Genomic DNA, 261,342 nt, shown 5'->3' on the forward strand with positions numbered 1-261,342 from the left:
TCTGAGTTCTTATTGTCTCAAATACTGCTTCAAAGTAATGTTCATTTGGGAATGTTATAGTTCTATGCTCACACTACATAGGCAAAGTAACAATGATAATAATAATTAAAATCCCTCAAACATTAATGGAGCATCTACTTTGTGCTAGCTGCGTTCATATGCAATCTTTCTTTTAGCCATTACCATAGTCCTCTGAGCTAGACATATTAAGCCCTTGTTCAGAAAACTTGAGTGACAAGCAATGGCCTACCCATTGCTAAAAAGTGGCAGAACCAGGATTTGAACCTAGGCCTATTACCTGACTCTAAAACCTGTGCTTGCTCAACTATTCTTGATGTATAAAGAGGTGAAGTTACTTCCCTAAAATCTTAATTGCGAAATGTGGATTTATTTTTTTCTTTTGGGAAGATGGCGTCCCTCTAATTTACTCATAACTTTTGGATGCAGAAGGCAGAAGAGCAACTTGAAGAGATCACCCTGTTCATTCCCACCATTGTTTAGTGACCAACGCCAAGGCAAAATAAAGCTCTAGCAGAGCCAGAAAGCACAGCCCAACACACTCAGCCTGGGCAAACGGCCCTTGACCCCTGTGGACGTCCTCTTCCCTGCACCACCACGCGTGTGGCACTCTGGCAATACCGAATGCTGGTCCCTAGACCCAACAGAAGCTCTTCTCCCTTGGTCCCCTCTGTGCTTCATCTCTGGAAATGATTCCCCATCCCTCTTCTTCATGGTTCCCTGAAGTGTCTGGGCCTCTGTGAATCTTTGGTAATTTCTCATGCAAAAGTCATCAATAAGGCTGTATGTTTCCAGGGCAATGGACACCTAAAAATAGTCATTTATCACACAATATTAAAATGAATTATTTTTAACTTTTTTTTTTAAAGATGTTCTGGAGATTGAGCCAGGGAGATCATACATGGGAAGCAGGTGCTCAACCATTGGGCTACACCCACTGCCAAAATGAATTATTTTTTTTGAAAGACTTATTTCATATATTTATTTCTCCCCGCCCCCTTGTTGTTTGTACTTTCTGTGTCTGTTCATTGTATGCTTGTCTTCTTTTTAGGAGTCACCAGGAGCCAAACCCAGGACCTCCCATTAGGAGGGAGGTGCCTATTCGCTTGAGCTACCTCCCCTCCCTGCTTTTTTATGTCTCTCATTATGTTTTCCTCTTTGTGTCTCTTGTTAAATCATCTTGTTGCATTGGCTCACTGTGCCAGCCCATCACATATCAGCAAGCTGTCTTGCTTGTCTTCTTTAAAAGACACCAGGAATCAAAACTGGGACCTCCCATATGGTAGACAGGAGTTTAATCACTTGAGCCATATCTGCTTCCCAAAATTGTTTTTACTTCATCTTTTTCTTGTTAGACTGTGAAGTCTTTAAAAGTGGGGAATGAGTTATTTGTCTTCCTAAGTGCCTGGGATAGATCCTCAATAATGATTAGCTGAACTGAAGGGGGTTGATTTGCATTGTATTAGACTAGGTCACCCAAAACAAAATTCAGGCATGCAAGGTGATGAAGAATATTTGATAATATCTCTGTAATATCAAAAGGCCAAAGAGCTAATATTCTTATCTTGTCCAGGTCGACAGTCCATGTGACTGAAAATGTGTTCTGCATGTAAGACCGTCACCACTAGGTGCACAAGGACTGTAATTTTGTGATACAAGAATGTGATAGAATGAAGCAATTTTGAAATGATCACTAAAATCTCATGTGAGATGTTTAGCATAGATGTCATACGTTGTTGATAGTTAGAGGTGACTCAAATTAAAACTACAAATTAATTCATAAATTTGATACATATCATCTCATACCATCCCCCCACAACTTTATGAGGTGGACATGGTTAACATTCCCACTTCTCAGATGGGGAAACTGAGGCAGCTAAGGTTATATAACTCACCCAACATCTCACAGGTGAGCACAGGCAGTCTGGCACCAGAGTTCATGCTTTTACCCAGCACACTAATTTACCCCAGCAAACACTTCCTTAGATACAGCTTAATCCAGATTATCACATTTTTGAGTCTTTTCCTTTTTCCTATTTGGTTGCACCATTGTCTTTTTGGTGCATTGCTTTGCTGGGGCCTCTGCCTCTCCACACAGGTCTCCACCTCTCCATGCAGGCCTGGGATGCTTTCTTTCTTCTTTTACCAGGAGGTCCCAGAGATCGAACCCAGGCCCTGCACATGGCAAACAGGAGCTCAATTGCTTGAGCCACAGCAGCTTCCTGGCATTTTTAGCTCTTGATTTCCAGTTATGTCCTCTGTGGAAAAAGCAAAAACATTTTCAGCACCCTCTTTATAATCACACCATGAATACATAAAGACAGTTTTTAAGTTGAGTTTTCTTTCTGCAGTTTAAATAATTACAATTAGTTTAACATTTCTCCCAAAGATTTCCCCCACCATCTCTTAAATCACTCATATTTTTCAGAGCACACTTTATCTTTTTGATAGACTTTACAAACTGTGAATCCCCAGACTGGACATGAGAGTTCTCCAGTGAAACCTGACCAGTGCTGTATGTGGGAAAAGGATTTGGGATTTTTTTTTTTTTAAGATTTATTTTTTTAAATTTATTTTTACCCCCCACCTCCAGTTGTCTGCTCTCTGTGTCCATTCGCTGTGTGCTCTTCTGTGACCACTTCTATCCTTATCAGTGGCACTGGGAATCTGTGATTTTTTCTGTTGTGTCATCTTGTTGTGTCAGCTCTCCGTGTGTGCAGTGCCATTCCTGGGCAGGCTGCACTTTCTTTCGCGCTGGGCGGCTCTCCTTACTGGGCGCACTCCTTGTGTGTGGGGCTCCCTACGCGGGGACACCCTTGCGTGGCAGGGCACTCCTTGTGCGCATCAACACTGCACATGGGTCAGCTCCACATGGGTCAAGGAGGCCCGGGGTTTGAACCTCGGACCTCCCATGTGGTAGACGGATGCCCTAACCACTGGGCTAAGCCTGCTTCCAGAGGAATTTTGCTTTATTGTTTCCTCATTACTTCCTTCTAGCATCATTTCCTTTTGTATTCCTAATAGTTCTCTTTAGCTGATAATTTTGTAATTGTGACAAAGATGCTAACTTTGAAAATCTCACATTTAAAAAATTACAGCTCTTTTAAGTCATTTCTCATCCTGTATTTTTTAGTATGATCAGTTTTTTAGTTTGTCAAGGCCTTTCTGAAAGGTCATCTTGAGTTTAGTTCTCACTTTCTGGGATGTTAGCAACTCCACCTAATTTGGAATCATCCACCAAATACAGGATGCCTGTTCTCAACTCCATCATTGGGTCACTCAAGAAAGCATTTATTTAAACCTCCTTTCTCATAAATATACTTTTTTGGCTTCTAAGTAGCCTGGGAGTGGTGAGCTGAGATCACATTTTAATCCTGTCCAAGAACTACAGTTGATTATCTGAACTTCATGTCAGGTTATGAAGAAGTAATCAAAATTCATTTCCAAATCTGAAGAAATACTGATATCTGACCACTACTCAGTTGAATTCATTCTAAATACAGAAGGGATAGCAATGTTCTTTGGAAGCAAAAGTTTGATCAGGATACCTGGACCTTATTAAAAGTTCTCTGCCCCTTGTCCTTATCCTAGGCTGGCATTCCTTTTAGTTATTGTTAAGCAGAAAAAAATTACAATCTGGTAGCAAGCCAGAGCAACTATAAGCTGCAGTACTGGAATCTTTAAACATGGGGTTTTATATTGTTTATACCTAATCTCCTAGAAAGGAGAAGACAATCTAGTGAATGTAGACCTTTTTAAAAAGGAAGTTTCAGGGATTTTGTCTGTTTCATATTTGTGGGGTGATCTGATGCATTGTATATGCCAATAAATCCTAGACTGGCTGATCATCAGACCACCAGGGGAGCTTAGGAAAATTCATAAGATTCACCCTTACAGCTCCCTGGCTTCCTACATCTCCATCTTGATGTTGGTAAGGAGAGGCAGGGGCAGGGCATCTCTATTTTTTAAAACTTCCCCGAATTGTTAAATCAATTATGGTAACTCCATGTAATAGAAGATGAAGTAGCCATTTTTAAAAATAAAATAAATCTAAATGTACCAATATGGAAAGATCTCATAATAGCCATAAAGGATGTGTAGGAAGTTCCCATTTGACAAGTATTTATCATGAATAAAGAGATACTTATGCAACAAAAAGAGACACAGAGGAGAGACAATAAGAGATGCAGCAGACCAGGGAGCTGAGGAAGTGCAAGAGAATGATCACCTCTTTCCCATTCCGGAAGGTCCCAGGATCAGTTCCCTGTGCTGCCTAAAGAGAAGACAAGCAGACACAGAAGAACACACAGCAAATGGACACAGAAAGCAGACAGTGAGCTCAAAAATGAGGGGTGGGGCAGAAATAAATAATTGTTTTTTAAAAAAGAGAGATACTTATATATACTGCATACATTTACATGCTTAGCTACAAGTTGACTCTGTGCACCAGCCACTCAGAAAGGATGCCATCTGTAGAACCAGAGCATCTGCACCAGGTGCAGAAGGACCAGGGTGACCTGCTTTTGGGGAACTAGGGACAGAATCCTTTTAACAGCTGGTATGGGAGTAATTCAATATTTTCACACCTGGATGAGGCTTAGTCCTTCATTGACATGCATAAAGCAATTCTAGAAGGATTCCTAAGAACTTGAAGCTAGTGGCCTATCAGTCAACTCTGGCTGATTTAAGCAGAAAGAGAATTTACTGGGAGGATTTGGGGTAGAATCACCAGGAAGGCTTGGAAAACAGACAAGAATTAAGGGAGGGTAGACACTAGCTAAAGCCACAGACAAGACCACACCACACAACCAGTCCAGGGAGTACTCCACTACCACCACCCCTGGGTGCTGGGTGCTGCTGTTGACACCACTGCCACTTGATGACTTCGGATCATCCTGTGACAATTTAGTCATACATCTGCCTCTGCCACTGGACTATGAGACCCTTGAGCATAAGAATGGCATCTTATTCATCCTTGGATTTCCAGCCCCCAACCTAGTCCCTGGCACAGAGTGGGGAAAATGATGAACAGAATAAATGAGCAAATAGAATTTCATTGTTAGATATTACATTGATGTAAGCAGAGAGACTCAGAGCTGTGTTTAATTATTATGTATCACTTTCTAATCTCAAAAATGAAAAGATACACTTGCTTTCTCATCCTCCATTCCTTTACTGATGGTTTGTCAGATGTGGCTTCAAAATATATGTATATATAGGGAACTGATGTGATTCAGTGGTTGAGCTCTGGCTTCCCACATACGAGGTTCCAGGTTCAATCCCTGGCCCTAGTACCTAAATATATGTATGTGTGTGTGTGTGTATGGCTTGGGTTTCATGATGGATTAATTTTGCCCCTTTCTGTAGATTGAGCATTCTTTTTAGCAAAGATTTGGCTTCTTTTGTAACAATGGTTCCAGGAAGTGACTATCTTCATTTCAAATGTTAGATCCAGATGAAGTGGGACTAGGGGTGAGTTGTCAGTCCATCTCCACTGGGATTTTGTTTTAATTGCCTACATGTGTGAAAGAATGCACAAACCCAGTTCTAGGGCTTTCCTAAACAAGATACTTGAAACCAAAAATGGCTTGTCTCTTCTGGAGAGAAGAGACAAAAATAAACTACATCTTGAGACTTGCAGTGGTTTTCATAATAAGCTAGGCATCAGGAACCTACATTAGGATTTTGGGCTCCACTATACCTACAAACAATCTATTTAACCCTGCCAAGTTTCCGCTGCATTTTCCAGTCCACAAGCAGAAATAGGGACAGGGGAGCCCTGAAGATGAAGGATGATAGCAGACTAACAGCAATCATGACATAAAGAAAGTAGATGGTCTTTATTTATGATGATATTCTATCCACTCACAAAAACAGACCTAATATTGAGTCATTATTAAAAGGATACTCTCAAAGAAATGAAAACTTACATTCACACAAAAACCTGTACATGAATGTTTATAGCAGCTTTATTTGTAAAAGCTCCAAACTAGAAACAACCCAGATATCCTTCAATGGGTGATTGTTAAAAAAAAAAACTATGGTACATCCATACCATGGAATACCACTCAGCAATAAAAGGGATTGAACTATTAACCTACATCCCACCTGGATGAATTTCCAGAAAATTATGCTGAGTGAGAAAAAGTTAATCCCAAAAGGTTACAAACAGTATGATTCCATGTATATGACATGTCAAAATTATAGAAATTGAGAAAAGATTAGTGGCTGTCTGGGTTTAAGAGGGGTGGGGACAGGATGGATTGAATGCAACTCTAAATGAAGGATCTTTGTGGTGGTGAAAATGGTCTGTATTTTGACTAGATCACTGTCAGTACCCTGCTTGTGATACTGTACTGTAGTTTTGTAAGATGTTACCACTGGGGGAAACTCTGTTTTATTATATCTATTACCATTACATGTGAATCTGCAAATATCTCAAAATAAAATGTTTAATAAAAAAGGATATAAGCACCACAAATCTATAAAACTAGAAAATAAAAATCTGAGAGACCAGAACTCTAAGCTCTTATATTAAGCATTAAATTTATTTATGTAATTCCTTGCAGCAAAAGAAAAAAGGAGACCAAGATAGATTACATATTCTTGTTCTCTGATGAAAGCAACCACAGTAAATTTTTAAGAAAGACAATTTCTCCTGGCAGTCAAGTCTAAAAGAAGACTAAACTTAGTCAAACTATACAACCCACAAGGCACAAAATAAGGCCTGCAGAGGTGAAGAAGGTACCATTGGTTTTAACGCTTGATATCTATAACTTGGTTATGGGAACCCTAGAGAAACAAAGATCCAACCTTTAGGGTTGGTCTTATAGATAAGTGGAGTAGGTGATCACCTAAAAAGTGCATATTCACGTCATAGTCCAGATATGTCTTTCCTATGTGGTGTCTACAAATCCACCATTAGGGATGCACTGGATTGGGTTAGAATTTTTGCTAAAAGCCAGAGACTGGGTATTGCTTAAGTGATGTACCCAGAGGGAGCATCTAGGCATCTAAAGTCTGCAGGAGAAACGGGTCACATCCTTTCCCACTGTGACTGGATGCCTCTTTTCATGAAGGCCAATTCCCAACTTGTGCTTCAGATCTCAACCCTCTTACCTCCGCAAGGATTCAACTCCTATGAGTATTCCCTTTCTCTCCTGTCTCATCAGTTTCTCCTTCCACTGTATCATTAGTATCAAAGGATTTAAGCACATTCTATTATCTCCTATCTCTAAAAAGCCCCAAACCCAAACAACTAACCGAAAATCCCACCCTCCTTGACTCCACAATGCCCTCTAACTATTGCACCGTATCTTTCCTCCCCTTTCCAGCAAATCTTCTAGAATTACCCGTAGACTTGGTCTCTGCTTTCTCACTGCCTTTCTCTTCTCAGCCTATTTCAAGTGGGCTCCACACCTCCAAGTCTGCATAGTTGACCTCCTTGTTTCCTAATCTGATGGTCACTTCTCTGGCCTCCCGTTGCTGGTTCTCTCTGCCTCATTTCTTCACTGCTGCCTGCTGTCTACTTCATGAAACACTTTTTCCCTCTTATCTTTCATGACTCGTCACTCTCCTGATCTTTCTTTTACCTCACTGGCTGTTGGTAATTTTCTGAAGTTGATTTTGAGTAGTGGCAACACAGGACATGCTGCATTTTGCTTGTTCCTCCTCCTGCTCCATTCCTTTTAACATCCAGCTGGGTCCTTGTCGTTATCCTCACTCTCTTCTTAGGTAAATCTTATCCAGTCTCACGGCCAATTACTTTAAAAACTCTATTTTCAGCTCTGATCTCTCCCCAGAACTCCATAACCAAATATTCGAAGACCTATTCATCTCTACTTGGATGACTAATTAGCAACCCAAATTTAACAGTTCAACTCAGAACTCAAGATTTTCTCCCTAAACCTATTCCTCATCCACTGTGCCCAGTGGAAGCTCTATCTATCCAGTGGCTAAAGTCCAAAATGTAGTTATCCTCCCTTTCTCTTCTCTCATCCCCAACATCCAATTCATCAGCAAATCTTGTCAGCTCTACCTCCAGTAATATCCAGAATCCATCCATAGTGCGGGTACCCATCATCTCTCCTGGCTACCTCTGTAGGTTCTAAGTGATTTCCTAGCCTCCATTCTCCATCTACCCCTAGCTGATTTTCCACACAGGAGCCAGGGTAAGACTCTTAAAAAAAACTTAAGTTGGATCATGTCACTTCTTTGTGGAATACCCTCCATCGACTTCCCATCCAAATTAATCTAAAACCTGAACACCCTGTCACAGCCTACAAAGCACAAATCATCTGGTCCCTACTAACTCTCTCCCATTTCAGCCTCTCCATAGGGGGTCCAGCCATCTGGAAGGGAATGCACCGTCATGGGGAATGTATTCTGAGGGCCTACCACAGCAGGTGCACAATAAATATTTGTTTGTGAACCAATAAATCAATGATTTAGAAAGACAAACTTATAATTCTAGACTGGTAGCAATAGCTCTGGACCTCAGGATCCAAATTGAAAGCCAGTAACTACAAACACCACTCTTCCTGGTTTGCTGTGAGAAGAATGGAAAATTTTTTCCTAGTGTTAAAAATCCACACAACAGTTCTTTAATGGGTACTTTATTCTTTGTGTGCAATGACACAAAATTCTTGGGTCTTCAAACAAACGCTCAATTTGTGCCTTCTTGGTCTGCATCAGTATGTGATTATCCGTGCATATTAAAGGATGCGTGTGAAGGGAAAAGGATGATGTGGGGGAGGAGATAATTATCTCCAAGATCAGCAACAGTATTTGGGTACAAACCAGCACATTTATACAGTCAGTGGGCTCAGAGGATCTTTACAAAAGAACACACTCCCTGAAGCAGGAAGTGTTCTATGGCTCCACTGTTAGGGCCACAGGGCCCAGCAGCTCGGCTGTTAGCATAGGCCGAAGTTGATTTGAGTTGTCTGAGCATGTAGGGGATTTACTGCATTTTGTTATTATTTTCTCTTTCTTGAGTTTTTTTTTTTTTTTTTTTTTCTTTTCTTTTAATTCTCTTGCATGCGCTGGTCTATGCTTGTTGCAAAGTAAAAGGATTGGGGAGGACAGGGCAATACTTACCAGTCGTCAGGCAAACACACCAGATTGTTGATTGTACTCCCTTTTTCTCATACTCCTTCCCACTGCATGTCATTTTGCTATTTTTTTTTCTTTTCATCTGTAAATATTTATTTGTACTTTTATGGGGGGGAAGAGAGAGGAAACTTAAAACCACACCACCATATTTACATCTAACACATTTATCTATAATTCCTATGAAATTTTCCATTTGCATGATATATTTTTAATAATTGGTTTCTTCAAATCAAACAAAATCCACACATTGCATTTGACTAATATGTCTCTTTTTAATCTAAAGGTTCTCCCTCCCTCCTTTTTTTCCAAGTTATTTGTTGAAGAAACTAGATCATTTTTCCTATAGAGGTACCCACATTTTGAATTCCTTTCATATTGAATCCTTGTAGCATTATTTAACATTCTTCCTTCTTCTGTAAATTTCCTGTAAACTCTATGTTAGGTTTAGAGGCTCACTCTCATTCAGGTTTTTTGGGTTTTGTTTTGTTTTTGTCTTTGTTTTTTTGCAGAACTACTTCAGAGGTAGTGGTGTATTCTCTCATGGTGCCCAGTTGTCTCTTGGGATATCCACTGTCATAATCATTGCCTGAATTCATATTCCATTGGACATCTTAACTCTATCATTCCTTCTTCAATTATTTCCTGGAATATATCTATGAGAAGAAATTTCCCCTCATCAATTATTTGAGTTGCCCTGAGGTACAGATGGAGTGGGAAATCACCAGCCTCAGCAACTACAACACAAAAGGTCAGGGACACTTTTTAAAAACATTGATGATAGAAAAATCAGAAAATAAATGTAGGCAAAAAATGTTTAAATACAAATAACTCATAACCCTACATCTCAGGGAGAATCACTGTTAATAATTTAGTTCTTTCTTTCCAGACTTTTTCCATACATATACATGTTTATGGACACATGGAAACTGTTTTAGTTTCGTGGCTGCTTAAAGAGATACCATACAATGGGTTGGCTTACAGTTTCGAAGACTAGCGAGCTTGCTTCCTCTTAGGGTGGGTATCTTCTGGCTGGCTAGCTACCTTTGGGGTTCTTTGGCTTTCCCATCACATGACAATGCACAAGGCAGCATCTTCTCCTTTCTCTTCTGGGTTACATTAACTTCCAGTTTCTGGCTGCTCCCATGGCTTCTTCCCAGCTCAGTTTCCTTTCCTTATAAGGATTTCAGCCCTATTGGATTAAGGCCTCCTACCCTCCTCCAGTTTGGGCACACCTTAACTAATAACAAAGGTTCTATTTAAAATGGGTTCACACCCACAGGACCAGGGACTTTTTGTGAGGGTCATAATTCAATCCCCAACAGGATCTTAACTACATTTAGCTTTCCTGTAACTTGTTTTCTTAATAGGAACCTTTGCAGTTTCTTCAAAGAAATTATTGCCAAATCAATAAAAGGAAGATGAATGTAAAGTCCATTATAGCAAAAGAAGCAAAGGATATGAATAGGTTATTATTCACAAAAGGAGAAATACAAATGATCTGTGTGAAGAGGTATTTATCCTTACTGCTAGAAATTAGAACAAACATATGATTCCATTTTTCACTATTTTAGAATTGGCAAAGATTCAAAGAAATGATAATGCCTGCTGTTTGCAAGTGGTGAAGAAGTGAGCATTCACATACACTGATTGGCGTAGGGTGCTTTGGGATGAGCCTTCTGGAAGGAAATTTGGCAATAATAAGGCCTTGAGAATGAGTGTGATATTTTGGGTTGCAATATCATTCATAAGGCTTTACACTAAGGGTGTAACCAGTGATTTGAATTACAACGTGCATGTGAAAGAAAGCAAGGAATTATACAAAAATATTGTGGCACATCCATAACATAGACTATAACAGAGAAATTACAATTATGTTTTCGAAGAGGACTGGCTGATATAGGAGAATGTTCAAAATATATTGCCATGTGAAAAAGGAAGATTACAGACATTTTTGTTTGTACACATGTGCACCAAAATGATTGAAAGGAGATTCACCAGAACATTAACAATGATAGGTTATCCTGCATGGTGAGTATATGGGTGTTTATTTTTTTCTTTGTGCTTTTCATTGTTCTCGAAGATTTTGTTGTTGTTGTTTTTTTAAAGATTTTTATTTTTTACTTCTCTCCCCTTCCCCCTTCCCCCCGCCCCCGCCCCCAGTTCCCCAGTCCCCCAGTTGTCTGCTCTGTGTGTCCATTTGCTGTGTGATCTTCTGTGACCGCTTCTATCTCTCTAAGGTTTTTTTACACTGAGCAAGTATTTCTTGTGCAAGGTTTACTAAGACAGTGTCTTTGGTTGAAACTTCTTGAACAGACTGGAGCTATAAGCCAATTTTCATTCTAAAAAGCCAAAATGTTCTGACCCTGGACAGTGGGGGAGGAGAGGTGACCCTCCGACGGCCCTGGGCCTCAGTTGTCACTGTTTTGTCAGGTTCATTTGGCCTGACTTCTCAGGAAGAGGCCTGAGACCCTCAGTCCCAGGGCATTCTCCTGTAGTCTACTTAGATCTCTGGGTTAGAGGTAGGAAAAGTAAAGGAAATGAGAACAAATCATTCCGCACCAGGAGAAGGGAGGCCTGGGTGCAAAGAAAGTGGTCCCAGATACTCTTGGCATGGCTCACCTGGACTGCCCAGACATTACACCACAGAGAAAAAGCCACCAGGATCACCCAAACTCAGAGCCATGGGACAACGTTATGAATCCGCTGTCAGACACAGACGCTCTGCAGGCAGAAGCACAGCAGTCTGCAAGTAAAACAAGAGGGCAGTTCCTGTGCTCTCAGTTCCCCTAGAAATGCTTTTGTTCTGCAACCTGAAACTTGTTCACTGCAGGTTGGGCTGGATTTTAAGGGGGCGCGTTAAAGTTTTTAAAATTTTTTATATAAAAATTGCCTTGGAACGTGACCTGGCAATACCACTACTGGTTATATACCCAGAAAAACTGAGAGCAGTGACATGAGCAGACATCTGCATACCCGTGTTCATTGCAGTGTTATTCACAATTCCCAAAAGTTGGAAACAACCCAGGTGTCCATCAACCAATGAATGGATAAACAAACTGTGGTGTATTCACATGATGGAATATTATGCAGCTTAAGTAGAAATGAGGTCGTAAAGCATATGACAATGTGGATGAACCTGGAGGACATTACATTGAGTGAAGCAAGCCAGGCACAAAAGAACAAATACTGTATGATTGTGCTACTATGAACTAAAAGCCATTGATTATTCACTTTAGATAGATCATATGGTATGTGAATGTATCTCAATACAGCTGCTAAATAAATAAATAAATAAATAATATAGAAATGTGAGGGGAGAAAATTGACGTGGAGATTGGAATGCCATATGCCAAGTTCTAAATGGGATGATCTGTACCTATAATGGGATGAAATCTCAGATGTAAAGATGTAAAGATGGAAGCACCAACATAGTTGGACAGGCTGAGTGGGAAGAAGGTGATAATTCAAATGTTATAGAATTCTGAAATAGGTAACCTTAAAACAAAGACTGAAGAGAAAAGAGTTCTAGCAGCCACAGGCAAAAGGTTAAGCAGTAAGACTTGTCTTAGTTTCCTGGCTACTGTGACAAATACCCACAATGGATTGCCCTAAACAATGGGCATTTGTTGGCTCACAGGTTCAAAGCTAGGAGAAGTTCAAAATCGAGGTGTCAGCTAGGCAATACTTTATCCCCTAACACGATGGTGTTCTGGGGTTGGCGGCTGGTGACCCTTAGTCCTTGGCTTTTCTGTCACATATAATGTACATGACAATATTCCCTCCTTTCTCTTCCAGGTTCCTTTTTTTTTTTTTTTTTTTTTTTAAACAATTAGTATTCCATTCGTTGTTCAGAGCAACTAATATATATATATATTTTTTAAAGATTTATTTATTTATTTAATTCCCCCCCCCTCCCCTGATTGTCTGTTCTTGGTGTCTATTTGCTGCGTCTTGTTTCTTTGTCAGCTTCTGTTGTCGTCAGCGGCACGGGAAGTGTGGGCGGCGCCATTCCTGGGCAGGCTGCTCTTTCTTTTCACGCTGGGCGGCTTTCCTCACGGGCGCACTCCTTACGCGAGGGGCTCCCCCACGCGGGGACACCCTTGCGTGGCACGGCACTCCTTGCGCGCATCAGCACTGCGCATGGGCCAGCTCCACACGGGTCAAGGAGGCCCAGGGTTTGAACCGCGGACCTCCCATGTGGTAGACGGACGCCCTAACCACTGGGCCAAAGTCCGTTTCCCTCTTCCAGGTTCCTTTGAGCTCGGGCTTCTGGTTCCTCACCATGGCTTTCTGTCTGTAAAGCCTCCAATAATAGGATTTAAGACCCAACCTCATTCAACTGAGCCACACCTTAACTAAACATAACACCTTCTGCAGAATGGTGTGGATGAGATTGAATGGAAAGAAGCTCAAGGAAAAACAAATTTATGTTGGTTGAGCTCAGATAAAAGTGGACCTGCAGATGGAACTTAGGTAGAAATTTAAACAGAAGAAGCAAGACAGGATCTCTAGATACCAGGGTGTTAACCTTTATGTGAAAAATCTTGATGATGGCATTGGTGGTGAACATCTTTGTAAAGAGGTTTTTTCCATTTGGTACAATGACTAGTGCAAAGTATTTAAGGAGGGTGGTCACAGCAAAGGGTTTGGTTTTGCATGTTTCTCTCCCCAAAAAGAAACCACTAAAACAGAAATGAATGGCAGAATTGTGGCCACCAAGCCATCGTATGTAGTTTTAGCTCAGGACAAAGACGAGCACCAGTATATGCAGAGAAGGCAAGTCTAAGAGCTGTGCCCAAGCCTATAATCACCCCCTACTGGCCAGCTCCTCTTCAGGTTACTTCATGGCAGCAATCCACAGACTAAGAACCATGCTGCCTACTATCCTCCTAGCCAAATTGCTCAACTAAGACCAAGTCTTCGCTGGACTGCTCAGAGTGTCAGAACGAAGATTTCTTCTGGAAGCCAGGAGAAGCCCGGGATATTCCCCAAGGACTGTATCATCGGGCCCTCATGAGGGATTGATGGGTGGGGTAATCAATCAAAACAGCAAACAGCTGCAACTCCTCCCCTGCCATCAGCAAAGGGGTGGAATAACTAACAGTTTAAAAAGCAGAGGAAAGGACTGAATTCGTGCTCTCTTGGCTTTGGACTTCTGTTCCTGCCCTCTGCTCTCGCCATTTGCCTCTGCCATGTGGCCACACAAGTAAAACCTGGGCATTTACAATCTATAATGGGGAATTGTATTCTGTAAATCAGCTCTCTATCACTTTTCAGCCCCTTCCTCTTCACCTGGGACCCATGGTCTGTTATTTTCTTCCATTTCTCATCCCTCCCTACCTAAATAAATTGCTGGCCTAACTCATCCGATGTGCTCTTAAAATTCATTTCTGCAGCATAGTCAAGAACCTAGACAAAATCCGGTAACACAGCTACTCCTAAACCACAATTTAATGCTGAGATCAGCTTCTTCACAGATTATGTGAGTCATGTCAACACAGTGTGTTGCTAATACATTAACACAGACAATGGGTCCATGTCCTGCAACTGCTGCTGCTGCAGCTACTCCTGCTGCAGCTGCTCCTGATTTCCACATCATTGCACAGTATAAATATGCTGCAGGAGTTTGCAATCCTCAACAACATATTAATCCATAGCTGTAAATTACCATGCAACAGCCTGCTGTTCTTGTAACAGATCAGGACCCTTTGACTGCTTCACGTTGACATCTGTCCCTCCTCAAAAGCAAAAGCAAATGTTGGGTTGTATGGGTAAGGAAATACCTGTACATCTTATAAGATTTTTAAATAAGAATTGTATCATGCAACAGTGGGGTGGGCAAGTCCAAATTCCATAGGTTAGGCTGCAAGCTGGGAGCTCTGAAGGTTTTCGATGAATTTTCCAGAAGCTGGCTGCCTGAAGTAGAGATGGAAATTCTCTCACTCCTGTATTCATCATTTCTCCTTCTAAAGTCTTCAAGAGATCGAATGAGACTTCTCTCATTGTTGAAGGCAATCTCCTAAATTGATTGTAGACTTAATCATCCAGAGATGGAATCCATTTCCTAATGTAAATTGGTCCATCAAATGTCTTCACAGTAATAATCAGGCCAGTGTTTACTTGACTAAACAACTGGGCACCACAACCTGGTCAAGTTGACACATGAACTTAATCATCACATGGGTGAACAGTTATTTCCTCTTATTCATGCTTCTTATTCATGGCATGAATAAGAGGAAATAACTGGTAAAATCAGTGACATGTGGTTAGAGACTGGTAATTCAGAACTTCTTCATATGCTTGAGTCTTCAGGATCTCTCTGTTCTAAGGCTGATGAAGCTGCTGGTATGATAAGCCAACCGAGCTAAAGAGGCTGGCCAGAAAGCAGTTAAGAGTGCCATAGGTTTTCCAACTGTTTAAAATGGAGCATGACCCCAGACTTCTGGGAAGATGGTGGACTAGAAAAACACAAGACTCTCCCCTCTTCAGAAAAATAGCTAAAGGACAGGGAGAAGCAGCCTGGAAAAATACGTTCTAGGGTTTAGGACACCAGGGGAAGGCTGGACAACACCCAGAAGAGGTTTCGAAGGAAAAGAATCTAGATGCTGAAACTGTGAGTTAAAAGCTGCAGCCACCGGTGCCCTCCCCCACCCTAGAGACAATTTTGATTCTCAGGCTTCAAGCAAATGGCTATAGACAAAGGTGGCCACAGGGATCCACCTCCCCAGGAATTGGGCTAAAGAGGGACACAGCCTAAGGCTAACTCAGCTTTTGACACACAAATTTGGCCTGGCCATTGTTTGCCTTGGGTGTCTAAAGAGATCTGACCCTTTCAATCACCCTCTCTACAGACTGGGAGGACACAGGTAGAGGACACAGAGGGGAGCAGAATTATTTCCTACCTGAGAAAAGAGAGGGGGCTGCTAGCAAAGGTTGGAGAACAATCTGAGAAAGTTTGAATTATGAGGCTCTTAGGATCCAGGCAGGATCCTCTATCATGTTAATCCAGTCGGTGTTGTAACAAACACACTCTGACCAGGCTTTGAACTGAGAGGGCTGCCGAAGAGCACCACCTGCTGGCCAACCAAGGAAGGGCATGTGAGGAAACTAAAAGTAAATAAATGAGAGGATTTTGAGGCCTTCATAGACGCCCTCCCCAAGGTCTTTGGAACTGGATCTGCAACCCATTACTGGGTCCAGGGCCCAAATTTGAGCAACTAACAGGGACAATCCTAAAGACCTAGTATAGGTTGAACCAAAAATCAAAGAACAACAGTAACACATGGCCTACTGCCACTAAATCCCTATGCAAGAAAGAGAAATTGATCATTTGAGTAAACTCACCATCATAATCAGATGCCTAGATATCAGCAAAAAACTACAAGCCATACTAAGAAAATGGAAGAAATGGCCCAAGCAATGGGATGTATCAAAGCCCCAGATGAGACACAGGATTTGAGAAAACTTATCAACAAGATTCATACAAATTTCCAAAATCAAATTAATGAATTAAAAGACAAAATGGCTAAAGAGATAAAGGACATAAAGAGGACACTGAGTGAGGGCAAAGAAGAATTTGAAAACCTGAATAAAAAAGTAACAGATGTTCATACATTGCAATGAATGTACCACAGTAATGAGGGATGTTGTTAATGTGGGAATGTATGGGAGATGTAGAAATTGGGGCATGTGGGAATCACCTATATTTTTTATGTAACATTTATGTAATCTAACTATCTTTTAAAAAATAAAAATAGGGAAGTGGACTTCACCCAGTGGATAGAGCATCCGCCTACCACATGGGAGGTCCGCAGTTCAAACCCTGGGCCTCCTGACCCATGTGGTGAGCTGGACCATGCACAGTGCTGATGCATGCAAGTAGTGCCATGCCACGCAGGGGTGTCCCCCACATAGGGGAGCCCCACGTGCAAGGAGTGTGCCCCATAAGGAAAGCCACTCAGCATGAAAGAAAGTGCAGCCTGCCCAAAACGGTGCCACACACATGGAGAGCTGACACAACAAGATGATGCAACAAAAAGAAGTACAGATTCCTGGTACCACTGATAAGGATAGAAGCAGTCACAGAAGAACACACAGCAAATGGACACAGAGAGCAGACAACTGGGGGGGGGAGGGGAAGAGAAATACATAAAAAATTAAAACAATAAAAATTAAAATTAAAATAACAGAGCTCATGGGAATGAAAGACATAGGTGAGATAAAAAACACATTAGAGGCATACAACAGTAGACTTTATGATAGAAGAAAGAATAAGTGATACCAAAGACAGAACAGCTGAAATTGAAGAGAAAAAAGAACAGAGAGAGAAAAGAATGGAAAATATTGACCAAGGGGCTCAGGGAGCTGAATGATAACATGAAATGCAACAACATATACATGTCACAGGAGTTCCAGAAGGAGAAGAGAAGGGAAGGGTATAGAAAGAGTATTTGAGGAAATAATGGCTGAAAATTTTGCAACTCTCATGAAAGGTCTCCTTGTGGGGCACACTACTTGCACGTGGGGCACCCCTATGCAGGGGACACCCCTGCGTGGCATGGCACTCCTTGCACGTGGCAGCACTGTGCATGGGCCAGCTCACCACATGGACCAGGAGGCCCTGGGTTCGAACTCTGAACCTCTTATATGGTAGGCAGATGCTCGATCAATTGAGCCACATCTGCTTCCCATAATATCCTTTTATGATCCTTTTTATTTCTATGGGGTGAGTAACTTCCTCCCTTTCATTTCTGACTTTATTTATTTGCATCTTCTCTCTCTTTTTCATTGTTAGTCTAGCTAAGGCTTTGTCAATTTTATCGATCTTAAAGAACCAGCTTTTGGTTTGGTTGATTTTCTCTATTTTTTAAAAATTTATTTCTGCTCTAATTTTTATTATTTCTTTCCTTCTGCTTGGTTTGCTGTTTCTTTTCTAGTTTCTCCAGTTGTTCAGTTAGATTTTTTATTTTAGCTCTTTCTTCTTTTTAATATAGGCACTTAGGGCTATATATTTCCCTCTTAACATTGCCTGTGCTACATCCCATAAGTTTTGATAAGTTGTGTTCTTATTTTAATTCATCTCAGTGTATTTACTAATTTCACTTACAATTTCTTCTTTCACCCACTGATTGTTTAGGAGTGTGTTGTTTAAATTCTACACATTTGCAAAATTTCCCTTCTCCTGTCTATTATTGACTTTCAGTTTCATTCCATTATGATCTGAGAAGGTGGTTTATATAATATATTTTTATATTTATTGAGACCTGTTTTGTGACCTAACATGTGGTTTATCCTGGAGAAATATCCATGAGCACTTGATAAGAATGTATAACCCACTGATGTGGGATACACGTTCTGCATATGACTGTTAGGTTAACTTATTTATAATATTTTTCAAGCTCTCTGTTTCCTTGCTGATCTTCTGTCTAGTTGTTCTATCTAATGATTGAGTGTTGTGTTGAAGTCTCCAACTATAAAAGCCATTGATTATACACCTTAGATAGATTTCATGATATGTGAATATATCTCGATAAAATTGTTTAAAATTTTTAAAAATTTAAAAATTAAGAAAAACTTAAAAAGGAAACATGAAAAGAAACTCATGCTTCACTGAAGAGAAATATTTACATACCAAAAAACGTAAATATTGTGAAAAAAATTGCAAAATATTAAATAAATTTTAAAAAAGAAACTTTGACACTTATGTACAGAGCAAATACCTGGTCTAGCAAACATAATGCTAGCCCAGATTTGATTTTAAAACAACAATAACAACAACAACAAAACACTAAAACATAGTAATATAGAAAAACAAATTAAAGTTTTCTAGACCCTGGGAAAAATAATTTGTAGCAAAGTACAGAAATTTAAAGCATTCCTTTCTTTAATTTTGTAGTTCTTTACTGTGGAATAACTCAGAAAGTCACTTCTGTTTTAGATAACAGAACTGATAACTGAGCAAGGAAAAGTAATTTGAATTATAAAAGTCTTGCTTTAATAAAAATTCCTTCAACATTCAGAGAAATTACATCTTCAAAATATCTATATCGGGTTCAAACCCACAGGAATAATGAATTCTAAGAACATGTCCCCCCACACACGCACCCAGGGTTGATAATTCAACTTACCACAAGACCCCACCTTTCCTGTCTAAGGAAGAAGTCCTCATTAATCACTACCCCACAGTCTAGTTCAACCACAGGCTGTGTCCTCATCGCCACCCATTTTGAGGTTCTAAATCCACGGAAGCATTCCCTGGTACACTCCACCATTTCTCTGCCTATCCAGACCCCCCACATTCTTCAAGAGTCCCCTCTTTGCCCATCCCTCAATCCTCCACCTGAAAGGCTCTCTCAAAGCCCTATAGGTTTGTTCCTCTTTATTTCTGACTTTGTTTCCTCTCCCCACCCCCCTATCCCCGCCCCAGATGTCTCATCTGTCTGCTTGCTGTCTGCTCATTGTCTGCTCATTGTCACTGCTCATCTTCTTTGAGGAGGCACCAGTAACCAGGACCTCTCATGTGGGAAGCAGGTGCCCAACCACTTGAGCCACATCCACTCCTGCCTCCTTTTTAATATGCATTTGTCTTATCCTTATCCTTCTGACCAGAGAGCTATTTGAGTAAAGGACTGCATATTGCCTATCTCTACATTCACATACCAGTTGCTACATTAATGTTTGCGGAACATTTTTTAATATAAACTTTTTATTTCAGAACACATATATTTACAGAAAAATTGCAAACATAATACAGATACTTCCCATATACCCACACCCAGATTCTCCTATTATTAACATCTTCTGTTAGATATGGTATATTTGTTACATTTAATATACTAATATTGATACATTATTAACTAAAATACGTATTTTATTAGGATTTCTTTAGTTTTTACCTATGTCCTTTTTCGGTTTCAGAATCCTATCTAAGATACCACATTACATTTGACAGTTTCTCAGACTTGTTTTATTTTTTTTAATTGAGATATAATTCACATAAGAGTTACCCTTTTAAAGTGTACAGTTCAGTGATTTTTAGTTATTCACAAAGTTGTGCCACCATCAGCACTATCTAATTCCAGAACATTTTCATCACCCTGTTCTCATTAGCAGTCCCTCCCCTCCCTTCCTTCCCACAGTCGCTGACTATCACTAATCTAACTTATTTCAAAGGATTTGCCTATCTGGACATTTCACAAAAACGGAATCATTCGATATGTGGGCCTTTGTGTCTGGCTTCTTTCATTTAGCATAACGTTTTCAAGCTTCATCTATGTTATACTGTGAATCAATAATTCATTCCTTTTTAGGGAAGAATAATATTCCATTGTATGGATAAACTACGTTTTGTTTATCCATCCATCAACTGGTGAATGTTTGTGTTGTTCTTTTTGAATATTATGAATAGTGCAGCTATGGACATTTGCATGCAAGTTTCTGGGTGGACATATGTTTTCACTTCTCTTGGGTATATACCTAGGAGTGGAATTTCTGGGTCATATGGCACCCTGTGTTTAACTTTTGAGAAACTGACAAACTGTTTTGCAAAGCAGCGGCGCCACTTTACATTCTCACTAGTAATGTATGAAGGCTGTAATTTCTCCACATCCTTGCCAGCACTAGCTATTGTCCATCTTTTTGCTTATTGCCATCCTAGTGGGTATGAAATTGTATCTCATTGTGATTTTGAGTAGCATTTCCCTAATGACTAATTGGCGTCTTTCCATGTGCTTGTTGACCATTTGAGTATCATCTTTGGAGAAATGTTCATGCACTCCTTTGTTATTTTTAAATTGGGGTTTTGTTTGTTTGTTTGTTTGTTTAGTTAGACGAGTAAAAAATATTGGGAAATGGGGGAAAAGAACAGAGTTTGCTGAGAAATGGGAGAGAAGTATGGAAATGCAAACTGAAATTTGGTGTGTTCTCTAGGCAGAGATTGGGCTTTGGCTTGCAATTAAATATTCTTCCCCTTGCTAATGCTAAGGGGGAGGTCACAGCTATTATTGGTTACCCCATCAATTGTAGGGACCAATGGTGAGGCTTGTTTGGAATAGCTGGGGCCTCCCCTCCACCCCAGAAAGAAATTGGGTTGTTTATTGTAGTTTGAGTATAAACATCTTTTATCTATTCTGGATACAAAACACTTATCAGATATATGATTTGTAAATATTTTCTTTCATTTCATGGGTTGTCTTTTCGGTTTTCCATTTTCTTTATAACAGCTTTATTGAGATATAATTCACATGCCATACAATTCACCCATTAAAGTATACAATTCAACTATCTTTTAGTATATTCACAGATTCGTGTAATTATCACTATCATTACTTGCTGGTGTCCTTTAAAACACGGAAGTTTTTTATTTTGATGGAGTCCAATTTATCAAGTTTTATTTGGTTGCTTGTGCTTTGGGTGTCATATCTAAGAAGCCATTTTCTAAACTAAGATGACAAAGATTTACTCATTTTTCCCCAAGAGTTTTAAAGGTTTAGCTCTTAACGTCAAGGCTAAGATTCGTTTTGAGTAAATATTTGTATATGGTTTGAGGTAGGAGTCCAGCTTCATTCTTTTGTGTGTGGATTTCAAGTTGTCCCAGGATGACTTGTTAAAAAGACTATTTTTTGGAAACTTGGCATCCTTGTTAAAAATCAACTGGTAATAAATGTATGGGTTTATTTCTGGGTTCTCAATTCTGTTCCATTCTATCTTTTTTTTTAAAGGTTTATTTTTTTTATTTATTTTTCTCCCCTTCCCCAGCATTGTCTGCTCTCTGTGTCCATTTGCTATGTGTTCTACATCTGCTTGCATTCTTGTCACACAGCAGCGGGTAACTGTGTTGCTTTGTAGTTGTTGTTGTATCACTTTCCGTGTGTGCAGTACCACTCCTGGGCAGGCTGTACTTTCTCTGCGCGGGGCGGCTCTCCTTGGGGGGTGCACTCCTTGCACAGGGGACGCCCGTTCACGGGGGACACCCTTGGGTGGCACGGCACTCCTTGCGCACAGGCAGCACTGTGCATGGGCCAGCTCACCACACAGGTCAAGAGACCCTGGATATCGAACACTGGACCCTCCATATGGTAGGTGGATGCTCTGTTAGTTGAGCCACAACCGCTTCCCCCATTCTATCTTTATGCTTGTTTTGAAATCATAAAGTTGTGATTACTGTAGCTTTGTACTAGAGATTTTGAAATTGAGAAGTGTGATTTCTCCAACTTTTTCTTACATTTCAAGATTCTTTTGGCTTTTCCAGATCTCTTGCATTTCTATTTGAATTTTAGGATCAGCATGTCAATTTCTACAAAAAAAGGTGAGCTGGAATTTTTATATGGATTTTGCTGAATCCATACATCAATTTGGGAAGATCTTCATGTTAGCAATAACTTTGCTGAATTTGTTTATTAGCTCTAGTCATCTTCTTGTAGATTACTTGGGATTTTCTATATATAGGATCATATCATCTGTGAAGAGAGATAGCTTTACTTTTTCCTTTCCAATTTGTATGCCTTTTATTTCTTTTTCTTTCCTAATTGTTCTAGCTAGAACATCCGGTATAATGTTGAATAGCAGTGGTAAAAGCAGCCATCCTTGTCTTGCTCCAGTTATTAGAGGCAAAGTGCTCAGTCTTTCATCCTTGAGTTTAATGTTAGCTCTGGTCTTTTCATAAATGCCCTTTATCATGTTGAGGAATTTCTCTTATATTCCTATTTTTCTGAGTTTTTTTTAAAATCATGCAAGAGTATTGGATTTTGTTAAATGCCTTTTTTGAGTCAATTGGAATGATCATGAGGTTTATTTATCCTTTGCTCTATTAATGTAATGTATTACATTAATTGATTTTCTTATGTTGAACCACTCTTTCTCCGTCAGGCTAGCTAAAGCATTGTCAATTCTAATGAGCTTGTCAAAGAACCAACTTTCAGTTTGGTTGATTCTCTCAATCGTTTTTTTATTTTCTATTTCATTTATCTCCATATTAATCTTAAAAAAATTTTTTTTATTAGAGAAGTTGTGGTTTACAAACCAATCATGCTTAAAATATAGGATTCTCATATACTGCCCCACTACTAACACCTTGGTAGTTACCTTTGTTATAGTTGATGAAAAATTACTAAAATACTACTACTAACTATAGTCCATAGTTTACATTAGGTGTATTTTTTCCTTATCCTACCCTATTATTAAGACCTTGTATTGCTGTCATACACTTGTTATAATTTCATTAAAGAACATTCTTGTACTTGCACTATTACATGTAGTCCATTGTCTACAATAGGGTTCACAGTGTCTATACTAGTCAGCCAAAGGGGTGCTGATGAAAAGTATCAGAAATCTGTTGGCTTTTATAAAGGGTATTTATTTGGGGTAACAGCCTACAGCTACAAGGCCCTAAAGAGACCAACTTAAGGTTACTTACTTACCAAACTCTGTTGCCACGTGTTGAAGCAAGATGGCTGCCAATATCTGCAAGGGTTCATCCTTCCTTTTCCTCTTAAGGGTCCATCTTCTTCCGATCTCAGCTGTAGGCTGGCATAGGGCTGAGTGCTCGTCCCAGGGCTCATTTCTTTCCAGGCTCAGCTGCTCTGCTCTCTTCACAAAGTCAGTGTAAACTATCAGGCAAATGGCTCAACTCTCTTCCCCTGCCATATCTATACTGCTGTCTCTCTTCCTCTATGTATCTTCTCTGTGTATCTACTTCTGTGTGTCCGTTTACACAGGCCATCAAGGGGCCAAGAACTCAACCCTGAGTTGCCCTAATGATGTGGTCAACTCAAAGCCCTAATCTTGATTTAATCAAGTAAATGTAAAACCTTTGAATTTAATACAATCAAAGGGTATCATTCCCAGAGGAAAAAACCAGTTTACAAACATAATCTGTATCTTTTTTGGAATTCATAAATAATCTCAAAACTGCCACAGTGTCATACAGTCCTGTTTTGTCTTTTGATTTTTACTCTATAAACTTACAACTAAAGTTTCTCCTTTTAACCACATTCACCTATATAATTCAGTGCTGTTAACTACACTCATAAATTACCACCATCTATTTCCAAACCTTTACAATCAACCTAAATAGAAATTCTGTACAAATTAAACCGTACCTTCCCAACTTTTGATTTTGTTGATTTTCTCTACTATTTTTCTATTCTGTATTTCACTTATTTCCATGGTAATCTTTTTATTTCCTTCCTTCTGCTAACTTTGGGTTTAATTTGTTCTTTTTCTAGATCATCAAGATGTGACCCTAGGGAATTGATTTGAGATAGTTCTTTTTAAATGTAGGTGTTTACAATTGAATTTCCATGTCAATACAGCTTTTGCTGTATGCCACACATTTTGGTATGGTGTGTTTTCATTTTCATTCGTCTTCAAGAATTTTCTAATTTTCCTTGTGATTTATTCTTTGAACCACTGGTTGTTTAAAAGTGTATAATTTCCACATATTTGTGAAATTCCCAGTTCTCCATTATTTTTTGTTCAATATTAGTGTAGCTAACCCAGCTCTCTTTTGATTACTATTTGCATGGATTATATTTTCCATCCTTCCATTTGTGTCTTTGGGTCTAAGATGAGTCTCTTGTAAACAACAAATAGTTGGATCATGCTTTTTCATCCATTCTGTCAGTCTGTGTCTTTTGATTGGGGAGTTTAATCCATTAATAGTGTTATTAGGGGAGCCAATGTGGCTCAGTGATTGAGCACTGGCTTCCCACATATGAGATCCTAGTCCCTAGGTACCTCAAAAAAAAAAGCAAACGGAGAGCAGAAGTGACTCAAGCAGTTGAGCACCTGTTTCCCACATGGGCAGTCCTGGGTTCCCAGTGCCTCCAAAAAACAAACAAACAAACAACAACAACAACAAAAAAAAAACCTCAGGGGAGCCAATGTGGCTCAGTGGTTGAGTGCTGGTTTCCCATATACAAGGTCGTGGGTTCAATCTCCAGCCCCTGATACCTCAGGAAAAAAAGTCAGTGTTATTATTGTAAAGTCAGGACTTCCTTCAGTCATTTTGTCCTTTGCTTTTATTTTTTTATGTCATTAGCTTTTCTTTTACTTTGCTTTTTTTAAATATCTCTCCCCTTCTCCCCTGCCCCCAGTTGTCTGCTGTGTCCATTCGCTGTGTTTTCTTCTATGACCGCTTCTATCCTTATCAGCAGCAACAGGAATCTGTGTTTCTTTTTGTTGCATCATCTTGTTGTGTCAGCTCTCTGTGTGTGCGGCACCATTCTTGGGCAGGCTGCACTTTCTTTCGCGCTGGGCGGCTCTCCTTACGGGGCACACTCCTTGTGTGTGAGGCTCCCCTATGCAGGGGACACCCCTGAGTGGAACAGTGCTCCCGGCGCACATCAGCATGCCTGTGGGCCAGCTCCACATGGGTCAAGGAGGCCCGGGGTTTGAACCCTGGATCTCCCATGTGGTAGGCAGTTGCCCTATCCATTGGGCCAAATCCACTTCCCTTCTTTTACTTTATTGCAGCCTCCTTTTATATATAGTTGATCTTTTGTGATGTAACTGATTGATCCCTTTCTTATTTCCGTTCCTGTAGATTTTAAAAAAAATACTCTCTTTGTAGTTACCATGGGGTTTGTATTATACAACCTAAGTCTATAATCTACTATTTTGAAAAGATACCAACTTAACTTCAATAGCATTCTCATTCTCTGCTCTCATATCCCTCCCTTTCCCCCTCTTATCTGTATATTTTGTATGTCCATTATCAGGAAATCTGATTATTTCTGACTCAACTGAATTCTAATTCTTGTAGCAATTAAAAAGTAGAGTTATATATTGAGGAGACAGTACTACTAGGTTTTGCATTTTCCCATTTAGTTACCTTTACTGAAGATCTTCACTTTTTCATAGTGCTCCAAGCCACTCTCTCCCCACTCTCTCCTGTCTTCTCCTTTCAACCGGAAGACTTCCATCAGCAATTCTTGTAGGCCAGGCCTTTATTTATTTATTTATTTAAAAGAAACTTTAGGTTGCATAAGTGTCACATAAAAAATATAGGGGATTCCCACACTTTCCCACACCAACAACATCCTTCATTAGTGTAGTACATTTGTTACAATTGATGAACATATGTTGAAGCATTGCCACTAACTGTGGATTATAGTTTATAGTATACACTCTGTCCACGCAATTTTGTAAGTTATGACAAAATATATAATGGCTTGTATCAGTCATTGCAATGTCATGCAGGACAATTCCAATGACCTGAAAATGTCGCCAGATTACACCTATTTTTTCCCTCTCCCTCCCCTCAGAACCCCCGGTGGGCACTGCCTCCACATCAATGATAAAAGTTCTCCCATTGCTAGAATAACAATAAGTCTGTAGTAGAATAGTAAGTCTACTTTAGTCCATTGTTCATTTCCCAATCTTGAGGATTTGGGGATGGTGATGACCACTCCGCCTCTAATTGAGAGGGGGCTTAGATCCCATGTGGTAGATGGATGGGACTATCTTGCTTGCAGGTGAAGACTCTCTCTGTTCCTTAGGATGGGCATGTCACCATCATCATCACCTTGTTATTTGTCCTGGGTGAGTCCAGTGAACTGGAGAGTAAGTACTGCAATTCTGCTGAGATTCAGGGCTCAACTGGCACATGGATGAACCAAAGATTTAAGTCTCTTGGGTATACACCTATCAAGTATAATACTAAATATTGGTTCACAAAGAAGGGGCAAAAGAGCTATGTGTAGGGAAACCACAAATGAGTCCAACTATGGAGAGCATGTTCCAATGTAAGTCCTACCTGCAGGATACCAAACTGCTGAACTGTCTGCCCTGCCTATTGTGTCTAGATGCCTCTAGAACCCTCAGGAGCCCCACTATTTGAGGCAATATTTACTGTGGCAGTCAATGAGATCCTGCTGAGATGTGCAGAAGCAAAACCTCTGGAATGACATCTCGACTCACTTTGAAATTTCTTAGCCACAAGAACTCATTTGTATTAACCATTTCCCCCTTACAGTCAAGGTCTTTTTCCAGGTGCATTACTAGGCTGGCTCTTGGTAGCAATCCCTCAGTGCCAAGGAAGCTCATCCCCGGGAGTCGTGTCCCATGCCAGAGCAGGGGAAGGTAGTGCCACATTTGAGCAACAAGGAGGCTGTCAGAAGGTAACTCTTAGGCAACATGTAATTCTAGGCTAAGTTTCAATTAAAAAAAAAAAGTTCATAGATACAATCATCAATATTAAGGGCTTGAAACAATGGTCCATCCTTCACTAAGCACTGCCCCTATACTCAGGCAATTCTTGCTCTCCCAATAGAGAATGTAGCAGAACTCCCTAGGCTGGGAATTCAATATTCTTTAGGTTATTGTGTGGCTCTCCACCCAACTGTGGCAATGCCCCATGAACACTTGAACACATTCATATGTCTTAGAGGTGATAAACTTTGTTTTTGTTTATCTGTAAATGTCTTAAATTCTTCCTCATTTTTGAATGACTGTTGGGGGAAATGGGCTTACCTGTTAAATGTTGCAGTTAGTAGATGTTGCAGTCATTCCCTGTTATTGTAAATGATGTTGCAGTTCAGATAGCAAACAGCTGCTTGGTAGTTTCCCAATAAATGCGATGGGAAAACTAGGGTCAAGGCTCTCAGTTCCAGAAGCTGTGAGTCCGCTGGTCCCACGTTTGTCTCCCCTCTTGTGTCTCTACTTTTATTTCTGCGTTGCCTTCCCTTCGAGCCAACCTATTGTGAGCTGAATACAACAAAGGACAGTTTTGCCAGATAAAAAATTGAGGCAGGGGGAAGTGGATTTGGCTCAGCAGATAGGGCATTCGCCTACCACATGGAAGGTCCAGGGTTCAAACCCAGAACCTCTTGACCTGTGTGATGAGCTGGCCCACGCACAGTGCTGATGCACGCAATGAGTGCTGTGCCACGCAGGGGTGTCCCCCATGTAGGGGAGCCCCACACACAAGGAGTGCACGCTGTAAGGAGAGCCACCCAGCATGAAAAAAGTGCAGCCTGCCCAGGAGAGGCGCCACACACGCAGAGAGCTGACACAGCAAGATGACGCAACAAAAAGAAACACAGATTCCCGGTGCTGCTGAAAGAATAGAAATGGACACAGAAGAACACACAGCCAATGGACACAGAGAGCAGACAACTTGAGGGGGGGGAGGGAGAGAAATACTTTTTTTTTTAAATCTTAAAAAAAATTGAGGCAGGAAGTTTTTCTCTTTCAGCACCTTAAATACATCATACCATTACCTTCTCACCTCCATGGTTTCTGAAGAGAAATTGGCACTTAGTCTTATTGAGAATGCCTTGCATGTGGCAAATCACTTTCTCTTACTGCTTTCAGAATTCTGTCTTTATGTTTGCCATTTGCCATTTTGACTTGTATGTGTTTTGAATAGGTCTATAAGGGTTTATCCTGTTTTGAGTACATTGATCTTCTTGGATATGTATATTTATGTATTTCTTAAAAGTTTGGAAATTTTCAGCCATTATTTCCTCAAATATTTTTTCTACTCATTTTTTCTTCTCTTCTTCTTAATCTCTCATGATACATATGCTGGTCTCCTTCATACTTCACACTGGTCTCTTAGACACTGCTCAACTTTTTCTATTCTTTTCTCTATCTATTCTTCCAACTATAGTTTTTTTCCCAACTATAATTTTGATCATCCTGACTTCTAGTTCACTGATTCTTTTTTCTGCCTATTCAAATCTGCTGTTGTATGCCTCTAGTGTATATTTAATCTCCAGTATTGTGTTTTTCATCCCCATAATTTGTTTTCTTTTTATTATTTTTGCTGTATTTCTAAAAATTTTTTATTACAGTTTCTTTTATTTTTTCCCCTTGGCTTTTTATTGTTTTTGTTTAAATGCAACACCAATTAGCTATAAGACAGTCCTGGATAATCAAAGTATTTACACATTGAATACAAAATAAATAGAAAATAACTGAAAAATTAGTTATCCATTGATTCATTTTTGCATCCCCCCATTCATCCTCTGGTTCAATTTTCTTTGCCTTTGTATGTCCTTTATTTTGTTTGCTTTCAAATCAACCTTTGGCTCTGGTTTCAGCCACTATATTTCTATGGGTTTTTCTTCAGCTGGTAGAGCAAAAACATCTTCAGTGGAATACTGTGGAAGAATAGTCTTTGGCTCTTTCTCAGTTTCTGCACATCTTTCACTTGCTGTTTCTCTTTATATTTTGCAGCTGTGATGGGTCTCATGATACGCCAATGCATGTTTGGTGACTGGTAATGAGGATTGTCATAAAAATTTGGTCCTCCAAAACTTCGCTGGAATAACTATGAGATTTAAGAGAAAACAAGATCCTATTTCAACAAGAGCAGCATCTTCTTCTATAATCCGAAAGTTCCAAAACAATATCCTATTATCCAAAATGGTGAAAGTAAACATGTGGTCCACAAGTGGCTGCTTTTGAGATGATACTGTGGTGTGCAACAAAACTCTGAATTAAGAATTCTTTTAACAAAGTATAATCTGGTAATTCATCAAAAGCAGGGTCAAGAGACAAAAGAGGCTGAGAACCTTTCGAACAGTTTTCAATCAGCTGAGGAATTAATATTTTGAAGAAAGAATTTACCAGATGGCTTATGAGGTGATTTTTGAAAGTCACTATAAAGATCTTGGTTTTTTTGACTTCAAAATATATTTATTGATTGCAGTTTTTCATTTCACAGATCTCATTAATAACAACTTATCTTTGTGATCCATTTTATTATCCACTTTAGAATGAGGCACCAACATTATTAAATCTTGCATTAAATGTCTTGTTCTGAAATGTATTCCTCTGGAAGAAAAGATGAGAATCTGTTCCTTATTTTTCCACTTGCCCTTGCAAATAGGGCCCGGGATACAGTTGCTCTGTTCTTCCTCAGTTTCCTCTGTCTCATCATTTAGCTGGAGGCCCAGCATCTTTTTTGTTTCTTTTTGGCCTCTTGGCCTGGCTCACCAAGCCATCTTGCCTTTTTTTTAATAATTTCTTTTTAAACTTTCTTTTCCCCCCCTAATTCTTCTTAATGCTCATGTTATCTTCTTAATATCCTTTAGCTCTATATCCACCATTAGTGTATTTCTATCCATATTTTCCTTCATCTCTTTGAATTAATTTAGAAGGTTTGTGCTTCTTTAATTGTTTCAAAGTTTGTGTCTTCTCTGAAGTTTTAATTTTTTCCCTTTACTGAGCCATATCTTCCTGTTTCTTATTATGGCTTGTAATTTTTTACTGTGGTCTGGGAATCTGATTATTTTGATGTGCTAACTCTGGAAGTCAGTTTATTCCTCTTGTGTAGGCTTTTTATTGTAGACTGGCTGTCTGTTAAGGTCCTTCTTCCATACTTGGTCCAGCTTATAATAAACCTTTACAGCAGCCTGTGTTTACCTATTCAGATTTTCTCAGGTCTCCTACACCTGTTTCTTGCCCTGGACATGCTTATGATTTTTAACAATGCCCTTTATGTGCACTTGTTTAACCATCAGAAGAAGGTACCCTTTTGTGCAGATTTTCCTCCCCAGCTTCTGTGATTTGCTCAACTGCTCTCCCTCAACTCAGTGTCGCCTTTTCATTACTATATTTAGTCCTAGCACCCGTCCTGCCTTACAGAAGTTCAGTTTTCCCTTTTTTCCATGAGGCTTTTCTGCCTCCAGTAATTTCCATGTTAGTGTATCCCATGCTTAGGAAGCCAGAAGGGGTCAGTTTTCAAAAATGCCAGTTTTGTGTTTAGGTGCTCTAGCACTTAGAGACTGGGTTGGGTGTGTGCACCTCTTGCCAACAGTTCTGCCACATGTCTTTTTTTGTTTCCTGAGGTCCTTTTTCATGCACACACTCACCAGCTGCTTGGGTTCTGCCCTGGTCTATGTGGCCTTGGGCCTTCTGCCTGAATGTGCATGAGGTTTTAATTCTCTGCCATGAGTGACTCTGTGGTCTGCAACCACAGCAGGGGTACTCAGGTCAAAATGCTGCCACTGTGTAACTCTCAAGCAGAAGTCTGGACTGGGAGGTCCAAGTCACAGATTTTCTACCTTCTTTTTCGGTGTTTTTAAAAATTCTTCTATTTAGCATTTGTGGAGTTCTTCCCCAGTCTCTCTAGTTCTTTGCAGTTCCAAGCAAGTAGGATTTGTCCTTTCATTAGCAGATTCTGAGGGAAGACTTTCCCAGGGATTGTCTTACATCACTATCTTGATGACATCTCTCTGTTACTGTTCTCTAGCTTCATTCCATTGCAGTTGGGAAAGATAACTTGTATAATTTAAAAATTTTTTAATTTATTGAGCACTTGTCTTGTGACCTAACATATGATCTATCCTACAGAATGATCCCTGTGCACTTGAGAAAAATGTGTATTATGCTGTTGTTAGGTGGAGAGTTTTCTATATATATTAGGTCTAGTTAATTTATAGTATTGTTCAAGTCATCTTTTTTTGTTGTTGTTGTTGCATCACCTTGTTGTATCAGCTCTCCGTGTATGCGGGGCCATTCTTGGGCGGGCTGCACTTTCTTTTGCACTGGTGGCTCCCCTTATGGACCGCACTCCTTGCGCGTGGGGCTCCCCTATGCGGGGTCACCCCTGTGTGACAGGGCACTCCTTGTGTGCATCAGCACCGCACGTGGGCCAGCTCTACACGGGTCAAGGAGGCCCAGGGTTTGAACTAGGGATCTCCCATGTGGTGGGCAGATGCCCTATCCATTGGGCCAAGTCTGCTTCCCCAAGTCTTCTATTTCCTTATTTTTTTTCCTTTTTTTAAAAAGATTTATTTATTTATATTTATTTATTCCCCCCCGACATTGCGGCTTGTTTTTTGCTGTCTGTTCTGTGTGTCCATTCGCTGTGCGTTTTTTCTGTGTCTGCTTGTCTCCTTTTGTTGCAACATCTTGCTGCTTCAGCTGTCTGTGATGCATGGGCTGTTAGATCTCCATGGCACGCGGGCCAGCTTGCCCACACAAGAAGCCCCAGAACTTGAACCCAGGGCCTCCCACGTGGTAGACAGGAGCCCAGCTGATTGAGTCACAGCTGCTTCCCTTTTTTTTTTTCTTATTGATCTTCTAATTTAGATGTTCTATCCATTGGTGAAGGTGGTATATATATATATATATAAAAGATTATTTCTTTTGCCCCTTCCCCTCCTCCTGAGGGGTGCACTCCCTGCACTGCACGTGGGGCATCCCTACACAGGAGCACCCCTGCATGGCATAGCACTTCTTGCGCATGGCAGCACTGCACATGGGCTAGTTTACCACACGGGTCAGGAGGCCCTGCGTATCGAACCCTGGACCCTCCATATAGTAGGCGGACACTCTATCAGTTGACCCTTGTTTGCTTCCCATTCTCTTCTCATTTCTTCTCTAGGATTCACTGGGATTCTATCTTGGGGACCCTGATGTGATAGGTCCCCTGTCAATCATGCCACTTCAGTTCCTGGTCTCTGCTGTGCTTCACCTTCACCTCTATTTTGTTGCATCATCATCTTGCTGCATGACTCACTTGCGCGGGCACTGGGTCACCAAGCAGCACGCTTTCTCTCCTTTTTCACAAGGAGGCCCCAGGGATCGAACCAGGGCCCTCCTATATGGTAGGTGGAAGTCCTATCACTTGAGCCACATCTGCTTCCCGAAGGTGGTATATTGAAATCTCCAACTATTATAGAACTATTTATCCCTTTGATTCTTTAATGTTTGAGTTATATATTTTGGGCCTCTGTTGGTAGGTACATCTATGTTATAATTGTTATATATTTCTTGATGACCTAACCCTTTTATTAATATAAAATGTCCTTTTTTGTCTCTTTTAACAGTTTTGACTTAAAGTCTGTTTTGTCTGATATTAGTATAGCTATTCTTTCTTTTGGTTACTATTGGCATGGAGTATTTTTTCTATCCTTTCACTTTCAACCTATTTGTCTTTGAATCTAAGGTTACTTTCTTGTAGACAGCATATAGTTTAATCATACTTCTTTAAAAAAAACATTCTATCTTTTGCTACCTTTTGATTGGAGAGTTGGATCTATTTACATTTCAAGTAATTACTGAAAAGGCAAGACTTACTTCAGCTATTTGCCATTTGCTTTCTGTCCCTAATTTCCTCCCCTACTGTCTCCTTTGCTGTTTCACTAGGAACTGTAATGGGAGTTGACCTGAATAAGAAAGGATAAAAGAATGAAGACAGAATGTATGTTTAACAGAAGTCGCCCCACATCATCAATAGGCTGGGTATTCCTCTGCTCTTGATATCAAATCTGGGCAAGGCATCCATGTCTTTCTATGAAGCTCAACGCTAAAAGGAAGATTTTGAAGTTTGAGGATAAAACTCTGACCACAGGAAGGCAAATTCTTTCTAGTTGTTTCAGTTGACTAAACTCCATACCAGTACAGGACTTGAAAATGATAATATTATATAATCATCAGTGCCGTATTCCATCAAATAGTTTTAATTAATTGCTCATAATCTTTAATCTACCAAATAATGTCCAACTTATTCCTTCCTAGCTGGACATTCAGGATTTAACTGACCATTCCAGCCTGTTCTTCTATGTTCCCTATGGCAAACCCCATGATCTAGCCATGTCCAATCAAAGACACTTTTTTTTTTTCCTTTTCAGGAGGTACCAGAGATTGAGCTCAGGACCTTGTACATGGGAAGCAAGTACTCAACCACTGAGCTACATCCACTCCCCAATGACAGTTGGTTTTTACGTTTGTTTGTTTTTAGGAGGTACCGGGGATTGAACCGGGGACTTCATATGTGGGAAGTAGGAGCTCAACCACTTGAGTTACATCTGCTCCCCCACAGGCATCCACAGGTATACTTTTTAAATCTCAGTGCCTTTGCACATGTTCTTCCTCTGACTGGAAGTCCCCTTTCAGTTGTACTCAATCCCTTCCAAACCTCCCCTGGTCCCTCCTGGAAATGATCATTCCACTGCCTATCCTCCTGGGGCACTCTGCATTTACCTCTTTGTCAATATTACATAGAGATCATATATGTATTTTATTTATTTTCTCTACTCCACAGAACTGGAAGGTATGATACATATCCCGGTGATTTTTTTTCCCAACATAATTTAGGACAGGGCTTTGGATGGAGTAGGGGCTTAATATGTATACTTATTTGTTGTTAAATAAGTAAATAGAAGAATGAATGCTATGCTAATAGGCTTTTAAATGAATCAGATAGATGTTAAATCTCAAGGCCAATAATAATATATTCAAAGAAATATATTTAACATTAAAAGCATTTTAATTACCTTTTTGATTATAAAAATTTGTTTTCAGATGTAGCGAAGATGCTTTCTCAGAAGGCAAAAATGAACTTAGAAACATGAATAAGCAAAAAATTTCTTTACTAGTCCATTGACTAAATGTTCTAATTCATTAGTCACATAAAGTCAAGGAAGTAAATAAATAACAAAGGAAAATATTAAAAATAGAAAAATGACCTTTTAAAGAACTTCCTAGAAGTTTCAATAATCTACTGTTGAACATTTAGCAAAATAATATGAACACTTTTTAAAGCCTAATAATAAAAATAACCAATATTAGACCTATATAAAGAGATTAAGACAAAGTAGTTTACTTCAAATACTGGAAGTTAATTACAGAAATAGAAGGTACCAGATTATTTAGAGACTGTTACATGAGAGGTCAGTGCTCTCATGACTAAATCCAGTGTATCCTGAATCCTGGTGTTATTTCTTTCTATTACAGAGTTATTTCTCCCAGATGATGTTGTATTTTCTTCTTGTTCAAGGGGAAGAAGGGTATGGGGGTTAAACAGACATCGAGGCTCCCCCAAGATGCCAACTCTGTGAAAAGAAATATTGGTAAAGCTGAAGCAGTGAGACAAAGACTGAGGTGTATGACTGTGGTTGTGTGTGTTGTATGTGTGTATACTAAAGCTAAAGCTTTCCTTCTTTCTATGAGATACCAGTGTGGTCTTACATATGGGTCCAAAAATCTCAGTCCATAACAAAATGTTTCTATTGGGCCTTCCCACATTTCTCAAGGATGATTCTTATAATAGAAAACCTTGGCCATAAAAGGTTTTTTACTCACTCCTCCAGACTAGAACAATTTGGAGTCTAGCATCTCTTTCTAGCAATTTTTTCTAGCTCAGATGGTTGTACCTCAAGATGCTCTGGAAAGGAAACAGATGGAGCAGGGGGTAGATGGGAAGACAGGCATTTTCATCTTTGTTCAACTTTCTGGCAGAGACATAGTGCCTGACCCCTGTCCCTCCCTGGCCCGACATAGGAAGTAACTCAGGGCTTTCCTGCCTGTTCCTTAGGCCACTTACATTGGCATGGGCACAGAGTCCAGGCTATCTATGTGCTTTTGGATCTGGACTGGGAGTTTGATGCCTGTTTGATGATACTTTTTCTCAAAGATATTCTGAGCCTTTTCTCTGGGAGAGGGCAGCAGAGTAGACATGACTGGAGAGCGCATGTTAATGGCTTTTTTAATTGCTGGGCGTTTTGCCATCATTCTCCTGTAATAGAAAAAAAAGGTAGCATTTAGGTTACATCATCCTGTCTTCTAGAAATGTCGTTGAGCTTAGGAAAGAGTCAAAAGGTTATACCTGAACTGCACAAAAGTCATGCGTTTCTTTCCACCCCCTTCCTCCTCATGCTTCCTTCGAGGAATGTTGAACATGTTGGTACGAAAGAGCCTCCCTATTTCTTCCTCAATCTCTGACAAGTGTTGACGTCGGAAGACAATCCAGGCTACGTATGTACAGAAAGTAAAAAACGACTACGATTGAAAACAGACAAGAATTACAATCCACAGCTATGTTGTGAAAAGCCCCCTTCTATCTGTATGACACTGCTAAGTAGACTCAACCCATATGAACCAATTTCTCAATACTCCTAGAAAGCTATGGAAAATTATACATATACACCTTTTCATAAGGACAATCAGACCAGAAATTGAAGTATGGTGTATACTTTGTTAATATCCTTTTTAGAAAGATAAGTTACTAAAAATAAGTGACTAACAAATGGCTATTGGTTATTGCTATACTTAATGTCTAATATCAAAGAGAAAAGTCCCTAAATATACGTGACTCACCTCAAAGAATTTCCAGTCTTTTTGTGTATCTGATATTTTCTCCCTGCAATGTAACAAATTACAATTCTATATTGAGAGAGAAGTTCCATTTTTCAGTAATCTAGTCCCTTATCTTTTCTAAAAGGCCCCTTTGCAGGGTTCATTACCCGTGGCCCCAAGATGATTTGAGCTGCCTAAATGCTAATAAAGGCATTGATGAGTTTGAAATTATTTTTTGAATCCCAAAAAAGAGAAAGATTATGTTTGTGGGTTGGTCTACTCCTATGGGCATGAGGCCTTCTTCAACTGGACTGCCTCAGTGAGGTGTGACTCCAGTTGAGTTTCTGCCCTCTTGCTGGATCTGATTAAAAACAAACAGAGACACACAGGAAAAGAGAGCACTGCCATTTTTGATCCTGCCATGTGACAGAAAGGAGAGGCTCAAGGAGCTGAGACCCGGGAGAGAGAAGAGACTTAAACTTGATAGCTTACAGCTGAAACTGAGAAGAAAGCGAACAGCTGAGCCTAAGAGAGGAAGCCTGGAGGGGAAGGCAGAGACCAGGCAGGGAGCCCACCATTTGGCTTCAACAGCTGAGTTGGGTGAGAAAGCACCTCTTATGGTGCCTTGAGATGGACTTTTCATGGCCTTGGAACTGTAAGCTTTTACCCCAAATAAATACCCTTTATAAAAGCCAACACCTTTCTGGTACTTTGCTTCAGCACCCTTTTGGCAAACTAACACAGTCTCATTATCTTTTTTCTTCAACATCTTAGGTTACCAAGATTGCCACTCATACAGTGTTCAATTAAAAGTTAATCAATATATTGGGAAGTAGATGTGGCTCAAGTGATAAGGCCTCTGCCTACCATATGGGAGGACCTGGGTTCAATCCCTGGGGACTCCTGGTGAAAAAGAAGAGAAAATGTGCCTGCGCAGCGATCGCTGCATGGCAAGCCGAGTGCCCACACAGTGAGCCAGGTGCCCACATGGTGAGCTGAGTGCCCACGTGAGTGCCCACATGGTGAGCCAGTGCCCATGCAGTGAGCCAAGGGCCCATGTGAGTGTCCGCATGGTGAGCCAAGTGCCCGCATGGCAAGCAGAGTGCCTGTGTGGTGAGTTGAGTGCCCATGTGAGTGCCCGTGTGGCAAGTTGAATGCCCACATGAGTGCCTGCATGGTGAAACAGTGCCCGTGTGGTGAGCCAAGTGCCCACATGGTGACAAGTGCCCACATGGTGAGCCAGTGCCTGCATAAGTGAGCCACACAGCTAGATGAAGCAGGAGAGTCAAGTTGAAGCACAGCAGAAACCAGGAACTGAGGTAGCACAATTGACAGGGAACTTCTCTCCACATCAGAGGTTCCCCAGGATCAAATCCCAGTGAATCTTAGAGGAGAAAGACGGGAAGAGTAGACAAAAAGAGAAACAGATACAGAAGATCACACGGCAAATGGACACAGACAGCAAAAACAGCCAGGAGGGAGTGGGAAGAAAAAAAGGTTAAGGATAAATAAGTCAGCAAGAAATATATTGCCTCTGGTGATGTGAGTGTGGGGGGTGAGGAAAGTGGAGAGGAGGAAACACATGGTATTAAGTAGGTATGGAAGTAAAGAACTAAGAGTAAGCTTAAAATGAAGTAAAAGAAAGAAAACTTAAACAAAGGTAATGGCCAGGTACAAAAAGAAGTAGAAACAAAATCAACAAAGGTCAGCATCATGTAACCAACAAACTGAGAACAGTTCTGTGCTCCTTCTGAAGGAGAGATGTGGATTTGAGCCTTGTCTCATAAAGGCTGGTATTTTCCCAGGAGTCCTTGCAACACAAGCTTAATTGCTGTAACTGTACTGGTAAGAGCACATTTAGTGAACTTAGCCTCCATTCCCCCAACGAAGGCCATTGTGATTTTTATTTCCAGCCTTAAGAAAGCAAGCATGGCCTGAGAAGGCCTTGAGAGGTGGCTGAGGGGGCTGTGCACCTGCAGTCATCTGATCAGTCAAGGGGTAAAGGCCAGACCCAGGGAGGGCCCTGCAAGGTTGATCATTGTTTTCCTTCTGCTTCTCGGGCTTTTGTTGGAATAACTGTGAATCCTAGGATTCACCTAGGTACCACACTCCAAGGCCTGGGGACGATAACCCAAACCCCTCAGAACCTCCATCCAGCCTTCTCACGTGGTCTTCCTGGCCTGGGTGGGCCTAAACTAGCTCTCCATTTGGGGGATGAGGCTCAGCTTTTACTGGGACATTTCCCACCCCTCCTGCAGTCTCCCTTTATTACACAAGTTTCCTTGTGCACAAGACTTCAACAAAGACTTAAGGCAATAAGAATTACAGTGAACATTTACTAAATGTTGACTGTGTGCCAGGTCCTATGCTAAGCGCTTTCCATTTATTATCTTAATCTTCATAATCTCCCTACAATGTAGTTAGCATTATTATTCTCACCTTACAGTTGACAAAACTGAAGTTGAGACAGGTTAAATACTTGTCCAAAGACATATATTCAATTAGGGGCAGAGCCTATACTAAAATTCAGGCTTGTCAGATACTGACATCTGTCCTCAAAACCAGAATGCTAGAGGTTTTTTCTTTAGAATATTCTCCAGATAAAAAATATTAAACAGAAACTTTCAGGGCAAGTATCGGCATTTCTCCTGTGCTACCTGAAATCACTACCTCAAAGGAATGCTTCTGTGGTATTTTTGCCCTTTACTTCCTCTGCCAACTGAAACCAGAGAACTCACAGACCTACAAAACTTAAGAGGAAAGCAACCAAAATATGTTTGGGGAATACCAAGTTAGCTTGCGTTCTGGGAGAAGGTTTAGACGTTAGGAGAAGATACCTGAGCACAACCTAAGCCAGCACCGTCTTAGCAAGGTTTTGAAATAAGAGAGTGAAACAAGCCTTTTCTCTCCTCTACCTCCCTCCCTCCGTCCCTCCGTCCCTTCCTTCCTTCCTTCCTTTCTTTCTTGCTTCCTTGCTTTCTTTCCTCTCTCTCTTTCTAAGAATATGAATCATAAAAGACAAGATAGGGAAACGGACTTTGGCCCAGTGGTTAGGGCGTCCGTCTACCACATGGGAGGTCCGCGGTTCAAGCCCCGGGCCTCCTTGACCCGTGTGGAGCTGGCCCATGCGCAGTGCTGATGCGCGCAAGGAGTGCCCTGCTACACAGGTGTGTCCCCCGCGTAGGGGAGCCCAACGCGCAAGGAGTGCACCCATAAGGAGAGCCGCCCAGCGCGAAGGAGGGAGCAGCCTGCCGAGGAATGGCGCCGCCCACACTTCCCGTGCCGCTGACGACAACAGAAGCGGACAAAGAAACAAGACGCAGCAAAAAGACACAGAAAACAGACAACCGGGGGAGGGGAGGGGAATTAAATAAATAAAAATAAATCTTTAAAAAAAAAAAAAAAAAAAAAGACAAGATAACACAAACATCCTCCCTTTCTCCCAAGTTGCCATGAATTTTGGATCTTCTTTCTTTAACCCTAAAGCAAAGTGCTATGGCTACACCATAGAAATTAAAGTATAACCGTAATGGGTTTTCTCTTTCCATTCTGATTTAGCGCTGCATGTGAAACTGAAATGAGCCAGGAGGTGGATGCATAGAATGAGTATGTTTGGGGACCTTATAACTGAAACCTCTGAAAATTCATTTCTTGATGGTAGATTTTAAGTCATTTTTCTTTCTTTTTTATTTTATAATTTTTGTATTAAGTGCAGACTTAATTGGATTATAAATTTAAACATTGATTTATTGGTTATATATAACAAAATTTAAGCCCCCAAAATCCTCTGCAAGTTGAAACCAAGTTTATAACAAAACAATTCTATAGACATATAAGGCAAGTTACAAAAGTAATTTAAAATTTTCTAGTAGTCCCAGTGAAAAATTTAAAAGAAACAGGTGAAATTAATTTTTAAAGAGTTTATTTTCAGTTGTGGTAAAATATACATAACATAAAAATCATTTTAATCATTTTAAATGGACAATTCTTTGATATTAAGTACACTGACAGGTCAGTCTCCTGAGCCACATCTGCTTTCCTTGAATGCTTTTTCTTTCTTTCCCTTGTCTGATTGCTCAGACTAGAACTTCCAGTACAATGTTAAATAACAGTGGCAACAGCAGGCATCCTTGTCTTGTTCCTGATGTTAAGAGGAAAGCTTTCAGTCTTTCACCATTATCATTTTTGCTGTGGATTTTTCATATATGCCTTTTATCATATTGAGGAATTTTCCTTCTATTCCTATCTTTCAATGTTATTTTATCAAGAAAGGATGCTGGATTTTGTAAATGCTTTTTCTGCATCAATTGAGATGAACATGTGGTTTTTCCCTTCATTCTATTAATGTGGTTACTACATTAATGGCATTTCTTATGTTGAACCATCCTTGCATTCAGAGAATAAATCCCACATGGTCACAGTGTATAATCCTTTTAATAAACTGTTAGATTCACCCACATGGTCACAGTGTATAATCCTTTTAATAAACTGTTGGATTCAGCTTGCCAGTATCTTGTTAAGGATTTTTGCATCTATATTCTGATATATAATATCTTTGTAGCTTATGATTTTTTTTTTTTTTTTTTACTTAAACTCTTTTTTGTCTGGCCATGAGATAGCCACTCCTTGCTTGGAATCTATTTTTCCACATCTATTCTTTTACTTTTAACCTTATTGTGTCTTTGAACCTAAAGTGAGTCTCTTATAGGCAGTGTATAGCTGGATGATGCTTTTTCATCATATCTGCCAATCTCTGCCTGTTAATAGGGGAGTGTGATGGTTTGAAGCTATATGGACCTAAGAAAAATCATGTTCTTAAAGCTAATCCATTCCTGTGGATATAAACCTATTGTGGGTAGGACCTTTTATTAGGTTATTACAATTAAGCATCTTTTGATTAGGTTACTCCAATAAGGTGTGGCCCAGGATGGGTCTTAATCCTCTTACTGGAGTCCTTTAGCAGAGAATGTGATTTAGAGAGAGAAGAGAGAAAGCCTTGGAAGCAAGAAGCTGAAGCAATGAAACCCAGAAGAGAAGGGAGCGACCCACAGATGCTGCCATGTGCCTTGCCATATGATAGATGAGTCCAGGATCAGTGGTAGCCAGTCTTTAGGTAGAAAGTATCACCTGATGATGTCTTGATTTGGACAGTTTTCTCAAGTAAGCTTGTAAGATAATAAATCCCCATTATAAAAGCCAACCCATTTCTGGTATATTGCTTTTGAAAGCCTAGAAGGCTAAAACAGGGAGTTTAATCTATTGGCATTTAAGGTAATAACTGAGAAGGATTTATTTCTGACATTAAGTAATTTGTTTTCTATATATCTTATATGTTTTTTGTTTCTCAATTATTCCATCACAGCCTTTTGTTGGTTTTTATATATACATAGTTGCTTTTTTGTAGTGTACCATTTTTATTCCATTCTTCTTTTGTTTTCTATTTATTGGTATTTTTTGGATTACAATTAACATATTAAACTGATAACAACCTAGCTCAGCTATACCAACCTAGTTCAGTAGTATACTTTCTATTCCTCTATCTCTCCATCCCTCCCACTTTATACTGTTATTGTTTCAGATTACATCTATATATATTGATTTTAAGTGTATTTAACACATTTGCCTAGTAAGTCATATCAGGGGAAAAGTAGTTACAAACCAAAAGTACAATATAGGAATTTATATTTACCATATAATTATCTTTATCGATGTTCTTTATTTCTTCTTATGGCTTCAAATTATAGTCTAGTGGGAAACGGACTTGGCCCAGTGGTTAGGGCGTCCGTCTACCACATGGGAGGTTCACGGTTCAAACCCCGGCCTCCTTGACCCGTGTGGAGCTGGCCCATGCGCAGTGCTGATGCGCGCAAGGAGTGCCGCGCCATGCAGGGGTGTCCCCCGCGTAGGGGAGCCCCACACGCAAGGAGTGCACCCGTAAGGAGAGCCACCCAGCGCGAAAGAAAGTGCAGCCTGCCCAGGAATGGCGCCGCCCACATTTCCCATGCCGCTGACGACAACAGAAGCGGACAAAGAAACAAGACACAGAGAACAGACAACCGGGGGAGGGGGAAAATTAAATAAATAAATAAATAAATAAATAAATTTTAAAAAAAGAAAAATTATAGTCTAGTGTCCTTTTATTTCAGCCAGAATGACTTCCTTTTATCTTTTCTTGTAGGTTAGGTCTTCTGGTAATGAACTCTTCTAGCTTTTGTTTATCTGCAAATGCCTGAATTTTTCCTTCATTTTTGAAAGAAGGTAATTTTTCTATATATATAGAATTCTTATTTTTTTAAATTCCTGTTTGCCTTTTTTGTTTTTGTTTTGCTTTTTTTTTCTTTGAGGTACTGGGGGCCAGGGATTGAACCTAGGACCTTGTATGTGGGAAACCGGTGCTCAACCACTAAGCCACATCAGCTTCCCTAAGTTAGGTTTTTTTAAAAAAAGATTTATTTTACTTTATTTATTCTGTCCACCATGCCACCTGGCTTGCTGTCTGCTCTCTCTGTCCATTCACTGCACATTCGTCTGTGTCTGCTTGTCTTCTCTTCTCTTCTCTTTAGAAGCCACCAAGAACCAATCCTGGGACCTCCAGACATGGGAGAGAGGCGTTCATTGCTTAAGCCGCCCTAGCTCCCTGGTCTGCTGCATCTCTCACTGTCTCTCCTCTGCATGTCCCTTTGTTGCATCATCTTGCTCCACCAGCTCTCTGTAGCAAGCTGTCAGCTCTCCATGGCGCAGGCCAGCTTGTCTTCACTAGGAGGCCCGAGGAATCAAATCCAGGCCTCCATATGGTAAACGGGAGCCCAATTGCTTGAGTCACATCTGCTTCCCTTTTTGTTTGTTTTTGTTTTTTCAGGAGGCACTGGGAACCAAACCTGGGACCTCCCAGTGGGAGGCAGGAGCTCAAACTTAGAATTATTAGCATTCTCTACTTAGAATTCTTGGTTGACAATTTTTTCTTTAAGGACTTTGAATATGCCATCCCACTGCCTTCTGGCCTCCATGGTCTGATGAGAAGCCCACTGTTAATTTTATTAAGGATCCTTTGCATATAACAAGTTGCTTCTCTGTTGCTGATTTCCAAATCCACTCTTTTTCTTTGAATTTTGACAATTCCACTCTAATGTCTTAGGTATAGTTCTCTTAGAGTTTATCCTGTTTGGGGTTGAGCTTCCTGGGTGTGTGTATTCATGTCTTTCATCAAACTTGGGAAGTTTTCAGCCATTATTTCTTCAAATACCTTTTCTATCCCTTTCTCTCTCTTTCTTGCTCTCTTATCCTTCTGGAACTCCAATGGTGCATATGATGGTATGCTTGATGTCCCACAGGTAGGCCCCTCAGGCTCTGTTCATTTTTCTTCATTTTTTTTCTTTCTCTCTGCTCCCCACACTAGATAATTTCAATTTTTTGCCTTCAAGTTCAATGATCCTTTCTTCTGCCTGTTCAAATCTACTGCTGAATTTACCTAATTTATTTTTTCATTTCAGTTAGACCATATTTTGCAGCTGTAGAATTTCCCTTTGGTTCTTTTTTATAATTTTTATCTATTGATTTTGTTCAGGCAATGTTTTCCTAATTTCCTTTAGTTCTTTGTATATGGATTCCTTTAGGTCATTGAACATATGTGAGAGAGTTTATTTAAAGTCTTTGATAAATATTTTTAATATATGAGCTTCTTCAGGGGTGATTTGTGTCAAATTCTCTTTTTCTCCTGTGAATGGTCCATACTTTTCTGTTTGTGTGTTTTGTAATTTTTTGTCAAGAACTGGACATTCTGCGTATTATGTTGTTATTACTCTAGGATTGCTAGGCTTTTTGTTGTTGTTGAGGGTTGGAGCTATCAATTTCTGACTTTTCCAAACTATTTTTGTTCCCAAATCAGATGGAAAAGAAAAAAGAGAACAAAATGTACTACCTCGGGAAGTGGATTTGGCCCAACAGATAGGGCATCTGCCTACCACATGGGAAGTCCAACGTTCAAACCCAGGGCCTCCTGACCCGTGTAATGAGCTGGCCCACGTGCAGTGCTGATGCACGCAAAGGAGTGCCGTGTACCACGCAGGGGTGTCCCCTGCATAGGGTAGCCCCATGCACAAGGAGTGTGCCCTGGAAGGAGAACTGCCTAGCACAAAAAAAGTGCAGCCTGCCCAGGATGGCGCCGCACACATGGAGAGCTGACACAGCAAGATGATGCAACAAAAATGAGACACAAATTCCGGGTGCCACTGAGAAGAATACAAGCAGACACAGAAGAACACACAGTGAATGGACACAGAGAGCAGACAATGGGGGAGGGGGAAGGGGAAAGAAATAAAATAAAAAATTCACCCATATATCCTTCACTCTAGCAATATCTGTTTTCTTGTCCATAGTAACATTTGCTTGTGAATAAGACTCCTAAAAGAATTCTGCTTCAAGGAATCCATCCTTAGGATAGATTAGACAAACAAGCAAAGATACAGGTATAAGAAAGTTCACTGCACTGCTATTTATGATATTTTGAAAAGGGAAACATCCCAAATCTCCATAAATAAGCTAAAGACATTTGGAATAGCATGAGGCCACTGATGGTACTGATGTTGAGCTATTAATATATTTACTGCCATAGAAGATAAATAGTAATTAAATAATAACAATAATAACATTAAAATGAAATAGTAGCCAACAAATTTTTAGTATGTACTAGGAGCCAGTATGGTTCTAAATGTTTTAGATTTAGTATATCATTTAATTTTCCCAATCAATTCATGAAGTAGGTATGTTACTATTCCATATTTTACAGGTAGAATGTTATAGAAGAACACGATTCCATTTACGTAAGATTGTGTGTGTGTGTGAATGTGCATACATGAGATGTCTGAGAATAATAAACAATGTCTGAAAGAATAATGAATAAAATGTTGACAACATTTCTCTTTGGTAGTGAGATTTCAACAAATGTAATTTTTCTTCTCTGTGTTGTTTAAATTTTTTATGGATCAATTTTATAAGTAGAAAGAACAAAACTTTGAAAATACAGGGAAACATGAGGCTTTTTTTCTTGACATGATAAATAGTTTAAAACTAAAAGTCAACACAGTAAATAAATAGCGTGCACTATTTTATTCTCTTTTAAAACAAAAAATAAGGGTCACTTCTTTAATGTAATTTAGCACAAAAAATGCTACTGCCTATGGCTAATTTAAAAATTAAAAGTATGACCAAAGGAAAAAATGAAATTTTAAAACTGCCTTTTACAGATGATATGATTATATACCTTGAAAATCTAAAGAAATTAAATTTTTTTTTTTTTTAGGTGGCACCAGAGATTGAACCCAGGACCTTGTACAGGGGAAGCAGCCACTCAACCAACTAAGTTACACTGGCTCCCAATTAAATTTTTATATAGGTAAGAAATATGTTTAGCATATGTGTCATAGGCTACAAATAAATGGATAAGAACTACATTCTTATATATTCTTGTCAACAAAAACATATTACCAAACATCCATCAACAGGAGAATGGATAATAAGCTAATTGTGATAAATCCACAATATCCATTGTTTAAGAACTATGCTATTCTGAAAAAGAATATGGTAAATCTATGTGTACTGATATTCAAAATATCTAATATCTCTAAGTGAAAAAAAAACACATTTCAGAATGACACATATAGTAGGATCTCCTGTATGTTAACAACAACAACAACAAAAGAACAAGAACATAAATGCATATGTGTAATTGGATAGAAAACTAGAAAGACATATACCAAATCAGAAGTAACAGTACTTACTTCTGGGGAGGGAGTGGAAGACTTTCATTTTTAACTAGTATATTATCTGAATTTTTAGCCCTAGGGATATGTTCATACAGAATTGTATAATTAAACATAAATAAATTTTAAAAACCCCACATTGTTATAAAAACATAAATATTTGAGTGCTAATATAACTTAGGGACACAATAAATTTATTAAAGATTATTATATAAAATGTTAATGGACAAAATAATGATATGATAATTATTTATTAAAGGTGGTGCACTATTTCTTAAGCTAACATATAGATTTTTAAATTAATATAAAAAGAAAAGTGTCTGGTCTCTATCTATTAGAATTCAATTAATAGTGAAATTTCTCTCAAACCCGTAATATCACCAAATACAATGTTTCTGATGGTGATAGGAGTAGACTCTTGTTTTCAGATGTTAAATCAGCCCCTGTCCTGCTTGGCTCACTCGCTGACTGTGCATCTCCATCAAGTCTCACCTGTTCTGTCTGTGAAGTCTTCCCTGCCTTCCCTTACTTCCCTGATGGACACTTCTCACCTGTCCTATGTTGGATGCCCATTCTCTGTCTAAACCTCTCTTGTACCAGTCTGTACCGATTTCCTACTTGAATACTCCTCAGCTAGACTGAAAGCTCACTGAGGGCATGGACTATTTTTTTTTCATACCTTAGTACTTAGCACCTCACCTAGCACAGACCAGGCATTCAGTATGCTTGCTTAATAATCAAAGCAAAATATAAACTGGATAGTTCTGTTTAAAATAGAAAAACTAATCAATACAATTAAATAGCAATTCTCTATATGGGGTTAAAATATTAGAAAAATTCAACATCTAATAAACAATAAAATGTTACAATGGAGAAAGAATCACTGATAAATATTGGAAAATTGGATATTAGTTAAGAAAAAAATCTTAGATCATAGCTCAGATGATTTGTTGATAAAATTTTAAATATATCAAAGACTTTTTTTCCACAGCCCTATTTTTAAAAACTAGAAAATAAGGTATGTAGTTTAACCCAGCAATGGCAAAACTTATATGACTACTGAATAGCATCAGAAAAAAGATGGACATATTCTAATAAATAAAAATTTTAAACATTTTCATAATGTATAAAAATGAATATCAAAAGGAAAGCAACAAAGTAGAAAAACAAATAATCAATCCTTGCTATGCAAAACATATTATGCAAAAATTTTTTCACAAATTCCCAGTTTCCAGTTGGTAATTGTTTAAAACTAGATGAAGGGAAGCAGATTTGGCTCAATGGATAGAGCATCTGCCTACCACATGGGAGGTCCAAGGTTCAAACCCAGGGCCTCCTGACCTGTGTGGTGAAACTAGCCCATGCGTGGTGCTGATGTGCACAAGGAGTGCCATGCCATACAGGGGTGTCCCCCATGTGAAGGGGAGCCCCACATCCAAGGAGTGCACCCTGTAAGGAGAGCCGCCACGCAGAGAGCTGATGCAGCAAGATGATGCAAGAAAAAGAGAGAAAGATTCCCAGTGCCACTAACAAGAATATAAGCGGACCCAGAAGAACACACAGTGAATGGACACAGAGAGCAGACAACTGGCGAGGGGGGGCGGGAATAAAAAATAAAATAAAACTAGATGAAGAACAGGCAATAAATTACATCATACAGAAAATGAGCACAGCTTACATAACATAAAAGATATTCAAAGCCAAATAAAATATCTTTAGGCATTTCATACACCTTTAAATTATCAAAAATATTATTAAAATAACAAAACCCAGAAGAAACAAATATGTTTATTGCTGATGAAGATACAAAATGTTTTGATCTTTCTGGAACAATTTGGCAATATGTAACAACATCTATAAACCTATTTATGCCTTCCGCGTAAATACATCCTAGGTAATAGGTCACAAGGTAATAGCTCAAACAAAATAATCTGTATACAGTAATTCAATGCAAAACTATTATAAAACAGAAAAACTGAAACCATACAAATGTACACAAAAGGAATAACAATAATAACTGGTATATAACACAAAGAAAATATAGAACACAAAAAAAGCATATGTGAATAACTGTATAAGTATGCTCAATGACAAAGCTGGTCTTTGAAAATGTGGGGAATATGGACAGAGATAAATCAGGTATTGGGTTTCCTATAAAATTTAAAAAAATAAAATAAAAGTTCAGACGTGACCCTGGTATGGATCGTGGGCAATTTGGGATTAAGGATTGGAGATTTTCCTCCTGTGATCCTAAACTTTCCTGTGATGAGAAACCTTTCTAAATTTTTAAATTTTAAATTTAGTAGTGGTACTGCCACCCTAATGTAAAAATGATCTTCCCACAAACGGGGTCATCTTATAATCCCCACCTCACCAGAATTTGCTACAATACCAGCAGAGAAAGGGCAGGGGACACACCTGATCTCCCATTCAACACTGGCCCACCACTCAGGCCTCCTCCAGCCCAAGGCGGTACATATACAAGATACTGTATATCTTGAGCCAGGCAGCCCTTGTCTGAGAGTAGGAATTCTGCCCAGTTGAGAGCAAGATTCCACTGAGCTGACATATTTTGAGAGAAAGTTATTTAGACTCAAGCAATGGTGAGTTTTAAAAATATTTGAATTTCTGGAATTCTTTCCATACTTGCTTGGCTCTCTCAAATGAGACATCACATGTTTGCGGACAGAGTCTCACCTGGGCCCTATGCTGGACAACAAAAAAGAGACAATTTTTCCAAGTCAAATTTAAGGGACATAGAAGTGTGGATATACAAACAAGTGAAGCTCCAGTGACATTCTGCATGTGCACTTACTTCCCACAGTACATGTGGTGTTTGTCCGGCATCCCCAAGCCCAGAACAAGGACACAGTACTTCTGTGCCAAGTATTTCTGTGCTGCCGCTAACTTACTCAGAACCAGTTCCATCTCTTTTTTCTCCACAAGGCCCCTGGAAAGAAAAATGAAAATTCAGATTAATTTTGGCAAATGCCTATATTAATTAGTGAAAAGTCAGCATTATAAACTATTTAGAGAGAAATACAAATCAGTCAACAGACTTCACTCATTCTTTCATTTGTTTCATTTGAGTTGTCATGTAAGGAGGTCCTCAAAGTTCCTTGACATTTACCATTGTGATCAGCACCACAAGTTTACAGTGAATTTTCATTGTTTTATAAATGCTTTATACTGTATGTTATGTATCCTCAATTTTATATACAGGTAGATCTAATTTATATAGAACATTTCAACTAACAAATTACTTATACTGGTTGCTGAGGTAGCTTGCAGTCCACTTTCAAGCTGTTTTGCTAAAACTGTTGTGGAAACTGTCCTGCTTGAACGTGCTGTGAGTTCCTGATGTTAACACTGAGCTGGGGGCCTCACTGTTTGAACGTGGGCCTACTCTAAGTCCCGAGTTTAACTGTGTTTGCTACGGAGGCATTTGTGGACTCTGGGAACTTCTGTATTAATTATAGTAACATTGCTTCCCTGTGAAAACACAGCGCCAGGTCCAATTGAATTGCAAATGAACTTTTAAAAAGACAACCTGTTCTTAGGTTACAGAATGTCTGAAGCCTAATTTTAGAAGTTTTTGCAGCACAATATAGTAGGAAACAATATTGCTGACAATCCACTCCAACCTGCTGCTACTGAAAGGTGAAGAATGTCACTAGTTTTGTTTTGTTTTTCTCCTGCTATTTGATTGTCAGGAAGATTTAAATCAACTGTAACACGCTCTGAACAACTGCTACAAATAACTATCACTTCTGAGGTTAAACACCAGGTTGACCACATAAAGATACCCTATTGGGGGAAAGGGGATTTTAAGGATAATATAGATATTTCAAAGCACAAAACGTTATCACATATGATCAGAAGGTTTGTGAGTCATTGGACTAAGATGAGTTTCTAGAAAAATTAAGTAGGCAGGCTCCAACTTTTAAGTGCCCAGATTTCGTATGACCCCACAACCCATCCTCCCACACCCACTGCGCACACACACACTGATACACACCATAGTGACATTACTGGGCCTGCCTCCCTGCCTTCTTTAGCAGCCTCTACCCTGACCCAGCACTGCCAGTAGCTAACAGTCCTCTTTTGCTGTCGAAAACAAAACAAGGCAAACAAGGCAAACAAGTCATCAAGAAATGCCTCGAGAGGTAGGCGAATTAAGTGTTTCTTTGCTGGTATCTGCATGAATACTGTATATCTTGAGTGAAGCCTTTTTATTTTCTTTCTTATTAGGCTGAAATGAACAGGCCTGTGACGATTCAAATGTCAGCCCTCATCTTGTTTCTTCCTAGTGTTTGATCTTGGCACATTATTAAAATAAACCCATATATTTTTAAAAAATGCTTTGAAAACTTCAGGCTAATGCTTCTCAAGCTTTAATACACACGTCAATTATGTAAAAATCGCCAGGGGTGCCTCCTCAAAGTTCAGACTCCCAGTGCAACCTCCTCTCCAAGATTCTGTTTCAGTGGGTCTGGGTAGAGCCCAGGAGACAGCATTTAAAACAAGCATCTCAAGTGATTCTGAGGTAAGCGGTCCTAGAACTACATTTGGAGATAAGCTTTATTAAAGAACCTATGGATTGAAGTATAATAAAGGGAAAATCTATGGAGAAAATAACAAAGGGAAGCTATCTATGTATAAAATTACAGACAGACTGGCCTGCCTGCATGAAAGCTCCTTGTTTGAAAATCATTCCCCTTATACTATATCCATGTTTTCATTTCATTTTGTAACACTGTCTTAAATATTACTAGCTGGGGAGCAGATGTAGCTCAAGTGGTTGAGCACCTGCTTCCCAAATACAAGGTTCCCAGGTTCGATCCCCAGTAACTCCTGAAAACAAACAAAGGGAAAAACCAACTCTCATTGGGGAGCAGATGCAGCTCAGTGGTTGAGCACCTGCTTCCCATGTATGAGGTCCTGTGTTCAATCCCCTGTACCTCCAAAAAAATTACCTGCTAGTGGTTCAGGTGAATTAATAAGGATATTCTTTTAAAATGTCAGTATCACTTTATATTAAATAAGATAAATAAATAAATAAATAACTACAATGTCCAGTGCTGACAAAATTTAGTTCAAACAGATATAGTTGTATTATACTGGTAACAGAAAATGGGCATAATTCTTTGGAAAAAACTTTGATAATAATTTCAAGAGCAGTAGAAATGATAATAAACTTTAACCCAATAATCTCTCTCCTAGAAATTTATTCTTTAAAAAATACATATTCAAAATTAAGGGGAAAATCTTATGTATGAAGATACTTAATGAAATATTATTTATCAGAAAAACTGGAGGGAAGTGGACTTGGCCCAGGGGATAGGGCGTCCATCTACCACATGGGAGGTCTGTGGTTCAAACCCCGGGCCTCCTTGACCCGTGTGGAGCTGGCCCATGTGCAGTGCTGATGCGCACAAGGAGTGCAGTGCCACGCAGGGGTGTCCCCCACGTAAGGGAGCCCCACGCACAAGGAGTGCGCCCTGTAAAGAGAGCCCCCCAGCTCGAAACAAAGGCGGGGAAAGGGGAGAAATAAATAAAAAATAAATCTTTAAAAAAAAAAAGTGGAAACTGACAAAATATATAAATAGAGGAATAAAAGTAGTTAACAGTATTGCAGTCAGGTATTGTTCAAGGAACTGACATTTATTAACCTAACAGAGAAGCACTCATGAGATTTAATCCAGGTTGTCTGGCACCAAAGTCTGCACCTTTAACCACTATACTATAAATGCTTCTTAATAGGTAAGTCAGGTTACATACAATGGCTTGAAGGAAAGTTATGTCATCATTAAAAATTATAATTATGAAAATAGTAATGACTTGAAAAATGTTTGATATAATCTTTAAAACTGCATATGTAATTGTGCCTTTGTTCGGAAGTTATAAATCTCAATTACTGTAAATATATAAACTTTGGATAAGAAAGCATTAGTTGTTTGCCAGGGTGTGGAGGGCACCACTGCACAGTGGTTAAAGCACAGCCTTTGGAATTAGACAGACCTGGGTTCTAATCTCAGTTCTACCGCTTACTTGGCATGTCTTCTCCAGCAAGCTACTTTACTTCTCTGCCTTAATTTCTTCATCTGTAAAATGGGATACGCTTCCTTCTTCTGGAGTTAAGGTTTTTAATCATCTAAAATCATCTAAGTGTATCTTTGGCATCCTTCTATATCCCTTTCTTCTCTCCTCTCCTAAATTCTAGGCCTTCCTCCCAGGGATAAAATGCCCCTGCCAAGCACTGGGTCAGATAATATAAATTATCTCATTTAATCTGCACAGTAAATCTATGAAGTACTCTTTATTATCCCTATGTTATACCTCACTAGTTTGACTGAAATCAATTTTTTTCTTAAATCTATGTACAGATATCTCAATGCAACCTGTATTTGACTCTATTATAATATGTAAACCAACTGACTATAGGAAACCTGAAAAGGAAGAGTTAGTATAATTTTTTAGAGTCACACACAGAATCAATTCTTTTAAAATTTGGATGGGTCTGTTTTTTATCATTCTGTAATTGACCTCTTCTAAGAAACAGTCTACCTATGCCACTGTGTTGTATTAAGTTTTCGTGCATTTTTTAAATGACTGAGAAAACTTCCTTTGCAGTTACCTATTCCTATAAATTAAAAAATGAAACAAATCTCTGCCAGACAAACACTATCCCTCAGAAATTGAAAACACCCTACAAAATATAAACTAAAGTGTCACGGAAGTATATCTATTCTGAATAGTAGGAATACCCAAACCCTGAGCCCACAGCTGGCTTTTGCAGCCCTTTTGCTTGCTACCATAGAAACACACTTTATGATCTTTGGCTGCACTGCTGTGAAATGTGGCCCTCAAATAACACTGTTGTTGCATATTGTGATGGCTTTCCCGGAGCAGCAGTGTTTGAATTATTTATTTGGTTCTTTACAAACCTCTGTTCAGATACATTTATCTATCCATAAAGTGTTCTTCAAACTGCTTGATTGTGAACAAAGTTTTTTGCATTTTGAAAACATTCTGCAGTAACAAATTAATGACTCTACCCAGCATTCCTAACAGCTAAATCATTGGGTTGGTTCCACATATACTGGGGAGGGCAGCTTGGGCACTTGGAAAGTTCCACGGGTTGTGAAAGGTCACCAAGCCAGAGAGGCATTGTTCTGCTCTGGACTGTGAGTTCCCAGTTCTTGCTCTGGATGTATAACTCTGAGCCTCCTCAGCAGTTAAATTCTTCATGAAAAGCTAAAGAAACCTTGTTTTTTTCTGTGACTGGATTGTCATTTTTGCCATATCTGATAATTTCTTAAATTATTAGTTTTTAAAATTAGATGCTTATGAACCCTTCAGCAAGAACGTAATAAGTGCAATAAAGTATAAAAACAACATTTATGTCTGTACTGTACAGTAAGTTAGCCACTAGCCACACGTAATACTGAGCACTTGAAATGTAGCTAGTCCAAATTACAGATATGCTGTTAAATGTAAAACAGACACCAGATTTCAAAGGTTTATTATGAAAAAAAATAATAAAAGCAAATTATCTCATTAATAACATTCTAATATTGATTATATATTGCAATGATAGTATTTTTGAGACATTGGGTTAAAACATATTATTAAAATTAATTTCTTCAGCATCTTTTTACATTTAAAAAATGTCTATTAGAAAATTTTTAAATTACATATGTACTCTTATTATATTTCTATTAGGTAGTATGTATGTATATTATTTGTAGTATTTTATTACTGAAATATGCTCCAAAGTATTCAGTGAGCATTATACACTGGCGAGCTTCTTCTGTGTAAATATTTTGGCATAACTCCAAAGTTTTAAAAAGTACCATCATCTCTTTACCCTGGACAAAATAGTTTTAATATTGGTAGTGATAAAACCATAATGCACACTACAAAATTCTACTTACATGGGAAGCAGATTTGGCTCAATTGATAGAGCGTCTGCCTACCACATGGGAGGTCCAGGGTTCAAACCCAGGGCCTCCTGACCCATGTGGTGAGCTGGTCCACACACAGTGCTGATGTGCACAAGGAGTGCCATGCCATGCAGGGGTGTCCTGTGTGTAGAGGAGTCCCATGCGCAAGGAGTGCACTCCACATGGAGAGCCGCCCTGCTTGAAGAAGTGCAGCCAGTCCAGGAGTGGTGCCACACACACAGAGAGCTGATGCAGCAAGATGACGCAACAAAAAGAGACACAGATTCCTGGTGCCACTGACAAGAATACAAGTGGACACAGAAGAACACACAGCGAATGGACACAAAGAACAGACAACTGTGGCGGGGGGGGGGGAGAGGAATAAATAAAATAAAATAAAAAGAACATTTTAAAAAAAAATTCTACTTACACCATGTAGCTTTTGGGTTTCTTTTCCAGTGAGTTTTTTTCCAAGTAGTGAGATAAATAGTACAATAATGCCATGAGGAAATTGTCAAGATTCTTATTCCTTTGGGAAGATATAAAAAAGAAGAAATTTATACTGTCACATATTTAAAACATAAGGTTCGTTATTTTAAAAAAACACCAAACATATGGGCACACAACCAAAGAATAAATAGAAATACATATTATGCTTATCACAACTAATTTACCATTTAAAATTCTATGTATTATACTGTTGAAGATGAAACAAATCTAAGTTTGTAACCAAAAGTTTCTTGGAAGTCAAACACTAAATCTTTTATGTTTTTATTTTTAAAATTTTTTAGGAGGCATTGGGGAATGGACCTGGGAACTTGTACGTGCAAAGCAGGCATTTGACCACTGAGCTACACCCACTCCTCAAACACTAAATTGTTTTAATTGTGCTTATCAATTGGTTTTCTTTTTTTAAAGGTTTTTATTAAACAAGTAATATATTTCCATTGTTTAAACAAATGTACAGAAATGTATCAAGTAAAAAGTTCTCTCCTCACCCTTTTGTCACTATTCTGCTCTCTAGTTGTAACCACTGTTAAGAGTTTGGTATAAATCCTTCCTAAACTTTTTAAAGCATAGAAAACCACATATTATGTCCCCCATCCACCTAACATATATACAAATACATGAACACATGTCTTAAAATATTTTTTGGTAACAAATGGGATCCTCCTAGATACACAATTCTTTATAACTTGCTGTTGTCACCTACCTATGGCACTATGGACCTCTTTCCAGGAAACTATCTGTAGATTTTCCTCATACTTTTATAAACGGCTGACTACAGTGTTCTACATCTCATAGTTTATTTAAATAGTCCCCTACTGATTAATATTTTGTTGTCTTTTAAAAGAAATTGTAAATATTGCTTCAATAATTATTCTTAAAGCCATATCTTTGAGTAAATTCCTAGAAGTAAATTACTAGGTCATAGTGTATGTGCACATTAAATTTCATATGTATTGTTCTCCAAAAAGACTACACTGATTTACAACCCTTTCTCATTTGTTTCTAATGAAAAGTCATTGTTTTGCTTGTAAATATTTTTACAAGATTTTTGCTGCCTCCTTTCAAGCCCCAAATGGAAATTCTTACTCTACCGTGACTTCCTTAACTATATGTTTAGAGCAAGATAAAGGTGAGCATTGCAGATTGTTTTTTGAGATATTAATAACTACCTTAGAAAAGGTTCCCCCAGAAGCAGACCCTGAGACAAAGATTTGAGAGTAAGTAGTTTATCTGGAAAGTGATTCCGGAAAACATCAGTAGGGGATCAGGGAAGCGCGACAGTAAAGGGAAGGAAGCTGGCAAAGGATGTGTTATCAAGCTAGCTATCACTGTGGACAATGTAGCTCAGTCACCTCAGGGCGGGACTCTGGGTGACAGTGTAGACCACACCTTGGAGTTATCCCAATCACCGTTCAAGGAAGCTAGGGTATTTATCTACCCTCTCGCCTTCACATCACTAACTGAGGGCTGCTTCTGGTTCTCTAGTGCTTCTAACATGCCGCATAGTCAGGCTGAGTGTGCTCCTGCAGTGGAATAAAGCCTGCAGGCAGAGAATGTGCTTTCAAGTGAATGCTGAGGGGATTTGGGACCGGCTTCTGGTACGTAACTTGCACTGAGCACTCACAAAGTGCAGTGCCACACAAAGCACCTTCCAGGCACAGTCATGCAAGGGAGACACTATTACTTCTCAGTTCTGTAGCCGAGGGAACTGAGGTTTAGAAAAGTCAAGCAACTTACCCACAAGGTGTGTGAGATGCCTTGTACTTGTCTGGCTTCCAAGCATAACTAATAGAGAAAACTGATCTTCAGAAAACAGGTATATCCTGTACCTATTACATACATACAGTGCAGTCTTTACGGAGCTCTGACAATACCCTCACCATACTCCTTGTCCTAGGATTTTATGTGGGGCTCTCGTAACTTCTCGCTTCCTCTCACAATCTTTGGTCTCAGTTATTGAGAATGAATCCTGAGAGAATGGCTTGCATAGAGCCTCATTTCCTCGCTCCAAAAATCAGATTTGTCATCACTCATCAGATAGAATTATGTCAAAATAAAGAATAAAAGATTTAAAAACATGTCACAAGCATTATATACCTCATAAATGTTGTGAACGAACAAATTCTCTGCATCTCAGTATCTTGCAGCAAAAGCAAAGCAACATCTAAAAGGACAGAAGAAGACACTGAGGAAGAAATGGAAGAGATTGCCTTGCCACTGTATATACAGGGCCAATCCTATTATGGTGATGAAAGGTAAAACGTCAAAAAAAAAGTTTTATGGTATTTTTCATTTTTTAATACTCCAACTTATTTTTTACTTTATTTTAGTTTTTCTACATTAGTATTCTATTTTTAATCTTTAAACCTATCATTACTATTTCATTTTCCTACTAATTGAGTTAGGCAATATATTAGACTTCATTTTTGAAGAAGTTTTGGATCACAGAGGGGTTCAGCTATGGCAGGGGAGGAGCACTGATGTGCGGTATCATTGATGGGGGCTGCATGGGTGGGAGGGAGTTCTCCAGGGCATGCATATTGGGTATATAGATATGCTCAGATGTTCATTGGGTATTGTCAGAGTGGGTAGAGTTACACACAACAACTGAGGGAGTGCTGAGTTCCCATCCTGGGGAGCTCTGTCACATTCCCCAATGGAACAGCAACAATCCCCCAAGTGCAAGGGCAAAGACCAGTGCAGAAGGATGTCTAATGATGAGCCCTTGATACTGATGACTATGCCTCTGAGCCTGTGTCCCTGAAATTTGAACTAGGCCTAGAGCTGCAGGGTGCCTAAGAGTTACCTCCTGAGCACCCCCATATTGCTCAAATGTGGCCACTCTCTAAGCCAAACTCAGCATGTAAATGCATTACCTTCCCCCCAGAGTGGGACATGACTCCTGGAGATGAGCTTTCCTGGCCTCGAGGGATTACTACCAAGCACCAGCTGGTGATGCAACTAGAAAAAGACCTTGAATAAAAGGGGGAAATGGTAAAGACAAATGAGTTTATATGGCTAAGAGACTTCAAAATGAGTTGGGATGTCATCAGAGTGGTTGCACTTACACATGTCTCAGCAGGATCCTTAGAGATAGTCAAAGTAGATACAATCCCAGGTAGGTGTGCTCCTGAGGGCTACGGAGATACCCAGGTCCTATGGTCATGGCAGATGGCTCTGGAGTTCAGTGCCTTGCCAGTAAGCCCTACTTTGGAATTTGTGCTCCTGAATGTGATGGAGTTGGACTCAGATGTGACCTCTCTACACATGCCTCTTCGGTCACTTTTTACTAAATCTGTGGTTGGCACTGGGGTTGGTGTATGCTCAGTAGACTTGACTCTCTGGACTATCCATGTGCCAGCTGGGCCCTGAGCCTCAGCACAGTTCCAATACCTACTCTCTGGTTCATTGTTCTTACCCAAGTCAGCTAACAGGGAGATAAGGATGGTCAACCACCACACCATGGAACCAAGAGAGTCGACAACTGCCAGCAGAATTCCATCCATCAGCCATGTGGGATCTAAGTCCCCTCTCAATTTAGAGGTGGAGTGGACATCACCATCCCAATGTCCACAGGATGGAGGAATAAAATATGGATTAGAGTGAACTTACTGGTGTTCTACTATAGAATTATTGTGATTTTAGCAATGGAAGAAATTGTATTATTGATGTGGAGATGGTGGCCACAGGAGTTGCTGAAGGCAGGAAGAGGGGAAAAAGAGGTATGATATAGGGGCATTTTCAGGACTTAAGAGTTGTCCTGAATGATATTGCCGGGACAGATGCAGGACATTATATATCCTGCCATAACCGAATGAATGGACTGGGGGAGAGTGTAAACTACAATGTAAATTATAATTCACGCGGTGTAGCAGTGCTCCAAAATGTATTCATCACATGCAATGAATGTGCCACACTGATGAAAGAGGTAGTTGATGTGAGAGGAGGTGGGGGTGGTAGGGAGTGAGGTATATGGGAACCTCTTTTATTTTTTAATGTAACATTTTATGTAATCAATGTATCTTTAAAAAAAAAGACAATAAAAAATTTTAAAAAAAAGGACTGAAGATGGACAATTGAAAGAGGGACAAAGAGTTGCCTTGGGGGTTCACACAATATAACATATAAAACGATGAGGGAACAGTTACTCACATTTCGCATCACCTAATGTCACGTTGCCCTGCTGACCTCGTTTCTCTAAGGCTTTACTTGATTTATCATCTCTTGCAACAAATCTTTTATCTGCCAACCTGTTTTGGAATATAACAGTCTCCAGTAGTGTTTTGGAAGGTTTTAGTTGTATTCTATCCTGAAGTGCATAAAGCTTTTACTATAAGTGAGAGAGGTCACATGTAGGTTTCATTAAATGTAAGATCATTCCAGAATGCATTTTATTACGCATTATATTTACTATGCTAGGGGTGGGAAGGAAGGCACACATACCGATTTAAAATGTAAATATCAATTGCATCCAAAACATATTATTTTCATTATTTATTTAGGGAGTAGCCACCATTTTCAGATTATAAAATACGGAAAATTTGCAGATAGCCCAATTACCACATGGACTATTATTATTATAGTTTATGTCCCACCATATTACTGAAATAGTACATGTTCTTTTCTTGATGCATATTTGCATTTCAACCTAGGTAAATGAGAATGATATTTTCTTAGAGTATGTAAAGGCTTAAAACTATTCTGTTGAGAGATGCTGTCAGCAGCACTGGCATAGTTGGGAAGTAAAGCTACCTCTCTGAAGCTGGACCATCAATCTCAGCAAAATGAACTGCTTTGCCTTTCTTTCCTTTTTCCTTGAGTTCTACTGCAGGTGTAAAACTGTAATAGAAATAAGAAAATTAAGAACTTAACTTTTCCCAGGGAAAACCTACTCATCAATCACACCATGACCGTAACTCATGTCATTTTAAGACTAGCATATAGTACAAGTGGAGCCTAAAGAGATTTTGAGGGACAGCAGTACCCAATACTGCCATGTACAAACACTTCCATCTGAAAATGCTACAGTAACTTCACAAGAAACAGAAAACTCATGATCAATTTGGAAGGATATTTTGATTTATTATGTGCTTATGTACCAAGTGCTTTTAGGCACAATCACATTTAATCCTCACAGCCACTCAATGAAGAAGATATTTCCCCCTTTTTATAGATGAGAAAATTGAAGCATAAAAAGAGATTAAGTAACTTGACCAAAATCACCTAGCAAGTAGCAAAGCCAGGACTGGTGTCCAGGTTCTCTAGCCACACAGCCGCGTGCTTAGCCACCAGGCAACCCTGCTCCCAGGCAGCCATCTCAGTTTTCACTCTTCTAAGGGCCCTGACTATCTCCTGGAAGGTTGCAGGACCCTTTACTCAACTCAGGGTTTCTTAAACTCTATAGTTGTATATACCTTCACTAAGCAATCATGGGCCTAGCCAACAAGGGACCACAATTAGGTAATGACAAACTAATAGATACTGAGGTACTATTAAGTGGTATTGCTATGATATTGAAAATAAGATGGTATCTGATTACAGCCAGTGCACCAACTCTCAGGAGTACCAGAAAATGCCAAAGGAAAACAGAGAAGAGTTTCAAAGACGAGCAGGATGTGGTTCCTACCCTGTAGAAAGTGCATTTTCAGGGAGAATTGTGGAGTCTGCAAAATATATTGGTGTTGCAATCCATAGCAGGGTTGTGGCTTTTATTTTTCTGCCAGAAACTAGGCTACGTTGATAACATGACCCAGAAACTTCACCTCTGCCCTAAGGTATGTTTGTCTCTGTTAAGCTTAAGTGTGTATGTAGTGATATTTCCCCCAACTTTAGTAATTCTCTAAAGATGGCTCTCAGTTATGTAGACCCTCACTATCCTCTTGTCAACACAACAGTTCTGAAACAACTTCCACTGAAGAATTTTTGGAACTGATATTATCCCACAAGGAAATCATTTTAGTGACATGTCTCCCAACCGGAGTAATAAAGTTAGTCAGACTGGTATTACCTTCTTCCAGGAGTTTTTGCCAAAACCTCCTCACAATATTCAGGTTGTAGAATAGGTTAGCTCCTAGAAGCATGCACATGATGCCAATCCAGGGAATGTTTTTTTTTTTCTATTTTACTCTTTTTTTTTTTAATCATTAGTACCGAGTCAGCCAATGGATGATTTCTAAACTTTTGGTGGTGCTCTTCTTATCTTTAGTCTTCAAAGATTGAGAATTTAGGGGAGAAGGGTATGCTGAAATACTGGGAAAGTGGGGTTACAAAGAAATGGAAGGCTATCAAATATTGATAGTGTCTACCTCCAAAGATGGATGACAGGTCAGATAGGGTAGATGGTAATGAAGAGATCTGCCTTTCACATCTGGACACTTCTGTATAATTTGAATTTTTTATAAGAATGTATTAAGGGAAGCAGATGTGGCTCAAGTGATAAGGTCTCCACCTACCATATGGGAGGACCGGGGTTCAATCCCTGAGGCCTCCTGGTGAAAAAGAAGAAGAGAAAGTTTGCCTGCACAGTGAACCAGTGCCTGCGTGGCGAGCTGAGCACCCACGCGGTGAGCCAAGTGCTCATGCTGTGAGTCAAGTGGCCATGTGGGTGCCTGTGCAGTAAGCCAGTGCCCGCGCAAGTGAGTCATGCAGCAAGATGATAATGCAACAAAAGAAAAGAGAGACAAAGGGTAGAGTTCAGGTGAAGCGCAGCAGAGACCAGGAACTGGGGTGGTGCAGTTGACAGGGGCCTCTCTCTGCATCAAAGGTCCCCAGGATCAAATCCCAGTGAATCCTGGAGGAGAGGGAATGAGAGGAGAAGACGGAAAAAAAAAAGTGAAAAAGAGAGGTATATATGGAGGATCACACAGTGAAGGGACAAAGACAGAAAAAAAAAAAGAATGTATTGATTTATTATCTGCCTAACTAAAGTTGATAGAGATATATAAGAAGAAGCACTAAGTGGTTGGTGTACTCTACTGATAGAGGTGGTAGGCTGAATACGTACTACAGGAAAAAGAATATGCTCTTAATCTTAATCTATTCCTGTGGATGTGAGGTCTTAATCCTATTACTAGAGGCTTTTGAAGAGAAAGCCATGTGGAGGAGCAGAAACTGGAAGTCAGTGGAATGTGGAGAAGAAAGGAGAGGACACTGTCATGTGACAGGAATGTCAAGGAACCTCAAGGATCGCTAGCCAGCTGGGGTGCTACCAACAGCCCTAGGAGGAAGCAAGCCTTGTAGCCAATGCCTTGATTTGGACTTTGGACCTCTGGCCTCCGAAACTGTGAGTCAATAAATGACCATTGTTTAAGCCAACCCATTGTGTAGCATTTGTCACAGAAGCTGGGAAACCAAAACAATAGCCTTCTAATAAAATACTCAAATCCCCCAAACATTCAGATATTTTCTAATGGCTCTTTGAAACTCATTTTGCTTGCTGGATATCTAATGGGAAGATTATTGCCTACTGCCCTTAATATAACCATCCTCAACAAGAACACAAAAGTGTTTTCAGATTCTTCCTTGGACCATTACAGTGTATTGGTCACTTACAAGCCAATAGCTGTTACTTTCCCATCAGTCTAAAGAAGTCTCAGAACACCAGCAATCCCCAGGGTTTCTCTTCTCTGGAAGATGAAAGAAGATACAAATACCCGATCTACATTAATGTCAAATGAATGCCTCCTTCCCATTTCTGAGACCCATCCCTATTATTCAAAGTGTCCTGCCATAGTAGTATGCCTGAGATGATCTGAGAAAAGAAAGTCCTTTTATGTGGAATTTGAAAGGAGACATTTGGGAATATCTTATATCAGGTCTATGAACTAAATATCAAATGAATCTAGAATTATGAAATCAGAGAGTCATAGAATGTTTGAGTTAGAAGACATCTGAAAGATCATCTAGTCCAGGCTGTCAGTTTACTGATGCAAAACCAGTGTATGAAATTTGTGGCGGGCACTGAATGCCCTAGGCCTGATATTCACTGCTAAACATGTACTCCTGACCTCTGCACAGGTCTTTTCTACTTCACACTTGTCTGAAGGATTTCACTCGATTCAAGTTGTTCTTTAGCTCTACTTCTGAGATGGACAGCACTTTGTAAGTGCCCCGACATAGCTCTAAATGCAGCTTATCTAGTCTTACAATGCATTTGGAATCACAAAGAAGCATCACTAGTAAAATTGAAAATTGCCATTTCAATTGCACCTCCAATTGATTCCCAAACCATAGCTCTGGACTAGTTTGTACCCTCCCATAGACCCCACAGTTTTCCCCTCAATCTAGCAACCCATTTACAACCTGACCCTTTCACAGACAGCATTATATAATGTGTTTTACTAATATTTCAATATAATCACAACCTTTATTTTTGTCCCTAAGCAAAAAAGAAAAAAAAAAAATTCACATTTCCCCTCTAGAACCCACTGCAAAAATTTAGAGCACTGATCTGGACCACTCTTGTCTTCCATACAAATTAGAGGTCACCAATGGTTGTTAAAGCATCTTCTCTTATTCCAAGATGGAAAAAAGAGAGGACAAGAGAAGTTTGGGGACTTCTAGAGCTATAGAGTTTTTTCAGTTGTATATTGTCAGGGGAGTCAATGACTTTGGCAAAGACTCACGCAGCCTGCTGGTTCTCTCCCAGCTGGGAGTAGGGAAACAAAATAAAAAGGATAGGACTGCTGATACTATGTCAGCAAGAAGCCAACCTAGATGTGGGATATGAATAAAGGTATTCCCTCTACCAAAAAAGAAGGAAGAGAACATTCTGATCAACTATACAACACCAAATTTATTCCTAACAAGGCACTATTATTTCATTTTTTAAATGAAGGAACCAAGGATAAGTGAGGTTAAATAACTTGACAAATGATAAACAGCTAATATGTAACAGAGCTAAGATTTGAACCCAAGTCTCTCCAAATCAACCTCCACTGTCTCTTCAACAAACTATAAAGAAATAATGGCGGGAAGTTGACATGGCTCAACTGATAGAGCGTCCGCCTACCATATGGGAGGTCCAGGGTTCAAACCCAGGGCCTCCTGGCCCACGTGGTGAGCTAGCCCATGCGTGGCACTGCTGCACGCAATGAGTGCTCTGCCATGCAGGGGTGTCCCCTGCGTAGGGGTGCCACACACACAAGGAGTACGCCTGCATTGAGCCGCCCAGTGCAAGAAAAGCACAGGCCGCCCAGGAGTGGCGCAGAACACACAGAAAGCTGATGCAACAAGATGATGCAACCAAAATAGATAGAGACACAGATTCCTGGTGCCGAGAATACAAATGACACAGAAGAACACACAACAACCGGGGGGGAGGGGGCGCAAAGGGAGATAAATAAATAAGATAAAATACACCTTTAAAAAAAAAAAAGCAGGGAAGTGGACTTGGCCCAATGGATAGGGCGTCTACCTACCACATGGGAGGTCCGTGGCTCAAACCCCAGGCCTCCTTGACCCATGTGGAGCTGGCCGACCTGCAGTGCTGATGCGCGCAAGGAGTGCCCTGCCACACAAGGGTGTCCCCCACGTAGGGGAGCCCCATGCGCAAACAGTGCGCCCTGTAAGGAGAGCCGCCCAGTGAGAAAGAAATTGCAGCTTGCCCAGGAATGGCGCCGCACACACGGAGAGCTGACACAACAAGATGATGCAACAGAAAGAAACACAGATTCCCGGTGCTGCTGATAAGGATAGAAGGAGTCACAGAAGAAAACACAGCGAATGGACACAGAGAGCAGACAACTGGGCGGGGGGGGGGGGGGGCTGCCCAGAGCGGGGTCAAGGGAAGACAAATAAAAAAATAAATCTTTAAAAAAAAAAAGAGCAATAATGGCCACTCTTTCCCTGCCCCCTGTCCCACTATGTTTGTCTCTAACATGGAAGCTAGGGGTATCATGCTATATTCTGATAATAGTTATCCCCATCAGGGTATAAAGCATTATCTGCATCTAGGTTGGGAGCTAGGTCTTCTTTCTAGGGTCATTCATTCAGGTAAGATACCAAGAACTCTAAGTGGGGAGAAGCAGGGGTTATTTTTATTCTGGTCTAGAAGTCTATAGACCCTTCTTGGTATAAAAGGTGGGTGGCCTACCCCATGTGGAAAAAGACCAACAACCCAGGAAGAGCTTTCCAGGGTCTTAAGTTGATAGACTGGAACTTGAAGGTCCCTGAGATCAAACTGTTATATTGCAAATCAGATTATCTGGATTCATGATACTCTAGATTTTCCTTTGTACATGCTGTTCCACCTACAGTGCCCTCTTCCCCTCCCCAACCAATCTCCTTTGCCTCGCCAATTTCTTCTCATCTGCAGGTCTTCACTCGGATATCACCTCCCTTGTGAAGCCTTCGCTGTCTCTTGTCCTCTGGGCATCAGGAAATGGTCCCATACTTGGATCAGGATGGTTTTAACAATTGTTTTCCACAGTTCTGCCCCAGTGTAGGGATGGCAGCAATTTCTGGCGAGCAGTCTTCAGGGGGAAAGAATTACGGTCAGCAGCACTGCTACCAAAAACTCTCCTTTTAATAGAAGGAGGGTTTATTTTCAGTAAGGAGAGCAGCATAGATATCCCTCCCTGCATCTTCAAACGCCCAAGTCTTTCCTGTGTATGTGTATTACCTCTGTTTTAGTCAGCCAAAGGGATGCTGACACAAAGTACCAGAAATCTGTTGGCTTTTATAAAGAGTATTTATTTGGGGGTAAAAGCTTACAGTTACAAGTCCCTATAGAGTCCAACTCAAGCTTGCTTTCTCACCAAAGTCAGCTGGCCACGTGTTGAAGAAAGGTGGTTGCTGATCTCTGCGAGGGTTCAGCCTTCCCCTCTGGGTTTCCTCTCTCTCAGCTGTGGGCTGGCATAGGGCTTGTCTCTCAGGGCCTCCTCTCTCTTCTGGCATAGGGCTTGCTTCTTTCCCAGTCTTCGTATCTTCTCTTTCTGAGGTCAGCTGCAAACTATCAGGTAAATGGCTCATTTCTCCCCAGGGCCCCAGGATCAAAAATGACAGAGCTCTCTCTTCTGGCATGCCTTTTTGAGTAAGTATTCATTTATATTGGGCCACCAAGGGGGCAGGGACTCAACCTTAGTCACGCCTTACTGATGTGGTCAAATCAATGCCCTCTTAACTGTTAAGATTAAATCAACGCAATCCAATACAATCAAAGCATATCACACCATAAGAATAGATTAGTTTACAAACATAATCTTTCTCTTTTTGGGATTTACAAAAATAATCTCAAACCGTCACAACATCCTTTCCACCTTACTCAGTGGAAAAGTGGTTTCTATCTCTTCCAAACCTAATCTGTGCCCTTGATCCTATTTTCCATCTTCCTCTCTTAGGATATTGCTACTGCTCTATCTATTCCATCTCCTCTTTCTCCCCAAACTTTTTTTTTTTTTTTAAGATTTATTTATTTATTTAATTCCCCCCCCCTCCCCTGGTTGTCTGTTCTTGGTGTCTATTTGCTGCGTCTTGTTGCTTTGTCCGCTTCTGTTGTCGTCAGCGGCACGGGAAGTGTGGGCGGCGCCATTCCTGGGCAGGCTGCTCTTTCTTTTCACGCTGGGCGGCTTTCCTCACGGGCGCACTCCTTGCGCGTGGGGCTCCCCCACGCGGGGGACACCCTTGCGTGGCATGGCACTCCTTGCGCGCATCAGCACTACGCATGGCCAGCTCCACACGGGTCAAGGAGGCCCGGGGTTTGAACCGCGGACCTCCCATATGGTAGACGGACGCCCTAACCACTGGGCCAAAGTCCGTTTCCCTCTCCCCAAACTTTAGTTCCCCTCTCTCCACTTTCTTTCTGTGTACAAATAAACTTGGGATTTTCCTACATTGAAACAAAACAAAAACAACAAACAAAAATCCCCAAGCCTTCCAAGACTACCACCTCTTCTTCTTTCCTCCTTTCGTTGATAAATTTACCAAGAGTACTCAATTTCTCCTAGTTTCTCTTCTTCACCTCAGATTCTTTCCATTCAAACTACTACCCTCCTGAAACTGCTTCTCCCCATGCCTCCTTTTTTTAAAAGCTACCAGATTTAAGGAAATGCTTTAGAAATCAGAGATTTAATTAAAGCAATGAAATGCCACTCTTTTTTTTTCCTCTCCCCTTCCCCACCACCCCCCACCCAGTTGTCTGCACTGTGTCCATACGCTGTGTGTTCTTTTATTTTATGTTTTTTCCCCGCTGTGTGTTCTTCTGGGTCCACTTGTATTCTTGTTGACAACACTGGGAATCTGTGTCTCTTTTCTGTTGTGTCATCTTGCTGCATCAGCTGTGTGTGTGGTGCCACTCCTTGGCAGGCTGCGCTTTTATCGTGTGGGGCAGCTCTCCTTGAGGGGCGTACTCCTTGCGCGTGGGGCTCCCCTATGCAGGGGACACCCCTGCATGGCATGGCACTCCTTGTGCGCATCAGCACTGCATGTGGGCCAGCTCACCACAAGGGTCAGGAGGCCCTGGGTTTGAACCCTGGACATCTCATGTGGTAGGTGGACGCTCTATCAGTTGAGCCAAATCCACTTCCCTCCTATGCCTCTTTTTAGTGTTCCCCTCACTTGAGCTCTCGTTAGCATTTAGGCCTATGTATGTACAGGTTTTTCCTCTAACCTTTTACATTATTCTTTCCCTTAAATTAGCTCCTCTTTCTTTGCCTAGCCCCTATTTCTCAGAGCCATGTGAAAATATCTATCAAAATCTTAAAATGTGCACATTAAGAGACATATCAACTAATTGTAAGGTACGGATCTTATTTGAATCCTGACTGAAACAAACTTAAAAAAATATTAGACAATAGGAGGCATCTGAACACCAGCTGAATATGTGACGATATTAAGGAATTACTGTTCATATTTTCAGGTGTGCAAAGAGTAATACAATTATGTTTTCAAAAGGAGAGTTGTTTTTTTATAGCTACATACTGAAATATTTATAGATGAAATAAGGCTTGGGAATTGCTTCAAAATAATTGGGCTGGGTAGATGGTGGGATAGATAATATGAAGTTGGTCTAAATTTGGTAACTGTTGATGCTATATTATGGATTCCTTGGGGTTCATTATATCTTTTTTTTTACCTTTGTATGTGTTTGAAATTGTCCAATATAAAAAGTTTAAAACATTAAAACTTATAAAACTTCTTTTTTAGAAATACTGTAAGAAAAAAAACGAAAGCAAAAACAGATCTGCAAAAACTTCCAGTATTTTAATTATCAAAGAATGTAAAATAAGTATTATCAGTATGCTAAACACACAAAAATAAAAATAATGTGTAACCATTAGCATTGAAGTTCCGGCGAGCTTTAAGGTAGAATTTTCACCTTCTAGTATGTATATACATATTTTTTAAGATTTATTTTTATTTATTTCTCTCCCCCTCCCCCCAGTTGTCTGTTCTCTGTGTCCATTTGCTGTGTGTTCTTGTTTTTGTCCGCTTCTGTTGTTGTCAGCAGCACGGGTATCTGTGTTTCTTTTTGTTGCGTCATCTTGTTCTGTCAGCTCTCTGTGTGTGCGGTGCCATTCCTGGGCAGGCTGCACTTTCTTTTGCACTGGGTGGCTCTCCTTACAGGGCGCACTCCTTGTGCATGGGGCTCCCCTACACAGGGGACACCCCTGCGTGGCACGGCACTCCTTGCGCACATCAGCACTGTGCACGGGCCAGCTCCACACGGGTCAAGGAGGCCCGGGGTTTGAACCGCGGACCTCCCATGTGGTAGATGGGACACCCTGTCCACTGGGCCAAGTCCACTTCCCATAGTATGTACATTTATGTACTTGTTTTTCAGTACATATGTAAGACTTTATAATCAGGAAAAAAGATATGAAATAATGGAAATGTACTAAGTTTATAAAATCAGGCTACAAAAGAGCATACACACGTAGATCCCATTATTATTATTTTTAAACGTATGTGTATAAATAGAAGAGGGCTTGGAAAGCTATTTAATAAGATGTTAATAGTTATTCTTGCAGGATAGGATTGTAAATTTTTTTGTTTGCTGTCACTTATTGGTATTTTCTGATTTTTAAAAAATAATATGATTTTAAAAACTTACGTCAAATTTAAGATATTTCCTACAGGTCTGGCCTTAATTATTTCACTTCTCACTTTGAACTGGATTCTCTTCTGAGGGCCAAACTCCTACTTACTGGATTCTTGACCTGGAGGTCCCATAGACAAGCACCTCAAATTCTGCATGTCTTGGGAAATGGATGTAGCTCAAGCAATTGGGCTCCCATCTACCATATAGGAGGTTTGCTATCCAGGGCCTCCTGGTGAAGGCAAGCTGGCCCATGTGGCGAGCTGGCCCATGTGGAGTGCTACTCCGAGCAAGGAGTGCTGCCCTGCACAGGAGTTCTGGCCCACGTGGAGAGCTGATGCAGCAAGAAGACGCAACTAAAAAAGAGACACAGAGGAGAGACAGTAAGAGACACAACAGACCAGGGAGCTGAGGTGGCACAAGAGAATGATCACCTCTCTCCCATGCCAGAAGGTCCCAGGATTGGTTCCTGATGAGAATACAAGCAGACACAGAGAACACACAATGAATGGAAACAGAAAGCAGATAATGGAGGGACGGGGGAGAAATAAATAAATCTTTAAAAAAAATTCTGCATGTCTACAAGTAAGCTTGTTACTTTGTGAATCCCCATAAACTCCTCCCACCTTCCATATCTTAAAATGCAATAGCATCATCCGTCTCTTAGAGCTAGTCTTACCAGCTACCAGTCTTCCACACAGGTGGTATTTACCTCTGAGTTTCTGACTCTTCATTATCCTGCCAGTCCTTATCTGGGTCCTAGTCACCTCTTTCCTTGGATGCATAATTGTTCTGTCTCTAGTTCTAATCTCACTCCTCTGTGGGCGGGGACTTGTTAGAGCATACATTCCAGCACTCCAGAAGGTTCCCTTCCACCTTCTCCCACAAGGTAACCTTCATTATTACAGTTCTTTTTTGGCCTGTTCTTTAAACTTCTTACAAATGGAATTATATAATAAGCACATTTTGTGTCTGGCTTTATGTCATACAGCCTACCTTTTAAATCACACCATCCCAAATATATTTCCAACACTGGTGGAAATCAGTCAGCGATCTTAAAAAAAAAATCTGGTAACCAAAAGAAGGTTTATTTTATGAATATGAAAGAAAATGTGAAACTGAGATCTGTGAACTTATTAGTAGGCTCAAATATGAAATAGTGTCACTTGGGGTGGGTTATTATTAATTAGCACTACAAAATTGGTTTGAAATTAACTTCATTTACAAAAATGTTCAGCAAGTAAAAAGTACAGTCCACTTTTCATCATAAGAAGAAAGAACTGAGATGGCCTTTGATATAGAAGATAGAGAAATGAAAATATTGGCACTTGTGTAGTGAAGAATGTGGCCTTGCCCAAAAGAGGTTTGGTTTTTGCCCTTGACTTCTGGGAGGTAAAATCTATGTCATACTTGATAGGACTGTCTTTGTTGAAACTGGGGGCTGGCCATATTGGATCTTAAGGTGGGGACCTGCCACACAGATAATCTTAAAGGTGAGGGTTAGCCTCACGTGACAGAAAGTCAAGCATGTGATATAGGGTGAGGGCTTTCAGTCATGTGATATCCATCAGCCTGAAGGCTGAGCTCAATCACATGGGCAATCAATTAATCAATCATGCCTACATAATAGAACTCCAATAAAAACTCTGAACACCAAGGCTTGGTTGAGTATCTCTTTTTTGGCAAACTCCTTGTTATTTTGCCACCAGTTCAGGAGGGTAACACATCCTGAGGACAAGAGAAGCTTTGTATTTGGAACACTCCCAGACACTGTCCTATGCATCTCTTCCTCTGACCTATATCAGTCTGTATTCTTTCCCTGTTATAAACTGTAACAGTAAATATAATAGCTTTCAGTGAGTTCTGTGAGTCCTAGAATTTAATGAACATAAATGTGGTTATGGGAACTTCTAGGACTTGCAGTTAGTGTCAGAAATGAAAGAGTGAAAGTGGTCTTGTGCGGACTCCTCCCTCTCACTTTGTAGTTGGATCTTAACTCCTTACAGTTGCTGCCAGAAGTCCTGGGTAGACTTGGCAGTTGGGAGACTGTGACCTCAAACTTTGCAATTTGGCTAAATCCAGACAGCAGTTAAAATTTATATCTAAACTTATTCTCTTGTCCTTTGACATGTATTTTGATTCCTATGACTATCCTTTCTTTAACCCCAAGCTATTTCACTCTCTTTACAAAGTGTGATGTTTTAGGAGCTAATGAACAGAATCTTCTGTGACATGTGTGAGAACAAAAATTTAAATTGCTGCTTTGAAAATGACAAATTACTCAGAATTACTGAAGTAAGTATTCTATGAAATATAAGCTTTTGATTTTTACTCTAATGTAATAGTAAGTCTTTAAAATTATGCTTAATTGATATGAAATATAGCATATTTATAAAGCAATTAAAAATTACATCTGCTTAGTCCACTCCTTCCCTGAGTTACTGCCCCATTTATCCAACAGCCTAAGAGACATATCCATATGAATAAGTTAATAGCAGCCTCAAGCACCAGTTTTACCACCTTCATTCTGTAGTGATGAAGGTCAACCTCAGTCACTCAAACACCCAAGCCAGACACCTGGTAATCAACATAGACACCTCCTCTCCTCTCCATTCACATGCAGGCACCACATCCTATCAGTTTTATCCAAACATCCTGTTGAAACCATCCCTTAAATATTTCTCAGTCCCGTACCCTTCTATTTCTACCAACATTGACTTAGTTCTGTTTCTTACCAGTAATCTTCCTACAACTAGCCTTCTAATTGGTCCCCTTGTCTCTAGTCTTGTTCTGCCTGAATCCAGCTGGTTTACTGAATAAGTTTAAAAACACGTTTGGTGAGTGTCTACCTTTGTGAAATTTCTATAGATGGCATCAGTGACATGAAGATGAGGTAAGACAGTTTCTTCCTTTGAAGGACTTATGGTCTAGTCAAGGGAGACAGCGCATACAGTGGAAATGGCCATCAGATGGACGGTGGTTCAAAATGTCAGTTCTGCTGCTTACTGGCTGTATGACTTTGGTTCAGTTGCTTAATCTCTTTGAGCCTTGTTTCTTCATCTGCAAAATGGGGATAATTATGCTCACCTTCCATGGGTGTGGGTTAAGGGGTTGAAAGATACTCAAATGTCTGGCACATAGATATAAAAGAGATAGTGGCTATTATTGTTTAGCTATCCACTTTTAATATATTTAGCATATTCTCAGTGGATATAAAATTAGTTTTTTCTAATCTATTAATTTTACCTTGTAAAATTTATCTTCTATTGCAGCAGATATAATATGGTCCTATAAAAACTGTATTTTTATAGAGTCAAAAAACAATTATATATAGTAGTTAATAACACGGACTCTGAGGTAAAGACCTTGATTTTAATTGTTTTAGCCACCTCCTAGCTGGGTGATTTAACCAAGTCACTTAGTTTTCCTCAAATTTCTTAACTCTTGGATTGGATTAACACATAGCTTTTTCAAAGAATTGGTGAACTGATTACCGCAGTGTCTGGCATGTAGGAAGCTGTTGATAGATGTCCACAGAAAGTGATATATGGAAGGCTGTTCACCAAAATGTTAATTGGTTAATACCAGACGGTGGGATTTCAGGGAATATTTATTTTATTCTTTGTATTCTTCTTATTGCTTGAGTTATTTTTAAAAACCCAAGCACATATAATTTTTATGGGAACTATAATAAAGTTCTTAAAATTTACCTTCTGAATTCAAGAGTTCTGGTTTCATCTTTCCAATACCACATCCCTAATCGTAATCCCGAATGCTGTAAAATAAAATGATTGCAGCAAAAATAATAAAATTTCAATTTACAATCCACAGGTCACAGTGAACCTTCAAAAGTAATTCCTTACAGTCCTTCTTTATTCAATAAATATATAGAATTTACAAGTAGTGGGGGTTTTTTGGTTGTTTTTTTGTTTTGTTTTTGCCTTTGCCTTTTTAAAAAACCCGAAGCCAGGATTTCATGCTTTTTTATTTAGAAAAGGGAGGAAAGTAAGGAGGGAAGTGGGGAGGGAGAGGAAAAACTTCCCTTGGAGTACCTAGGGCTCAAGGCGCATCATAGCAATTTGCGGATGAATTGGGATTCACACAACAATAAGCTATTGACCTGTGGGGGCTTAACTTTTTGGCTGTACTAGACTTTCACTCTAGGAGACGCCTGCTATAACTTTGACCCGGCCTTCCGGAGGAAGTCAGCACGTAGCAAGTTTATCCTTTCACAGAGGGTTGAGTCTCACAGCAGGGCTTCTTCATTTGCAGTAGGGCTATTTATTTTGCAACCAACCAATTAGAGACTTTCAAAAATAAATATCTGCGTTTCTGCGGAAGAAGTCAGATTCAATTCTGTTTGCTGACTAGGCCTCGAAGTTTTGTTTTTGTGGACAAATACGCCCACATCACCTCGAGCATTGCTCGCCGGGGAGCGAAGGCGGCGCCCAGCCGGGCGAGAGGAGGGCAAGGGGCGCGGCAAGGGAAAAGCGGGCGTCGGGGGCGCGCGGAGCCCGCCCGGGTTTCGGCCACGCCTACCGCCGCCGCGTCGGACAGCCCAGGCTGCACTTACTTCAGGCCGCAAGGTGGATTGTGCGTCCCACCTCTTCTTTCTTGAATAAATTTCCGGCAGCCGAAACATGGCCTCCTCCTGCCCCTCTCAGGCCGGTCTCACGGTATCGTCGAGGCAACCGCTCCGCGGCGGTTGGAACCTGCGGTCTGCGGGGCGGGGATCCTGCGGGGACCCTCCCTGCTTCCGCCGCCGACTGCGCGGACGCCTGCACTCGGGCTCCGAGGTCGCTAAAGCATCAGCTGTAGCTCCGTCCACGTCCTTGCTGGTGGTGTCTCATTGGCTTATCCATAGTTAAGTTGCCCCGGGGTTGACGCTTTAGTTTATTCATGACATCCCAACCGTAAAATTAAACCGCTTAAAAAATAAATGGAATAACTATACTCAGTTCGATGTGGAAGATTAGTTTGTTCCAAACTTTCGTGATTAGCACTGTTAAATTCAAATTCAAGTTGAACCTAGGTTGATTTGGAGGATGGGTGTTACGAAGAAGCAGTGAGGTCTAGTAAAAGAACACGGGCATGGAAATAAGATTTTCAAAACTTGGTTCTGCTGCTTAACTAGTAGAGTCTGGGACAAGAAACTCTAGTCCTGCGTCCCCATTTGAGAAAGATTAAGGAACCTGGATGGAAAGAAATCTGGATGGAATCCACCTCACAATCCTATTAGGAAGATTTTATTTAAATACAGTAGTAGCCAGTTAATTTCTTCAATATTTCCCAATGAGTGAAGTGACCAGAAGTTGTTTTGGTATTTTTTCTCCCTTCTTAAGTGAAACCAGTCAAGGTCATATAAGTATCTAAGAAACAGAATTAAGTTGCCGGTCTCAAGTTCTAGGCCCATGACTTTAAGTGAATATAATGTATTTTATACTATGAAAAAAATATCATGAACAGATTTTCATAGTGTTAAAATCCTAACTAAAAAAACTCTAACGTAAGAAAATGGCAATGCCAGTTTTTAATTTAGCAACTCCATTTTTGGTTACTTATTTCTCTATTCAATTCACAAACATAACAACCTAATCTACACTGAGGGGGTGGAGGAAAGGGCCTATGCCTTCTTTGTTCTAAGCAGAAAGACATTTCAACATTAAGTATGCCCCTATTAAATTTCAGAAGTGTATGTGCCCTAAAATACTTACATTCCCAGAGCTATAGCAAGAATAAATACTGAGCTTTTTAAAAGATCCATAATTTTTCTTCAAGGAATGACATTCTTTAATTTTAATGTTTGAGCCTAGACCTTCAATTTAATGTTTAACTACCTAAAATGCTTATACATTAAATGGAAGTATTTGAATATTCCTATTGCTCTTTAATTTAAGCAATTGTCCTGTAATATATGGATATGGTGTTTTTTTTATAACTTCAATTTAATTCCAGTTGTTACTTATTCAGGGGAACCTTCCTTCAAGAAAACCTTTATAAACTACATTCAATATAAAGTAGGTGAATGCCTTATCTTGGGCCCAGTATTTGAGATTGAAAACAAAATTTTTAAAAATTTCACCTAGTTTGTTTTCCTGCTTAAGATTATACACTGGATAAATATTTAGAGATTCTCATTAAGTCACCTTGAAATACTGAAGAAGTGATATATTAAATACTCTCTTATGTATGTTAAATTTAAAGATGTAAATAGATTATCTCCTAATGTGTTGAGTTTTAATGCTTTTCCCATTATACATATCAAATATAAAAATTTAAAGTGAGCTTGTTTTGAAATTTCACACATCTCATACTGTAAACTTTGTTATATTTTGAAAGATGTCTAGCCAACTGTTATTTAGACATTTAAGAAAGAATTCAAGTACCTTTTCTGAGAAGTGTACTTTTTCAACCCCTTAGCATATTATATGTATTGCATTTGCTTTAGTCATGACTGCTATTCCCTAGCAAAACTCACTACTTTCAAGTTCAAGGGATGCTAATTATTCCTGAAACTGTAATTTAGCCCTGTCTTACATCAAGTACTTTTTCCACTATCACTTGCTATGGCTGATCTAACATCTGCTAAGGAGTTCCCAAGAGTTGCTAGGTTACCAGCTTCAACTGACTTCTGGAAACAGAGAATAGTTACTTTTGTGGAGTTATCCTACCGATATTCAGATCTAGGTAAATTTGAGAATGCAGAATTAAAAACTCTACAAGAAAGCTAAGAGTTTTACAAATTACATTTCAAAATAACAGGAAATGAAGTATCTAAAATAGATTCAGATTAGTGCTCACAAATCACCAGAGGCCTGGCCATAGGATCACAGATTTTTTTTTTTTATACTTTAGAAACTAATCTCATCTAATACCATTATTAATACTAATTAGTCATACTAATACCAAATTGACCTAAAGACTCCATTATATTTTGAAGTTAAAGCAAGGGATAAACACTTTCAACAAATAAAGGATAACACAATGGGTATTATCTTGGTTAAACTCATATTTACATTAAAAGCTACTTTAAGACTACCATCACCTAATTCTGTTAGTACCAAGGCAGTTCGTCAAATATTTATGTGATGTTATCTGTAGTCAGTGAAACACCTTTCCACCAAGGGGACAAGAGCTCAAGTTATCGTCAGCTTTTCAGAGTGTACAGAGCAATTAACTTAAAAAAATTTTTACTCTTATTTTGAAATAATTTCTCAATTACCTAGTTATGTCCCCCTCCCCCACCCCAATGAGACTTACTAAAAAAGTAAAAAAGCTTTTAAGTACTTAACAGTCATATCTTCTGTAAATCATTACCAAAGCCCAAAATTATAAGGCTAATTGTTCTCTAGTTTTTAAATTACTCTATTATTCCCAAAATCAATCTCACTGTATGAAAAGAATAGTCCACTACTAAATTAAAAATATTGCTTCTATAATTCACTATTATGAATATGAAGCATATACCACATGGAAAGAGGTATCAAAATGTCTATGTGTAGTGAAAACTTTAGGTTAACTATATACTCTTCAATCAGCTCTACTGAACTTTTCAAAAGGTCCCCTAAAAGAGACTAAATCAGAACAAGGTAGAAGTGTTATTCACTAATAAATAAAAATAAACATGGTCAGCTATCTTCTCCCAAGAATGTGCAATTTAAAGCTTAAGCCCAGGACAGTAGATCTCCAAAGGGTTGCAATGTCCATCTGTAATAATCTCAAACCAGATTATAGGAAAATGGACAAATTGGGCATTAACAACATACAGGAAATCTATTTAAAAAGGAAATCTATTCTAGTGATTTAAGTTATCATTGCAACAGCATTATAATCCTCAACGCAGAAAAAAAAAAATATCAAAATATCCCCTCTCCCTCTTCCCCCAGTAATTATAACTGCTAGAAACATGTTTCTGAAACTGGAATTTGCTATAAAGTCAGAAGTTAAATTTGTACTCTTAAATAGCTTTACCATGCTTCTGTTTCAGGCACCTGTATGTTATAGAAAGCAACTTGTTTCTATACTGCCTATTAGCAGAAGACTACTCCAGCCCCAGGTTTTACTAGTTCAGAGAAATAATCAGTTTATGCATAACCCTAGAATACAGCTTGTATTTTGCTGGAATATTCAGGTGCCAAGCCTTATGAGTTTGAGTACACTGGAATATCCCAGTCAGGTTTCTGTAAAAGGGAAAAAAAGTTTACCCAGATCTTCTCCACTTTAGTTGTTGAGAATTCAAGGCAGGAACCCCATCTGAGAATTAGACAAGATTAGGTTAGATAAATTTTACGTCATACTAATTAATGTCTTAAATACCCAAGATGGGTCTTAAAAAAATTGAGGACTCCCAGACAGTAATTTTGAGATCAATTTCAGCTTTACTTTAAATTAGCATATATGCATGTTTGCAAAAAGTATACCTGTCATTAACATTACTACAATATTTGTCTTAAAGAACTACATAAAAATAAACAATTCAAGCTTCTATATATTTTATTGTTACCAAGCTTCCATAGGACAAGTGTGCAAACTTCAGGTTTCCCATCTCAAAGACATCTCCATGCACGAACTAAGCTAATGAAAAATGCCTCAAGTCAGCAAACACGCAAAATGTATTAAAGGGAAAACCTCAAATGTTTTTTTTTAATCAAACATTAGAACTAACCTTTTATAATTAAACTAAGTTGTACCTTTCCTTTCACATGCAATACACCGGGCTAAAGACTTCGAACAATAGATTTCGCACTTGGCACCCTAACATTTCAAATAACAAAAAAAAAAAAAAAAAATAGAGAAAGGAAAAGAGGTTTACGCTGACTCGAGTACAAGCTTAGTCCACTTCCTCGATGGTCGGTCCCCCGGAGGCTCCAGAACCGCCGCCGCCAGGGCCGCCTTGGTAAAGTTTGCTGATGATGGGGTTGCACACTCTTTCGAGCTCTTTCTGCTTGTGTTCATACTCGTCTTTCTCTGCCATCTGGTTTCGGTCAAGCCAGTTGATCACCTCCTGACACTTGTCGAGGATCTTGTTTTTGTCCTGCTCGCTTATCTTGCCCCTCAGTTTCTCGTCTTCCACGGTCTGCTTGATGTTGTAGGTATAGGACTCCACCGCGTTTTTGGCCGCGACGCGGTCGCGATTGGCTTCATCTTCTGACTTGTACCGCTCCGCCTCCTGCACCATCCGGTCAATGTCGTCCTTGCTCAGACGACCCTTGTCGTTGGTGATGGTGATTTTGTTCTCCTTCCCGGTGCTCTTGTCGGCGGCGGTGACGTTCAGGATGCCATTGGCGTCGATGTCGAAGGTGACCTCGATCTGGGGAACCCCGCGGGGCGCAGGGGGAATGCCGGTCAGGTCGAACTTGCCCAGCAGGTTATTGTCCTTGGTCATGGCGCGTTCGCCCTCGTACACCTGCACCAGCACGCTGCTCTGGTTGTCCGAGTAGGTGGTGAAGGTCTGCGTCTGCTTGGTGGGAATCGTGGTGTTCCTCTTGATGAGCGGGGTCATGACGCCGCCAGCCGTCTCGATGCCCAGCGACAACGGGGTCACGTCCAGCAGCAGCAGGTCCTGCACGTTCTCCGACTTGTCTCCGATGAGGATGGCCGCCTGCACCGCCGCGCCGTAGGCCACCGCCTCGTCGGGGTTGATGCTCTTGTTCAGCTCCTTGCCGTTGAAGAAATCTTGCAGCAGCTTCTGGATCTTGGGGATGCGCGTGGAGCCGCCCACCAGCACGATCTCCTGGATCTGGCCCTTGTCCAGCTTGGCGTCGCGCAGCGCCTTCTCCACCGGCTCCAGGGTCCCGCGGAAGAGGTCGGCGTTGAGCTCCTCGAAGCGGGCGCGGGTGATGGACGTGTAGAAGTCCACGCCCTCGTAGAGCGAGTCGATCTCGATGCTCGCCTGCGTCGACGAGCTCAGGGTGCGCTTGGCGCGCTCGCAGGCCGTGCGCAGCCGCCGCACCGCGCGCTTGTTGGGCCCGATGTCCTTCTTGTGCTTGCGCTTGAACTCCTCCGCCAGGTGGCTCACCATGCGGTTGTCGAAGTCCTCCCCACCCAGGTGGGTGTCGCCGGCCGTGGACTTCACCTCGAAGATGCCGTCCTCGATGGTCAGGATGGACACGTCGAAGGTGCCGCCGCCCAGGTCAAAGATGAGCACGTTCTTCTCGCCGCCCGCGCAGCCCTTCTTGTCCAGGCCGTAGGCGATGGCCGCCGCCGTGGGCTCGTTGATGATGCGCAGCACGTTGAGGCCCGTGATGGTGCCGGCGTCCTTGGTGGCCTGGCGCTGCGAGTCGTTGAAATAGGCCGGCACGGTGATGACCGCGCTCTGCACCTTGCCCCCTAGGTAGGCTTCGGCGATCTCCTTCATCTTCGTGAGCACCATGGAGGAAATCTCCTCCGGGAAGAAGGTCTTGATCTCTCCCTTGTACTCCACCTGCACCTTAGGCTTCCCTCCCTCGCTCACCACCCGGAAGGGCCAGTGTTTCATGTCCGACTGCACGGTGGCGTCCTCGAACTTCCGTCCGATTAGCCTCTTGGCGTCGAAGATGGTGTTGGTGGGGTTCATGGCCACCTGGTTCTTGGCGGCGTCGCCGATGAGGCGCTCGGTGTCGGTGAAGGCGACGTAGCTGGGGGTGGTGCGGTTGCCCTGGTCGTTGGCGATGATCTCGACCTTGCCATGCTGGAAGACCCCCACGCACGAGTAGGTGGTGCCAAGGTCGATGCCGATAGCCGGGCCGCGGGCACACATGCTGACTGAAAGACAGGCAAGCGAGGTTAGACGGGAAAACGGGCGAGAGAAGATCCGCGGCGTCAAGCAACGCTCGCCTCGCACAGCACGGCGAGAGGGCAACCGGCGTCTCCCCGCTCCCCCCGCTCGGTTCCCGGGTCTTATAGCCGCCTCCCCGCCGCCTTCTGGAAACTCCCAGAGCCAATCCGCTCCCGGGGCTGCCCGCACAAACTCTTCCAGCCCCGCCACAGGCTTGCCTGGGTGGGAGTGACGGCCGGCGGCCCAACAGATTTCAAGTTGGGTGAGGGGCGGGATCTCGGCCGGAGCGAGCAGGCCGAGGGGCGGCCGTTATGCAAATGAGGCCCCTCCCACGGTCCCGGAGAGAACCGGGGCGGCGGCGTCTCGCGCTCCGCCTCAGGGTTAGGGCGTTAGGCGCGCGTCCTTCGGGCCGGGGTTGCGCGCTTCTTCGCTCTCTTGGCCCATCGGATTGGCAGGGCACGCGGCCAATGGGCAGCGCGGACTTCCAAGGGGCGGGGAGGAGGTGTGGAGGGGAGTCCTGTGAGGGTGTATATCTGGGCTGTTGCGTTCGTGAGGTGTTAAATGCTTTTCAGTGTCCGGCGTTCAGACCAACCAAGCACGCAGGGATGGAGGGAATACATTCTGAGTTGGTCGTACTGAGACAATGCGGCCAGAGCCGGCTTTTTTCTTTCGCCCCCGCTGTCCATGCACTAGGCGTTGGCGTGGTTCGGTCGCGAGGGCAGCTCGCCCCGGCGGGGACAAAAAGAGATGAAACCGAAGTTCTTCCGACCCGCCGGTCTCCTGGAATTTTATATGGCGTGCTTCGCAGCGTCTCAGTGGTCGTGAGAGCTCGATCAAAATGGCATGGTGGCGAAAACCCTGGGCCCCGGGAGTGGCGCCCGGAGGGGCCGAACGTTTTTCCGCGCCGAGCGCCGCCGGGCCTGCGAGATCGGAGCTGGGAGTGGCTGCAACTCGTCCTCCCCGGAGCCTGCGTTGACACGTTCTCCAACTCAGTTTTCATTTTTCCTGCCTCCTACTGATCACAGCTTTCTGTTGCCGCCTCCCTGTTCTCTCCACTGCTTTCCTAACTTTCGATCTCAAGTGCTTTCTCCGCCGCCTTGCGTTCACAGGAAATACAAATCAAGTTTGTACGTTGAAGTACCATAAAATAATCCAGTCTCCCTCCTTGCACCATTCTCTCATCCCCAGCATATGCACACTCGATCGTGTTTATGAACGAATCATGCTTATGACTGAGCTCAATCAAATGAGATTACTTTCGAGCTGTGCTGAAGTTACGTTAGGGGCTGGAAACCCTCAAGGGGAGAAGGCCGATAAAAAGGAGTGCAATTCATTCTCTCGTGTTTAAGAGGAATATGAGAATAGGTGTGGGAAGTACTTTGTGGCACCAGATGACAGGAGGTAGACGCAGATTGCTATAAAAGGACTCCTGGAGAAAGAATAACCTAGAACAAAGGCAGTGATTCACCTTGGGCGGGGTGGAGGTGGGGACAACCTTTCATTCAACGAGCTTTAACAGGTACCAGTACTACGCGTCTAGGACTGTGCTAGGCTCTGACGGTGCAAAGACACGAAATGGTCTGAGAGTCTAATAGAAAGGTAAACATAATTCGAGAGGAGTGCTGAGCGAACATGAGGGAGGGGACACGCCAGAGTGAACATGTGTTGGTGAGGGCTTCTTGGAGGAGACGACCATGCCTGAGGCAGATGCTGACGTTTGCCAGCAAATAGGAGAGGAAAGGCATTCTTTGCGTAGGTTGTAGCATAGGTAAAGTCTTTATGTACAGTTGCTATGAACAAACCTTGCAATTTACCACCACAATCATCTTTGACAAAGTTTTCTGAAACCACAGTAGCAATTATATCTGCTTTTTCATTAGCTGTATTTTCCCCCTTCAATTTTTTACCTAGTGAATTGATGTTTCATTATTTAAATGCTTATCCTGAGAGGTTTTTTTCTTCAAACACACAATATTTGCATTTTTGTTTTATATGAAATAAACTTTTGAAGTCCTAGAACATTATCACATACCGACCATTCTGGGTATTTTTACATTTTCCTTATTTATACTGATTTTTAATTAATCTTATTCTTTCCCTTTGGTAACTGTGACTCAGAATTAATGTAAAACATTGTTCATGAAAATATCAAAAATAACAAATTTATGGCCAAGTGATATTCATTAATACCACAAAAGGTGCAGCAGCACAGGCAAACCCTACTGGTGGGAATTCAAATTAGTAGTCTTCTTGAGTGCAACTGGACAATATTTATTTTTGACCTTACATATGATCATACTCTTCATTTAGTATTATTCTTGTCGGATTCATACTAAGGAAATAATAGAACATGCAGGTGGTATTATTGATGATAATGATAACAAAAGGAAATGGCTTAAATGTCCAACAATAAGAGAATGATTACATAAATTATCATACATCCATAAAAATTACAAGATTTTTAATTATATAGAAAAATGATCTCGATATAATAAGTGCAAACAGAAAAAAACTATCTTGTAATCATATATATATATAATTCATGACATTTGGTTATCTCTAGATGGTAGGGTTATCAGTAATTTTTTATGTCCTTATTGTAATTTTAAAATTGATTTTTAAAAACTTAAGATTCAGTTGAAACAAAGTTCACTAGAGCTATTACTTATATAGAAAGTACTTGGATTTTTGACAAGTCTGTTTGGTAGATTATAAATTATTAGAATGTTTAAAAAATATTTCTAAAAACCAAAGACTGAGATTCCACAAAGGTTAAGTGGTAGAGAAAAAGAATTATAACCTACGTCAAACATCCTCAATGTGTCCCCAGAATCCAGAAGAGTACCTGGAACATAATAGTACCTCACTAGCTTGGTGTTTATTAAAAGTGACCTGAGACACAGAATTTAGCCAAAATACTGGAAATTTTTACCCCTGTTTAATGGAAGATCCTCTGGTTACCTCTTATATGTCTGTACTGAATGACAATGCACAGACTAAAAGCTGTAATTAATTCATACCTGAAAAGATTTATACTAGAGGTACAAAGCTGAATAATGTGAGGTCTAAAACTGCATGGGTAGCCAAGCCTGCCTGCCTGCCGGAGAAGACTGAGCAAGAATAAATTTTTACAGAATTACTGGAGTGGGGGAAGGGCACGGGGGGGGGGCAGTGAGGGAAGGATTTGTGGGTTTTCCTGGAAACTTCTCAAACCCCACCCAGGCACCACCTTCCTAAGGGTTATGGATTGTTTTGAGGATGTAGTGCTGGCCTGAGAAGAGGTGAGGTGGGGGTGGGATAAGTAGCAGCCTAAAATTTGAGGACCAATTAGCAAATTGAAGTCGGCCTAATGATTATATTTAAGATCTCTATAAATAAGGCCAATTTATAACACTTTGAAAGTGTATCCCAAAATATTTCTCCAATCATCTGACATTATAGGGAAAAATCCCACCATTTATTTCTCTGAGTCTTGAAAAACTCAGTCTTTAAAAGTTACAGTTAAACTGTAGATACAGATACACAGTGAGCTGGAGAGGTGTGCTATCTTGCCTAGAATGGAGGGCTGAGACCTAAACCTGAAAGAGAGGCTTTTCCAGAAGATAAGTGAATCTCTGACAATAACAATGACAAATTGTGCCTATAACGGTTTTGTAGTGCTAACTCTGAGGCTAGACCCTTGCAGAATAGCCTCAAGTAGTCTGGAAGAAGTAATGCCATCCTGCATATGCAGAATCAGACTCAAGATGCCATTGTTAACTTATTAAAAGTTCTTAAACTTTAAATACCCCCTTTCTCCTATGTAAAACAAAATGAATTATACTGTTAAGGAAGCAATTTCTCTGCATACAGATTGTTTATTTTGAGAAATGAATTAAGTTCTCTGAAAAAACGAAATACTAGGCCAGTGGAATTTTATAAATGTTTCTTTTTATATTATGAGGAAACCCAGTGAATTTATCATTTGTGTTTTCCAGTCATTCTTTTATACTGAAACCAGAATTTGACAAGAAGAATCATACTTAATTTATTCTCTCTGTGCACTTCTTAAGCTACTCAGGAACACCATAATTACCTATATCAGATACTTTATTATTGTGGTATTAGAAGATGGAACGAGTTGATAATAACTTTGTACTAATAATTTTTTAAAGATTGAAAAAGATACAATATAAATAAAATATGTAGACAGTTCAACTTCTGAACACAGAGGAACAAATTTTATTAGATAAAAGCAACAGATTTTAAAATTTTAACAAAAATTATCTATGTAACCCAATACAGTAATTCCATGATACCAATATACAGAAAATAATCACATTGTAGAACGTATTTATGCCACTTAAAATTATTGTAATTCATTATAGCTATAGTATAGCAGTCAAAATTTAAGCCATATTTCTTTTGCAGATCTAGTTCCACCAGTCAATGACAAATTGTTGAGGTTCTACTATATTGATCTGAGGCCTTTAATTATTGGTAATATTCTTTTATCTTTTGTTGCATATTTACTGTTAGAAGTCTGCAGTTCCATATGCTTCCTCATATTCTCCAAAGCAATTAACTCTAGTTTTTTAGGAATCTAACACTTCTCAATACTTACTTGTTTACTTCTCTTAACTCATTTGAATTCATATGAATCTGAACTCTAAAAAATTTCTCTTTTCTCCTCCCATACCCACTTCTCACCATACCCACTTTCATTGTAATTAATTTTTTTTGATTTTCAGTTAGTCTAGTTATTAGAATGAATATTCAAATTATTATCCTACTTGACAGTTTGTTTTTTGGGGTACCCAGGACCAGAATTGAACCCGGGACCTCGTATGTAGGAAGCCGGTGCTCAACCACTGAGTCACATTGGTTTCCCTGAGTTGATTCTTCTGTTTGTTTTGCTTGCTGCTTGTTTCTGTTTTTTTTCAGGAGGCACTAGAACCGAAACTGGGTCCTCCCCTGTGGGAGGTGGGAGCTCAACCACTGGAGCCACATCCACTCCCCTACGGTCAGTTTTTAAATGACTTAAATGACTTCTGCGTAAACTATTATGTATACTCTAAGATCTCTTTGTACACTTTTAATTAAAACATTTAAAGAAATAGGCATGAAAGTGATATAAGCATTTCTGAAAAATATATAACATTTGTATTGCACAAGAAACAATAATAAATTGGGTTACAGTTAATCAAAAATAAAACTACAAGAGTAGTCAAAAAATAAGGAAATAATACAGTTATAAGATTCATATGGCTAGGAAATTTAAATACATATAAAATAAAGCATTTGTAGTTAGGCTAGAATCCAACCAAGCACTTTATTTCTCCATGAAATGTTTTTTAAAAGCATGCTAACTATTGGCTCATTCAGTACGTCACTGAATTTTATCTTGAAGTTGGAAAATTGAGAGGCATGCATTAATACTATCAATAAATACTTAACAGAAATTCATTCTGCCTAATTATGTTATGTTGCTAAGTCCAGAAGAAAATAAGATGTTTTAAAATACATTCTTTTTGGTTGTCTGTGATTTGTGAAGCTCTACCACTATTGAAGTAATACCACTTCTAGTCTTCCTTCAAGTCAAAAGACTTAGAGAGAGCTTTGTATTAATAATCAAGTATGTGACTGGTATATACAATGGAAAAGGAAGAAGAGCAAATGGTACATTATAGTGAGGAGTAGCTAAATTATCTTTTCTAGTTAAAATGTTGGTCGTAAATTTTTTTTCTCTATACCCACATCATTTTATTTATACTTTAAACTACAGATTTTGGGGTGTAACTTTTAAATTACCTGACTACAGTTCATAATATGCAAGCTGTAAATTCTAAGTTTAAAATTATATAGAGCAGAGCAGGTGTAGCTCAGTGGTTGAGCGCCTGCTTCCTATGTACGAGGTCCTCGGTTCAATACCCAGTACCTCCTAAAAAAAATTTATATAGATATGCTTATACAGATTTCTAATGTATTTACAACATCCTAGCAAGCCTTTTTATTTAGGAAGGGATCCTCAAAGATAATCAGCCTATAGGGTTTCACCTTATTTGAGACCTAACCACTCACATCATATGAATTTTCTAGTTACTTTTATTAGATTTTCTACAAAGACTAGTAGTCACCATAAATCAATTTTGTCACAACAAAGTGTCGTTAGTGAGTTTTCTTGGTTCTTTGGAACTGGAACGTTTGGGGTTGATGAAGTTTGTCAGGAAGACAGAAAAGATGGTGCCACTTCAGATCTGATATTCTTGTGTCTGGACTTAAAGATATCTGTTGAAGACTGATTCTTCCCCATGTCCTCTCCAAATTCAGATCTTTCACTTCTCCAGAGGTTTAGAAGGCCCTATTTCACCACTGCCACACAGAAAAAGACAAAACTCAAGAAAAATAGTATTACAAGTTGACTGCTCTATAAGATACAACATAATTCTTAGGTCAGAATTTCATGACTTTTGGCACCAGTCCACCACACTGATTTTAGAACAAACGGAAAGAAGAACAAAGCTCCAAGAACTTAAATTTAACTACTTTCCTGATGTAACTCATTGTAGCCTTCAAATATAGTGCTTTTATTACTAATATAGTTTACTCCACAGTAAGGACACCTTTCTTTTATTCTTGTATGGTCTGAGCTAGAATGGGTAGGGCACATAAATATGTAACATAAAGAAGATAGGATGTCAGTCAGGTAAAGGAAAGTAGGGAAGAAAGGAACGGTTAAGAAGTATTTTCCTTTGAATTAAATATTAAAATATACTTTATTTTGTAAATGGTAAAGCTCTGATTGAAACATAGGTCGAACAAATACAAAAGTTCATGCTCTTATATTATTGAGTATCTTCAGCATCATGGTAACATTGCTTTTTTCAAATATTATGTTGTACATCTGCAAATGAAAAATAAAGTCCACAAGGATCCTAGGGATAGCTAGGTAGAATTATAATTTTTGCAGCAATATTTTGTCCTTATAATCCTTAATTTGTTAAAAGAAAAAAAAGTAATTATCTCTTAAAAATGTTTTTTCCCACATCAGGGAACATGAACATTTGAATGAAAAGGTGTCTTTCATATTCTGTTTGCTTAAAGTTATGTTTCTGTCATCTGAAATGAACCGTTGACTCTTATTGGTGTGAATGAGTTAAGAAGAATAAAAACAACATAGTAATATCTTTCTCAATGAAGCTTAACCGGGGACTACATAGGCAACATACTTAATTCTACTTCTTTCTCAAATAGATTATAAGTATAGAGAGTTACGCTCATTTTCTCACACAAAATTGCTAACATTCCTAACTCTGAAATGGAAAGTAATGCTTTTAAATTTCTGCAATCCATTAGCTGCATATCTTCCTGTGATTTCCTATTACAATGGTGGTTAGTATATTCATACTTTCAGTTCAGAGCTAAGTACTGAACTGTAATATCCATAATATCTTTTTTGTCTGAAAGGAGTAGGGTAATGAGTAATTATAATGACTTTCTGCCACCTAGTGATCTGTGATTAATTTTTATGGAACCGATGAACAATTCTGCCACTACTGATTGAACTAAATGATTTGGTTCTCTTGAATATAAGGAAAATTACAGCCTCTTAATGCAAAAGTCAAATTAAAGTGTGCATATAAATATTTAAGGTATCCAATTGGTTCAAATTGGCATGAATTTACAAGCTATTATTATTTACTGTGTGTATACATATATACACATGTATATATATATACATACACAGTCTTTACCAAGTTATTTTCACACACAAACATCCTAGGTTCTTGCCTTTTGCCTCTTGCTAGTATGTATATTTTAAGTGACTAAGTTTTATGTTTTTATTATGAGCAAGTGATATATCCTTGAGTTTTATAGAAAGCAATGAGAGTGGGACACATTAGTGATTATAGACAATATCCACGGAATCTTCACCATCTTATTTTTCTATTCTTACTTTTAAAATAACATTTGGGCAGATGGTATAGAGATCATGAAAATAGGAGATTTAACATATAGTAGTATAGTAGAAGTGATAGTAATAAATGTTATATAGCTTTTTGTACTCTGACAATGGATGTATAAAGTTAAAATCAGAATAGACTGGGTGGCATTAAAACATGAAGTAAATAACTGTTCGTTTTCTTAAGTTTGCTAATAGGTAAGGTCGTTATGCTGTTGTCTTTCCCTGAAATGACCTTTCATTTCTTCTATGAGTAAGTCCCTCTTTTTAAGTTTACACTAGAAATCCACAGATGTACTGGTAAATTGAATTATAAATGGTTAAAATAACCAACTTTAGTTTAAAAGGAAACTTAGATTGCTCTATAAATCTTAATCAAATGAATCACAATATGGTAATTAGGTTTTTTTTAGTCAAAGAAACGACGGCTTTCTTATTCTTATCTGTTGAGGCAAAACATGAAAACTGGTTATCCTGAGGTTATTTTTTCTTGAGAATATTTATTAAACTATAACCAATATTAGGAGGAAATGGTGATTGGTAGGAGGATGAAAGGTAAAAGGAACAGAAATAGGGAAAACAGAGGGGAGAACAGTCAGAAGTAGAAATATTGAAGTTGAATTCAAATGAATTTTTAAGTGAGCACTTACTCTGGGCCCAGACAAACAGTTGACAACACCACTAAATGTTTTAAGTTTAAAGTAAGGAAAATTAAAACATTTACCAGGACTTTTTATTCCCAAACCATCATTCTTAATACCTATTTAAATAAAAAGTTTTGTTTTCCACTCACATATTTTCACTTTATTCAACATGTCCATTCTTTGTATTCTTGGTAGGTGGAGTATGGTTTAGTGGTAGAGAACAGGAATGTAGAAATCTACATTCAAATTCCAGCTCTTGTATTTAGAAGTGGTATGATCTTAGGAAAGATATTCAAATCTCTCTGTACCTCAGTCCTCTGTAGGGAAAATTAGTATGATACTTACCTCATAATGCTGTGAGGATTAATTAAAATTAAGTATATAAAGCACCTAGCAGAGTATGGAGTGCTAAAGAAATGGATGCTGGGATTACCTAAGTGAGAGCCTTAGTATGGATCATGGGTTTCCAAATGTGTGCTGCAGCTGCAAGTTCCTAATACCCAATATAACTCTTCTTGCTTCCGTCTCCGAGCATTCACTCTATTACCCCCAGTTTACTGCACTTTAAGTATCAAGGAGATGGAAGGAACTTCAAAAACATACATTCCCTCAGAACATTTGGTACCTTGGGACCCAAGGAGTTGTTGATGGTAGGGTACCTGCAGAGCACTGGCATTGTTACAAAAGAGATGGGGCGGGGGTGAGGGGAGATGAGGAACTAGTCAAATTAAGATTAATGGCAAAAAACAAGAATCACAATTTTAATCCATGATAAAGTCCAGTTAAAATTGAGAAAAATACCAAAGTCCGTTTTTCTCACCTATGTGTGTACATACACAGTCAGCTGTTTTCTTTTGGTACTGATTTAGCTTTCTGACCATATATATAACTTTGCTATAGTTTGTGGTGTTAACAACAATGACAAGTTTATGTTCACTTAAATATTACAACTTTACACAAGTTCTTTGGGAGATTTTCCAGAGATCTATTAAATATGAAAGTTCTTTAACTAGTGATGTAGAACAATTTCTTTTCTCACTTTTTTAAAACTTAAAAGTTGGCATATTATCCCAAGTATTTAGACATATCCTTGACGTTTGTAACAGTTGTTTCATAGACATTCTATATAGTTCTAAGCAAATTAATTTTTTTACTCATCTCACCTAGAATTTTCAAATGTTTGTTTTTAAATCCTGTTTAATCATTTCTCATGTCAGTATATTCATATATTCCATATCCTCTCCTATTCATTTGATTATTTTCCCTTTTAACGTGTTCTATTGATCTTATTCCAATTATTTTATTTTTATAACTGGCCCCTCTGGAGTCCTTATGTTCTTTCTTCTAAGTTAACTTTTGTCTATACTCAACCTGTTAATTGCTTCACACATTAAACATTGGCCTGTACTATTTTACTCATGTGAGTCATTTCTCCTAATATTTTTACTTTAAAAATGAGAGAAATTAAGACAAACTGCTTAGTCCTAATTCACTGCCACTTTAGTTGTGCTTTATTAATCTCTGAGATTCTTAGTCCTGTTTGCTAAAGAATTATGGAGCAGCTGTGTTGCACTATAATTGGTGGCAAGCTTGTTAGGCCCTGATTACATTCCTCCAGGATTTCTTGCTCTTTAGAACAAGTTGTTTAAATCTGCTTGTGAGAAAGAGGGACAAGATTCCATAGATTTTGCTGTTGAGAACAAGTCCTTTACGTTAAGTCTGCTTGTGAGGAAGAGGAGCCAAGAGTCCATATATCTCTATCTAGATTTTCCTACCATTTTTAGGTTTGGAGCCTTAATACCCAAGTTATAAAGGCTGGAGGAGCAGGTAGCCTCCACGACTTTGATTCAATGCCTTCACAGTACCGAGGATAGGAAGCAACAGCTAGGAGTTGCAGATCTGCAGCTCCACCCCAGGAGGAGGTAGAAGATGAGAGAAAACTGGGTGTAAGAGAGGTATTGAATATTTTTCACTCTTAGTTTTAAGAGGCAAGCAGGCTTTAAGTGAACACTTTCCCTTGATATGGAAAATTGTACATTTTAGAGAACTTATTGTTTCACAACTAAACAAAAAGGTACGTGCCCTGGATAACATGAGATTGGGAGAAAACATCATGAAACTATACATGTCAGTTATATCGAGATTATGTCTTAGGTTTATATATTTGCTTGCTAATTGTTGGCTAATTGTATGCATCAAAAACTAAATAAAATCCTCCTTCCTAATGGAATAGACAACTCTACAAACTGGTATTTAGAAAGAGCCCCTTTCTTCAATTATGGGATGGCCATTGCTACACACAATTTGATGCAAGTCATGGAAAAAGTGATCCCAAACAAAATTATGCCACTAAGATAACTATATACTTTGGAAATTTGGTTTGAGTTTATCTTATCTCTTTATACTACTCTCTGATGGTCTTTGGGCTTGTTACAGAACTTTTATTTATGGTTCCTATTAGTAATATATATACCCTAGATTATTTTAGGTTGCATCTCAGATTTAATTACTTGACAAAGTATTGTATGCAAGACTAAAATGAATAATTTTTCCTGCTTTCTCTGTTACAAACTACATGGCTTTTTAAAAAAAAATTCCTGGTTTCTCACTTTGTTTTTGTGTAGCTCCCTCCTCCCTCTACTTGCCATTATTTTTTTCAATTCTGCACTGGTTCCTATCCTATTCCTATCCTTACTAAAATGTCTACATATCCCTACAAATCTGAGTTCGTACTATACTAAGTCTCTTTCAAATAAATTTGTGCTAGTCAGTATGTCTCTCAATTCTTTTGGCAACTTGTTTTTTTAATGCAAATTGTATACAAAAATATAATTTGCATATCTTAAAAATCTGATGTAAACATAAGCAGTGCTGTTAAATTACTATTCATAATCACAAACTTATACATTTTTAAATAGAGGGGTTATTTAAAATCCCTGTCCATCATAAAAAGGGTATTACACTGAAAGTAATTATATTTACATTAAAAGGCATTCTACTTAATATTGTACTGTTCTACTCAGATGTTTATTGGTGCGTCTCTTTTGCCAGTGTTTTAATTCACATGTAATTCACACAGAACCTGTGTCAGTAACAACAGTAATACTAATTTAACTAAAATATGATAAAACTGTTCCCATTTTAATATGCTTTGTCATTATTTTAGAGTCTTAAATTTGTAGTCCTTTACAAAAAAAAACCAAAAACCAAAAACAAACAAAAGGCATTATAATAAACTACAATTGGCCACAACACATTTTCTCCACATCTTAGGTAGTATAAACACAAGAAAAATTTTTTGCGCAGTCTACTTTTATAGAACAACCAGATTTATAATTAATTATTTTATTAGATTTATCAATATACACGTCAACTTTCTCAAATCTCCAAGTTCCAAAAGTATGTAATTTTAAAGGTGAAAAATCATTTTCCTTTAGATGTCATATTCCTAGCGAACTATTGTCTATTTATAAACAAGAATAATTGATAAACTAACACACTTCAGAAATCAGAATACTTTAAATTAAAATATTTTAAATGAATACAAGATAAAGTCTTTTTAATTAACTATCATAGTTAAATTTATCACAAAACAAAATGGCTTATCCCCACTAATTTCTCGAGTGGGTAAAGCCATTGGGTTTTACACTTAATATAAGTTTTAAATGTGATTATTAAATGATAATATTTTATCAATTATAGGAAATATTCATTTATAGGAATTTCCTCAGGTCCATCAATCTTTTTAGGCCAAGTTTGAGCCCATGTCAACCTTCAAGGTTAGGTTCAATGCACCTAACCTGCAGCTTGTCAATTTAATAATCTCTATTTGTTTGATAATAAGGGGGATAAACAGTGGCTAAATCACTGTTCAACTGACAAAAACAAACAAACAAAAAAGAAAAAACTAAAGTGAATGACACAGTTTCAAATCACTAATTACTTAAAAATTGAAACAAACAAATAAAATTTAAACAGGAATGCCCAATGATGTTGGGTTTAAAATTTCACGGGATAGCCTTCAAATAAACAAACAAACAAAAAATCATGTAAAAATAGTGAAGTCATCACCTTATTGATAAAAAACTAAAGTTTAATAGTCATTGAAGGGTAACAACCACTTGTAGTCTACAATTAAAAGAATTTTAATCATAGCTAAGACAAACTAAAAACAAAGAATTCTATTAAGAAACAACAAAATGATATTAAACATTTAATAACTCCTAAAATGTAGATACTAAAGATCCTACACAAAAATATTAAAGGTAAAGGGCCTTGAAATTTTTTTCCAACAATTCATTTTATAAAATCAATTTCTAAATAGCTCATATCCTTTGCTTTGGTGTTTTGTCTGCTATCAACTAAACATTAGTATGGTAGAAAATCACTTATGTTCTTTTCAAATGCTTGGCATTATAATGTGATCTCATATCTTTCCTCAAATTAAATTTTGCTCCACATATTCCACATGTATACAGATGAACATCCATGTGCTGCTCCAACTGTTCATTATTTGGGAATATCTGGAAGCAGACCTGGCATATAGTCTCACCAGCAGATAAATGAGAAATCATATGCCGTACATGGTCATGTTTTCTGAAGTTTCCTTGATCACAAATGGAACAGACATACCTGGCCATGCCTTTGTGCATATCATTGTGCAGTCGCAACTGACGTTCTCTTAAAAACTGCTTTCCACATGTCTGACAAACAAACTGTTTTTCCTTAGTATGAACAGTATAGTGTTCTCTTAAGTGGCACCGCTGATAAAATCCTTTTCCACAGAGATTACAAAAATGCTTTCGTCTGTGATCTCTTTCATTTTCTTCCATGATGGCACTCTTAAACATATCTTGGTCTAGGCAGCTGGACATATGTTCAACCACTAGGTTTTCAGTTTCAAAACGCTGGCCACAATTAGGGCATCGAAATGGACAGGCAGAATGTTTAAACAACTGCTTTTTTTGCATGTTGTTTATCTGGAAATGACTGTCCCTAAAATCATCCAACATTTCAACAAACATATCTCTTATTTCAGACTGCTCATCAGGATTTTCTTCCATGTCCATTTTCTCCTCAGCATTTCCTAACCCATTCATTGTCAGATCCTGGGGTTCTCCACATCTTTGAGCATGTTCCTGAAGTTGTCTGCCCTTGACAAGTATTTGTCCACATTTACCACATGCGCAGATATTTTCAATGTGTTTGGCTAAATAATGAGAGGACAGGTCCTCCTCAGTTATGGTAAGTCCACACAGTTCACAGGATGCATTTTCAGCATCTTCTTGCACTGGACTACTGTTATTAGGGGGCCTTATGTTTTCTAAACCACCCCTTTCATCAGCACTTATTGACATCCGAGGTTTTAGGGTTTTTCTACCACTTTTTTTAATACTGACATCTTCTTCAACATAGTACCTATAAAATGGCTCTTCGGGTTCATCTTCTAATTCATCATTGTCAGTGGATTCATTACAGTCTTTATCAGTAACTTTAATAATGTTAAAGTCTTTCAATTCATCTGTAGGAATATCTTCTGGCTCCATCTTGATAATGATTCTTTTCCTCTCAGCAGCTCTGCTTTTTTCTTCACTGGCTATTTCTGATTCCACTGTGCCACTTTTTCTGCTTCCAGTGGTTGAAGCTGAATCATCAGCAGCCTGGCTTGTGTCTCCTCTGTATTTGTCTGTTTGTGCAGAAAATGTTTTAGAAGAATCCTTTTCACCAAACTCAGCTTTGATATTACTGTCTTTCCCATCTCTAATATCTACTATTCTGTGATAGGCTCTTGTGTTTTGATATGAATGTCTGTTGGTACAGGTTAGCACGTGCTCATCTAATAATTTTTCACAGCTAAAGCCAAATCCACAGCTATCACAGGTAAAGCTCCGTCCAAAGCGCCGTGATACACGTTCTTTCGGAGTAGATAATTTAGACACAGAACTTTTTTTGCATACATCAAATAATGGTTCAGGAAAATTACCTAATTGTAAAGACTCTTCATCGGGCTCTCTATTATGCGGTGTATTTACTGTTGAACTTGGCTCTGCACACCACTTGTTGGCTTCACTGCCATTTCTAGCCACAGTGTCTTCATACATTCTTACCCCAAATATCATTTTACTGTTTTGTTTGCTAGAAGCAGAAGATGAACATTTTGAACTAGAACAATCTGCATCCTGTATGTCTTCTAAGCAGTCTGGAACATTGTACAGCTGTAGGTAGTTCATTGCCACTTTAAACTGCTCAAAACTAGAGGGAGCAGTCATAATTTTTCCTAAGTACATAAACTGCAAAATGAGATCAAAACACTCAGCACTAATTTTCATGTTGCTGAGATTCAGTTGCGCAGTACTATGCTGGTGGTTCATGAAAAACATTCTAAAATAGGAGCTACAGGCAGCTAGAACTGCTTTGTGTGCTTGAAAATAAATGTCATCAATTGCAATACAACAGTCACAGAGAAAACCCCATTCCCTTTGGTTGTTTAGCTGCTGAAGGACGTAGCTGCTGTGGCTGGGTTTTGCCATCTTCTATTAGAGACCTATGTAAAACAAAAATGTTAAAGTCAGACAAGATAGCAGAGAAGCACTTGAAACACTCTTCATCATGATTTGTGACTTGCGTCATTTTGCTATTGCAATCAAGGCATGAATAGCTTTCCATTCTAATATAGTAAATCACAATAATATATGCCTGAATCGTATTTTGAATTTGAGGATGGAAATACCTAGTCATTTGCTCAGGCTTCTCATATTGATTTTATTTAATGATTAAGAAATACAAGCAAAGGCATCAAAAGCAAAAACCATCATTTTGGTTTTATTACAACTCTGGCATTGGGGGAAATGTGTAATTAATGGGGGAAAGTTATTAGTTTAAAAGTATTTGCAGGATATGAATAATGGAAAGTAAATAAAAAAGCAACTTACACTAAAAATTAACAGCTTAGATTGTAGAATATTTAAACTTAGAAGACTGATATTAAGATATTCTTGCTCATTTTTAAAAGGTGATGAGGGTATTATAGCTGTGTTAAAAGAGTTTTTCATTGGCTACGTATACTGACATATTTATAGATGAAATGATATATCTGAGATTTTCTTCAGAATATTCCAATGGGTCAAGTGTAAGGGATGCAAAAAGTAATACATGATACAAAATTGCCCATGCATGTGATGGGCAAGTTTTGGTAATGGATAGTGGTGATGGTAGCACAACACTATGAATGTAATTAACAGCACTGAATTATATATTTGAAGGTGAAATTTTAGATTGTATATATATTGCTAGATTAAAATTTTTTTAAAGAACACAGGACTGTACAAAAAAAGATTGCCCATGTATTGGTAACTATTGAAGCTGAGAGATAGGTATAATTCTATTTTTGTATATGTATGAAATTTTTCATAGAAAAATTCCATTTTAAAAACCGTATTAAAAAAAAACCTTATTAAAAATTATATGTGTAACCTAAGTATCTTTTAACCAGTGGTCTGTCTTATAAGGGGAAAAATGACGTAAACATATAAGAAAGCTGAAGAATGCATGTACTTAAAGCTAGTACATTCTGCGATCCATCTGAAATTTGGACACTTGTTTATCCAAACTGAGCATTGAAATCTTTTGAGATATTAAAATAAATTCATAATGGAAAAAAAATTATATGGAAATGCTACCAGGCAAATAGATTTGATCACCGCTCTTCTCTTTTCTTGAATTATTGGAGAAGGAATAATTGATCTTATAGAGTCAAAAAATATATATGTCTTATATTTCTTGGAATATACTTTAGGGTATAAAGCAGCAGTGGGTATAGAGATTTATTTGGCAAGGAGTTATCCATTCTCAGGTTGTAAAGTAAATTTTTCCTCCATTTTTGTAATTATTTAAAAAACTAACACATGCTCATTGAAAAAATTCAAATTTCTATTTTGGTCATTTATCCCATCCCAGAGGAATGAAGGTAAATATTCGATTATTTACCTTCAGCTCTATTTATATTCATATTACATAAATATGCAACTGCTATTAATTGAGCACCTGCTATGTGCCAGGCACATGGTTTTGTTTTTTTTGTGTGTGTATACTTAAATGGTATCATACTACCTATAAATTTCTGCAACTAGTTTCCTTCACTTAACAATATTTGGGGAAATGCATCTCTGACAGACCTGGAGTAGTTAATGTTTGCTGCTAAGGTTTCCACTATAGATGGAAGAAAAAGAAGGTCCTGTGCTTTCTGTCTGTCTGGTTGTGGCAGTCAAGATTGAATGGGGGAATACAGGAAACTCTAAAAATGGGGAAGGGGAAATAATCTTTGCAACTCAGAAATAAACTTAAAAACAGCAAAAACAACAACAACAAAAAAGCAACATATGGGGGACACTACTATAAGTATTTTTAATGTAGGAAGTTATTTTTGATAAAGAAAGGAAATGAAAACATTGAAAGTACCAGTTCAATCTATTGCACTGCAAAGCTAAAATAAGATCCAACTTCAGCCTAAATGGTTTTTTTTTTTTTAAAGATTTATTTTATTTATCTCTCCCCTTCATCCACCTCGTTGTCTGCTCTCTGTGTCCATTTGCTGTGTGTTCTTCTGTGTCCGCCTGCACTCACTCTGCGGCACTGGGAAACTGCGTCTTTTTTGTTGTTGTTGCATCATCTTGCTGCGTCAGCTCTCCGTGTGTGCAGCGCCACCCCTGGGCGGGCTGCACAATTTTCATGCAGGGCAACTCTCCCTGCAGGACACAGTCCTTGCACGTGGGGCACCTCCATGCAAGGGCACCCCTGCATGGCACAGCACTCCTTGTGCGTGGCAGCTCTGGCATGGGCCAGCTCACCACAAAAGTCTGGAGGCCCTGGGGATAGAATCCTGGACCATCCCACATAGTAGGCAGAAGTTCTATTGGTTGAGTCACATCTGCTTCCCTTCAGTCTAAAGTTTTAATCTGTATATATAAAGCTTCAGAATTTATCTTCTACTTAAAAACAAATTCCTATACAATTTGAGTGCATATTAAAAGAACATTTAGTGAGCTGTTCAGGAAATAAACTGTTCAATCTTCAGTCTCAGAAGCCTTTAGTCCCTTCAGTAGTAACTAAGAGTATCTGAGTTTACTTCAACTTGCCTTTCATCTCCTCTTTTAGGTCAAATTTAGACCATACCCTTTCCCTCACTACCTACAGACCTATCCTGCCACCTCTTTCCTATTTCCCTGTCTGAAGACATGGAGTTGCGTAGTCAGGTTATGTGGGTCTAACTTACTGCCTTTAAATTGTAACTGACGTCCCTTTCTGGAAGCTAAATCAAGTATTTCAAGTAGGTGCCAAAACAGTACCTGTGAGGAATCATGTTCAATATATACCTAAATACAAAAAGTAATGCATGCACAAATTTTCAATGCATGCCTGCTAATAGGGAGTTAAGTAACTAAAGTAAATCTCCATGGAATTTACTGCCATGTAGCCCTTAAAAATTTTATTTAGGGAAGTGGATGTGGCTCCAGCAGTTGGGTGCCTGCCTCCCTCCCCTATGGGAGGTCCCAGGTTTGGTTCCTGGTGCCTTCTAAAAAGATGAGCATACAATGAATGGACATAGAGGGCAGACGGTGCATGCCAACAAGGGGGGGAGGGGCGAGGATAAACAAAAATAAATAAATCTTAAATATATATATATGTTCATTGTGATGGTTAGGCTATTGTGTCAACTTGGCTAGGTAATTGTGCCCAGCTGTTTGGTCAACTAGTTTCCTTTGTAATTCTGCTACCTGTACAATGAGAGTCTGAGTTTGGTTGTCAGATATTTCAAGCCTGTGGCTATAGAAGACAAGATTTTCTTTCAGAGCACACAGAGAAGACTTTGCATCATTCATGCAGTGTTTTAAGTTCCAAATTTGAAGACTTTAACTCATCTCTTCTTTTGTAACAGTATCCAGAGTTATCTAGGAGGAGCCAGCAACATCATTATACCGTTTGACTCCACAAAACTGTGTTAAGGTGTTGAAAACACTCTCACCCAGGATCCTTGCTTCTTATAAGTAAGGAAGTAGGGGAATCCAGTGATATTTTGCGTATCTCTATTGCCAACTTGCGCCATGGACTGTTAGCAGCCTCTTTGTTATTGGAAAGGGAGTCATAATACCCTTGAGTCCAATTAGAGTAAAGAAGCAATTGTAAAACCCCCAGAACCACCTCAGACACCCCATGTTTAAGACTTCCTAAAGAACCACTCCCAGTACCAAGTTGTATTAGACAGGGTTCTGTATGGAATTAATGAGTTTCCGTTGTACTCTGGAGAGGTGAACATTGTTAGGCAGAAATATATAAATGCATGTCTGTTATTGTTTTTACTTACAGACTAAGTATGGTTTAAGGTAATGTGTATGGTTGCCAAGTCGACAAGGGATGGCCTGTGATAGTTAGGTTATTGTGTCAACTCCGCCAGGTAATTGTGCCCAGCTGTTTGGTCATGTAAGCACTGGGCTAAATGTAATACAAAGGCATTAATGGACTTCAGTCACCATTGACTTTACTGCAGTGGTAAATCATAGATATCTGATTACAGTTACATCAATCAGGGAGATTGCCATCAGCAGTGAGTGATGCTTTATCCAATCAGTTGAGTGCCTTAAAAGGGGAAGTGATTCCAGCATTGAGTAAGAATTTTGCAACTTGTCCTTGGATAGCCAGTGTCTCCCAGAACTTGTCAAGAACCTTCACTGGACTTTCAATGGAGCCCCTGGTTGCAGCCTGCCTGTGGAATCTAAACTTGTGCCCCACCACGGTCACGTGAGAGACTCTTATAAAATTGCATACTATTGATATCTCTTGTTGATTCTGTTTCCCCAGAGAACCCTGACCAATACATTTATAAACAGTGGAGAAGAAAATAAGAACATTTTTCAATATAGGGAGTCATGTAAATAAATATGATACAAAATTATGTTATAATTACAATTATATAAAGAATATCAAAACAATCACAAGAAAAACATTTAAAGGGTGAAAAAAAGATGACAAGAAAAACAAAAACAAAATGAAAACCAAAACACCCACAAATGTGTTCACCCCCTGCCCATTTTAAAATGATATTTCTAGGTTTGCAGTCACTTTATAGGAGTCGGATCTTTAAGGAATAATAAAGAGGAAGAAGCAGAAGGGTAGATTTTAGCTCAATTTAAAGAGAAATGAAGCTTTCTAGTAATAATTTGTTAAAAAATGAAACAAACTCTTTCAGAGGATAATGAGGGCCCTGTATTGAAGCAGGGACAAATGTTGAGGACAGCATAGTAAAAAAGAGCACAGGCCTGGGATCAGACTAACCTGGGTTCCAATTAGCTTTGCCATCTTTGTCTATTTAAGCATTAGGAGGTAAGCATGACTAGATAACCTTTAAGTTAATCTTAAGGATCTATTAGAAAGCTAGCAGTTAATCTGTAAATACTTTCTGGTATTAAATAGCCTGTGATTTAAATAGTGACAAAATGAGGACTTTTAAAAAGTTCCAAGGAACCATTTAATCTGAACAAAAAGTAGTTTTATGGTTAGCAACCAAAGTTAATTAAATCATAGATGACTAATAGGCACACCTATAGCCACAGTCACAATTCAATTAAATTAGTGAAAACACATTCATTCTGTGTTAACATAAGCAAAAAACTAGAAAAATAAGAGCATTTATAGCACTTTAATGCACATTTATTCATATATCTAATATTTATTGTTGTACCAGGCACTGTATAAAGTACAAAGCAATAGCACGGGTATTCTGTAATTTCAAGGATACATCACTAAAGAGCATTTTGACCTATTTTCTAAATTACTGATTTCATTAAACATGTACTCAATAATTATTCACTGTATGGAAGAAGGTATCACGCTTTGTAGTAGAGAGAAAGAGGGCTCTGGTTACTCTGGTTTTCAGAGTAAAACAGATTTTTAGGTAGAGTAACTTATTAATATTTTAAATAAGAATTTTATTGATATAATTCAAGCATTATAAAACTCAGCCATTTAAAGCATACAAAATTCAGTGTTTTTTAGGATATTCATAAGGTTGTGCAACCATGACCACTATCTAACTTTAGAACATTTCATCACCCCAAAAAAATAAAACTTGTACCCATTAGTAGTCATTCTTCATTTACTTGTGTGACCCTGGGAACAACTAATCTATTTGCTGTCGATAATTTGCCATTCTGGACATTCTTACACCATTCTCACACTGTTTTAAAATTGTTTTGGAGTCTATTTCCCAACCAAGGCAAGGACTGCCCTGGGAGAGCAGTAGCAGTACTTGACAGCCACTTACTAAAACAAGAGTCCCTAGCAGGGGCTCCCCTCTAGCACTGAATATGGGAGGATTTTAGGGTTCCTACTGGACTCATGCTAAGAGGGGTAGTGAACTTTTTTTCTAAACAGCTTTACTGAGATAATTCATACACCATACAATTTACCCACTTAAAATGTATAATTCAGTGGTTCTTATCATATTCACAAATATGTACGACAGTCAATTTTAGTACATTTAAGTACAGTAACTTGTAATAGCAACTATTCACACTTGTAATAGAAACTGCTCTTGTTACACCTCATTCAGAAAGGCTTTAAGAAGACTTAATAACATACATGCAGAGAAAAGGGGTGGTGGGGCAGTGGCTAAATTCAAGTGAATCTTTTTCAGCTTATCTCTTGAGGATAATTTATGCATTAAACTTTTTTATAATTTGCTGATTTTTATTAACTAAACAAGAATTTCACCCAAATTTCAAAAGAAGTTTGCTTGCTTTTCAGTTTTTTGGGCTGACATACTTAATAAGGCTACCAAAACTTAGTGCAGTTTATGTTAAAATAAAGCTTGTAGGGAAGCAGACTTGGCCCAATGGATAGGGCGTCCACCTACCACATGGGAGGTCCGCGGTTAAAACCCCGGGCCTCCTTGACCTGTGTGGAGCTGGCCCATGCGCAGTGCTGATGTGCGCAAGGAGTGCCCTGCCACGCAGGTGTGTCCCTCACATAGGGGAGCCCCATGCGCAAAGATTGCACCCTGTAAGGAGAGCCACCAAGCACGAAAGAAAGTGCAGCCTGCCTAAGAATGCCGCCACCCACACGGAGAGCTGACACAAGATGATGCAACAAAAAGAAACACAGATTCCCGTGCCACTGACAACAACAGACACGGACAAAGAACACGCAGCAAATAGACACAGAGAACAGACAACCAGGGCAGGAAGGGGGGAAGGGGAGAGAAATAAACAAAATAAATAAATCTTTAAAAAAAAAACAACCAAAAACCACACAGATTCCCAGTGCCGTTGATAAGGATAGAAGCGGTCACAGAAGAATACACAGCGAATGGACACAGGGAGCAGACAACTGGGGGGGGGGGGGGGAGTGGGGGGATGAGGGGAGAGAAATAAATAAAAATAAAGCAATAAATCTAAAAAAAAAATAAAGTTTTTAATAAAAGGATTGCTTATATTGAAATTGTTCCTGTTTATATGCCTGGTCTCTGTGACTGCTTTTGTTTGTGTTACCAGTTGCATCACTGGTAGAATAAGTTTTTATAGCTAGAAGTCAAGGGCAGGGGCTGGGAGCAGAAACTACAAATGTGTATCCAAAGGACTTAATGTCTTTTGGATAAGGACAAGGGGCTATATCTTGCCAAGGGTTCCCCCCAAGGCGAGAATGGTACCCAATATGAAGTTTTACAGAAAGGATAAGGAATTAGATGATCCAAAAAATTTTACACTGGATTTTTAAGATTGGTTTGAAAAGTTTACGACCTAGTCTCAAATTAAAAAAACAGCCACAAAGAATATTAAACATATTTGTAATTATGATATTCATATACTTTAGTGGTTTAGAAAGACATCAGAGACCTAATCAATCTAACATGCTCCCTTCACAGAAGGTAAAGAGATCTAGTGCTGTTAATGTATCAAAAGTACAGTTAACCATAGTAAAGTGGATTCTTGGACTAAAGCATAGAGATTCTTTACCACTGAGACAGGTACTAAGCACTATGCAGCACTGACTTGGTACTATGCAGTGTGGCCTTCTGCAAAGAATATGCAACAAGCACTGGGCATGAGTCCTCAATACAGAATTTACTGACCAGGTACCCTTGTGCAAGTGACTACACCCATCTGAGCTCGTTATCTGTAAAATGAGGCTAATAGTAATCTACCTTACAGACTTACTCAAAAAGCCAAATAAAATTGGGATTGTAAAATTTCAAACTACGAAAATTCATATTGATTTTTATTTTAAAAAATTCACTGATCTATAATGTTGCTGCTAGGCTCAACCTTTCTTTTTGAACCCTCGGATTATTTTTTGGCCTATATTACTTCTTTTCTTAAGAGAAGTTTGTTTTAAGCTGGTTGGTTGATAAGTTTATTTGCTTGCATCCAAATAGCACCAGATTGTACATTGTATTCATCTCTGGTTACCTTCACTTGGCCTTCACAGACCTTGTCCATGCCAAACCTACTGGGAAGCCTGCAGGCCAGCAGCAGGCCAGTACAATAACACTGCAGTACAATTTGCCAGACCTTCACACCATACTTTGGGAGTTCATGAGCTGAAGCTGCACAGACTTTCATATACCCGTCTATATGGGCATAAACAATCCGACAAACAATATCTCTGTTACACAAACTATCATCTAGTATTTGGGTGTGCTGTACTTATTTTCATCTTGGATTACCAAGTGTTTCCGAGCATAGTAATCAGTGTTACCCTCTCATCATCTTATAAATTCACTTAACAACTCTCAAAATAGCCTTAGTCTTGACAACTTTAATAACCCCTATCCTGCAGAAGAGAACTGGGACCTGCATCACAGATCACAGACCTGCAGGCACATAGATAATACAAGTTAAACATACAAAATTTAACATAGAATATATGCTATACATTACATACGCACATGGACATATGTATATATGCATATATATAATTTAATCCTAATAAACCCTACAAAGTAGATACTGTTAAGAGATCCATTTTACAGATAAGAAAACAGGCATGTGTTGTTAAACAAACTTGCTAAGGCCACAAAGACTGACCTTCGGGGGATTAGAATACAAGCAACCTCACTCTTGAGTTCAAGATCATGGCTTTGAAGATTCTGCCACCAATAAAAATATGGCCATTTCGGCAAAATCCTTTCTTAGAATATCATTTTCCAGGGTTAAGTCAACAGTCCAATTTCTAAATTCTATTAAATTGTTTAGGTTTTCTCCTTGAGAATTCCAGAAAGAACCAGTTCCATAGGCTCCTAAAGATAAAATGTTTTACTTTAAGACACTTACATAAACCATTATCCATGTGGCGCAGCAGTGCTCCAAAAAGTATTCACCAAATGCAATGAATGTCCCATGATGATGAAAGAGGTGGTTGATGTGGGAGGAGTAGGGTGAAGGGGTGGGGGGGTATGTGGGGACCTCTTGTATGTTTTGAATGTAACATTTTAAAAAAAAGAGAAAAAAAAGACACATGGCAGACATGAGCAAGTTTAGAAACTTTTTTCACTGTTTAGATCAGGGATTCTGGCAAGTTAATAGACTCCAAATTCAGTATTTAATACAGGAAGTTCTGAAATTATAAATGAATTTATGTTCCAAAACTGTTTTTACGTTGGTTATTTAGAACTTGAAACATGTATTCCCATTAAAATGCTAAAAATGGTGACTTAGTTTCATGCTCATACCCTAAAATCTTTTTTTTTTTTTTTTTTTTTTGCCATCTGCAGAATTTTAAACTCAACTCTGGCAATATTTCACAATAATTTCTACATCTTATTTTACATCTTTCAAACTTAAATAATAAATGCTTAAGGTAGGGCCTTGGTGGAACCAACTGCACTATCTTTTTGAGGACTTGTCCAATTTGCGGGCAGGTGATTTCCTCTGGGGCGTGGGAATTTTGGAAGGCTTGGCTGTGGATGGCCGAGAACCTGCTCGGGGCGTAGGTCTGTGTGTCTGGGGGACAGTCTCCATGTCTGAGCACACAGATTGGATTTCTGAAATGTCGAAGTCTGATGCATCGCTGCCTCGACGGCTGCTGGCCCTGCTGCCAGGTTTGCTTCCGGCTCGGCTTCCTGGTCGGCTGGGAGTCTTCTTAGAATCAGCAAATTGTGTTCGGACTCTGAAGGCTGCAGTGGTTATCAAGCCACTGTCTTCCCCAGAGTGGACGCTTTTCCCTGATAAATACCCTGGAAGTCGAAGCTTGCTTCCTTGGATTGGTGTTCCCTTGGGTGTGCTGGTGGCTGGGACCTGTGGGGAGGCCGCCTGGCCAGCCTGACTGGACATGGAAGTGGATCGGTTGGGCGAAGCTCCTCGCGATGACCTAAAATCTTTTAAAACCATAATGTTGCTGCATATCAGCCCTAAGAGTGCTGTAGTATTACTTCTATCTTCAGCACTGATAGTGATCCAAGGAGGCATTTTGATACAACAATGCCTGCTACACTGAACTCTCAAGGATAGGGATGAGGCTTAAGGGCCTTTGTGTTCTCTGTGCCTAGCACACTCTTCCCACATGGTAGGCCCTTAATACGGGCTTGTTATATGAATGAATTGAAAAAGAGCCATGGGAGCACAACTAGATTTGAAAGCCAGCTCTGCCACTTATTGAACTATGAGGAAACTTCTTTACTTTCTATAAAATAGGAATAATCATACTCCTCAAAGGACTCTTGTATAAATTACAGATGACATGTATTTGTCTTTTCAAATGAAGCATATTTCTTTCTTACATTTTTAAAATTTACTTATTCCCTGCCATCCCCCCTTGCCGTTGTGTTTGCTGTCTTCTCTCTGTCCATTCCCTGCACATCCTTCTGTTTCTGCATGTCTTCTCGTGTTCTCCTTAGGAGGCTTTGGGAACCAATCCTGGGACCTTCCAACACAGGAAAGGCATTCAATCACTTGAGCCACCTCAGCTCCCTGGTTTGTTATGTCTCTCACTGTCTTTCCTCTGTGTCTCTTTGTTGTTGTTGTTGTGTCATCTCTCCATGTGGGCCAGCTCTATGCGCGGGCCAGGTCACCCTCACCAGGAGGCCCTGGAAACCAAACCTGGGACCTCCCATATGGTAGGCAGGAGACCAATCATTTTAGCCACATCCGCTTCTTTCTTAGATACTAATGTCACCATCATGGAAATAGTTTATAGAATTTTATGAAATGATCAAGTTCAATTCGTTTTTGGTTCAGGCCTGGGCGCTGGATAGCTCAAATTGCCAACCAAATGACTTCTGAGTGAGGAATTTCTGTAGTTCAGCTACAAAGTCTATGAAATGCATTTATCCACACAGAAAGTGGAGGGAACATAATGGCACCTGGAATATTCCTCTCTTTCTAGGAGTGGCGGTGGAAAGGTCTTTAATCCAGGCAGTCTCTAATTTTGATCTGTTGACTCTAAAAAGGCAACATGGCATGTTACAACCACCAGAGGCCACTGTGCACAAAGTAGGCTCCTCTCAGCAGAAAGCTATTTAACCAGGAAGTCCTTTTTTGCACGTGGCATTTGTCTTCTTAGGGTTCATGCTGTGGTATTTCTATCTATTGCAAACTCACTCTGAGGACTCAGACATTGTTTAGAACCCACCTAAAACTGTTCCTGCCACTGTATTCTGTCTCAGCCAGCACCACTCTGCACCAGTCATCCAGGCTACTTCTCTTTCATAATCAACTAAGACTTGCCAATTTTACCCATTAAATATTCCTCAAACCTGCCCCTCTATTCCATCCCTACCTCCCCTGCCCTCATGAGGTCTCTATCATCACTCCTGGGTTACTATAACAGGCCCTAATTGGTCCCTCAAATCTATCCTTCACCGTCAGATGATTCAAAAAGAACAAAAACCAGACATCATTCTCCTGCTTAAACGCTTTAGTAGTTCCCCTGACCATCCTTTCAAGATAAAGTACAAACTCCTTAGCGTGGTATACAAAGACCCCCATGTCCACCCATCCAGTCCCAAGCTTGGTTACTTCCTGCTTCAAACCATGCTTGAGCAACAAAAACTGTTGCTCCCACCTCCCCATACTTAGAAGTAATTTTTACCTCCCTTTTTACTCATACTAATTCTTTTATCTGAATCTCCCATACATCATTTAAGAATCAGTTTATCTCCTCTTCCAGAAAGCCTCTGTCACCTTCTTCTCCCACTATTTTGTTTTGATACTACCCTATGTATTAATCTTTGCTACACTTATTGCACTAAACTTTAATCATTAGAAAAGGTGACCAAGAGTAGGGGTTAAAGCAAAGACCAACCAGACTGCCTGTGTTCAAATTCTGGCTCTGCCACTTAATAGTTGTGTGAACTTGAGCAGGTTGCTTAACCAATTTGTGCCTCAATTTCCGCATCTGAGAATGGGGATCCTTCCTAGCTTTTAGAGTTATTGTAAGACAATGTCTGTCTCAAAGTGCTAAATAAGAACCGGCTACTGTAATTATCTATTAGTTGTTCTTCCCCTACTAGATCATGAGCAACTTGAAGGCTGGCTCCTGACTTTGGCTTATTTTCTCTAGAACATGTGGTAAACATTCAATAAATTTTGTTGAATGAACAACTGGTAATGCAGCTCCGTGACGACAGAAGGTATTACCTGGTTTCCTTCTCTAGCATATCCTACATACTTTGTTTAGTTTCCAATTCTGTGGCTTTAGTGTTTTTTCACTTGTGCTTAATTCTAGTCAAAATTTTGAAAACTTCAGTCATCTAAATAAAATTCAATGAGATGAAACTAATAAAAGGAGTATCATAAAAAGTGCTCCTTCCAAGAAGTTCAATGATTCCATTTTTAAGCCTTAAGTCCATTTAAGAATGGCCTTCCCCTCATCCCAAAGCACCTAACATAGAAAAAACACGCTATTTCCTTTGCTTAAACCTTTTCAATGTCTAGCTTACTCCCTTAGGGAATTCTTTCTGATCCTCATAGTAAAACAGATAGATGCCCCTTTTCTGTTTCCAAAACAGCTCACATATACAACTACAGGGTGACATATATCATCCAAACTGGGATCACACACTTTGGCTCCCTGGCTTTAGTGTAAGTTCCCTGAGATGAAGGCATTCTCTCAGTCAGGATTCCCTAAACCTGCAACAGTTGCCAGTAGTTATTTTATGTTTTTGAAAGAATAAATGTTGATGTAGGTAAGTTTTATATAGTGGCCAAAAATTTACAATGCGTTTTCACATACATTATACAAGTGATTCACACACCAACCCTGTCTGGTTGATATTTTTATTATCCTCATTCTGTGAATGAGAAAACGGAGGTTCCGAGGTTGATCTGTCCAAAATTGTTCATCTTGTAAATAGAAGCTGAGATTCAAACTGTAGTTTTTGTAAACCAGACAACACTCTTTCTGGGCATGAATGTCTCTTAACTGAACTGTCCCTTTCGAACCCTCTAAGCCTATCAGATTCATGCTTCTTCATGAAACTAAAAGGTCTCATCATTTTGATAATGCCCCATCTTGCAGAAAGAATGTCTGGTTCCTTCTCCATTTTCCCTTTCTAGCTGCTGAGGCAATTCCCTAATAACTAAAGATTTAAAGTGGGGAGAGAGCTCTTCAGTTATCTCTAAGGAGGAGGCATCTCACATAGATAACTAGTAGAGAATCTAGTTGGTAATTTCATTCTTTAATTTTGAAATTTTATTTTGATAAACAATTTGAAATTCAAAGACAGAGTAAAAAAAAAAGTTCATGTCCCCAACACTCTGAAATAACCAATGTTGTGATTAAATTTCTATGTACTATTTTGAGGCTTTGTTTTCAGAATAGCATCAACTTCTTCACACCTCATTCTTCCTGAATACACCAGGCTAACGAATGAGTGATTCTGTACTTTGACTAGGATCTCCTGTAGTTAGTATACAAATGACTATACATGCTAAAATATAACTATACTTAGAATGTATCTTAAATATGTGTTAAGATGCCAAATGAGGGGCATTCAGGCCTGAGTCCCTTTTACCCCCCACCCCACATGCCACATGGAAAACAGTACAGTCATTAAGCCCCTTCTTTCCTCTAATGTCTTTTGCTCCATGTCTGGGATGTAACCTTTGACAAGAGGAACCCCCCTTATCAGCACACAGATATCTTGGCAGTGGTCTTCCTGGCAAGTATAAATTGTGAAACTGTACATATGTGAGTGTTTTGTATTGTTTTAATGAGTTTGGCTGGTATAAATCAATCTGTCAGAGGCTGGACATCAAGATTAATGTCATTAAAAAGCATGAGAACTAGTTTGCCAAGGTACAGTAAGTACTTCATAAGGACAAACCTAAAGTAGCAGCGCTGTTATATTTAAACTCTTAAGTCCATTCCCTAATCCTAGAATCTTAAATGAGCCCAATGCAAAACACTCTCTTTTCCTCTACTAGAAAATTCTCACCAACCTGAGTAGTGAACAGAGAACAAGAGCCCATGAATTACCAGAGGCCATCCCTACACAGGGTGAGGCCTATACAGAAGCTCAGCTCTGATCAAATGTTGTCTTCTCTCATTTTAAACAAGCAATTGACTGTTAACAGTAACAGAGTGGGAGCCAGAATGAGTTTCATTTTTATATTTTATGTAGTTGAAGTTTTATAATGAGCATGTATTTTATAATAAAAAATTTCCATTTTGAGGGGAAAAAACCCAACTTTTAACTTGTTTACATTAGAGTATACAAATAAAATAAATTCACAATTTTACAGTAAAGATACTAGCATAAGAAAATATCAGGAGAAAACAGATCCTATAGAGACCAAAGTAACCTCTCAAGCAGATGTTTCTCAAATGAACCCCAACTTTTTTTGGAAGACAACAAACTGTAGCTTAAAAATAAAAATCCATAAAAATTTTTCTGCATTTCTACCAGTGGTTTCCTACCCTTTGGGCTTAGCGCTTTTCCTGACGAGAAGGAAAATCCTGAAAACAGCAGCTTCTTTTCTCCTGCACATGTGAATAGGAAATGGTGGTGCAAGGCACACAGGAGACTCGTAGAAAGGTCTACAAACTGTACTTTCTTCAGAGTTTGGCAAAACAGGAGAATGAAGAAATGCACTTCAACAGTGTTAATGAAAGCAAAATCAAAACACAAGGACAAGAGCAAGTGGTTGAGACTGTGTTCTGCTTTGCTAAGGTACTGCTTAAACATGGGTTCTCTTTTTTCTGACAATGATGCACCACATCATCCCCTCACTGCCCGTCCCCCCCAAAAGTAGGCTTTCATATTAAGGGTGGCAAAAGTAGAAAGGCATCAGAAAGACTGCTCAACCTGAATTATTCTACACCATGATGGGGAAATCCTGCTTTTAAAATAAGAACTGATCATTGTACTGTAGTCTTTCTGCATTTATCAATCAATCTTTGGAAAATCATCTGACTTCCCTATGCTTCAATTTCTTCTGTTTAGGTCCCCAACTTGCTCCCAAAGTCACTGTTGTTATTGAGACTATTTTAGATATACAGTAAGTGATTCAAAAGGACAGACTTGAGGTTCGGAGTAAATGATGGCCAGCCATCATTCACGTTTCATCTTTTTGCATCCCATATCTCCCCACTTCTCCAGATCATACCCCAAAACACTAACGAAATAGCATAGAATCTAATTTTCCTGTTTCCAAGAGAAGACCATGATTGCGTTGAAGTTATGAGAAGTGCATGCTTCACAAAATCTGCTCCCGAGTGTGTTAAACTTCAGGTCAAGAAACGGATTCTAAGACGCCTCAAAAGTTCTTGCTCTACCCTCCTTCCAAAAAAAAAGTTCTTGGACTGCTCCTTTGATCACTTTTCCTGCACTGTACATACTGTATGGAAGTACACTTAGGCCAATAGAGAATCCGCGTGTATCTACCACGTTGTAACGCAAGTTTAAAATATTATCACACACAAACACGTGCCCTATACACCATCCCCAGAAAACATCAGGGACTTTCATCAACTTCTCCCTGATGTTCCCAGTTTGGAAAATGTTATCAGATCCTGTAGAGGCATCGCTTAGGTAGAAAGGGAGGCTGAGAGGGAGTGGCTGAGCTCAGACCCATGCCTACAAATCTTAGGGTTAACAACTCCCGACAAACATCCAACACATGTACCGAATGCCAAGACGACTAACTAGTAAGTGCCCGCTGGAAGCAAAAGCACTTTCTCCTTAGCAAATAGAAGACCTTTTCCACTGAAAATTCCCAAACCCCAAACCTACCCACTTTTTACTGAACAAAAACCGTGTGTGCCGGCGACAGGGGGTGGGGAAGAGCGTAGCAAGAATTTGCACAGCTCTTAACGCCTCCTCCCTCGGAGCGCGCCCAAGTCCGCGGCCTCCGACTCTGGGACACTTCCCCTCCCACCCGCCGAGGAGCCGCAGCTGTAAGTTAAGAGAAGCGGGCTCTGGGCACGTCAATCAAACCGAGTCCTCCCGCCTCCCGTCTACACCTCCCCTCCCCCCTCAAAAAAATAAAGGCTGAGAAAGAAAGGAAAAAGAAGGTAACTAATTTGGGAACTCGTCTCCGCAGGGGCTTCGTCTCCGACTCACGAAGGCCGCAAGCCCCGGACCAGGCGCTCCGGCGGGCGGCGGGCTCGAGCAGTCGGCCCGGCAGCCGCCCGTCGCCAGATCCTCACAGCGCGTCTGCCGCGCTCCAGCTCCCCGCACGGGTCGGCGCTGTTCCGGGCCCGCACTCGCCAGGCCCGCGGCCCGTCGCCCTCCGGCCCGGACCAAAGTTGCGCAAATAGCCCCACAACTGGCAGATACTCACCGGCCGCAGCAAGAACCAGGGCTGCGGAGATTTTAGGGAGTTTAAGGCCAGCCAGCCGCGGGAAAGGCGGACTGAGGCGACGGGGCCGCGAGCTGCAGTGGCGGCGGCGCGCGGCGCTCGGGCTTGGCTGCGCGGAGAGGCTCTGGCTCTGCCAGGGACTGCGCTGCAACAAAGGACTTCCGCTGCCGCACAGCCGCGCCTGCCGCACCGCACTGAGCCGGCCCCGCTTACGCGGCGACTCCGGGTCTGCCCACCAGTTCGCTGCGGCGTCCGCCAGCCTTCCCCTCCCTCTCGCCCGCCCACCCACACCGCCGCTGGCTGCTAGGGGCACCCGCGGTCGCCTGTTTGTTGCAACAAGTTTCTGCGTCGGACTCCGAGGAAGCTGGCGCAACCCGCACCGCGGGGCCCGTCGCGGCGGCGGCTTGACCACCCCCTCGCCCCGCTCCCAAGGGTAGGCTTGGGACCTCCTCCTGTTTGCACAGCTGGACGGGACTGGGCTCTTCTCGACTCCCCAAGGGCAGGATGCTGCTTTCCCACTCCCTTCCAGATGTCAGACCCCTGCACCGTAGGGTCCAGTGACTGGGCCCTCCCTCGCCGTAAGCCTTCGACGTCCGGGAGCGCCAGCACCCTTGCCCTGCCCCATCCAAGACGGGTCCGTTTGAGGTCGCCCATTCTTTGCGCTCCCCCACCCTGCCTTCCATGGGTCTGTCCGTCCCTGGCCCTGAGTCACTTCCCCTGCCATGCCCCACCCAACCCAACCCGCCTCCCCTTCTAGGCTCCCGCGGCTCAGCTTCCCTGGCCTCGCGCCCCAACCCCTCTCCCGGCGAGCACGCGGGCGCGTCCCTCCCAACCCCCACCCTCACCCCAGAACTGAGCGGGTGCCCGTGCTTTTGCACACCCAGGGGAAAGTCCCCGGGTCATGCGGTTGTGAGTGGGAGCCTGTGACGCTGAGGCTCGTCCGCACACTTCCGCCCCCAGAGTCACGACTAGGGACGGTGGCGGGTACTGCTGGCGCCCATAGCGCGTACCGACCCCCGCTCGGCCACTTGGGCTGGCGGGCGCGCGCGCACGCACGCATGCACGCATACACGCACGCCCCGGGTCCAGTGGCCGCCGTTTGTCGAGACCGAGGCGTGCCGTCACGTGGGACCATCGCGGAGCTGCCGGCGCGGAAAGCCGCGCGAGAGCGGGCCGCGGGGTGCGTGAGCCGGCGCCGCCGCGTGCTGTGCGCGGCGCGGGAGCCCGCCCCTCCCGCACGGAGGAGTCGGCCTGCCGCCGCGGCGGCGCCTGGGTAAGCGACGCGGCCCAGCCCCTGTGGGCTGTTCGGGGTTCGGCGTTCGCGCCGCGAGTCGTCTGCTGCGGTGGCCTGCAGCTGGACCTGTCGCGGGACCTGTCGCCGGAAAGAGGGGTATTTAGTCCGTTTGAGATGTCAGTCAGGGCAGAGGAGGAAAATGGCAACCGCGAGTGAGCGCCGGGCCGAGGATGCTCCAGATCCTACCCTCACTGCCGGCCCAGGGCGGCCAGCGGGTCCTCGGGCCCTGGAGCCCCAGACCCGACGCAGGCCGGGACGGCGTGCGGGGTCACAGGCAAGGCACGGAGACGTCTCCCCTGCGGGCCCGAAAGGAACCGCTCTCAGGAAGGCCCTACCGGCCTGCGGGTTACCCTGGTGGGCCGCGCCTAGCGCTCCCGCACCGGGCGGGTCTCCAAGTGCACACTGTGAGGACGCCGTGGCTCCTGTGCATAGTCGTCTTCAGTTTGAGATTGCCCACTTTTTAAGGCAGAAAGTCTTCCCCCCACCCTATATTCATATTTTTCTTTTTTCAAACTGTATTAATCTCGTTCTAAGTAAATCCAAATTTTCTTTTTAAAGCCTGCGCCATCTATCACCGCCTTCTCTCGCAGAGAAATAAAGCTGTAATGAGGCTGCTTATGCTGCTCCTACGGCTGAACCTTGAACTTGACAGCAGCTCAATACATACTGCAAAAATTAATGCCTGTTTCCCCTCAGGGGATTAAATTTGACATCCATTCTCTTGAGATTCATGTCCTTTTGGCAGAGCTGTTGATTCTCACAGGATTCTGTCAAGTGTGTAAAGTACAGTTTGGAATCAGTTACTGAGAAGCTGAGAGGGGCCTCAAAGAAAATCCATTTTCATTTTACAGGTGAAGACAATAGGCTTAAAGTGCATGTAGATCCCTCAGCTCAGCTCTCAGTAGCAGACTCCATGACTACAGATGCCTTGGTCATTGCTCTCTCCACCACACCAGAACTCCAGTGCCAGTTTTACCCACTCACTGTAAAGGTTGTATCTGCCAGAGGTGATTGGACTTGGCTTGATTCTGGTTATTGAGAAATCAGACTTTGCCAGTATGTGATGACACTGGTATTTGTGGAATGGGATTGGCACCATTTTTAGGTGGGTTAGGCTGCCTATAATATACTTTACAGCTGAAAACCCATCCTGTCAAAATTTGATTCCTCTTCCACCTCAAGAATAACCAACATTTGCAACATTGGTCTGGTTAAAGCATCAAAGTCCTTGGCAATCTGGATATGTTTTAGTTAAGGGTAAAGTTTGAATCCATTACCAGACATTAGCTGCTTAAAAGAGAATAGAACACTGATAGTATAGGACATGGAATAGATTAGTTCTAATGCCTGGGAGGTCATCAGAAAGCAGTGGAACATCACAGAGATGGGCAGCAGAAAAGAGAGGAGGGAACCACCTGTGTCATGCTGCACCTTTTTGCCCAGCTTTGCCTTGACTGTCTTATTTGGAGGTAGTGGAGATAGGTTCTGCTCAGGTTGGGTGGCTGAGTACCTACAGTTGGCCAAGCTCTTACTAGCTGCTTTCATAGATTACTGTTGAGTCTTACCAAAAATGCGGTGGTGTTGTCTCCATGTTATAAATTACAAAACTGAGGCTCAAAGAAATTTACCTGGCTGCAGTGATGCACTTATTTGCTGTAGAATTCAAACCTGATTATTTATCTCCTAAATCCAGTTAGTGCTCTTTTGCATTGTATCTTGCTACCACTTCAAGCCGGGAAGGGCATGAGAGAATCGCCTGTGGCTGATTTATTGGCGCCTGTGGTTTGCCCAGAGAGGCCAAGCAGGACTTTCAGCTGTGCTCTATGCCTTAGAAAGTGGAGCTCTGCACTTCCACCCTATCTCCTGAGGGGAATGAGAAGGAGCCAGGCTGTCTAGCTGGGGAGGAGGGGCCCAAGTGCCTTGGTCATAAAATATCCTGGTGAGGGCTGTGCTGGGAAGTGTTGCGTAATGCCCTCTCTGCCACTGAACCAAAGTGATTTATTTACAGTGATCTGTAGGTGGTGCTTGCCCATCTTGTTAAAGAAAAACTGGTCGATTTTAGTAATTAAAGAGCCAGAAAATAGGTTTTTGGTTTTTTTTCCCTGTAAGTGTTGCAAGGTTTTTCCTTCCTTGTCTTAAAAAAGCAGTACAGGTGTGCTTATCTTGATAAGTTATTAAATACTATGCCACCACTTCCTGTGCTCCTTTTCTGCTTCTTTTTTCCAATAGCATATGAACTTCAGTGTTTTGCAAGGGGAACTTTGAGCAGATCTGAGAGAGGAATGCTAAGAAAAATGCTCTAGTTTATATTTAAAGCATAGCCTATAGTGTTGGATCTTTGCTTTTTGAGTGCCACTTTATACCATTTGTGAGTTGTATGTCATAAACCTGTTTTTCCTCATCCCTAAAATAGAAAGAAAAATAACACATGGTCAAGGTGAGAATTAAAAGATAATTTACATAGAACATTTAGTACAAGACATTGCATATAGTAATAGTAGCTATTGTATAATCATATCATACCATAAAGTAGCTATTGATAATAATAATAGTATTAGTCCCTCTAGAATAGGAAAGATTGCTACTAATATCTGCCTAGGGAGATTGGAGAAAGAGAAAAGAGTGTTCAAAGGAAACATTTGTTTCAGGATTATTGATTGAATTTATTTACACCTGTGCTTTCCTTTCACTAGCTTTTTTTTTTTAAGTATATTTTGCCTTGTTTGGGGAAAAATGTTTTATACTGCTACCCAGTTATTTAAAAAAATTTTTTTTCTGACTCTCTTCTGGTTACAATTCAGTAATGATGCATTGACTTTTTCTTCCTTTTGAAGAAATCTAGGCATTTTAAGTAAAGGGTTTTATTAGCCCATGTAGGTAACTAATGTGTACATAGGACTGTAGTTCTTTGTCTGAGGAAGTATTGGTTCAAATAGGTTCAAAAATTATAATCACTCATGTCTGTACTGTATTCTAGGTCTATACTAGCGTTGTTGTTTTCCAACTTTCTCTTGCCCCTTGAATACCTTTTTTTCTTCCAGAAGTTCAGTCTGTTTCTTTTTTTTTTGGTGAACCAAGAAGTACCTCTTCCTTTCTTTCTACAGGGTTCTTGATTTTTTTTTTTTAAGGGTCATTATCAATTTGCACTTACCAGTGTTTGCATTCTTGTTTGCCTGGTGCTACAGCTTTTTCAGGCATCCCACAATGTTGGCTAGATGGAGGTTAGAGATATAGAAGGCTGGCTGTGGCTGCCAAGAGGCAGTAGGCCCTAAACTAATGTTTCCCCATTCTGTTAAATGTTTCTAGAGTAGAACTGCTCTTCCTGTGTCATCTACCAAGTCTACTTCTTACCCTCTTCTCTATTATTCTCAGTGGATTTTCTTTCTTTTTTTTTAAGATTTATTTATTTATTTCTCTCCCCTTTCCCCGCCCCGCCCCAATTGTCTGTTTTCTGTGTCTATTTGCTGCGTGTTCTTTCTTTGTCCCCTTCTGTTTTTGTCAGCACCACGGGAATCTGTGTTTCTTTTTGTTGTGTCAGCTCTCCATGTGTGCGGCACCATTCCTAGGCAGGCTGTACTTTCTTTCGCACTGGGCAGCTCTCCTTACCAGACGCACTCTTTGCATGTGGGGCTCCCCTCCTGCATGGCACGGCACTCCTTGCACACATCAGCACTGCGCATGGGCCAGCTCCACAGGGGTCAAGGAGGCCCGGGGTTTGAACCGCGGACCTCCCATGTGGTAGATGGACGCCCTAACCACTGGGCCAAGTCTGCTTCCCCTCAGTGGATTTTCAAAAACAGAATTACTACCAATTGTACTTCAAATAGTATTTTCTGAATTGGGATTTCTTTATCATTTTTAGATATTATGAAAATAGGTGTAATGAAGTATGAGAGTAAATAATTCTTTTTTCCTAAATACTTTTTAAAAAGAAGCTTGAAAATGGTGTTTCCTCCATCCCTGCTCCCCACCCCCACCTCACCCCATTAGTTTGGAGCAATTTTGTTTCCTAGTCTGGCTAGTTTTTTAAAGTTAGTATTATAGTTGTTGATTTTTTATTTAATTTCTTCAGTATAATTCCTACACCTTGAATGTTTCTTTTAAAATTGTTTTTTTTTTCAGTCTAATTTTAGAATGTGATATACTTTCTTGGTCCCCAGGTTTACAAAGGCATCATATTAGAATCATCTGAAGAGCTTTAAAAAAAAAAAAAAATCTGTGCCTCACCCCAAGCAATTCTGTTTGAGTTAGTCTTGGGTAGGACTTGGTTGTCAGTATAGCGCTCCATAAATGGTTTTACAGTACAGTGATAAGAGCTGGTTTTCACAATCATTTATACATTTTTTCAGTAATAAAATACCGCACCTCATAGAAATATGTAAAAGTACCATTAAAATGTTTAAAAATAATTGTATAAAATATTTTATCATGTGGCACTATTAATGTTTCTGCTTTTACCTTTGATTGTTTATAACCATGAGTAAGTAGCTCAAAAAAGCTATACATATTTCTCTGACAACTTTCCTGTCTCCTTGTCTTAATGATAATTAATCATAAACTCACAGTGGTAGGGACCTACAATGAAAACATCAAAGGCTATTTGGTTTCTTTCAGAAACTGATGTCCTAGACCTGTCTTTACTGCCTGAGAGGGTGAAAAGCTGTGTAGTCCAGGACATCCTTCTGGCTACCCCAGATCTGAGAGTCCAGTCTAACTAATACAATAGATTTTTTAAAATGAATTAAAAATCACAGAAAATGAATATCAAGCTACCTTCGAATTAAACAAACATAGATACTAGTATAAAGCTGTTCTGTCTTACTAGCTTGAGCTAATCCAGAGTTGCTGCAGTCTAGAAAGTAAAGAAGGTTTTTGTCAGTCTCTTAAATAGCAAAGTAAGCCTATTATTATAATATAAACCTGACTCTGATAACAGATAAAGCTTTTAAAGGTATAGCACTCTTACATTTTGGTTCTAGTATTTGTAAGCATGATAAAATGATAATTTTTCTGCAACCTCTCTCACGTCTTAAAATTTCTACCGGTAATCTCAGATGTTACTTCTAAGATCTTTCTGTCTGCATAAAAACTTTTGCTGTTCCATATACTAGAGAAAATTAAATTGATGGCCAAAGAAATGAGTAAAACTGTGTAGAAAACCTAGTCACTAATTGGCAAAATAGGTTACAATGGATGTGGAGCTATTGATGGGGTATAAAATCTAGTTGTATTGCTTTAAAACATCAAAGACCTGTGTTATTACAGAAATAAGTTTGAAAGCATATGTCTATTAGTTGCTTTTTAACAAATCTGAATTTGTTTCATTTTATAAACTTGAAATTACCACCTCATTTGATCCAACATTAGCACAAAATCTATCATCGCTACATGTGTTGAAAGTTCTAGATAGGGGTTTTGTAGAAAAGTCACTGAGCTTAAAGTCAGACTTTAATTGATGAAAAAAGATAGTGTAAGATTTTGGTTCTGAAAGTGTGGTCTCAGCACCCCTGGAGGTTTCTGGTATATCTACAAGTGGGTCTATAAGACTCTCACTTTTCCTAGGCCAAATTCTCTTCATATACTTGAACCAAAACAATATATAGCAACAGATTGAATGCAGAAGCCAATATAAGAATCTGTGTTTTTTCAAGCCAGATACTAAAGGGGTTTGTAAAATCATAAAACAGTGCCACTCTCCTCACTTCAAAAAAAAACTTGCAGCTTTATTTTATTTTCAGTGTTTTAGGAAATCAAATCTTTTTTTAATTCCTTTACACAAAGTAATATGGGGAAGAGAGTACATCCTATGTGGTACATCTTGTGTGCTTGGATTTGTCTTCTCTGGATACCAGAATCTTGATTGTAATACTCACTTCAGGTACATTTCTTTAGTAGAATTGACGAGAGTTCTTTAACTTAATTTTTGTTGTTGTTTTTTAGGGGGTACTGGGATTGAACCAGGGAAGCAGGTTCTCAACCACTGAGCTGTATCCACTCTCAAGTGAGAGTTTTTTTTTTCATTCGTTTGTTTTTTTAAAGGGTACCAGGAATCAAAACCGGGATCTCATACATGGGAAGCAGACACTCAACCACTTGAACTACATCTCCTGTAACTTTGTTCTTAAGGCAACAGAAAGTTTTGTTAAGGATGACTAAATTCACACTCTAAATGGGAATACAGAACCTTTGATGAACATTACTGTCCACGTACCCTCTAGTCCTCCATTTCTCCTCACTAATTACTGATGATTCCCTTATGTGTCTAGTGGAAAGTCTGGCAGTCTGGATCCTTGACCCAAACTGTCACTGCTGGATTGTACACTAAAGAATTTAGTTAAGTCATAGTCTTATTCAAGATATCATTAATTTAAATGACCAAGTTCTTATCAGTGGGTTTCTTCTGTAATCTGTCTTTTTAATTACTCTCAAAAGCATGTTATCAGCAACTGAATGATGCCAAAAGGCTCTCTGTCCCTAACTTGAATACTCTGTATGTAGATTTGCATTCACTTTGTAGGATTTGTGTTCTCTGTGTTCTGTGGCATTTTAAGTCATTTGGTAGTATGGCGGTTTGATATTATTTATGAATTTCAAAAAAGAAATATTAAGATTATGTTTGTAAACTGGTCTGTTCTTCTTGGCATGATATCCTTTGATTGTATTAAATTCAAAGGTTTTATGTTTATTATGTTAAGATTAGGGCTTTGATTGAAACATGTCATTATTAGGGCATTAGGGTTGAGTCCCTGCCCCCTTGGTGAGTTGTATAAATGGACATTCAATCAAGGAGACAGAAGCAGATACTCGAGAAAAGAGGAAGAGAGTGCCATAGAGATGGAAGAGGATCCTGTGGCCCCAGGAAGAAATGAGTCATTCATCTGATAGTTTACAGCTGACCTTGTGAAGAAACTAGAGGAGCTGAGCCCAGAAAGAAACGAGCCCTCCAGCCTAGAGCCGAGATCGGAAGGAGCTGGGACCATAGAACCTTAAGAAAGAGAGGAAGGCTGAACCCTCACAGACGTTACCCGCCATCTTGCTTCAAAACATGGCAACAGACTTTGGGTGAGAAAGTACCTCTTATGGTACCTTGAGTTGGACTCAAGGCTTGTAGCTGTAAACTTTTATCCCAAATAAATACCCTTTATAAAAATCAACACATTTCTGGTACTTTGCAACAGCATCCCTTTGGTTGACTAATATAGGCAGGAAATTGTAACTTGCACAGAAAAATGGATACCATGAGACTTATTGTGCCATTCACTATTTTAAAAAAAAAAAACTTTTTTGAAAAAATGTGTTATTTCAGTTAATATGTAATGGCTTTATTACTATTTAAATGAATTAAATATTTTTAATATTTCTCACCACTTTTAATTACTACTGTAGTAAATATCAACTAATATAACCCACATAAACAAGAGCTCTTTGCAGTCCTTAATTATTTCAACATGTGAATAGATTTTGAGATCAAAACTTTTAGGGCTGCTGATAAAAGTTAATGGCTGAGTAGTTCCTCTTGGGACAATTTTCCTGTGGATAGAAACTATACCCTTGGAAAAAAAATGTTTAACTACAAGTAGATATTGGAGAATGACAAAAAGCAGGCAAAAACTGGAGTGAGGTCTACATTTGAAAGAAAGGATCAGCACTAAGTAAATTTCCATTTTTATGGCTTTTAGCCTGATGGTAGCCCTAGTTGGTGACATGGCCAAAACTGGGATAATGATTTGCATTCTTACTTGCTTGAAGAAAATAGTATAGAGTTCAGACTGGCCACACTGCTGGATGGTACAGGGAAAAATCCTAGAAAGGATATGGTGGGGGTGAACCCCAAATACTGCATAAAATCTCTGCTCAAATCTCTTGCCAACCCCTGATGAACTATACATGTGTGAAGCATCCTCCAACCAGCATAGTTAAGGTTAAGAAAACTGAACAGAGATTTTAGCTGGTGCCCACTGCAACAGAGGCAGATGTTGGAGTTTGAATCCAGGCAAGTTATTTATCTGCTCAGAGAAACAAAACAAAAATCAACCTTTTGGGAAGAATATTTCAGAATCTAGAGTCTCTACTGTATTAATCATGGTGTCTAGAATATAATCTATAATCTGAAATCCCTTGACATAATGAAGAAACAGGAAACCATCTCCCTTACCAAGGGAAACTAACCCCAGCATGACCCAGATGTTGTATTTAACGGAAAAGATTTAAAGCAGGTATTTTAACTATGCTTAAGGATATAAAGCAAAATAGACTTGTAACACGTGAATAAATAGGAAATCTCGGCAGAAAAATAGAAACTTTAAAAAAGAACAAAATGGAAATTTTAGAACTGAAGTACAAATTCTGAAATAGAAAGTTCCCTGAATAGGTTTAACAACAGAAATAACAGAAAAAAGAAACACTGAACTTAAAGAAAGATTAATAGAAGCTATCCAATATGAAAAAGAAAGATAAATTATGTGAAAGTCTTCTATAAACTTTAGTGCTTGGTGTTAGAGGTAAGGATTATTCCAGATTTCTTTCACTTTTTTCCTGTGCCTATGTACTGACTCTATAGTTTGTAAATCAATGCTATCTATGAGAGTACTCTCAAATTCTCCCCATCTGACCATCTCCTTTTCTCCAGGGCTGTTAAATTTATTCTTTTGATTGCATCCCTTCTGGCTTCTAGAAACTCCTCTTCATTCTTTGATCTGCAGGTTCTTCCTTGTCCTCTCCTATCTGTGCCTTCCCTTCGTGGCCTCTGATTTCTAAAAACCCAGATATTTTTGCCGTCAGTGCTTTGCTGAACAGTTGTCAGAGATCACCAGGAATCTCTTGGTCACCACACTTGGGCGTGTTTGTAGAGGGCCTCATACCCAGGTTTTTCTAGCATTTTAGACCATTGCTACCTCCTTTCTACAAGTTTCTCTCCTTTCCTTCACCTCCCTTGCTCTTCAATGATAGTACCTTTTTTCCTCCTTTCACTTATTGTGCTTTTTCTGTTTTCCAAGATTTTATTCCTAGCTTTTTTCTCTCTCCTTACACAGACACACACACACACACAATTGTCTGCTTTCTGGTCCATTCGCCGTGTGTTCTATGTCCGCTTGTATTTTATCAGCGGCACAGGGAATCTGTGTCTCTTTTCGTTACGTCATCTTGCTGCATCAGCTCTCTGTGTGTGTGGCGCCACTCCTGGGCAGGGTGCACTTTTTTTCGCACCCTGGGTGGCTCTCCCTACGGAGCACGCCTCTAGCGCATGGGACTTCCCTACACGGGAGACACCCCTGCATGGCAGGGCACTCCTTGCGCACATCAGCACTGTGCATGGGTCAGCTCGTCACACAGGTCAGGAGGCCCTGGGTTTGAACCTTGGACCTCCCATGTAGTAGGCAGAAGCCCTATCTGTTGGGCCAAATCCGCTTCCCTACACTCTTGGTGACTTCAGCCTTTCCATTTCAGAGGCTTCCTCATTCTCTCTCCAGTCCTGCCCCCTCTAGATTTCCATTCTTGCGTGCTGTCACCACTAAACATTTCTGATCCCTAAACATCAGACACCTCAAACTCACTGTGTCCAAAATGGAAATTAACTTTCACCAGGCCAGTTTCTGTGCCCCTTCTCTGGTGTTCTGGGAACTTGCCCTTATTTCAGCACCTACCCTAGAGCAGTTGTTCTATAAATGTGAGCTGAAGGAATGAAAACATTTTTCAAGGTCTGTAAGGTAGAATTCTGAGACTCACCTTTGACTTGATCTTCTCTGTGGTTGACCACATCCAGGCTACTGCTAAGTCACATCAGTTCAACAGCTGCTGTATCTCTTGATTCCTTCCTTCATTCCCACTGCCATTACTTGGATATTGTAGTAGCCCCCTAGCTGGCCTTACTTTTTTTCATACTTTTCCCTAGCTAATCTTTTTTTGTGCATTGTTGCTAGAATAATCTTGAATCACAACTCCAGTGATGGTGGTGATGATGATGATGATAACTAGTTTTTATTGAACACTTGTTCTAAGAGTTTGTGAGCATTTTATTAAATCCATACCACAACCTCTATGATAGATACTGTAATTATCCATATTTTGTAAATGAAGAAACATAGGCCCAGACCATTAGATAGCTTATCAAGATCCCACAGCTAGTAAATGGCAGAGCTGGAATTTAAATTCAGGCTGTCTAATTCCAGGTCAAGTTTTAATACTATGCTCCTCTCCCTCCCACAGAATAAGTAACTGATCAGACTGTTCTTATTTAAATATCTTACAGAGTTCATTTCTAAGAGAGCTGGGGTATCTTTCAGCCTTACATTTAGCACACTCTATGAGCTGACCCCATCTTGTTATTTCCTTCTACTTACTTTTATTTTGTCTTTATCCAACTGAATTGTTTTGCCTATATACTCATATCCCTCCCTGTATTCTGTTTTTCTTCTGACTGGAATGCTCTACTCCTCTCCTGCCTATTCACTGAGTCTAGTTCAAATGCCTTATTTTCCACTGGGTCTTCTGTTATTTATCTCCACCTTGCAGTATAGTCTCTGAGCTGTTATTATAACACTTAAAGCTTTTTACCTTATTTCATAATTACTCTATTTTCTGCTTTATCTTCCCCATTAGCCTCTAATCTTAAGTGCAGGATCTGTGTCTGATTTTTTCCTGTCTCTATGCCTTGTAGATTGCATACCTTCAAGTATTTTTTCCATATTAAATTTCTCTTCAAAAACATGTGTTGAATAAGTAAATTACTATTACTTATAGACCATTAACCACAAGATTTTTTAATGTGTGGCTTTTTAAGCCTGCTATTTCTCATTTCCATATGGTTCAATGGTTTGTTATACTAATATACTAATAATATATAAGAGGAACTGATGGAAATGTCAATGATCTGAGAGTTCGGAGATTTTTTTAAAGATAATTTGTAAGGTTAGTGTAAGATAATTTGAGCTATTTCATTCTAAGACATTTTTTATCTTTCTGATACAGAAATTTTTTGATAGAGTTTTGTTTTGTGCTTTTATCCCTGTAAATCAATGGTGTTTTAGAATCAGAAATGGGGTAAATAGCAGTAATTAGTGACTCTCTTGGTTAAATGGCCTCTTGGAACAATACTCACAATTTGGATTTTTGTTTGTATTTTTAGAGCATAGGATCAAGTCTCTAGATTGTTATGCTTGTTTTAGTGCTGCTTAAAGTCTTATAAAATAAGATGGTAAGGGATAGGAGATTTGTTTTTATTTTTTTAATAGGAAGAACATGGGAAACTATTATGTTCAAATAAGTAGAGGTTTAGAAATTAATGCATTAACATAGAGTAAAGTAATGATATTGCAGGATTCCTGAAGTACAGTGTTACTTATATAAAGTTGTAAAACATGAAAATGAGGCTCTACTTTGTTTACATATGCAGTGAGAATGTGATGATGTTCAAGGGGGTCATAAACACCAAATCCAGGATGATGGTTACCTTTGGAGGCAAGGTGGGTGGGGTAGAGTGAGGGAGAGATGCCAAAGGGTTCTTCCATCATGTTTGTAATGTTTGTTTTCTCTGCTGAGTAGTGGGTAGATGGGTGTTTGTTATACTGTCCTCTCTGCCTGTTTATCTGAAATATTTCATAATTTTTAAGAATGAGGAAAAAATACACGTAGGTATATATTTATGATATTAAACTTCCATCAAAAGGGTTTTTTTTTTTAAGTTCAAAGGTTATATTTCCCCACCCACACCTGACCCTCCACTCCCTATATCCCCTCTTAGAAGTTAATATTTTACTGGTTCCTTTGAACCTTTCCAGAGATGTGTGCATAAAAACATATTTATAAATTCCTCCCCCTCCTTAAAAAAATTACTTGACTCCATTTATATAAATAGTAGTCTTCTCTATACAATGTTTTTTATTAATTTTTAAAAAAATTTTTCTCCATCCCGCCTCCCCCCCCCCCCCCCCGCCCCAGCTGTCTGTTCTCTGTGTCTATTTGCTGCATGTTCTTCTTTGTCCACTTCTGTTGTTGTCAGCGGCACGGGAATCAGTGTTTCTTTTTGTTGCATCATCTTGCTGTGTCAGCTCTCCATATGTGCAGCGCCATTCCTGGGCAGGCTGCACTTTCTTTCACGCTGGGCGGCTCTCCTTACAGGGCGCACTCCTTGCGCATGGGGCTCCCCTATGCGGGGACACCCCTGCGTGGCACGTGGCACTCCTTGCGCGCATCAGCACTGTGCGTGGGCCAGCTCCACATGGGTCAAGGAGGCCCGGGGTTTGAACCGCAAACCTCCCATGTGGTAGACAGATGCCCTATCCACTGGGCCAAGTCCGTTTCCCATCTATACAATTTTTTTTTGTCTTTATTTATTTCTTTAATGTTACATTAAAAAAATATGAGGTCCCCATGTACCCCCCACCCACTCGCCCCACTCCTCCCCCATAACAACATCTATACAATTTTATGCTTTGCTTTTTTTTGCTTAATATATCTTAGAGATTATTCCACATCAGTACATTAAATATATAACTTTTTAACCTTTTATCAGTAATAATTACAATTGTTTTTACTAGTTATATCCTTGGCTTTACCCACAAATAAGCATAACTGTTTTGCCTTATCACATTTCTTAACCAGCAGGAAATCCAGGTTTCTGCCTGGTTTTGCTTTCCAGATATTCCTGAAGCTTCCCAGGGTGTCTTTCTATATAACCTGGCCATTGCCTAAACCCCCACTGTTTGTGGGTGCTATGTAAGCGCATGTCTCCTCCAGGAAATGAGGAGGGAGGAAGTTTGGGCTCTGGAGTAGATTGCCTGGGTTTGAATCCCCTGCCCTGCCACTTACTAGCAGTGTAACCTTGGGTAAATTAGTTAACTCTCTTGATTCAATTTTATCATCTGTAAAATGCATTTAATATTACCGTTCTCGTAGGGTTGTATTGAGAAGCAAATGAGTGAACAGTGCCTGACACATAGGAAGCACTATAAAATGTTAGGTGTTTTTATTAGATAATCTCTCAGCTGACTGTTGCCCAAGCTACTGCCAATTTCCAGGTGGCTGATCCCAAACTTCCACCTCAACATCTTTAGACCTGGATCTCTCTGGCCAGTAAAACCTCATTCCCTTTTTAGAATCTACTCGTTCAGAGGAGGTTCTCCCATCCACTCCATGATGTCCTTTATTCCACAGTTGCCTTCTTCCTAAAGCACCAGGGCTCTGCATAGCTGAGATGAGGAAAGGAGTGAAGTACACTTTCTACATGGATGGAACATGGCACTCTTAAATATCCAAGCTTTGCTACTCATGCTGGGCCTTTCCACCAAAATACTTCTACATGTTCTTCCTCATGCACGCTTTTCCCCTGAAACCCAGTTGCCCTTTCCTACATTCATCTTCCTTTGGGAACCTCCAGGCTTATACATGTCTGAATCCCAGGATTCAGGGTTGAGGTTCTTTCCTGTAGAACTCCTGGGCTCCATGCAAATCAGGGGATGTGGCTTGACACCTATTTTAAGGGCTCCTGAAATTACTGTGACTGATAAATATCCCTAACATTCTATGATGGTTGGGATGCTGATGTTCCCCACGCACACAGGGGATCCCTAGGGTGTGATGACAGTTCTCTCCTAGCCTAGATACCATGTTACATTATTAACATTTATAACTAACGTTTAAGGATCAGTGTCCAGTTTAAAAGGCATTTTTATATCTGGTATCTCATTTAACTCTGAGACAGGAATCCGTTTCATTCCCATTTTTCCAATGAGGGAACAGGATTAGAAACATTGCTAGAAAAGGACAGACCTTTTTGCTCCCATGTCTCTCATATCAAGCTACTTTCTACCAGATGAAGAAAGGCCACATTTTATGGTTTCAGCAGAATTTATATCAATTGTCATAATGGGATTTAATATTAACTAGATTTGGGGTGGAATTAACAGTTTTGAAAACTTACCAGATAATTGTATTTAAAATTAAGTCTCCTTGCTACTCTGTAGTCAATTTTGTAAAATTCAAATAAACAACAACTACATATTGTACTTTTTTTCAGAGCCACAATGGACACTGCTAGTCATAGCCTCGTCCTTCTACAACAACTGAACATGCAGCGAGAATTTGGTTTTCTTTGTGATTGCACAGTTGCTATTGGAGATGTTTACTTCAAAGCCCACAGAGCAGTGCTTGCTGCTTTTTCTAACTATTTCAAGATGATATTTATTCACCAAACAAGGTAAGGGTATGTTTTTGTAAATCAGAGGAATTTTTAATATTGTGATATATATGAGCCCCATTGTAACATTATTTAGGGTACTTTTTTGTATGTGAGATCATCTTGAGATATTAAAAATGATAATTTTGGCACATTCGTAATTAAAATTTAATGTGTAGGACCCAGGATAGAAGATAAGGATTGATTAATAAAAGCTAAAATGTATTGAAGGCTTATCCCATACCCAAGCATTGAATATTTACTCTATCTTGTAAATACTACTGTTATTCCTATTTTAAAGAAAAGGAAACTGAGAATGAGTTGTTAAATAACTGGCCTATCCAACTAATAAGTTGGATTCAAATGCAGATCTGTCTGACCCTAAAGGTCAGTTATCTTAATCATTACTTTGTTAATCTTTATTCTGTAACACTTTCCTAGCAAGGTTTCAGTGTTATAATTCTACCCATTTTATATTCCATGTTACAGTTCAGAGGTCTTTTTCTTTTTCAAATATTTATTCAAAAAGTTTTTAAATTTGATGTTTAAAATTTGAGGGAAGCGGATGTGGCTCAAGCAGTTGGGCACCTGCCTACCACACGGGAGGTCCTGAGTTCAGTTTCCGGTGCCTCCTAAAGAATACGAGCAAGACAGCCCCACAGCAAATGACACAACAAGATAACACGAGATGACGTAATGGAGAGACCCAACAAGAAAACACAATGAGAGATACAACAAGCGGGAGCAGAGGTAGCTCAAGCCATTGGGCACCTCTCTCCCACATGGGAGGTCCTGGGTTCAGTTCCCGGTGTCTCCTAAAAAGAAGACAAGCACCCAGTGAACAGACACAGATAGCAGACTGCAAGCGCAAACAACTGGGGGGGTGAGGGGGAGGTGGTGTAGAAATAAATAAATAAATATTTAAAAAAAAAATTTTTTGGGGTTACCTGACATGATAGGTATGTGGGGAGAGAATAGGAAAGTGGTATTCAGATTCTGAGCTTTTACTGAAGAGCTTTAACCATTTTACTTTCATAAACGACAGATCACTGTTTTTTAAAGGACCTTACTTGGGAGTGGGAGTGCTCAAGTGGTTGGGCACTCACCTCCCACATGGGAGGTCCTGGGTTTGGTTCCTGGTGCCTCCTGAAGAGGATGAGTGGACAGCAAGCAGACAGACAAGAAAGCCATCTCAGGGCAGGGGAGGGGGGATTAAAAAAGATAAAAGACTGTAAAGGACTTTACTTGAAATAATTAGGAGTCCAACCTCAATTAGACATTTCCATTTAATTGTTCATTCATTCAAATATTTATTGAATACTTATGTGCCAGGTACTGTGCTAGACCCCAGTAAGAGGTAAAGTATGTTTCCAGCCCTCAAGAAGTTCATAGTCTGATAGACAGGTAATACATGTGAAGAAAATAATTGTATAATTGACCACTCTGTGCCTAAGTTTCCTTGTCTGTAAAATGCTAGAATGGTATACCTACCCCATGGGTATTGAGAAGATTAGCTAGATGATTCTAATTGCTTAGAAAAGAGCTTTGTACTTTAGCTACTGTCATTGTCTTTTTTTTTTAAGATTTATTTATTCCTCCCCCCCCCTTTCCCTCCTCCCCCCGCCCTGCTGTTTTTGCTGTCTGTGTTGTCTTCTCTTCTCATTTTCTCTCTAGGATTCATGGGATTTGATCCTAGAGATCTCTGATGTGGAGAGAGGTTCCCTGTCGATTGTGCCACCCCAGTTCCTGGTTTTTGCTGTGCTTCACCTTGACTCTCCCCTTGTCTCTCTTTTGATTTGTCATCTTCTTGCTGCGTGACTCACTTGTGCGGGGCACTGGCTCACCACGCAGGCACTCATGCGGGCACTTGCTCACCATGCGGGCACTCATGTGGGCACTGGCTTGCCATGCGGGCACACTTTTTCTTCTTTTTCACCAGGAAGCTCCAGGGATTGAACCGAGGTCCTCCCATATGGTAGGCGGAAATTCTATCACTTGAGCCACATCCACTTCCCTCATTAAGTCTTTTAACAGAAGTGTATAAAGAGGAGCAGGGTGTTACTAGCCTTGTTTAGAGAAGATGGGAAGAGGCTTTACAGAGGCCCTTAATCTCAAAGGATTAGGAAGAGTTTTTCAGATACTGTAGAAGAAGGCAAGAAGGTGCATCACAGGCAGAGGGAAAAAATGCATGACAACATACACAGATATGAACCAGGCCAGTATAGTCAGAAAACTGAGTAGATCAGTATGATTGGAATGTTTGGCACAAAGGGGAGAGGAGAGAAGGTTGGAGCAGGGGGTCTGGTCCTGGGCAGTTTTTTCTGCCATGCCAAGGAGTTTCCTCTCTGACCTAAGTGTCAGTGTAGACTAACTTCACTATATTAGAAACACTACTTTCAGATCACCCTACTCTGAGAGCTGTGAGCTGCTTTATCCCTCAAGGCACCTGTTGTATGCGAGGCCCAATGCTGCAGTAGACTGGGGAGATACAAAGTTGGCAAGCCTACTGTGTGGTATCTTTCTATTAAGCAACTAAACATCCTCATTTAACAGAGGTCTGTACATATATAATAATTCCTGCCACAGACAAATGGGTGAATCAGAGCTAAGAGTGAAATCCTGGAGAGGAAGAGGTGATCCCAAGATATCAGGACTAAAGAAATAGAATGCTAGCTTGTTGACACCGAGTGCATTCTGATGCATTGACACACGGACTTCTGCTTCAGAAAGTCTACTGATTGATGGCATTGTTTCTTGACATCCCGTACTTCCTTCAGGTTGTCTTTATCCTAATTTTGCAGGGGGTGTTCATGATTTCTTATTACACAGTCATTGCCAACTATTTACCCAAATTCTAGATTCATATGCAAAACTTATCTTTAGGGTTATTTTAAAGTTTTTCAAAGTTACAGCTGTATTCATTTGTGATTTAAATAATATATCAATGTATTTTGCAAGTCAAAATAAGGTTAGTGTAATTTAAATATTACCAATTTCAGTAGACTCTTAAGTTCCTTAAGAAGAGGGCACCTATTTTATTCATCACGTAGTATACTGCATGCCACTTAGGAGGCACTTTATAAATGTTGAACTAATCAGAATATCTTTCTATGTTTCCTAATGTTAGTAGTTGAATACATAACAACTTGTTGGGCCCAAAATTGTTATAAAATTAAAGTTTAAGCTTTTATTGCTGTGTTTCATCAAGGGAGATTGAGAAGTTTGAACTTAGAAATTTCTTTAGCCTAAGACTATATACTGTTGGCTAAAAAGCCAACTACGTTGTGTTTAATTTCATGCAGGTTTTTTTTTTTGTTTTAACAGTGAATGCATAAAAATACAACCAACTGACATCCAACCCGACATATTCAGCTATTTGTTGCATATTATGTACACTGGGAAAGGGCCAAAACAGATGGTGGATCACAGTCGTTTGGAAGAAGGGATTCGATTTCTTCATGCTGACTACCTTTCTCACATTGCAACTGAAATGAATCAAGTGTTCTCACCAGAGACTGTGCAGTCTTCAAATTTGTATGGTATTCAGATCTCAACGACCCAAAAAACAGCTCTCAAACAAGGGCTAGAGGTCAAAGAAGCTCCTTGCAGTAACAGTGGAAACAGAGCTGCTACCCAGGGTGACCACCCCCAGTTGCAGCTCTCTCTTGCTATTGGGCTGGATGATGGCACTGCAGACCAGCAGAGGGCCCATCCTGCCACCCAGGCTTTGGAGGAGCACCAGAAGCCCCCAGTGTCCATCAAGCAGGAGAGATGTGACCCAGAATCTGTTATCTCCCAGAGCCACCCCTCACCCTCTGAGGTGACGGGCCCCACTTTCACTGAAAGCAGTATCAAAATACACCTGTGCCATTACTGTGGAGAACGTTTTGATTCCCGTAGTAACCTAAGACAACATCTCCATACCCATGTATCTGGATCCCTTCCATTCGGTGTCCCAGCCTCCATTCTGGAAAGTAATGATCTTGGTGAAGTGCATCCCCTCAGTGAAAATAGTGAGGCTCTTGAATGCCCCCGGCTCAGCTCCTTCATTGTTAAGGAGAATGAAGAGCAGCCTGATCATTCAAACCGGAGCACCACTGAGCCCTTGCAGATCAGTCAGTTGTCTTTGATCTCCAAAGACACAGAGCCTGTAGAATTAAACTGTAATTTTTCTTTTTCAAGGAAAAGAAAAATCAGCTGTACCATCTGTGGTCATAAATTTCTCCGAAAGAGCCAGTTGCTGGAACACATGTATACACACAAAGGTAAATCTTACAGATATAACCGATGCCAAAGGTTTGGTAATGCATTGGCTCAGAGATTTCAGCCGTATAGTGATAGCTGGTCTGATATTCCTCTGAAAAGTTCTCATTTGTCACAAGAACATTTAGACTCATCTTGTGCCTTAGAGTCAGAGCTCTCACAAGAAAATGTGGACACTATCCTAGTTGAGTAGCAGCTGCTTTTTAACGATTTTTTTTTTTGGCAGAATCATGTAAAAGCTATATTTGGCATAATTTTACTTTTTAAGAGTTTTTATTATGGTAGCCTATATAACATAAAATTTCTCATTTATACTACTTTCCTTCAGAATTTTTACTCCAATTCTAAAAAAGAAAATTCATATGGCATTTTTAAAGTTCATAAATTATTTTCCTCCTCAAGTTGTATTGACTTTTTTTTCTTTACCATTTATTCATAGATTTAAAGTTGTATGTATTATGTCTTCTTGTTATAAGACATTAAAACATCTATTAAAATGTAAGCTTTAGTTAGGGCTATGAACTTTTCACAAATTAAAACACAGTTTTGAAATCAGTGTAGAAATATGGAAACTCTAGAGTGACTGGTTGTCTATAGAATTTCTAAGCTATTCCAGGTTATAATATCAGTAAAATAAAATTGAATATGAATTAAATGAACTCTGTTTTAAAGAATATTCTGTCTTACCATTTTTGGTTAGTGTTTCACATGAATTAAGCCCATTTGAGGGTTATTTCAAAATATTCTGCCATATAAGAAATTAATAGTTATTTTAAAGTATAATTATATGTTATAATGGATAAGAAATTTGTTTTGAGGCATACCTATGCCAAGTCATGAATAGTTTTAAAGTTATTTTTTAACTTTAAAAACTGCAACATCTCATATGACTTTTATTTTTTAATATTGTGATACCTCATTTTTAATGAAAAATATTTTAATTGAAAGGGAGAAGAGTCTGAGAGACATAAAAATCTTAGAGAAACAGTAAGATATATACACATAGATAGGCATACAGAGATTCAGATAGACCTGCACTGAGTAACTCCCAATCTTGTTACCTTAATCCAGAATGTTTTCTTATTGATCTTAAAAGCAATTTTAGATTTTTATACCCAGAGGTTTATGTGAGTTTTAAAAGGAAAATTGTAAAATACAAATCATCTTTCTACACTGTCAGAGGATTTTCTGGACAGGCTGGGTTGATATGAATTTTCTAAAAATCGCTTGAAAAAGTAATTTTTCAGTGGCACAGCACTCACTTTTTTCTGGTCCATAAAACCAGCAGAATGGATATATTCCGTGTTCTAGAACGATGTTTAAAATCCTTGATGATAGCTTTGCCTGTTAATAAACTTACTTCCCATTTTTATAATGGTAAAACTAAAAAGCTAAAGCCCCAGAAAAATTAAAGTTGATGTAATAAATGATAGATTCTCCTGTTCTTTGTGTCTGGGTCAGACTCTATCAGAAAGGATAGATCTAAATTTTTTTTGAAATTATAAAATTCCAAATACCAGATAGTCAGAAATAATAAGAGGGGCTTAAAATAGCCTTATGTTTTTGTATACTGTCCTTTTGTTAAATTCTGTTGCCTCACACACATTTTAATAAATCTGATAAATATGATTTATGAGGCTTAGAATTTAACTGCATACAAAAACTCATTCATGACTGAACACTTCTGAGTACATTATTGACACATCTCGACAGCATCAGTGTCCAGTCAGGTGTTAGCCCAATGAGTAATCTGGTTAATTCAAGGGACACAAAGGTTTTTTGCAGGTAAACAGTGAGTTTAGATGAATTACAAAGAAGTGTTTCTTGAGGGTTGAATGAAGAAAACCTTTTGGCAGCAGGTTAGCAGTTGAGTTTCTATCTTAGACAAGTGAGCAAAAGCCTCCTGGGGTCAAGATTGATGTTTATGGAGAGTAAAATCTACTATTGGTATAAGATCAATTGTTTTTGGAGTGGTTAAAACAGATGTATTGCTTTTTTGGGTCAGCACTTCACTTGATCTTAAATTGTTTTCTACCAAATCATTTAAGCAATTATTCAAACTCTTCCTCAAAGATTTCATCTTCCAGGAAGAACAGAAATACCAATGTTGATTTCATGTATATTAAGGCAACTCAAGATATATTACCTATCCTTCTTTACATGAAATCTATTGTTCTCATTAAGTTTTTCTGATTTTTCTCTTCTATATTCTTTTCTATTTGCCCAGTCATAGTCCTTGACACATGAAGTCTGTAGCTAAAAGGTGAGGATTAGGGGTATATAAGGGTTGTGGGGTAGGCAGCAGCGGTTCAAGGTAGTCAGGAGAAATGGTAAGGAAGAGTTTGCTTGTGGCTAACTGAATATAATAGACAACACTAATTTAAAGCAGAACTATACCTACATTTGTAGGGTATTAAGAAAATAGTGTCTAACTATATTTCTCTTCTCATTCATTTAGTTCCTTTTAAGATTAGGAAGTCAAAGCAAATGTTCTTTCTTTAATCTTCATAAGAATTAGGAAGCAGAAAAACTTTAACAGCATTTTACGTGGAGAAAGTCCCAAAAAGCTGGGTTCCTAGTGAGCAAGAAAAGAGTGGTGTGGGCATTGATCCCAGCTTTTTTTTTTCCCTCCGTTCATTCAACAGGCATTAAAAAAAATTCTTAATTCTGTGCCCTGGGTCTATTTTTAAAAGACCTGTTTCTTCACTAAGATAATCTACTTTGTCTATAAATAGTTCTTCTAGTTAAACCTTTTGGTCTTGACTATATCATCTGCAAAATGGAGCCATAATCTTAACCAGTATCCTAATCATAGAGTGTAGTTTGCATAATGATTACTGAACTCTTAAAATTGGTAATGTTCTATGTACTTTCATCAATGTATGAAGCACATAGTAAAAAGTCATTTTCCTTTTGGATCAGCTTAAAATTTCCCCTACTTTCCATATTCTACATGTAGTTGTTGTCTAGAGAAAAATAGACTATTTGTCCTTATTAGCTTATTGTCAGAATTGGATATCTGATAAGTGCAGGTTGCCTTAAAAGAAAACCAAAAATTATTCATTTATGATTCTTTGTTTTGTTACACCTTCCTCTAACTTTCTGGTTTCCCATCTGTAAAATGAATATAGGTAAAACCTACCTCACAGGGGTGTTGTGAGGATTTATATTAAAATTGTGTTTATATTCTTTCAGTATTATTGATAAGCCAGGCAGATGAAGAAAACTGCATTTATACTGTAACCAAACCTATTAACTCTAGTATTTCAGCTTGTAAATTCTAGAAGTCTTAGAAGCAGGCATACTGTATTTAATATTCAGTATCTAACTGACAGAACCCTTACTATTATTTTTTATATATGCCCTAGCAGCAGCTGTGCTGCTAGAAGTCCTAGCGTATCATAATCATTGGTATTACTCTTTAACCTGCAGGGAGGAGGATATTAGTTCTTTAGCATTTGGGAGTAAAGCTTTGCCAATTTCAGCTTTATGGAAAGTTCCCTGAACGTACTTTTTACTCATAAGAAAAAGAACAAAGAACAATGAAGAAAATATTTTCTATCATCTAGGTGATCTAAATCATAGATGGAGACAGGAAGTAGTGTAGAGATAAAAACAGTAATTCATTATGTTCTTTTAAAATAGTATTGGAGAAGGTTCCACTTGAAATATATATCAATCATGGAAGCAGATAATAGTCTGGAAAATATAGAATTCCTTTAAGGTTTATTTGCACAGGCAAATTCTTGATGTTATATCTTGGACCATTGATGTTATCAGTTTTTTTGTAGTGGTAAAATTGGCCATGTGAAGAATTTCATAAGTTATTTGTGTCTTTGTGTGTATTAGGCTAAATGTAGCTCTATGAATTTCTATTATAATTTTTTAAATTCTTAAGAGTGAAATCTGTAAATGATTATTTTCTGTGTTGTAGCTCTGTGTTTGTTTGATTGGCCTTTTTGAAAACTAGTGAGGTTATATGATTTCCAAGCCTGCATAGATATTAAATACAAGGAGTCACAAACTGTAATTTTCTACTTCAGGACCTCGAAGAATCCCTTGTGCTTCAGTATGTATCTGTGCCATACTTGATGACTTTTTAATAGATATTGTTCCAGATGCAAGTAATATTAATGCTACCAACTCTTCTGTTTTGTGCCAAATAAAGCCACTTAGCCAGATTAGAGCCAATGTCAACTCAAAGTACTTTAAAGAAACTTGGATTACAAAAACTTTGTACAATAAAAAGGTCCACTGAAGAAATCTTCAAAATACAAGTAACATATAGCAAATGTAGTAAACGGAAATCAATACATTGTATGGTTAAATTCTTCCTCCTAATGTATTGTGACTTCGCTTTAGAGATATTTTTAAAATGTTTTGTATCATCTGGTTGGAATTGAAACCATGGATTTCATGTGTTTTATCATGAATAAATTAATGTGAATTGATCATAAAACCTTTTAGTAGCTCATCTTATATGTTCTTATTTTACAGCAATGTCTGCCAAATGTTGTCTTCCTAGTGTTGAGGTAAGTAGTCTCTGTGCTGGGTAGCTTTTTGGATGTGTGATACAGAAATGCATCAGTGAGCCCATTTCTTACCACATAATATATGTTAATAGAAAACTAGTGTCCTAGTCAGGTGTTTTCCAAAAACCATCTCTAGAAAGAAATAATTGCTCATCGTTTTCCAGAAGTTTCCTGCTTTGCTCCTTTATTCTTTGTTTATTCTCTACTGTATCTCCTCCCTCCTCCAGCCACATAATTTACAACAGTGATTCTCAACTGGGCCAGTCCCCTTCCAGAAGCCATTTTGGCTATGTGAAATGTTTTTGGTTACCACAATGGGATCTGTATGTGTTTGTGGGGGGGTTGCTGCTGGCATCTAGTGGGTAGATGTCAGAGATGCCACTAAACATCTCATAAAGCAGAGGACAGCCCCCACATGAAAGAATTATCCAGCCCAAAGTGTTGTTGCCAAGGTTGACCATCCCTGGTCTAGAAGCTAAAATAAGTTTTGTGGTGGTTGTCAAGAGTTAAAAGACACAAAGAAACTTAAATTTGGGGATTTCAATCCCAGTCATCTTTGGTGTTAATACTCATCTGATGGAGTATGAGATATATGTTATCTCAGAATTAAGTTGTATTTGTATTATCCTTTATCCCAGCTTTTAAAATATAAAAAAATATGATTATTAAAAATCAGAGAAGTACTAATCAGCAAGACAGTTTTAAATCTATTCATATAATTTTTGAATTAAATTATGTCTTTAAAGAGGTCTCTGAAATAAAAATATGATCATAAGTTGTAATTTGTGTATGAGGTAAAATTTTAATCTGGCCAAAAGGTGGCACCAGTGTACCTTTTAAAAATGGCTTTTATATTATGTTCAAATTCAGCACCACTGTTTGCTTAATTCACTATTTATTTAGTCCCTAGCTTCTCCTGCATCTTGCTTTACTAAAGTAAAGCCATGACTAAGAATTCCATAACATATTAGGTACATCCTATATTTTGATGTCCCTCCTGATCAAGGTACTTTCAGTTTACATGTACATACATTATTGTAGCAGGTAACTTTTTGTACTATCAGATTTATAGGTTATATTGAGCATTTCTGAGGATTCTTCAAGGTCATTAACAGCAAGGCCATGGAGTCCTAGTCCCAGTCACATTGGTTCTTCTTATCAGACAGCCCAAATTCAGTTTTTGATGTTCTGCCTGGTCAAAAGAAATACAGGGCTATCTGAGTAAAGACTTCCTTGTTTTTTCCTTGTTTTTTTTCCTTCACATCCACAACCTGTCAGGTAGGTCAGTATTTTATTTTCTGGAGTTTACTTTTTCAAAACTGGTTCAACAACTGACTTTCTAAGCTGGTATTCTTCTGTTACTACCTTCCAACCTGTTCCATTCTCTGAGTAAGCTTAGACTTTTTTTTTTCCCACTTCTTTTATCTTTAATATAGTTCTCTTATCTTCAGCACTACTTGCCTTCCAATACTGAGTGGACACAGTCTGCCTTCAACTTTTACCCATCTTTTCTGTTTGCAACATTATTATTATTTATTATTTTAGGACTTTGCACCTAATCATCAAATGCTTCTCTTATGTTTATTTTTAAACTGATTAGCCATCTTGGAGAATGAGTCCACCTTCCCTCAGAAAATTTTTTTTTCAGTATTTATACAATGTTGAAACGTTCAGTGAAACAACTTGGTGAAATTATTGTATTGAGATCTTGGGAAATAAAAATATTCCCATAAACTATTGGAAAACCATAGTGTCCTTTCAGGTCAAGTTTGACGGAATGGCAGTGCTCCAGGAGGGGTTCTCTGCACAGCTACCCTGGCCCTTGCTCTCCTGGGAACCAAGGGAGAGACTTGTGCAGGAAGAAGGCCTAAGAAGGTAGCCCTTACTGGCTATAGTTGCAACCCCTTGAATGGTCTATGTTATTACTCTTTCTGGGCCAGCCAGGCCTTTGAAGAATAAGGTCCCGTGAATTTAGTTCCACATTTTCTGTAGTGGGTACTGTATATTACTTAGTCAAACCATATGTAGGTAAGCATTTAATAATTTTTATTTTTTTGTAATTGGCATCTGTTAAGTGCCTTATAAGGGGGAAGATCTGAAGAACCCATGGTGGTTCTTTAGAAAATAAAGGCACACTTGTTACTTTTTGAAGGAGAAAATACATCAATTTCAGAGGTAAAGGAAAAGGTCTTAAAAAGAAGAGCTAAAATTCTAGGGGAATGGGTCTCAAAAGTTTTCTTCGAGAGCCAGTTCTTATTTCTTGACATTGCTCTGTGCAAAGTTTGATGCCGAGCTCAGTGGTTCCTGTTTCTTCTTTCTATCACAATGTTTTCACATGTGGGAGCAAAAACATATAAGGGGAAGACTCTTTCCATTTTAAGAATCTCTTCACTGTTTTTGCAGATATCTGTTTGAAATATTGGTGGTTACACTAAGAGCCACCGTATATGGCTGTGCAGATTGTGCATGATACGACACTAGGGGGTGCCACTCATCAGATGGATGCTGCAGGGGGCCCTATGCCTGGCAGCCTTGCAGTTCCTTATCCTGGTTCAAATGTTTGGTTTAAGAAGACCTTACTTTAAATTTCTGCAGCAAGTATAAGTTCTCACTGAGAAAGCCAGGAAGTTATAGTAAACTAAAATACACAAGGATATAAAATACAATAATTTCAAAAGATATAAAATTAATACCCCTGGATGATGCAACTATATGTGTTTGTCAAAACATGTAGAACTGTGGGTGAATTTTACTGTATGTAAATTTAAAAAAAAATTTTTTTTTAGGTACTGGGGGCTGGGGATTGAACCCGAACCTCATCTGTGGGAAGCCAGCACTAAACCACTGAGCCACATTGGTTCATCTGAGTTGGTTTTCTCATTTGTTTTGCTTGTTGTTTTGTTTTTGATTTTTTAGGAGGCACTGGGAATGGAACCCAGGTCCTCCCATGTGGGAAGCAGGTGCTCAACCACCTGAGCCACTTCTGCTCCCTATATGTTAATTTTTAAAAAAGATTAAGGCCACCCAAATAAATATAGAAAAGTCCTAGAGCCTAATGAACCATGATTGACATTATTTACTATTATCCTTTTACAGGTCAGGAAAAATGTTGCCCAGACATTAAGGGTATAGAGGAAACCCATAAATTAAGATAAAATTCTAAGGCAGTGGACTTGGCCCAGTGGTTAGGGCGTCCGTCTACCACATGGGAGGTCCACGGTTCAAACCCCAGGCCTCCTTGACCCATGTGGAGCTGGCCCACACTCAGTGCTGATGCGTGCAAGGAGTGCCCTACCATGCAGGGGTGTCCCCCGCGTAGGGGAGCCCCATGCGCAAGGAGTGTGCCCCGTAAGGAGAGCCGCCCAGTGTGAAAGAAAGTGCAGCCTGCCCAGGAATGGCGCCGCACACACGGAGAGCTGACACAAGATGACACAACAAAGGGAAACACAGATTCCCGTGCCGCTGACAACAACAGAAGCGGACAAAGAGGATGCAGCAAATCGACACACAGAACAGACAACTGGAGTGGAGGGGGAGAGAAATAAATCTTTAAAAAAAAAAAAGATAAAATTCTAAGCAAATTCACCCTGAAATCAGGGAAATTAATGATAAGGTTGGTTGTGGTACATTTAAAGATTTATTTATTTATCTATCTCCCCTCCCCACCCCCCCCACCCCCGGTTGTCTGTTCTGTGTCTATTTGCTACGTCGTCTTTGTCGGCTTCTGTTGTTGTCAGCGGCAGGGGAATCTGTTTCCCTTTGTTGCGTCATCTTGTGTCAGCTCTCCGTGTGTGTGGCACCATTCCTGGGCAGGCTGCACTTTCTTTCGCGCTGGGCGGGTCTCCTTACGGGGCACACTCCTTGCGCGTGGGGCTCCCTTATGCGGGGACACCCCTGCATGGTAGGGCACTCCTTGCGTGCATTAGCACTGCGCACGGGCCAGCTCCACACGGGTCAAGGAGGCCCAGCGTTTGAACCGCGGACCTCCCATGTGGTAGACGGATGCCCTAACCACTGGGTGAAGTCCACCGCCGGTTGTGGTACATTTAGATAAAAGATCAGAAAGGTTGATTTTTTTTTTCCCCACCCAAATTAAGTAGAGACCAACTGTTTTTGGCATTCTGTACATCTGAACTTTACACAGAGTACAAGGATAGTTCTAACTGGTCATTCTGATCAGGAGGATTGAAATGCTTAGGTTTTGGATGACCCCTTTAAAGAGAAGTAATACTATGACTAAAGTTTCTATGCTGCAAATGGATAGTTCACATGTAACTTGTCTTTTAATGAGGATATTTCATTGGTTAAAGCATTCATACCTTTGGCTTCTTTAATTAGTTGTGATGAATTACCAATATGGTTCAGAGAACCACTGGGAGCCATACTGACTAGACACCCCCTGTGACCTGAAGGTATAGATGTTAAAGTAGGAATTTGGGGGTAAAAGTTTCACATACAAGTGTGCAAATAACTGCTTCTGCTTTTGTCACCTTGGGCTCCCCATCCACTACAGGCCTAGTTTTCTGGTCTCAGCTGTGAAAAGTTTATAAAAGGCTAAATCCCTGTCCCATAATTGCTTTATCATAAAGGATAAGATAAAGCCAAAAACCCTGAGTTTAGCCACAAGGTAGTGGGGTTGGAGAGAATGCTAATACAGAAGCTGCTGGACACTGCTACCACTTCTATTATGATGGGCTGGAATTTACAGAGACATTTTTCAGGCAGGGAGTTTTTCAGGCTAGGAAACACTACATCATCTTACCCTTATCTAAGATTTACTTAATTGTTCATGGTGTCTGCACCCATCTTTGCTGAGGATTTTCTGTGAACACATGGTGTGCTCATGTACAAACACACAAATACCCTCTTTTGTTAGCTCAGGAAGTTAAGTCCTGGTGATTGATTACAAGCTTTTAGGGAAAAAAAAGGAAAGTATAGGTACAAAGTTTTGGAGATCCAAGACTTTAGCATTAAAGGTAGGTCTAAAAAGGGACTGGCAGAATTGCCAGTAAGGACTAGTGTACCCTTTTTTCTTTTTGACTAGAAATGATTTAGTGAAACTGAAATAAATGAATATCCTGTATACAGTGCTTAATGTACATTGTACATTTACACTATAGTATACATTAATAAGACATTTTATAACTTGGTTTAGTTGTAAGGACTTTTAAGGCAGTACAAACTTTAAATTGGTCCCAGAACTTGGTTTATACAATTTTTTTACTCGGTTATTTGGAAAGCGTAAAGATCATTAACTCCTGGGTTGATATAATGCAGAAAATATAAAGTATAGCATAGATAGCAGGCCTCAAAGTCAGAACCATCCTTCTGATATAAGAAGTTTGTATAAAATTGAATTCCAGCTCTAGATGTTTGTGTTTCTCTCTGCTGGAGGTGGACTCTTCAAGGCATGTCATTGTAAAGTCTGCCCAATATCCAGTGAACAAGTAAAACTTTCAATAGTGCTAACTCAGTAGCTTGATCAGGGTGACCTTTATAGTTGTAAGAAATGAACATAATATACTCGCGTTTCTCTTAAGAAATTTCAGGGAAGCGGACTTAGCTCAATGGATAGAGCGTCCGCCTACCACATGGGAGGTCCACGGTTCAAACCCAGGGCCTCCTTGACATATGTGGAGCTGGCCCACGTGTAGTGCTGATGCGTGCAAGGAGTGCCCTGCCATGCAGGGGTGTCCCCCGTGTAGGGGAAGCCCCACACGCAAGGAGTGCACCCCATAAGGAGAGCCACCCAGCATGAAAGAAAGTTCAGCCTGACCAGGAGTGGCGCCGCACATACAGAGAGCTGATGCAGCAAGATGATGCAACAAAAAGACACAGATTTCCCAGTGCCGCTGACAAGAACAGAAGCGGACACAGAAGAACACACAGTAAATGGACAAAGAGAGCAGACAACTGGGGTGGGGGGAGGGGGAAGGGGAGGGGGGAAGGGGAGAGAAATAAATAAAAATAAATCTTTAAAAATTTTTTTTCAATAAATAATACAGCCTAAAAGCATGAGCCAAGGTAACATTTATTCTGTATTAATAATTGGTACATATATTAATTCAGCTTAAAACTTTTTTCTACAGAGTATTATTTCTTTAATATTAGCATCTGGTCCACAGTAATATAGTACTAATTTTAATGAGATACAAAATGGAATTTTTAGTTTTGTAATAGCTCATCCACTTTTAACATTTTTAAAGAAAAGAACTGTAAATATGTAATGTTATGCAGGCTTTTTTCTGCACCTGTTCACAAATTGGGACAAATACTGTTTATGTCAAAATTGAATTGTTCAAATTGCCCCTGTATTCAGATTACCACCCCCACCACATCGAACAAAATTAATTGCTCTTTCCTTGTGTTTCACTAGCACTTCATTGTCACTGATAGGGCACTCATGATGCTGCATTTTCTTGCTGTTTGCCTTAATCCCTGTCCTGGTTCCTGTAGTCGCTATTCCCTAGGACAAGTTCTTGGAGGGCAGAGAGCTTGTCCCCATTATCAAATAGTGTTTGGCTTATGTTACTAACACATGTATTGAGTCAAGTTGAATTAATTCAGGAAACAGTGAATTGTCTATCACTTCTAAATAAATTTCTGTTACTAGGTAAGGATCATTAAAAAATTTTTTAAATGTACCATAAAAACTACTGCTGGTTAATGTTTTGTATATAAGAAACTTAATGCTACACAATAAAACATCATAGGAATCTGAACCTAAAGAACCCCAAAACTTAAATGAGGATATTTTAAAATGCAGAAATGGCAGGTAGAAAAATTCAAAGCCTGATATATTGCGTATCAGATGAAATTAGCAAATTAACCTTATTTGAATAGTCAGCATTGAAAGGATCTTTTCAAACAATGGGATTCAAAAGCCTAACAATTATTTTTAAAATCCTGCTGTAAACCTCTAAAATTAATTCTTAACTATAAAAAATAAGGCAACTCGAAGTTAGAAATTTATCGATGAAATTAATTCCAGACTGAATACAGAAGCAAGATTTGACTGGTGCCCTCTTGTAACCCATATCTAAATGCTTTTAGGAGGAAGGTTATTCACATATACTGGTGAAATAATTTCTCAGAAGTAAATCAGTTAAGGGATTTTCCAAGACTCCACTAAAAAGTAGACGAATTAAGATTGTCACAAACTTGGTGCTGTCAAATAGATAACCTTGAAAGAAAATTATGCAGACAACTTTTCTGAAGAATTCCATTTGTGCCACATGCTTATTATTCTTTGAGGTGGAGGAGGTGACACAGAACATAATTTCTGTTTGAAAGTTCTTTTGTTTTCTGCTACCTTAACTTAAATGCTACCGCGTACTATTTTTATATCCTGTAAAGTACTTTGGGAAAATGTTAAGTGAATAGTGCTAATAAAGTAAAGGAGGCTTTTCATATTTGCTGGGTTATAAGAAGCAAAGTGAATAATACTTGACTCTTAAAAAGAGAAAGATAATATGCTGAAAAAATTAACGAGAAGCTGATAAACCACCCACCCAGCCTTGAAATATTCTGAGATCAAAGAAAATGAATCTAGCTAATTGATAAATATTAATTAAAAGCATTTATACCACAGCAAATTTAAATGAAAATTAAAGTGGAATTACTCTTATTGTCTTTCAAATGATCATTTTAATATTATCAAATGAATGTAAATCAAATGTACTGAATAAAAGCTTATTTATATTCATTTGATGTCTTGCCTAAAAGGTCAAATTGTTAAGGTAAATACTATAATTAAAATCCTTTATGAGAGACTTCTGTGCCACCTGAGTTCTGCTTTTTCTATAACAACAAAACAGTTTGGATCACCTTAGAAAAAAATCACTGTAATGGGGTTTGGCCATGTAGCAGATGTAATCAGATTAATATCAATTAATTTCTGGATTCCTTTTTCAAACTGGAATCCTACTTATTTAATTCTCCAAATAGTCTCAATAGGAAAGATTGAGGAGAAACCACTTAAGAATGAATGCAAGTAGAGTATATGCTTCATCATCAAAACAACCAACCAAATACATTCCAACAAAGAAAATATATAAAATCTTAAAGTAGAAACCTAGAACTAGATAAAATGGTATTTTCTTAACAAAAAAATTCATATATATTTACTTGGTATCTGTCTAAAACTTTCAAAATATTTTCAATAATAAGTTGTATTTTTTGCTTATTCATGAGATACTAAAAATTTAAAAGATAAGTATGTTGGCTTGAGGTGTCCTTGTAGTAAATGAAGACAGGATTCTTCAAAACATTGTAAAAGGCACCAACCTTAATCTAGTTTTAAAAATTGTTCACTTTAAAATATATGGCATTTGCTGACTAGCTGCTGTCCAAGTCCATTAGCACCGCATAGAGTAAATTAAAGAGAGTATTTTTAGAAAGGATGATCTAGCAGTCTTTTTTCTTTTAATGTTTATAAGTTGTACATGTTAAAAGAAATTGATTTCTTGGGTCATGTGTTTTTTTGTTGTTTTTCACTTGTGCCATGGAGTTTATTTTTTAAAAAAGATACATAAATCACACAAAAGGTCATGTGTTTTGAAAGACCCACCTTTCATCTTGCTAAATTGAAAGAGCGTATTTTGTTTTGTTTTTTAATTTTCCAGATTACATGCATGAAGGTAAAATCTTGGAGAAATACCTGTTTGCACCAATGAAGAATCTTGCTTGGTTCATTCCCAAAGTCAGAATAGTTTATTCTGCCAGAAGTCTCAATACTTGTAGACATAAACAAGATTATATAGGACAAATTGCACATAACTTTTTTATCTGCAGTCTATAAATAATCTAAGAACTCACTCAGTCCTTCTCTTATACATTCTTTCCTCCAAGATGAAGCTGTTATCACAAATACCCCACAATTCGGGTGAAGCTCTTCTTCATCTACTTTCAAAGTAACAATACCAGCACTTGGTTTGAACAATGTGGGGCCTATACAACATAAACTCTGAGAGGTGGGGAATTGTATTGTATTAAGGCCATTTGACACAAGTAAAGATTGAAATAGAATTACTGTTACAAAAATTATGACAATCATTGATGAGATCATTTGCCCCCCATTAAAGAACTGAGTAAAAATGGAAACAAGCCCTTCTCAGTTGTTATATTAAGTCCTTCCTCTTCTTCCTCTTTTTTCTTCTGTGTAAAAGATTAGCTAGATTAAAACTTCTGATGAAAAAGTTAATTTTCAGTACCCATGAATGCTTTTTACTGGTCTCTTTTAACACATAGACAAGATGAGAGAGAACTGACATTTAGAATGTAATGTGCTTTATGTACTTCAGCAATAACTTTTCATTTTCTATTCAGCTGTGTACATGGCTCATTCTTGGTAAGAAATGAATAATATTTTCACTGAATGATTATGACTCCCTAGGACTTTTACTGCCAGGCTGGCTTTGAATCCACACTGCCCACTTTGAGGAGGGGCTGATGAAAATTGTCCTTAGAGAAGTAATCCTGCACAATGTATATACTCCGTTATCTGTGATCATTTATTACTGGGGAATTTGGGGATGAAAAATTATAATCCCCTCTTTTTGTTATTTTTGATTAACTTTTAAGAAAATGAGCCCATGCTGAAATGGAGATATACTGCTGAGGCAGAAGAAAGAGAGGGACAGTGTACTCCCTGTTTCCACACCTTTGCACTCGGTAATTATGTGCCTATTTGAAGGAATTCATGAACCATTTTTGTAAGGGACTTGAACAAGACTAAAAAAATCACTCGTGTCTAATTCAAATATGTATATTCTGCACACTCTGGTAACAATAAGAAAATGCAATATGTTTTTTGAGGTAACAACTATAAATCACATTCACAAAAATAGCTCACCTTATTCACCATTTTAAACAATATAAAAGAGCACTGTAAAAAAAAGCTTTTGAAAACTGAATGCAATGTTAACCTATACACAGGGTTGAGCTATCCAGGGGAAACCAGACTTTGTGATATCAGAGGACAATTAAAGAGCTTATTAAAAAAAGAGCTTATTAAAGACCATACCATAAGTGCTCAATAACTACATCTTCCTTACCAAAAGCACTCCAATCTCCACATGCTGTTTCAGCAACTCCCTTTCTGTCACTTTGCATTACATTGTGTATTGACCTTCCTCCACTCCAGAAGTGATCGCATTTTAGTGGTAGGGAGAGCTTTATAAACTTGATTTATTCTTTAGCACTTTTGGACTAGGATTGTACCTTTAAATTCCACAGATGATAAATTTTCATTTGTTACTGAATTAGAAATGCCACAAATACAATAATTCATCATTAAGCTTTCTTCCTGGAAATTAAGTCATCTGGAAATTAAGTCACTGTAGAAGATTGTTTATTTTATCATCAGAGGCCATTTCATTAATCAGTTGAGCTACAGACAACTGGATAGCATTCTTGACAAGGGAAGCAGCAGTTTCTATTAGGAGCGTTTCGTATTGTTCTGAAGTTCTACCCTCAAAGCCGCTATCATTAGCAAAAACTCCTACTTGCTCATTTTCAATTGAAATTAAGACTTTTTTAGGGACATTTATAGATTTCTTAGCATCAAATTCACTGATTTCAGTGTCTGTAATAATAATAGCAATTGGCTCCATTCTTTTGCTTTCTTCTAATTTGGGTTTCTCTGCAATGATCTCAATTTCTTTAAAATCTGATTTATCAGTACTCTCTTCAGTATCTTTTGGCTTACTTTTTTCGGCTACAATCTCTCTGCTTTCCTGATCTTTCCAATTTTGTCCTCTTTCTAGGATATTGTTACTGGTTTCTTCCACAATTTGTTGATCTGGAATTGGAGATGAGGGAAGAACATCAGAAACTACTGGTAGCTGATGGTCTTCTTCTGAAGTTTCAAGCGAACTTGTTTGCTGGTGCTGAATACGTTGTTTTTCCCCAGTCTTTTCATAATCATTTTCAAGGGTTCCTGTTTGAATAGCGGAATGCCCAGTATGTAATCCAAGTTCTACTGAAACCATTTTCTCTTCAGGAGAGGATATGCTTTGGCTCACATTTGATTCACTTATCTTATCCCCATCTTTCTGTGAGATACCTTCACTTAGATCCTGGATCGTCTTGACTTTTGTTGCTTGGACATTTGATTGAGTCTGAGTTTTTGTATCCAAATGTTCAGCCTCTCCCTGTACTTTGATGCTGCAGTCTGAGTCTTCTACAATTTTGGAATGATTACTTCTTTTCTCACCTCTTGAGAATTTTATACAGGGAATCTTAAGTCTGGATTTAGCTTTTTCCTTAGAAAGATCAGCATCTTCAGCATTTATTTCAGGTTTTACTTTAGCCTCAAAAGGCTTTTGGTGTTTTGAAGACTCTGATCTTTTCCTGCGTGTTACAAGACGTTTGATTGAGGCCCAGGTCCCCTCGAGGGGCTCTGCCTGACCAGAAGCTTCTGCTTCCGGGGGATGCTTCCATGTGGCATCAGCAGCTTCAGCTCCAGCTTTGGGCTTCACTGCTTTGGCTGCTTTCTTTCTTCTCTTGAAGCAAAGCATTGATGCTTTCCCCTCTTGCCTCTCATCCTGAGGTCTACCTCCTGCTGATCTTTTCTCATCCTTGTTTTCTACTTGAATTTCAGAAAGTGTGGTCTCTATGTTTACACTACACTTTTTCATTCTCTAGAAGACTATATTCTGTCTTCCTCAGCAGCCTTTTATGACCAAAAAAAAAAAAGAAAAAGAAAAAGTGGCCCAAATGATCACACTAAGTAAAATTTCTTCAGTTGTTTTCATTCCTTTTATCTTATTCCATACAGTTGTTTTGGGTGGTTTCTCTGGTATACAAATGCCTAGTTTCTCTATTGCTTGTTACAGTTCTCTTTAATTTCTTCATGAAAGCCTTTTACTGGATATATTTTTGCTTTATTTAAAGATCAACCTGATGAGAGAAAGAGAGTAGTATTTTATTTTACCATCAGCCTCTTATTTTCTATAGGGACTATTTCAGGTAAATGTATATGATTCTACCAGGCATGCTTTCCATATAATTTACTGAAATAAATCACTGGAAGAAAAAACCTGGGGATTATTTTTGCCCTGTAAAAAAGATAACAATGTGACTCTATTTTCCTTTTTTTTTCTTTGTGAAAATTTTATTTCAGATTTCCCTGCAAACCTATTATTCTTTTACTCATTCCTTAGTTGTGCTATCTTTATAAATTACAATTTTAAATCACAAGTTTTGGAAACAAAAAAGCAGTAAAGAGCTCCTAATAAGCAAGCTAATGTTGATTTTTATTACATACAAAAGAATTTTGAGGTTGTAAAGGACCTTGGAAATGAAGACGAGTCAGATGATGAAATTGAGCCCAGTGGGGGCAGTTGGCCTGCTGAAAGTCATAGGCTAGATAAAGTCATAGTGAGTTAGAACTCCAAGGCTGACTCTGTCCAGTGTTCTTTCCATTATACCATAAGGTTTTTCTTTTAAAAACGTGTGTTCCACCAAGTGGAACTTCTCAGGCATACTCTTAGGGAAATTCAACATTACTGCCACTCTCTATTCAAATTTAGTTGTGTAATTTTTTATTTTATGTTAGTATCTGCTCTTCATACTTTTCCATGGTAATGAACACGTAGTGAAAGTCAGTAAGGGTTCACTATTATTTATTGAGCAACTCCTGTTTATTAGGCAGTGCTAAGCACTTTTACATACATCTCTAATCCTCACCACAATATTATAAAGTGAGTAGGTGGTGGTATTACCATCTACAGATAAGGAAATTGAGGCTTAGAGAGATTAAGCAATTTACCCAAGATGACACAGCTAACAGGTGGCAGAGCTCAGATTCGAGCCAGGACTGCCTGTTTCTGAAGATCATGCTCTGAACTACTGTGATAAACTGGGCTTATGAGTTTCATCAAAAAATGAATTGTTTGGAGATGCTAATCTGCACTAAATCCAGTAGTCAAAATTTTATAAAAATGTTTAATGGTCATTGAATTAACCATCATACAGCTCATCAATTCATAATTGAACCAAGCCGAGGCTGAGTTCTTGATATTTTAAAACTAAGTTTTTGAAATTCCTTTTATTTTTTCAGTTCTGAAACTAAGTTAAAAGCCAAATATAAGTTGATAGGCTATGCAATTGGTTAGCTGATTCGTTTTATATAAATATAAAGGTATATATTAAAATTAATTCATAGAATGGTATACCAAAAAATGGAAGTATGAAGTCATCATCTAGCAAAACTATGAATTTCAATTGATGAATATTCTAAAATAAGCAAAGGGCTCTTACCTTGTACTGTTTTATGTAAATCCCTCACTGCTGAAGTTTCACCTGTATAGCCCTTAATTCTATGAACCTGAGAAGGAACTGGAACCCTGAAAATCAGTTTATGATCCAAGTAAATATCCACTTAGTTTGAGTTTTGCATACTCCATGCCTCTGCCAGATTAAATCTTTCACCTCTGAACTGTGATGGAACTAAAACGTGAACATTTTACAGTATGTCCTGATGTAATAGCTCAATAAGCACTAGAACCTCAGCTGGTTATAGCTTTAAGTCGCACCTCTTGTGAGTTCTCAGCACCTGAGCAGAGGATTACTATTAGAAATATTGAAATTAATTCATGCCCAAAGACAATCTTGAGAAGCTAACTTGAATGTATATCACCCTGGAGAAATAAATACCCAAACAGAAAGCTAACTGAAATGGAAACTTTGCAGAATATAGTTAGACTGCAAATGATTTGCCCTTAACCTGCAAGCTTTATTTTATCGCCTCAGGAAATCTTTAAAGTCTCGGTGGTCGTTCCCTGACAGAATTGCAGGTCTGATGCCACAGAAAACACCACCTTCCCTTTTCCCCTTCAGCAGTAGCAAAGCATGGAGGCAAAGAACAACCACTTCCTGAGGAGAGCGGAGAATCTTTACCAGCGCCAGATACGGACCACGAAGCCTCCTTCTGAAGCAGGGACTCGCGCCTTCTGGCTTGATGCCCCTGACGGCTAGAGATAGAGCGCAGGATAAAGTACTCAAAAAAGGAAAGTGCCGGGGGCGTGGAACAGATAACTCGGCTTCGAGCTACCAGCAAAATTATAAAGACCAGGAACCCAAAATCACATCCTCCCCCACCTCCCACCCCCAAAAAAAGGGAGGGGGTAAAGGAGGAAAAGAACGGACATCCCATGCTTTTACAGCGAGCTGTTAACACGAAGCGGGTAGGTGGGCAGAGCGGAAGAGGGGCCCCTGGCGAGAGATCCCGGCGGACCCCCTTGGTTCCGACTCCAAGCCAAGTCGGGGGTCCGGGGTCCCGGGGTCCAGCGGGCAGCTCCCGCCCCAGCTGGCAGTGGACTCGAACCCGGCTGCGGGCCCTTCTTCCCCTCGACCTCCTCGCCTGCCTTCACTTACCGAGGAGAGCAGCCAGCGCCTCTGGCCAACCCTGCTCCCGAGGTCGGGGGCGCGCTCGCAGGGCCGGGCGTCCTGACAGCCGGGAGCCGTGGTCGCGCGGGTGAGCTCGCCGCCGGCTGCAGAAGGACCGCAGCGGGGCGGCACCCCCTCCCCAGCCGCGTGGGGACCGACAGCTCGCTGCGCCAATGCGCGCGGAGGGGCGGGCGCCGGGCGGGGCCAGGGCTGGGGGCGGCCGGCGGGAGCGGGTGGGCGCAGGCGGGGCGGGCAGAAAGCTGGGCCCACCTGCGGGCCGCTTGCTCTGCCACGTGCAAGCAGACCTTCGCACTCGCAGCACGCGCGCGAATCCAGGCTGCTGGATCACAGCAGGGCAAGGGGACGCCGAGAAAGAGCGAGCAGGGAGACAGAGGGGACGACGGGAGTGAGCCCCCTTAATTTCTGGGATGCAGGGTAGGTAGCACAGTTTTAAACTATAGGCTGTCAGGTTACAAATATCCCTCACCTCACCGCCAGCTTCTCCCTCCCCTTCCCCCCCAATATTTAAGGACTCGGCAGATATTAAAATGTAAAGGTAAGATTAAAAACTGTGCATAGAGTGAGATCTCGTTTGGAGAAAAAATTATAAATATGAGTGGAAGCGGAGAGAAACAGAAGTGGGCTCGGGCGTAATCAAGTTATCATGATTCATGGCCAAACAGACCATCAGAGGCCCAAAACCCAGACACTATTTTCCCCAGTTTAGAAGACAGGTCGAGACAATTATCGCCTGTGCGTAAGAACAATGCTTGTGGTCTCTCTCAAGCATCTGCATCCACGCTGACAGGGTCAGAAGGGCACAACAACCCAGCTTGATGGGTCTTTTAAATCTACATATGTCCCAAAGTAAGTTGAGGTAGGTTACAATTTACCTATGTTTCCCTTTGGGTCATTCCTGGGCATCTAAAATCTTGTCTCTTTCAATCAAACTGGATAGAGGACAAGAGATGGCCCTCCTCACAATTTCAGCCCCAGTCAGGGAAGAGGGCACAGGCATCTACCCTCCTGCCTGACTGGCTAGGTGGTGTATTTTCATACATTTTCATAGTCTTTAAACAAGTTCCTGACCACAGTGAAAAGCACTGCAAATATTTATTTGTATATATAGGGCATTCAATGATATCCAATGAAAGGTGTTGCTATGAGAGCATAGGGTGACTTGATTTGGGTTTACTACTAAATGGGTTTACTACAAGGGCATTCCTGGGAGCTGGAGCACCACACATTGTGAGGACCAAGTTAGGAGAAGGACCACATGCCTGCCTCCTCCACTGCTCCCCTCCCAGGCACACAGTCCCAATGAAGACCCAATTAGGGTGCAGTTAAGAACTACTGGCAAGCAGCTTCATCTATTTCCTTTCTTCAAAACGATCATGATCTTTAGGAGGATAAATCTGTTTTCCCCTTTTGGATGTTCTTCCAGACTATATTTTACCTTTGTAAGATTCTGTAGCCTCCACTGAGATTTACCAAGGAAATAACTTCTTAGGACACCAAAGCAAAGCTGAATCTAAGTAGCCAAGATCTTAAATTCAAAGATAAAAAGTTGTTAAACAGGAAAATCCATAAGCATCCATTTTAGTTGTAATTAACTGTAGCTATGTTCAATTGCAAATACGAATCTATGAAAATGTCCTTTATATCCTCAGATGCGTTGCTAACCCTGCTTGCTGCCCATTTTGAACTTTCAGCAAACCAACTGAAACCCATGCCACCTATAACCAACTGAGATGCTATTAATGCAATCCAAGGGTGTTCAAAGGTAGCACAACTGGAGTTTGTAAAGGTTGCAGGCAAAAACAAGATGAGCGTATCTAGAAGAGGACAGGGACATGGAGACAGTCCCACAGGTTGAAACAATAAAGGCAACCCTAGTGACTTGTAGATCTTATTCCACTCATTTTGCTTTTAAAAAAAAAAAAACAACAAAAACGCCAAAAACTGAAAGGGCAATGAAAGATGGTTTGAAGTAAGAGGTAAATTGCTTTTTTAGTTGAAGGGCAAATTAAGGCAAATTTCTTTAGGGTGTAATATATATAATTCGTCTCTGTCCTCCACCACAGACATATTCAGTCACACATAGTACTATAAATAAAATGCTGCACCATGGTTTTTCTTTAGGATATGATTAGAACCCGATGCCGTATCTGTTTTTAAAGATGTATTCAGTATCTCATGCATGAAAGAAACCCATCATCACTGAATTCTCTTCAGAGTGACAGGTTAAGATATTACCCGTATCGTCTACTACTCCATTAGCAGCTTTTCATTATATAATGGGAAACAGGCTATAAATGTCTCTCTCCAACCTGATGAAAAATTATCCTACCTACAGCTTATCTTGTTAATATCACCAGATGCAGTTTGCCAATAAAATAGTTTGCATATTTATCTCAACAATATGCTACTGATCATACCATTTCTCCCCATTCTTGTCTCTACCCACCCACAGCCTGGGCTTGTAGCTACCAAAAGTGGTTTATAATTTCTTGCTAATATCCTTTACATTTTAGAAAATCTTCTGGGAATAAACCCTAAAATGCTCTTCCTTGTACATCACTGAATGAGCCTCCATCTCCAGTTCTCCCATGGCTTGATCTGCTCATGGGCATCAGGGTCACACCAGCCTACATGAGCTCAACAGTAATTCTGCTGCAATCTGCTTTACTCAATAGCACATAAATGCTGCCGTCTCTCTCTTCTGAATTTACAGCTCTAATGCACGGCAACAGCCATCTGAGGCACAGCTCAGAGAAAGTCCCATCTGTTTATCAGTAATATAACTAATGTGAGGAGGAAATTAGCAGCCCAGGAAGGTAATAATAGGTGCAGGAAGGTCAGTGATCTGTGACTTGTGGTCCTAAGGTTGAGGCACTGAGCCTCTTCTGGAGGCCCATGCTAACTAGTACCCCCACCGTTTATGCTCCTGTGGGTCTTTCTTACAGGTGTTCAATTAGCCTACAGCTATTTTTTGTTCTTTATGCCCTCTTTTATTCTGGATATGGTATCAGTAAGCTTGTACTTATGAATACCTCTTATTTATCAGAGAAGATTGAGGAATCAACTCCAAAAAACCCCATGCATTGAAGAGAGACCAGTATCTTCTCTAATCTAATTTTTCCCTCTACGTCCTCTACTTTCTATCATCCCTTCCTCCTGAAGAGATGTGAAATGGGCATAACTTCCCACTGCTCATAAATGGGATGCCCATTTCTGTAGAAGCTGTGAACTGCCTTCCAGGAAGAGCTCTGAAAGGCAGTATGATGGTAAAGAGCACAGGCTTTCGAATCTGATAGCCTGGAACAAATCCCCGCCTAGGCGGGCATTACCAGTGCAATCTTGCAGTTTGCCTTTCTGTAAAATGGGGTATATATCTGATTTAGATTTGTACTACTGTAATTTTTTTTTTTTAATCGCTACACACTTTCAACCAAAGGTCAGCTTTCATTTTGAAGCTGGAGGCCACCCTGTAGAGAATTCCATTGCTAGGAATCAATCCTACAGACACTTCCACACAAGTTGCAAAGATCCCTATGAGAGTATTCACTGCCATGTTATTTATAATAGCAAAAAGAACACAAAACAATGCTAAGTCTACATCAACAGAGGACTGTTTAAATACCAGACAGTCAAAAGAAACAAGGTGGGTGCTGACTGCTGATATATAAGATCTTCAAGATAAATTGCCTAGTGGCAAAAGCTGGTTGTACCATTTGGAACTCTGCATTTCTGTACAAACAGGTCCCAAATGATGATTTCAATCACAACCACACTGAGTGCTTACAGTGTGCCAGGCACTGAGCAAAGCAACTTAGATGACTTGTTTGCTTACTTTCACAACCACGCTCATGAAGTAGATACGAAACAGCATCCTCATTTCCATGGGGAGATGGCAGCTGAGAGATGGGTGAAGCTCTAATTGGTAGAGCTGGGACTCTGCATGACATGAGACCCCTTTGTCATACTGCCTCCCAAAGCACTGCCACCATTTGTTTGGACTGTAATACCGACTGAATTATAACACTGATGTCAACCCAGAAAATTCAACATAATAAAACCAAGGACCCCTGGGAAGACTGTGCTCTGCCAACATCAGTGTTTTGCATTGGCACCAGTGAAGATACAGCAGCCTGTGGAAGGATCTACTAAAGGAAAATGAAGGGGAAATGAAGGGGGGAAAGGGAGAAAAAATGGGAAAGGAACAACAGGGATAGAAGATACTGAACAAGGAGAAAAGGGAAAATATTCTGTAGGGAGAGGTAGAGCCCAGGCATAGAGCAGAAGCTCAGTAAATATTTGCTGAACCAACAGAGTAGAACGGACTCCCCTCCTGAGGTTAGTATTATGGGACCATCCTTCTTGGGAACCTTGTAGAAGTAGTACTTCCTCAGAGAAAAAGTTCAAGCAACATAAGAAAGTATATGGTAAAAAGGCAAGTCCCCCTTCATATGTCCACCCCAACCCTCTCAGGAAGTCTGATTATTTGTCCTCTTGGAAATATGCACACACATACACACTCATTCTCCCCTTTAAACGCAAACAATACCACACTGTCCATACACTGCAGTTTGCTTTTTCACTCCCAGGGATCTGTTCAACAAATGGGCTCACATAGGATAGCAGAGATACTGCAGCATAAGTCCACAAAAGCTAAAACTTAAACGTTTAAGTACAGAGATAGCAAAATTATTTCATTTTATTCTGTGGAATTTTCCTAAGGTAAATAGTCACATGCATGATTTAGGTTAATTTGTACATGAACATGGGAGTAAAGTTTGGAGGAAGGCTTTTGGGGAAACTCCCACTGTTTACTTCAAAAGTCGTTCAGGGGCAGGGGCTGACTTCTCTTGACTTCCCTATACTCCCAGGCTCACAGTGATCAAACTTTCAAAGCAGCTTCTTGAGGATGGACAATCTAGAAGGAAAAGCAAACAAGAAATAAATGTTTCTTCTTCTGTTCATATTGCACTATATCATATACTCTTACACTGTCAAATGTTAACACATTCACATCCTTTCCTACAACCAACTCTTCCAGGGTCTGTCCAGATGTAGACTTGAAAACTTGAAAATAATACACAGTATTTGAATTATGTTTGAGGAAATTCTGCTCAAGACCATGCCAAGCAGTAAGCTGGAATTACATTTCAATGGCACAAAATACCCCTTCAAAGAAGTGTCCCCTTAGCATTAAGCACACAAATTCTCTCTTCTTGCCATTCTTAACAGTTGCTTAAAATGCTTACTAGAGTTTGCTTCCACCTAAACCTTTACTTTCTTAAAACAATGCAAGAGCTTTTTTCCTGCGTTATATTAATCTTCTTGATACTCTTGTCTTCTGGCCCTTTCTAGTCTTTCTCGAGCCCTCCCACATCCTGGGGTCCACACTGGGATTGCAATTCCAGGTCAGCTGCACAGCTCTCATGACTCCCTTTCATTTTTGTCCAAATCTGGATTCATTTTCCCAAAACTCATGTCTTCCTTTTTTTTTTTTTTTTTTTTCAGTTTAATTCCTCATTTTGCTGGAGGGTGTTGCTAAGTTATTTCCTAGGAAAAGATGCGGGAGTGGCCAACCTTCGTGTATCTAAAAACATCCAGATAGACTTAGCTGGGTATAAACACCAGGTTGAAGGTCATCTTTCCGGTGAGCTTGGAAGGGATGCCTCCATTATCTACATGCATCTTTTATTGCTAATAAGACAGGCATTTGGTCTAATCTCATTTTTTGTAGGCAAACAATTTTTCTTCTCTGGGGGATTTTCTTCTTCAATGTTTTTATGTAAACCAGCTGAGTTTGGGGATGGATCACTTTTAATTTATTGTGATGGACACTTGGGAGTCTTTTGCCTAAGACTTTTGTCTCAAGAACCTCTGGATTGGTCCTGTTTCTTTCTCTATTTTCTGGGACATTTACCCAACTCTTACCTTCTAAACTGTCTATTCAGAGTACACAGGCCTTCAGCTGGTCCTGCCCTCTACTGTGCCCTCAACACTAAACTCAGGGCCTCTTGGGACTCCAGGAGAGGCTCTATCCAACTCTACAGTCCCCACATAGTTCATGGGACAACTTCTCCCCTACCCTGTCAACCTATGACAATCCATGCTTTGTCCTCTAAAACTATGTTCCAAACTCGTTGGTTACTGCCAACTCTCATTACTTTCCCCACTCCCTGGTGTTCATACCCCTACAATGAGTTTATCCCCTTTTTTTTTTCTTCCACTTTTATTTTGGGGATGTCTAGAGAAATATTTTGAAAGCATCAGAGGTTGAATTTTCATAGCTTTAGTTTAAGAAATTGAGCCCCATAATTCATAAATAAGATTCATGTGGAAAAAGCAAAACTCTTTTACCAGTAACAGCTTACCTGTTTAAAACAGCCCATTGACCTGTTCGGTTTCAGGGTCCAAATCAATATCATAGAAACAGGGCCGGGTAGGGAGTCCAGGCATGGTGCTCATCTAGGAGAGGTAAAATAGCATGAAAAATGAACTTTTGGGCCATTTGTGATCTTTTCTTCCACCTTTTCCTCAGACAGAAAGCCCAAGGCACAGAGATCAAACATCATTTATAGTTTTCGGTAAAGGGGCATTTCTCTCCCGTTAAACATTAAAAATAAGTCATTGATCCTGATATGACCTCCAAGAGAAACCCTCAAGTCCGTCAGCAAAACCAAAGGCCAGGCTTCACTGCTGTCTTCCATACTGACAGGTGCAGCAAGAAGGAACAGGAGGTGCTTCCACCTTCACCCTACAAAGGGAGGTGCCGGGGAGCTGAGGCATCATTTGCTGACCTCCCTGGCTCTCACGCCACAAGACCAAAAGGAGGTGCAGGCCTGTCCGTTTTTCCATTTTGTTTCAAAGAATGCTGTGTAGATGTTCATGTTATTTTTGCTTCAGCAACATGACATTAGGAATTAGTAGTCATTAACTTAAGACGTTTCTGTACATAATCCAAATGGTTTTACAATCACTCTTCTTACTGGTCTAATTTGGCATTCTAATGCATATGAAATAAATATGTACTTTTCTTGATTTTGACAAATATCTACTTAAAAAAAAAGGCCATACAGATTTCCATCTAAGTTTTATTTATTTCTCCCCCCTCCCTCCATTGTCTGCTCTCTGTGTCCATTCGCTGTGTGTTCTTCTGTGTCTTCTTGTACTCTCATTAGGTGGCTCCAGTAACCATCCTGGGATCTTTCACAGTGGGAGAGAGGAAAACATTCTCTTGCACCACCTCAGCAACCCAGTCTGTTGCGTCTCTTACTGTCTCCTCCGTGTCTCATTTTGTTGCATCATCTTGCTGCAACAGTTCTCCACATGGGCCAGCACTCCTGCACAGGGCAGCACTCCATGTGGGCCGGCGGCCTTCACCAGGAGGCCCTGGGTATCGAACCCTGGACCTCCTATAAGGTAGACAGGAGCCCAATTGCTTGAGCCACATCCACTTCCCTATATGGCTCTTAAGTAAAATAAAAACTCAGTGTATTTTTATCTGTAACAATCTCTTGTATAGATCCAGGAAACCCGGGCAGAGGGTCAATGTTAACTTTTGGGACAGTGTTTGTTGAAACTGTGATTATGTCTTAGAGCATCCTTCTACTTCCCTATAAGCAATTCTCCTTCCTTAATACTCATAAACTCTGAAAGGTAAGAAAGCATTTGGTACCTGAAGTGTACCCTGAAGTGCAAATAAGCCCTTTCACACGTACAGGGTTCATTCACCTTTAAAGGGCAAAATTCCTTACTCCACAGAAACAATGACTTCCCTGACTTCAGGTATAAATTCTAGGCCCTTCATGGGAAGGGGCAGAGCCTCTGTCCCTACATTAGAGGCACGCTGGGTGCACTGAGTGAATTTGTGTAAAGTGCTCAATAAAGGTTAACCTCAATTACATATCCGGCATCACCACAGCCTCTATCAGCCCATTCTGGATTCAATCCGGTTCAAACTGTCCCTGGGAAAGAGGATTTTGTATGCAGTGGAAGTCACCCCGGCATTACCCTTAAACTGACACCAAGACGGTCCACAGCAAGGGGTAAAGGCCTGACGCCCAACTTTCTTCTCTAACAACAAACGCTACTCATTTAGTATTTGCTTGATGGCTTCAGCAATTTCAGGTGAGAAGCACAGAGGAGCAAGGATCTCTCTCCACTTGCAGCACTTACCGTTCCAACCAAGGGGTACAGAAAACCAGCCCCCACACTGGCACGGATGTCGCGGATGGGCAGGACAAAGCCTGTGGGGACACCTTTTTGCTCTGGATTATGAGACAAGGACAGGTGTGTTTTGGCCATGCAGATGGGCAAATTTCCAAAGCCCTGGAGAAAAATGGAGAAGAAAGGCAGAAAAATGAGAAGTTGACAGATACAACCACAAACATCTGGGCATCATGACTATACAGATTCTTCAATTTACTTGAAATGCCTAACTCCCTTTGTATCTGCTTCTACCTCACTGCCCTCCAGGTTAGTTATTATAGACCAAAGATATTATCTCAGTTGGTTGGTGGAAAACCATATCCACAAACTAGTATTACATTTTATTTTCATCTATATTCTATAAGCTATTAAAAATGAGTTTGTAGTAGACTTGAGGATACAAGTGAAGGCAGTTTCCTCAATAAGATGTTCCATATTTCCTCAAGGTTTTTCACCTACTCACCTATCATCTATGATAGGTACAGCCTGGATTATACCTCAAGAAAGAAGTTCAAAGTAGAAAATAACTTGGGACGGAACCACCTAATGCAAGCACAGTATTTTAGAGGAGAGAAGGCTGCCTCCCAGAGAACGAACGCATAGCACTGAGTGCCTGGCAGGGCTGGGAGGAGGACTCAGGGACTCTGACTCCAAGGCCTGCTTTGTAAGAGTAAAAAGAACAAACCAATGAAACATTTACCTGCTTTGTGTAGACTTCAGCTTTCTGTTGTGCTTCGGGGAGCAATTCAATGTCGTCTGCCCCATAGATCTTCTGAGCGATGATCCTAATCTTATCCTCAACAGGGAGCTAATGCATAGGAAAGAAAGGGGGAGACTGTGGTTGGACATATGGGGGATGCTTACCTGGGAGAGGGCCCATTCCAGGCCAGAGTCCCCTAAGGGCCAGCAGGTGTTTTTTATATAAAGATATACAAATGGTTTGAGGCTTATTGAGTTAGAAACACTTTGGCACCAACCCCTAGAATTTGCAAGTGGAAGATATCCCATGGGGTAAAGTTACTATATCCATAGTTATATATTATTTGTTTGCACTAGGTACATCATAAAGAATATTGCTAACTACCCAAGAATAATTATTTCTTCATAAATAAAAAGTTAATGTTCTAATACTGGAGATCAGTCTCATGTCAAACCAGACCTGGATATTGCTTATGAAATAAGACAATCAATATCTAGCCACACAACCCCCAGTTTGTACATGAGATGCAGATGCTATCCTTAACAGAACATATTGAGGGTTAATGGCTGTTACTTAGACCAAGTCATAAAAATAAATCACCATGTGGTAGATACACGCAATAAAATATTATTTGGCCATAAGAGTGTAGTTCTCGGGAAATGGACTTTGGCCCAGTGGTTAGGGCGTCCGTCTACCATATGGGAGGTCCACGGTTCAAACCCCGGGCCTCCTTGACCCGTGTGGAGCTAGCCATGCGCAGCGCTGATGCGCGCAAGGAGTGCCGTGCCACACAAGGGTGTCCCCCGCGTGGGGGAGCCCCACGTGCAAGGAGTGCGCCCGTGAGGAAAGCCGCCCAGCGTGAAAAGAAAGAGCAGCCTGCCCAGGAACGGAGCCGCCCACACTTCTCGTGCCGCTGACGACAACAGAAGCGGACAAAGAAACAAGACGCAGCAAATAGACACCAAGAACAGACAACCAGGGGAGGGGGGGAAATTAAATAAATAAATAAATCTTTAAAAAAAAAAAAAAAAAAAAAAGAGTGTAGTTCTGAGACATGCTACTACATGGAAGAACCTTGAAAACATGCTCAGTGAAATTCGCAAGACACATAAGGACAAATGCTGTATGATGTCACTTAGATATCTAGAAATGGCAAATCCACAGAAACAGAATGTAGATTAGAAGTTACCAGGGGTTGGGAGGAGAGAGTAAGGAGGGTAGTATATGTTTGGTGGATATGCAGTGTAAATGAAATTAATATTAAAAAAATTAAAAATAGAAAAAGTAAAATAAAATTGCCCAGGTATTAAAGAAAAAACCTAGTGCCTTATACGATCAATGTGTGTAAGGAGTGGAGTGAAAGGATGCTTTTTGTAGCACCTAAAGCAAGCAAAACTCTTTTTGCACTGCAACGGATGGAGGCCAGTGGTCTAACCAGCGAGAGCCTCAGGTTCCAGGGTTGTCTCCTCCAGGGCAAAGCTGAGAAGTGGAACCGGGGTTCTTATCCCCATGCAGTCGAGTTCAGGGCACTATGATTTAGAGCAAAGAGCACAGAGAGAGACTGCCTAAAGAAAATGGGAGAGAAAGCTACTAATAGTAACTTGGATGAGCAAATTACTAAAGTTAGGCAATATATCTGGCTTTATACTCCCAAGTAACTGAGGCAAAAAGAACTTGTTGGGAAATTTTGTTTTTAACAGATTTATTAAGTTTTGTTTTTCGAAGGAAGCACTATCTATAAAAATTTTTTTGTCTTTTGAACTTAACAGTGATAATTTATGAATTAAGAGTTATGACTGGGCGGTGGACTTGGCCCAGTGGTTGGGACGTCCGTCTACCACATGGGAGGTCCGCGGTTCAAACCCCGGGCCTCCTTGACCCGTGGGCTGCTGGTCCATGCGCAGTTCTGATGCACGCAAGGAGTGCCCTGCCATGCAGGGGTGTCCCCCACGTAGGGGAGCACCACGCGCAAGGAGTGCGCCCCGTAAGGAGAGCCGCCCAGCGTGAAGGAGGGTGCAGCCTGCCCAGGAATGGCGTTGCCCACATGGAGAAGTGACACAACAGGATGACGCAACAAAAGGAAGCACGGATTCCTGTGCCGCTGACAACAACAGAAGCGGACAAGGAGGCGCAGTGAATGGACACATAAGGCAGACAACCGGGGTGGGGGGGGAGGGGGAGAGAAATAAATAAATAATCTTAAAAAAAAAGAGTTATGACCAGCAGTTGCTGAATGAAAAAAAAAAAGTGGGAGCCTCCTGTTTTCAAAACAGTTTTAGAAAAGTTCCTGGTAGAAATGTGTTATAAAGTCCTCACTGTCATTTCTTCCCAGTTTCCCGATGGCTTGAGGATGGGGTGATGTGGAGGCGGGCTTGGTGAGGGTACCTATGAATCATTTGCATTTATGCACAAATTTGTGTTTACAGAATTTTCTTAAAAAAAAAAAAAAAAAGATTGGTTGAGCAGATCTGCAAAGCAGACCATAAAACCAAAACTGTTACTAGTCAGCATATTAGACCTGCAAGGGGCAAAGAGAAATAAGAGAATATCAAAACTCGAAATGCAATAGTTTCTTTTTCCTTTGATCTTTTTATGGCCATTTTCGAAAGTATAAAAAACTCAGCCTAGAGAATATAAACCAAATTAAAACTATAACATCCACCCCACATTCCAAACAAAGTTTCCAATTGTTATAGACACACTACTTTACGTTCAAGTACCTCCCAGAATACATAGGACAGAGAATTGAAAACAAAACAGAACCCTATAATAAGAATAACCTTCTCTGAACTTTATTGTATCATAGAATAAGCAGTGCTTGGTGATGAAAACAATGTTTAAGCCTGTCAAGCGGCTTTGGTTTCACACTTTAGACCTCTGAACTAGAGGCAGAACTGCTTCAGGAAATGACCTTACACACATACTTATTTCCTCTATTACTGGGAAGCGGTCAGAAAAATTTTCCAACCTCTATGCAGCCCCTTGTAAACTGGCCACAACATAGCTGGCGCCTTGGGTTAAAGGGTATAGTGAATTTACACTTGGTTCTACGTGTAACCCTCCAAGAGAAAATCCCATCTCCACTGGCTCCACATCTACAGCATTTCTGCACAGGAACACCTCTCTCCTTCTCACAGCAAGAAGGCCTGTGGTGCGAGCTCACCTCTCTCCGCCTTCTTGCCTGGACCCCCTACTTGTGAGTAAGCAGTAGTGTGCATTGATAAGAAGGCTGCCTGGGGTTGGGAGTCCAGGTTGCAGTTGTGTAACTCTCCCACACAAGAACTAAACCCTCCAGGCTGAGGCTGCTGGACCCAGGGCTCTACACAGAGGCACCGCCCTGTGCTCTTATTTTCTTTTTTGCTGATGGTTAGTATCCTACCTTGAGGTCATAAAGGAGTTGGAAGCTGCTGGGTGCCTGTGCTGCTCTCTGGACAGACTCCGCCAGGGCTAAGGCTCCCTTGCCTCCTTCTGCCCAGTGAGTGGCCTTCACGGCGTCAAAAGCCCCATGTTCCTTGGAAAGGCGGCTGATGAGGTCCAGTTCAGCCTGTGTGTCCGTTCTGCAAGGGCAAAACTTCATGTTAAAGCATTAGTGATGGCTGGAGGGGACAGACTCTGCCTTGTTTAGGCCATTAAGACTCAGGTGAATTACCCACTGATAAATGGGTACTAATCGAGCAATACTGCCTGGTTTGTATCCTGGCTCCACAACTTTTGACCTGGGTAACTTTCTGCCAGTTACTTGATCTTATGTGCCTCAATTTCCACACAGGTAAAATAGGAAGAATCATAGCACTTATTTTGTAGGATGTTATGAGTCTTAGATGAGTAAATATATGTAAAGCAGTTAGAACAGTTTCTGACACATCATAAGAATCAATAAATGCTAGCTTTTTAAAACTTTTGCTTTCTACTCTGCTGTAGGAAGGCCATTATAACAAGACCAAAAAACTGTATTATAATACCTAAACGACCCACACAATTCTTTCTTGCAATAATGCTTTCAACTCAATACGTACAACTCTTTGTCAAGACAACATTCCACCAGACCTAGTAAAATAATGGAACTCTGTAGGGCTATAACTTTCTGTTAACACAAAAGGCCTCAAAAAAAAAGAGGAGTAAAGGAACAGTGTATGCACATGCTACTGAAGTTAGGGTGATATAAAATCACACAAGAATATTATAGATTTAGGATTTTAAATTTAAGTCCAATGGTAACCACAAAGAAATGAAAAATATATAGAGAAAGGTAAGAGAAGAGACTTAAAATGGTACAATACAAAAACTCAAATAAACATGAAAGCAGGTATTAACCAAAGAACTGAGGGGCAAAAATGTAGAGACCAAATAGCAAAATAGAAGAAGAAATTCCTGCATTATCAGTAGTTACTTTAAATGTACAGGGAATAAACTTTCCAAGCAGGGATTAGAAGAATGGATAAAAAAAAGCATGAGCCAACTCTATGATGTTAACATAAGACACACCTTAAATTCAACGATAAAGTAGGGTGAAAGTGAAAAGATAGGAAAAAAGATACCATGTAGATAGTAACCAAAAGCTACCTAGGAGAGCTATATAACATAGATAAAATAGACTGTAAGTCAAAACCTTTAATGAGGGACAAAGAAGGTCACAACATACTAGTAAAGGAGTCAATTCAACAAAAAGACATAATTATAAATATATACGCATCTAACAGCAGAGCCCCAGAATCTATGAGGCAAATATTGACAAATTGGGAGGACGAAATAGACAATACTACATTAATAGTAAGGGACATCAATATACCACTTTCAATAAAGAGAACATCTAGATAGAGTATCAATAAAGAAACAGAAGGCTTGAACGATACTCTAAACCAACTAGATCTAATAGATACATATATATAGGTCATTTCACTCAATAGTAGCAGAATATACATATGTACACATATATGTAGATCATTCTCCAGGAAACTTCCTCAACATCATAAAGGGCATATATGAAAAACCTACCACTAACATCACACTCAACAGTGACAGATTGAAAGTGTTCCCTGTAAGATCAGGAACAAGACAAGAATGCCCATTACTATTAAACTTTGTACTAGAAGTTCTAGCCAGAGCAATTCAGCCAGAAAAATAAATAAAGACACCTAAACTGGAAAGGAAGAATCAAATATCTAGAAATAAATTTAACAAGGGTCTAAAGGACTTACACAGAAAATGACAAACACTGCTGAAAGAAATCAAAGAAGACATAAATAATTGGAAGGACATTCCGAGTTCATGGATTAGAAGACTAGATATTGTTAAGATGTTAATTCTACCCAAAGCAATGTACAGATTCAATGCAATCCCAATTAAATTCTAATAGCCTTCCTTGCAGAAATGGAAAAGCCAATCATCAAATTTATATGGAAGGGTAAAGGGCCTAGAATAGCAAAAAACATGTTGAAAAAGAAGAACAAAGTTGGAGGACTCACACGTCCCAATTTTAAAACTTATTACAAAGCTACAGTAATTACAACAGTATAGTACTGGCAAAATGACAGACATATAGACCAATGGAAAAAAATGGAGAATTCAGAAATAAATCCTCACATCTATGGCCAACTGATTTTTTTTAATTAGAGAAGTTGTGAGCTTACAAAACAATCATGCATATGTGCTGAATCCCCATACATCAGCCACCCAACAACATGACATGTGGTCAGCTCATTTTTGACAAGGATGCCACATCAACTCAATGCAGAAAAAGTCTTGTCAACAAATGGTGCTAGAAGAACTGGATGCCATATGAAAAGAATGAAGGTGCACCCTTACCTCACTCCATATACAAAAATTAACTCAAATGGATCAAAGGCCTAAATACAAGAACCAGGACTAAAAACTAGAAGAAAACATAGGGAGGCATTTCAGGACCTTGTGTAAGGCAATGCTTTCTTAGACTTAATATTCAGAGCACAAGCAACAAAAGAAAAAATAGATAAATGGGACTTCATCAAAATAAAAAAATTTAGTACATCAAGGGACTTCTTCATGAGAGTAAACAGACAACCTACAAATGGGTGGAAATATTTGGAAACCACATAATCAATAAGGGTTTAATTTCCAAACTATCTAAAGAAATCCTACAATTCAACAAGACCAACAACTCAATTAAAAAATGGACAAAACACCTGTAGACATTTCTCCAAAGAAGATATATGAATGGCCCAAAAGCACAAGAAAAGATGCTTGACATCATTAGCTATTAAGGAAATGTAAATTAAAACCACATGGGACTTCATACCCACTAGAATGGCTAATAAGAATGAAAAATATTAAGTACTGGAGAGGATGTGGAGAGAAGAGCATTCATTGTTGGTGGGAATGTCAAATGGTGCAGATGCTGTAGAAAACAGTTTGGCAGTTCCTCAGAAAGTTACATATAGAATTACCACATGTGCTAGCAATCCCATTTCTAGGTATACACTCAAAAGAATTAGAAGCAGGGACTCACACAGATATTCATAGTGCCATTATTCATAATTGGCAAAAGATGGAAGCAACCCAACTATCCAACAACATGAATAAACAAAATGTGGTATATACATACAATGGAATATTGTCCAAATGTAAAAAGGAATGATGATACATTTGACAACAGGGATGAAACTTGAAGACATGATGAGTGAAATACGCCAAGCACAAAAGGACAACTATTAATGATCTCACTGATATGAAATAATCAGAACAAACAAATTCATAGAATCAGAAACAACAATATAGGTTTTACTAGGGGCTGGGGAAAGGGGAGTTAATGCTTAATTTCTACTGTACTTCAGTATGGAAAAGTTTTGGTACTGTAATGTGGTGAAGGTAACACAACATTTGAAGGTAATTAACAGCACTGAATTCTATGTTTGAACGTCAACAGAAAATTTTAGGTTGCATATACGTTACTACAATAAAGACAAACAAAAAACCTACCATAGGACTGTACAACACAAATAATGAAACCTAATGCAAACTCTGGATTATAGTTAATATTATAATTATAATAATATTCTTTCATCAGTTTTAACAAAGGTACCATGCTAATACCAAGTGTTAACGGGAAAAACGGCAAGTGTGTGTTGGGGGAACTCTATTTTCTGCATGATTTTTCTGTAAACCTTGAACTTCTTCAATTTATAAAAAGAAATTTTTTAATTAAAAAAAACAAAACAAAACCTCTAAAACCCAAGAAAAACATTTAACTTCAGGGACTGTATTAAACCACTTCACCTGAACTTTTCCTGAACTTACTTGAATGCATTCACAGCCACCACTACTGGAACGCCAAAGAGTCTGGCATTTTCAATTTGTTTCTTCAAGTTACTGAAGCCTTTTTCAACCAGCTCCAGGTTCTGTAAAAACAACAGTGATGGGTCTGTGAGATCAGAGAGTGCAGAGCTGATGCAGTTGCAGGTCTTTTTTATTTTATTTTTTTTAAGGAAGCACCAGGGATTGAACCTTGTACATGGGAAGCAGGCGCTCAACCACTGAGCTACACCCACCCCCCCTGCAGGTTCTTCTTCAAACAAGCGATGATTCTTTGAACTGGAAGCCACTGTCAGGACAAGGAGGCAAGTAAGGCAGACGATTCTCTAATGCATTCTTCACCTTGGTGAGTGTGCACTGTGGGCCACTGTGATGGCTGGCTAATGTGTCAACTCAGCCAGGTAATTGTGCCCAGTTGAATGCCTTAAAGGGGGAAGTGATTTCAGCATTCAGAGAGAATTTCCCAGCTCATCTTTGGACAGCCAATGTCTCCAAGACACTCATCAATGACCTTTGACCTTCACTGGACTTTCATTGGAGCCCCTGGTTTGCAGCCTGCCTGTGGAACCTGGACTTGTGCATCCCCACAGTCCCGTGAGAGACTCTTATAAAATCTCATACTATTTACAGATATCTCCTGTTGATTCTGTTTTCCCTAGAGAACGATGACTAATACAGGCAGGGAGGCTGAACTCCAGACCACAAGTGAGAGTGGAGACAGGCGTATGTCCCTGTTATTTTGAAAACATGGAAGCTGGTATATTTGCTGTCCTCATGCCGTATCTTAATATCTTATTTGAGATATGAAGGGAATTAGTTGCCTCTACATGAATTGTATTTCCAGCCCTCTCTTTATAGGGTTTATATCCTCATATGGTACAATGGTACAAACTGACTCTACTCAGTACCACAACCATCAGAAGATAGAGCCTAAGCACAGACCAGACATTCATTATACAGCTGCCAGAAATCTGACAGAAAACTCGTCTTCATGATGCTTTCCAAGGTTTTACTGAACTCAAACAATCACAAGGGACAAAAGATAACAAGATAAATGCTATCCATAAGAACCAAACACTGTGAAATTTAACAGAAGGTGATTAAGGAAATACACCTTTAAATATGATTACTCCAGAACTGCTTGTAGCATTGGGAAATTGCAAACAACACAGATTCCTGTCACTGAGGAGCTGGGTCAATGAATTACGATGGTACATAGACACTCCATGAAATATTTATCACACAGATATTATGAAAAGTGAGATGGATCTGTGTTAACATGGAACTTTCCCAAGACGTACTAAAGTTGCAAAACTATGGCAAGCTTGATTCTATATTTCATCAACACAAGAATACTTGTGTTTACTAAAGAAATGTTTTAAAATGTTGAGAAAAACACAACAAACTAAAATCACATACATTCAAAAGTTTAATCTTCTTAAAACATAGGTTATGTTCTATCATAAGCTTAAAAGTATACTAAATACTTTTAAAATAAAAATATAAGTCTTAAGTAAAAATACATATACTGGATCATGAGCAAAACCCAAAAGAAATTGTGCAGTGGCGCTTGGTTTGTGGATCCTACAATAATCATAAAACAGCAGAAAAATGGGTAGTTTAAAGATAGAAAATAACTGGGGTCATTGTTAAAGTGATGTGTGCTTTTGTTTCTTTAAAAATAATTAAAAACCTGAGATTAGGCTTTATTTGATGTTCTGAAGAACACTGCTAATTCTTTACCACATGAAAACGAATTAATATGTAAGACTGATCAAGAACAGCTTTAAATAAGCGGAGTTTCTTAAATGAAGACACCAGCTGGGCTAGTTAGGGGCAGTCACTCTAATTAGACACAGGAAAGGCTGAGGGGTGGCAGGAGGGCCAGAACTGTGAATTCCCCTCCTACACATGAATCAGACAAATGACCATAAAAGGCAAATCATAACTCAGAAGACAGGCAGACTCAAGGCTCTGACAATTCTTTTCTAGCCCATTTTGAAATACTTAATTGAGGCCTCAACAGTAATCCTGCATTGCTTGAGAACTTAAAAGCTTCAAGAAAAGGCAAAAAAATTTAACTGTGACAGAGGCCAACATTATCATTTCATCGAAGGGACTGCCTCCCACATAACCCCCCAAGCTGGCTCTAGGGCTGTTTCTTTGATGGCAAATGATGAAAGTATGAAAAGGTAGGAATTCTAAATTGTTCTCTGGGTTCCTGCATGATGCTATAAACCAAATCAGCTTATGGAATCTTTGCCTAGAAAAACAACCAGGTCCTGAGCATATCTCCACCTTTTCATATGGATTTAAATTTGCAGAGGGAAGGGCATTTTGAAAAGGTCCCCTGTTGCTTCTGACTGAATGGAATTTGGAAACTACCTGGCCAAAGTAGGGAAGACAACGGAAAGAAACCTCCGTTAGTTTGGGGCAGGGTTTCTCAGCCTCCGTACCATGACATGACATTTAGGGCTCCGTTATTCTTTGTTGTGGGAGGCTGCCCTGTGCCCTGGAGGATGTTTAGCAGGACCCCTCACTTCTACCCATTAGATGCCAGTAACAGCTCCGAGTTGTGACAACCTAAGACATCTCCAGACATTATCACACGTCCCCTGCAGGTAAAATCTGCCTGTGGTTGAAAGCCCCTGGTCTAAGGCAGTGGTTTAATTGGCATCATGTGTGGAGCAATTCTGTTTTGTGAGGCATGCATTCCTTCTTTACTCATTTAATATAATTTTTCAGTACCCTCCAGGCCTTTTAGCATTCCTGGTGCCAGGAGCAATCCTGGCCAACTCATTTTTAAATGGGCTAGGTTAAGAAATGCCGATTTAGGGTGTGGAGCTTTCTAATTCAAATAATTAGAAATCATCAAAGTTACCTCTTCTATGTAAGCCTTAGGTAGAGGCAGTCCAGCAGTGACCTAGGAGGAAAGGAAATCAAGTCAGAGATATTTCCTATTTCACAATTAGGTTTTTAGCTTAAAATGGGGTCATGTGTTAAGGTAACACGCCACATGCTTCAGTGGCTACAAAGCAGTGTAAGATTGGTTCCAACCCACAAGGACTTAAGGCATGTGCTCATCAGACAGGACAGCATAGAACAAAAACGACTGCTCTGAGAGAGTGGGAGCTTTGTGGCTTGAATTAGTGTGAAGCCTCTAAGGCAGGTGAGAAGGGACAGATTTACCAAGGCAGAGAGAGAAAAGAATGGGTTCTGGGCAGGGGCAATAACTGCAGCAAGTACAAGACACAGCTGTGGGTGTGGAAGTAAAGGTGAGTACGAGGAAAAGGCAGCTGCCAGCCCCGCAAGGCTGCCCCACAGATGTCTGCACATGGAGGCTAAGAGAAGGCCTGGCATGGCGTCACCACGCTCTTCAAAAAGCCAACCCATGTCTTAGTGTAGCTGAACCATGGTGCTCAGAGGAATAAAACAACAGAAGGAATATTCTTCCCCTATCACAGAGTGCATCTAAAGGTGTTAGAACACCTAAGCCTGGAGTTCTCTCTGTCGCTGAGGGGAACAGCCCGCCCTGAGTCCTGATGCGTGTGCCTCACTCACGGAACAGGGTCGAATGTAGGGGTGTGAAGATCCCGATTCCAGGACCCGAGAGAGAAAGAGTTGCTATGGGAAACAGACAGTCATTAGGGGGCATTCAGTATGGTCCCCTCCATTTCCTCAGGGAGACCACAGAAGGGGCCATGGAGAGGCGGGGCAGGCAGCAGGAAGCTGAGCAGCCATGCACGGGCATTCGTGGAGCTTCCGGGCTACGCCCAGCCTGGGTGGTGGGGGCAGCAGGTCTAACTCCTTGACAGAGGCACAGGCGTAAAGCCTTAAAGCCTCCTCTCACTGCTGCCCAGATCAAGTGGCCAGCAGCATATTTTTTGGACCTTAACGTCAGAGCAAAGCAGGTAAGGAGGTACAGTGGAGTGAGTATGAGTGAGAGGATATGAGAGAGAGAGAGAAATGCTGGTTACAATCAAGAACAAAAGGGGAAAAGAAAAAAATCAGAAGAGGAAGGAGTCTGTCCTGACCTACTAGCAGAAAGGGGAGTCCTGGGCCAAGAGCGTCTTTGGTACTAAAGGGACCCCTGGGGAGAGGTGTGTGGGCTGTGTTATAGCAGCAGCTCTTAATCCTTTCAGGGCATCCACGAGGTCAAAAATGCTAAGATGTTATTGGCATTTTTCACTCTCCTGCTCTCATGAGCATATAATGGACTTTTCCAAAGGTTAGGTAACATGCAATATCATAACACTCAAATACAGAAGAGAAGTCAGTGTCTTCAATTAAGCCAGATACTAAAGAGATCTGAAAAAATATACATTGTCTAAATTTTGTTTTGGAAAAACATACTAATATTTTATTAAAAAATCTTATTTATGTTAATACACAATTCAGCTTTAATTTCTAATGTAGCAAATACCGACAGATATAACCCATATAAACAAAAGCTCTCTGGGGCCCTCAATTTTTAAGAGTGTAAACAGTTTGAGAACTGCTGTTGTAGGAAAAACCCTGATCACTACACTGAGAAAGCATTTTATTCTGCAGGTGAAGGTCTTTTTTCCCTAATTACAGTACATGCTCCTTGAGGATACAAATTTAATACTTATTCAAAACTAGCACCATATCTTCACATGCACTTCACACACAGGTGCTGGAGAAAAGCTGTTCAACGCTAGGACAAAAGGTACTATGTCTAATCAGTAGGAATTCAGGAAAAGACAAAGTCAGGATGGAGTTGAAGCTAAGCTAGTTCCCACCCTGCCCCTCCCCACGACACAGAAGCAGCTCTGAGCATCTCCACTGGTCTCCTTCCCCTGCCCTTGCCGGCCTCTCGCCTCCCTCCCGCTCCAGGTGGTCCTGCGAGCACAGCACACACCACTGAGAAGAGGCTGACCTTCGCCTCAGCTAAATGGTTCAGCGGGCTGGCTGCCAGCATCACTATTCAGAGGGTAAACGGAATTCAGATTTAAGAAGTACAGTCTGAACATAAAGGAGTCTTGTGGATAAAGCCAAGCCTGTGCCCTTGGATGGATTTAGACATTTCAGGCGATTTCCTCAGAAAGGTGGGCCATGAAGTCAATGGAAATGCCGAGAGCCCCCTGGGAGGACAAGGCAGCCCTCCTAAGAGCTGACCCTCACTCACCTTTGGCACCTTATTAATCAGGAGGATAAGAGCAGCTTAATGAAGCAAAAGGCACAGGCCAACCACTTTCCCGCAGCCCTCAGAAAATTCCTGATAATCAGACTGCCAACCCTTGCTCCTCACCGTGGGGCCGCCTCCGTGCATTTTAAGAGCCCTGACAGTGGCCACAAGCACCACAACGTGAGGGCGGAGACCAGAATATCGGCATTTGATGTTAAAAAACTTTTCCATTCCAATGTCTGCTCCGAATCCTGCTTCAGTAACTGTAAATAAGGAGAAAAGCAACCATAAAAATGCCACCCCAGGGGAGCAGACGTCGCTCAGTGGCTGAGCGCCTGCCTCCCACATATGAGGTCCTCGGTCCAACACCCCAGATGTTAAAAGAAAGAAGTCTATTCGCTGATTTTGTAAAACTACTCACCTACAAACCCTTCAGGGCCAACAAGCTTGAGGGCAATCCGGTCTGCTATGATAGAGGAATTCCCATGTGCGATGTTGGCAAATGGTCCAGCATGCACAAACACTGGGGTGCCCTGAGGAAATCAAGACGTTATGAGGGAAGCCGCCGACCCTGCTTCAAAACGGGATCACAGAGTCAAGGGCATGGGATTTAGTTAGAACGATAAAAATTAAAAAAAAAAAAAGAGACTTCCCAGAGGGAAAATGCAGTCTCTTCTTTCTATATTTCAATTACGTCCCCATCAGAACTGTGAGAGAAAATGGGAAGAGTGCAATGAGCAGGTGGACAAGGTCTCTGACCTGCTCTGCATGTGAAAACCACGTGGAAGGCTCACCTCTAGTGTCTGCATGAGATTGGGCTTGATCGCATCCTTCATGAGCACCGTCAATGCACCACTCACTCCCTACAAAACGAACACAGGAAAACATCACCTCCTGCTGGCAAAAAAAATAACTTTCTGACACCGACTTTCACCATTTGTAGGTCTTCCCTTTCAAGCCACCTTAGGCCACAGTACCTTTCCTGAACTAGACCATCCATTCGTTTGTTTCTCAATAAGTTAGTTATTTTAAGCAAGGAGAAATGATAATGAAAATGACATTCGTATGCAATTTTTGGAAAAATATGTAACCCTGGTAACAAGCAACTCAATTAAGTTCTGTTGCTGGCTGATGTTGGAAATCCAGTTTAGACTGGTTTAGAGGAGGAAAACTCTAGTTTCTGGAATACTGAGTTATTTGATAACTTTACTGTCTAGGCAGAAATGCCTACAAACCAAATTCAATGTGTTTCCCAGAGCTGGAAGTAAACTATTACCCAGGAATTCAAGACTAACTCATAAATACCAGGTCCCTCTTTTATTTATTTAAAAGATTTATTTATTTATTCCTCCCTTCATTGTTTGCACTTGCTATCTGCTGCGTCTGTTCACTGTGTGCTGTGTCTGTTCATCTTCTCCTTTTTTAAAGATTTATTTATTCTCCCCCCCCCACCCCACTCCACTGTCTGCTCTCTGTGTCCATTCATTGTGTGTTTTTCTGTGTCTGCTTGTCTTATCTTTAGGTGGCACCAGAAACTGATCCTGGGACCTTTCAGAGTAGGAGAGAGGTGCTCAATCTCTTGTGCTACTTCAGTTCGCTGGATTGCTGTGTCTCTTATTGTCTCTCCTCTGTGTCTCTTTTTGTTGTGTCATCTTGCTATGCCAGCTCTTCACTTGGGCCAGCTTGTTCTGTGGGTCAGCACTCTGTGTGGGCCAGCTCTCTGCTCAGGACAGCTTGCCTTCACCAGGAGGCCCAGGGAATCAAACCTTGGACCTCCCATGTGGTAGATGCGAGCCCAATCACTTAAGCCATACCCACTTCCCTCATCTTCTTTTTAGGAGGCAGTAGGAACCAAACTCAGGACCTCTCATGTGGGAGGGAGGTCCCCAATCACTTGAGCCACATCTGCTCCCTGCTCATTGTATCGCTCATTGTGTCTCCTCATTGCGTCATCTCATTGCATAAGCTCACCATACCAGCTCACTGCCTTGCTCATCTTCTTTAGAAGGCACCAGGAACCAAAGCTGGGACCTCCCATTTGGGATGCAGGCACCCAAATGCTTGAGGCACATCCATTCCCCAGGTCCCTCTTTAAAGCAATCTAACCATAGCAGAACAAACTGATTACCTAAACAATGGTTCTCACTTATGTTCAGTTCTAATGACTTTCTAAATTTCTGGCTTAAGTGCTAGAATTTAAAACAACTTCCTTTCTTTCCAGATTAACTGAAAACAGGAAATTAATTCCCCCCTTTTCTAAATTCTTCTGACATACCACTAATCACAAGTCACCAATTTTGATGTGTGTCCACACAAACAGGTTTCTAAAAAATAATCTATAAGAACTCTCACTTCTAAGTATATATTACCATGCAAACAGTTCAGAAATAACCCAGAGGTGGAGAACTAACCTAGGGGGTCCCTCTGACGGAACCGGCTGATGCGTTGTTCCAAATGTTATACACGCAGTTATGTGGGCAGGAAGCCATGTGCCATGGGGAGGGAGCAGGGGATGACTCCAAGTGGAGGTCCCAAGGGCCTCACCTCATGATGTTCTTTGCCAATTAAACTCAAACACCCAAGTATTCTTGGGGATACTCACAGGAATAAAAAGGTTGTTCAAACCCCCTGAAATGTGTAAGCTATTCCACCTACTACCCACTATTAAGTACTCTGTACACGTTTCATAAATGTCTTGTAAATTGCAAAACAGGATTGAACTGATTAGTTAACTGCGAAGTACAGGAGAATGTGTGTCACCTACAATCTCTGAGAGACCTGAGGACAATGGACAGAGATGTTTCACCAAGCCCAGTAGGCCAGGCACTCACCAGATCTTCGGCACTGACAGGCTCCCCTCCCTTGCTGGATGCCACCACCATCTTGCCCAGTCTCTCTCTCATGTCTTCTAGAGAACTGGTGAGGGCCAGGACAGCCATAATTTCACTGGCCACAGAGATATCAAACTGGGCCTGTTGGCAGGGAAGAGAGCCAACAGGGAAAACTTTGTTAAGCTAGAATAATAAACTGCAAAAGTAGTTCTTTTTTGCATTCTAGATTTAAACAAATAAGCTTAAAAGGGTAGAAAACCAGCATAAGACACAAAGACAAAGAACTTAATGAAAATAATCCTCTAATAGCAAAAATTATTAATTGCTTAATTATCCCAAGACCTTCAACAGCCAACTTTTAAAAAATAAAAATTCAACTAGGACCAACAAGCTATTATTTTATCCTTGTAAAGGCCACCTGTAATCATGTGGTAGTGGTTTCCCTAACATACAAGGGAACAACATAGAAGCACCTACACTGAAGAGACATACTGTAAGACAGGCACCAAAAAAAAGATGCAACTTTTATCCACTTGTGTGCAAGGATATTTCCTTGGGGCTCTCCACCTCCAGGAAAAAATGCTGGGGGAAAAACACAGGTGACACATGGGATTTATTGCAAAAGCTGTCAGGAGTGCTCAATACTGCACACCTACTCACTTCCATTTTAAAAGGGAGAAGCAGAACACCACCTGGCAGTATCAAACGTATGCGAGAGAATGGAGGAGGGCAGAAGTGGCAAGGAGCTAGTTTGTATGACTTAATTTTCTTGGAAAGAAACAGTTACCGTCCGCGTGTGCCCTTTCTCCGTTGGAGCCTGTCCAATGGTGATCTTCCTCAGGAACCTATCGTTAGTATCCAACACTACAGGAGAAAGGGAAGGAAAGAACCATTTCTAATAAAAGAACCATAAAGTTAAAGAAACCAGCAAGTTTTAAAGCAACAATTCTAACGTGATTATCTGTTAATATTTTATTTCAGAATATGGGTTCTAGTTAAGAAATGATATTCACATACCTTAAATGTGTAACAATCATTTTTAAAATAAAGGGATGTGGGAGTGGGTTAGTTTCATTCCATTTAGAGAGTGTGAACAATTAACTAAAAAATGGGAATCTACTTTAAAGAAAATGCCCTATTACAAGAAAAACAGAGCAGTTCACATTTTTTCAAAAGGCCAAGATTTTATGTTGTTGCTCTGTGGGATGACTCATTGACCTTTCAACCATCCTGACAGAAACACAAAGTGCATAACGGCAGGGCACGTATGGATGCCTTTTGAAACATGCAGGGTAATAGACCAAAAGACAGCCTCTCCTTCAGGACTTAGCAGATTTAATTTCTAATTCAGAGAACAGAATATATATCCAATTATATAACCCAGAGGCACAGCAAGGTAAACCAACCAACCACCTTAATTCCTCATCCTGGGACTAATGATTGTTAACATTTTAGTGCATTCTCAATTTTATTTTTTTAATGACATGCTGTGACAGTTTGAAATTAATGAGTCCTAAAAAGAGCAAGATTATGTTTGTGAACTAATTTATCCATCTGGGTAGTATACCCCTTGACTGCATTAAATTCGGTTGAAGGAACTTTGATTGGACTGGGCTTTTGATTTGACTATGTCAGTGGGTGTGACTCCGGCTGAGTCCCTGCCCCCTTGCTGGATCTGATATAAATTGACTCACAGGGAGACACACAGAAGAGAGAACTGTCATTTTTTATCCTGCCATGTGACAGAAGGAGAAGGCTCAAACAGCTGAGGCCCCAGGGAGAGAGGAGCCATTCTGCCTGACGGCTTATAGCTAAAATTGGAAAAAGAGCAGAACAGCTGAGACTGATATAGAAGGCCCGGAAAGAAACAAGCCTTATGCCAGGAGGGAGAGGACTATAGGATCACTTAAGCACAGAGCCTCAAGAGGAAGAGGAAGCCCAGCGGGGAAGGAGAGACCAGGCAGGGATCGCCGGCCATTTCGCTACGACAGCTGACTTTGGTGGGAAAGCACCTCTTATAGTACCCTGAGTTGGACTTTCCACAGCCATGGGACTGTAAGCTTTTACCCAAAATAAATACTCTATAAAAGCCGACAGATTACTGGTACTTTGCATTGGCGCTCCTTTGGCAGACAAATACACATGCCAAACAACAACAACAAAATACAAATGAACTATAAAAACCATACTCTAAATGGGTCAAAGAGGAGAAGCATTTTTAAGGCACTTGATAGCAGGCCAAATTGTTTTCCATAGAGAGTCTAACAATTTAAACACCAAAAGCAGTGTCTTCTACGGCACTGATTATCAATGATAAAAAACACACATCCAAGTCTCTCCATGCACACCTGATAAGTGAAAAACATAATGTTGAATTCTACCCTTACTTTTTTTTAAATCAAAAAAACAAACAAAAACACAGTCCAGTTCCCTGTGACTAGTTTTTCTGTATAAAACAGCCAGTCAATAGATGTGATCAATTTTTTCCCGTCTACCCTTACTTTCTTAGAAAGCATAAAGTAGACATAAGGCAAAGGGAAAATGAATAAGATACAAAATATTGAAATTGGATCTTTAGAGAGTGGATGTGGTTCAAGCAGTTGAGTGCATGCTTCCCCACACATGGGAGCTCTCAGGTTTGGTCCCTGGTGCCTCTTAAAAAAAACAAAAACAAATAACAAGTGAACAAACAAAAAAAACCAACTCAGGGGAGCTGATGTGGCTCAGTGGTTGAGGGCTGGATTCCCACATATGAGGTCTAGGGTTCAATTTCTGGCCCCAGTATCTCAAAAAAAAAAAAAAAAAAAGAAAAGAAAAGAAAAGAAAAAGAAAAAAAGAAAGTAAAATGTATAAAATGTATATACATACACAAAAAAGAAACTGGAGCTTTAGCTTATTCCATATAAAATATTATACCATTTTTTAAAAGTCATTGAAGCAAAAGAAAGAGAAACACCAGTGTGGTTTTAGATATTAAGATTGTCATCTTAAAAATGTCATTAGCTAGCAGCAGTTACTGAATGCATGAAAATCACAAAAGTCAGTAAGTTGGCCTTTAGCTACATTCTACACTCTGCACATGCAGTCAAAACATGGATGAAAACTATTTCTCAGTGGTGATAATGGACAGATGGACTTTTGGTACAAAATAAAATTCTAAGTCATGTTAGCTGTACATACAGAGAATATATGGCAGTGAAGTCAGGCAACTAACTCACTAAATTGCTAAGTATTTAAACCTTGAAACCCCACCTAATTTGTGACAAGAGAATTTAATAAAATGAGATAAAAATGATTAGGCAAGTTAGCTACAGATCATTAAAAATCAAATCACTTATGCCAAACAAGGATTCTGAGAATAAAGGGCATACATAATTCAAAATATGATTAACCATAATTTCTCTGCTTCATAACACCAAAACTTTTTGCATAAAATGAAACTTGCAAAATGTCATTTTTAGTTTATGCATGAACTTCCTTGAAACTACTTCCATTTCAGCCCTGAAGAGCCAGCAAAATGCCAACTATTCCAACAAAAGGAGATTTGGATACAGCTATTAGTGAGAGGAATTGATGGAGGTTGCAAGAAAAAGGGTCAGTAAATTGGTCACACAATAACAATGAAATACCAACACCCAAGCCTCTAGACCTCTGGATCTCATAGTTAGTGACATTTCTGGAGAATGTGGGGTGTGCAATACATCCATATCAAATGGGGCAGGTATTGTTACCTCTTTGCCAAGTTATAGTTTCTGGATCAATATCCAATCTTGCAAATCTGTTTATCTCTTCATCTGTCAGTGTAGTAGGGTCAGTCTTTTCAATGCCTAGTCTCTGAAGAGGTAGAAAAATATAAAGACGCAACAAACAAAAGCATAATAAATTTTTAAAAATGTTAAACCTTGCATATCTAGAAATAGGATCCCCTCTGGGAAATAGAAGCCACCTTAAATTTGGAAGGGAAAACTGGCTACCTGGGGGTTATTTCCTACACACGTGTACAAAGTATTAACCCACTTGTTACACGCTGGTATAAGTGAACACCAGAGGGATTTCCCTAAACTCAATTCCAAACAAGTGTAATGACCACCAAGTGTTAGGTACACACACTTCCTAATTCACCAAACACAAACAGATGGAAAGGAAAAGCAACGTGCAAAACTTTTCAGACAATTGAGAGCCTACTTTAAATGAAATTTAAGGAAGAGTAAAAAAAGTATCAATAAAAATAAATGTTAACCCCTTTTACATTATTTTTATGTAGCACTTGACTTTTGCTGCCTTCTTAATCTTCCAAAAGACACAAAAGGTTTCCTCTTTCCTTCTCACAAAAGATTTATTTTTATTTCTCTCCCTTTCCTCCCCACCCCCCCAGTTGTCTGCTCTGTGTCCATTCGCTGTGTGTTCTTCTGTGTCCGCTTCTATTCTTGTCAGCAGCACCAGGAATCTGTGTCTCTTTCTGTTGCATCATGTTGCTGCATCAGCTCCCCATGTGTGTGGTGCCACTCCTGGGCCAGCGGAACTTTCTTTCCCACTGGGAGGCTCTCCTTATGGTGTGCACTCCTTGCGCATGGGGCTCCCCTTGCATACACCAGCACTGCGCATGGGCCAGCTCCACATGGGTCAAGGAGGCCCTGGGTTTGAACCGTGGACCTCCCATGTGGTAGGCGGATGCTCTATCCATTGAGCCAAGTCTGCTTCCTGACAACTCACTCTTCACAGAGTACCATGGAGCTGACTAACAATGTACAACAGAGTTTGCTTGGGGACACCCCAAACTCATGAGACCTGGCTCCTAGGTCTAGCCCTGGGCAAGTCCTTTTATTTAGAATCCTAAAGGGTGTTTGTTTGTCTTTTAACTTTATTTTAACTTCCAAAAATAAAATAGACAAAAGGCAGCTTAACATAGTATGGAAGCATTATTTTGAAAAATCCTTCCAGGTACATTTAGCTTATTTAATCCTAAATAAAACTCAATTTTTCCTCCAGGGTCCAGAAAGATGAATAAATGAGCAAATGGCTTAGATGATATGACCAACGCCTTGTAATAGAGCAACATTCTTATATTTGTATCATTAACCACAATCCTCATCTACCACTGAAATCACTCTCTTATACAATTCCTAGATTATCCTCTGTCTTCAATGAACATTAATCTCCCTAAGCTATCCCTTTCAGCCACAATCACATTATAAATCAGCAGTGTTAGAGCTTTTTAAAGGACTATTTAGTCTACCCCTCCTCATTTGACAGAAAGTTACAGTAGCTAAGATGAGATCAGAAGTTGCCTGATCTTTCCTACATACCCGGCTGCTTCACAGAAGACAACTCTTTTGCAAATAGGGTAATAGTTGTGCCATATTATAGATTGGATTTTTAGGATATGTTAAAACAAAGTGAACTAAGGGACACCAACTACTAAGTTAGTTTTCCCCAATGGTTATTTATATATATATATATATATATATATATATATGTAAATAGTGAGAGAATGATAAAGTAGGGCAAAATGTCAACAATGTATGTGGGTAAAGAGAAACCCCATATATTACTCTTATAGCAATATCAATATAAAGTTACTAAAAATAGAAAGTAGAGTAGAAATGCCGTTGATAATAAGCAGCAAATACTATTTATTGACTGCCTACAATATGCCTATTTCTCTTTTTACACCTTAAGTAAAAGTAACATAGGCAATAATAATATATTTTAGGAGGGACTGAAGATTGAACCCAGGACCTCATACACAGGAAGCAGGTGCTCAACCACTGAGCTACACCTGCTCTCTAATGAGACTTGATTTTTTTCATTTGTTTGTTTGTCTTGTTTTAGGAAGTACCAGAAATCAAACCTGGGACCTCGTACATGGGAAGCAGGTGCTCAACCAATGAGCTACATCCACTCCCCTGAATATATTTTTAAATTTTATTTTTCCCTTGTGCTATCCCTTTGTAGTCACACCCTCTCCCCACCTATAAAACCTGGCACCTGCTGATCTATTCACTATCCTCTGTCATTTTGAGAATGTCATATAAATGGAAGCATAAAGTTTGCAACCTTTTGAGAATGGCTTCTTTCACTTAGCACAATGCTTCTGAGAGTCATCCAAGATGTTGTATTAATAGTTCATCCAAATTTATTGCTGAGTAGTAGTCCATTGTATAGCTGTACCACAGCTTGTTTATTCATTCATCTACTGAAGAATATAAGGATTATTTCCAGTTCACAGGGATAGTAGAACTGCTATAAACTTTCATGTACTGTTTTTTTTGGGTTTTTTTAAAGATTTTTTTTTTTATTTAATTCCCCTCCCCTCCCCCGGTTGTCTGTTTTCTGTGTCTTTTTGCTGCGTCTTGTTTCTTTGTCCGCTTCTGTTGTCGTCAGCGGCACGGGACGTGTGGGCGGCACCACTCCTTGGCAGGCTGCACTTTCTTTCGCGCTGGGCGGCTCTCCTTACGGGGCGCACTCCTTGTGCGTGGGGCTCCCCTACGCGGGGGACACCCCTGCGTGACAGGGCACTCCTTGCGCGTATCAGCACTGCATATGGGCCAGCTCCACACGGGTCAAGGAGGCCTGGGGTTTGAACCGTGGACCTCCCATGTGGTAGACGGACGCCTTAACCACTGGGCCAAAGTCCGTTTCCCACATGTACTGGTTTTTGCATGAACATTAAGTTTTTATTTCACTTGGAGTGGGATTTCTAGGTCATGTGGTATAGGGTATGACTATATACTCATTATAAAAATTTGTATAAACATAGAGGTAACCACTTTTTAAGTGTTTGACATGTATTCTTCCAGTATTTTATCTATGCAAGTACAACTACCCTCATTTTACAGATGAATAAACCAAGAGACAAGTTATATAACTAACTCATTTAATTTACTAAAGGTCCCAAGAGTTGCCCCACTTCCTGGCTGCGCCCTGTACATGCTATAAGGTTAGTGCCAGTTTTCTTCCTAGAGGAGGATAGGTTGTCAGTACCATTCCAGGACTAGCCACTTACTATCTAGGGATACACGAAACCTTTACCACTGGTCTTTGCTATGTAAATTATGAACTTAAGACTATGCTTAGTAATGTAACAAGACACAAAAGAGGCCGACAAAAGGGGATTGTTTTCTCCTTATCAACTGCAAAATGCATACAGTAACAAAATTAAAGAAGGAAAAAGCTTACCTGTAACCTTCGAATTTGGATATCAGAGAACTTTCTCACTCCATTTATTGATGGCACCAAACGATTATAGAGAGCCTTCAAGAAAAAGAGGAAAAGGGCTTTAAACGAGAGGAGGGACACTGCCTTCCTACCGGCTCCACCAGCACACAAGGGACCGACATGTCAACTGCTGGCACCTACCTTGTCTGTCTGTGTCAGTTCGTGGAATATCCGGGCATCAATGGCTGCAGCAACGAGGTTGTTAGCGGCAGTGATGGCATGGATGTCCCCAGTCAGGTGGAGATTAAACTGCAAAAGAACAGAAACCGTGTCAGTCTTCCAACTTCCCTGCATCTTTCCAACCTCCATTCTATGGCAACCAAATCAGCCCCAGAACAAAGCCAGTGGGGGTACTGATGGCAACACAGCTGGTGGGCAAACACCAGAGAGACACAGCACTTGAAAACAATTACCGACTACCTGTCTTCAGAAGAACTCCTCCCACAGGAGCTGTGGTCATCCTAAATGGCATGTCCGGAAACCACAAACACCATACCATCGGGATCGACACTCAGCCCTCCCAACAGTGAGCAAGAAGGAAAGCAGAGAGTGCTGCAGCAGCAAAAAGCCTCGTCTTCATACCTTGTTTCCACTTCTGTAGTTAGCACTCTGAATTCACTGGTTGTCAGTGCGTCCCAACCTCATGCTCTGGTTGATCACTTATTTAAAATCATTCCCACTAAAAGCCAGACATTGAAGTCCTTGGCAGTCAAAACACTAAGCTGCCTCACAAGTCTAAAAATTAAGATGCTTTTCCCTTCAGAGTTATTTCTGCTGAGAAACTAGTCACTTGTCCACAAAGAACTCTACAAAAATGGTTCATCTCAGGAGGTAAAAGCCATAATAAAAGGTCTGACTCAACCAAATCCCAAAATACTTTACCTCTTCCATAGGAATGACCTGCGAGTAGCCTCCTCCTGCAGCGCCACCTAGAGGACAGGTCAAGGGTGAGGACTCAAGCTAAATACGCTTTCCCACATAGAAATCAAATAAAGCAAATCAGTTTTTATAACTACTAAGCACATTATTTACTTTTTACAATCATCTTGGAGAGATGTGATCGGAAAAAACACTTGAACTTGTTCATGCTGTAGCCTCTCAGCTCTAATCTGAGTCTAACTGACAAAACCATTTCATATTACCTTTACGAAACGTTTTGCATGACTCCTAACATTCGTTAAAAGACCCAGACTACAGTTACATAAAGGAAAACCTATTCCGTCTCCTACTCTTAGAAACGCTCTGGCATTTACCAAATTGAAAAAAAAAAAGAATATTTAAAATACACATGCCTAACACAAACACAGAGACCACAATTCTTCCCAAATAGGAGACATATGTTAGAAAACAGCTAGCTGGATTACTGATGGTCCATTTGGATTATTAATCAAAGCGAGTAAAAAGTGCTCAGGTTATCAGTGAGATAAATGCCAATTTGGGGTATAGATTTTGTGGTTCTTTGAGGCAAACACCATGTAATGGGGCAATCTGCCATAGAAGGAAAAGGAGACTAGAATTGAAAAGCAAAACAAGGGAAAAGACTCATTCTGACATTAAAAGGGGGTTGGTAAGACAAGCTCAAAAGCAGAACTAAATCAGCACATTTGTAAAATCTAGCAAAATAGGCAGAAGAAAGGCAAAAGTATACTCCATATGAACATTAGTAGAAATTGCTAGAATGAGCAGAATGTGATATTCTGCCACCAAGCAAATGAGAAAGATAACTTTAAGGGCCTACTAGTAATTAATAAAAATAATTAAAGGCAAAGCATGATTACTGATATGTTTTTATCCAAACAGAAGTAAGACACTGTGTTGACAGCATTGTTTTAGAATTTGAAATATTAAAACTACAGGCCCGCAGTGTAGACTTGGGGGCCCAGTCTCTGGTATCTAATAATGGCACTCTCACCCAAGTTATACCTCTGAAGTCTCAGTGGCCACTACTGTAAAATGGTGATAAAACTCTTTCATGTGGAGGATAAAATCAAATAAGGTATACAAACCACTTAGCACAACACCTGACACAAAGCGTAAGATCAATAAGGCTAAGATTGGGAAGTGCACTTGGCCCAGTGGTTAGGGCGTCCGTCTACCACATGGGAGGTCTGCGGTTCAAACCCCGGGCCTCCTTGAACCATGTGGAGCTGGCCCACGCGCAGTGCTGATGCGCGCAAGGAGTGCCGTGCCACGCACACAAGGAGTGTGCCCCGTAAGGAGAGCCGTCCAGAGTGAAGAAAGTGCAGCCTGCCTAAGAATGGCGCTGCCCACATGGAGAGCTGACACAACAAGATGATGCAACAAAAAGAAACACAGATTCCTGTGCCGCTGACAACAACAGAAGCGGACAAAAGAAGAAGACACAGCAAATAGACACAGAGAACAGATAACCGGGGCGGGGCAGGGTGATAGGGAAGGGAGAGAAAGAAAGAAAGAAAGAAATCTTAAAAATGAATAAATAAATAAGGCTAAGTTTTTCTTATCCCCAACAGGGCAACACATCTCTGGGGTTTGTCTTTGTCTCCAGAAAGTCAGTACGATGATCAGTAGCTGCAATTACCTTCCTCTTACTGTGACAGCTATTAGGGCCAAATAAAAGCACCTCCAGTTACCTATAACCCATCCCGGGGACTTCCTGTGCAGTGTCAAATAGGGACAGCAGGGGCTGGGATTGTCTGATGAGCCTTCACCAAAAGCAACAGGATAGGGAATGTGAGAACATTCCAGTGCCTAAATGAGTCGAAGGCCGGATACACAAGCACGGGTTGGGGCAAGTGGGCCAGGAAGACAAAGAAGGTGCCCTCTGGCCACCGAGGGCCTAGCCCCCTAATACCTTTTATTCCAAAGGTTGGGCCCTGAGAGGGCTGCCGCACACATGCAAACACGTTCTGATGAAGGTGGGCGCCAAGGGCTTGCACCAGCCCAATTGTGGTTGTGCTTTTCCCTTCTCCCAGAGGTGTTGGAGTTATTCTTCAAGATGAACGCAAAAAAGAAAATAAAGGTTTACTTCCAGAATTAAGTTTATCCAACTCACTAAGTCAGATATAGCAGATCCTAGGGAATGATTCAATGCAGATAATGAGAGAGGCAAAAGGCCTGAAAGGGATCTTTTCCAAGAGTCTTAGTTGTAATTTTTCTAAAATTTTAAGTTAAAAAAGACTATTGTGGGGGTGGGGTGGATGGGGTATAACGGGTATGGGATTTTTCCTTTTGGATTAATGAAAACGTTCTGAAATGGACTGAGCTGATGGCAACATAACTCTGTGATGAAATTGAGAGGCACTGAGTGTACGGTTCAGATAGACTGGACAAGGCAGAAGACTATATAACAAGGTGAACCCTGAGGTGAATGATGGACTGTTGGTTAACTGTACAAATATAAGAACTTTCTCTCATGAATTACAACAAATATACAATACTAATACATAGTGTTACTAATAGGATGGTTTATGGGAAAAATGCATCAAATATAAGCTAAGGGCTACAGATAGCAGTAATATGATGTTCTTTTATCATTAGTAACTAACGTGTGACAACAATGTAAGGTGTTGGTGGTGAGGGGATGTGTGGGGATCGAATCCTGTATGGTATATATTAATTGTTTTAATTCAGAACGTCTCAAAAAAAAAAAAAAGGTATTACACATTAGCTCTTCTCACTATAAGAAAAAAATTATTCTTTGCCCTGTAAGGAGACCTTGCTATAATCTTAATCTTTCCATTTACAGACTCAAAAACTAGCTTTTATATGTAATTTAGCCCAGCAATAAAAATAAATGCTCAATAGATCTACTGAATTAATGAATTTGGAGGTAAACTATCATATATACGCGCTAAGTGCAAATGTAACCCCTGGCAGAAACAACCAGTATTAATACTAAGATTTAGTTAGCAAAGTGAATAGAAACCATACCCAGTCACTACCACATATTTTCCATCAGGCTGCTGCTTCAGGCGTTCTAGAGCTGAGAGCAGAATTTTGGCCTTTGTTTCACCATACAATTCCACCTCTTCAGAGAGTAGACCAATTTCTCGAGCCAGGTTACTGATAGGCTTTGGTTTGCAAGATCGTGATATATCAATGTCACTTAAAAGAAATGTAGAAATTTACATAAATCTTTATTAGCTGAATTTAATCAATTTAATTAATCTCACATTAGTCCCCTTCCCCACCCGACCAGGGAGCAGACATGCACCCATTGCACCTGTCAAGTAAACTCAACAGTTCTACAAAATTTTAAATCTGTAAAATTTCACTCTTACCTTGGAACAGGTATCTTGAGGTTAAGGTTGTTGTACTGAATCACCCACTTTCCCGGCTTAAATTTCTCCAGGAAACGCTCTGCACCCTCTACTGTGCTCTAAATACAGTGACATAAATGGAACTTACAAGAGGTGATTATTTTAACCCTACCTCCAAATTCCAGGTCCCTTCAGTTCAATCTGCCCCATGATCCACCTAGAAACATGCTTTAATGCTAGGCGACGGTATGGGAGCCACCCAAAATTCCTCGAGGCTGCTTGTCTCTCCACATATCAACTGGTGTATGCAAAAAAGGACAAGCAAGCCAAAGACATACCCAGCAAGGTCAATGTGTTTGCTGTATTCTTTCCTTTGAAGATGTTGGGAAGTAAATTAGAAATGTGCCACCCCTACTTTTCTCTATTAATGTGACTGATACTGTTTCTTTGTTCTTCCATTCCCTTTCTTTCTCCAATAAATTCACATCCTTACTTAGCTATAAGTTTTATGACACCCCTACTAAGGGGAAAAGCAGTCACTTCAATTCTATCAGCTTCTTAAAATTATTACAGAAACTGTTACTGAGAAGTACCTGCATGAGCATCGCAACCGTCATGGGCCCAACGCCTCCAGGGACTGGAGTGATGAAGGCCGCCCTCTCTTTGGCTTCTCTGTATGCCACATCACCCACGACTTTTTTCCCATTTGGTTTTGTATCATCTGGTAAAAAACAAAAGAAAACAAAAAAATACATGCAAAGTCTCAAAATTGCAATCCTGGTGTCTATTTCTGAGTTAAATGATCAATTCTGACAGTTTGTTTCAAAAACTAAGTAGAACTTTGGGCTTGTGGTCCCATCCAGGTCAAGGGCCTATATTTCTTAGAAGTTCTAGGTTGCTATTTCCTAGGGAGAAAATCCTAGTACCTGCAAAAATCTACAAGATGCTTATGTGGTTTTTCAGAACCACAGAAGAATCCTTTTGTAGCGCATCAGGTGGCAAATAAAACACCAACTGGCTTTTATTCTTAAAGCCAACTACCCAATATTTAATGAGCACCTTTTAAAATGCTAATTTGCCAAGGGCTATAAAGGAATTTTTTTTGGGTGCACAAAGCTCCAGCTATGTCACAGCTGCCAGATACCGTTTCTACAGCAACTGTCAGCATTTTCTAAGCGCCATGCCTGAGCCGGAGGAACAATTCAACATCCAATTCCAAAGATGAGCAGCTGGTTAAATGTATGCTAAAGGCAAAGAATATAATTACACTTCCCTTAAAAGGATGCAAGAACAACTACAAATCTTACCAGCAAAGAATAGCTACTCAAGAGAACAAAACCCAGTGATGCATCACTGCTCACTCACACAAAGACCGTCCCACATTTGGCATCAGTGCACTTCCAGGAGGGGCTGGGAAGCAGGTCTAGACCCTGCAGCCCAAAGCTTCCTGAGGCAGCTCTCCTTCTACTGTTTTTATCCTTAGGGAGCATCTGAGGTACACTACCTCGTCTCTTTGTTTGGATCTCCACAACTGAGAAAGGAAACTTCAGGACATAGACAAACGGCCAGAATTAAGAGACCCAGGTTCTAGGATCAGCTCTTCTACTAACTGTTGGTCCACAGTCCCTGTGCATTCCTTATTTACCTAAAGGCCAAAGATGTATGGGACGATAACACTACCTATTTCACTAGGTTACTGAGAGCCAAATGAGAAAATGTGCATACTCTTGAAATCAAAAAAGCATTCCTCAAACATAAGGATTTCCCTTAACACCCTGGCTACATAAGATATTTTTTATATGTCTGCATACCCATAGATAGCTGGTGAACACATCTCTTGGGATAGTTTCCCAGTTTTTAAAAGATTAAAAGGCAGCAAACTAGGACAGAACGTTTCCTCTCACAACCCCTAGAATCAAATTTCAAAATGCTGAAGAAATAATGTAAAGGTCTGCCCTCTGTACAAGTTTCAGTAGCCTAATACTGAAGTGGGGAGCAGGTGGCTCTGTGGTTGAGCACCTGCTTCCCAGGTTCAATTCTCAGTAACTCCTTAAAAAAACCCCAACTATTTATCTATATATAGATGTATATATACCCCCTGCTCCTCTACTTATTTTAGTCATTTTATTTCCTCCATCTATATGAGACATGAATCAATAACTGCACAATTAAATGCTGTTAGGTTTTGCTCTTTAACAATCTATAACCAAACATCAACAGGGTTGACCGGAGTGCTCTCTGATACATGGACAGTGTTTCATGGATGTGTAGAAATGACCATTTCTCATCCTAACTATATGACTTCAGTAGCCAATAAAACCTTTTGATTATTTACCCCCAGCCCAAGAATATCCTGTTCACTGGGAAATTATCTGTACAATATAAAACCTAAGATCTAGCAATGCCCTGACTCCTTTACACTTAATTTGGGGACCACTAATAATAGAGGCCACTATACTGGACTATGTAGGATAGGCAAACTGTTCTCTTTTAACAACCCTTTCCAGTTATATACTGATTATTATTTATTTACCCCTTCTCAAATGATTGCTAATAAGCCAGGCAGGAAGAATACTTTTATATATTTCTCTGGTCAATGCTTTCTGTTCTGCACTTGAGTCTTTAAAAAATAGTAATTTTTTAAAAAATGTACACACCCTAATTCATTCTTAATTTGGCAAATGACTTATGATGTCCCTCAGTGTGTCACATAAATGATTTAAATTAAAATACGAACCAAGAAAGGCCTTTCGTAGGATATGATGTTTCTAAAACGAACATCTGGAAAGAATATAGTCTTTTTGTTCCTGATCACACCCACTGTTCTCACTAGTGAGTTTGCCAGTATTATTAGTATTTGTTTGCCTCAATGCCCAGGATCAGTAAAAATACAGCTGACCAGGAGGGGAAGATACTGCTTTTATTTTATTTGTACTTTACCATCTATGTAAAGAAAAACGTGAATAGGATGTTAAGTTTCATGTTTAAGTCAACATTTCACATCTCTCTGTAAGACTCAAAATCCCCACTCAGGTTGTTGTTCTTCCATCTTTTATATCAAATTCAAAGAATGGCAAAAGCAGAAATATAATACAGAAGATGCAAGGTCTTAAACAGAATGAGCTTGAATGTCATATTCCAAGTCCTCAAAGTGAGGAGTTGTAGGAGAGCAATTTCTTTATCACCCATTAGATAATTAAACTACAAGAAAATGAGTGATCAATTATGAACTACTGTCTTAAAAGCATGGAAGCGAGAGTGGGAGGGAGGTTAAAAACAGTGAAGACTTGACAGTGACTAATGTTCCTGGCAGCTTAATGTCTGTATTTCAAATTTGAGATGGGATGGGTGAAGAAAGATTATTCTTGCTATAACAATTGCTGTAACAATTCAACAAAACTGAGTGCCAGTAACTGAAAGGCATTGGACACTGCACCCAGAGACGGCTGCCTGAGGAGTTGATTTATCAGGTATAGAACAAAGGTACACATTTAACATAAGACATGCACAGGAAAAGAAACACAAAGTTCTAAGCGAGGGGAGAAAGGGATAGAAGGATTTCCAAAAGAAGGGGAGTTTGTCCCCAATGAGGAAAAATCAGACAAGGTCTGGAAGGAGGACAGAGCATTTCGACCCACAAAGGAGATGTGAACAAAGTGGTTCAAGGTGAAGGCCACAGTTGAGCCTTATTCAATTGTGTATCCCCAGGGCCTGGCATGATGCTTGATCCAATGAAACAGGTGCTCAATTAAAGACTGCTCTTTCTTGGATCTATGAGGCACGTATCCAGGTTTTCACTATATTTTTCTTTCAAATTTTTTTTGAAAAACTTAATAATGAAAGAAGTCTGGTCCCTGATGACACAGGCAAGGAAACTGCAAAGGATAAAACCAGTAGAGAGAAGTTAAGTAGTCCAGTTCTACAAAAGTTTAATGCAGGTATTCACAAGGTATGAGTAAGAAAAGAGGCTGCAGAGCATGTTGAAACAAGTGTGAGGTGGAGGAGTCTGGCGGGTAATGTGGGAGAATGAAGCTCATGGGTCCAAGTCAGAAGGTCAATATGGCAAGACAAGAGTTTGCAGAGGGATTATGAGTGGGAATGCCTAAAGAGGACACAGTAAGAAGGAATTTATAATAGTCTAGCTGAGGGGGTAAACCACTAAGTGATGGCAATGAGAATAGGGAAAAAAATTATTTATTTAAAAATTCAAACAATGGAAGGAGTGATAGGGAAGGAAACTCAGAGGTTTCAAACCCAGGGGAAGGGAGAATGGTGCTATCTATCACTAACTGAAACAGTGGAGATGGGAATACCTTGAGGATGAGGAAGGCAGGTGCCGTTTTGCTCAGGAGTAAAAAGCTGCCTGCAAGAAACATCTCTGTAAAGCCCTCCTCTAGGACCTTTGGCAAAATGAGTCCCTCTGCTGGACTCTCATAGCACTTTGCAGCGATTTGTGGTTAAAATCACAGGCTCTGATGTCAGGTAGAGATGCGTTCAAGGGGCAACTATACCACTACTAACCATATGTGCCCTAGACAACTCAATCTCTCTAGCCCTTAGTACTCCAAGCCTAAAATTGGGAAGAGAGAGGCTCTCCCTCGGGCTTCCTTTGAAGACCTAGGCATCATCCTCTCTCCACCTGCCCTCCACCAGAAACCACCTTCCTCCTCCAGGAACACTTACCTGGAACATAATTGATCCCACAGTCGATGACTATTGCCCCAGGTTTGATCCACTCCCCTTTCACCATTTCAGGCTGACCAGTTGCAACCACCAGGATATCACCCTTATGTACCTAGGGAAAGGGGATTCTGACTTCAGAAATTAAACAGACTATATTAGTCAGGGTTCTTCAGAGAACCAGACCAGACAGGCTATATACATATACATACATACATATACATATACATATACACATACATCATATACATATATATATATATACACACAAACACACACACGGAGAGAGACAGAGGGAGAGAGGGATGTAAATATTAAGAGATTTATTATTGGAATTGGCTCATGCAACCACAGGGATTGTCAAGTCCCAATTCTATAGAGCAGGAGGTAAGTCTGAAACTTCAATGAAGGTTTCGATGAATTCCCAGGAGAGACTGGCTGGCTGAAGCAGAGATAAAAATTCTTTCTGACTGTTGAAGGCAATCTCCTCTATTGGTTATAGATGTAATCAGCATATATGCAATCAATTGACTAGTGATTTAAATCCACAAAAATATCCTCATAGTAACAATCAGGCCAGGGCTTGCTTGACCCAACAACTAGACACCATAACCCAGCCAAATTACAACTGAAATTGACCATCATAGTTCACCCCTTGTCAATCTGGCATCCATACAAATCTCCTTCAACTCAATCTCTAAATAGAAACAGTAAGTCATATTTTCACCTAACATAACACAACTGTCATGTGTACAACCAGAAATGCACTAACCCTTTCCTAGAAGAGGATGCAAGTACTTGATATATACTCTGAAGCTTGATATTCTGTAACTTAAATACCGTGATATAAAAGTTAATACAACTTATGTTACATGATAAAGAGATAAGATAGAGAAGAAAACAAACATATTTGCTTATTATATACATACAAACATATTTATAACAAAACAAAGAAGTACTCATAACCATTAGAGTCCTCATTTCTAGTCACCTGGATGTACCTTGTATTTATAACTACCTTTTTTGTTTGTTTTTGTTTTGTTTTGTTTGTTTGTTTTACACTATGGGGCAGGGGCCTGAACCCCGGACCTTGTATGTGGGATGTTGGTGCTCAACCACTGAGTCACATCAGCTCCCGAGTTGTTTTTTTTTTCATTTGTTTGCTTGCTGGTTTTCTTTCTGTTTTTAGGAGGCACTGGGGACGAACCTGGGACCTTCCATGTGGGAAGCAGGTGCTCAACCACTTGAGACACTTCTGCTCCCCTTTTTCTAATTACCCATTCCATATCCTTTGTCCTTAGCAAGCATCTCAGCTGACCTTGGTTCTCTGCCTGGTAGGCTGACTCAAACCTTTATTCCTTAAGTTTCTGTCCCATTTGTAGTCTGCCTGGACTGAGTTGCAGTTTTCCACTGACTTTAAAGATTTTTTTTTTTAATATTTATTTCCTGGACCTGCTTTTGTTGTTGTTTGTGCTCGCTGTCCATTCACTGTGTGTTCTTCTGCTTGCTTGTTCTTTTTCTTCTTATCTTTCTCTTTAGGAGGCACTGGGAACTGATCCCGGGACCTCTAGTGTGGGAGACAGGCACTCAATTGCTTGAGCCACCTCAGCTCCCTGGTCTGCTGTGTCTCTCACTGTCTGTCCTCTGTGTCTCCCTTTGTTGCATCATCTTGATGCATCAGCTTTCCACCACGCAGGCCGCCAGCTCACCCTCACCAGGAGGCCCCGGGAAGCAAACCTGGGGCCTCCCATATGGTAGATGGGAGCCCAATCACTTGAGCCACATCCATTTCCCACACTGACTTTAATCACAGGGCACAGAAGTACTAAGAGACTCCATAAAAGATCTGTATTCTAGACAAACTCTTCTTTACCTCCATTGAGTAGCTGCTGTCCTCTTTCCCCTTGATAATCAGCATCAACCACCCCAACCTGTAATGTAATTACCTTCTTTGCCTGTTGATTCAAAGGCATAAGGAGCCCAGAGCGGCTGGGTGGCAGTCTTAACTTCCAGTTCAATGCAATCACTATTGTGCCTCCTGGTGGAAGAACTCCTTTGGGAACTAAGCCCAATAGATTAGCAGAGCTTATGGAAGCAGAGACAGGAAGCAAAAAATTTTCTAGTGGTTCACTAAGACGTAATAGTGAGTGGTGCCTCTTCCATTTCTACCCCTTGATTCCTGGACCCATGAATCCTGGCTATCAGAGAAGAGCATCTGAAAGGATGCTAAGTTAGAGCATACACAGCCGCTTGCACAGTATTGCCACTCAGTTGATGGTGTAGCTGAGTCTTCCAAAGGCCATTCTACCGTTCTATCAATTCAGCTGCTTCGGGGGGAACATGGTAAGACCACTGAGTTAATGAGCATTCCCACACTTTATTTGCTGTGAAGTGGGTTCCTTGCTCAGAAGCAATTTTGTGTGGAATAACACGATGGTACAGCCTCTTAAGTCCACAGCTGGTAGTTTGGGCAGAAGCACTGCATATTGAAGTCACCCTCTGGTGAATATTCACATGAGACACAAATATCTTCATGTTGTGAACCCATTCGGAAGCCCATATCCAAAGGATGCATCTATTCCAATAAGAACAAAATGCTGCCCCTTCTATGAGAGAAGTGGCCCCCAAGGTAATCAACTTGCCACCAGATAGCAGGCGATCATCTCAGGGAATGGTGTCATATCAGGGGCTGAGTATGGGTCTCTGCTGCTGGTAGATTGGGCACTCAGTTGTGGCTACAGCCAGGTTGGCTTGGTGAGTGGAAGTCCATGTTGCTGAGCCCATGCATAACCTCCTACATTCCTCCAGGGCCACTTTGCTCATGAGCCTACTGGACAATGACAGGAGTGGCTGGGGAAAGAGGTCAACTCATACCTACAGAATCAGTCATCCTATCCCCCCCCACTTTTTTTTTTTAGTTAAGCCAGTTAATTTATTCAGGTTATTCTAGCCTCTTGATTATTAAAGTACTCTTCTGCTGAAGTCACCTTCTGATGAATATTCACATGAGACACAAACATCTTCATGTTCTAAGCCATTCTGAAGGGTCCATCCACACACTCCTCCTGCAGACCTCTTTGTCACTAATTTTCCAATCATGTTCCTTCCAAGTCCTGACTATCCAGCCAAATCACTGGCTGTGGCCCATGAATCAAACACACCTCTGGCCATTTCTCATTCCAAGCAAAGTGAACAATCAGGTGTCCTGCTTGAAATTCTGCCAACTGGGACGATTTCCCTTCACCTCTGTCCTTCAGGGACGTCCCAGAAAGGGGCTCTAGTGATACAGCTGTCCACTTTTGAGTGGTACCTGTGTATCATGCAGAACCATCTATAAACCAGGCCCAAGTTTCTCTTCCCAGTCAAATGATCATAGGGAACTCCCCAAGAGACCATAGCTGTGGGCTGGGAAAAAGAAGGTAATGTGGAAGAAGCAGGAGCCATGGGCATTTGGGTCACTTCCTCATGCAACTTACTTCTATCTTCAGGGCTTGCTCAAGCATGATCTTGTATATACCACTTCCATTTGATGACGCTGTGCAACTTTATGGTTTGTCGGGTCAGGCAGTACCCAGTTCATGATAGGCAACTCAGGCCTCATGGTATCTTGGTGGCCCATGATTAAGCGTTTGGTCTTCACTAAGGCCCTGTAGCAGGCCGAAAGCTATTTCTCAAAAGGAGAGTAGTTATCTGCAGGGGATGGCAAGGTTCCACTCCAAAATCTTAAGGGTCTGCACTGTGATTCTCCTATAGGGGTCGGACAAAACATCTCTACCTGTCACATCTAGCACCATTTTATCTGTTGGACCATATGGCAGAAGTGGCAGAGCATCTTGGACGGCAGCCTAGACCTGTTACAGAGTCTTCTCTTGCTCTGGGCCCCACTCAAAACACTAGCAGCATTTCAGGTCACTCATCAAATGGGCTGGAGTAGCACTCCCACATGAGAAATACGTTGCCTCCAAAATCCAGAGGCCACCTAGGCACTGTTGTAGAGGGGCCAGGTGCAACAGCTCATCCTTCACCTTAGAAAGGATATCTTAGCACGCCCCACACCACCAGGTGCGTAGAAATTTCACTGAGGTGAAAAGCCCTGAATTTTTGTTGGTTTTATTTCCCACCTTCTGACATGCAAATACCTTACCAATAAATCTAAAGTAGTTGCCACTTCTTACTACTAGGTCCAATCAGCATATTATCATCAATATAATAAACCAGTTTGATGTATTGTGGAAGGAAAAAAAGATCATGGGCCTTGTGGACTAGATTATAAGTAGGGTGGAGAGTTGATAAACCCCTGAGTTAGGGCAGTGAAGGTGGATTGCTAGCCTTGCCAGCTGAAAGCAAACTGTTTCTGGTGGTCTTTACTAACAGGTTTAAGAAAAAAGCAGCTCAGTGGCATGCCAGAGATGGATCGGTTTTCTGCACTGGCCAAATGGGAGAGTTGAATAGGGATGTGGTGGGAATCACCACCACCCCTGCATCCTTTAAGTCCTTGATGGGGGCACTAATCTTTGCAATCCCTCCAGGATTCCTTTTGGTTTACTATTTTGCTTGTTAGTGGTTCCAATAGATCTCACTGGGCCTTTTCTACTATAACAGCCCTAATTCCACAAGTCAGGGAACCAACATGAGGATTCTGCCAACTGCTGAGTATGCCTATTCCAATTATGCATTTCAGAACTGGGGATATAATCACAGAATGGGCCCAGGGATCCACTGGACCCACTGTGAAAACTCCATTGATCACTTGAACTCCATAAGACCCTACTCTTACTGGTGGACCACTGTGACATTTTAGGTCTCCTGGAATTAATGTCACTTCTGCGCCAGTATCTAATAATCCCTGAAATATCTGATCATTTCCTTTATCCCAATGCACAGTTATCCTGTTAAAAAGGCCATAGGTTTCTTCAGGAAAGGCTGGGAGGATGATTAACAGTATAAATTTCTGGAAGTGTTGCAGGGACCTTCCCCAAGGGGCTGCAGCTTTCCCTTCATTCAAGGGGTCCTGGGACTCTAAACTTTTTCAAGTCTGGGAGTTTATTGAAGATCTATGACTCCCTGATTCCGTGATTCAAGTTAGACTTTTGTTGACTTGACCTAGAACTCTTCTGCTTATTCAGATCAAGTAAGAATTTAGTAACTGCCCATCTATTTCACTTCTAGGTACCCCATGATCAATTAGCCAATGCCATAGAGCTCTGCAAATCAGACTATTCTGATTACTGCTTTGCCTGTGCTGCCCACCTTATCTTTGGTAATTAAGTGTAGCCATTTGGCTCCTGCCAACCTGGGATCTGATCATCCCCATTGTGTTTAAGCAGTTCCCACAGTAATATCTGATCTACAGAGAAGAGCGACCACAGAGCTCTTCAGGGATGATGGAGCTGCTCTCACAAATTTATTCTTCACAGTTCTGGTGAAAGATGTGTTCTCTAGACATTCCTGGGGTGGGTGAGCAGGTCTTCCATGATAAAATACATTCCAGTCTCTCTAAGCTTTTGGATCCCCTCATCTACGTTATACCAGGGCAGTTTGGGCATTCCCATTCAAGTAATGTAGGTCACCTTTTGGTCCATGCTTCAGCCAACCACCTGAACAAAGTATTAGAGCCCTTTCTAACCCCTCAAGGTACAACTTTGTTAGTGGGCCCATATCAATAAACTTGACCTGATCCAACTTTATGTTCCTTCCATCATTATCCCTTAATATCCATTCCCATACATATTCCTGATTTTTGTTTATATTAATTGGAAAAATCATGCAGTTCTTTTAGAGTTTAGCACACCTCCTCAGGGATCACACTTTGTCTCATCTTTCACGGCTTGTTGGGACTTCAGTCTAGTTATGGGTCTAGAAGGAAAGAAGGATGGTGGAGCTGGGTCGTGACAGGAATTAGCTGTGTCATACAAGCCAGGGCATTCCATTACAGTCTCATCTGGTGAACGAGTGTTAAACTCTTGAGATGAAAGTGTGAAGGCTGTTTCCTCAGGGGAGGCAGTTACAAGTTTATCAGACAAAGATTCAGCAGAATCTAGGGTTTCAGTACCCCACTGCCATCATTATCAGCCTGTATGTCCTCATTCCAATTTTCAGGATTTCATTCCTTCCCATGCCCTCACTTTAACAGTAGGCACTTGGCAAGGCTGGGAATTCAATTTACATTGTAATTCAGCAATTTACACATGAGACTGTGGGTCTGACTTTTAGAAATCTCACGTTTGTAGGTACAAGAAGTAAAAGCTTCTTTCAGGGCATACAGAGAAACCTTCAAGTCCTTCATGCAGGACTTGAGCTGAGAATTTGAAGACTTGACCTCATACTTTTCTTCAACAACTGTACCCAGAATATTTAGGAACAATCAAGCAAGATCATTATACTTCTAACTCCCCAAAACTCTGTTAAGGTTATCATAATACATTGTCATGTAAAACCTTACCTCTTACAAGCATTTGAGTAGCAGTACTCAATGAGTTTTTTGTGAATCTCTATTGCCAAATCAGTGCCAGCTTGATCATTAGAAACAGAATTATTAGTGGCTTTTAATCTAAGCAGATTAGAGAACCAATTCCATAAATCCCAGAACCAACTCAGAAATGTCATCCTAAGAACCACTCCTAATAGTAAAATCAGGGTTCTCCACAGGAAACTGACAGGAGATAGGTATGTATGTATGTATGTATGTATATAAGTATTAAGATGTTTATTATTGGAATTGGGCAAAGTAATGAGAACCTGCAGAGCAGGCGTGAGGACAGGCTGGGAGCCACAGGCTAAGGCCCTGTCCTGAATTCTATAACATCCTGAGATGGCTCCCCGTCCTATAACATATGGGTACAACCAACTTCCATGGAGCATTGCTTTGAGAGAATTAAAAGCAGTTGGGCCTCTCTCCCACTCTCTCCCCACATTTAAGAGATTATGGTGTCCAAATGAGGTAAAAGAATGAGAACTGTTAGGCTCAGGAATCTAATGCAGGGTTCGAGAACAAGTTGCTACCAAGGCCATAGGACCACTGTCCACTACCCCCACGGCGCACTTCCACCTCTGAGGCTGCACAGGACTACTGGGACGATTATGGGATCTGATTGCCAGGGTTCAATTCCAGTCCTTACACCTATGTGCCATGAAGTAGACTGATGTAGAAAGTGTATAAGCAGAACTAAATCTGAATCATAGGTAAGTTTTCAATCTAAGTTATTTCCTCATCATAAAATGAGACAAAAGTCATAGATTGGTATTGGGGCTAAACGAGATAATAAGCGTAAAGTACATGGCAGTGTCTGGCATTTAAATGTTAGTTGTTCCCATTAGGCAAAGAGTACACCCTGTAACCACTCCCACAAGTAACAGCTTCTACTCTGCTGTGGACCCCTTACCTCCTCATCCAAATTGGCAGTCTTTGAGTGGCAAGTAGTCACTGTGGCATTGTTCCACAGAAGCAAGTCACGCATTGGGGCACCCACTATTTTACTGCGTCCAACCACCACTGCATGCCTTCCGGCTATCTGCACCCCTGAAAGAAAAGCCAGAGGCATCAGAGAGTTGGGTGAAGGAAGCTGCCCCCCTTTGCATTCAAAATAAGACAAAATAGGTTCTTAGCATTCAACAAAAGCCTTCCTAAAAACATTCCTTCTTTGGTGAGAATATTCTCAACTAGAGCTCTAGTTACCAACCAGGACTTGTACATGTATCTTTTTTGTTGTGGATTTCTGAGAGCAGCCTAAGTCAAGATCCATTCTTGAGTCATAGGGGAGTGGGAAGAAAACCTACACTCAGAGAAAAAAATCCTCAAAACCTGTCATATAGCTAAACAGCCATATGGAAGAAGATATCAGATTAAATTACAAGGGAAAAGGAGTTATAACAAATAGGGTGTATGTAAAAGGGGTAGAGGGAAAAAAAGGAAATTAGATTAGTATGGGTAGTTCTTTCCAAGTCTGGTAAATGACGCAGTTCATCATCTAAATTTCCCTTCTGGTCTAGGGCCCCAGGCACAGGGTTATTTGCAGAGAAGTGATAAAGGAGAAATTTAACTGTAATAGAAAGCTTTTCTTTTTGCGTACTCAGTATTCATTTTTCTGGCAATATATCAATGTCCTTTCCAGGCCTGACTCATACTCTCCTTAATGGAGGTGGTTTGGGTGAGCATCCAATTGAAGACAGGTGATCATGTCATCCTCCTGGCCAATGAGATCTAATCTGCCTTTCTGTTAGGCAAAAAGATGGGGCAAGACTAAAGCTGTTTGGGGCCACCAAGTGAAGTATGAGAACAATGCCACCCACTCAGAAAAAAGCAAAGATGTGGTCTGAAGGGCTTAGGTCTAAGCCCCTCTATCCTGTCATGGCTGAAGACAGTGGACCCTTGCTTAAGAGAGCATATACTGTTTTATGCTTTCCGTGTGATGCTGTACCCCTCAAGGATTTAAGCTTATTGAAAAGTAAATAAAATTGTGGATAAAAAAAAAGCATATATTTAAATTTTGCCACTTAAATAAAGTTAACTTTATAAGAAAAGGATAAGCTCTTATATAACACTATCATTGTGAACATACAGCAGTAAATACAGCAAAATGTGAAGTGTTTCAAAGCTATTTTTATTTTAGGATTCAGCAAAGATCCTGAAACTAGATTAGGGCAAAAGATAGTTTCATTCTCACTAAGAGGAAGTGAGACGCCTATGGCTGCTGTAGTGCATGGGATTTTTAAAATCACGTTTTATTACGTTGTTTGCTAAACATGCTGTGGAATATCAATTTAGCTACAGAGCTGAACAGTAATAGCTGTCCCAAGGCTTATGGCTTGACCTTTCCTTGCCAACCACAAAATTTTCATTTATGCTTTCGGGAAAATGAGCAGGCCAACACTTCTCACTTGAACCTTCTGACCCATTTCTTTTTTTTTTTAATTAATTTTTTTTTAATTGTATTTTTTTGAAGATAGACCACAAAAAATGTTACATTAAAAAATATGAGGTTCCCATATACCCTGCACCCCACTCCTCCCACATCAACAACCTTTTTCATCATTGTGGCACATTCATTGCATTTGGTGAATTCATTTTGGAGCACTGCTGTACCATATGGATAACAGTTGACATAGTAGTTTACACTCTCCCTCAGCACATTCGGTGGGTTATAGCAGAATATATAATGTCCAGCATCTGTCCCTGAAATATCATTTAGGACAACTCCAAGTCCTGAAAATGCACCCAGATCGCATCTTTACTTCCCTCCCCCTGCCCTCAGCAACTGCTGTGGCCACTTTCTCCACACCAATGCTACAATTTCTAAGCCCCCTCTCGATAAAGAAGTGGAGTGGACATCACCGTCCCAGGGTCCACAGGATGGAGAAATAAAATATGGATTAGAGTGGACTTACTAGTATTCTACTATAGAACTCTTGTGACTAGTAATGGAAGAAATTATAGCATGAAAATGGTCATTTCTTTTTAATAGGACACATCTTCTCATAAAAATAATCTCTGCTAAAAGTATTCATGGTGAAACGGAAATATCAAAGCACTGACTGGATAATGGAGAATCATGGCCAACTGTTCAAGAGATCCATTTCTAACCATTCATCTAGCCCTAGGAGACTTAGTATTCATTTCAGGTGTGGTGACTTTTCACTCTATACCCCATGTACCATCTGAATGCTTATTAATATCTTTTCACAAAAATAAGTTGCTTTAAATGCAAAAAACCTCAGGTTCCAATCTTGGCTCTGCTGTTAACTATGTATTTACACATGTCAAGACCAGACTCCAAGAAATGATGCTTTGGTTTTCGTTTGTTGTTTACCTGTCTCTTTGATAAGTTCCAAGCATCCTTTAGGTGTACAAGGAATAAAACAGCCATTTAGGTCACCTCTAGCAAGTTTTCCAGCATTGATGCTAGTTAATCTAAAACAACAAAATAGATGAAAATGAGGAAAATAAAGGTAATTAGGTGTTTTTACTCTTAAGAAGCAAATATAGTACATACCCAAAATAGAAATGTTTAAAAATGGAACCACACAATGTGATATAGAAAGCCAAACCACACTCACCCATCTACATCCTTTTCAGGTGCAATAGCATTGATAACTGCTTCAGTGTTAATGGGATTCTCTGAATCTAAAGGAAGCTGCACTATGAACCCATGCACAGTGAAGTCTTCATTCAGAGATGTAATGGACTTTAACACCTAAAAGTTATACCATAGACAATTCAAAAGGGCAGAGGAAAAGTTTTCAAGTCAAAAATCAGTTCACCCCATTTTCCCCCAAGAGGTTAACTGCAGTCGTCTCAGAATGCATCTCTCCTCTTGGGTCCTGGCAGCAGCTCTACTTTAACAAGAATGTATCTCCCAGGTGTATGGTAGGAAGTCCATCAAATAAAAGAGCTAAGAAGTTCAATCACTTACACTATAACCAGAATCCCTCTGTTGCCATCACCCAAATCAAGACATAGGTATTGAGAAGCACTGTCCAATAACACCTTCTGTGATGACGGGAATATTCTATAATATGCACCATCTCAACACAGTGGCCACAGGGGCTAATGAGTACTTGAATGTGGCTAGTCCTACCAAGGACCTGAGTTTTTAACTTTATTTCATTTATATTAAATTACACACTCACATGGTGCTAGGGACTACCATACTGGACAGCGCAGATGGCAGATACATTTCCACAATCCCAGGAAGTTCCTTTCCCTCCTGCCCCTTTCACTTCAGTCCTCTATCAGTTCTGACTTTAATTCCCACTGATATATTCTGTGTATTTTTGAACATCATATAAATGGGATATACATTTGCTTTTTAAAATGTCCAGGGATCAGTTTTTAATGTGCATCACAGGTGCCTCGGAAGCACATGGTGCCACAATCACTCTCTAACAAATATTTACTGTGTGGATATTTTCAAGGATTTTCCGGAGGCAGTCTGTGAAGAAAGAATTATACCTGGAAGTCTGTTTATGCTCAGCGCATCAGTCCCTAAAGTTCCTCTAAACCAAAAACCAAAGAGGAAAGCGTGCCAGCTGCCCTTTTAATGGTCAATGCACAGACTTACCTCTAATTCTGTTGCTGTTCTTGGTAACTTAATGTGAGTGGCTTTGATCCCAATCTGCAAAAACAATCATTCAAACAAGCAAATCTGTTGAGATCTTTTACACATGACTAAAATAAAACCAGGAGACATTTGTCATCATTTCACCTTTATGTTTTCTAAAGAATTATTCTATTATGTCTGACCCATTCATCATTTACTAATTATTTGTCTCCACTACATTTAAGCAAATTTCATGTCCACTACTCCTGTTCTTTGGGAAGAAACCAAATTGATGACTCAAGGGTAAACCAGGGGCCAGAGCTCTCAGGCACCCTTTATGACTTGCAAAATAAATAAACTTATGTCTCCCGTGGGTGATAGAAATGTTAATGGGGAGGGCACAAAGAGCAAGAAGTGGGGGTGATGGTGCTGCAGGCCTAGGTTTTACCTCTTCAGCAGCCTTCAGCTTCACATTTATATAAAGATTTGAATCATCTCTGTCGCCAACCTAGAATAATAAATACATGCAAATCAGACGATTAGGGAAAAGCAAAGTATACTGAAAAACTCCTAAAATTTTAGTTTTGATAAAAGGAATGTTTAATCATGTAACTTTACTGCAGAGAACTTTTACAGGAGCTGCGGCAGGGTGGAGATGTGAGCACAGGTGGTATTTCAGGTCCTGCCCCAAACAATGCCTGTCTGATTCTCATGGAAACAGCCAAAAGAAAAAGTAGAGGACACCTGCATCTCCATTAGGACCTCAGCAAGGATGCTACAGACCTGCCATAAGCTTGTGGGATTTCAGCTTGCTAGCCAGCTGGCATACCAGAGCAACAATTATCAGGAAGGAAAAACACTGAACTCAGAAGCAGGAAAAGACAGAGGCTCATTCTCCCAGTCCCCACTCCCTCACTGCCCTTTCCCCACCCTGCAATGTCCCCTAGGACAGTGGAAAGGCTCAGGCCCAGCAGCACAGAGAAGAAAAACCAGCTAGGGTGGATCTAATTCTATCTTACAGAGAGCACAGAGCTTCATGGAGGCAAAGATCATTCTGAGGCCCTCAAGTCAGAGATGTAAGTGTGGCACAGAAGCCAAATTCTTTGGACCATTATGCTGTGCCCTGCTATGCTTCTTCCATTTCTTTAAACATGAGCATACTTATGGTTTCTCATGGTAACCATTATCTGTAAAATTTGATGTTGCAAATATATTTATTTTTTACAAGTATTCCAGTAGTTGACATTTCTCCTCTTCAAGACTGAAATATTCTCTCAGGATGATAATTTTTATTTCTCCTATATCTCAGTGGGTAAAGTGGTAGGTTCCTTGATACCAAACATAACTGAAGCATGGCCCTTTTTAACAAAGGAACAACTCTGCCTTTGTAAGAGGAAACTTCCAAACCTGGTCATGCTGATGTTGTGACTGGAAGCTCCCACAGGTCTCACTAACATGACCTTAATCTTAGTACCAGTCACCCTTTCTACAGACTCTTCTCAGGTCTGCAGTGCTGATTTGAATTTTAAGAGAGACAGGGGTCCTTTGAGGGGAATCTGATTTTCCTATGGGTTATCTGCACCTCACACTAGCTGCTTCCTATGGGGGCTTCCCCAGAATTTTTTTTTATGGGAAGCAGGTGCTCAACCACTGAGCCACATCCGCTCCTCCTCCCTAGAATTTTAGTGACACCCACGTGTCCCTCTTTGGTCATTTTCTTTACATGTTCTTTACCCCCACCCCCCCCAACAACTCAGTAACCAGATTTGATACAATCTGGGGTTTTTAGATATAGAAGGAAAGGAGGCAGCTCTAAAAATAAGAATAACTCTTTAAAAATATTTTCATTAATATTTATAACTACATTTACTTATTTAGACTTAACACTGGCTTAATGGGTTTTACTGCTCATGGCCTGTTCTTTTTAACCACAACTTCTCTGTTCTAGAGTTTATCTTCATTCATCTCTCAGGTGACTGAAAAGTAACTATAAGTAACTATTCTAGGAAAGGCACATGGGCATTTTTCTGTCTATGCAAATCTGAAAATATCCTTCTGCTGCCCTCACACATGAAGGATCCACTTGGCTGAATTTGGAGTCATAGCATTTTCCTCCAGAGATGTTGTTTTCAGCATCTCATATTACAGTGGAGAAGGTTGAAGTCATTTGTTGTTGCTGTTATTCCTTGTTTCCAGCCTGGATATTTCTGAAGGAATTTTTCTAAAACTTCAAAACTATCACTAGTTTTCTTAAGAAAACTTAATATTAATAGTTACAGTTATGAGCATATGTCCAAGTTTCACTGTAAACCTAACGCAAAGGAGAAGATCCCTAAGAAGTCAATTCAAAGATTCTCTCTCAGTACAAGCATTTTTTTACAGAAGGAAAATGGTTATACAAACATTGTTAAGACTAAATGCAAAAAAAATGTTTAAAGAAGGGTAGATTCTTGACTGACAAAACTTAGGTGGGTGGAAATTTGGTTTTCTAGAACAATCTTAATCCCATTACATTTATCAGAAAATTATGTAAGCATTTTATCAGGAATGCTAATTTCTTCCCTGATAGAGATTCTAAATTACACAGCCCCAGAAAAAGTCCTATTCCAGTACAAGTCAGGGAAATTTTTTTCTTTTACATCGGGGTGGACAAACTGTTTCTATAAAAGGCCAGAGAGCAACTATTTTAAGCTTTGTGGGCAATATATTCTGCCATGCAATTTTTTTTTTCCTTAATTTTTAAACATTCTAAAAATGTCAAGGGCCAACAATGGGCAGGATTTGGATGTGGGCCATAGTTTATTGACTCCTGTTTTAAACCATAAAATACCCGGGGTAGTCATCTCTTCACTAATTTTCTCTTTCAGCTGTAGGAACCTTTTGTAGATATTTAGGCCAGTCAAATTTATTATTTTAGTGTTTTTGCCCATGTGTTTTGGAGGACTGAATTAGTTACTATTTGTAAAGCATTTTGAACAGAGTCCAAAAGGAAGTGTTAGCTATTACATTACTAATAAAGTATTTTATGTGATAGGATGATGGAAATACAGCCTTCATTGATCACTCATAATGAAAAGTCAAGTCTTAAGTTCTTTTCAATTATTAGTTTGGGGGAAGTTACCAGTCCATTAAAAAAAATCCAACTTTTAAATATATAATTAGCCCAGATCATAAATATCCTTGAATGCAATGCTAAGGAATCTGAAAAACAAAGGGGAAAATAATGAGTTTGGTGTCAAATAGATTCAGTCCCTTCCTGACTGTAGCTTTGGACCAATTACCCAAGATCTTTGACTACCTTGACTATAAGGGAACTTCGCCAGCCTTGAAGAGGTACTATAAAATGTAGAACAAGAAATATATACCCATCATTTCAACTACAGCAGATACTCTACAAGTAGTACTGTCATTCCTTCCGTAAAGGAAGGGGAGTGGGTGTGGTGGACGAACTGTCATCAGATGTGCATTAAAAAATTTTTTTTACACAATTACTTATTTATTAAGGAGTTTTATTGAGATATACCATATGATATACCATATGATCTATTCAAAGTGTATAATCAATGGCTTTTAGTATAATCACATTGTTGCACATCTTTTCATGTGCTTTTTAGCCATTTGTATTTCCTCCTTGGAAGAGTGTGTTTTTTTTTTTTAAAGATTTATTTTTCATTTATTTCTCTCCCTTCCCCCCTCAGTTGTCTTGCTCTCTGTGTCCATTTGCTTTGTGTTCTTCTGTGACCGTTTCTATCCTTATCAGTGGCACCAGGAATCTGTGTTTCTTTTTGTTGCGTCATCTTGTTGTGTCAGCTCTGTGTGTGTGCGGTGCCATTCTTGGGCAGGCTGCACTTTGGGCAGCTCTCCTTACAGGGCGCACTCCTTGTGCATGGCGCTCCCCTATGCGGGGGACATGCCTGCATGGCAGGGCACTCCTTGCGTGGATCAGCACTGCACATGGGCCAGCTCCACACAGAGGCCCAGGGTTTGAACCGCGGACCTCCCATGTGGTACGCGGACACCCTATCCATTGGGCCAAGTCCACTTCCCAAAAGTGTATATTTTTGATAAGGGTTGCAGTTGCAGTAAAGAGAACAGACTGGAGGCTCAGAGGGAAGCAAAGGGCCTGATCTAAGATGGGAACAATAAGAAGTAGAGGAAGAATCAACAGGACAACTGTCCCTGGTGGGATGTGGATAGGCATATGACCTCAGGTATCTAGCCTGGAAGTATGGCAAGAAGGCAGTGCTAGTCACCAGGATGGGAAAAACAAAAGAGAACTGAGAAGACAGCAATGTGATTACAACATAATATGTAAACCTTGTGTCAGAGAAACATGTTGACTCTGGTGCTAAAGTGCAAGGTTAAAATAATATTACCACTTTGTAACTGGACACAACATAGGACACCAAGTGCAAAAGAGTGTTTATGTAATAAAAACACTTGCTAAAAGTCTCCATGTTGCTCAAAGTGGCCACTTTCTAAGCCAAACTCAGCATGTAAATGCTTTACCTCCCCCCACCAGCGTGGGACATGACTGCCGGGGATGAGCCTCCCTGGCACCGAGGGATTACTACCAATCACCAGCTGGTGATGCAACTAGAAAAAGACCTCAAATGAAAGGGGGAAATGGTAAAGACAAATGAGTTTATATGGCTAAGAGACTTCAAACTGAGTAGGGACGTCATCGGAGAGGTCACACTTACATATGTCCCAGCAGGATCCCAGACACTGAGGGCTATGGAAACATATAGGTTCTACAGTCTGGCTCTGGAGTTCAATGCCTTGCCAGTAGGCCCTACTTTGGAATTTGTGCTCCTGGTGTGATGGAGCTGGACTCAGATGTGACCTCTCTACACATGCCTCTTCTGTCACTTTTACTGAACCTGTGGTTAGCATTGGGGTTGGTATAAGCTCAGGAGACTTGAATCTCTGAACTGTCCATGTGCCAGCTGGGCTCTGATCCTTAGCATAGTTGCAACACCTACTCTCCAGTTTGTTTGAATTACCCAGGTCAGCTAACAGGGAGGTGAGGATGGTCAACCACATCAGGGAACCCAGAGTGTCACAACTGAAAGCAGTAAAATCCCACCCATCAGCCATGTGGGATCTAAGCACCTTCTTGATTTAGAGGAGGAAGGGACATCACCATCCCAGGGTCCACAGGATAGAGGAATAAAATATGGATTAGACTGGACTTACTGGTATTCTACTACAGAAATACTGTGACTCTAGCAATGGAAGAAAATGTATCACTGATATGGAGAAAGTGGCTATGGGAGTTGCTAAGGGCAGGGAGAGAGAAGAAGAGGTGTGATATGGGGGCATTTTTGGGACCTGGAGTTGTCCTGAATGATATTGCAGGAACAAACGCAGGACATTATATATCCTGCCATAACCCACTGAATGGACTGGGGAGAGCGTAAACTACAATGTAAACTATAATTAATGTGGTATAGCAGTGCTCCAAAATGTATTCACCAAATGCAATGAATGTGCCACAATGATGAAGGAGGTTGTTGATGTGGGAGGACTGGGGGGGGGGTATATGGGAACCTCTTACATTTTTTAATGTAACATTTTTTGTGGTCTATGTATCTTTAAAAAAAGTCAAATAAAAAAAATTTGCTATTAAAAAAAAAAAGATAATTCCATCCATCTGCCTCATGGGATGTAAGCTTACTCTCAATTAAAGCAGAGTAGGCATTACCATCCCAAACTTGGGATTAGAAATGAACAGTAAATTAAAGTAGACACTATTATTCTACTACAGATTTATTATTATTCTAGCAATGGAAGAACACTTATTACTGATATAAAGGCAGGTTCTGAGAGATGGGAGAGGTAGGAATAGGTATAATATGTGAGTATTTTCAGGACATTGGAGTTGTCCTAGTGACATTGCAGTGATGGATACAGGCCATTGTATATTTTGCCATAACCTACAAAAGTGTGCAGAACAGAGTTTAAACTATAATGTAAACGGTAACCCATGGTAAGCAGCAATGCTTCAATAGGTGTTCATCAATTATAACAAATGTACCACACTAATGAGGGATGTTGTTGATGTGGGAAAATGTGGGACAGGGAGGGATTGGGACATAGGGGAATCCCTTATATTTTTTTATGTAACAATTTATATAATTTAAAGCTTCTTTAAAAATAAGAAAAAAATTTAAAAAAATTTTAAAAAAGCACTTGCAATCAACAAATTTAAATTGAGTTTGGGAATCAGTTTGTTAAAAAAAAAACAAGGATTAAAAATACCTCCTAACATTGCTAAGAAAATTTCTTGCCATGACATTTTATGCTTTCTACAACAACTGACAAGAACAAGCCAAGAAATAACTGATTCCCAAATGTACCAAGCTCACACGCACAACATATACCTTGGATTCTTAGTAATCTGCAAAAAAGGAAAACGCACCACAGCAGAGAACAAACCAGGCACAGAACAACAGGACATCTGTGCTTTTCTTCTCAGTTAAGCTCTCTTGGCTACTTCCAGTCTCTCTGACGAAGAAATACTGTGCAGTAATGGGGGGAAATATCAAAGTATTATCCACCCTGGAAAGCAGATTTGGCTCAACTGATAGAGCCAAACCATACGGGAGGTCCAAGGTTCAAACCCAGGGCCCTCCTGACCTATGTGGTAAGCTGGCCCACGCGCAGTGCTGATGTGTGCAAGGAGTGCTGTGCCACGCAGGGATGTCCCCTGAGTAGGGGAGCCCCACACCCAAGGACTGAGCCCTGCAAGGAGAGCCACCCCACAAGTGAAAAAAGTGTAGCCTGCCCAGGGGTGGTGCCATATATATGGAGAGCTGATGCAGCAAGATGACGCAACAAAAAGAGACACAAATTCCCGGTGCCGCTGACAAGAATGCAAGCAGACACAGAACAAAACACAGCAAATGGACAACAGGGCAGACAATTGTGGAGGGGGAGAGGGGAAAGGAATAAATAAAAAATAAATCTTAAAAAAAAAAAAAGTGTTATTCACTCTGAAGTCCTGACAAGGAAGTGACAGAAAGTCAGCAAGGAATTAAATCATGTACGTGGACACACACACAGAGAATGTGAGGTGAGGAAGCCAGCGTTTCATTTCAAATGAAAAGTTACCAGTTTCCTTCTTTGAAATCATCCATTCTAACACCCACTCATATACTAGTCTATATAATAAATATTTATTAGGTGCCTCCAACTAACTGATAAACATGGAGTTCAAGCAAGAAACCCTGAATAGAGATCTAAACCTAGAAGTAAACCTGTGTGAAGCTATGGAACTTGGTGAGATCACTTAAGGAAAGAAGAAGGTGGAGAACGGGGCTGGGGGCTGAGCCCTGAGGAGGATTTCAGATTGTTTCGGTATCAGGGAGATGAGAATTTATCTCCCTGAAACCTAAAGCAAAGGAGACTAGAGATAGAAAGGAAACCAAGAGAGGTATCCCTGAAACCAAGAGCCTGGAAGTCAGAAGAAATCTAGATTTGGAAGTCAATGGTCTAGAGCATGTATTTGGGACCAGATGAAATTACCGAGGGCAGCGGTTCTCAAAGGTTGGTCCATGACTTCCAGGAAGATGGTGGACTAGAAAGATAAGGGACTCTCTTCTCTCCCAGAAAAATAGCTGCCGTACAGGCAGAAATGGCCTGGGAAAAAATCTTCTAGGGTTTAGCACACCAGGGGAAGGCTGGACACTGCCCAGAAGAGAGAAGAACAAATTGAAAAAAAGAATAATGATGGCAAAACTTTGAGTTAAAAGTGGCAGCTGCTATTGCTGGCACCTGCCCCCATACTAAAGACACTTTTAAATTCTCAGGCCTCTGGGCCAGGGGCTACACACAAAGGGGGCCCCAAGATCTACTTCCTGAGGAAAGGGGAGAGAGAAGGACACGGCCTAAGGCTGACTCAACTTTGACCCACAAATTTGGTCTGCTGTGTTCAAGGAGCCTTTCCAAGCCAGGTGGGGCTGCACCGTTGCTTGGCTTGGGGGCCAGCTCCAGAATAAAAAGATCCATGACTAAAGAGAGCCAACCTTCTCAATATCCCTCTCTACTAACCAGGACTGACTGAAGACACTGAGGGGAGTAGAATTATTTCCTACCTGGGGAAAAGAGAGGAGACTATCAGCGAAGGTTGGAGAACTGTCTCTGAGAAAGTTTGAATTTCAAGGTTCTTAGCCTCCAGACAGGAACCTGTATCACACTGCTCCAGTTTTTGTTTCAGCAAACACACTCTGACCATGCACTGAATTGGGAGGGTTGCCAAAGCTTGCCATCTGCTGTCAGAACAAGGAAGTGCAGGTGAGGAAATTAAAAGTAAATGAGAGGCTTTTTCCAGCCATACAGCCTCCCTCCCAAGGCCCTAGGAAGCAGATCTGCAACCCATTACTGGGTCCAGAGCCCAGTTTTGAGCACTTAACAGAAACAATCCTAAAGACCCCATATTGAGCAAAGAATCAAAGATCAGAAGTAACACATAGCCTCCCACCACTAAATCCCTAACAAAGAGAGAAAATTGAGTATCTGAGTAAACTTACCATCCTAAAAGATGCCTAGACATCAGCAAAACATTACAAGCCATACTAAGAAAATGGAAGACATGGCCCAAGAAAAGGATTATATCAAAGTCCCAGAAGAGATACAAGATTTGAGACAATTAATTAATGAGATGCACGCAAATTTTCAAAATCAAATTAATGAGTTGAAAGTCAATACGGCTGAAGAGATAAACAATATCAAAAAGATGCTGTGCAACACAAAGAAGAATTTGAAAACCTAAATAGAAAAGTAACAGAGCTCATGGGAATAAAAGACATTACAGGTGAGATAAGAATCACATTAGAGGGAAGCAGACGTGGCTCAACTTATAGAGCATCCGTCTACCATACAGACAGTCCAGGGTTCAATCCCCAGGGCCTCCTGACGCCATGTGGTAAGCTGGCCCACATGCAGTGCTGCTGCATGCAAGGAGTGCCATGCCATGCAGGGTGCCCCTGTGTAGGGGTGCCCCATGTGCAAGGAATGCACCCCTCAAGGAGAGCCGCCCCGCGTGAAAGAAGTGCAGCCTGCCCAGTAGTGCCGCCGCACACATGGAGAGTTGACGCAGCAAGATGACGCAACAAAAAAGAGACGTGGTTTCCCAGTGCCGCCAGATAATGTAAGCAAACACAGAAGAACACATAGCAAATGGACACAGAGAGCAGACAACAGGGGGAAAGGAGAGAGAAATAAATAAAATAAATCTTTAAAAACAACAACAACGACAAAACACATTAGAGGCATACAACAGCAGTCTCTAAATGATAGAAGAAAGAATGATACCAAAGACAGAACAGCTGAAATTGAAGACATAAAAAAATGGAAAAAATTGAACAGGGGGGCTCAGGGAGTTGAAAGACAGCACTAAATGCAACAATATACATGTTATGGGAGTTCCAGAAGGAGAAGAGAAGGGCAAAGGGGCAGAAAGAGTATTTGAGGAAATCATAGCTGAAAATTTCCCAACTCATGAAAGAAATGAACTTACTTGTCCAAGAAGTGCAGCATACCCCAATCAGAATAAATCTGAATAGACCTACTCCAAGACACGTACTACTCAGAACATCAAACATCAAAAATTAAAATTCTGACAGCAGTAAGAGAGAAGCAAACCATCATATATAAGGGATGCCAAGGAAGATTTAAGTGTGAATTTCTCATAAGAAACCATGGAGGAAAAAAGACAGTGATATGATACAATTAGGAAACTGAAAGAGAAAAACTGCCAGTTGAGAATTCTTTATTCAGCAAAACTGCCCTTCAAATATGAAGGTGAGTATAAAATATTCACAAAGAAAGATAAACTAAGAGAGTTTGTAAAACAGAATCCACTTTTGCAGAGAATACTAAATGAAGTCTTAGAGCTTGAAGAAAAAGATGGGAGAGAGAGGCTTGGAGGAGAGTATAGAAGAAAGAATAGCAGGAAGAATAACCAAGTGAGTAAAAAGACAGATGAAACTAAGACAAGACATATCAAAACCAAATGTATTTACAGTAATATCATTGAATGTGAATGGATTACACTCCCCAATCAAAAGATACAAGCTGGGAAGTGGCTGTGGCTCAATCAGTTGGGCTCCCATCTACCATATGGGAGGCCCTGGGTTCATGTCCCAGGGCCTCCTTGTGAAGGCAGTCTCGCCCGCACACTGTAGAGAGCTGCTGGCCTGGGCACTGTGGAGTGCTACCCAGCCTGCAGGTGCTGCAGAGAGCCGACTCAGCAAGGTGACAAAACAAAAAAGGGAGACAAGCAAAAGCGCAGAAGACAGCACAGCGAATGGGCACACAGAACAGACAGCAAGCAAGCCACAAGGCAGGGAGGGGAAATAAATGAAAATAAATACAGACACAGAAGAACATATAGCAAATGGACACAGAGAGCAGACAGCACGCAAAAAGCACAAGGGGGAGGGGTAGGAAAAAAAAGATATAGGCTCACAGAATGGATAAAAAACATGAGTCTTCTATATGCTGCTTACAAGAGACTTGCCTTAGACCCAGGGGTACAATCTGGCTGAAAGGAAAAGGCTGGAGAAAGATACTCCTTGGAAAGAGTAACCAAAAAGGAGTAGGGGTAGCTATACTAATATTGGACAAAATGGACGTTAAATTCAAAAAAGTTATGAGAGATACAGAAGGCCATCATACCTTAATAGAAGGGAAAATCCACCAGGAAGAAATAAAAGTCATAAATACCTATGGACCTAATCAGGGTGTCCCAAAATACATGAGACAAACTCTGGCAAAACTCAAGGAAGAAATAGACATCTTTACAATAATCATTGGAGACTTAAACACATCACTCACATCATTAGATAGAACAACTAGACATAAGATCAATGGGAAACAGAGAGCTTGAACAATACAATAAATGAGTTAGACCTAATAGACATATACGGAACTTTGCAGCCAAACTCACAGGGCTATACATTCTTCTCAAGTGCCCATGGATCTTTCTCCAGGATAGACCATATGCTAGGTCACAATAAATACAAAAAATTGGAATTATACAAAGCACCTTCTTAGATCATAATGGAATGAAACTGGAAATCCATAATAGACAGGAAGAGGTAAATTCGCAAATGTGTGAAGGCTAAACAATACACTCATCTATAATCAGCAGGTCAAAGAAGAAATAGCAAGTGAAATCAGTAAATATATTGAGACAAATGAAAATGGGAAGATAACTTATCAAAACTTATTTGATACAGTGGAGGCATTCTTGATAGGGATATATACAGCCCTAAATGCCTATATTAAAAAAGAAGAAATAGCTAAAATCAGAGATCTAACTGAGCAGCTGGAAAAACTAGAAAAAGACCAGCAAACCAATCCCAAAGCAAGCAGAAGGAACGAAATAATAAAGATTAAGGCAGAAATAAATGAAATTGAAAACAAACAATGGAGAAAATAAAAAAACCCAAAAGTTGGTTCTTTGAGAAGATTAATAAAATTAACAAACCCTTTGCTAGACTAACAAAGGCAAAGTTATGACTGACCCCACAGAAATAAAAAGGATCATAAGAGGATACTATGAGAAACCATATCCCAACAAACTAGTTGAAATGCACAAATTCCTAAAAACAACCTACACTAACAGTATAAGAAATACAAGCACTTAAACCAAACACATTTAAAGAGATTGAATCAGTCATCAAAAATCTCCCAACAAAGAAAAGTCCAGGACCAAATGGCTTCACAGGTCAATTCTACCAAGCACTTTTAGAAGAATTAACATCAATCCTGTTTAAACTCTTCCAAAATACGGAAGAGGGAAAATTACCCAACACGTTTTATGAAGCCAATACCACCCTAATACCAAAGCCAGATAAAGACACTGCAAGGAAAGAAAATTACAGACCAATCTCTCTAACAAACATAGAAGTAAATATTCTCAACAAAATAATTGCAAATCGAATTTAATAGCATATCAAAAGACTTATACGTCACGACCAAGTAGAATTTTATTCCTGGTATGCAAGGCTGGTTCAGCATAAGAAAATCAATTAACATAATACACCACATTAATATATTGAAGGAAACAAACTACATGATGCTGAAAAGGCATTCAACAAAATCCAGGATCCTTTCTTTATAAAAACACTTTGAAAGATAGGAATAGAAGAAAAATTCCTCAATATGATAAAAGGCATATATGAAAAACCCACAGCCAACATTATACTCATTGGGGAAATGTTGAAAGCATTCCCTCTAAGATCAGGAACAAGACAAGGATGCTCACTGTCATCATTGTTATTCAACATTGTACTTGAAGTTCTAGCTAGAACAATTAGACAAGAAAAAAAAGTTAAGGTATTCAAATAGGAAAAAAGGAAGTAAAATGTTCACTATTGGCAGATGGCATGATCCTATATTTAGAAAATTCCAAAATGTCTACAACAAAGCCACTTGAGCTAATAACCAAGTTCAGCAAAATGGCAGGATACGAGATCCACATGCAAAAATCAGTAATGTTTTTGTACACCAGTACTGAACAATCTGAGGAGGAAATCAGGGAAAAAATTACATTTACATTAGCTATGAAAAGACTCTACCTAGAAATATATTTATTCATATATTTATTTTATTTTTTTAGATTTATTTATTTATCCCCCCACCCCTGCTGCTTGCTCACTCTCTGCTCTGTCCATTTGCTCCGCATTCTTCTGTGACTGCTTGTCTCCCTTTGTTGCATCATCTTGCTGTGCCAGCTCTCTGCAGGCACTGGCCAGCTTGCCTTCACAGGGAGGCCCTGGGAAACGAACCCAGGACCTCCCATATGGTACATGGGAGCCCAATTGATTGACCACAGCTGTTTCCCTGTTCATTTATTTCTTAAACCCCCCCCTTATTGTTTTGTGCTCGCTGTCTGCTTTTTGTGTCCATTCACTATGTGTTCCTCTGTGTCTGCTTGTCTTTTTCTTCTCATGTTTCTCTTTTAGGAGGCACCAGGAACTGATCCTGGGACCTCTGGTATGGGAGAGAGGCACTCAATTGCTTGAGCCACCTCCGCTCCCTGGTCTGCTGCATTTCTCACTGTCTCTCCCTTTGTTGTATCATCTTGCTATGCCAGTTCTCCACGGCGTGGGCTGCCAGCTCTCTGAGGCATGGGTCAGCTTGCCTTCACCAGGAGACCCCAGGAATCAAACCCGGGGCCTCCCATAAGGTAGACAGGAGCCCAATCGCTTGAGTTACATTCACTTCCAGCTAGGAATCAATTTAACCAAAGAAGTACAGGACTTATATGCAGAAAACTACAAAACAATACTAAAAGAAATCAATGAAGACTTAAAACAAATGGAAAGACATTCCATGTTCATGGATTAGAAGACTAAATATCATGAAGATGTCAATCCTACCCAAACTGATTTAGAGAGTCAATGTAATATCTATCAAAATTCCAACAGCCTACTTTACAGAAATAGAAAAGGCAATTAGCAAATTAACTTGGCAGGGAAAGTGCAACCAAATAGCCAAAAGCATTCTAAAAAAGAAGAGCAACCAGAGAGGAATTTCACTGCTTGACCTTGAAACATATTACAAAGCTACAGTACTCAAAATAGCATGGTATTGGCATAAAGATAGACACATCAATTAGTGGGACAGAATTGAGAGCCCAGAAATAAACCCTCACCTCTATGGCCAATCTACCATGTCTATGCTAATGAGACAAAAGAGTCTCTTCAACAAATGGTGCTGGGAGAACTGGATATCTATAACCAAAAGAATGAAACAGGACCCCATCTTACCCACTCAACTCAAAATGGATCAAAGACCCAAGTGTAAAAGTGACAACCATAAAACTACTAGAAGAAAATATAGAGAAACCTCTTAAAGACCTTGTGGTAAGTGGTGGTTTCTTAGACCTTAAACCCAAAGCACACAAAACAAAAGAAAAAATAGATAAATGGGACCTCCTCAAAATTAAACACTTTAGCACCTCATAGGACTTTTAAAAGGGTGAAAAGGCAGCTGACTCAATGGGAGAAAATATTTGGAAATCACATGTCTGATAAAGGTTTAATATCCATGATATATAAAGAGATGCTACAACTCAACAATAAAGACAAATGACCCTATTAAAAAACAGGTAAAAGAATTGAATAGACATTTGGCCAAAGAAGAAATACATACGGAAAAAAAAAAAAACATGAAAAATGCCCAACATCACTAGTGATTAGGCAAAAGTAAATCAAAGCTACAATGAGATATCATTTCATACCTAGCAGAATGGCCACTATTAAAAAAACAGAGAACTACAAGTTTTGGAGAGGATGTGGAGATATAGGAACACTTATTCACTGTCATTGGGTATGTAGAATTCTACAGCCACTGTGGAAGACTGTTTGGCAGTTCCTAAAGAAACTGAATATAGATTTGCCACATGGCCCTGCAATACCACTACTGGGTATATACCCAGAGAAACTAAGAGCAGTGACACAGACAGCTGTACAATGATGTTCACAGTAGCATTATTCACGTCATCCCAGAAGCTGGAAACAACTCAAGTGTCCATCAACTAATGAATCAATAAACAAACTGTGGTGAATTCACACAATGAAATATCATGCAGCTGTAAGAAGAAATTAAGTCGTAAAGCATATGACAACATGGATGAACCTAGAGGACATTATGTTACGTGAAGCAGGTCAGACAAAAAAGGGCAAATACTATGGGATTGAGCTACTATGAATTAAATATACTGCATAATATATTGTATGATTCCATTTATATAAAATGTAAATATAAATCAAACCATAAAGATGAAATTAGATTAGTGGTTATGTAGGGCTGAGGAAGGCATGTGGAGTAATGAAATGGTTCTGAATTTTTTTGTGGTGATAAATGCACAACACTGTGCTTATACTAAAAGCCATTCACTATACACTTTGCATAGACTTACAGTAATGTGAATATATCTCAATAAAACTGCTTAATAAATAAATAAATAATTGTGCAAGAATAGCCAGAAATAGCAGCTATGTACAGCAGGGGAATTAGAGAGATCAAGAGGTAAAGAATCTTCTTGTTTGTTTGTCTGTTTTATTTATAATTATTACTGAAATAATGAAAATGGTCCAATAATGATTGAAGTGCTGAATACACAACTATGTGAGTATACCAAACACTATTGATTGTATACTTTGGATGAAATGTATGCTTTATAAATATGTACCAATAAAACTGATTTGTTTAAAAAAATTTTAAAGTATGGTTCACACACCACTGGGAGATCTGAGAGATTAAAACTATTTTCATAATACAATGATGTTATTTGCCTTTCTCACTGTGTCAACATCTGCACTGATGGGGCCACAATTTAAAATGGAATTCCTGGGAAGTGGACTTGGCCCAATGGATAGGGCACCTGCCTACCATATGGGAGGTCTGCGGTTCAAACCCCGGGCCTCCTTGACTGGTGTGGAGCTGGCCCATGCGCAGTGCTGATGTGCGCAAGGAGTGCCATGCCACGCAGGGGTGTCCCCCGCGTAGGGGAGCCCCACGCACAAGGAGTGCGCTCTGTAAGGAATGCCGCCCAGCGCAAAAAAAAGTGCAGCCTGCCCAAAAATGGTGCCACACACACGGAGAGCTGACACAACAAGATGACACAACAAAAAGAAACATAGATTCCCATGTCACTGATAAGGATAGAAGCGGTCACAGAAGGACACAGCGAATGGACATAGAGCAGACAACTGAGGGGGGGGGAGAGGGGAGAGAAATACATAAATTAATTAATTAAAATAAAATAAAATAAAATGGAATTCTTTTTCACTTCAAAGTACTGACAGCCAGGCAATGAATACTTAGGCTTTAGTATTTGTCAGAAATTTTCTCAAAAATGAACAATGTCAGCCTGCACTTCAAGGAAACAGCTGATAGTTTATGTTGCCAACTGTAAAATTTAATCTTTCAAGTGAAAATCAGAATTTCTACCCAACCCTGTGGGCTTACAGCTTCTCAGGACTTGAAATTTTTCTGATGAATTCGTTGGTGATATTCATGATTGTGATTTTTAAAATTTCAAAGTGAAATATGCTAACACTCAGTGAACCATTATTTTTCAAATGAGGAATGCAGGAAATTACAAAACAATGCATGGGTAAAATATTCATTTAAACTGCAGCACAGATCAACAGATTTTGATACAATAAAGCATGAAAGTTGACAGATAAAATTTTAGATTCCACACTGCTACTTTAAAAACTTCTGCTTATTAAGTGTTGGTGCAGTACCAACAAAAAATGTCCAAAACTATCTGGAAAGACTCTTCCTTTTTTTCCAACTACATAGCTGTATGAGGGCAGCTTTTCTTCATAGATTTCAATCAAACCAGCACACAACCACAGCCTGACTCCAGAAGCAGATGAGAATCCAGCTGTCTTCTACTAAGCCAGGGAGATTTTGCCAAAATGTAAAACAGTGCCCCTTGTCTCACAAAATTGTTTTGAAAAGTTATTTTTTTTTCCATAAGAATGTTACTTATGTTAATGTATGAGTTTACTGTTAGCATTTTTAAATGAATAGTTTTCATAGACTGTTAAACTTTTTATACTGCTAGCTGACATATACAGAGGCTACAGTGTTGCTCTTAGACAAGAGACTGCTGCTGAGTTCCCACTAAGCTCCTTGAGACCTTTACCTCTTCAAGTTTAAAGGGATCTTACAGACCAAAATTTAAGAACACTGGTCTAGGGAAAAGGTGTCCCCAGAGACTAGCAGAGGGATATAACACTCAAGTGAGAAGCTGAGTTAAAGAGGGGGAGCCTGCAAAGACAAACTGAAAAGGTGAGGTCTCACAGAAGCCAGAAAAGAGGGGAAAGGTCTGCAGTGCTGCCTGAAGTGCTAGTGAGAGAACAAGAAGGACATTAATGGAAAGAGACTCTCTTAATACCTGCAAAATTGCCAAGCCCGGGGAGAACCCAGGTACTTGTTCTTTCATCTGAGCAACTCGGTTCTTCAGTCTGTCCCTTATTTGCCTAGAGAAAAAGGAAAGGTTGAAGTTAACACTTAATGTTTCAAGTACAAATAAGTGAAGTGGATTATTAGGTGCATTTCTTTTTTAAATTGAAAACACCATCAGTAAAAAGACATTTTCTGGTTTAATATGTACCATGAACTTCCCATCAATTTTCCAGGCTTCAGGTAGACATGGGCCTTTTCTATTTTCTACTGAAACTGGGTCACAGGGAATGGGGACAGTTAGTTTAAAATCAAATAGTGAAAAAATGAAAACTTGGACCAACACTTCTGGAAGGCTGTTGATTCTCACCTTTTTCAGTATTTCCACTCTCTAGGTACCATCATGAAAAAAATGTGTAGGAAAGGACTTGAGCTCATATACTTTTGCCTGTCTACCCCAATAAGAATACCACAGGGTATCAACATAAGGCAGAACAATAAGTCAATGAATCCCACTACAAATCCAATATGAACTTAAAAAGTATATGGTAAGAGAAAAAGAATTTTCTTTACAAAAGAATTTAATACAAGATTCAAAATTTACTCCTTACAAAACTAAGATAAATCAATTTACCAACAAATATACAGTGCAGTAGGACACCAAGTCAATTAAATTAGGTCCACAAATAAACATTCTAAAAATAGTTCAGCCTTGTGCAGTTATGATACAGCCATGAACCAGAACGGAATTGGTCCTTCTTGGAGAACCAGTTTCGTCATTTACCTTTCTTCATCCTACTGTCCCCACATTAATCACATTTGACATGCGCAACATCATCTCTCTTTTATTCTAATTTGGTTACTCCGAATCCACTTCTCCAGACTTTACGGACAACTGACATAAACAGGCAAAGGAGTCCAAGAAACAGATCCTTTGGCGTATCCTAGTAAACACCAAACATATTCAATGTTAAATAATTCATATCCAAGATTTCAAAATCTTACTTCTGGCTAGAGACCCTGCTTTTCAAACCAATATTCTATACAATAACACAATTCAAAGGAAGAATTAACAGTCTTCTGGACTTTTTATACTGGTGTTTGACCTGGGCAGAGGCCACAGTGTTGCTCTGAGACAAGAAGCTGCTGCTGAGTTTCCACTAGGCTGCCACTGAAACTCCCCAGCAGTTCCAGCCTTAGCTGCTCCCCTTTGCATGACAATCAGACGTGGCACCTAGGGAACTGGAGCAGGTCTCACCTGTTCCCTCCGTTCTCCCAACTATATGAACTATTTGAACACAAAAGATGCTTATGTACTTTAAACAGAAGATACAAACAACAGACAAGAAGCAGAAAGTGTATCTTTCTATCAGTGGCTCCAAAAAGGTTAGGGAAAGTTTTTTCTACTGGTTCTCCTCACTCCTACCCCACCCAAATAAAACCCATTAAGTTCACATCTCTAACAAAATAGAAGACTGGTTCAAAGATGGCAATAACGAGATTCGGCAGTGAAAACAGAATACACCCAAGACTCTCAACAACTTTGGGAGGTAGGTAAGGCAGGAGAGACTTTCTTATTCCCATTTACAGATGTAGAAACAGGAACAAAGGAGTCAAGTGACTTTCCCAGAGTCGATCAACAGAAAGAACAGCAAGTACAAAGACCCTGAGTAGATAAATAAGGTTCAAGGGGTAGCAGAAACCAGATCAAGGAGACTTTCTCTTAATTTGAATGAGATGGGAGTGCTGTTAGAAGATTTTAAGCAGGGCTGGCATGATCGGACCCTAAATAAGTAATAAGTAGGGCCCAAGTATTTTATTTATCATGGAAGTCTACTAAGGCCATGAAGGTAAGTTCCTGACAGGTCCTGGCAAAACCTTTTACAGAAAATGTCTCCTTATCTTCTTGATACTCTTTAAGCACCAGCACCCAAAGCTGTACCGCTCCTGTCCGGGCTTGAGGGGAAGAACTTTTTATAAATGGCCAAAAAAAAAAACCTGACACAAAAAAACACTAAAAACCAAAAATCTCCAGCAACAAAGCAATCTTTGACTTGTCTCCAATCAGTAGAAATCAAACTACAACCCTGAAAATGACTTCCTGAGGAGAATCGGATTCATCTCCTAATCGTGGAAAGACCTCAAGACGCCCCTTGCTGGGCAATGGACTAAGTGCCAAGCCCCTGGAAAGCCCGCAGTTGAGAGTCTGCCTCTAACTCTCAAGCAAGTAACTTCACTTCTCGCTAAAGTTCGAGAAACTGCAATTTGGGGGTGGGGGTGGGGGACCGCAGGGTGGGCGAGGAATCCTGACTGCGGCACCCAGAGCAGCCACACTTCAAGCATCAAGGGGAGCAAACTTCCCACCTCAGCCCACCACGGGCAGGTGGAGGGATGTCCGAGGACATGGGCCTGGTGTCTGGAGAGCCTCACACACCTTCTCTTCCAGCAGATGTCTCTGTCATCCCCACGGTACAGAAGAGGAAATGTGAGGCTGATGAGCTCCCGTGAGGCCACACAAGATTCTGCGCTCCCTAACCTCTACCTCTGCGGAGAGGGGAGCCCTTTCCTTTGGCTTCAGGGACCCTCTTCAGCCAGCTCCTTCCTCCAAAGGATCCTTCATGTAAGGGGAGATATAAAAAGCAGCCAACTGCCCACCCCTTCTTCAAGGCCCCAGTCCACCTCATCCTTGGGAACAGACACTCATGTCGCTCGTCCCCAGTCAAGACTTTTGCTGGTGTCAGAATGGTGGTAGCTGGCTGCCTGCTCTGGACTTTGCCAAATTCCAACTGCAATACCCAACAGCCTGGCTGAGTGGAAGGTCCCAACTCTCAGGAACTCCCTTTAGCCCTCTGGCACAGGCACATCTTTTTAAGTCAAAAGGACCAACAGGTTTTCTATCTACCTGTGTTTCAAGACCTGCCCTTTGGTGTGGTTAGCAAATTCTTTCTACAGAAATGGGTCTTCCAGTCCTGTAATTAAATATATAGCTCTGTTCTCTCTTTATCTTTGATCACTGGGATAAATTCTAATTTTAAGGCTCAGGGTTATCAGTCAGTTCCCAAAAATACAGCTTGAAAAACCACAAGCATCACTTATTTATTCAGTAAGTACTTTCTAAGCACCTACTTATTAAGACTTGGGATGGTTCTAAGTGCTTTGTAAATAATATCTTATTTAATTGACAATCTTATGATTAAGGTTCTATGATTACACCAATAAAAAGATGGGAAAATTAAGGCTCAAAGAGGCAAATTCTCCATTATCCAAGCGAAGGAGCCAGCACTATTTCCAGGCTCTGGTGGTACCACCCACATGGAGCTTACAAATATATTCAACTTGCTCTGTACTCAACCAACAAAAAGTCAGAGCACTTACTCTTGGTGGCCTGCCATGTGCCAAACCCTGTCTCTTCACAACCAGTCCTTTTAGAAAAAAGAAAAACGCCAACAATGAAGAGAGCAGGCTTGATGACAGCAAATGAAAGAACGAGGTCAAACAAACCCCACGCAAAATTGAGTAGGCCCCACTGTGAAAGAGCTCATGAATGTGACTACTGTAGTTTTTAATCTAAAAACATATGATTCTGCCAAACCGGGGGGGGGGGGCGGTTTCTTCTAACCCTGTCTAATGTCCACCCTTTGCATCATCTCTTCGAGGACACTACTGTTAAGGCCGTGGTGGTCTTTCACAACCAAGGTCAGTTTAATGCACTCAAGCTCCTCTACTCGGCAGCTTCTCATGGGGCCATCACTGTTAAACCCAAGTCAATCACTGAATAAATAAACGATGAGGTGAAAGGTCCATGATACAAGCTGTGCCTGAAGTCCGAGACCTTGTCCTCCTGGTATGATGCTCGCAGGCTCGCCGTTCCACCCCCTTCAAGTCCCTTGCCCATAAATCACTTTTACAATGAGTATTATAATACTTTACCACCTCTACTTGAAATTACAAACTAAATCTCTACCCATCAGTATGAAACTCCACAAGCACAGGGATTTGGGATTTGTTCACTGTTATATCCCACAGGTTTTGAAGAGTATCTGGCATATTGGAGGCACACATGTGTTTATTCACTTGTTGAATAAGAGAATAAACAACCAAAAAAAGGACACATACTTGTTTCTACTCCTCAGACCTCTCCAACTTATCAAATACAGACGGTAACCTCAGAATTCTCTGCAAGGGAGAAATTAGGGTGTTACTTCCCAAGGGCAATTAGATCCATCAGCTAAGGATCCACATTTCCCACAGGGTGGAGAAGGCAGAGAACGCATCTGGAATGCTGAACTTTGTCAATGTCCTGGCCTCATGGAAGGTACAAAAGGCAGAATACTAATAAAAGAAGACACCTTAGCAGGGTGGGAAGAGTAGCAGAGAGAACAGCCTGCTATAAAGGAAAAGAGAAATTTATGAAATTCCTTTTAGCAAATAGTAAGTCCCTGAGTGAAAAAAAAAAAAAAAAAAAAGGCCATGTACTGGGTACAGACCTTAGTTCTAGTGAGCCTTGGCCACTAAGCAGCCTAGTAACCCTTGGCAAATCACATCACTTTTCTGGCCTAAACTGTTTCCTCAACCGCTAACGGGATGCGGGAGCGGACTGCATTCTGGAGAAATTCTGACTCTGGAACTCACGACCTGACCTGCCTTTCCTCCCTCTAAGGAACAAATTTTATAATTCAAGCACTACATTTTGGGAACATGACTAATCTGGGGAAGGATACTGCCCATTACACTTGAAGACTAGGATATTTGTCTCCAGAGAGGCCTAACAGGTAGTGGCAGCCAAGAAAGCTGACCTGCAGACTTGGTGTTCAAGGGACCCTTTCCCATACTACAGGCTCTGCCTGCTCAAGTGTAAAAAGCTCACTGACCTTTCCTCCCAAGAGAAAAGTAAAGGAGGAAAGGTAGGAACACAGCCAGAGACCCCACCTGCTTAAGCTGTAAGAACCACCTTGCTATTCAGGACTCCCCCAGGGCCAGCTACTTGCAGCAGCTTCAGTACCCAGGTGCTGGGAGGAATGTGCGACCCCACAAGCCAGGCAGGCTGTCCTCCCCACAGGGTCCTCCCTCCCTGAACTCTGAACACTGTATATCAGTTCTTGTAGTCGGGCTCTCTGTTAGGGGTTGAATTGGGTCCCCCTTCCCCCAGTCCACTCCACCCCTAAAAACCAGACATCTTCAAGTCCCAGCTCCCAATCCTGTGCATGTGACCTTATTGCAAATAAGGTCTTAAAGATGTTATCAGTTAAATTGAGGTCACATTGGATTAGAGTGGGCCCCAAACCCAGTATGACTGGTGTCCTTATAAGAGAAGTGGACAGAGGGGAGAATGCTATGTGATAACTAAGGTAGAGCAACTGGGGCTCAAAGATGGCTGGCAATCCACCAGGAGGCTAGGAAGAGGCAAAGAAGGTTCTCCCCAACAGATTTCCAACTTCTAGCCTCCAGAACTGTGAGACAATACATTTCTATTATATTCAGCCATGCAATTTGTGGCAACCCTAGGAAATTAAGATACTCTCTACGAAGGTGAAGGTGCCAAGATGTGGTAGGCTCTGAAACAGCCACTTTACAAGCACATTAAAAAAAAACTTCTATAAGCATAGAGGGGCCTTTGCCTTAATGCTCCTTTAAGAATTGTGTGAGTAGGAACTGGTCTTTCAACCACAGAGCAATATAAAAGGGAGCTATGTTAACTCTGAATAGGCAGGGGAGACCCTTCAAATACCTGGAACAGTCTTTTCTAGAAAATGATTTCTGTACCTGTGGCCAAATCACTGCTATACTATCCTTCAATGATAAGAATCAGATTTAGATTTAAGGCTTTAGGTAAGTGGTTCTCCATTTTCAAGATCAACCTAAATCACCAAATGAGCTTTTAAAAAAAGACCGGATTACTGGGATTATTGCCCTCTAATTAAATCATTCTGCTGTGGGGACAAAGTGATGATATTTTTCAAAATCTCCGAGTGTAAAGTGGTAAAATTACCTTGGAAAAGATTGGCAAAATGTACTAAAATTGATCGTACACACCGCCTATTACTCATAACTCTACTCTTAGATATAAACATACACCCAATAGAAATGTATATATTTTATATTCAAGATGTACAAGATGCTGATGGCAGCACTACTCACAATTGCTCAAAACTGGGAATCCAATTGTCAAGGATAAGTGAATACTGGCAAATTCATAGAGTAGAATACTATACAGCAATGAGTAAATAAACTACAACTACATGCAATAAGGAATAATCTCAGAAACACAATGTTGATTGAATAAGACAGACATAGAAAACTTTATACTGCATGGTTCCATATAAATCCAAAAACAAAATTAACCTACAGTGTTAGAAATCAGGATAGAGGCTACCTTTGTGGGGGCTGTGAATGGATGAGTATAACATGGAGGTTTCTGGGGTGCCAATAATGCCATTTCTTGATCTAAGTGCTGGTTACAAAGGTTGGTTGAGCTGTGAAAAACTCATGGAGCTATATAGGTAGGATAGATGCCAATACTCTGTATGTATTAATATTTAAATAAAGAGAAATAACAAAAACAAAGAGCTCCCTAAGTGATTTGAATGTGCAGCTAATGTTGAGAACCATTGCACTATAGCTCAAGGCAGGTATCACTGACAAAAAGATAAACCACCGATTCAACTAACTACGAATATTTATATAGCTAATGTTTATTGAACATTTTTTTATGTGCCAGGCACAGTTCCAAATGCTTTCCAGTGAAGACCTCATTTAATTCTCCTAACAACCCAATGACCTATTATTATCTTTGACATGAGGAAATTTTGGCACAGAGAAGTTACCTAGCTTAAAGCCATACAACCAGTAAAGAGTGAAATAAGGTCCCTAGGTGTTTGGGATACCAACATAAACAAGACAATCTACATTGTCCTTATGGAGCTTACCAACATATTTAAATAACTTGCTCTAAAGCCAACCCAAAACATACCTAGTGAGCACCTACTCTCAATAGCCTGCCTAACCTAAACTTTTCCTTTACAACCAGTTTTTCTAAAAGGATGACTTTATGAAGAAAAAAGCCACAAATAAAGAGAATAGGTTTGAATATAAGCAAACAAAAAAGAAAGTTCAAACAGAAACTATGCAATTTAGCAGGCCACGTGCTGAATGCATTCAGATATAGGTATTTATGATATCTTGTCCAAAAATCTGCCCAGGGTGAGTTTCACCACTAATGACCTTTAAATTCACTAAAAAATTTCCACTCACAAACTCAGGTGCTCTTCCAACAATTACTGTTGCCAGCAAAGGCAGTTACTAAATAACTGGTGTGCTCAAGGGCCCCAAGAGCAATTTCCAAGTAGGTCACACAGGCAATACCCTTTTCATTGGAATTTTGGGTTTTGTCAGGAAAAGTCCAAACTACAAAGTGGTTTAAGGCCAGGAGAGGCAGAGGAGAGCATGGCATAGAAAAGAAAGTTTATGGAGTTCCACTTAGAAAATGATAAAACTCCAGCGTAGAGAGAAAAGCTACGGGCTGGAAGGAGACCTTGGTTCTTCCTGACCGTCCATCACTAGTCAGCCTTGTAACCTTGCGAAGTCTTGTCACCTCACTAATCTGTCCCATCTCCGAGAGGAAGAAGGTGAAGTGGATTTCTCTGAGTTCAGCTGTGGCGCTCCTGGCAGACCACACTGCACTCTCGCATTGCACCAAGTAACCAACAGCTGCGTTTTCGGGAGCGTAGGTGAGGTGAAGGCGCTTGCTGCCCAGAAACACAGGGGACAGCCACCAGGCAGCCCACTAGAAGACGGAGCTTGTGCCCGGGGCTACAAGGGCCGGTGTTTAGGTATCATGGGGCTCAGGGCTATGTTCCCCTCCCGGCCCAGCCGGTGTGGCTCTTCCCCAAGGGTCCCCTTCCCCCACCGCAAAAAAAGAAAAAGGAAGAATGGGGGTCTGTGAGGATCTGCACGTTCAGTCAAGGACGTTGACTGCAGCCCAACACCCCCTACAATAAGTGCTTACGCGGAGGCCACCTTCCCGTTCAGGATTCCCGCCGGCGCCATAGCCTTTATTAATTCGCTGCCCACGCTGGACACGAACAAAATCGAAGCTCGACTCCCTCTGAGACCACACGGGGCAGCCCAGCACACGTGCTTGCGACTGCCCGGGAGACCACCCCTACTGCGCCTGCGCCCCGCGGAGCTGGGCGCGCATGCCGGTTTAGGAGGGACTTAGGTCCCTTAACTAGTTAAGTGGGGGTAGGTAGGGGCTGTGATGTTGCTGGCGGAAGACGGTAAAAGGGAAATGAAGGAAATCTGTGATGATTGGCTGGTGGGAATGATTGGCTGGCGGAAAGGGTCGTTCCAGACCGCGCCTGAGTGCTGGGCGGAAAAGCCCAAGAGTTAGGGTGTCAGAGGATACGCCAGGGGCGGGTTGATTCCAGCCAATCGGGAACGGGGCTGCGGGGGCGGAGCGGGGCGGCGGGGGCGGAGCGGGGCGGCGGGGGCGGAGCGGGGCGGCGGGGGCGGAGCGGGGCGGCGGGGGCGGAGCGGGGCGGCGGGGGCGGAGCCGGCGGCGGGCAGTGTCGCGGGAGAAAATTTTCGCGGGCGCGGGAAACTTTCCTTCCCGATCTACTTGCGGAGTCGGCGTGTGTTGAGCGCGGAGAGCTTAGAGGACTGTACTGGTCTGTGAATGTTAAACTTAGAGCATGCGGGACGGCTTCCGGTTTTTTTCAGCCATATCACACACCGGCGCAATCAGGCTCGACACGGGGAGGGGGGGAGGGACATCCTGGTTATAATTCGGAGGTTTTGGGACGGCCCTGGTAAGTGTTTCTAAAATCCTCCCCGGAGAATCTGATGCTCAGCCAGGGTTGCAGCCCATTGTTTTAGCGCCTGCTGAGCTGGGAGGCGTTTCAGAGCTGAGTGTAACCCTGGGGTGCTGATGATGTTGGAAAGGGGTTGGGATTGCCCTCGGCAAGGCCCAGTAGACACACCGAACTAGGCTAGGAAGGAAAAGGTTTATTTGCCAGTGGAGACCAGAGATAGACAGTCTCAAATCAGCCTTCCTTCCCCGGCCACAGAAATTCTAATATTTTATACCATCAGGGTGTGAAGGAATAATTGGGGCAAAACTGGACACAGTTCCTTCATTAACAAACATTAAGGGGTTGAACTTATGGGATGGGTACCAAACCAGGTTCTGGGATAGGCAGAGTAGAGATCAGTCACAAAGTTTTCCATATAGATATTCGAATAACAGGAAGGTAGAGTGTTTATCATCACAATGTCAAGTATAAAGCAAATACATCTATTTTAATGTTAGGTTATGGAGGACAGGATTGCCTCAGTCAAGTCCCTGGTGTTTGCAGAAACCAAAGTGTGGCTGGATTTAAATTGCTGTGATTCAGTTCCCCCCTGGAATAGGACCACTCACCAATCTTGCGGAAGTGGATGAATACCTATCTTAATTGTTTCCCTCTGACAAGGGGTGATGTTAAAGGTTTTTCTGGTGAAAGGTGAGATCCATTCAATGGAGATATTATTGATTGGACATCCCTTTTTCTGAGTCACTGGTAAGAAGAGGCTGGTATCCTACAAAGAGTCCAGTAGCCTGCAGTTGCTTAGAAATCAAAAGAATTAGTTTTAAGATAACTTACTCATGAGGCAAGGGGAGCTGTGTAGGGACAGATTTTCAAGAGAAGAAAATGAAGGGAGATAGGTTATTTATGAGGAAAACCCAAAAGTCTGTGTTTAGTAGGCTCCAGGTAATCCCTGCCACTAGGAGAGAGATTAGAACGAGAAGGCCAGCAAGAATATCAGGCTAAATATTCAGGTTGGGGTGTTTTCCTGGGCGTGGAGAATGTTTCCTGAGAAGTTATTTTGCCTCCACCCTGAAATATCTGTCGTTTCACCCTGGTGTGGTGGATCCATAGTGGGATTTCCTACAATTTGAGAGAATGAGTGACATATAACACTAGGTGGGGCCTGGTTCACTGGGAGCTGAGTTGACATTCAGGTTGGTGACCTTTTAGATGCAGAGCCACACCCAGCCTTCTGGTTTGACTGCAGTGGGATGTCTCTGGGGAATTTAAGACAGTTAGAAGCAAAGCTTTGGAATTCAGGGTTGCACCCAAAGATCTCGCGTATTGGATAGTAGTTAATTCAGGACTAGCAAGCATGTTATCTATATATTCATTTTTAAAGAAATGGCCTTCCATAAATCATTTTATAAGAACTGAAATTAAACCCTCTTTAGGAGCAGTTCTTAGTCTGAGTAGGGAAATGGGCTATGCTTTATCTCACTTGAGGTTAGTCTCTAAACAAGTAATCTGCATAAGACTAACGGACTAACCTCCAAAATGACCTCTCAACTATTTGAAATCTCTTAGCCATTAAAACTTTGTTTTGAGGAGCAGATGTAGCTCAAGTGGTTGAGCACCTGCTTCCCATCTACGAGCTCCTGGTTTCAATCCCCGGTACCTCCTAAAAGCAAACCAAAAAAAACCACTATTTTATAATTTTTCCCCTTTTGGTCTAACCCCACATTGTCAGAGAGGCCTATCCCTGGGAGTTAAGTCCTGCATTGCCAGGAAAAATCTCCGTAAGTCCAGTCCCACATTGCCGGGGAAAACTTTATACCTGAAAATCCTGTCCTACATAGGGGGGAAGGTAGAGAGTGTTGGTATAGAGAGGCAGGCCACATTTAAGTAACAAATAGGTACCCTAGAGGTGACTCTTAGGCATTAAGTATAGCTAGGTAGAGCTTTGTCATTACAGAAATAAGTTTCTTGAGTGCAAGCCTCGATATTGAGGGCTCAGTTTACTAACCTTGCAGAGTTCTACTGTTTGAATAAATTGGCAACTCATATTGTTTGAGAAAGTAATAGGAATTTCCCAGGTGAAGAAGTTTACTATTACTATGTTTTTCCCAATCACTTAGGGAACTTTCACAAATACCTTTCTGTCTTATGCTGAAACACTTAGAAATGCATCAGGGTATTACAACCATTCTATATAGAATATCACAGTCTCATTCACTAGCTTAGGTTCCATGTTAGCTGTGTTGTTTAAGCTGACTAGTCAGGTTAAATCATATAGTGCTTCCCAGAATTTTATCTTGACAAAATAAAGTTTAAAACTTAAAGTTTTAAAATACCAATAATATTACCTTTTTCCATGTATCCCGATTCACCTTATTCTTTAGATTTACCCCATTTTCCTTTTAAACTGAAGTCTAATTCTTTTTAGCTTCTTTAATTGGGATAGTCTTTTAGAATTAATGATGCTTTTTCAGCACCTTTAGAAATGGTTAACTTTAGCGCTGAGTTCCAGGAGTCATATAGGCCCTTAAAAATTCTAGGTTGCTAATGATAGGTTATATGCAAAGAGTAAAGCATCTTAGGGCTTAGAAATAACAATTAGAGATCAGAGGTCAGGTATAAATAGGACTGCTGCAAGTGCTTACGTTCTGTGCCTTAATTTCTTTATGAGTATTTTAAATAAATCTCTAGAGATCATTAACTACAGAACATAGTAGTTTTGTTTCATTTTATAGACTTTTGCTTTGCTTTTCCTTTAAAGTCCCTTTTTGTTGAAGATGGGATGAATGCATGTTCTTTTAGAGAATCATCAGAGCAAAACTAACCAATAAGAGATTTTGGTTGTTTTCATAACATCACAGTTTTCTAAGAATAACTTAAACTATAACCAACAATTTCATCATGTTGATCAGTATTAGGATAGAACAGACATGGAGAACTTCAAAAGTTTTTTAAGAATTTTCATACAGTCCCCAAATACGTAGGTAAATTACTGTTTACCCACAAAGAAACTTCAGCAGTACTAGAAGAAAACTATTTTTCTAGTAATTTTTATGAGAATCTAAGATTCCCAATGGAATTAAGATTATCTTCTCACTACAACTGCCTTAATAAAATTATACATTTATTTGAAATATTAATGTCCCCACCGTAAGAGTATATTACTTTCAACATATAAATGCACTACCTCTTCCCCCGCTTCTCCCCGCCCCCCCCCCCCGCCCCACGTGGGACATGACTCCTGGGGATGGGCCTCTCTGGCACTGAGGGATTATTACTAAGCACCAACTAGGGATGCATTTGGAAGAAAGACCTTGACCAAAGGGGGAAATATTAACTACAAAGGAGTTTTTATGACTAAGAGATTTCAAAGTGAGTCAGGAAGTCATTCCAGAGGTTATGCTTAAGCACATCTCGGCAGGATCTCATTGACTGCCACAGGATTTCGGCACCCTGTCAGTGGGACTTACTTTGGAATATATGTTCCCTAATGTAACAGAACTAGATACATTAGGGCTCTCTGTATCTTTTATTTGAACCTATAATTATCATTATGCTCATTAAATATAGGTTCCAGAGACTTACATCTTTGTTCTGTTCACGTGCTGGTTAGGCCTGAATCTCAGCAGAGTTGCACACTTAACTCTCCAGTTCATTGGACTCACCCAGAACAACCAACAAATGGATGATAATGGACAATGCCCATTCCAAAAAACAGAGTTTCTACAACTGCAAGCAAGACAGTTCCATCCGTCTGCCCCAGGGGACCTAAGCCCTCTCTCAACCAGAAACAGAGTGGATGTTACCATCCCCAAATCCTCAAGATTGACAAATGAACAAACATAAGGGGGGAATGCAACTATGGACTAAAGTAGACATCATTATTCTAGCAATGAAAGAACTTGTATCATTGATATAAAGGCAATGGCCATGAGAGGTTCTGAGGGGAGGGACAGGGAAGAAAAAGTAACATGGGACATTTTTGGGACATTGGAGTTGTCCTGCATGACCTTGCACTGGCAATAATAGATACAGGCCATTATACATTTTGTCAAAACCTATGAAATTTTGTGGTGCAAAGTGTAAACTAGAGGGAAGCCAGGGTGGCTCAACTGATAGAGCGTCTGCCTACCATATAGGAGGTTCAGGGTTCAAACCCAGGGCCTCCTGGCCTGTGTGGTGAGCTGACCCATGCACAGTGCTGCTGTGTGCAAGGAGTGCCCTGCCATGCAGGGGTGTCCCCTGTGTAGGGGAGCCCCATGTTCAAGGAGTGCGCTCTGCAAGGAAAACCGCCCTGTGCAAAAAAAAGCACAGCCTGCCCAGGAGTGGTGCTGCACACACAGAGAGCTGACACAGCAAGATGACACGACAAAAAGAGACAGACTCCTGGTGCTGCTGAGAGTACAAGCAGACACAGAAGGACACAGAGTGAATGGACACAAGAGAGCAGACAACTGGGGTGGGGGGGGGCGTGGTGGTGGAGAGAGAAATCTTAAAAAAAAAAGTGTTAAATATGATGTAAACTATAGACCATGGTTAGTAGCAGTGCTTCAAAATGTGTTGATCAATTGTAACAAATGCACCACTCTCATAAAAGATGTTAATGGGGGGAAGTATGTGTGTGGTGGGGGAGTATACGGGAATTCCCTATATTTTGGTGTAACATTTATGTAATCTAAAACTTCTTTAAAAATTAAAAAATTAAAATTAAAAAAACTTTAAAAAAGAAAGTCAGTCTTTAGTTTTACATCAGTACACCATTCAGTAAATAAATTCTAGTTAATAGATCATAATAAATCAAGGTAGCATCTTATAGGTTTCTCTGCTATGAAGTTACTTTTTTTATCAATATCAACTCATAGATTTTTACTTAATAATGGCTTCCCAGAATCAATTATTTACACTGAAATCTTTCTGTTTAGAAAGTGCTTTTACAAGCTTCTTATAACCATCCATAACCACATAGACTAGTTATTTTACTTTAAGACAAATTTCACCTTTAAATAAACTTACTGAATTACAGTCAACAACAAGTAAAATTTACTTCCACAACCCTTCTATAACTTTTCATATCTATTCAAGTCTTGTCCTACACATTTCCACTCTGTTTTTATGAAAACCAGCCATCTTATCTTAGGACAAAACACACTCCCTTAAACAAGATTTCACAAACCTTTTACTTCTTTCTGTATCCATTTAAGTCTTATCTTCCTCATTCTATTCTGTGAAAAACTAGTCCTTTCATGTTAGGCAAAAAAAATATTTTTAAAAGACGTTTGTAAAAATAATTTCATTAATTAAAAACTTAAAGGGCATGGAGCTGGCTCAAGCTACTGAGTACCTCTCTCCCACGTGAGAGGTCCCAGGTCTGGTTCCTGGTGCCTCCTAAACAGAAGACACAGCACACAGCAAATGGACACAGAGAGCAGATAACGAGTGCAAACAACAGCTGGTGGGGGCGGAATAAATAAATAAAACAAATCTTTGGAAAAAAAAAATGTTGGAGGACATTATGTTGAATAAAGCAAGCCAAACACAAAAGGACAGATACTGTATGATTGCATTACTTGAACCAAATATATTGTATAACATATTGTATGATTTTTAAAAAAATTTATATGTATCCAGTACATTTAATTGAGAAATTTATGTTTTTTTCAACTGTTTTTATGTTTTAATTATTGTTAATATTTTCAATTATTAAATGTACAAAATAAAGTTTAAAAAAACTTACAATTTTATCTTAGAAAGAATTAACAGACTTAATGTTAGCTTATTAGGATCTGTATAAAACTAGCAAGATTACACCTGAGTAGAATAAAATTAAAATGATAGTTCACATTTTAAAAAAAGCTTTTCTTTTCCATCACAGGAGGTTAAAACCTCTTTGTTTTCATAATACCTTAAAATTATAAATAACCTTAAAATCATACTGAATATCAGACTCTGGAAAATACATTATAACTGCTTTATTTGTTTTAATCATAATTTAGAAAAACCTTTCCACAGTTTTAAAGGACTATTTCTTTACTTACTAAAATTTGGCTGTAGGATTTTTTTTTTCCAAGATTTTTGTTTATTAATTTTACTCCCTTCCCCTCCTCCTGCCCAGCTGTTTTTGCTTTGTTATCTTCTCTTCTCATTTTCTCTCCTCTAGGATTCACTGGGATTCGGTCCTGGAGACCTCAGATGGGGAGAGAGGTTACCTGTCAATTGTGCCACCTCAGTTCCTGGTTTCTGCTGCACTTCACCTTGACTCTTGCCTTGTTTCTCTTTTTGATGTGTCATCATCTTGCTGCATGACTCACTTGCATAGGGCACTGGCTCACCATGTGGGCGCTTACATGGGCACTCATGTGGGCACTGGCCAACAGTCTGGCACTTGTGCAGGAACTGGCTTGCCATGCAGGCATGCTTTCTCTCCTTCATTTTGACCAGGAGGCCCCAGGGATCAAACCCAGGTTGTCCCGTATGGTAGGCAGAAGCTCTATCTCTTGAGCCACATCTACTTCCCTGGCTATAGGGTTATTAATTACACTCATTCTCAAGGCTGTAAACATTGAATTGAGGAATTACAGGACAAACTATCTAAAATGAGGTTTATTCTGTAATATTCCCTCTGTCCCTATTACTTTTTATTTCCAGGCCTAGTTGACAGACTTCTAAGCAAAATGCACATCTCCCCAGTCTTTCTGCACCCAGCCCATCGCCAGTAGTTTCCTAAGTTAGTCTTAATGAGTCACTCAAATTCAGTCAAGTTTAGATGAAGACTCTGGGGACAAGATAGGCTATAGAAAGATAGTGGAAGAATGCAGGTCAACCTTTTAGTTTTTAGTTTTTTTCCCCACTAAACCGTTTCTTTAGTCAGAGTTATATGACTTCTTTAGATTATAAGATTTAAAAGAGCACCAGAAGCTCAAATATATGTGATTATTTAATTTTTAGCAGTTTGAATAGAGCTTAAGAGTTTATTAATTTGATATTACCATCTGGAGGTATGAAAATACACAGTGAACAAATGGACACAAATAGACATACAAACAAAAATACAAAACTGCTAATTTGACTCATAATTTTCACTTTTTTGGTATAGTTGTCTTGGTTTTTCCATCATTCCACATCTCTGGTCTTTACTGCTTTTAAGATTTCCTCTGGGATCAGTGTTGGCTGTAATATGCAAGCTTGTTCTTAGAAATAGTTATTAGTAACCAGCAACCAGTTAGGAATAATTGAGCAGTATAAATGCAGTTAAACACTAATGTAGCAGTTTAAACACAGAATATTTATTATACCTAAGTAACACCATTTAATGAACAGACACTTAACACATATATTCTGGATTACTTTTCAGGAGTACACTTAATAGACAGACTTAAGGTTCAGGAGTATATCCAACAGACAGACTGGAAGTTCAGGAGTAAGCTTTTGATTCAAAACTGGAAAAGTTGCTCCTGTATCTAGCAGAAAGTTTACTAATTCCTTACCCACTTGGAAAGAGACCCGAGGTTCCCTGTGGATGATTAGGATTTTTTCTTGACTGGTGGAAAGTGTCCCTGGGCCCTATCACTCAAGATAGCGATCTTCATCCCCAGTAAATTGTGGGTGTTCTGCTGCAGGCTTAGGAGTCTTTGGTGCTCCTTTCCTTGCAAGATGGACATTCTCACTTCCAATGCCCACCCTCTTTGCAGTAAGCACACTGCAGGGGGGCCTAGAGGCTTTCTAGGAGCCTCAGGGGTCTTTCCTTTTATTGGTTGCCTCTGTTACTGGAGGGTTTTGCTCAGGACTACTAAAGATTAGCATTTTTTTTTTAACGTGGAATGTTTCAGACGAAAGTAATAAAAATACAATTGGTTTTGTTCTTTATTGAATGGAATCCAAAGTTGTTGACATTTCTTTGACGCCTATAACTACTAAATTTGATTTCTCTGAATGTTTCTACATATTTTTCTTAGTGGTGCAAGTTATCTTAAGTAGCTTATGTTGTCAGTCTCTACAAAGTACTTCTGTTGCCATTCTGATAAAACTATTCTTTATTAACTTAACCATATATGTATATTTCTACTATAACACTTAAACACATGAACAGACATCTATTATTTTTCCACTAAAACAAGAGTACAATATTTTTTCTAGCTATCAGTACTGTATTTTAAAAAGGTTGACATTAAAAACAAAGAACCATTATTTTCTCTTGAAATCATTAAGCATCTTGAATATCTTAGCTTCCTTCTGCCTGCGTTCTTCTGCCAATTTATTCAGAAATTTCATCAATTTCTGATAATGAGGAAGGCTGCTGCAATGGGTATTCTTTGCAACTTCTTCATTAGTATAAAAGAGTGAACACAGCTTACAGTAAAACCCTGTTTTAGGTATCACAAAGTCTATACTAACAGGAACATTGGGCTGATATGGTCCGATTCTATACTCATCTGGGGTTGTATATTCCTCCTTGTTTTCAACACTTTGGCCATCTGCATTTTCACTTGTATCTTTGTTGGGATCATCAGCATTCTCAGCAGATTCAACGCCTGGCTCTGTATTTTCCTCATTTTAAATTCCATTTTCCAACACTGCTTCATTTTCTTGATCAAGTTCCTCAATCTTGTCCACCCTTTTAAGCTTTTTTTTCACTACTGAAGAACTTGAATTTGCTTTTTTTTTTACAGATTTGTCTGAAGGCACCTTTTTCCCATCAGAAGCCACATCACCTAAATTTGCAAGATCTGTCTCATCTCCCACTGAACTACCACTTTCTAGCAGTGCTGCTGCTGCAGCTTCATCTACAAGGAGCTCATCTTCAGATTCAAGAAGCATGTTAGGTTCTTCTGTCTGGTCATCTTGTTATCTTTCTCACCATCTTCATCTGACTTCTCTTCTTGTTCTTTAACTTCACCTGTACTTTCAGTCTTCTGGGAACCATCAGTTTTGGATTTCTTATCACTTGGAAATTCTTTCCCATCTGGAGAATAAGACCTTTTTTGGGATTTATCTTTTTTCAGTAAGTCATTGCCTCTGTTCAAAATCCTCAGTACCAGTTTTTGTACTTCTCAGGTCAACCTTCACACATCTTCCCTGAAACCAAAGGGCCTTTTTCAAACAATGGCCAACCATTGCCATTATATCTTCTCTGGTCTCCATCTCAATAAAGGCCTGACTTTTCATCCTCATCAGTAAATAATTCTTTATTTTTCCGTAGGGCTCAGCAGGTTTGAGGACAGCACTGTCAGAATAGCCAGAATGGGGTAAATTGCCGAGGTGTATCACACGTCCAAGCTCTTGCTTTTGATCAAACTTCTGATCTGTCTTCCCTTCAGGTTTCTTTATTCTTTTATACTTCTGGGGCAAATGGACTCTCACTGACTTCCCAAATACTAATGCTGGTGTGGTTGTATAATAATCAACTGCAGCCTGAGCATCTTCTGTGGTTGCCATCTCATGAATACCTCATTAATTTTATCTAGAATAAGATGATTTGAAATGACTCCAACTGGTTCCACCAGCTGTAACAGCTGGTACCTTAAGTTTTTCCCTCGCTGAAAATCCATGATGTGAACAACTCTGCTAATTTCCACTCTGCCTTTTTGCATCTTGGTCCTTTCAGGTTTCCATTTCCAGCACCCAGATTTCCTCTTCATCCAACTGCTGGCCCCCCAAGATGAAATGAGAGAGGTGGAGGTCCCAGAATTCCTCGTGCTGGGTTTGTAGATTGCTGCAACATGAATGGATCCTCCATTGTCTGTCCTGTATCATTGTCAGATTCTATTCTGGGTAGATTTCAAGAAGAAGCTGGCATTGCTGACTATGACTTGCTCCATTGATACATTGACTCCACTTATTAGAATGAACTGGCAAATCACATATAGAGCACAGATGGGGATAACGCTTTGGTAAGAGTCGATGGAAGTCTTTAACATTGCTACTTGGAGGAGCTCCTCTCTTTATTTTAAAGAGAGATCTCTCTTTTTAAGGGGCCAGGACCACATCCCATTCTCTCATACTCACTGTCAAATTTATGATAGTTATACGAGGTCTCACCAAAAAAAACGAATCAACCCTACACCTTTCTCCATCTCTTAATCTGTCATCTTCATAATCCATTCTGTCATAATAACCAGGTTCTTGAGAACGACTTCCATGGTCATAATCAAGCACTGGGTTGAGACTAGGACCACGATCATCAAAACTATCTCTTCTAAAGTGCCCTTTTTCTTCCCAATCTTGCCTAGGAACTCTGTATAGTGACCCTGTGTAGCAGACCTGCCATCTCTACCATAACTCAATGTAGGGCCTTCTTCAGTTCTCCGCCTTTTAAGCTGTAGAAAGATTTGGGGCAAATTCTGAGGCGTAATCTTGTCCTCTGGATAGCGACTCAGTTCATTTAAGTCTCTAGTAGACAGACCAAAGCTGGCCAAAATATTTCTGGCCTGCTCTGCATCTCCATGGTATTGAGAAGACAAAGGGAATGGACCTCTACTTCCAAAGTTTTGTGTTTTTAAAAAAGATTTATTTATTTATTTCTCTCCACCCCCCCCCCCCCAGTTGTCTGTTCTCTGTGTCTATTTTTTGCGTCTTCTTTGTCCACTTCTGTTGTTGTCAGTGGCACTGGAATCTGTGTTTCTTTTTGTTGTGTCATCTTGTGACACAGTTCTCAGTGTGTGCGGTGCCATTCCTGGTCAGGCTGAACTTTCTTTTGTGCTGGGCGGCTCTTTACGGGGTGCACTCCTTGCGCGTGGGGCTCCCGCACGCGGGGGACACCCTGCGTGGCAGGGCACTCCTTGCGCGCATCAGCACTGCGCATGGCCAGCTCCACACGGGTCAAGGAGGCCCGGGGTTTGAACCGCGGACCTCCCATATGGTAGACGGACGCCCTAACTACTGGGCCAAAGTCCGTTTCCCACTTTTTGCAATTTGTAACAAAAATCAGGAGCTGTATAATAGTATTATACTCTAAAGACCCCTGTACTGGCCATTTCTGCTCACCTTCTAATGCATATTGAGATCGGACTTCCCTACAAAGGCAGATCATTCTCTTTTTAGTAATAGGTCCATACCCAAATTGTTCTCAGTGTTTAATGATGCAACCCAATGGGTTGCTATTTCCCTTCACTTCCGAACTCTGGTTATTTCTATTCTAGTTAAACAAGTCCAGAACCAAGACCTAGGCCACCAAGCTCAGCAACACTTCCTTATATCAGGGGCTGCTCCCTTCCCTATTCCAAAGCCAAACCTGAAACCCAAGAATAGCAAATACCACTTACAGCTTTGGCAGGAACTAATGTGCTGCTGAGTATTTAGAGAATAACAAACACTCACAACCCACATAACCGAACCTGTGTTCCTATATAGCCTGCTGCCTTTAGGGATTCTGGACACCTGAGGCAAGAGATTCCCATCCTCTCTCAAAGTAAAGCACTCAGGTGGCTGCAGAGCTGGGGTTCGTGAATGTTTTACCTAGAGGGTCTAGGAGTCCTCCAAACAGTGTAGTTCTTACAAGGACTCCCACCTCATGTTGGGTGCCAAATTGAAGAGGGTCAGGGTAGTCTTTGGCTAGGTTCATTCACTCAGCACAGCAGAATAGACAGACACACTGAACTAGGCTAGGAAGGAAGGGAGGATTTACCAGCAGGAGACCAGAGATGTACAATCTCGAATCAGTCTCCCCCTATCTGCAGAAATTCTAACATTTTATACCATCGGGGTGTTAAGGAATAACAGGGGCAGAGCTAGACATAGGTTCCTTCATTAATAAACATTAATGGGTTGAATATGTTGGGGTGGGTTCCAAAGCAGGGTGAGTTACAAAGTTACAATCATTATCAGAGATCAAGGTTCTGGGGTAGGAAAGTACAGAGTAGAGGTCAGTCACAAGGTTTTCCATATCGATATTCAACAGGAGGGTAGAGTGGTTATCATCACAATGTCAAGTATAAAGCATTTAAATCTATTTTAATGTTAGGTTATAGAAGACAGAACTGCCTTAATCAAGACTCTGGTGTTTGCAGAAACCAAAAGGGGCTGGATTTAAATTGCTGTGGCTCAGTGTTCAAGGAGGGTCGTCAGCTTTGCAAGTCTAGATTTTGTCAAATCCCCCACGGCCGATCTGGGGTTGGAGAAGAGACCTGACCCTCACCACCTAGATGCCAGTTAACCCAAGATTTAGAGGCGCCTGATACTTTGGTTGTTGCTGAATACGAGCAGGCATTTCCTTTCTGAAGACTTCTTTTGGAGAAGAAATTAGATGGGGTGTTTGCTTGGGGAGCATGCAGGAGGACAAAGGCAGCTGGGATGCTTGTGAGGACTGATAATTTATAAAATCCAGGTTTAGCAGTATATACTAATGAGTAATTGGTGTAGGGCTGGCTCAGTTTCCTTCATTAATAAACGCTAAGGATGGGGGGTGGGTACAAAACCAGGGTAAGTTACAAAATTATTATAATCACAAAACAATTATTTGCATAAATCAAGGGTCAGTTACAAGGTTTTTTTATGGATTTAAAACAGAGGAGGGTGGAGTTGTTGCTTCTTCAATAGAAATGTTCATGTACAAAGGTAAAATCAATCTGGAAAGATCATTATCATAATCACCACCAAATTAGCGGGTGGAGTTGTTGCTTCTTCAATAGAAATGTTCATGTACAAAGGTAAAATCAATCTGGAAAGATCATCATCATAATCACCACCAAATTAGCAGGTCTTAATTAGAAATGACCCCAAGGTAAGAGCTGTGTGACAGAATCATCATAATGGCAGGTAGAAATGACAGTATACAAAGGGTAAGGTTGGTCTAGCCAGTTTCAGTAATTTCAGGAATTAACCTTTGGCTATTTTATAATATACTGGAAATAAAAGTCATGTATATAATGATTCAGTTATCATAATTATTTGTTAATTCTTAACCCTTGGTTACAGGAGTGAGATGAGTGCTGTTTTAGAAGTGGAGTGGGGACATGACTTTTGAGCAGAAATAAGAATGGACTGAGGAAGTTAGCCATGAAAAAAAAACCTGACAACAGCATTCTAGGCAAAAACTCTAGTCACGAACAAGCACATACCAGAGAGCCTGGAGCGAGGGAAAGAGGAAGTGGGAATTGAGATCAGAAAAATAGAGCAATATAATGCAGGGCCTTGTAAGAATTTTGGATTTTACTCTGTAATGGAAGTTTAGAGGGATCTGAGTAGTAGAGTAGCATCTAATTATTTTTTTAAGAGGTCATTCTGGCCCTGGGTGAATAATAGATTGTAAGGGGGTGAATGGAGATGCAGGGAGACCAACTTCACTATTGCAGGAGTCCAGGCAAGTTATGATGGTGCCTACAATAGAGTAGCAGCCACCAGGGTAGTGAGGAATTGGTTGCTGGATATAGATTGTGATGGTAGAAGCAAAAGGAATTTTGTTGATGGATTAGTTGTGGGGTTTTTATGTGAGGAAGAAAGAGAGAAATTAGGGAAAATTCCAAGGCTTTTGGCCTGAGTGACTGGATGCATGGTGTCACCATTTTCAGGGAAGGTTAGAGAAGGAAAAGGTTGGGTAGGGGGCAACCTGAGATTTTAGTTTTTGTTATGTTAAATTTGAAAGGAGCTATAGACAGTTGAGGAAATGAGCGTTTATGAGTACATCAGGACAGAGGTTAGGGCTAGAGAGAGAGTTCTGACAGCCATCTGTACATGAATAATATTGTAAAGACAAAAATTATAAACCTAAGAAAATAAGTTTATAATTAAATCAAAAAAGAAGAGTATAGATCAATATGTTCGATATGTAAACCAAGAACCCTGCAACATTCAGAGGCTGAGCAAAGGATGAGGAACCAAGGAACAGAGAAGGAAAAGAACTGCTAATGAAATAACAGGAAAACCAAGATAACATGTATCATAAAAGCTAAATGAAGTGGGAAACGGACTTTGGCCCAGTGGTTAGGGCGTCCGTCTACCACATGGGAGGTCCGCGGTTCAAGCCCCGGGCCTCCTTGACCCTTGTGGAGCTGGCCATGCGCAGTGCTGAAGCGTGCCGCGCCACGCAGGGTGTCCCCCGCGTAGGGGAGCCCCACGCGCAAGGAGTGCACCCATAAGGAGAGCCGCCCAGCGCGAAGGAGGGAGCAGCCTGCCGAGGAATGGCGCCGCCCACACTTCCCGTGCCGCTGACGACAACAGAAGCGGCCAAAGAAACAAGACGCAGCAAAAAGACACAGAAAACAGACAACCGGGGGAGAGGAGGGGAATTAAATAAATAAAAATAAATCTTTAAAAAAAAAAAAAAAAGTTATAAAATTAAAAAAAAAAAAAAGCTAAATGAAGGAAGTGATTTAAGAGGAAAGAGTGTGTCAAATGCTGCTGAGAAGTTATTAAGGAGAGGATTCCGAACTGATCATGGAATTTGGTGAGAAGGAAAGCATTGGTGAACTTGAAGTGGACATGTTCATTGGAGGGATAGAGATTAAGCTTGGATTGTGCAGTAGCATTGGGTCAAACGTTCAGTTCAATTATGTTCAGTACAATGGCACTTGGGGTGTAATTTATGACAAAATACACATCTGGGTTTATCTGATTTTTTATTATCAAAAATTTAGGTTAGATACATGATTCTGTAGGTCTATTTGTGAGTTATAGTGTTGTAGAATTTAAGAGAAGTTCAATTATTTGAGTAAAGAGAGGCCAGGACTCAGGAATGATTTTGAGAAGGAAAAATGGTTTATTGATGGCCGGCAGGACTCGGGAACTTCTGTTTGAATCCCGAGCCCCGGAACAAGATTTTTAAACGTCTTTTATACAGAGAGGAAAGGCTAAATGGTCCCTTTGTTTCAGTTCTCAACAGGCTTCAATTAGCATATATCTCTTCCACATTTTAGGTAAGCTTTTAGCATGGACTCTAGATATTTTAGATAAGCTTTTAGCATATTTACTTTTTGCATTTTTCCTAAATACTTAAAGTTTATAGCCCTTGCATTGTTAAACATTTCCTGGGACTGGAGCCGCTGCTACTGTTCCTAAGGGCAGGACTGCAGCCTCTTACTGTTCCACACCCACAAGTCAAATAACTTAGTTATTTTTGAAGAGACAAAGAGCCTTCCATCTATAGCCTACATCATTCCCCCCCTTTTGCTAAAGTTTAACTTGCTAAGCTTTGGCATAATTATTGTTGGAGCTATGAGGTAGATGGCTGTTTGTTGTCTTGATTGATTATTTATCAGTCTTTAGTACAGCATCCAGGACTGTTTTTAGAAGTTTAGAACTTTTCATTCTGGACAGCAGAATCTTGGGCAGGGGCCTCCTGCAGTTATTTTGCTGCCACTGGCACTCACGTGGATTTCCAGTCAGGTTTCAGATCTATCTATTACTTTTATTTTACTCTTAAAGAGTTTACACCTTTAATTTAAAAGGGGTGCTGAAGGGAGACGATCTCTTTTCTTGCTGGCTATGGGCTGTAGTCATTGCCTAATAAGGTGTAAAACTCTTTAATTTATTCTAACTGGAGGAAGATGGATCTGGCATTCTGTACGAAGTTGGATGAAGTTTTCATATGGTTAATAAGATGTTCACTCTGAAAGAAACAAACAAAATTAAAAATTTGGAATACCTGTTTTTAAAAGAGGACACATTGGATTACAGAGGTAGACAAGGTTAGGTGCTTATAAAGATGGCATTCTTTAAAAGCTGGTGGGAACAGCATATATATTCTTTTTTAAGTTATCTATCTTTAGAGAGAAATTGCAACAGACACTTAGCTTTGTCTGAAGACACATTTCAAGCTGTTCAATGATTGACACTCATTCGCTCTGTCAGATGCTCCTCGTGAACTGGCACTCCTTGGGCAACTGGCTTCACTCAGGATTAGAACACTAATTTGGAAATACTCTTAGTTTTCACCTGTGGGAGTGATCAGAACTACAGAATAAAGATTTTTACACCTTGGTTTTCATTGTACAATTTCTAGCAATTTTGACTTGTTCAATAGGTGACTCACCATCAGCAAGCAAGCCTCACTTTTGCTACACAGCAGAGTACAGCAGAATATAGAAGTTGACTGAGACTGGCTGAGACTGCCACCTTATTTTATAGACATGTTATTAACTGTTTAGAAAATGATTTTACCAGGAATTTAACATGTCTAATATACTTCTGCACTTGATCTAAAATAGAAAAGATAACATTACAATTATTAGGCATATATTTAGTACAGGATAAAAGTACAGCACTTAATATTAACTAATGTATTACTTAATGCATAAGGATTCAGAGTTGCAATTATTAGTTTTGAGTTTCAGGTTTGTAATACTTTACATGTTATCTCTCCATGAGAGCAGGTCATAATGCCAATTGTGTTTAAGTTTCACTTACAGTATCCTGGTATCATGGCTCCACTTAGCATGTTCTTCAACGCAGTGAGCAAGTTGCAGCATCCTTCATCTTAGAGAGATTTTCCAGTATTCTACTAGCCTGGTGCATAGTGCTCTCTGGCACCATGGAACAGTGCCAGTCTGGAGGCGATATCCATTGTACACTTGGCTGTACCGAGTCATTATTGGCTGCAGGAGCTTGAAACTGCAATATAGTTTCCATCGACTTCAGGAGCAGAAACAGAGACTGATATAGCACATATTTTTAATTGAGGGGTCAGTGACCAGCCTAGCCAATAACTCACATGGAGAGGCCACCTGTAATGTATACAAGGCCTGGTTCGAATGCACAAGAGTTTGATAATGTTAACGTTTATTCCTTGTTTATATATATATTTTAAACAATTTAATGCAACACATCATATATTAAATGACTGTCTACTTACACAATTTTATTATGAAGATAACAGTAGGTACTTTACTTTAGTAATAGAGGAAAAATATTATTTTTCATTGTTAAAATGAAAACAGAAGACTTCCAATATAATTAAGATAACTTTTTATTACTATTTACTTAAATGTGTACTTTGTAGTGGCCTTCAGACAGGTTTATTATCATGAAGTTATTTCTGCTACCAATAACTAATCTAAATTTTAGTTAACAATGACTTTTCTAGAACTAGAACTATTTAAACATTTTCAGTTGGAGGATGTTTTACAAACTCTTTATAATTGACTATAACCACATTGACTAGCCACTTCATGTTTAAATAAACTTACTAAATTACAGTTACCAATGAAAGAAATTTACTCCTTATTTAAGAGAGCATATCTACAATCTTTTTCCTTTAGCCTAATTTCACTCATTAAAGATTTTATACATAATGTTAATTTAGTTTATAAATTAACTATTGGAGATTACACTCAAGTTAAATTGAAACTATAATAGTTTATGCAAGGAATGTTCTCTTTTTCCCTTACGGGAAGCTAAAAACTTCTTTTCTTTAAGTTATGAACATTATTAATTTAAAAGCATACTGACTACCAGGTTTTAAAACACATGCATACTGACTACTAGGTTTTAAAACACATTACACAATTACTTAATTTTTTTAAAATCATAACCCAGGAAAGATCTCTCTATAGTTTTTATGGACTTTCTTTTACTTACTGAAATTTGTTAATAGAGCCACTAATTACCTTTATTTTGTTGGAAAGAAATTTTCTGGAAGAAAATAAGGCTCACCAGATTGTGGAGAAGAAAATAATTTATTCTCAATCTTGCAAGAAGGGGTGCAGAGCCAGATATGGCTGGTGCCACGAACAAAGAAAAATGACACAATTTATACCCTTAAGCCTAGCATGCAAGCTCTTCCTGTTTTTTCATAGATTGGATATTTCAGAAGTTACAGCTTATCTGAGATTTAACTTTCTCAATCAAAAGTTTGATTTAACTCCTTCCTCTATCACATTCTAACCATTTTAGTTTTTACTTGCTCCCCCCTTTCTCAAATAAGGAATAGAATTTAGTGCTGAAATGGCACCGACTTAGTTAGCTCTTTTTTGGGCATCTTTCCACTGCCCATAGGACTGGCCTAAACTGGTCTCCTCCACTGCTGTCCAACCCGGGAGTGGGAGATTGAGGCAGCAGGCCGCCAGGTTACATCAACATTTTTTTTATGTGAAAATTAACTTAATCTTTGTTTTTGTTTTTTTTTTTTTTTGCATTTTATGGCTGACAAAGGTTTAAACTGGGAAATTACCAGGCAAACTGATTCTTAATTCTCTAGCCTAGTAGATAGGTTTAATCTGCTACACTTAGTCTTGCCTTAAAAGCTCTTGCAAAGGAGGCCCTTTCCTAATTGTTTCTATAATCAGATTTCTATGACTTTTTCATCTTGCTTAGTTTAATTTGGGCTTTAAGAATATTTATAAATATAACTGCATATTTAATTTTTAACAATTTGAATAGACCTCTTTTAAGAATTTTTATTTGTTAATTTGATATTATCCTGATGTATGAAGACATACATTGAGCATTTTTTAAAAAAATGGGCAGACACAAAGAGTTAGACACAAACACAACTCATTGATATTACTTATAATTTGCATTATTTTATATACTGTTTAACTTAATTAATTAGGGGTCCAGAAATACATATTACTTATATAACTGCATATTTAACCTCAACAATTTGAGCAAATAGGCAGACATGAATAGTTTGACACAACAACATGACTTTAGTTACTTTAAACTTTTCAAAGACTTTTGAAACTCTTCTTAAATTGCACTATGACCATGCAGTTTACTTCAAGAATTTTCTTTCTTACTTAATGGATTATAATAACTAAAATGTTCTCAATGCCTTAGCACCATTTTGTTTTAGAACTTTATATTTTACTTTGAAATTAGCAGAATTTTGGATAAGCAACAAGATTAATTTTATATATATTTACTGAGGCTATTTGAAGCTTCAGGGAGACAGACTGCTTTCTCTCATGAATTGCCACTCTTAGGAACACTGACCGTCAAGGCAGGAGACTTCTTCCCCTCTACCCTCCTTTTTGGTTTTGGAGATAATAAAACTCCAGTGGTCATTTAACCTTATTCTATCAGGCAGAAATTTATTTAGTTTACACTTGAATTCATGAGAGAAAGGGTTACTAATACCAGGAGAGGAGACAGTGATGTCCCAGCTCTTCTCTGGCCTATAGGGGCAGAAGCTATTATGAAATAACCATAGGCAAAGGCAAGGGGTGAGGTTAGACTTGAAGTAACTATAAACTAAGGAAAGGTAAAGTTTAGAGTTTACACTTAATAATTTCAAGCTAAATTTACCCAGCTATAATTTTAGTTATTACTTTTCCACTGTTTTATAACATAAATGCATTTATAAATGATTTTAACTTAGTTACAGTTTTTATTAATTTTTTTAAAAAAACTTATTAATTTTATAACACCTTTAAATACCTTTCTTTCGACTTATAACATATTAAATTAACTTAACCATTACTTTAATTTTTCCTTTAAAGTAAAAGAATAAATCTCTTGCAGTTAGTTTGAAATAAAAAGCTACTTTTCAGGATTTGCTCTAGAACATAAATGTTCTTTTAAAAGAGGTAAGACTCTTCTTTAAACACTGAGGAAATGATGAGGTTAAAGCACAAGAAGCTATTGATAAAAGATATTCTTTGTATATTGATCTTATTTAATTTTAATCATAAAAATTTTCTTTCCACAAACTTTCTACACTTTCAGTATTCATTCAGGTTCTGTCCCACACTCTACTCTTTCTAATAATCAATCATTTTATCTTAGGACAAAATCATCTTCTGTTTCCTTAACAATAAAAACACACTCCATATATCTCACATACTAAGTTACCAGGCAAACTTCTTACAACATATAATTGCCATTAATACTAAACTAGCTTGTTAAAATAATGAACTTTTCTTCACTTTAAATACTTAGTAGCATGTAATACCAGAAACAGTTTTTTTGGAAGCAAGTTGGCAGGGGAGATTGGCTGCCGAATAAGTTTGTTATAAAATTGCCTTTTATTATTATTATTATCAATTCAGTTTTGTTAAATAATGACTTTCTGCAATTAGCTACTTAAATACCTTAATTTAAACAATGCTTTGTAAAACTTTTATAATTATTTATACCCTTAAGACAAATTTTACTTTCACAGAACACATTCTCTTACTTAAGGTTACTACAATACCTTTTAAGAACCTGAGCAGAATGCAAATGCATTTTGGCTTTGACACCCTAAGGAGGGAACTTTACTGCATTTATTCTGATTCTGCTTTTCACCCCCTTCACTTCCCCCCCTTCCAGGCAGTCGGGTGCACAACAAACAGGAATGCGGCTTATGAATAGAAGGGTGGACTCACTGGAAAGGGGCAAGCCGCTCCCCGCTTTCCAGCTTTCAGCCAAAATGGGCAGACAGAACTTACTCAAATTTGGCAACTCTCCCAGGAACCTAGCCGCCCTGACTGGGACATTTCTAACAAACTTGGGTGCTTGGCGCGGACACAGATGGCCTCCAAGCCCCGGCAAAGGGCCAGATCAGAGACAAGACAGCAGAGCATGCACAAACATTTAGACTCTGCAAACATCCAGACTCCTCAGCTTTTGCTCCAGAATTGGGGCTCCAGCTCAGCTGTAATTCTACTTTACATAAGGACACAACTCCAACACTAGCATTGAGCTGACACAGACAGAAGCACAAAGGTCACTAATCTGACCCACAAGTTATATATTTATTTTCACTATGGCTGCCCCCACAGCCATCACAAACTTTAGAACACTTAACATTTGGTATAAAGCGAATTTATTTACAAATTAGCACTATAACAAAAGATTTCAGCTAGACTTTTCCACTGTTTAAACTTTACACCCAGACCAAGCTCCACCAGAAAAGCCGATCCATTTTCTTGTAACCAAGTTTTGTTTCCCTTAATCTAGACCAATTTCTAGGACATTAGGACTTGAACCTATAAATAGCCCTTCCTATTAAAATTGAGACTCCACTCCTTTAGTGTATATAAGACCCGTACCAGATTCTAACATGCAGTTAGACAAACCCAAAACACCAGGGCTTTTCCCCGGTTTTTCTCCTTTTCCCAAGCCTAGAGAGAACGGCTTCCCCCCAGCCTTCTGGGGCTACTAGGGTTCTCTCGGGAGGTGATCAGCCTCCCCTTCCTAGCAATTAAAGCTAGGGCCTTCTAGACTGTGCTCACCCAGGGAGTCTTACCTTCTTCCATGTTCGGAGTTCTTTTTCGTTCCCAGAATCTTTCTCTTCAGACCTTCCATTGCCCTTGATTTTTGTCGGGAAGATTCTGGTGGAGCCCACATCTTTTCTGGATTAAATTTAATCCAGGGGCGCCCAGATTTGGGGTTCACCCGAGTCCTCCCGGCTTCCTCGGGGATTTGGAAGGGTCAGCAAAATGCTACCGTCTCTGGCCTTCGTTTGTTATCCCACCAGAGTCACCAAAAATGTTGTAGAATTTAAGAGAAGTTCAATTATTTGAGTATAGAGAGGCCAGGACTCAGGAATGATTTTGAGAAGGAAAAATGGTTTATTGACGGCCGGCCAGACTCGGGAACTTCTGTTTGAATCCCCAGCCCCGAACAAGATTTTCAAACGTCTTTTATACAGAGAGGAAAGGCCAAATGGTCCCTTTGTTTCAGTTCTCAATAGGCTTCAATTAGCATATATCTCTTCCACATTTTAGGTAAGCTTTTAGCATGGACTCCAGATATTCTAGATAAGCTTTTAGCATATTTACTTTTTGCATTTCTCCTAAATACTTAAAGTTTATAGCCCTTGCATTGTTAAACATTTCCTGGGACTCGAGCTGCTGCTACTGTCCCTAAGGGCAGGACTGCAGCCTCTTACCGTTCCACACCCACAAGTCAAACAACTTAGTTATCTTTGAAGAGACAAAGAGCCTTCCATCCATAGCCTACATCAATAGAATTAAAGAATTATTGAGATTTAGAGCTAGAACAGAGGTTTTTTTTGTTTGTTTTTGCTTTTAATTAATTAATTTATTTCTCTCCCCTTCCTCCCCTGACCCCGGTTGTCTGTTCTCTGTGTCTATTTGCTGTCTCTTCTTTGTCCGCTTCTGTTGTCGTCAGCAGCACGGGAATCTGTGTTTCTTTTCTTTGCATCAGCTTGTTGTGTCAGCTCTCCCTGTGTGCGGCGCCATTCCTGGGCAGGCTGCACTTTCTTTCGCGCTGGGCGGCTCTCCTTATGAGGTGCACTTCTTGCGCGTGGGGCTCCCCTATGCGGGGACACCCCTGTGTGGCAGGGCACTCCTTGCGCGCATCACCACTGCGCATGGGCCAGCTCCACACAGGTCAAGGAGGCCCGGGATTTGAACCATGTACCTCCCATGTGGTAGACGGATGCCCTAACCACTGGGCCAAGTCTGCTGCCTAGAAATAATCTATTCATCCTCATTTTATTCATTATTTACCCATCCATTCCTTCAAAAAAATATTTATTGAGCATTCTATATGAGGAAAAGATTTCCATCATGGCATTTTGAGTGCTAAGGTTCATGATCAAATTTTTAATTAATTTATTCAATAAATATTGTTTGTGTATCTGCTGCTATTTGTTTGACATTCTTTTATGCACTGAGGATACAACAGTGGAAAAAAACACAAAAATTCCTGGCCTCATGCAGCTTACATTCTCAGACAATGCTCAAAAAAAGTCAGAGTAGTATGTCAGATCACATTAAGTGCCATAAGAGAAAAATAGGCAGTAGAGGGGTATAGAGTATATAGGGTATATAAGGTATAGGGCAGGAACTTTGCAATTCACATAGGAAAGAAAGGGATGGCTTCATTGGGAATGTGCCTTTGAAGTAAAGTCTAAAAGCAGAAAAGGAACTAACAATGTAGACATTTGGGGAAAGACAAGAAAATAATAAGTACAGCACCCTTAGGCAGCAGTGTATTCTGGGAAAAAGCAACGTTGTTAGTGTGCCTGGAGCAGAGGGTGAAGGGAGGAGGAGATGAGGTGCCAGCAGGGCAGTGCAGATGGCAGAGTTTTGTGGACTATTTTAAGGACTTAATCTGAGTAATATAGGAAGGCTTTGGAGGATTTATGCTGAAGAGTAATGTGATCTTTCTTATTGACCTATATTTTAAGAAGATCTCTGAGTGCTATGTTGACAAAAATTGAGGGTTGGGGGTGGGCAAGGGTGGAAACAAGCAAAGTGGCTGGGAGGTTATTGCAATAATCTGGGCAAAAGATCATGGTGGCCTAGACCATGTGGTAGAGGCAGAGGGGTTGAAGAGGTAGAGATCCTGGCTATTATATTTCACGTTGACATGAAAAGAAATGCTGATGAATTAGATATAGAATATAAGAGGAAGAGAGGAAGGAAGGATTTGGTTTGAGCAATCAGAAAGAAGGAATTGTTATTTACTGAGATGAAATAAGTTAACACAGTGGAAGGATCATATTTGGTGGGTATTTTAGTTTGCCAGAGGGCTGCCAATGCAAAGTACTAGAAATGGGTTGGCTTTTATATTTGGGGTAAAAGCTTATAGTTCCAAGTCCAAGAAAAGTCCAAATGGAGACACAAGAGGTGCTTTCTCACCAGTCAACTACCATTGATTCTATTGTCCAAGCACTTGACAAGGCAAGATGGCCACCAATCTCTGCCAAAGTCTCTCCTTTCTGCAGCCGTAGGCAAACCTGGCATAGGACTTGAGCAGTTTGATATAGTTATGAATTCCAAAAATAGATACTGGATTATGTTTGTAAACTGGTCTGTACCTGGGCATGATTAAATTATGAGTAGGGCTTTGATTGGGCCACGTCAGTAGGGTTTTGATAAAAGGCATGGCAAAAGACAGAGTTTGGGTTTTTGATGTTGGAGTTTGATGCTGAAGCCTTAAGCTGGAGCCCTGGGAAGTAAGCATACAGAAGAAAGAGAAGCCATCCCCAGGAAGAGAGGAACCCTGAGCCCAGGAAGAAGCAAGCCCTGGGAAGAGAGGAACCCTGAACTCAGAGAGAAGCAAGACCCTGGAAGGGAGGAACCCAGGAAGCCTGAACCCTCGCAGATGTTGACAGCCATTTTGCTCCAACATGTGAAAATAGACTTTGGTGGGAAACGGACTTGGCCCAGTGGTTAGGGCATCCGTCTACCACATGGGAGGTCCACGGTTCAAACCCCGGGCCTCCTTGACCCGTGTGGAGCTGGCCCATGCGCAGTGCTGATGCATGCAAGGAGTGCCGCGCCACGCAGGGGTGTCCCCTGCATAGGGGAGCCCCACGGAGTGCGCCCCATAAGGAGAGCCGCCCAGCGCAAAAGAAAGTTCAGCCTGCCCAGGAATGGCGCCGCCCACACTTCCCATGCCGCTGATGACAACAGAAGCAGACAAAGAAACAAGACACAGCAAATAGACACAGAGAACAGACAACCGGGAGAGGGGGGAGATTAAATAAATAAATAAATAAAAAGAAAATAGTTATTAAAAAAAAAAAAGAAAATAGACTTTGGTGAGGGGAGTAACCTGTGCTTTATGGCCTGGTATCTGTAAGCTCTTATCCCAGATAAATATCCTTTATAAGAACCAACAAATTTCTGGTATTTTGCATCAGCATCCCTTTGGCTGACTAATACAGGGTTTGTCTCCTATGAGGCCTCTTCTGTCTCTCTCTGGGCCTCAGGTCTTTTAGCATCTTAGGAGCTTCTTTCTCTGTAGCTCAGCTGTGGGTGAATGGTCTCTCACATGGCAGAATCTAATATGGTGGCTTCCTTTTCCAGTGTCTGTCTGTCTCTTTCTATGTCTTTGGGTTTATAGCAGAGCAGTGAGGGGGCAGAGACTCAACCTGATTCACAAACCTAACTGACATAGTCCACTCAAAAGCCGATCTTGGAAGATGGTGTCAGAATAGGAAGGTAGGGCTCAATTCTTTTACAAAAACGAGAGAGAAAGAGCCTAAAGCTGTCCGAGGGACCTGCTTTGGGGGTCAGCAGACCAGGACAGTGCTGCAGAACTCCCAGGAGTGCAAGAGATAAAGAGGCAAAAAACATGAAACAACAAATATGAGTTACTAAACCCCCATCACAGCTGGGAAGGACTCCCATGTCCCTCAAGACATTAAGCCTGGATAAAACCCCTGGCTCACTGCAGTTGAAAGAGAGGAGAACAGACATTTTCCTCCCTGCCAGTGGCTATAGAGGAAGAGGGAGTGTGAATTGGAGGGCTTCTCTTCAGTATATTCAGCCAGCAGAGCCTGCTTTGAATCTCAGCTCTGGCCAGACCAGAAACACTGGAAAGTGGAAGCAACACCTTTGTGCAAAGGTTTAGTGACAGGTGCCATCTTCTGGCCAGCCAGGAAATTGCAAGAAGACAAATTGCTTTTAGATCTCTCTTTAGCATCACCCCTGGGAGAAAATCTGCATCCCATTAGTGAGCCCCTGGCCCAATATTTTTTTTTTTTAAGAGTTATTTATTTTATTTATTTCTCTCCCCTCCCCCTCCCACCCCACCCCCGGTTGTCTGTTCTCTGTGTCTATTTGCTGTGTCTTCTTTGTTCACTTCTGTTGTTGTGAGAGGCACGGGAATCTGTGTTTCTTTTTATTGCATCATCATGTATCAGCTCTCCGTGTGTGTGGCACTATTCCTGGGCAGGCTGTACTTTCTTTCGTGCTGGGCGGCTCTCCTTGCACGTGGGGCTTCCCTACACGGGGGACACCCCTGCATGGCAGGGCACTCCTTGAGCTCATCAGCACTGCTCATGGGCCAGCTGCACACGGGTCAAGGAGGCCCAAGGTTTGAACCGCGGACCTCCCATGTGGTAGATGGATGCCCTAACCACTGGGCCAAGTCTGCTGCCCCCCGGCCTAATTTTGATAATTCAAGCTGGGCAATTTTAACGACTTGAATAAGTTGAACGAAAAATCAAAGAAGAACTGTGAAAAAAAAAGCACTAGGTAAGAGAGAGAAAAACTGACAAAGTAAATTTACCAACATATTCAGATGCCTAGACATCAGAAAAAATTATAAGCTATACTAGCAAACAGGAAGAGATGGCCCAGGCAACAGAACAAACAAAAGAGCCTGACAAAATACAGGATTTAAGAAAACTAATCAATGATAATCACACAAATCTCCTAAAGCAATTCAAAGAATTAAAGGAAACATTATTAAAGACATAAAGGATATTAAGAAGACATTGGGTGACCATAAGAATAATTTAAAAGCCTGCAAAGAATGAAAGACACAATGGATGAAATTAAAAATACATTAGAAGGAAAGAATAAGAAAGAATAAAAAATAAAGAAAAACACATTAGACTCATATAAGAGCAGATATGAATTTCTTGAACACAGAATTAGTGATTTCAAGGACAGAACATATAAACTGGAAAAAACAGAAGAAAAGAAAGATTTAAAAAATGGAAGAAAATGAAACAGGGTCTCAGGAAATTGAATGACAACCCAAAAGGTACAAATATGCATTATCTGTGTCCCAAAAGGAGAAGAGAATGGAAAAGGGGCAGAAAGAATATTTGAGGAAATAATGACCAAAAACTTCCCAACCCTTATTTTGGCAGTTTGGCATTGTGTATGAATTCCAAAAATAGATATTGGTTTATGTTTGTAAATTGGTCTATACCTGGGCATGATTAAATTATGTTGAGGGCTTTGATTGCACCACATCAGTAGGATGAGAAAACTACACAGCAGAGAAGAGAGTGAGAGTTTTGATCCTGGAGCCTGGGAAATAAACACACAGGAGAAACAGATAGATGAGGAAAGAGAGAAGATTCCATTAGACATGGAAGAGGCCCTGGGAAGAGAGACAAAACCTAGAGAGCCTGATAGTCTATAGCTGACCTTGTGGAGACAACAGAGCAGCTGATCTCAGAGAGAATTGAGCCCCAGGAGAAAGATGAGATGTATCCCAGCCTACAGTTGATATTGGAAGAAGCTGGGACCATGGAGCCTTAAGAGGAAGGCTGAATGCCAGCAGCCATCTTGCTCCAACATGTGGCAACAGACTTTGGTGAGGGAAGTAACTTATGCTTTATGGCCTACTAACTGTAAACTTCTACCCCAAATAGATACCCTTTATAAAAGCCAACAGATTTCTGGTCAATTGCATCAGCACCCCTATAGCTGACTAATACACTAATGAAAGACGTAATTGTCAATATCCAAGAAGGAAAACACATTCCAAACAGGATAAATCCAAATAGACCACTCTGAGGGACCCATTATTCAGAATGACAAATATCAGAGATAAGGTGAGAATTCTGAAAGCAGCAAGAGAAAAGCAAAGCATCACATACAAGGAAACCTCAATAAGATTAAGTTCTAACCTCTCATCAGAAACCATGGGGGTAAGAAGAAAGTGGTATGATGTACATAAGGTACTGAAAAAGAAAAATTGCCAGCTAAGAATTCTGTATCCAGCAAAACTGTCCCTCAAAAATGAGAATGAGTTTAAAGTTTTCACAGACAAACAAAATCAGAGAATACATTATTGAAAGACCAGAATTACAAGAGATACTAAAGGGAGTGCTACAGCCTGAAAGGAAAAAACCAAGGGCAAGAGACTTGGAGAAGAGCATAGACGTGAAGATTATTAGGAAGAATAAATTAAAGGGTAAAAAGATATGACATGACAACAGAAAGCCAAAGGATAAAATGGGTGAAGTAAGTAAAGCCTTAACAGTATTAACATTGAATGTTAATGGCTAGAACTCCCCAATCCAAGACATAGACTGGGAAACAGATTTGACCCAATGGATAGGGCATCTGCCTATGACATGGGAGGTCCAAGGTTCAGGCTCAGGGCCTCTTGACCCATGTGATGGGTTGGCCCACATGCAGTGCTGATGTGCACAGATAGTGCCGTGCCACACAGGGGTGCCCTTTGTGTAGGGGAGCCCCATGCACAGGGAGTGCACCCCCTAAGGAGAGCCACCCAGCACAAAGGAAAGTGCAGCCTGCCCAAGAATGGTGTCGCACACGCGGAGAGATGATGTAGCAAGATGATGCAACAGGGGGAGACACAGATTCCAGGTGCTGTTGACAGGAATAAGGGCAGATGCAGAGGAGTGTGCAGCAAATGGACGCAGAGGGCAGACAATTGGGGGAGGGCAGGAAAGGGGAGAGAGGAAAAAAAAAGACATAGACTGGGAAGTGGCTGTGGCTCAATCAGTTGGGCTCCTGTCTACCATATGGGAGGCCCTGGGTTTGCGTCCCATGGCCTCCTTGTGAAGGGAAGCTGGCCCTTGCACTGCAGAGAGCTGACGGCCCACACTTGTGCTATGGAGAGCTGGCGCAACAAGATGACGCAACAAAGGTAGACAAGCAGACACAGAAAAAACGCACATTGAATGGACACAGAGAGCAGACAGCAAAAACAAGCTGCAAGGGGGGGGGGGAATGAATAAATAAATAAATCTTTTAAAAAATAGAGACATAGAATGGATAAAAAAATAAATGAGCCATCTATATGCTGTTTACAACAGACACTTCAGATGTAAGGACACAACCAGGTTGAAAGTGAAAGGCTGGAAAAAGATATTCCACTCAAATTGTAAACAAAAAAGAGCTGGAGTCGTGATATGGACAAAATAGATTTTAAATGCAAAACTGTTATATGAGATGAAGAAGTTCATTATATATTAATGAAAGGGGCAATTCACCAAGAAGAAAAAACTATAATAATATTTTTGTACCTAACCTGGGTACCCCAAGATACATGAGGCACACACTGGCAAAACCGAAAGGGAAATAGATGTCTCTATAATAATAGTTGGATACTTCAATACACCACTCTCAGTATTGGATAAAACATCTGGACAGAGAAAAAATAAAGAAACAGAGAGTTTGAATAGTATGATAAATGAACTAGACCTAACAGACATTTATGGAGTACTACATCCAAACACATCAGGATACACATTCTTTTCAAGCGCTCATGGATCCTTCTCCAGGATAGGCCATATGTTCACAAAACAGGTCTCAATAAATTTAAAAATATTGAAATTATACCAAACATTTTCTCTAATCATAACAGAATGAAGCTGGAAACCTATAATGGATGGAAAAATGGAAAATTCATAAATATACAGAGATTAAACTACACACTCTGAAATAACCACTGGGTCAAAGAAGAAATTGCAAGAGAATTCAGTAAATAATATCTTGAGATGAATGAAAATGAGAACATAACAGGGTAAGGCGCTATGGGACAGCGCCTTACCCTGTAGCACACCCACATTCCATATCTCAGATTGTGTACTTATATCTTTTCTTGTTTCTTAATAAACTCTTTACTCCTTTGCCTACCCTATGGCATGTCCTTAAATTCTTTTATGCAACATAGCCAAGAACCTAGAAACCCAGAACCCAGAGCATTCTGCTCACATATTTTAAAGCCAAGCCAGCAGACAAGGAGGCAAACAACATTCCCACACCCCTGCCAAAGACTAGTGAAGTGTCTTTTTTAAGATTTATTTTATTTATTTTTCTCCCACCCCTCATTGTTTGTACTCACTGTCTGTTCTCTGTGTCTGTTCATTGTGTGCTCTTTTCTTTATTAAAAAGATTTAGTTAAAATCTTTAAAAAAGATTGTCTGCTCTCTGTGTCCATTTGCAGTGTATTCTTCTGTGTCTGCTTGTATTTTCATTAGGCAGCTCCGGACACTGATCCTGGGACCTTCTGGAGTGAAAGAGAGGTGATCGTTCTCTTGTGCCACCTCAGCTCCCTGTTCTGCTACATATTCTTATTTTCTCTCCTCTGTGTCCCTCATTGAGTCGTCTTGCTGCTCCAGCTGTCCATGTCTGCCAGCACTCCTGTGCAGGGCTGCTTTCCCACATGGGTGGTACTCCTGCATGGGGCCAGCACTCTGTGTGGGCCAGTTCACCACATGGGCCAGCTTGCCCTCACCAGGAGGCACTAGGCATTGAACCCTGGACCTCCTATATGGTAGATGGGAGCCCCGTTGGTTGAGCCACATACGTTTCCCATGTGTGCTCTCTTTGTTTGCTCGTCTTCTTTTTAGGAGGCAACAAGGAACTGAACCCAGGACCTCCCATGTGGGATGGAGATGCCTAATCACTCGAGCTACCTTCACTCCTTGCTTGTTGTGTCTCATTGTGTTTCCTTGTTGTGTTATCTCATGGCATCATCTTGTGGTGTCATCTTGTGTCAGCTCACTGACTTGCTCATCTTCTTTAGGAGGCACTGGGAACCTAACCTGGGACCTCCCAGGTGGTAGGCAGGTGCCCAACTGCTTGAGTCACATCTCCTTCCCAGAATTTTTAATTAAAGCTCATTTGTGTCCTCTTTTGTTTTATTGGTGAGACCCCTGAGATCCTAACCCTGAGCCATGCCCAGAGGTTTATTCCTTACTCATCCCCTGGGAGGCCCTGAAGTTCCTCCTAACCCATAACCTCTGGGCCCCCAAGGCTGTTTGTGTGTAAGCTGCAGAACAGTTAGCCTTTGGCTTTTTAATGTGACTCCTAATATCTGGTTTTAACTGCAGAACTTGGTCCCTGGCAGTAGCCTATCTCACGGCCAACATTTCTAAGACCTCTGCAAGAGTAGATCAAAGGAAAGAACTGCTGAGCCCAGAAAGAAATGTGCCCCAGAGGAAGAGAGATGAGTCCTATGCCAGCCTACAGCTGAGATCGGAAGAAGCTGGGACCACAGAGCCTTAAGAGGAGGAGGAAGGCTGAACCCTCACAGACATCACCCACCATCCTGCACCAACATATGGCACCAGAGTTTGTGTGAGAAAGTACCTCTTATGGTACCTTGATTTGGACTCTTTAGGGCCTGGTAACTGTAAACTTCTATCTCAAATAAATACCCTTTATTAAAAGCCAACAGAGTTCTGGTACTTTGCATTAGCACCCGTTTGACTGACTAATACACCTGTCTATGAGAGATTTAAAAGGAAGAGGCTGATCTTTTCCTGCCACACCACATGGCTGCAGTACGGCCAAGCATATGCTCGGCATTGGACTCTGAATTCCAGTTAAACTTGTGTAAGAAAAAAGGAGGGGAGGGAAGCGATTTGGCTCAGCTGATAGAGCGACCACGTACCACATGGGAGGTCCAGGGTTCAAACCCAGGGCCTCCTGACCCATGTGGTGAGTTGGCCCACAAGCAGTGCTGATGCATGCAAGGAGTGCCATGCCATACAGGGGTGTCCCCTGCATAGGGGAGCCCCATGCGCAAGGAGTTTACCCCACAAGAAGAGCCACCCTGCGTGGAAAAAGTACAGCCTGCCCAGGAGTGGTGCTGCAGACACAGAGAGCTGGCACAGCAAGATGATGCCACATAAAGAGACACAGTTTCCTGGTGCCACTGACAAGAATACGAGTGGACACAGAAGAACACACAGCAAATAGACACAGAGAGCAGACAACTGGGAGGGGGGATGGGGAGAGAAATAAAAAATAAATCTTAAAAAAAAAGAGAAGAGGGGAGAGGCAGATCTGAGGGTGAGAGAACATGTGGTAATGTCTCCTTAAAGAGATGAGGAAATGCACCACCAAACCAGTCAATTTTTTAAATTTTTATAAATTTATTGAAGTATATCACCATACATAAACATACATAAACAATAAGTGTATAGTAATAGTTGTGAATTTACAAAACAACCATGTATAACATCATACAGGACTCGTACCTCACCCTACCACCAATACCTTAAATTGTTTGCAAACATTTTTAACTAATAATTAAAGAGCATCGTCAAAATATTACTACTAACCAAAGTATTTTCCCCCAACCCACACTATTATTATTATCTTTTATATAATTTATGTATGAACATACATAAATAATAAGTGTATAGTAAAAGTTGTGAACTTACAAAGCAAACATGCATAACATCATATGGGGTCCCATACATCAACCCTCCATCAACACATTACATTGTTGTGAGATGTTCGTTACAAATTATGAAAGAATATTGTCAAAATCTTACTACTAATTATAGTCCTTATATTTGGTGTATCACCCCAAACCCACCCTTTTATTATTTTTTAAATATATTTTTTATGATTGAAGTTATAAACTTATAAAATAATCATGCAAATATGCAGAATTCCCAAACAACACCCGTCTATCAACACACCACACTGTGATGGAACATTTGTTACAAAAAATATAATGCCATCCAATTGTTACCATGTCCACAGTGTACATTTGGCATACGTTTTCCGTATAGTCCCATTATCAACACAGTACATCTTTGGCATAGATGCAAGAATATTATATTACTACTGCTAATTACAGGCAATAGGTCACTCCAGTTGTATCTTTTCCATGCTTTTCCACATTCCCACCACCCTGCAATAGTAATGTAAATTTGCTCTATCTAACAAAGGACACTCTTGCATCTGTAACGTCAACCACAATTTTCATCCACCTCTTGGTTTACTGTGCTATTCAGTTCCTAGATTATTCTCTAGCATTCTGTCAATTGGCATTTACATACCTAGACTACCATTTTCAGCAACATCCCCATTTATAAACTAGCTGTTACTACGTGTTGCCATCTACTCTGTACATTCCCACACTTTCACAGTAAAGCTAATTAAAACTTCTACATGTATTAAACATCAGTAGTCCATCTCAGTCCTCCTCTTAGCTCCTTTAAGAATCCACCATCTACCACCAGGTCTTGAAACTATTTTCCTATAGTTTCTTCTAGAAACTTTATGTTCTTGCTTTTATTTTTAGGTTTTTGATCCATTTTGAGTTCATTTTTGGATAAGGTGTGAGATAGGGGTCCTCTTTCCTTCTTTTGGCTATGGATATCCAGTTCTTTCAGCACTGTTTGTTGAATGGACTGTTCTGCCCGAGCTGTGTGGGTTGGACAGGCTAGTCAAAAATCACTTGACCATACATGTGAGGGTCCATTTCTGAACCATCAATATTGCCAATTGACAGAATGCTTGTAGTATCTTTTTTAAATTTTTAAAAATTTTTTAAAATTTTAAGAGCAAAGTTTTTTTATTTGTTCATTTCTTGCATTTAAAATATTCTTCGGGGAAACGGACTTTGGCCCAGTGGTTAGGGCGTCCGTCTACCATATGGGAGGTCCGCGGTTCAAACCCCGGGCCTCCTTGACCCGTGTGGAGCTGGCCATGTGCAGTGCTGATGCGCGCAAGGAGTGCCGTGCCATGCAAGGGTGTCCCCCGCGTGAGAGCCCCATGCGCAAGGAGTGTGCCCGTGAGGAAAGCCGCCCAGCGTGAAAAGAAAGAGCAGCCTGCCCAGGAATGGCGCTGCCCACACTTCCCGTGCCGCTGACGACAACAGAAGCGGACAAAGAAACAAGACGCAGCAAAAAAAAAAAAAAAAAAAGACACAGAAAACAGACAACCGGGGGAGGGGAATTAAATAAATAAAAAATAAATCTTTAAAAGAAAAAAAGAATAATGCACTACAATCAAATGAGTTTTATCCCAGGTATGCAAGGGTAGTTCAACGCAAGAAAATCAGTTAGTGTATGTAGCAGTTTGATATAGTTTATAAATTTTAAAAAAACATTGGATTATGTTTGTAAACGGGTCTGTACCTGGGTGTGGTTAAATTAAGATTAGGGCTTTGATTGGGCCATGTCAGTAGGGCCACTAAGGAGGCAGGGACTCACAGATAAAACTACACAGCAGAGCAGAGGAGTTAGTTGGAGTTTTGATGTTGGTGTTTTGAGCTAGAGCCCAGGAAGTGAACATACAGGAGATGAACACAGGGGATTAGAGATAGCTTCTTTGACATGGCAGAAACCCTGGGGAGGGACACAGAGCTGTTCACCTGATAATCTACAGTGGGTCTTGTGGAGAGGGCACAGCAGCTGAGCTCAGAGAGAAATGGAGCCTGGGAAGAGAGGAGCCTGAACCCTGGCAGACGTCGACAGCCATCTTGCTCCAACTTGTGGCAATAGTCTTTGGTGAGGGAAGTAACTTATGCTTTATGGCCTGGTAACTTAAGCTTCTACCCTAAATAAATACCCCTTATAAAAGCCAACAAATTTCTGGTATTTTGCATCAGCACCCCTTTGGCTGACTAATACAGTATAATAAACCATATTAATAAATTAAAGAAGAAAAATCTCATAATCCTCTCAATTGATGCAGAGAAGGTGTTTGACAAAATACCGCATCCTTTCTTGATAAAAACACTCCAAAAAATAAAAATAGAAGGAAGCTTTCTCAATATGGTAAAGTGCATATATGAGAAACCTACAGCTAGCTTTGTACTCAATGATGAAAGACTGAAAGCTTTCCTGCTGAGATCAGGAACAAGACAAGGATGCCCACTGTCACCACTGTTACTCAATATTGTGCTAGAATTTCTAGCTAGAGCAATTAGGCTAGATAAAGAAATAAAAGACACCCAGATAGGAAAAGAAGAAGTAAAACTTTCACTATTCACTGATGATATAATTCTAAATCTATAAAATCCCAAAAAAAATCCACAACAAAGCTACTAGAATTAATAGATGAGTTCAGCAAAGTGGCAGGATACAAGATTAGTATGCAAAATTCAATAGCACTTCTATATACTACCGATGAGCAATCTGAAGAGGAAATCAGAAAAAAAAAATCCCAATTACAGTAATGACTAAAAAGATTCAAAATTTAGGAATAAACTTAACCAAGGACATAAAGGACCTGTATTTAGAATTCTGCAAAACATTGCTAAAAGAAACCAAAGAAGACTTAAATAAATGGAAGGACATCCTGTGTTCATGGACTGGAAGACTGAATATTGTTATGATGTTAATTCTACCCAAACTGATTTACAGATTCAATGCAATCCCCCCAAAAATTCCCAAAACCTTTTTTGCAGGGAAGCAGATGTGGCTCAAGCAACTGAGCTTCCACCTTATCATATGGGAGGTCCTGGGTTCAGTTGCTGGTGCCTCCTAAAGAAGATGAGCAAGACAGTGAGTTGATGCAGGGGGCAGTCGTGGTGAGCTGACACAACTAGAGACACAAGGAAAACTAATAAGAGACACAACAAAGCAGGGAGCAGAGGTGGCTCAGGCAATTAGGTGCCACCCTCCCACATTGGAGGTCCTGACTTTGGTTCCCAGTGCTCCTGGAAAGAAACAAGCAGACACAGCAAATGTAAACAATGAGGAGGTATGAAGAAATAAATAAATTAAATTAATCTTTTTTAAA

At 40.1% G+C, this 261,342-nt stretch overlaps 6 protein-coding genes, 1 non-coding gene and 4 pseudogenes across 16 annotated transcripts; 4 read left to right on the forward strand and 7 right to left on the reverse strand.

Moving 5' to 3' along the window:
- Positions 1 to 13,510: 13,510 nt before the first annotated feature.
- On the forward strand, positions 13,511 to 14,149 carry LOC131276174 (polyadenylate-binding protein 1 pseudogene; annotated as a pseudogene).
- Positions 14,150 to 14,585: 436 nt separating this feature from the next.
- On the forward strand, positions 14,586 to 15,552 carry LOC131276175 (polyadenylate-binding protein 1-like; annotated as a pseudogene).
- A 12,490-nt stretch (positions 15,553 to 28,042) lies between these two features.
- On the reverse strand, positions 28,043 to 33,672 carry LOC101419492 (ribosome biogenesis protein BRX1 homolog pseudogene; annotated as a pseudogene).
- A 773-nt stretch (positions 33,673 to 34,445) lies between these two features.
- On the reverse strand, positions 34,446 to 73,911 carry PPP1R36 (protein phosphatase 1 regulatory subunit 36). Of its 2 annotated transcripts, XM_004477274.5 has the most exons (11): positions 72,988 to 73,911; positions 72,125 to 72,189; positions 59,132 to 59,218; positions 58,532 to 58,629; positions 56,477 to 56,543; positions 54,300 to 54,398; positions 48,739 to 48,873; positions 36,187 to 36,229; positions 35,696 to 35,868; positions 35,414 to 35,605; positions 34,446 to 34,922 (listed from the first exon to the last, which is right to left on the reverse strand). In XM_004477274.5, exons 1-11 carry the CDS (start codon positions 73,054 to 73,056, stop codon positions 34,736 to 34,738), a joined length of 1,215 nt encoding a protein of 404 aa, XP_004477331.1. In that variant the 5' UTR covers positions 73,057 to 73,911; the 3' UTR covers positions 34,446 to 34,735. The 2 variants fall into 2 exon arrangements, with proteins under 2 accessions (XP_004477331.1, XP_012374645.1); XM_012519191.4 differs by lacking the exons at positions 56,477 to 56,543; positions 58,532 to 58,629 and having other exon boundaries at positions 72,988 to 73,908.
- A 2,861-nt stretch (positions 73,912 to 76,772) lies between these two features.
- HSPA2 (heat shock protein family A (Hsp70) member 2) lies at positions 76,773 to 83,363 on the reverse strand. The gene has a single exon (XM_058293291.2). The coding sequence runs from the start codon at positions 79,150 to 79,152 to the stop codon at positions 77,245 to 77,247; it is 1,908 nt and encodes a 635-aa protein (XP_058149274.1). The 5' UTR covers positions 79,153 to 83,363; the 3' UTR covers positions 76,773 to 77,244.
- Positions 83,364 to 83,368: 5 nt separating this feature from the next.
- ZBTB1 (zinc finger and BTB domain containing 1) lies at positions 83,369 to 110,781 on the reverse strand. Of its 2 annotated transcripts, XM_004477262.4 has the most exons (3): positions 110,529 to 110,781; positions 92,389 to 94,300; positions 83,369 to 85,521 (listed from the first exon to the last, which is right to left on the reverse strand). In XM_004477262.4, the coding sequence occupies exons 2-3, from the start codon at positions 94,284 to 94,286 to the stop codon at positions 85,485 to 85,487; spliced, it is 1,935 nt and encodes a 644-aa protein (XP_004477319.1). In that variant the 5' UTR covers positions 94,287 to 94,300; positions 110,529 to 110,781; the 3' UTR covers positions 83,369 to 85,484. The 2 variants fall into 2 exon arrangements, with proteins under 2 accessions (XP_004477319.1, XP_004477318.1); XM_004477261.5 differs by lacking the exon at positions 83,369 to 85,521 and having other exon boundaries at positions 90,765 to 94,300; positions 110,529 to 110,761.
- Positions 95,914 to 96,045, forward strand: LOC111760202 (small nucleolar RNA SNORA31). The gene has a single exon (XR_002793960.1). It is a non-coding gene; the product is annotated as a small nucleolar RNA SNORA31 (small nucleolar RNA).
- Positions 110,782 to 110,873: 92 nt separating the features above from the next.
- On the forward strand, positions 110,874 to 148,736 carry ZBTB25 (zinc finger and BTB domain containing 25). Of its 7 annotated transcripts, none has more exons than XM_071213891.1 (6): positions 110,874 to 110,979; positions 125,855 to 126,034; positions 129,338 to 130,278; positions 134,774 to 134,808; positions 136,571 to 136,683; positions 137,595 to 137,864. In XM_071213891.1, exons 2-6 carry the CDS (start codon positions 125,862 to 125,864, stop codon positions 137,722 to 137,724), a joined length of 1,392 nt encoding a protein of 463 aa, XP_071069992.1. In that variant the 5' UTR covers positions 110,874 to 110,979; positions 125,855 to 125,861; the 3' UTR covers positions 137,725 to 137,864. The 7 variants fall into 7 exon arrangements, with proteins under 7 accessions (XP_071069992.1, XP_058149271.1, XP_071069990.1 ...); XM_058293288.2 differs by lacking the exons at positions 110,874 to 110,979; positions 137,595 to 137,864 and adding exons at positions 111,192 to 111,819; positions 140,349 to 140,564; XM_071213889.1 differs by lacking the exon at positions 110,874 to 110,979 and adding an exon at positions 111,192 to 111,819.
- Positions 140,822 to 149,371, reverse strand: AKAP5 (A-kinase anchoring protein 5). The gene is made up of 2 exons (XM_004477272.4): positions 149,188 to 149,371; positions 140,822 to 146,709 (listed from the first exon to the last, which is right to left on the reverse strand). Exon 2 carries the CDS (start codon positions 146,445 to 146,447, stop codon positions 145,143 to 145,145), a length of 1,305 nt encoding a protein of 434 aa, XP_004477329.2. The 5' UTR covers positions 146,448 to 146,709; positions 149,188 to 149,371; the 3' UTR covers positions 140,822 to 145,142.
- Positions 149,372 to 153,890: 4,519 nt separating this feature from the next.
- Positions 153,891 to 225,761, reverse strand: MTHFD1 (methylenetetrahydrofolate dehydrogenase, cyclohydrolase and formyltetrahydrofolate synthetase 1). 2 transcript variants are annotated; one of them, XM_058293287.2, is made up of 28 exons: positions 225,508 to 225,761; positions 217,495 to 217,579; positions 201,013 to 201,072; positions 200,586 to 200,639; positions 199,582 to 199,718; positions 199,335 to 199,435; positions 196,911 to 197,047; positions 189,532 to 189,643; positions 185,442 to 185,569; positions 184,870 to 184,967; positions 184,520 to 184,693; positions 183,441 to 183,577; positions 181,490 to 181,536; positions 180,749 to 180,856; positions 180,569 to 180,643; positions 177,121 to 177,223; positions 174,177 to 174,253; positions 173,390 to 173,530; positions 171,353 to 171,421; positions 170,980 to 171,091; positions 170,682 to 170,821; positions 168,291 to 168,332; positions 165,395 to 165,495; positions 161,502 to 161,679; positions 158,123 to 158,230; positions 157,390 to 157,542; positions 155,586 to 155,679; positions 153,891 to 154,135 (listed from the first exon to the last, which is right to left on the reverse strand). In XM_058293287.2, the coding sequence occupies exons 1-27, from the start codon at positions 225,546 to 225,548 to the stop codon at positions 155,590 to 155,592; spliced, it is 2,808 nt and encodes a 935-aa protein (XP_058149270.1). In that variant the 5' UTR covers positions 225,549 to 225,761; the 3' UTR covers positions 153,891 to 154,135; positions 155,586 to 155,589. The 2 variants fall into 2 exon arrangements, with proteins under 2 accessions (XP_058149270.1, XP_071069989.1); XM_071213888.1 differs by lacking the exon at positions 225,508 to 225,761 and adding an exon at positions 218,287 to 218,305.
- Positions 225,762 to 234,487: 8,726 nt separating this feature from the next.
- LOC101416843 (matrin-3 pseudogene) lies at positions 234,488 to 237,814 on the reverse strand (annotated as a pseudogene).
- Positions 237,815 to 261,342: the final 23,528 nt, after the last annotated feature.

The sequence above is a fragment of the Dasypus novemcinctus genome, chromosome 3 (assembly GCF_030445035.2).
Source record: "Dasypus novemcinctus isolate mDasNov1 chromosome 3, mDasNov1.1.hap2, whole genome shotgun sequence".
Classification (NCBI taxonomy): domain Eukaryota; kingdom Metazoa; phylum Chordata; class Mammalia; order Cingulata; family Dasypodidae; genus Dasypus; species Dasypus novemcinctus.

What these genes read in the sequence shown, in the direction of transcription:
- PPP1R36 (XM_004477274.5), bottom strand. Translation starts at nt 73,056, where the DNA reads ATGTTTCGGCTGCCGGAAATTTATTCAAGAAAGAAGAGGTGGGACGCA. An exon ending in AGAACTCTTGAATTCAGAAG is followed by an intron (nt 59,219 to 72,124) that starts GTAAATTTTAAG and finishes TTTCTATTACAG; the next exon opens with TTTTACACCTGCAGTAGAAC. An exon ending in CACCACATGTACTGTGGGAA is followed by an intron (nt 36,230 to 48,738) that starts GTAAGTGCACAT and finishes GTTACATTGCAG; the next exon opens with GGAGAAAATATCAGATACAC.
- HSPA2 (XM_058293291.2), bottom strand. Translation starts at nt 79,152, where the DNA reads ATGTGTGCCCGCGGCCCGGCTATCGGCATCGACCTTGGCACCACCTAC.
- ZBTB1 (XM_004477261.5), bottom strand. Translation starts at nt 94,286, where the DNA reads ATGGCAAAACCCAGCCACAGCAGCTACGTCCTTCAGCAGCTAAACAAC.
- ZBTB25 (XM_071213889.1), top strand. Translation starts at nt 111,269, where the DNA reads ATGCCCCACCCAACCCAACCCGCCTCCCCTTCTAGGCTCCCGCGGCTC. An exon ending in GTTGTCTTCCTAGTGTTGAG is followed by an intron (nt 134,809 to 136,570) that starts GTAAGTAGTCTC and finishes GTGTCCTTTCAG; the next exon opens with GTCAAGTTTGACGGAATGGC. An exon ending in CAGGAAGAAGGCCTAAGAAG is followed by an intron (nt 136,684 to 137,594) that starts GTAGCCCTTACT and finishes ATTTTTTTTTAG; the next exon opens with GTACTGGGGGCTGGGGATTG.
- AKAP5 (XM_004477272.4), bottom strand. Translation starts at nt 146,447, where the DNA reads ATGAAAAAGTGTAGTGTAAACATAGAGACCACACTTTCTGAAATTCAA.
- MTHFD1 (XM_058293287.2), bottom strand. Translation starts at nt 225,548, where the DNA reads ATGGCGCCGGCGGGAATCCTGAACGGGAAGGTGGCCTCCGC. An exon ending in AAATATGTGGTAGTGACTGG is followed by an intron (nt 183,578 to 184,519) that starts GTATGGTTTCTA and finishes TTCATCTTGAAG; the next exon opens with AATAACTCCAACACCTCTGG. An exon ending in AGGTCATTCCTATGGAAGAG is followed by an intron (nt 180,857 to 181,489) that starts GTAAAGTATTTT and finishes GTTCTTTTGCAG; the next exon opens with TTTAATCTCCACCTGACTGG.